Raw genomic sequence first — 244208 nt, forward strand, 5'->3', positions numbered from 1 at the left:
TACGTGAATGGATGAATAAACTGTGGTATATCCAGACATGGTCTATTAGTGCTAAAAAGAAATGAGTCATCAAGCCACAAAGACGTGGAGAGACTTTAAATGCACATTGCTACATGAAGGAAGCCGTTTTGACATGGCTACATATTGTATGTTTCTAACTATATGACATTCTGCAAAAAAGCAAAACTTTGGAGACGTGGAAAGGATCAGTGGTTTCTAGGGACTAGGCGGGAGGGAGGGAGGAACAAGGGTACATAGGATTTTAGGGCAGTTGAGACCATTCTCTATGAGACCATAACGATGGGTGCATATCATGGTGCACCTGTCCAAACGCACAGAATATAAGAGTGAGGCCCAGTGTATACCGTGGCCTTTGGGTGATGATGAAGTGCCAGTGTGGGTTTCTCAGCTGTAACACGTGCACCACTGCGGTGCAGGATGCTGACAGCGGGAGAGCCCGTGCATGTGTGGAGTCAGGGGTATATGGGGATGCTGTGTACTTCCTGCTCAATTTTGCTGTGAAACTAAAACTGCTTTTAAAAAAACAGTCTACTTTAAAAAAAAACAAAACCCAAAACTGTGGGATAGATGAGTTGACGCGCAGGAGGAATCCATCAACTGTGGCCCTGAGCATTGCTACTGTGAACAGGTAGAGGTGAGGAATCTGGCTGTTGGACAAGACTGGATCCTGCTAGAGATGATGGGCAAGCGGAGAGGCTCTGTTTACGCGCGCCCCTGCTCTCTCCCATGTACACATGGTCACTTTTGAGTAGCCAGCACCTCCTCTGTCCCCGCAATAGTCAGAGTCCACTTTTACAATCTGTTTATCTTGAAAGCAAATTCAATCAGCTATGATACCATCAATGCTGAGGTCCCAGGACCTGAGCCCTGAATTACCAGGACCCACCCCAAAGCAGTCCTATCATGGCTCAAAGACCACCTTCTGTCGGGAAGGAGTTATGACCAGAGGTTACTTATCCAGGAAGTAGGGGAATACAGAAGGGCCTAGAATCTTACATGAAACGTCACCATTTCAATATCAAAGCCTAATGGGAACAAGTTCAGCCCTGCTCTGAACTTTCCACAAGGGAATCCCAAGGGCTTGAATCTGACATCTTTCCCCTGCCCAACAGCATGAGCAGAATTAAACAGAAAAGATTAATGCAAGGAGTTCCTTATCCCACTCTGTCAAATTTCCTTGGGCCGATCTCTCTCTCATGGGATTTCAGTTTCCCCACTTGATTTTAAGCTGTTCTAATTTGCAGGCATACACTTTTTTAGAGAAAAGTGCACCTTGGCTTTTCTCTATTCATATGAAATGTTAAAGTTGGTAGTGACCTCCTGACCCACTTCCCACTGCTCCCACCGACAGTCAGCAAAATGAAGCATCCTTACACCACCACAGACAATTTATTCTTTATTGATTAAAAATGAACGAAACATGCAGCAAAGTACAAAGTCAAAAAAAAAATAAAAATAAAAATAAAAGGGAGGGGGGAGTCAAATATTTTACATCTTCCATAATCTAGCGTACATCATAAGGAGGAACCTCCATTTATTGATACACCATTATTCTGTCCTCCAGATTACTAGAGTATCATCTGGCTCTAGGATTTGGTTCACAACTTAAGCAAAAAACCCAAACAAACCCATTAGTCATTTAGAAAGACCATACATTTCACAAATAGCATTGGCACATGTTACCTTGTGCTAAGTGAGTCCCTCCCCCAGGGACCCGGGGATCCTGGGGCTCCAGGGAGAGAGGCGTATCCTGAACCACCACTCCTGGGAAGGAGCGAGACTGCTCACTAGGTCACACGCTGTCTCAACTGCAAAGTTTCTGTTCACTCGTTTTTTTCAGCATCACTGCACAAGCCAGCAAAGGGAGTCCACCACACATCATGCAGAAGAAGAAATAACACTGTCCTGGGGCTTGGTGTCTCACCCCTAATTCCCAGCAGGGCAAAAGATGAATGGAAAAGAGAGAAAGCCCCAGCTCACTTCTGTTGTCATGCCTGTCCCACTGCAGTTCAAAGGTAATGGTCAGCTGGAAAAACTGAACAGGGAGATGGGCTGCTGCTTCCTTTCAGCCTGGGCTCTCGACCACCTCCACATAAAAGCTAAAATAGAGTGATGCCACCACCCTTTGGATTCAGAAATAAGTAGACTATGATGGGCTCATTTGAAACCAAAACACAGACTCTAAGGTAAGCCACTACTCATGTGCCAGAGGGGACACTACATCTTTTCTCATAACTTATTCCTACCTTCCTGTTCTTGTTCCCCCAACCCTCTTCTAAAAAAAGAAAGAAAGAAAAGAAAAAGGAAAAAGAAAAGTTAAATATTTGTCCATAAGCTAATCAATCTTCTCTTCTGTCTCCAGGCTCAGCAGGCTCCCTCCTTTTACCAATCCTGCCAGGACCCTGGACTTTGGTGTCTGATCCTCTGATCTACCTTCCTCCCAACCCCCATCCCAAATCATCCCCTCCCTTCCTCTTCAACACCCATCCCTTTCCCAACATGCCTTTGTATCCAGGGCAGGTGAAGAAAGCCCATGACTAAAACTACAAGCTCAGAATGAAACAAGAACTGTAACAAGTCAGTTGTGGAGAAAGCTTTCAGAGGTGCTCCAAGAGAAAACTAGGTAAAGCAATCTTGTTATTCACAGGCCAACAATACAGGAAAGGGCTCGAGTGCTTCTCTAAGAGGCAATTCTTCCCTTTCCATGGGGCCAAAGCCCATCTTTGTGTGTCATTTTGAGGCCAGACTGAGGACCCCTTTCATTTACAAAACTTGTTAGGGCTATCTGCAGTTAGACAAAGGCTGACTGTGAAACAGCAGGAAAAAAACAACCACCCACTGGTAGCTCACACACTACATTATGAGTGCTCCTCTTTAAACCTAAAGAATAATTTATACTATTTCTGTAGAAAAGCAAACGAACACTGTCTACTCATAAATCCTAAGAGTCACGGCACATGTGGTTTCACTTTCCATCTTGGGTCAGGTTCAGCACACAGAAATGTGGACCCCCTCCAAAGGGTCCGTGCAGGAGAGGGGGCAGAAGGCAGGCCTCTCTGGCCAGTGTGAGTCTCCTTTATTGCTGTAGGCATCTCAGCCTTGCATTTCCTCATGACTTGGAGGCCAGGTAAACTGATTTTCATGGGAGGATCAAGGAGCAGTTTTTCTTCCATTGTTTTAAGATTTGAAAATAAATACTTCCACAATGATATGAGCTACGATTTTTCCTGTTCAAAAACCACTGCTGGGGAAATTCTCTTTTACAAGCCATTACTTGATCTTTTCTCTAAAAACAGTCCAAAGTTCCACTTTGAAGGATTCGATGGCTGAAGTTCAATTACAGTCAGATGTTTTGCACCAGCTGAAGTTAAGGCTAGCAACCCTTTCTGGAGGGAGTAATGAAGAGGGGTGCCTGAGAGCAGCTTCAGCAAAACGCTTAGAAACATCACGCACAAAATAAGAACACAGTTTAGGTGCCTCCATCTGAGGCTGTGCTTTTTCCTAACAAAGGCTGCTAGAATTCATATCAGATTAAAAAAAAAATTACTAAATTAAATTCTCTGGGCTCCAGCTAAACAATCAACTTTTAATTGCTACTTCAGTGGTAAAGAGATATCCCAAGACGCCCACATCCTGTCAGGTGTGGGAGAACAAGCAGGATGAGGAAGCCCAATATAGCTGCTACTTTCCACCCAGCGCCATGACTGGAGTAAGGCAAGATGAGCTGAGAGACCTCCCTCCTGGGCCTTGAGGCACCCGGGCCACTTCTCAGATGGAGGAAGACAGGGGACACGTGCAGTAAGTTTACTAACGGAACTCTTTAAGGGATGCTGGCCACTGGTGATCCAACTTCTCTTTCCCTGTGGGAAAAGGGGGGAATGATGGCTGGAAAAACATAAAGAAAGACCTCTAAAGCTCCTAGCTGGGAGGTTTGTTGCTGGGTTCTTTGGCAGTAGTGGGTTTAGGCCAACAGAAGCAACAGAGATAGGCATGTGTGGAATCTCCTTAGGCCGCCTCTTCCAGGGCTGTGTTTTAGCTGATGCTGAGCTGGGCAAATCCTATTAGTTTACCATCATCAGGAATATCCGAGCCTTCGACACCAGATGCCTAAGAACCAAACAAAATGAGAAGCTGTGGCTGTTTACAAACAAAATTGCAGGCAGCAATTAAAACTGACATGGGAACTGTGGGAAAGAGGGCAGCGGGCGGCAGGTCCCTGGGATACAAACAGGAGGCAGATAAAGCTGTCGGTGGAGTCTGGGTACAAAGGTAGAAGTCAGATTGACTAGCAATCTCTTTCGAGAATAAACAGTCAAGGGCCTTGGGTAGGAGGCTTCCTGAGAGGGAGGGGAAGGGAGGCCAATGAAGGGAGACACCAGCCCAGGGCATGGGGAGGCTAAACAAACACAATCCACCAGACTCTAATATTTTCATCACTCAGGGAGTATGGAAGCTGGTCTGCAGGGGCTGCTAGTGTGTAAAAAGTGAGATGGTTTAACAAGGAGGAAGGGATGAATACCAGTTTGAAAGTGACAGATCGATTCGACTGGGGTTCTTCCACAATCTTCTGCAAGTTAGCTGCCACTGTAATCATAGAAAGTAATGAGAAGCTAAGTAAATGCACATTTCAAGCACATTTTAACAATGTAAATGGCAGTTCAGAATCTTCTATGTATAATCAAAATGGAAGCAGAAAAATAAATCACTCCCTAAACAAAAGGTGTTTTTAAAATGCAACTCCAAGTAGCACAAATAAATCTTATCATTGTCAAATAAACTTTCTTTAAGATGCTGTATTAACTTAGGAAAGACACTGGAGTGAAAGAGGTATGATTTGCCTATGCATGGGCCAGAAAGCCCTAGACTGGGAACCAGCCAACTATGGCCTTCAGCCTGTTTCTGTGCTGCCTGTGAACTAAGAAGGGTGTAAAAATGACAGAGACTGTACATGATTCACAAAGCCTAAACCATTTACTATCTGGCCCTTTAAAACTCTGACTTGTCCTAGACAATGGTCTCTTCGTTCAGTAAAATGTACCTGTGGCCTGACTGCCTTTTCTTACTTCCTGCTTTTTTTTAGGACTAAATCTGTAATGATTTTTGGTTACCTCTTAGCTCCACAAGGATAGAGTTCATCCTCCAAAACGGATTAGGTATGGCCAAGCTTACTCTAACTTGTGACTTCTGTTGTCATTTCTACAATCTCCCAGAGACCTGGGTAAGTGTTCACTCTATCATCAGGGGTCACAAAGCAAACTCAGAAGTGAGATTTTCTTTTTTGTAAGGAACTGTCCCCAATGCCTGGTATTTCAGCAAAGCCAAGAACCATTGGACCTACTCAGTGGAATCAAAGCCTGATTTTCTGGATCCCAAGTATACAGGCAGAGACGGGGGCACGAAGGCAGAGCACAAAGTAGTTACCTATTACTAAATCCCTTCCATCGACGAGGCCAGCAGAAATAAGTTCCTGAGAGACACCCTCTGCTGTATCTGCAAGGACAAAGAAGAAGGTGCTGTTTCCTGTGCACACGTGTCCCTGCTTAACTCTCAGAGTGGGTGCTGGCACGGCCAGACCAAAGTAAGCTGCTGAATCCACAGAACCAAGATGGCAGGGTGGGACTTCCTCCACGCAGAGGTTTTTCCTACCACCAGGATTGTCTCAAGTGAGGGACTATCACAGGTCTAGCCAGAGGGCGGAATCTGTAGCAACCAGATGGCAAATATCAGCTCAACGTAAAGGTAACATTCTAAACGATGGCTACTTCAGATGGGTTCTTGCCTTTGTTGGAAGAGCACCTGATAGTGATAATGTGGAAGAAACTACTAGTCTGAGGGCAACCCTGGACCCCAGCCCTATGAGCTCTGAGACGTGACGATGAGTGTGTAACATCTCCAGGGCTAATAAAACAGAATAATTTAGTCCCAATTAAACCTCCACCCCCCCAACACCTTGCGGTTTATGGGATCTTAGTTCCCCGATCAGGATTTGAACGCACACTCTTGGCAATGAAAGCGGGGAGTCCTAACCACTGGATCGCCACGGAATTCCCCCACTTAAATCTTGAGAAAACAAATCGTAATCTCTTCTCTTTGGGGATCATACTCCCAGGTTTTGTTTTTTGTTTTTTCCTAAAATCATTTCCTTTTTTATTCTGGTGGCTTTTCCTTCATACCTTGTTGTTCCAGGTTGTACTATCTGAGCAATGGGTATATAACTAGAAACTAAAAAGATGAGGACAGAGTACCATTAATTAACCTCATCTCCAACTGACTCCCTCCTGAGGCCTGAACACTGAGCCCCTCAAGGGCCTCTGTGGAGGGGCTGTGCACATACACCTGCCGATGACCAGCGATATGAATGAGTACCTTAAAATGTGACTCTGCCGAGCTCTCAAAAGGAAAACAGACACATCTCAGTACATGTATGTTTGCTCTCTGCATTTGAGTGAACTGCTCATGATACTGAGACAGCAGGAAGGCTAAGCGCGGCACACAGGACAGACACCTGCTGGCTGTGGGCCGCTTCCCAAATATGAATCCTGAGTAACTAAGGCAAGAAAGAAAATAAGCCTTGTCCCCGGGAGAAGGTCATGGCCAGAAACTATGCATGACAGGGCTGGGCTTTAGCTGGGAGGGAGGGGACTGGAAGCCTTACTGCTTCTTCACTGTAATGGAGCACAACCACGTTCAGTGATAAGAGCAGGAGCTCTGTGCGCGGACAGATGTGAGTTTGAATTCTAGCCACACCTCTTCTCAGCTGTTGGAACTGCAACCAGTTACTTTACTCTCTCTAAGCCTTGATTTCATCATCTGTGCAATGGGGACAATAATCTTTCCTTAGGGGGCGGCTCTGAGAGTTTAATGAGATACTGCTTAGCACGTCTGCCATATAGGAAGCAGTAAATTAGAGCTATATCCAGCATTGTTCGTATCATACTAGATTTTCTAAATGAGGTAGTAGTAAATAAAATGCATTTTAATTTTATTCATATGCCCCCAAAACCTTTAGGCCAGGAACATTTTTATCACCCTTTAAGAGGAAAATATATCTAAAGGACAGAAACGTCACACATATTTGCTTAAAATGACAAATGAGCAGTTACTTTGTTTTCAGTGTTTTGATGCCTCACCTCTCCCAGGAGTAAATTCAAATCGAATATCATTTAGTTCTTTTTTTGAATTCCTATGAAAGAAAACAAAATGTATAAAATAAATTTCGGAATGTATGCATCCAGAGTCTGCCTACATAGATCAGGAAAGCTGTGCCATGAGAAAGATCTTTCTGTCCCATAGACCAGGGGTCCCCAACCCCCGGCCAAGGCCCAGTAAGGGTCCCGACCAGCGACCAGGCTGCACAGCAGCAGGTGAGCAGAGGGCCAGCTAGTGAAGCTTCATCTGCCGCTTCTCATCCTCCCCATCACCCGCATCACTGCCTGAACCACCTCCCTCCCATCCCCTGTCCGTGGAAAAATTGTCCTCCACTAAACCAATCCATGGTGCCAAGAAGGTTGGGGACTGCTGCCGCAGACCATATCATTTGTCCTAATGAGCTCACATTGAGGGCTCAGAGCAAACAACTCAGAGTGATCGTCTAATTGTCCTACAACCCTTTTAATTTATGTCCTTCACTGGCCAATATATGCCCACCCCCATCCTATTTCCACTAAAACGATCACATTAAACCAAGAGGAATATCTGTCTGAGCACAGGGAGGTGTGAGTAAAATGATACAGGATGCCCTTTTCTTCTTTATCCCCACTCCTAGCCCCCACATCCTATGCCTAGGAGAATACCTTGCCCACCACTGGGGATCAGTCTGAGTAGATGCAAAGGATGAAATACATGATGCTCCCCCAATTCCACAGGGGTTCAGAGAAGGATAAAGAACACACAGACCGGGGTAATGAGGAAAGCTTCAGAAGTAGTGTTTCAGATGGGACTTCATGGGTGGGATGGATTTGGGCAGGCAGAGAAGATGGAGAAAGAAATGGGGCCCATACTGGCAGCAGAGTTAACATAAGGCTCCAGAGATTAAAATGTGACTGGTGAGGGATAGTTACAGAGACCGCTCACCACCCCAAGTGCTGAGATTAATCAAGCTCCCTGGAGGTTCTGGTTAAAGATGGAGAAATTAGAATATTATGTCTACAAAGGCAGACATGCCTGATCACTTAGGACCCCAATCCACTTTATCTAAACAATGCAGAGGGCTTAGGTCTGTCTGACACATGCTTGATGTTACAGAAATTGTGCTTAAAATGCAGCTACCCAAATCCAACACAACCTGCCCCACGGTGATTTTTACCCTCATGTTGCCTCTCTCCTTTTGTCTACATGGACTTACACTTCTGCATGTCTGCTACTGAAACTTGTTTTTAGCTATGCTAAGTACATAATACATATCAACTTCCAACACAGAGCTGATTATTGCATTTCATTTTCTCTTTTCTCAGTATCTTAGCACAATAGCTAATAGTGCTGTACAACTGTTCAGTCTATTCTTTCTGAAAGCTGAATAAAATTAAGGTCAAGTGTTCAGTATCACTTTAGTGATGTGACTGTCATGCTAAGCACAAACAGCTTCAAAGATAACAATATGCTAAAGTGAACCCTAGTCATTTAACTTTAAAGTGTTCATCAGTGAGAGCAAGAATCTAGCCTCCTCTTCCATAAACAAGCCTGGAATACAGCCCACTAAAACCCATCCTTCAAAAAGCTAACTACATCACTTACAAGTACCCTCTCCCCTCCTGAAATACATGTCAAATAGAATTTTTATACTCTCTATTAAGTGCTATAAGATTTCAAAACAAAATTTTTAAGAGAGACATATTGTATTCTTTGCACACAATTAAAATAGGATGAGATTACCAAGACAATGTATTAATTCAGAACTATCTGAGGCCAGGTACACAGGGTAGGCACCTGTAGAGAAAAGAATCCGCTTTCTTCACATTTATGGCATAAGTGCCTTGCTCCTAGTGGTAAAATCAAAACATTCCCCAAACGGGTCTTGCTGCCTCTACCCTGATTACGGTCATGCTGAGAAGATGACCAGGAATTCACACGTGGGAGAAGGAATGAGTTAATGGCAATTCAGACCCTCGCACTACTGCTATTACTTCTGAGGGAAATACACACGCTAGCAAACACGCACAATCCTGCCCAGTTACTCTCAGGCATGCAGTACTAGGAGGAGGAGTAACTTTCAAAAAGAAATCAGCACATTCAGAGTATTCAGAAAACAACAACAATGAAATGTCTACTCACCGTAATCTTAGTACTAGACTGATTGGGATCTTGGTTTCTTGTGAACCTGCTCCTGAAGACAGAGCCTGAAAAGCATTGAGAGGCATAGAGTCACTGCCTGGACTACTAGGCGTGGAGGTGACTAATGCTCATCTGCAGCGGAACCGTCCACTTGGCAGCAACTTTATTCATCACCAGGACTGGCCTTCCTAGTCCCCAGGACACTCCCCGCACCCCAAGGCAGCAACAAGAGCTGAATGGCAGCCTGAGTCAAACGTAATTAGAAAGATAATCCTCAAACCCCCACGAAATTCCATACACAGCCACATTTCTTTTTTTTCAAATTTTATTTATTTACTTCTTTATTTCTTTATTTATGGCTGTGTTGGGTTTTCGTTGCTGCGCACGGGATTTCTGTAGTTGTGGAGAGCAGGGGCTGCTCTTCATTGCAGTGCGTGGGCTTCTCATTGCAGTGGCTTCTCTTGTTGCAGAGCATGGGCTCTAGGCATGGGCTTCAGCAGTTGTGGCACATGGGCTCAACAGTTGTGGCTCGAGGGCTCTACAGCACAGGCTCAGTAGTGGTGGCGCAAGGGCTTAGTTCCGCAGCATGTGGGATCTTCCCGGACCAGGGATGGAACCCGTGTCCCCTGCACTGGCAGGCAGATTCTTAGCTACTGTGCTACCAGGGAAACCCCACAGCCACATTTCAATTTCATATTTTTCAGACCTCTGTTCCCCTCCATAAGGATGAAGAACATGAAGCTGGGTTTTTCCCTTTAAAATATCTGCCCGTGGCAACACATCTGCCAGTAAGGTCCAAGCTGGCTGCTCCTCAAGAAACCACCCAATCTGGAGGTTCCAGATCTTTTAATGACTAACATGATCCTCTCTGAAAACCATACACTTGTCCCTTGCTTACTGGAGAATATACATTCTAGTTAAGCCATTTATAAAACAAATCTAATCTTCCCATCAGTTTTCATAAGACAACTGTATCTTTTCCCATATGATGGGCAGAAATGGAAAGCCTGGGAGAAGAAAAGGTTAAATGAAGTTAGAATGTGACTAACTGGAAGCGCTCAGAGCAGCGGTCTCTGAAGGCAGAGCACCACTGGATGCAGATGAAAACATCTGAACTTCCGTTTCTATTTCTCACCAGCTGAATTTTAGGAAAAAATAAAATAAAATAAAATAAAATAAAATAAAATAAAATAAAATAAAAACACCTCTACTATTTAATAATTTAATAGACTCTGAAACCCTTCCTCTCATCGTGGAGCATAGAGTCACGTCTTGCAGACAGTACTGCCGTTTCCCAAGGGAAGAGCAGGGACTACACAGCAGGGGTGAGGGCAGCTGCCAGGGGGGCCTTCATTCCCTCTGCTGCTTTCAGTGAGCTCTGATTTAATGAACTTTGTGTGTGCCTGACTGTGTGGATTCAGATTACATTACCACATTTGAATAAAATCAATCTTCACAAAATTAACAGGTATCTTAGAGCAATGCAGGAAAACCATGGCTGGGAGAAAGTATTAACGAAGATGATGGAAGAGCTAAGAATGCTCCTAGTGCCAGGTGCATTCTGAAGTTAAACATAATAAGGATCTAATAAAAAGCTGACAAGACAGGGCTGCTCTGCTTCTGTCCACACAGCAGACACTCTCAAGAGAGGTCCTCCCTGCATCGGTGTGTGCGTGCCTCTCACCCGGCCCTCCGTGGCGCCCCCAGAGTGCTCCAGGTAATCCCTCAGGTGCCCGAGGCCAAGAAGTGCCACACCCTGTGAGCAGCTCTCTTGGGGGGTCGAGACAGTGAGGGAGGCGCAGCTGCCCCTCCTGTGTGGGGCCCAGTCGTGGTGTCCTCACTGAGTGTCTGATGGCTGGGCCAGCACTGCGTGTTTCCCCTTCGCTGGGGTTGCAGGCGGGTGCGGGAGCCATCGTGATGGGCCGGGTCATGCAAAGGGGGCTGTCACACTTTTCAGACAAGCTGAGGCAGCACAGGCTCCCCAGCAATCCCAGAAGGAGCGGGAGCTAGAGCCATGGGGCACCGGACCCCCCCCAGTACTGCCCCTCCTCAGCCCAGGAGCCGCCAGGGCAACTGCTGCAGCGGGTGGGCAGAACCCCTCACCTCCGTGTGAGGGAAAAAAAAGCTGACAAGAAATTACCCCCCTCCCCAACTTTTGCTGTTTGGAATATTTCCATCATTAACTTATTTTGTTGCTTGGGCTTCCCTCGTGGTGTAGGGGTTCAGAATCCGCCTGCCAATGCAGGCGACACGGGTTCAAGCCCTGGTCTGGGAAGATCCCGCATGCCGAGGAGCAACTAAGCCCGTGCACCACAACTACTGAGCCTGTGCTCTAGAGCCCATGAGCCACAACTACTGAGCCATTTGCTGCAAATGATGAAGCCCAAGCACGTAGAGCCTGTGCTCCACAACAAGAGAAGCCACCACAGTAAGAAGTCTGCGCACTGCAATAAAGAGTAGCCCCCGCTCACCACAACTAGAGAAAGCCCGCACACAGCAATGAAGACCCAATGCAGCCAATAAATAAAAATAAAATAATTAAAAACTTATGTTGTTGCTTAATAAAACCTGTGTGATCCTTGTCAAACTCTCTTATCTGCATACATTTAAAACCGTGAAAACAGAATTTCTAACTTGTTTAAAAATCTACCCAGCCATCACCCTTATGGCACGAGGCGGCAGCCCACTTTCAGCCTCTGCCTTCTTCCTCCACCCAGAAGGCTGACCACGAAAGGAAGCACGTCCCTGCTGTACCTGAGCTGCTCTCGCTGGCTCCGTGGGGGGTGGCAGGGAGACTTGAGTCGGCTGTGCAGGCGTCTGCCCAGCTGGCTGAGGTAGATGAGCAGAAATCTGTTCTGGAACTTGGAGTAAAGTACCCACAGGATCAGTTGTTGAAAACAGCTGTAACAAAAACACATGCAGTGCTGCTGAAGGTGAGAGGAAAGGGAGGCGGGCCTGCTGACAGGCAAGCAGTGCAGCAGGTGAGACATTTTTAAAGTAGTTCTTGTGTAGTGAACCAGCCCATCTCTACATCCCCAATACAATTATTTCAAATGGAAGTCAAATATTTCTATGTTTTTTTTAAAATAAATTTATTTATTTATCTACTGGTTGTGCTGGGTCTTCGTTGCTGCACACGGGCTTTCTCTAGTTGTGGTGAGCTGGGTCTACTTTTCATTGTGGTGCGTGGGCTCCTCATTGTGGTGGCTTCTCTTGTTGCAGAGCACGGGCTCTAGGCATGTGGGCGTCAGTAGTTGCGGCACGTGGGCTCAGTAGTTGTGGCTCAGGGGCTCTAGAGCACAGGGTCAGTAGTTGTGGCACACGGGCTTAGTTGCTCTGCAGCATGTGGGATCTTCCTGGAGCAGGGATCAAACCCGTGTCCCCTGCATTGGCAGGCGGATTCTTAACTACTGCACCACCTAGGAAGCCCCTCTATGCTTTTTTGTTTTGAAGAACTTTCTGAGGTGTAATTTATGTACCACAAAATTCATCAATTATAAGTATACAACTCAGTGATTTTTAGAAAATTTATACTTTAGTAAACTCTACAATCCAGTTTTAGAACACTTCCATCAACTCAAAAACTTCTCCCATGTCCAGTCCTAGGCAACCACTGATCTACTTTCTGCCTCTATCAATTTGCCTTCTGTGGACATTTCACATAAACCAAATCTTACAATATGTACTCTTTTTGTGTCTGGCTTCTTAACTTTGGAGTTTTTTGAGTCAGTCACGTTGTAGTAAATATCAGCAGTCCACTTTTTTTTCCCTTCTTCAGTTTTTTGTATCATATTTATTTTTAAATACATCTATTTTATCCCCTTTGCCCATCAAAATAGCACCTACAAAATAAAGGTTTACTATATAGTATGAAATCACAGAAGTGACATTTTTTTATGTTGGGGACCACCTTCTGTTGCTTATAGAGAAAGAAAGTCAAGTAATGGTTCCTTAACAAATCTGAAATGCTTTTCAAAATGGATGTGAAGCTTTAGAACTAACACAGACATTAAACGTTATTTTGCACGTTTGAAAATTTCACAAATTTTAGTTATGTAACTTGAGGGAAAAAGACTGATGTTGAGTACAAAATCAAGTTAAACATATTCAGAATTATAAGTTAGTGGGGAAAACAATATCAATGTAATGGCCAAAATTTAGAGGTAAAAGAGAAAAAAAAATTAAAAGGGCAATGAGAGGTCTAATAGCTGTTATCATATAAGCAAAATCAAGGGGACAAGGAAGTAAAATTTTGTGTTCACTTAGCTTCACATAGAGGAAACCAAAAGTTACTCACTGGTTCCAGTTTTTGATAGAAAAACAGAACTTTGGACTTCCCAGGTGGCGCAGTGGTAAACAATCCGCCTGCCAATGCAGGGGACATGGGTTCGAGCCCTGCCCTGGGAAGATTCCACATGCCACGGAGCAACTAAACCTGTGCGCCACAACTATTGAGCCTGTGCTCTGGAACCCGTGAGCCACAGCTACTGGGCCCATGTGCCACACTACTGAAGCCCACGTGCCTAGGTCCCATGCTCCACAACAAGAGAAGCCACTACAATGAGGAGCCTGCGCACCACAATGAAGAGTAGCCCCTGCTTGCAGCAACTAGAGAAAGCCCGTGTGCAGCAACGAAGACCCAATGCAGCCAATAAATAAATAAAATTAATTAATTAATTTAAAAAAAAACAGAACTTTAAGATTAGTTTTGAAAATGCTTATAATTATTAGCACTATTTCAAAAAGACATTTAACTTCCAAATTGCATGCACATATATACATTTACCTATAATCAAGACAGAAAGGTTATACAAAACAAAGTAATGAGAGGATGTGAAGAGATTGGAACTTTGTGTATTGCAGGTAGGAATGTAAAACGGTATAGCTCTTACAGAAAACAGTATGGTGGTTTCTCAAAAAATTAAAAATATATTTATTATATAATCCAGCAATTATATAATTCTTTCTGGGTATAGACTCAAAATAATTGGAAAGCAGGGACTCGAAACAGATATTTGTGCGGCCATGTTCACAGCAGCATTGTTCACAATAGCCAAAAAGTAGAAGAGTCCCAAATGTCCACTGACAGATAAATGGTTAAACAAATGTGGTACACACACACACACACTGAAATATTATTCAGCTTTAAAAAGAAAGGAAAGAGGAAATTCTGATAAATGTTACATAGGTGAACCTTGAGGGCATTATTGTAAGTGAAATACACAAGTCGGAAAACGACAAATAGTATGTGAGTCCACTTACATGAGGTACCTAGAGTAGTGAAATTCAGAGACAGAACATAGAATGGACGGTGCTAGGAGCTGGTAGGGAGGAGAGAATAGAAGCTACTGTTTAATAGGTACAGAGCTGGTTTTGCAAGATGAAAAGAATTCTGGAGATGGATGGTGGTGATGGTTGCACAACAGTGTGAATGTACTTAATGTCAGTGAACCTCACACTAAAAATGGTTAAGAAGGTTAATTTCATGTTATGTGTATATTATCATAATTTAAAAAACAACAAGAAAGTTATGAGCATGAGACTATGACTATGAGCATGTACAAGTTCACGTGGCGAGGCTGTTTAGGCAAAGGAGCAAGGAGAAGACTAAAAAGAATAACTGGTTAATGTGTAAAATACCCTCCCATTCAATTTTTGAGAAACTAGGAATTAGTCAAGATAGGTTAAGTTAGAGCGTAACAAATAATCTCAAATTCTCAGTAGATTACAAGAACAAAAGTTATTATTGTTCAAAATAAATTTTGCTTGTTTTTTGAATTTTTTCCTTTTTTAAAAAATTGAAGTATAATTCATTGACATATTTTCAGGTGTACAACGTAATGACTGGTCTGTCTGTCTGTCTGTCTGTCTACATTGGGCCTCCGTTGCTGCATTTGGGCTTTCTCTAGTTGCAGCCAGCGGGGGCTACTCTTCATTGAGGTGCACGGGCTTCTCATTGTGGTGGCTTCTCTTGTTGCAGAGCACAGGCTCTGGGCACACAGGCTTCAGTAGCTGTGGTGCTTGGGCTCAGTGGTTGTGGTGCTTGGGCTCAGTTGCTCAGTGGCATGTGTGATCTTCCTGGACAAGGGCTCAAACGCATGTCCCCTCCATAAGCAGGTGAATTTCTAACCACTGAGCCACGAGGGAAGTCCATGATTGATATTTTCATACAGTAAAAAATGATCACTACAGGGACTTCCCTGGTGACTCAGTGGTTAAGAATCTGCCTGCCAATGTAGGGGACATGGGTTCAATCCCCGGTCTGGGAAGATCCCACATGCCACAGAGCAATTAAGCCTGTGCACCACAACTACTGAGCTCATGCACCACAACTACTGAAGCCCTCCTGCCTAGAGCCCGTACTCCACAACAAGAGTAGCTGCTGCTTGCCACACAACTAGAGAAAGCCCATGCACAGCAACGAAGGCCCAACACAGCCAAAAAAAAAAAAAAAAAAAAAAAGAGAGCGATCAGTACAATAAATCTAGTTACCACTTGTAACCATACAAAGTTATTACAATATTACTGACTGTATTCCCTATGCTGTATATTATATCCCCATGACATTTATTTTATAACTGGAAGTTTGTATCTCTTAATCTCCCCCACCTATTTCACAATTCTCCCCACACCCCCTCCCTCCCCCTTGGTAACCACCAGTTTATTCTCTGTATCTATGAGTCTGTTTCTGTTTTGTTATATTTGTTCATTTGTTGTTTTTTAGATTCCACATATAAATGACATCACATGGTAGTTGTCTTTCTGACTTATTTCACTTAGCATAATACCCTCAAGGTCCACTCATGTTATAGCAAATGGCAAGATTGCATTCTTAATTGACTGATTAATATTTCTTTCTTTTTAAAAAAAAATATTTATTTATTTATTTATTTGGCTGCACAGGGTCTTAGTTGCGGCATGCACGATCCTCAGTTTTGGCATGCGGGATCTTTACTTGCAGCACGCAAACTCTTAATTGCAGCATGTGGGATCCAGTTCCCTGACTAGGGACCAAACCTGGGCACGCTGCATTGGCAGCACAGAGTCCCAGCCACTGCACTACCAGGGAACGCACGCGCACATGTGTGTGTATGTATATGTGTATATATATACCACATCCTCTTTATTCATTCATCTATTGATGGATACTTAGGTTGCTTCCATATCTTAGCTATTGTAAATAATGCTGCAATGAACACAGGGCTGCATATATCTCTCTGAATTAGTGTTTTTGGGAAAATATCCAGAAGTGGAATTGCTGGATATATAACTCTATTTTTAATTTTTTGAGAAACTACCATACTGTTTTCCATTGTGGCTGCACCAGTTTACGTCCCCACCACCAGTGCATGAGGCTTCTCTTCTCTCTACATCCTTGCCAACACTTGTTAGTTGTTGTCTTTTTGATAATTGCCGTTCTGACAGGTGTGAGGTGATAAAGTTATTTCTTGCACACACTTCAAGTCCATCTCTGGGCAGCAGAGGCTAAATTTGGTACCTAATTTTGCATCAGGGATGCAGCTCATGATGTCAGGGGCAAGGGAACCCAAGGAATCAAAAACTGGCTCTTCCTTCTGCTCACATTTTTTTGGCCAAAGTAATTGCCATGGTCATGCGTAACTTCAAGGGGCAGAAAAATGCAATTCTACCATGTACCAGGAAGAAGAGCCAGAAATCTTAGTGAACAGCAGTTTTAATTCAAGTCGTTAGATACTATAGCCTGTAATAAGCTGAGGTACAGTACTTATTTTCAGTCTTAAACACAATCCTGTGCACAACTGTATACTATATATACAAATGAAGTGGAAAAAATACTTTCAAGCATGTGACAAGAACAAACTGGTTTAAGAGCAAGACATCTGTGCCACTAAACCAAATATTGAGTACCCATGAAATGATTATTTTCTTCAGGTAATGAGCATAAGGCAGGCCAGCCTAACAGGAGTATGTTTAGTAGGATTCCCTATCACACTGAGGCAGTAACTATAGACATCAGACTATATTTGACAAGATGCTGAGGAAAAAAGTCCAAAAAGCAAAGGCAGCATATGACAAATTCCTGGACAGATTAATGCAAAAAGACTACTTTCCACTTTAAGCAGCCCAAGATAAAAAAAGTAGTTCATAAAGTGAGCAAGCGAAAAAGAACATTCTGGGTTCTTAAGCCCACTTTTAAAATGAGTGCAATGGCACCATTTACTGGAAAGGTCCATTCAAACTCAGAATCGGTATCTCTAATCATAGTCGACTGGTGTAAATTCTCATTCCCATTTAGGCACATACAAAAAAATGTGATTAACATTAAAACCAAACCAAAACAAAAGCACATACACTTTAATGATTCAATAATTACAACTACTCACCTCAGAATTTGTTAACGATTCTTTCACTCTGGGAGACTAAAAGAAATACAAAAAACGAAGGCTTGTTAACTGAAAACTCAGGTTACTTATAGTCAGTTCCAAACCGCACGGAATGTTGAAATGCAAATCAATTCCATTTCATTCTGATCCATAATTAACTCATTGGTAACTCTAGTGAGAGTTTTCTACAAAGAGGAAACTGTCATGATACTATTGTATTTTGTCCAGGTAGCCTGTAATACATCAACATACTTCGGTACTTTAAAAGTTCAGAACTTGAGGTTTATAAGCAAACATAATGGGACTGAGTTATCAGTTAGTACGGAGGTCACATTCTTCCTACTAATCATGAACATATTACGTGCATAATACCTCAAACCAAATGTAAACATTCAAGCTAATTATCCAGCACATTCTTAAGGCAGTGTAATTCTGATTATGGACTTTAATGAAGAAAACTCTCGAGCCAAAATTGAAATACTAATTATAATATGCCATATGAAAATTTAAAGCTAAACTGATTTAGTAAATCATAAGTTAGTGGTAATTCTAGATACAGGCACTAGAGAATACAAAAAACAACAACATATCTCTAAACAAATGTCAACTTATGGTAAATTCTACCAAGTGTGAATTCAAACTTCTTATACGGTCAGTTTAGGTTTTTAAATTTTTCATTACCATTTTATAAGGAGAATCAAGCAATAGCCGATGGATCACAGCAAGGATATGGCCAACACAAAACCTTAAAAAAACTTTATGTTTGGAAACAATTTCAAACTTACAGAAAAGTTGTTAGAATAATACAAAGAACACCACTATACCCTTTTCCCAGATTCATCTGTTACTAACCTTTTTCCTCATGTGCTTTATTATTTAGTGTCCAATTTCTCTTTTAAAATATATATATTTAATCAATCCTGTACCATTTGAGAATAAGTTGCATATAATTATAGCTCTTTACAACTGAATAGTCACTGTCTACTTCCTTTTTTTTTTCTTTTTTTAAATATTTGTTTGGCTGTGCCGAGTCTTCGTTGAGGCATGTGTAACCTTCAGTTGTGGCACGCAGGATCTCCGATGCCGGGTGTTGGATCTTTCAGTTGAGGCATCCGGGATCTTTTTAGTTGCAGTATGTGAACTCTTAATTGCGGCAGGCGGTATCTAGTTCCCTGACCAGGGATCAAACCCAGGCCCCCTGCACTGGGAGTGTGGAGTCTTAGCCATTGGACCACAAGGTAAGTCCCCATTGTGTACTTCTTAGGAAAAGGGATATTCTCTTACATAACTTCACACTACTAAAGTTATCAACTTCAGTAAATTTAACAATACTTTAATTTACTATCCATAATCCAACTTTCCTAATGATCTCCTACACATAATCATTCCCCCCGCCTACCACACACACTATTTGAATAGAATGCTCCTAATTTGTGGTTTGCCTGATGTTTCCTCATGATTCAGACTTAAATGAATTCTACATAGTGATGTATCCTTCTTATAGTATCATATCTTAGGGAATCACATGTTCCCCGTCCCTCAGTAGTGATGTTAATTTTAATCATCCAGTCAAGGCATTTTCTGATTTCTCAGGTATGCAGTAGCTGTTTTTCCCCTTGCAACGAATAGGCAATCCAGGGAGAGACACTTTAAGACCACGTAAACATCCTGTTCATCAAAATTTTCCCATATATTTAGCACCCACTGATGATCCTTGTCTGATCTAATCTTTACGATTGCTTTATGACGGCTGTAAAATGAACTTCCCCATCTACTCCTACACTTACCAGTCAGCACTGGCAGTTTACTGTAATGAAAAACCATCCCTTTCCCCCCATTTATTTATATATCTATTTATTATTTGTATGGGCCTATAGAGTCTTATTTTTTTTAATGACTTATGATTTGTTACTACACTTCCTGATTTTTTTTCTTTAAGAACTTTTATTGAGATACAATTGAAATACAATAAATTGCATATATTTAAAGTGTACAATTTGATTACACTTAATGATTTTGATGGTTAAATTCTCCTTAATTTGGCCAGTGGGAGCTCCTTCAACCTGCCTCTTATATTATAATGACTTTTTTAAAATAAAAAATCTTTTCTTTCTGTCAAAAGAAGATATTCCAGATTTATCTTGCATTTTCCCTGTGTAAGCCCTGGAATTAGCCATTTCTCCAGAGAGCCTCTGTTATTTAGTAGGGAATGCCATTAAAATCCAAGATCTGGACACAAGGTGTGCTTACTTTGGTAATCTTCGATTAGATGCCAGAAACTGTGAATTTTATCTTGTTGCATGCTGATAATTTTGTATTTATAAATCTACTTGAGCTTTGTTCTGGAATACAGTAAAGTTACGTGGAAATAGTTTAATCCTTTTGGATCCTGCTGAGTTGTTAGTTGGGTCTGGAGCAGTGTTCAGTCTAGGGCAATACATTACACCCCATTAATGAGCACTCTACCGAATGCCCTGTGAATCCTAAGTTTCTCCCGTCTAGCTGCTGTTCCTAGCTGTGTGAGTGCAGGGCACTGTTCTCCACATGTTAGCAGGTTAGTTTTCTCACATATACTCACTGATAAGTATTCTGCTGAATACTCAAAAGGGAAGCTCTAAGCTTCTTTCTCTGGATAGCTTTGTCCTTCCTGGTACTCTACATTATCAAATTTTAACTGCCTTGATCTGTTACCTCTATTTACTCAACTCCCGAAAACACTTTGCAAGCCACAATGAAGAGAATAGTCAATCAAACTAAACTGCCCCAAAACTGACTTGGATGTTAGAATTAGCAGAGAAGGATATTAAAATAATTATAACTATATTACATATCTTCAAAAAGTTAAGTAGAGACACTGAAGATTCAAAAACAAACACCAAATCAAACTTCTAGAATCTAACAACCAAATCAAACACCCAATCAAAATTCTAGTATTACATCTTAGACAGAAAAGAGACTGCATAAGATTAGCAACAGATTAACACTGCAGAAGAAAAGATTAATGAACAGGCCAGCAATAGAAACTATGCAAAATGAAACTGAGGAAAAAAGAATTTTTTTAAAAGACCAGTGAGCAGACAACTTTAAGTAGCCTAATACACGTTATTGGACTCTCCAAGGTGGAAGGATAGAAAAAAACATTTCAAAATGTAATAGCTGAGGGACCACCACTTCCTGGTGGTACAGTGCTTAAGACTCCGTGCTCCCAATGCCAGGGGCCCGGGTTCAATCCCTGGTCAGGGAACTAGATCCCACATGTGGCGACTAAGACCCAGTGCAGCCAAATAAATAAATACATAAATAAATATATAGAAAAAAAGAAAATGTAATAGCTGAAACTTTCCAAACTGGATAAAAAACTGTAAACGTAAAGATCCAAGAAGCTCAATAAACCCTAAACAGGAAATGTAAAAAAAAAACCCAAAAAACAAAAACCAACTACATCTAGGCATATCATAATCAAATTGCTCAAAACCATTCTTAAAGAAAAGAAACTTAAAAGCAGCCAGAGTAAAAAGAAATGTGACTTATAAATGAACAAGATAAGACAAAAAGCAGATTTCATACTGGAAACAATGCAAACAAGAAAACTTTGGAACAAATTCTTTAAAATATGGGCCCACTTCATTTCATTGCACTATGCTTTATTGTGCTTTGCAGATACTGCATTTTTTACAAATTGAAGGTCTGTGGCAATCCTGCATTGAGCAAGTCTATCAGCGCCATTTTTCAAATAACATTTGCTCACTTCATGTCCTGGTGTCCACTTCTAGCAAAAACTAATACACTCACACACATCATCCAGGATATACCAACTGAAGAAGAGGTGCACTGTTCCTCTTCAGGCAGAAGGTTAACACTTTAGGGACAAAGTTTCAATTGTCAGGCTTTCAGGTTCATGAATCATTTCTTCTGCAGTGTTTAATCAGCCATTAATCTAATTGCGTGTGTTTTCATCTCAGATATTATAGTTTTCACCTCTTGATTTAGGTCATTTTTATATACCCTAAAAATTATCACAGTAAAAACAGACATGCCAATCCCCTTTTCCATGCAGAATTAGTTGGGCTCCTGTTAATAAGTTGTTCAAGAAAATTCTGTCTGTATTTTTTATAATTCAGCTGGTTAAGCTGAACAGAACCACAGAATATAGTATTATCTCAGAGGCTTCAGACAAAAGGATAGGACTCTAGCTAAAGCATACAGGTAACAGAACTTACCCTGAGTTGTGAAATTGCTGCTTTTCCTTCCTCACTTTCTTCATCAAATTCATCATCACTCCACTCCCAGCCACCATCTTCTGTCTTATGAAGACGGCCACTGGAACCTGGTACTCTCCGAACCTGCCCATCAGGAAGAGAGACGTGGGCTATGGTAGTGTTTGACGCTTACTGTATAGAAAAGTCAGTCATATTTCTCTCTCCTTCTATTACTTCAACACAGTAAGCAGATAATACTCTTCCCCATAAATAAGTTTTCCTATATAAAGTCACATCCTCCATCCTTCATGTTCTTTCTCTTCATAATTTCCACTATTTGTCTTTACTCACAACCACCGACTTTCCCTGTACTTCCATATTCTAAGCCTGCACATCATCCAAATCTGTCTTATCTGAAGTCACAGATCAAATCTGATTAATGGTTTCATATCTTGAGACATTAAAAAAAAAAGTGGGGGATTTTAAGCCCCCAAATAAATAAACCCAAGATAAAGAAGATTCTGCTCCTTTTATTCAATTTTAATTTTTAAAATCACAATGATATCTGTACAGTTTCAAAGGTACTACAGCTGTGCAAGTGTTGTTAAGAAAAAGAGCAGTCCCCTAACTTCTGTCTTCTTCCCCACAGGCAACCACTTTCAATTCATTTTAGCTTATTCTTTTGGAATTTATATTCATCTCTCTATGTAACCTGTTATTATTACCTGTTGATTTTCTGGTTTTAGAAATTATCTATTGAACTTCCTGTTATAGAAGATGAGAATTTAACCCTATTATCAATCCCCTACTCTTTTTTCAAGATATACTGTAATTTTCCTTAAATCAATATTCAGTGTTCAAATAACATGATTATAGAAACTATACAGTTGAACCTTATTATATATTACAATTACCCCTCTTTCCTGCATAACTTTTTAATTTCCCCTGGAGTTAATATCTGCTTATATCTTACTTGTCATCTCCAAATTTTCTCCCTACTCTGTAAATCTCCTCTCACCATACTTGTGTACATTAGGTATTCATTAGTATTATCTTCTTGAGGATGTCTCTCATCAGAGCTGCCTGACCTGTTCCACCAGACTGATGCCAGGTCTGGTACTTCAGATCTCACTTTACCATCATCCAGAGGACCATGCTTCCTGGATCACATAACTTCCCAGTTCTTACTAAGCACTTTCTTTCTTTCTTTTTTTTTCTTTCCATTAAGAACTTTTATCGAGATACAATGGACATACAATAAACTGCATGTATTTAAAATGTACAATTTGAGGGCTTCCTAGGTGGTGCAGTGGTTGAGAATCCACCTGCCAATGCAGCGGACACGGGTTCGATCCCTGCTCCAGGAAGATCCCACATGCCGCGGAGCAACTAAGCCCGTGCACCACAACTACGGAGCCTGCGCTTTAGAGCCCGTGAGCCACAACTACTGAGCCCATGTGCTGCAACTACTGAAGCCCACACGCCTAGAGCCCGTGCCCCACAACAAGAGAAGCCACGGCAATGAGGAGCCTGAACACCACAACGAAGAGTAGCCCCCACTCACTGCAACTAAAGAAAGCCCGCGCACAGCAAAAAGGAGACCCAACACAGCCAATAAAATAAATAATAAATAAATTTTAAAAATAAAAAAAAAAATGTACAATTTGATTTTTTTTTTCATATTACTAATGTATATATGGCAATCCCAATCTCCCAATTCACTCCCCTCGCTTTCCCCACTAAGCACTTTCTCTACTATTAGCATGGCACATTTATTAAAGCCATGCATTTCTGAACATAGCTTGATTCCATTACCACATTTCACTTATAGTTTGCCTGGTTAAAAAAAAAGTCTGGGTTAGAAAACATTTTTTTCCCCATAATACTGAACATAGTGCTCCAGTGTGATGTGGCTTCCAGAGATGCTACTGAGGTCATTATGACTCCTGATCCTGTCTGTGACCTTTCCTCCTTCTCTGGAAGGCCATAGGATCTTCTTTTCGCTTCCTGTACTCTGAGCTACCATGGTAATATGCCTTAGTGTTGGTCTGTTTTCATTTATTGTGCTGGGTACTTGGGCTCTTTCAATCTTGAAATTCATGAAATTTTTCTTGAATTATTTTTTTGATAATTTCTTCTGTTTTTCTCAGTTCTTTTCTGGAACTCTTTTTACTCAAATGTTGAGCCTTCTCAAATAATCCTCTAATGTTCTCATCTTTTCCGTAATCTATCTCTTGGCCTTTTGGCTCTGTTTTCTGGGAAATTTCCTCAACTTTACCCTACAATATTTGTAATGAACTTTTTTCATTTCTTCTATAATGTTTTCAATTTCCGAGAGCTTTTTGTTGGTGGTAGTGCCATTCTCTAAATGCTTCTTTTTTTTTTTTAAAGTAACAGCTTTATAGAGACATAATTCATGCACCATAAAATTGACCCATTTAAGGTATTATAATCAAATGATTTTTAGTATATTCAGAGTTATGAAACCATCTCCACAATCAAATTTCCATCATTTTCATCACTACCTTCACCCCCCAAAAAAACATCCTGTGTCCATTAGCAGTCACTGCCTATTTCCCTATAATCTGCTCAAGTCCTAGGTCAAACAACAATCTACTTTCTGTCTCTATACATTTGCCTGTTTTGGATATTTCACATAAATAGAATAACAGGATATGTCTTTCAACAGCATAATGTTTTAAAGGTACATCCATGTTATGGCATGTGTCAGTACTTCATTCCTTATTATTGCTGAATAATATTCCATTGTATGGATGACACATATATCCACTTACCAGCTGATGGACATTCAGGTCGTTTCCACTTTTTAGTTATGAAGAATACTTCTATGAACATTCATGTACATATTTTTATGTGTATATGTTTTCAATTCTCTTGGGTATGACTAGGAGAGGAACTGCTGAGTCATACGGCAACTTTGTTTAGCCTTTTGTGAAACTTCCACACTACTTTCTAAAAGTTGCCACACAGTTTTCCATTCCCATCAGTAATGTGTGACGGTTCCAATTTCTCTGCATCTTTATCAACACTTGTTATTGTCTGTCTTTTTGGTTACAGTTATCATAGTGGGTGTGAAGTGGTGTCTTCATTGTTTTTGTGTCGTTTGAAGAAACTTCACAACTCACTCTGGTAGTTGCAAACAGTGATTTAACAGAATTTAGAATTAATTCATCAATTATACCTTTTCATTCCAGTTGATAGCAGAGTAATACCGAGGCATACAATATACTATTGCTAAAAGAATATATCAAAGAATGCTAAAGAAAAGACTAAAAGAAAATGAGTAGTACTCATACTTTTAACACTGTATTAGTCAAATACACTTTCAAAATGCAAAAGTAAATCTACTCAGTAATTTCCCAGAAAAACTGAGTTAAATCCCAATTTACCTTTTTAGCTCTTTCAGAAATGGTTGGTGCTCTCTGCAATATTTTTTCTTGAAGAAATTCTTTATTCTGGAGAGGAAAAATAAGTACTTTCTTCTCACAAGAAGTTTTTATTGAACAAAAAAACTGACACAAATATTCATCACAATTAAAATGTGATATAGTAACTCTTTTATAAAGAAATTTGAGAAAAGCTTCCATTCTTTTATTCTGAGGCTCCTTTAGTATATTACTACCATGACTTTATAAACTGAGACAAAGGTTTAGCGTACCTTAAGAACCATTATGTATGAAACGTTTGTTTTAACACATGTACTTTGGGATCATGGTCCCACATTTCCTGACTACAGTAACATCCTACTTATCCCACATCTTTGGGGAATGAGATGAGATGTTTACTAATTCGGTAGTAAACCCTGAAATGAGAGTTCTGTATATTTCACAGAATTGTCCACAGATTTTATTTACAATAGTAAAGTTCAATATTCATTTTTCCTGTTATAAGTTTTACCTAATTTATATGAAAAATACATTTATCTTAAATACCAAAGATTATATAAATAGTGCCCTCAGCAATTATTTGATCCACCATCATTCTTCCAAAAATAATCATCTTAAAACAATGCACCATCTGAACAGTAAACCTAATTTAGGTAATTGAGGAGGATCATATGAACACATGAAATCAAGTTAGAATGTCCTACCTTTGCTTTTTGGAAAAATTTGTGCCTTAACAGTTCTGCTGCTGTTGGTCTAAAACCAGAAAAGAAAAGTTTTTATAGTTAATTCAAGTGAAATGTGGGTTTTCATTTTCAAAAATGAAAAAATGATTTCTTGAGCATCAAGACAAAAACTCAGTGTACTCCACTGTCCTTAACCTGCTAAAAACCAAAAGGGATAAACTCAGTACACAACACTGAACAGAACTAAAAACTCAAATAGAAATGTTCTGATAATAATTATTGTAGGCCCTTTCAAAAATTCATTACTGAAATGTTCCTTTTAGAAGCATGATTTCTTAGTGGCTTTCAATATATTTGCTATTTAATATTATTTCCCAAGAAGTTGGCTTTACCTACTTTAACAAGGCAGAAAAATATATTTAAACTCACAAATCAAGCCTCTTGCCACATGGTTGCTTACAAGCCTTCAACTTAGGTAACTACATATTCTTAAAAAATAATTTCACAATTTCCTTTAAAAAAATGAAGATTCTAAGAGTAACATATAGTCCCCAAATTTAACCTAAACTCAGTTTTAAACTCAACTGTGCACGGTCTTACTTCATTTGGGGAAAGGCACTGTTGTCGATTTCATAAACTAGGATGGCCGAGCTTAAAAAATAAACAGCACTACACTTAAGAAGCCGGACCTGATTCACGCCATGTGTAACCCTGAGCAAATCACTTCTCTAAGGTTCAGTACTACCTCGCCAAGTCCCTAAAGGCAGTGGCTCTTAAATACTGCTGTGCATTGTGATACCTGGGAGTTTAAAAAAAAGCCTTTGGACCAAAGAGATGAGGGTCATATTGTAGCTCTGTCAGAGCGACAAGCTAGAAGCAGCCTAGGTTTTATATTGCCCTCTTAAAATAGAGTTGTTATATCAGATGTGAACCTTTACATAAGAGAGAAATAAATGCTTATCTTATTTTTAAAAAAAAATCCTGATGCCTAGGCTGTTCCCCTTAACAATTAAAGCAGAATCTGTGGGGTCAAACCTGGCCATCAGTAGTTTTTTAGAACTCCCCAGGTGATATTAATATGCACTCAAGCTTGTGAACCAGGGCCTCAGAGGATTCTTATAAAGATTAAAAGAGAATAAACGTGGAAGTACTATGCAAACTGAAAGTAGACATTACCACTCCTATTTTTTCATTTGGTCACAATTTCAATATGTTCAACAGTTTGTTTGCACAACACTGTTTCTTATGATTCGTTCCTTTGTTATGGGTTCACGTCCTTCTTTCTAAAGTACACTTCAGAGAAGTTCTTTAAGTGATATAACATGACTGGAAAACTCAATTTTTGTCTGAAAAATAACTTAATTTCACGCTCACTGCTGAATGATAGTTTGACAAGATGGTGAATTCTGGGTTAACAGTTATCTTCTCTCAGCATTGTACCAGTATATTCTGGCCTTGACTGTTGTTATTGGGGAAGTGGCTGTCAGTCTGCCTGCTATTCCTCAGCAGGCTCTCTCAGGTCGCATTTAAGAGCTTCTCTTTGCCTTTGTGTCCAGGGGTTTCACGGCAATGTGTACAAGTGGGAAAAGAGGGGTACTGCTTGGAATCTGGGGCGGTAATTCCTTAGCCTGAAAATATAGATATTTCGTCAATTCAGAAAATTCTCAGCCATTATTTCTTCAAATGTTGCTCCTAGTTCACAGTGTAGTGTTTCACTGTGTGTTTTAATTCTGGATGGTGATCTCCTCAGTGCAATGATCTCTTGGACCTGGGTTTTGGAAGTATTCTAACGGTGTAGTTTCCAATTGCTTCTGCCAGAAATAAAATTGGCTTAGTAATAACTGTTTTACTTTCTAATCCTGTGGGTTCCTGGATAATATGGGTATAAATTCAGCCTGTAAACCAGCAGAATGTCCAGGTCAGAGGGCTTGATTATTCAGAAAAGATTTCTGTTGTGTCTCTGTGATGATGGACAGACTTTTTTTGTTTGTTTTTTGGTCTATCCTTTTACTCGGGAAGCAGACTTCCAGATGTCCTAGCTTTAAGCAGAGATCTCAGTTCAAAATCCCCATTAGGTGGGCCCAATATCTCATTTCCAGTCCCCATCGGGAAGTTAAAAATCCAAACCAGTGGGTTATTGGAATGAAGAGTGTCCTACTGAGAGCAGCCACAGAATTAGTTTATGATAGTTCTGATTTATTAATTCTCCTTATTAATTCTGGCATCTGAAGACCTCTCTTTATTGAAAGTTCATCTCTGTATTTGGTTTTTTAAGTTTGACAGATTTATCCAGCGTTTCTGGGTGTTTGTAATAAGAGAATTCTGTTATTTTAGTCAACTAATTTGGTAGAAGCAAAAACATTCCCTATGTTTTATATCAATGTATTCATAAGTAGAAAAAAATTCTAAAAACACAGGTTTGAACTTTGCTGCCTATTTTTCTTACCCTTTCCAACACTTTCAACAGTAAATTTTGAAGCCTATTAAATATGTTAAAGATATGGCCAAGGATATCAGTTCAAATCTTTTGTTGAGCTTTAGAAAAATCAAAATTAAAGACCTCTTAGTGCTAAGAAACTGAGTGGACTATATACATATATACACGCCATGTGAAACAGAAAAATAAGATAGAGTGGGAACAGGGCTCAAGGTTAGAAATCAGGAGTTTTGGTTGACCTCAAAGATAAAAGATTGTACTCAATGATCTTCAACAGTCTATGCTTCTGTTTAATTCACAAAGATACACACACAGATAGATGATCATGTTTCTTTACTTACTTACCATCCCATCTTTCTTGTTAACAATAAGCTCTTTGATTTTCTGATCCACTTAACTAAAATATCTTTCCAATAAGGAAAATAAGTATGACTATTTGACATTAAATATAATATTTGCTAAGTATATTTCTCTTGTTATTAAAATTGTAAAGAGCACTAAGATACTGGTTTACTTATAACTTCAATGCAAATTGAAAATAAGCCCTCCCACTAACTTGGCACTTCAGTCATATATAAATTTAAAGTTATAAGAAATTAACCGGGAAATGGCTTAACTACTTAGGGTGCACTGTATACTAAAAAGAAGGGAGAAAGTAATTCACTCATTTCCCATTTAGTGTATATTTTTCCTAATGTTTATATTTAGTTCCTTTGAATTCCCTGTGCACGTATGTATGTATGTATGTATGTACGTATGTGATCTTACCCTTCCCCAACTGTTTATATATTAGATAAAGAGAAAAGTAGGCCTTATCTCATATTTTACCTTTTTTCTGGATCCTTTTGAAGGCACAATGAAATCATTTTTCTAAATGATTTTCCATATTTTTTCAGCATTTCTTTATCTTGAACACCAGTTTCCAAAGAAGGAGGATCATTCTGCAGTGTCAGCATTAAAACCTGTAAGAATTTTCAATACAACATAAACTTCTGAAGACTCAGTAAATTAAATATTGTGGCCAAGTTTTTTCAATATACACAACCTCCGAACATACGAGCAGACTTTATTTTCTAAAAGTTCACATCTAGAACAGTCGTTTGGAAACTAGAGTTATTTAGGTGTTTTCCACATAAACAATACCCTATAGATAGCTGGCTTCCCAAACAATGTGCCTACAAGGGCTCAACTGTATCAACATTGTATTGTATGTCCTTTAGTTGGAATCCTTTCTTCATGTCCTCTGTCCCCATTGTTATACCAGCAAACTATCTTAAAAAAAATTAAAACCATAACAAAATCAAGAGTGTGACCTTGCTGACTTTACCTATTCATGGCTCTGTTTCAACTTCACCCTTGTAACCTCACCTTCTCTTACCAGAACTCCTCAGAAACTTCAATCACAGAAATCACTGATGATGTCCTAGTTAGCAAAGCTACAGCATCTTTTAGTTCGCATTCTCCCTGCCTTCCCTGCAGCAACTGTCCATCCTAAATCTCTTCTTTCTTTGACTTACATGGCATAGAAATGTAAGTAATAAAGGTCACATTTGATGCATAGAAATGTAAGTAATAAAGGTCACATTTACATGGTGGAATTTGGGGTGATTTGTGTTTTTCTACACTGTTTGACTTTCTAATAAACATATAAGTCACTTTTCTAAGCACAAAGTCAACACCAAAATTAAAAGGTTATAATCAGAATTATTACTTGCTATTCAGATTCAATTTATATTTACTGAAAGGGAACTACTTAGATTGGCAGTATTTCTCATTTTGAGCAAAAAGGTTAACATGTGTATGCCTGGCTACAAATGCAGAAGTCACTAACTACAATGATATAAAGTAAACCTCATCCTCCTTCCCTACCTCCTTTAAAAAAATAAGCCATTTCTTGGGCTTAAAAATAGCCTCCCAATCTACAGTTATAAAAAACCATCCTTCTCAAAACCTTGTGAACATTCACCTACACCTAGGAGTCTCGACCTTTAAGAAAAACTATGGCCTTAAAATATCAACTAACCTTTCACCCATCAAACACAGAGGTCAATATACATGTGTTTTGGAAATGCAGACGTAGAGAGGTTTTTCATACTATCCTCTTACTGGTTTTGTCCCTCTTCACATTCTTAGAGCCTTAAAGGGGGCAGAATAACATTTTAAAGGTTCTAAAGTGCACCAAGAATATATATATATGAATAATATCACTATGCCAAAAATTCTCAATGGTGGTCACCACTTTACACAGTGGTGGGCAAGCAGAACTTGGGCATTCTGTAACGTGGGCAAGAACTTCTATAAACAACAGCTACAGTTACAAACAGACAAACAGAATTCATGTGCATACTATAACTAAAGGGTCACACAGATAAAAATGGTTGCCAACAGTACTGGCAGGACCATCTTGAAACACAAAAAACTCATTTATTACTAACATTGGGGACATTAGAATTAGCAACTACATTTCAGGTAACTACTCCCTCAGGATATAAGAGGCCCTTTAATAAAAGCTGCTTAATGTCCTATCACAAAGCAAACTTTTATCCAATAACAATGAGAATAAAACATATGTATGGCACATGGACACTGTGCATGGATCTTACTTAATATACAAAAAGCCCTTAAGACACTTAAAAGCACGTAAAAACAGTGCGTGGCACAGGTAAGTGCTCAGTGAATGTTAGTGATAATCACCATTAACATGCAACCCTTCCAACAGCCTTATGAAGTGGAAATGATCATCACCCCCACCGAGGCTGTTCTTCACAGGTGACTGTGGGGAACACACACTACAATGAGACACATCAGATCCTAATTCAAACTAGTTATACAGTCAGGAGATGGTGAGTCATCATATAGAAAGGTCAACTACAGTGTAAAGTTACCCAATGCTAAATACCAAATATCTAATAGAGATTTTAACTGCTACAGGAGTTAGAAGGAATGCAGGGCAGAATTCTATGGATAAGAATGTCAAATGAAATAAGAAAAAAAAAATCAAATTGTACACTAAATATATGCAGTTTATTGTATGTCAATTACACCTCAATAAAAGTTCTTAAAAAAAAAAAGAATGTCAAATGAAGTTATGGCTCTGAAAGAGAATCGAGGCATCAGCTGGGGTAGTATTTTGAATATGAGCCTCACCTTCATTGGTGGATACTTATGATAAGGAGCTGCCCCTGTGGCCAGTTCAATGGCTGTGATCCCAAAACTCCAGATGTCAGCTTTGAAATCATAACCCCGGACCTAGAAAGAACAGAGAGATGTACAAGATTACTTTTACCACCCTAAAAACACTTTTAAAAGATAGCTTCTAGAGACTTCCTAGGTGGTGCAGTGGTTGAGAATCAGCCTGCCAATGCAGGGGACATGGGTTCGATCCCTGCTCCAGGAAGATCCCACATGCTGTGGAGCAACTAAGCCCGTGCGCCACAACTACTGAAGCCCACGTGCCACAACTACTGAAGGCCGCGTGCCTAGAGCCCAGGCTCTGCAACAAGAGAAGCCACCTCAATGAGGAGCCCACACACCACAATGAAGAGTAGCCCCCGCTCGCTGCAACTAGAGAACACCCGTGTGCAGCAACGAAGACCCAACGCAGCCAATACATAAATTAAAAAAAAAAAAGCTCTAATATGTATAAAGAACAATAAACTTTAAGCCAATAAAATATAATCTGAAGGTGGCAAAAGCTAAATATACTTGGTAAGAGGAAAAAAGAAAGAAAAGTGAATGAATGTTCACCAACAATGGGGAAATGGTTAAGTACGGTATATTCACTGAAAGAAATACACTCAACTAAAAGCAATATTAATGCATCGTACACGAAAATATGGGAAACCACTTTATGATATGTGATAAAGCACTTATGAAGAAAAAAGATTACAAATTTTTTCATAAGTTTTGATACTATTACAAACAGGTATATAGTCTACTAAAGAAAAAAACTAGAAAGAACTAGAACAAAAAAAAATGTTAGGCAGACTTTTGACTTTTGTTTTCCAAATTTCCTATGTTGTGGAATTCTTTTTTTTTTCCCTATTTTCAAAATTAATTTTTATTGGAGTATAGTTGTTTCACAATGCTGTGCTAGTTTCTACTGTACAGCAAAGTGAATCAGCCACACGTATACATATATCCCCTCTTTTTTGGACTTCCTTCCCATTTAGGTCACCAGAGAGCACAGAGTAGAGTTCCTTGTATCAATACTGTGTATGTGTCAATCCCAATCTCCCAATTTATCCCACTCCCCTCTCTCCCCTTGGCATTCACACGCCTGTTCTCCACGTCTGTGTCTGTATCTCTGCTTTGCAAAGATCATCTATATCATTTTTCTAGATTCCATATATGTGTTAATATTTGTTTTAATATGTGTTAATATTTGTTTTTCTCTTTCTGACTCAACCCACTCTGTAGCACAGTCTCCAGATCTGTCCATGTCTCTACAAATGACCCAATTTCATTCCTTTTTATGGCTGTGTAACACTTCATTGCATATATGTACCACACCCTCCCCACCCATTCCTCTGTTATGGTATTGTTTTATCACCTTGATTTTTAGAATGAAAAAAGTTACAAAGGGTGAAAATATTTTTACAGTTGTTGGTATGAATATGTTGCCAAATTTCTGTTCTTTACACTGTCACCAGCACATTATACAATTAAATATTCTCATTTTCTATCCTAAGCAATATAGGAGAAACAGGTTTTGGGAGCGTGTGGTCTGAGACCGAAAATTAAAGCTCCATATTACATGTTACCTCAACAATGGGTAAACAGGAGGACCTCTATGGCCTAAGCAAAAGTTCCCTCCCCCACTCTCCTCCCACAGAGAGGGCTCCCTAGGCCCAACAACCCTGCTTGTCAAATGGATCAGGTGCAATTCCTGTTCACTCCTCAGTAGCAGGTTTCTGCTCCCAGCCAGCCCTGAGAATTGTCCAAACAAGCCAACTGCACCTTCACAGGAAAACCAAAGGGCATATCACTCTCTCGATACTACAGTTCCTGTCTCCTACAGCAACTGTTTGTTCACTCCCTTCTTGAGTGCAACCCCATGGGGCATGTAGTGTCCTCTGCCTCCAGATATGTGTACATGCAAACAATGCACTGCTGGCAATCTCATCAGGGCCAGTATCAGGTGCTGTGTGTTCAGCCATCCCCATAACCCTAGCATGGGAAGCCTTCCCTCACCAACAGGGTCAATACAGGCATTGTAACAGAATAAAATGCAGATTCAGTTCTACATACTGAGTTTGATATAAGACATTTATGTAAAACATCTATAGGGAATTGGAAATATCTATCCAGATGCTTAAAAAACAAGACCCGACTGGATATAATTTAGAAATAATTAACAGGTGGGAAGTGGAGATGAAAATAGTGAGTACGTGCAGTCAAAGAGAAGAGTCAGGAACAAGGCACTGGGAAGCAGTAGAAGGAAAGCCAGAAGAGAGGCCAGAGAAATGGCCTGACAAGTAGAAGAATGGGGAAGCTAAGGATGTGAGTAAACGGGGAAAAGGTCAATAGTTTCAAATGCCAAAAAAAGAACAAAACAAGGAGCAAAAAAATGAACCCTGGATTTGAGAATTAGTAGAGTTTCCATAAGGTGGTGGGATGAGGGACATCAGACTGCAGTTTGTTTGAAACAACTGGGAAATGGGGACATGGAGAAAACTAGTCCTTCAAGAGCTACATCAATGAAACTATGTGTAAAAAGATCAGGTCATTTAATTTGTACTAAGGATATTATTAAATCAATCTTGTTTATTGATTTATACAAAATCAAACCTTATTCCTTAGGTTGCCTTTTGTATAAATCTTGAGATTCATATGTTCTTTGTTAAGTTCTAGAATTTTGGTTTTTGTTTGTTTTAAAAGCAAGGTCTTAAGGGACAGAGATGTATTTCCCAAAGGTAACCTAGCAGAACAAACAAAAGCAAACACTACTCAGTTTTTTCTGTTTTGTAACAAAACCCCAAATCATTTTATTCTTTTTAAAAACATTTTATTCTTTTTAAAAACATTTTATTCTTTTTAAAAACATTTTATTTATTTATTTATTTATTTATTTATTTATTTATTTACTTATGGCTGTGCTGAGTCTTCATGGCTGCACGCTGGCTTTCTCTAGTTACAGCAAGCAGGACTACTCTCATTGCAGTGCACGGGCTTCTTATTGTGGTGACTTTTGTTGAAGAGCATGGCCTCTAGGTTTGTGGACTTCAGCAGTTGCAGCATGCAGGCTCAGTAGTTGTGGCTCAAGGGCTCTAGAGCGCAGGCTCAGTAGTTGTGGGGCACGGACATAGTTGCTCTGCGGCATGTGGGATCTTCCCAGACCAGGGATGGAACCCGTGTCCCCTCCATTGGCAGGTGGACTCTTAAACCACTGCGCCACCAGGGAAGTCCCCCAAATCATTTTAAAAAGACAAGAGACACAGTACCTGTTCCATAACTTCAGGCGCCATCCAGCAAGGGGTTCCAACAAAGGTTTTTCTCACTTTATTTCGAGTAATGTCACCACCAGTTGCTAAAAAAGCACTAACTCCAAAGTCTAAAATAGAACACAACAGCAAGGGATTAGAAGTACAGTAACTAATATAAATAGATAGGAAAATAATATAATGTAGTTATGGTGCTATATACACAGCATGATCTTTTCTCTTCTTTCTGCTGAACTTCTTGACTAAATTAAGACATAGCTTGACAGGCTCCTCATTCTATTCCTCTCTACCTCCACACATCATCATCTCCTCAGATTTTCCTCCTTGCTCCAATCTACTCTTTTCATCTTTCCAAACTGAAACACTATAACCTTTAGACAATAACTACCATTGCCTCTTCTTCCTAGCCCCTGGCAACCACCATTCTACTTTCTGTCTCTATGATTTTGACTACTCTAAGTATTTCATATTAGTGGAATCATACAATATCTGTCGTTTTATAAATGACTTATTTCACTTAGCATAAGATCTTCAAGGTTCATCCATGTTGCAGCACGTCAGAATTTCCTTCCTTTAGAGGCTGAATAATATTCCATTGTATGTATATACCATATTTTGTATATTCATTCATCCACTGATGGACACAAGCTGCTTCCAAGTTTTAGCCATTGTAAATAATGCTGCCACAAAAATGGGGGTACAAGTACCTGTTTCAGTCCCTGCTTTCAGTTCTGTGGGGTTATAAACTCAGAAGTGGAATTGCTGGATCATACAGTATTTTTATTTTTAATTGATTTAAGGAATTGCCATACTGTTTCCCACAACAGCTACAACATTTTACCTTCCTACCAATAGTGAGCAAGGATTCTGATGTCTTCAAATCCTTGTTATTTTCTATTTTTTTGATAATAGCCATCCTAATGGGTGTGTTAGTATCTCCTTTTAGTTTTGACTTGCATTTTTCCCTGGTGATTAGTGATACTGAGTCATCTTTTCATGTGCTTCCTGGGCATTTGTATATCTTCTTTGGAGAAATGCTATTCAAATCAATTTTAAAATTGATTTTTTGTTGTTGAGTTTTAGGAATTCTCTATATATTCTGGATATTATAAGTCTCTTATAAGATACATGATTTGCAAATATTTTCTCCCATTCTGTGGGTTGTTTTCTTACTCTGTGGACAGTGCCTTTTAATGTACAAAAGTTTTTAATTTTCATGAAATCCAGTCTGCCTACTGTTTTTCTTCTGTTGCCTGTGCCTTTTAGTGTCATACCTAAGAAATCACTGCTAAATTTAACGTCATGAAACTTTTGCCCTATGTTTTCTTCTAAGAGTTTTATTGTTTTAGGCCGTACACTTAGGTCCATTTTGATTTACTTTTTGAATATGGTGTTAGCTAAAGCTCCAATTTCATTCTTTTACACTGGGATATTCAGTTTTCCCAGCACCATTTGTTGAAAAAACTGTCCTTTCCCCATTGAATGGCCTGGACACCCTTGTCAAAAATCATTTGACCATATATACAAGGGTTTATTTCTGGGCTTTCTATTCTGTTCCACTGGTCTCTATGCCTATCTTTATGTCAATAACATACTGTTTTTATTACCGCTGCTTCGCAGTAAATTTTGAAAACAGGAAGTGTGAATCCTTCTTCTTTGCTCATTATTTTTTCAAGACTGTTTTGGCTATTTGAGGTTCCTTGAGAGTCCATATGAATTTGAGGATTTTTTTTTACTACTTTTGCAAAAAAAAAACGGCATTCAGGTTTTGATAGGGATTGCAGTGAATTTATAGATTACTTTGGGTAGTATTAACTTTTAAAAATATATATATTTGTTTGGTTGAGCTGGGTCTTAGTTACTGCAGGTGGGCTCCTTAGTTGCAGCTCACAGGCTCCTCGGTTGCAGCTTGAGGGCTCCTTAGTTATGGCATGTGAACTCTTAGTTGCGGCATGCATGTGAGAGCAGGTTCCCTGATCAGGAATCAAACCACCCAGGCCCCCTGCACTGGGAGCACAAAGTCTTAACCACTGTGCCACCAGGGAAGTCTCCTGGGTGGTACTGACTTTTTAACAATAGTAAGTCTTCCAATCTACGAACAGGGGGGATGTGTTTCCATTTATTTACATCCTCTTTAATTTCTTTTCTTGTCTTTTTTTTTTAACAGTTCACTTTTATTTACAATCAAAAGGAAACTATACTTCCAAGTGCCTAATTCACACTTTAGAACTTCGGGCTGGTGGCATGCCAAGACACTGCACCAAGTCCCACCTGGGCTTCAGGAGATAGATGCCCAGTGGCTCTGGCCCGTCAGGTATCGACAGAATGAGAGAAGGCAGCGAGTCAGGGGACCATCATCTCATGGGGGAGATGCCTGGCTGAAATGCCAGACCCGCCCCAGGGGCGGACTGGCCCCTCTCAATCTAGAGCTCTGCTGGGACCACCACGGAAGCACCTACCCGACCATCTGTCACAAAGGAAAGCACCAACTGACATCCATCCTTAGAAGCAAATCAGGTCGGGGGGAAGTTACCTTTGTAAAACAAAAGGTTTATACACTTTATATGCTTCATACACTGTAAAAGCATATGCAGTGTCTACAGCCTGTCCTCTACCAAGGCTAAGCTGAGGGGACTCAAGCTGCTGAGGAGGGCGCCCTGGGGGCTGGAATAAGAGGTATGACTAGAAATTCCCTACAACAAAGGGCCTGGAGCAAGGCTACGACAAAGGTCTGCTTTGTCTTGACAGCTGAGCCAGCTCCTCCCTGATGTGCTGCACAGACACCTCGTCTCTCTTCAGCTTCGCTCACGTCAGGGCTTCCTGGTAGATCTCTTCTGCTTGGGTGTATCGTTCTCTGTGCATCAGGACCGCAGCCAGGTTGCTGAGCAGCACGTGGAGCTCCGGGTGCTCCGCCTGCCTCGCCAGGTCGGACGCCCTGTGCATGTGGACACAGGCCTCGTCGGAGCAGCCCTGAGCGTCAGGGCGGTGGCCAGATCGCTCAGCAGCACGATGGTCTGTGGGTGTCTTTCTCCTAGTATTTCTTCAGCAATCTGCAAAGCTTTTTAATACATCCTTTGTGCCTCTGCGGGCTGCTTGGAGAACAGAAGGTAGCGGGCATAGGTGTCTAGGCACGTGCCCAAGAGGAGGTGGGTGTTGGTTTTCTCTTTCACTGACAGTGTGTTCTGATAATTCCTTTTCTCTTTCAACTTTTCCCTCCAGAGTTGAAATGCAGAAGTCGTAGGGGGCAAGAGCCAGTTCCTGTCTATTCTGAGCAGCATAAATTGTGGCCAGCTTTAACGAGATCTCTATTATTGCATTGTCTTCCTGTTGCATGCTCCCTCTGAGCAGGTAACTCACTGTTGCTTTAAAAAGTTTTTCTGCATTTTCAAGCTGACCCCGTATAAACACTAACTTGGCCATCAAATTGTAAGTGTAAGTGATGGCCTGCTTGTTACCGCTCTCGCGGGCAAGGCGAAGGGCGCCATGCAGAAGTAGCTCTGCCTCTTCTGGCTCATCCTTTGTGATGCACAATTTGGCTCCCTTCAGCAGCTGGGTGATCTCGGAGGCCGCCGCGTCCCCGGCCGCCACCCCGCCCGCGCCCCGCCGCTCCCGCTGCGCCGCGGGCCTCAAGGACCAGGCGAGCGCTGCGGGAAGGGGCGCTGAGGTCACCGCGCTCAGCCCTCCCGGCCCGCCAGCCCGCGCCCCTCACCTGCCAGCAGCGGCAGCAGGCCCGGGCCCCGGCCGCGCGTTGCCCCTCGGCCCTGCGGCGCTTCTGCCGCGGGCGCCCGGCCTCCCGCCCCGCCGCCCTCAGGAGGCCTCCCTCTTTAATTTCTTTCAGCAATGTCTTATAGTTTTCATTGTACAAGTATTCTACCTCCTTGATTAAGTTAACTGCTAGGAATTTTTATTCTTTTTGATGATACTTGTAAACGGAATTGTTTTGTAATTTCTTTTGCAAATTGTTCATTGTTAAGTATAGAAAATACAAATGATTTTTTTAAAAAAGGTTACCATTTTATTTTTAAAAATTTATTTATTTTGACTGAGCTGGGTCTTAGTTGCAGCATGCAGGATCTTCAATGCAGCATGCGTATCTTTAGTTGCTGCATGCAGACTCTTAGTTGTGGCAAGTGGACTCTTAATTACGGCATGCATGGGGTATCTAGTTCCACCACCAGGCATCAAACCCGGGTCCCCTGCATTGGGAGTGAGTACTGGCCTACCAGGGAAGTGTGCAACTGATTTGTGTGTGTTGACTTTGTATCCTACTTTGCAAAATTCATTAGTTCAAACAGGTTTTTATGTAATGTTTAGGGTTTTCTACATATAAGATCATACAATCTGCAAACAGAGATAAATTAACTTCTTTCTAGTTTGAATGTCTTTTATTTTCCTTCTTGCCTAATTGTTTTGTTTTTTGTTTTTAAATTTATTTTTGGCTGCGTTGGGTCCAATTTGTTGCAGTACAATTGTTCACAATATCATCTTATAATTCTTTTTTATTTGGGTAGAATTGGTGGTAATGTCCCCATTTTTTGTTTCTGAATTTAGTCATTTGTGTCTTCTTTTTTTCTTGGTCTACCTAGCTAAAGGTTTGTCAATTCTGATGATCTTTTCAAAGACTCAGGTTTTGGTTTCATTGATTTCCTCTAATGCTTTTCTATTCTATTTCCTTTTCTCAACTCTAAATTATATTACTTTCTTCCTTCTGCTAGCTTTGGTTTCAGTTTCTTCTTTCTCTAGTCCCTTAAGCTGTAAAGTTAGGTTATTGATTTGCTATCTTTCTTGTTTTATAATAAAGCATCTAAAACTCTAAATTTGTCCCTTAGCAATGCTTTCACTGTGTCCCATGAGTTTTGGCACAGTTGTGATTTTGTTTTCATTCACGTGTAAGTATTTCCTAGTTTCCCTTGTGAGGTCTTCCTTCATCTATTGGTTGTGAAAATGTGTGTTTAGTTTCCACAAATTTGTGAATTTTCTGGTCTTCTGTGGTTGGTTTCTAGCTTTACCTCATTGTGGTCAGATGATATCACTTAATCTGTGGCCTAACATATGGCCTATCCTGGAAAACGACCCTTGGACACTTGAGAAGAATGTGTATGCTGTTCTTGTTGGGTAGAGTTTCATATATGTCTGTTAGATCTAGATGGTCAATATGTTAAGTCCTCTATTTTCTCATCTTCCGTCTGTTTTACCCATTAAGAGTAGAATACTGAAGTCCCCAACTATTATTATAGCGCTCTCTACAGTTCCCTTCAGTATTGCAGAGCTATCTACAGTACCCTTTAGTTCTGTCACTTTTTGCTTCATATATTTTGCTGGTATGTTAATAGGTGCATGAATATTTATAACTGTTGTATCTACTTGTTATATCTACACTTTTATTAATATGTAACGTACTTCCTTAAGTCAGAGAAAGAGAAATATTGTATGATATCCCATATATGCAGAATCTAAAAAGAAATGATACAAATGAACTTATTTACAAAACAGAAACAGACTCACAGACTCAGAGAACAAACTTATGGTTACTGGGGGGAAGGATGGGGAAAGGGATAGTTAGGAAGTTTGAGATCGACATGTACACACTGCTATATTTAAAATGGATAACCAACAAGGACCTACTGTATAGCACATATAGCACAAGGAACTCTGCTCAATGTTATGTGACAGTCTGGATGGGAGGGGAGTTTGGGGGAGACTGGATACAGCCGTAGCTGAGTCTCCTTGCACCTGAAACTATCACAACATTGTTAATCGGCTATACTCCAATATAAAATAAAAAGTTAAAAAAAATATGTAATGTACTTCTTTGTCTCTTGTAACTTTTTTTTAAATTGAAGTATAGTTGCTTTACTGCTATGTCAGTTTCCATTGTACAGCAAAGTGAATCAGCCATATGTATACAAATATTCCCTTTTTTTTTGGATTTCCTTCCCATTTAGGTCACCACAGAGCACCAAGTAGAGTTCCCTTTGCTATACAGTACATTCTCATTAGTTATCTATTTTATACATACCGGTGTATATATGTCAATCTCAATCTTCCAATTCATCCCACCGCCACCTTGTAACCTTTTTTGACTTAAAGTCTATTTTGTCTGATATTAGAGTAGCCACCTCTGCTCTCTTCTGGTTAGTTACTATTTGCATAGAATATATTTTTCTATCCTTTCACTTTCAATCTACACTTTCAATCTATTTGTGTCTTTGGATCTAAAGTGAGTTGCTTATAGACAGCATAGTAGGATCATGTTTTGATCCATTCTGCCAATCTCTCTTTTAATTGGACAGTTAATTCATTTACATTTAAAACAATTATTGATAAGGAGGGACTTGGTTCTGTCATTGTGTTATCTTTTTCATATAACTTATAGCTTTTTTTGTCCCTCATTTCCGATATTACTTATTTGGTGCTTAATTTTTTGTTGTAAAATGCTTAAATTTTTTCTCATTTTCTTTTGTTTATATTCTAGAGCTATTTTCTTTATGGTTACCATAAGGATTATACTTAACCATGCTAAAGTTTTAACACTCTAATTTAAATACATCAGCTTAACTTCAATAACCTACGAAAGTTCCCCTTTTCCACAGTGTGGTCCTCACCTCTTTCGGTTGTTTTTGTCATCACAAAATTACATCTTAATAAACCGTGTGCTCAAAACCACCAGCTACTCATTCTTTTAAATGCATTAGTCTCTTAAATCACACAGAAAAGAAGACGACGTTACAAAACAATGTTCCTGTAAAACCAAGTTTTACACTAATAACTGTTTTTAGTAATGTATGTCTCTTAAATTATGTAGAAAATAAAAAAGTGCAGTTACAAACCACTGCTACAATAATACTAGCTTTCATACATCCCCACGTAGTTACCTTTATTGAAATCTTTATTTCTTTGTACTGCTTGGCATTACTGCCTACGGTCCTCTCATTTTACCTTGCAAGGCTCTCTTGAGCATTTCTTGCAAGGCAGGTCTATTCCCTCAGCTATTGTTTATCTGGAAATGTCTCAATTTCTCCCTCATTTTTGAAAGACAGTTTTACTGGATACAGGATTCTTGGCTGACACTTTTTTATTTCAGCATTTTGGATATATTGTCCCTCTGCCTCCTGGCCCCCAAAGTTTCTGATAAGAATTCTGTTGACAACCTTATTTAGGACCCTTGTATGTGATGAGTCACTTCTCTCTTGCTGTTTTCAAGATTCTTTGTCTTTGTCTTTCCTACATTTGATTATGGTGTGTCTCTGTGAGTCTCTCAGAGTCCACCTTAGCTGGAGATCACTGAACTTCTCAGGTGTTTATATTCATGTCTGTCATCAAATTTGAGATGTTTCCAGCCATTATTTCTTCAAATATTCTCTCTGCCCCTTTCTTCTCTTTCTAGGCCTCCCACAATGTATATGTTGGTCTGCTTAAAGGTACACAAACAGGTCCCTCAGACTCTATTCACTTTTCTTCAGTCATTTTCCTTTCTGTTCCTCAGACTTAATAATTTTCATTTTTCTATAAGTTCACCAATTATTTCTTCTGCCAGCTGAAATCTTCATTTAAATCTTTCTAGTTAGTTTTCCATTTCACAATACAAGTTACTGTACATTTTAGCTCCAGAATTTCTTTTTTTTTTCTTTCTTTCTTTATTTATTGGCTGCATTTGGGTCTTTGTTGCTGCACACGGGCTTTCTCTAGTTGCTGAGAGCAGGGCTACTCTTCATTGTGGTGCGCAGGCTCCTCTTTGTAGTGGCTTCTCTTGTTGTGGAGCACGGGCCCTAGGCGTGTGGGCTTTAATAGTTGTGGCTCACGGGCTCTAGAGCACAGGCTCAATAGTTGTGGCTCACGGGCTTAGTTGCTCTGTGGCATGTGGAATCTTCCCAGAGCAGGGCTCGAACCCATGTCCCCTGCATTGGCAGGAGGATTCTTAACCACTGCACCACCTAGGAAGTCCCAGAATTTCTTTTTGATTGCTTCTTAGGCTTTCTCTCCTTATTGACATTTAGATTTTATTCATACATTGTTGTTTTGAGTTTTCTGATATCTTCCTTCAATTTTCTGAACATTTTAAGATGGTTGTTTTAAAGTCTTTGTCTAGTGGATCTGCCACCAGGCCTTTTTCAGTTTCTGTTGATTTATTTATTTCCTTTGAAAAGGCCATACTTTCCTGTTTCATTGAATGCTTTGTGATTTTTTTGTTATTGAAGACTGGACATTTGAATCTAATAATATGGTAACTCTGGAAATCAAATTCTCCCCCTTTTCCAGGGTTCGCTGTTTTTTGTTATTGTTTTTGTTTTTTGGGGTTGTTGTAGGTTGTGTCTGTGTCAAGCTTGCATCAGCCTGGAATGTAAACTTAAGGTCTTCTCAGATCTTTTCTGCACCTTTTCCTGGGAGTGAGCATTCAATTTCCAATTTTCCTTGCAAATGTAGTTTTTTTGTTTGTTTGTTTGGTTTTGGCTGTGCCACTTGACTTGTGGGATCTTAGTTCCCTGATCAGGGATCAAACCCAGGCCCTTGGCAGTGAAAGCACAGAGTTCTAACCACTGGAGTGCCAGGGAAGTCCCTGTAGTTGTCTTTTAATGTCCTAGTCTTTAAAGTCTGGCTCCAAAAAGGGGGAAAAGAGAAAAATGAAGGGAAGGAAAAAAAGGCGATGGCTTGTTAAAGTCCCCTGGAAATCACCTGGAAGGGAGGAGCTGTAACAACAATGGCTGTCTGTACCTCTGTGATCAGAAGCAGCACTCAGTAATCAGAGCAGATGCTGGCCATCTGGAGGACAGGGTCCTTTCTGCCCACCTTGGTTCCTGCAAGCTGTGTGCAAGCTGCTCCAAAAACATGTGCATAGCTGCCTGCCATGTGGCTCAGGGGTGAGGAGTCAGCAGCTCTGAAACTGACTTAAATTAACTACAGTTTATCTTCCAAGTTTTGCCTTGGAATTTTCAAGCAATCAATGGAATTCCAAAATAGTTATATTAGACAGATTGTGCCAATTCAGTTGTTGTCTAGGTGGGGAAAAGATTATTGGTGCTTCCTACTCTGCCATCTTCACAGAATTCTCTCTTCTTTAGTTCCTTACCACTTGATTTTGCTTCTCTAAACAATACAGCATAATTGTGCCTGGTTTTGAACTTACATAAATGGAATCACAAGCTATATATTCTGACTAGCTTCGTTCACCCTATGATTTTATAATTTATTTAATGCTTTTGTATCAGTTGTAGTTCTATTCATCATTATATAGTATTCCAAAGTATAAATTCACTACAATTTACTTATCCATTCTACTAACAGAAGGCCTAGGACTGTTTCAAACTTTCAGTGCTTATGAGCACTATGGCACACTGAAGTACGAGCTTCCTTACGCCATACACCTAGCAGCTAAAGTCTCCAGGTATGCATATCTTCAGCTTAATAAAGTGCCGGTACTAGTTTATATTCCCACCATCAGAAGGTGAGATTCTTCCTTGCTTTACATCCACACTGAAAACTAGTACTGTCAGATGTGTTTGCTAGGTCAGGCAGTACAACATGGTATCTCAATGTTATTTTACTTTGCATTTAATTGCTAACTAGTGAGGCTGAACACCTTTTATTATATTTATGTTTTGATGTCCTCATTTGAGATTATCTGCTTTTTCCTTAATGAATTCTTTGTATGTTCTAAATTTGGGCCCCCTGTTAAGCTATTCTTGCTGCAAATACCTTCTCTACTCTGTGGTTTTGCTTTTTTACTTACTAGTGGTGACAGACTGTTCTTTGATGAACAGTAGTTGCTAATTTTACAGGAGCCAGATTTATCAATCTTTTTCTTTATGTTAGAACATGATGTGTGAGGACATGAAGATGTATGAGGACATGAAGATGTGTGCCTAAATTATCTTCTAAAGCTGAAGAAATAATTCAAGGTTTGGGTGGTTATCTTCCTCCCGACAACTACCTGACTGTTCCAGCTGTGTGGGACCATGCTGAGCTTCTCTCAGATGATCTGCTTGCTCAACAGCCCTGCAGTTCACCCATTCTGGAGTCTCACCCTGGCAGACGGGGCATTTCACCAGGATAGCAACACTGACAGGCCCTGGACTCTGATTCTTATCTCTTTAGCTCTGAATCTGCCAAAAGTATACTCCCACCTCTCAGATGCCTCTTCCTAATTGGCAAATACCCCAATTCTCTTAGGACAGAAGCAGTTCTATATCACCTGCCATAGCATATTTATCCTTAAGTGCAATGAGGTTTCTTGACTACTTCTCCTTTAAAGGAAAGTAAAGAATGCTATGAGAACCCACGGAAGACAACTCTAATGGGGGTAAGGAGTGGATAACTGTAAGGTAATGAGTAATAGTCAGAAAATGCCTAAGACTGAAAATGGAGGAAGAGTAGTGGAAGATATCTTGAGAGTCAGTAGGGATGTATCACATAGTATGTTTGACCAGAGATGGTTCAGGGGACAAAAGAGAAAACTGACTAAGAAAACATAAAAGATAAGTAATGTGGTTCTATCAACCGTTAAACCAAAATAAAAAGAAATACTAATCATTACCTGCAATCTGCACCGAGCCATCTTCTCCAAGAAGAATATTGCCAGCTTTCACATCTCTTTAAGAAAAAGAAATTACTGATTAAAAAACACCTATTCTTTGGAGTCACATAATTTAAGCATTCACCACAACACTATCAATATTTAAATGTTCTGTTTTGCATTAAAGGGTATTAAGGCCAACAGTAGAATTTTAAAAATTGTAGTCACTTGCACTAGAATCCAAACATTGTAAACAGAAAGGTACCATGACATATAGCTTTTACTATAAAATCTGGAAAACCCAAGGTTATTAAATACTTGATTGAGATAATAGTGGCCAAAGAATGGGACCCTCACTTACTCTCACCTTATCTACTTTTTAAAATACTTTGATTTTTTTCTACATCCTAATATATGATCAAAATTCTTAAATGTCAGCATGTGGTTGAAAACAGGGACTATTCTATGCCTGTAGCACAAAGACATGATGTAAATTATTTAAACATCTCTATATTCTTACTAGTAACTGTAGCAACTCAAGTGATACATAAATACATTCCTGTTATAAAAACCTAAACATCACTGAAAAGGCCAAAGTTTCTTTTGACCACTGTTCTCAAGTCTAGTATTCTCTCCAAAATTTTCAACTGTTATGAATCAAGTCAATAAAATATGTTCCTGTGATGTATCTGGCCTTTTTTTCCAACATAAATGATACTGTACTATGCATTCAAATCTACAACTTTTTTAAATTAATTACTTTTTAATTAATTATTTATTTATTGGCTGCGTTGGGTCTTTGTTGCTGCACACGGGCTTTCTCTAGTTGTCACGAGCGGGGGCTCCTCTTCATTGTGGTGCACGGGCTTCTCATTGCGATGGCTTCTCTTGTTGTGAAGCACGGGCTCTAGGTGCGCAGGCTTCAGTAGTTGCAGCACACAGGCTCAATAGTTGTGGCTCATGGGCTCTAGAGTGCAGGCTCAATAGTTGTGGCACATGGGCTTAATTGCTCCATGGCATGTGGAATGTTCCCGGCCCAGCGATAGAGCCCATGTCCCCTGCCAAACCACTTGCGCCACCTAGGAAGTCCCTACAACTTGTTTTTCTTATACAATAACATGTCAGTAGCATCTGGCAGAATTTACAATCCCTAAATTCCTATGAGTAATCCACTTCTTTGATAACCTAGAGAAACTCTCACAATGTACACAAAATGTACAAGGGGGTTGTCTACAGAATTGTTCATAATAACAAATCAAAAAAGGTAGCAAGCTAGAGAGCCAAGAACAGCAGAAAGGTTAAATTAATTCTGTTACATCCATGAAATGGATTTAAGGTCAATCAACATATTTTGACTTCAAATGCCCTCTAATACATAATACATACTGCTAAGTGAACAAATCAAACAGGCAGTACATTTTGTATGGCACCATTACTGTCACACACACACACACACACACACACACACACACACACACACCCCTTTCCATGCACACCAAACACAGAGAAATGAATTTAGTTCCTTTAGTGGAGAGAAGTGGGATCAGAGTCAAGGGGAACAGTGTTTGACTGTCTTGTGGGAATGGACTCACCTATTGTTTCGTAATTAAAAATAAATATGGTTAAATAAACAAAAGAGAGCCAGGCCTTGAAGCTAGACAAGAAAGAAAAGCGAGGCAAACTCATGGAAGAAGGGCCTGTTCGTCAGGAAAAGGAACCAGTGAAAGGACACTTCATCTCTTCCCTGTCCCTTTCTTCTTCCCTCTATCCTTAGATATAACCATTCCTTGGTAAACGATGAACAACAGTTTCACAACTGTGTGTAGCAGCGTCACCATACCAAGAGTATACAATACCTTTCCTGAATATACACTGAACCATAAGGAAATCATGTTACTGAGTATTTTTTTCTGCTATAAATCCAAGCAATTTATAGGACCTCTTCCCAGAGGCTTAGAAGGGAGGCTGGCTCACTTCATCCTACAAACCTAAAGTCTACACCATGAACAGAAAAGAACTGAGGATATTTCCTTCCCTTGGTGACAAAGACCATTCAACTAAGCCAACCATGAACCTTCAACTCCTTTTTCTGAGCTCATCTGGAATGATACCTAAAACTTAATGGAAAAAACAGTGTATAGTTTAGTCACTTCCTCCTCAATGTTTCTGCAGCAGGCTGTAACATACAGTGTTAGTACAGATCATAAAAATATAATCATATTTCTGGGTGTTTCTCATTTCACCATGAATCATATTTGGGCCTGTATCTTAGTATATCTCTGTGTCATCTACACTTAGTATTATAATTAGTGCATCGGGGACATCTCCCAGATACTCATCAAATAGATTTAAATAACTAAATAGAAGACAACCTGCCTTAAATCTTCTTATGGAGGTAAGTGAATCATTAAATCAATCCATCCATCCAACTAAACACTAAAATAAAAATTGACTGTTTCTGAAAAGATGTGAAGTAGTAAATCAATCAATCCAACTAAACACCAAAATAAAATTAATTGTTCCCTCCTGCCATGCCAGCTCCCAACTCCTACCTCTTAATTCTGTTCCAAATATTAGTCTTATACACAACTACTGAGCCCGCACGCCTAGAGCCCGTGCTCCGCAACAAGAGAAGCCCGTGCAACAAAGAATAGCCCCTGCTTGTCACAACTAGAGAAAGCCCATGTGCAGCAACAAAGACCCAACACAGCCAAAAAAAAAAAAAGGAAGAAAGAAAGGCTTATAAACCAGTATGTTGTAACAGTATGTTGTAATCAAATAGGACAACTAACTATCATCTAAACAGGGGACCAGTGAAACTATGGTACATTAAGTGAAATAAGAATACTACACACATCATGTTGCCATTTGTCTTTCTTTGCTAAGCAGGAGGGAGAGAGATATATATACAGTATGTTTAGATTGGCATAAAATCTCTCTCAAAGGAATCACAAGAAAATGGCAAGAAGTGGTTCCCTTTAGACTAGGGTACTACTGGTTCAGTGAAGGAAGGAGACTTTTTTTAACACTTTATTTTTTTAGAACAGTTTTAGATTTACATAAAAATTGAGAAGACAGTGCAGAGGAGTTCCCATACACCTGTCACTCAGTTTCTCCTGTTATTAACACTGGACATTAGTATGGTTCTCCTGCCACAGTAATGCACTAGTATTGATGCATTACTATTAACTAAGGTCTACAACTTATTCAGATTTTTCAGTTTTAACCTAATGTCCTTTTTCTTTCCCAGGATACCATATTCCATTTAGATGTCATGTCTTCTTAGGGGCTTCTCTTGTCTGTGACAGTTTCTTTGACTCTCCTTGTTTTTAATGGCCTTGACAGTTTTGAGGAGTAATGGTCCAGTAGTTTGTAGGATGCCCTTCTACTGGAATCTGTATGAAAGTTTTCCTCATGATTAGACCAGTGATATGAGTTTGGAGAAGGAAAACCACAGAAGTGAAGTGCCATTTTTATCACATCATATCAAGAGTACCTAGTATCATCATGATTTAGTACAGCTGATATTGAGAACACTTGTTTTTTTATCACACACCATTTGTACCATTTGAATTTTTAAGCCATATAGTCACATTATCCATTCAAATAATGTTTTCTAAGGTTTTGTCTTAAGTGAAGAAACAGTAATACATTTTCAGTAGAACCTACACTTTGGGTGACTACCTTTCCTGATCAATTTCCCAGATAATCAATTCGTGTTTCCCTTTTCAAACCAAAAGTGCAAGTTATAGTACAGCTTCCAAGAATAAAAGCAGAGGAAAATCATGAAGCTAAATGGCTCACTGGACAATTAAACACACCACAGTCTGTCCTCACATACGACAGGGCAAACTAACGTTTCAAGGAAAAGATATGTAACTAAATATCTGAAAATCAAATCAAAAGGTTCTTATTTAAAGAACCTTTTTTACTCCACCTCAAAGGACATCAAGCAACTCAATAGCCCAAACAGTTAAATCCTCCAACCACTCTTAAATAACAAGAGCAGTGAGTTTTGTTTTTCTCAGCTTGATGCCATTTCTCACATGTCACTATTGCACCAAAGTTACAAATTCCTTTTAAAATTAAAAGGAATATCATGGACATACTCGACTTTCTCATTAGTATACAATACAAGTTTCTCCCCATTAATTTTTATGACTCATCAATAGGAATAGTTTCTGGAAAACGTGAAAAAGGCCAAGAGAAGAAATGAATCAAGACAAAAGCTAGGGGACTTCCTAGGTGGCACAGTGGTTAAGAATCCGCCTGCCAATGCAGGGGACATGGGTCCAATCCCTGCTCTAGGAAGATCCCACATGCAACTAAGCCCGTGTGTCACAACTATTGAGCCTGTGCTCTAGAGCCCGTGAGCCACAACTATTGAGCCCATGTGCTGCAACTACTGAAGCCCACGCACCTAGAGTCTGTGCTCCACAACAAGAGAAGCCACAGCAATAGGGAGCCCGAGCACCACAACAAAGAGTAGCCCCCACTAGCCGCAACTAGAGAAAGCCGTGCACAGCAACGAAGACTCAACACAACCAATAAATAAATAAATAATTTACATATTAAAAAAAAAAAAAGACAAAAGCTAGAAAATACACTACATTTAGGCATCTTAAACTGACTAAATATCTACCATTTCTGTTAAAGCTAACCTCTTTAAATGGAAAAAATATTTGGGTACATAGATACAGAGAGAAAAGTATAAGTCTAATTTAGAGACCTATTTACCCTAGTCAAAACCTCTAAAGCCTAGGGGGTCAAGGAGAAAACACAGTAGAGACAGAGTAAAATTATTTGACCTAATCCACCAGACAAACACACATATACCTGAAATAACATTTGGACTCTAAAGACAGGAGAAGTAACAAAACCTACTAAAAACACCCATCTCTGTTTCCTAGTAAACAGCTTTAACCCAACTTTCTCCTGTTGTAGTCTCAGTGTATCTCAGCTCAAGTGTAAGTAGGGTTCTTAGCCTTGGCTGCAGATTAGGATCTCTTGGAGAACTTTCAAAAGTCCTAATGCCAAGGCCCCATCACAGACCAGTTAAATGAATTTCTGGCAGTGGATCCAGGAATTAGTACTTATTAAAGTTTCCCAGGTGATTTCAATATGAAGCCAACACTGAGGGTCTCTGATTTAATGTGCAAGAGAATTTCCATTCCAGCAACATGGCAAACAGAGACTTTCATTACTTACTACCCAGGGCTTGGCCCCAAGACACACCATTCCCCAGCTCCAAACACAAAGAAATGCTGGATAAATTAGGGAGGGAAACTGCCACATAACTAAACATGAAATAAAGAAAAGGAAATCTTCAAGCTTCAGAAATAAAAAGGACACTTAAGAGCAGAACAGTAAGCCTTGGGAGACAGAACAGCGATACTCCCCCAAATAGCTAGGGAACTCAGGCTTTAAAATCCACTTGTAAACAGAAAACATGGCATTGGGCTAGTTTAAGGTTGAGAAAGAGAACTCAGACCCCTTCATAAAGCCAGGATTCTGGGAAGACTGAGCCACAATTAAAGATATACTTGCTGAAGGCAAGCCAGTAGAGCCATATTAAAATAAGCCCTAATTGTCTTTATTTTTATTAAAGAATTATTTTATTATATATATATTTTTTGGCTGTGTTGGGTCTTTGTTGCTGCACACGGACTTCCTCTAGTTGCAGAGAGTGGGGGCTACTCTTCTTCTGGTGCACGGGCTCAGTAATTTTTGTGGCTCATGGGCTCTAGAGTGCAGGCTGAGTAGTTGTGGCGCACAGGCTTAGCTGCTCTATGGCATGTAGGGTCTTCCCAGACCAGAGATCGAACCTGGGATCAAACTGGTGTCCCATGCACTGGCAGGCGATTCTTAACCACTGCGCCACCAGGGAAGTCCCCTAATTGTCTTTGATACAAAAGCATTCCTAGGAATAAAAAGGGTCACTATATAACAACAACAAAAAAGGAATAATTTACCAGGAAGACAACAATCCTATATACCTGTAAAATATCTTTCAATCACAGAGGATTATAGTTCCAAGGGGTCATTAGTGTTGTAGCGCTAACTTCAACTAACTTCTGGCCTCCACAGTTCTGATGTGAAGTCAACTCCTTTTGTGATACTCTGTCTTAGTCTATTCAGGCTGCTATAACAAAAATACCAGACTGGGTGACTTAACCGACATTTATTTCTCACAGTTCTGGAGGCTGGAAAGTCCAAGATTAAACCACCAGAAGATTTGGTGCCTGGTAAGGATCTGCTTCCCCGTTCATAGGTGACCACCTTTTCACTGTGTCTTCACATGCAGAAGGGACAAGGGAGTTCTCTAGGGTCTCTTCTATAAGGACACTAATACCATTCATGTGGGTTCCACCCTCATGACATAAGCACCTCCCAAAGGCTCCACCTCCAAACACCACCACACTGAGGATTAGGTTTCAACATACGAATTTTGAGGGGACACAAACTCAGTCTATAGCACTCCCCCTACATGATAAGTTGTTTTTCTATTGCTGCCTTCAAGATATTCTCTTTGTTTTTAGGTTTCAAAGTGTGACTATGATGTATCTAGGTACAGATCTCTTTGTATTTATCTTAATTGTGGTTTGTTAAGCTTCTTAAATTTGTAGATTAATGTTTTTTTCTCAAATTTGGAAGTTCTGGGGTCATCATTTCTTTCAATATTTTCTTCTGCCCCTTTTACTCATTTAGCTAAGAGTTGATATATTTAACAAAGTAGATGTTAGTCACACAAAATTGAGCACAGATTGAATTTGTGCCTAAATTTGATATGAATCAATTTATTCCTTTCTAAAAAAGACTGAATTTAATGTGTTTTAGTGTGTATTTTGGGTTAATTTTACTATTAACTATACAAAGTCTGCATATATAAAGGTTTAGGGAAAAGAACATACTTCTACCAGTATTCTGAAGTGAAGACTTTGACTTTTAAAAATAAATATATGGATATATTAAATAAGACGACACATTGCATATTTAAAGAATAATAATTCTGTGGCAGTTCTAAATTCTATTGAGTTAGTAACTAAAAACTATAATTGATATTTAACCAATGTATGCCCAGCTTCATTGATTAGAACAGGATTTCCCAGAAGGCTTTGGAAGTAAATTCAGATCCTAAATTCAGATCCTAGCTCTGTCACTAGCTGGGTGACCTTTGGCAAGTTACTTAACTCTTTTTGCTTTGGTTTCCTCATCTGTAAAATACAAATAATAATAATAGAACCAACTCATAAAATAATTTTGAAGATTAAATCAAGTTAAGGTAGAAAATACACTTAGAAAAGTATTTAGGGACTTCTCTGGTGGTCCAGTGGCTAAGACTCCACATCCCCAATGCAGGGAGCCCGGGTTCGATCCCTAGTCAGGGAACCAGATCCCATATGCTGCAACTAAAGATCCCACATGCCACCACTAAGATCCAGCACAACCAAAGAAATAATAAACATTAAAAAAAAAGTATTTAGCACACAAGTTGCAGTGAATTCCAGCTGTCATTATTATCTACACCAGGGGTCAACATTTTCTTAAAAGGCCAGACAGTAAATAGGGTCTGTGGGGCAGATATCTGTCACCACTACTTTGTCTCTGTAGTGCTAAAACAGCCACAGACAGTCTGTAAATGAATGTGTGTGGCTGTGTTTTAAAAAAGAAACAAAACCAAAAAAACAGGCATCAGGCTGCATTCAGCCTGCAGGCCAAAGACTGTCAATCACTGATGATCTACACAGCTGTAAAAAAAACTTTTTTTTCCCTCTCACATAATATACTCTGGACATGAGTGACATCAGCCAAGCATGGTAACTCCATAGAGCCAGTGACTCAGGCACCTCACATTTTATTGCTCTACGATCTCTAAGTTCTTGCTGCACAGTCCAAGATGCCTTACTATCACATCCACATTTCAATGGAAGGAAGGAAAGGGCACATAGAGATTATGTCACTTTCTGTTAGCAGTGGTTCTCAGGATATTTGGCAACGTCTAGAGATATTTTTAGTTGTCATAATGGGCACTGGCGGTGGTGTGTGTCTGTGTGTGCACTACTGGCATGTAATAGGTAGAAGCCAAAGATGCTTCTAGATCCATTCTATAACACACAGGATAGCCCCTGCAACAAAGAAATGCCCAGCCCAAAAGTCAGTGGTGCTGGGACTGATTAAACCTGCTAAGGGAACACTTGTTTTCATCACAGTGGCTAGAAACTAAATCACATGGTTATATCCGGCCTGCATGGAGACTATGAAATGTCGCCTTTCTTCAGGATGTTCATGTGCCCAGTAAAAAATGTCTTTTTCTTTTAATTCTAAAAAAGGGGGAGACATATTAGGGACCAATTAGCAGCAGTCTGTGGCATATTTCTTTCTAGAAGATTATTTGATGAACACGGAATCAGAACTGAGGTAGTAACTGAATTATGTCCATTGCTAGTATCAAGGTATGCATCCTCAGGGTTATCACCATTCAGAGGACAGGAATCCTGTTTTTCAGTACACTTTTTCCTCTTGACAGTGTGGGAAATAAATTCCTAAACATTTACTCTTTAGTCATGCCCCCTTTTCAGTCTTTTGCTAACACATTATTTTAACTAGGTACAAAACAACTGATTAGGTACAATTTTAGATGAACAATCCTATTGTCTTAAAAACATACTCTTAGTATTTCCAAGATTTCTAGTTTACATATTATTCCTTAGAATCAACTGCTCTCCTTCATCCCCATCAAAAGAAAGTTTGTTTCCTTTGCAAGACTTAAGCAGGTGGAAAAACTTAAACAACTAGAAAGAATTATTCATTTTTTCCTAGAATGAGATGCTTCTATAGATGGCTGATTTCACTTATTATACGTTGATTTTCTTTAAAACGCTTCTATTCTCAGGGTAACCTAATCAAAAGTTTGTGTGTAGGGGGAGAGAATACCTTGCTTTTTTCCTCCATATTCTGATTACCCCTTAAAACCTCAGCTTTACAAACTGGTAACTGTCTGATCTTTGATCAGTTACTTTTCTAGGCCTTTGCTTGTCTGTTTGCTGAGGAATTAGGGTTAAGTAGGTGATTATTTATTTATTTATTTATTTATTTTTTGATTTTTTAAATTGAGGTGTAAAATTGTAAGTATAAATAAATAAGATACATGATAAGATAAATTTGTAAGATATAAATAAAACCGTAAGATAGTTAAACTATACAATGTGATGGTTTGATACCCATATACACAGGGAAAGGATTCCCTCCAGAGTTAATTAACACATTTATCACCTCACACATTTACTTTTTTAAAAAATAAATTTATTTCTTTATTTGGCTGCATTGGGTCTTCGTTATTGCGAGCAGGCTATATGTAATTGTGGCGAGTGGGGGCTACCCTTCATTGTTGTGCGCAGGTTTCTCATTGCAGTGGCTTCTCTTGTTGCAGAGCATGGGCTCTAGGCTCGTGGGCTTCAGTAGTTGTGGCTCGCAGGCTCTAGAGCGTGCGCTCAGTAGTTGTGGCACACGGGCTTAGTTGCTCCTCGGCATGTGGGATCTTCCTGCACCAGGGATCAAACTCGTGTCCCCTACATTGGCAGGTGAATTCCTAACCACTATGACACCAGGGAAGTCCCAACTTTTCTTTATTTTTTTGAGAACATTTAAATTCTACTCTCTTTGCAAACTTCAATAACATGATACAGTGTTATCCACTATAGTCACCATGATAAGATCCTCAGACTTTATTCATTTCCCCAACCTCTCCCTATTTCCCTCACCCACTCAGCCCCTGGCAACCACTTTTCTACTCTCTATTTCAATGAATTTAACTGTGCACACATGTCTGTGTGTGGGGGGGTGGAGGGGGTTTGTTTTGTTTTTTTGTATTTTTAAAAGATCCCACATATAAGTGATACCATGCAGTATTTGTCTTTCTCTGTCGGGCTTAATAATTCACTTAGCATGACATGCCCTCCAGGTTCATCCATGTTGTCACAAATGACAGGACTTCCTCCTTTTTTATGGATGAATAAAGTCCACTGTATATATATATCACAATTTCTTTATCCATTTATCCATGACACACACTTAGGTTTTTTCCATATCTTGGCTATTGTGAATAATGCTGAACACGGGAGTACAGATACCTCTTGAGATAATGACTTCATTTCCTTTGGACATACACCCAACAATGGGATTTCTGGATCATACTGTAATTCTTTTTTTTTTCTGGGCATGCCACACAGCTCGTGGGATCCTAGTTGCCAGAGCAGGGATCGAACCCACATCCCTGGCATTGGAAGCATGGAGTCTTAACCCCTGGACCACCAAGGAAGTCCCTGTAATTCTATTTTTAATTTCTTGAGGAACCTGCATACTGTTTCCATAGTGGCTGTACCAGTTTACATTCCCAACATCAGTACACAAGGGTTCCCCTTCTCCATATCCTTACCAGCATCTGATATCTTGTCTTTTTGTTTTGTTTTGTTTTGTTTTTGGCTGCACTTGCAGCTTGTGAGATTTTAGTTCCCCAACCAGGGATTGAACCCTGGCCCTCAGCTGTGAAAGCGCAAAGTCCTAGCCACTGGACCACCAGGGAATTCCCTGATATCTTGTCTTTTTGATAACAGACATCTTAATAAGTGTGAGATATTATCTCACTGCAGTTTTGATTTGCATTTCCCCAACGGCTGGTAATGTTGAGCACCTTTACCATGTATCTGTTGGCTGTTTACATGTGTTCTTTGGGAAAATGTCTCTTCAGGTCCTTTTCCCATTTTTTAATTGGGTTGTTCTTGGTTTTTTGCCTCTGGGTTGTATGAGTTCCTCCTATTTGGGGGATGTTATTTCCTTATCAGATATGTGGTTTGCGAAAATTTACTCCCATTTAGTTGCCTTTTTTTTTTTTGATGGTTACCTTTGCTGTGCAGAAGCTTTTTAGTTTGATGTGATCCAGTTTTTTAATTTCTTGCTTTTGTTGCCTTTGCTATTGGTGTCAAATCCAAAAAATCATTGCCAAAACCAATGTCAAGGATATTACCCCTGATGCTTTTTTCTAGGAGTTTTATGGTTTCACGTCCTAAGTTCACGTCTTTAATCCATTTTGAGTTGACTTCTGTATGGTGTAGGATAGAGGTCCAGTATCATTTTTTGTGTGTATGGACATCCAGCCTTTCAAAACCACTTACTGAAGAGAGTATCCTCTCCTCACTGCATATTCTTGGCTTCTTTAATTAATTGACCATATATACCTGGGCTTCTTTTTTGGGTTCTCTATTCTGTTCCAATGATGTTATGTATCTGTTTTTATGTCAATGCTGTACTGTTTTCATTACTATAGCTTTATTACTATAGCTTTCAAGTATAGCTTGAAATCAAGAACTGTGATGCCCCCAGCTCTATCCTTCTTTCTCAAGATGGTACTGGCTATTCAGGGTTTTTTGTGGTTCCACAAAAATTTTAGGATTTTTTTTCCATTTATGTGAAAAATGCCATTGGAATTTTGATAGGAACTGCACTGGGTAGCATGGACATTTTAACAACATTAATTTTTCCAATCCATGAACATGGATATCTTTCCATTTATACGTGTCTTCTTCAATTTCTTTTATCAAGTCTTGAAGTTTTTAATGTACAGATTTTTCACCTCCTTGGTTAAATTTATTGCTAAGTATTTTATTCTTTTTGATGCTATTATAAGCAGTACTGTTTTTAAATTTCCCTTTCTCATAGTATATTCTTTGTGTACAGAAACATAACCAATTTTTGTATATTTATTTTGTATCCTGAAACTTTACTGAAATCATTTATTAGTTCTAACAGTTGGGTTTTGTTTTTTTTTAAATACAGTCTTTAGACTTTTCTTATTTCTTTTTTTTTTTTTTGGCTACATTGGGTCTTTGTTGCTGAATGCAGACTTTCTCTAGTTGTGGCAAGCGGGGGCTGCTCTTTGTTAAAGTATACGGGTTTCTTATTGTGGTGGCTTCTCTTGTTGTAGAGCATGGGCTCTAGGTGTGTGGGCTTCAGTAGTTATGGCTCACGGGCTCTAGAGCTCAGCAGTTGTGGTGCACAGGCTTAGTTGCTCCGCGGCATGTGGGATCTTCCTGAAACAGGGATCAAACCCATATCCCCTGCACTGTCAGGCAGATTCTTAACCACTGTGCCACCAGGAAGTCCCTAGAGTTTTCTATATATAATATCATATTATCTGCATATAGAGACAGTTTTACTTCTTTCTTTCTGATCTGGATGTCTTCTATTTCTTTTTCATGCCTAATTGTTCTGGCTAGGACTTTCAGTAATATTTGAATAAAAATGGCAGGAGTGGACATCCTCATCATTGAGTATGATGTTTGCTGCAGGCTTATCATAAATGGCCTTTATTATGTTAAGGTACATTCCCTCTTTACCCAGTTTGTCAAGAGTTTTCACCATGAATCACCTCAACAGATGCAGAAAAAGCTTTTGACAAAATTCAACACCCATTTATGAGAAAAACTCTCCAGAAGGTGAGCACAGAGGGAGCCTATCTCAACATAATAAAGGCCATATATGACAAATCCACAGCAAACATCATTCTCAATGGTGAAAAACTGCAAGCATTCCCTCTAAGATCAGGAACAAGACAAGGATGTCCACTCTCGCCACTACTCTTCAATATAGGTTTGGAAGTCCTTGTCACAGCAAGCAGAGAAGAAAAAGAAATCAAAGGAATCCAAATTGGAAAAGAAGAAGTAAAACTGTCACTGTTTGCAGATGACATGACTATACACAGAAAATCCTAAAGATGCCACCAGAAAACTACTTGAGCTAATCAATGAATTCGGTAAAGTTGCAGGATACAAAATTAACGCACAGAAATCTCTTGCATTTCTACACTAACAATGAAAGTTCAGAAAGAGAAATTAAGGAAACAATCCCATTCACCACTGCAACAAAAAGAATCAAATACCTAGGAATAAACCTAACCAAGGAGGAAAAAGACCTGTACTCAGAAAACTATAAGACACTCATGAAAGAAATCAAAGACAACACAAACAGATGGAGGGACATACCATGTTCTTGGATTGGAAGAATCAACATTGTGGAAATGACTATATTACTGAAAGCAATTTACAGATTCAATGCAATCCCCATCAAATTACCAATGGCATTTTTCACAGAACTAGAACAAGAAATTTTATGATTTGTATGGAAACGCAAAAGACCCTGAATAGCCAAAGCAATCTTGAGAAGGAAAGACAGAGTTGGAATCAAGCTTCCTGACTTCAGGCTATACTACAAGGCTACAGTAATCAAGACAGTATGGTATTGGCACAAAAACAGAAATATAGATCAACGGAACAGGATAGAAAGCCCAGAGATAAACTACGGTCAACTAATCTATGACAAAGGAGGCAAGGATATACAATGGAGAAAAGGCAGCCTCTTCAGTAAGTGGTGCTGGGAAAACTGGACAGCTACATGGAAAAGAAGGAAATTAGAACACTTCCTAACACCATACACAAAAATAAACTCCAAATGGATTAAAGACCTAAATGTAAGGCCAGTCACTATAAAACTGCTAGAGGAAAACATAGGAAGAACACTCTTCGACGTAAATAACAGCAAGATCTTTTTTGATCCACCCTCTAGAGTAATGGAAATAAAAACAAAAATAAATAAGTGGGACCTAATGAAACTTCAAAGCTTCTGCACAGCAAAGGAAACTATAAGCAAGACGAAAAGACAACCCTCAGAATGGGAGAAAATATTTGCAAATGAATCAACAGACAAAGGATTCATCTCCAAAATATATAAACAGTTCATCCAGCTCAACGTCAAAAAAACAAGCAACCCAAATCAAAAAATGGGCAGAAGACCTAAATAGGCATTTCTCCAAAGAAGACATACGGATGGCCAAGAGGCACATGAAAAGCTGCTCAACATCACTAATTATTAGAGAAATGCAAATCAAAACTACAATGAGGTATCACCTCATACTGGTTAGAATGGGCATCATCAGAAAATCTACAAACAGTAAATGCTGGAGAGGGTGTGGAGAAAAGGGAATGCTCTTGCACTGCTGGTGGGAATGTAAATTGATACAGCCACAATGGAGAACAGTATGGAGGTTCCCTGCAAAACTAAAAACAGAGTTACCATATGACCCAGCAATCCCACTGCTGGGCACATACTCAGAGAACACCATAATTCAAAAAGACACATGCACTCCAATGTTCATTGCAGCATTATTTAAAATAGCCAGGACGTGGAAGCAACCTAAATGTCCATCGACAGATAAATGGATAAAGAAGATGTGGCACATATATACAATAGAGTATTACTCAGCCATAAAAAGGAATGAAACCGAGCTATTTGTAGAGACATGGATGGACCTAGAGTCTGTCATACAGAGCGAAGTAAATCAGAAAGAGAAAAACAAGTATCATATGCTAACTCATATATATGGAATCTAGACAAATGGTACTGACAAACCTAGCGGCAGGGCAGGAAGAGAGATGCAGACGTAGAGAACAGACTTGAGGATACCGGGGGGAGGGGAAGCTGCGACATAGTGAGAGAGTAGCATTGACATATACACACTACCAAATGTAAAACAGATGGCTAGTGGGAAGCTACTACAGAGCACAGGGAGATCAGGTTGATGCTTTGTGGAAACCTAAAGGGGTGGCATAGGGAGGTTGGGAGGGAGGGGATATGAGGATATATGTATACATGTAGCTGATTCACTTTGTTGTACAGCAAAAACTAACACAATACTGTAATGCAATTATACTCCAATAAAAATTTTAAAAATAAATATAAATAAATAAATAGGGAAAAGAAAAGACAACTGACGTCAACACAGATGAATCAGATGTTGGAATTATTTGACAAGAATTTTAAAGCAGCCATCATAAAAATGTTTATAACATGCAATTTGGAATTCTCAAAACAAATGAAAAACAGAAAATCTCTGTGGAAAAAAAAAGCTATAAACAAAGGACCAAATAAAAACTATATAACTGAAAACCTACACTAACTGAAATAAAAAGCTCAAGGAATGGTTTCCAGAGTAGAATGGAGAGGACAGAGGATAGAATCAGCAAACTTGAAAACAAACCAAGGAAATTTACTCAATCTGGACAGAGGAAAAATAGTCTGAAAACTGAGCCTCAGAGATCATGGTACAATAACAAAAAAGCTAACATTTCCATCATTAGAGTCCCAGAAAAAGAGAAGGGAAAACAGCTTGCAAAGGTATTCAAAGAAATAATGGCTGAAAACTTCCCAGAATTGGTGAAGACAAAACTTACAGATTCAAGAAGTTTGGGAACCCCAGACAGGATAGTCCTGAAGAAATCCACACTAAGACATATCATAATTAAACTTCTGAAAACCAAAGACAAAGAAATAATCTTTTTTTTTTTTTTTTGGCCTCACCATGTGGCATGTGGGATCTTAGTTCCCCAACCAGGGATCGAACCCGTGCCCATGCATTGAGAGTGCAGAGTCTTAACCACTGGACCACCAGGGAAGTCCCACAAAGAAACAGTCTTGAAAGTAGCCAGAGAAAAGCAACATATTGCCTAAAGAACACCAATTCACATGACAGATTTCTCATCTGAAACCATGAAGGCCAGAATTAAGTACCATAGCATCTTTCAGGTGTTGAAAGAAAAGAACTGTCAACTACAAATTCTTAAATCCAGGGAAACTATCCTTCAGAAATGATGGGGAAATAAATATATCTTCAAATGAAGGAAAACCAAATCCAGGGACTAAACAAATTCGTACCAACAGAATCCACCACCATTTCTTGTTATCTGTACACTGGGACTGAATAGATATAAATCACCAGAAATACTTGAACCATGGAACATTACAGAGCTTTTCAAATGTCATTTTGTTAAAAAAATTTTTTTTTAATTTAAGAAAGTTATTTTACAAAAGCTTTTTAATAATTTGAGAAAATACTCAAGATATAACATAAAAGAAAAAAGCAACAGACAAAATTATACATTCAGTTTTGTTTTAAATATTTTTAAGCATATAAAAGAAACTGGAAAGGAATATCCAAAATTGTTATCAGTGATTGCAGTTATTGACTCCTGGTAGGAAACTAGGGATTTCTCCTGTTTTGGGAGTTTCCAATTTGACTAAAGTACTTGTTACTTTTTAAATGCTTACTAGCTGTGTAACCACAAGCCACTGGAACTAGTAATATAAAGAACCCTGCTAACACTCAGAGATTATGATTAACTGTGCAAAAGAACGGGGAACAGCCTCAATGAACTGATACAGCACAACTATCACTGCACTTATCCAGAAGAGAAGAGTGCTGTCTTTTACATACCTGTGAATCTGTCCATTTTTATGCAGGTATTCCAACCCCTCCAGCACTTCTCTGAGTATTGTAGCAATGGTAGCTTCATCTAGGACTCCACTTTTATGTTCCCCCTTTGCCACAATGTGCTTAATAATATCCAGAACAGAACCTGAAAAGAGAAGACACAGTTTTCCATAATTTTTTAACTCATTCAATATAATTCAGAGCCATTTTTAAAGCAACACACATGTAAACCTTTTCATAAACTTAGCTGTGTAGGAAAGAAAGGAAAAAATAGCAAATGTAAGGAAATACAGAAGTTTAAACATAATAATTTATTCTTAATTCCACTCTAAAACAGAAAGCAGCCTGCTAATATCCAAATAGTAGTGTTACATCAGCATCTTCTTTAGACTTCTAATGAGAATTTGAAAAAGGTAATAGAGGATTTTTAATCACCTCTGAAGAATCCCTAGGTAAACCATGCCCATCAATAACACTTTAGTATAAGATACAACAAACCAATTTAGGCTCCTAATATCAGATTAGAGTATGCAACGTTGTATAAATAAATATAAAAAACACAACTGAAATACAGGTCAAATTATAGAAGAAAACCTGGGACTTCCTTGGGGGCGCAGAGGTTATGAATCCACCTGCCAATGCAGGGGACACAGGTTTGAGCCCTGGTCTGGGAAGATCCCACACATCACGGAGCAACTAAGCCTGTGCACCACAACTACTAAGCCCGTGCACCACAACTACTAAGCCCATGTGTTGCAACTACAGAAGCCTATGCACCAGAGCCCACGCTTCCGCAACAAGAGAAGCCATGACAATGAGAAGCCCGTGCAGCGCCATGAAGAACAGAGCCCACTCACCGCAACTAGAAAAAGCCTGCGTGCAGCAATGAAGAGCCAACGCAGCCAAAAATAAAATTAATTAACTAAAAAAAAAAGAAAACTTGGAAAGTAAATATCACATGTGTATGCAAACTAACAAGGGTTAAAAGTATGTTTCAGGACATGCAAGCAACCTAAATGTCTATCAACAAACGAATGGATAAAGAAGATGTACATATATACAATGGAATATTACACAGCTGTAAAAAGGAATGAAATTGGGACATTTGTAGAGACATGGATAGACCTAGAGACTGTCATACAGAGTGAAGTGAGTCAGAAAAAGAAAAACAAATATCGTATATTAACACATATATGCAGAACATAGAAAAATGGTACAAATCAACTGGTTTGCAAGGCAGAAACTGAGACATAGATGAAGAAAACAAACATATGGACACCAAGTGGGGAAAGCGGGGAGGGGGTTGGGGTGGGATGAATTGGGAGATTGAGACTGCCATACATACATTACTAACGAGAAAAAATCAAATTGTACGCTTTAAATATTTGCAGTTTATTGTATATCAAGTATATCTCAATAAAAGTTCTTAAAGAAAAAAAAGAAAAAAATTATGTTTCAGGTTAATAAGTAATAGAAATAAGGCAAAGAAAACTATGAAAACAATAAAAATGGCAGTTCTCTTCAAATAGCAGCTCAGATGGATTATCAGTCCCATTCTTTCCAGGATAGGAAATAACGCTCCTACTAAAAATCAGAGAGAGGGAGGGAAAAGACACGTACATAGTAATTAAAATCACAGAATGCTGTCTACCATAACTGATGATTATTTTTAAGAAAGTTTGCTAGAGATCGATAAGATTTCTGGCGGTACAATGGCCCATAAAGATCACAGAACCAAAACAAAACAATCTCCAATATTAAAAACGGTGCCAAGAAGTCTGGAACATAACATAAACTGCACTGAAAAGACTGGATGCTCATTTCTTTGCAAATGCTTCTGCTGAAAATATGCCCTGGTGGATGCTTTTCATTGCACACACTTAAAAAGAAAAAATGTACTTTCAAACAGATGGAAAGAAGTGGTCTGGACGGAATCCTCGAAAACATGAGAGAATTGAACACATTTATTTTAATTCCCATTTGAAATCCAGTAACTTGATAAACTTAATAACAAGGGTATAAACCCAGAATAAAAAAGAAAACAAGAAAGAAGATAACAGAAGAGATATAGCACTAATTTTCTAGAAGAGAGAAAGAAAAAATAACTGACTATGCAGAGCAGAAAAATCTGAAATTTTAGTACCTGCAGAGGTATATCAATCAGGAACAAGTAGAAAGTCCCTAGAGCTCCAGAAAGTCTCAGAATACAAACACCAAAGACCACATAAGGGCAAGTGAGCAGAGACTGAAGGAAAGGGCTGAACACAAGAAACTGGTTGAAAGTTCATATGAGGCAGAATAAGATTCCCAGATCCCTCCTCTCCATCCTGGAAGCCAGGCAACTACCACTCCCCACCTCCAGCAGGAGACATGCAGTTTATTCTCTGTAGACAAAAAATCAGGAAGGCTTCAGATTCTAGGTAACTTTCTAACACTTTCCCCTCTTTATGGCTGGGATTCACAAGACTGTGATTCACAAAGAGGGGGGCCTAAGGAAGTTTTGTTTTGTTTAGTTTAACCAATCAACATCAATTCCCAAAGCAAAGTGACTATACATACCACCAGGCCATGTATTTTATTCTTCTGAGAAATTCAGGCCACATAAGAACTGCTCAGTAAGAAGACGTGTATAAATGCCAACTGAGTTAAATGTTTGCAATATAAAGAATATCTAAAATTAGGAAGGCAAAGGGAGAAACAGCCACTAGGAATTAAAAACACAATTTATTCATTCAACAATTAAGGCATGTTATATGTGATCTGGAACTAAGTACCACAGATTATGTCACGATACAAATCATTGCTGACTGTCAGGGAACTTCTAATCTGGAAGATCAAAGAAATGGAGCAACAAAGATCTTAGGGCACACCAAAGTTATTAGATCTGTGTTTTTATAAATTTTATTTATTTATTTATTTATTTATTTATTGGCTGTGTTGGGTCTTTGTTGCTGCATGTGGGCTTTCTCTAGTAGCGGCAAGAGGGGGCCTACTCTTTGTTGCAGTGCACAGGCTCCTCATTGCCGTGGCTTCTCTTGTTGCGAAGCACAGCCTCTAGGCGCGTGGGCTTCAGTAGCTGCGACACATGGGCTCAACAGTTGTGGCTCACGGGCTCTAAAGTGCAGGCTCAATAGTTGTGGCACACGGGCTTAGTTTGCTCCGCAGCATGTGGGATCTTCCTGGAGCAGGGACCGAATCCGTGTCCACTACATTGGCAGGTGGACTCTTAACCACTGCACCACCTAGGAAGCCCTAGATCTGTGTTTTTAAAGAGCTTGAAGCAGGAACTCCTTTTCAAAATCTTAGAAGATTTTAATTGATTTCACATCATCCAATGACCAACAGGGAAATTAAAGCAATGCACATCTCCAGACAATGGCCAGAACGGATATACCAAACAAGGCTGTGTAAGAAGCCCCCTCTTCCCTGGGATAATTTGTCTTTTCAGTTTTAGTCTTCCTCCCAACAATATGATTTTTATATGTGGAGGGATGATCACGCCACCAAGACTTTCCTCCTTAACTGACAAATATTGGTGCCGGAAGGTCCCCCGTTTTTTTCCATATGATTTCCTCAGCATCTTGCAGCACCTCACATGATGATGGTGCCTACAATCCTCCCTCCTCAAATATCAAAAGTACAGAGCATTCTTTATATCAACTAGAGAAAGATGAAGGCAAAATATGCAAAGCAAAAGAAAACTGAAGATTATCACTGCATGATTCAAATTAATATCTAAAGAAAAGAAGGAATAATGAGGGAAGGCTATATATGTATCAGCATATATAATATTATGTCTGGGCACAATCTGGAAGAAATATTCTACAGGGACAATCTGTTCTTGAACTTTAATACATAAAGAAATTACTTGGCAAACTAGTTAAAAATGCAGATTCTCACACCTTATAGACTGTCATTCAAGAGATCTGAGGTAGGGCCCAAGAAATTGCATTTTAACAACCTAGGCTACTTGATGAACACTGTCCACTGAAACCCAAGAATTTCTTAGAGTAAAAGCAAGTATATTAAATAATGGAAAACAAGAGGGTTTTGGTACAAATTCTGTAACAAAGCAAAAAATTAAAATGTAGATCTAGTCCCCCAAACCATCTTATGTCTGCCTTCATAGTCTATGGCACAGAACATTTAAAAAGCAATGCAAAACTTTATAGAAAAATGATACAAATCAACTGGTTTGCAAGGCGGAAATAGAGACACAAATGTAGAGAACAAACATATGGACACCAAGTGGGGAAAGCGGGGAGGGTTGCGGGGGAATGAACTGGGAGACTGGGATACCAAATTGTATGCTTTAAATATATGCAGTTTATTGTATGTTAAAATAAATAAATAAATAAATAAATAAAATAAAATAAAATGGATAACCCCCCAAAAAAAAGCAATGCAAAACTAACTGTCCAAGAAAAGCATTACTAAATATTAAAAAAAATACTGAAAAAGTGGTGAAGCAGCTGCTAGTTTAAGACATTTGTTAATTCTGATAATTATAGCTCAATCAAATTAATTACTGTCAACACGTTCATTTCCATACTTTATTTTTATGAAAAAAAACTGAGTCCAAAATTAACTCACTCATGTTAATTTGTTTATTTATTTATTTATATTTATTTTTTCATCCATTTTAGTTACCAGTATTTTTACCAAGAAGTTTTAACCAATCTTTAGCCACTGGGTGTTGTTTGTATCTTCCTAAGCCATATACATTTTCGAAGGGGCCAAAATTTGCTTGGTCTGAGTATTCCATTTCAGATTAACAGACATACCCTCCACTGTTGCTTGACTATCCAAAGCTGGTCACTCTTAATATCAGGTATTTTTTACCGGGGTCCTGCTCAGGGTCAAGGAAGTCCTCCCATACTTTTTATCTCTTAGAATGGTTCCCTCCTCTCACTCTCTCTGCTCCATCAGTTCCCAAGACACACCACACTCCTCCATTCTTCCTCCAGTCACTCTCAGTACAGTATTCCCTCTATCTGGATCCCTTCTCCTATTCTTCCCCTGATACCACCTCCACCTCCCATCACACCTGGCTAATTATAACCTACTCTTCAGGTCTCCTGAAGAACATCACCTCCTGAAGGCAGTCTCTGTCTATCCTGCCACATCCGTTCTCCCTCAATAAAGTTAGGTTCTCTCAGTACTTATTCCCATGATACCGGATACTTCTTCATGGCACTCTACACACTTATAATTACTTAATTATAACTTTTCCTTATTAGCTATAAGGCCCATAAGAGCAAGGAACTGACAGTTTGATTCAACAGTGTGCTGGTAATCAATAAGTATTTGATGAAAGGCTTTTTGAGTTATCTTGACAGTTTCTTCCTATTTAAAAAAAAATTTTTTTTAAGTTGTGGTTAGTTCTATCTTTTATTTTCTAAGTATTGCTTAATGTATCTCTTCAGTTTGAATGTGTATTCACTTTGTAACTACAAAATAACTACAAAAGATTACATTTTCCTAAAAAAGATGCAAAATTTTTAATATTTTAAAAGCAAACATTTAGATGTAAGATTATGTTGCCTCATAAAATTATAAGTAATTATAAAAAGAATTAATGCCTGGAACATATTTGAAAATTATCATTCAGGAAATTTGCTGAGTGCTAATCTGGAAAAATTGGGCACTGTCCCAGGAAACTTAAGACCAGGAGGAACAGAGAGGTACATTTAAAAGACATCCCACCCAGCTACATACTCTGCCCTTTCTATGATCAGGACATATACTCACTGAGAGAGGAATGGGGATTCTTTAAAAAAAAATGGTTTTTTTTCAAAAGGCATTCTGCTTAGGAGTAGCAGAAAGGATGGGCTGGCATACAGCTATGGATGAGAGAATCAAGCAGACAACTTATTCCTATTCATCAGAGGACTTTTTAGCGAAATATTCAAAACTTTGTATTATACATTTTTATAAATTACATACAAAGAGAATTATGCTATAGGTGATCAGTAACGAAAGATACAGTATTACCTAATATTCTCATATCTGTCCATACTGAAAGAACCATGCTTGACCACCATCTTGAAAGGTGGTTGGTGTTAGCAAGGCTTCCAACCATCATATGAACAGGGCCTTTAACAAAGCAATCCAGTTTCTCCAGTGTGTCACTAATGGGATTGAAACAAAAAGGTGATTCTGGCTACACTGAAAAGCATCAAATAACAAGGGATTATTATTATTAATGACTAAAATTTCTTGTGCACCTATTACATGTCAGCACGGTGGGATGCTTTACACATTCATTTCATTTACTCCTCCCCAATACCCTGAAATGCAGAAAGGCATCCCCATTTAACAGACAAGTAAATAGGCTCAAAGAGTTGAAAAAGCTTGGCTGGTGACACAACCACTAAGTACAAAACCTGGAATTTAGTTCTAAAGCCTACAGACTTTCCTTTAAAGCCTCTCTGGGGAAGTAAGGTGTTCAGTGAGTAATGGCGTTGAAATGGCAAACAAACATGGGCTCTCTTTTCTGTAACCCTACAATCCAAAATGGAAAATCATGCTCCCACATGAAATGTATATACAAACAAGCTGCATGGTGATGGGAAAGTCGGGCAGCTGCATCACTCATCTGTCCTCTCCATCTTGCCACATCATTCAAATCCATGCTGTAGCAAAATGTCTAATTTACTACATGGCATGGGCCTTTCAGTAACCATAACAAAATCTGTATATCCCAAGGGTCCACTGTTCGCAATCAGCAATACTTACATTTTATTCTAAGGACTAAAGCAGAACTAACTGTATATATAATAGTGCAGGATAAAGTACATAATTAATTATGATAATATGGACTAAGACTTTCTATGTAAGAGTAAAGAGATTCAAGTATAAGTTTAAAGTTTTAAAATTCTGTAATGTTAAACTTCAATTGTCAAATGATTTATTTTTAATGTGCTACAATATATGTCCAAGCTCTTTCAACTAGAAGCAACGACAAAGTAGTAGCAATGAGCATCGCAAGCATCCAAGTTATGCTTTCTAAATATCAATCCCCATAAAAAGGATCAGGGCCTCTCAGAACACTGGCTGATCCTGAGAAAGGCAATATAAATGTGAACTATTTACACTGAACCAAAAATCAAGGAAGTTATCAAAGATTGATGGATTCATGTCTAAAGGACACAACAGTAAGCTTAAAGGGACTCCCACTGGCAAAATTTTGGATAACCTGAGCATCAAAAGAATAGAGTATAACTGTTGAAAGACGCTGAATACATAAAAACCTTTGAGTCTATACAGGGATACTCCAAAACATGAAAGTATTACTCAATGGGAAAAAAGAAAAAAAAATCACCAGTGGTGATTATTAAACTCTTTACTCTGAAAATTGCTCCTTAAAAAAACCCATTTATCCTGTCTTTTCAGTAGGAACTACAGTATAGGTTAATCAAAAAGCCCCAGTTAATAAGGGAAAGTTCCTTTACAGAGAAGAATAAATGTTAAAAAAAAAGGATGCAACAGGAAGAATTACCATTCTGCAATCCCTGACAAAATAACTGATACAAACAAGGATTGTTAACGAATGCTAAAAATCATTAGACAAAAGACTGGGGAACTGGATACTCACAGTGCCAAAGTATCATGCCACAGACCGATTACTTGCTAGCTGCAAAGGGAAATAAAGCTAACTCTTCCATGGAGAGGCCTGGCTGTCATAATCTTAAGCAATCAAAATTAACACCACCATTAAAGATACAACCAGACAGCAAATACTACTTCCTGATGTGATGCAATATGAAGTACACAACATCACCTACAAAATATTCTGTCCAAACAACCCTTTAGGTCTAATTTTTAATTGGTAGGAAACAGAGGAATATAAACCAGGTTAAACACCACCAGGGAGAAATAACCAGATAAATCCAGAATGTGGGACATCCTACAAGACAGACCCTTCAGACCAGACTGTTCGACAAGTTTGTGTCATGGAAGAAAGGAAGTAGAAGGGAACCATCCTAGATTAAGAACAACTGAAGAGGCATGACAACCAAATGCAACATGTGAAACTTCTCACAGTTTGCACACGAGTATCATTAGACACTTTACTCTCAGTATCTCCTCAAATGCAAATGTCCATGAAAATCAAGAAAAACATTTGTATTAATTTGCCAAACTATGGAAGCTGACAATTCATTGTGCTCTACTCACCTCCACTTAGCAGCTTCATGACTAGCCACAGCTCATCTTTTACCACAAAAGATGTGTAGTAAGACACAATATTTGGATGATGGCACTGACTCATGGCTTGAATTTCTTTCTACAAAGAAGAAAAAACATGGTAATTCATCATATGCAAGCCTAAAACAACACTGTAAGTTACTGAATCCAAATGTGGGATTCCAAAGACTATGTCACAATCTTTCTGGGATTTTCATGGCCTTGACCTCTGCAGGAATGGTTAAACCAAAAAACCGCTTGGTTTTCCTTAGTCCATTCTGACTCTTACTTATTTCATTCATTAAACTAGTAATCTTTTTTTTAAATTTATTTTCTTTCTTTCTTTCTTTTTTTTTTTTTTGGCTGCTTCAGGTCTTAGTTGCAGCACACGGGATCTTTTGTTGCAGCACTCGGGCTCTTCGTTGCGGCACACAGGCTTCTCTCTAGTTGCAGCCTGCGGGTTTTCTCTCTCTAGTTGTGGTACGCAGGCTCCAGAGCATGCAGGCTCTATAGTCTGTGGCACTCGGGCTCTCTCGTTGAGGCACGTGAGCTCAATAATTGCAGCGTGTGGGCTTAGTTGCTACGTGGCATGTGGGATCTTAGTTCCCTGACCAGGAATCGAACCCACATCCCCTGCACTGGAAGCTGGATTCTTTACCACTGGACCACCAAGGAAGTCCTTAAACTAGTAATCTTTGAAACCAGAAACATGCACTATTTTTCACACCCTGGCACAACACTACAGAGGCCTCCACTGGGACACATTTTGATTTCAAGGTGAAGAAACATCTTGGGAAATCAGGTTTTACAGTCACAGAGGATAATTATCAATACTAATAAACAGAGGGTGGTTTTTTTGCCTGTCTTTTTTTCTCCAAAATATTGTTTTATCTTATTTTTGTGAAATGATGAACAGTTCTCACTTTAAACAGGCCATAAACTAAATCCAAAGTAGAAACCTGAGCCCAAAGTCGAAGCTTACACTATCTCAGTTAAAGAATTTACATTAGCTTTGGTGTGATAAAATGCCTTATAAAAGCCCTGTGTGATCAGGGCCCTATTTACCGCTCCATCATCCCTACTGCCTTCACTGATCCAACCCCCAAGATACCCCAGTCCTATCATCCAGCCATAGTAACTTCAAGTGAGCCATGCTTCTTCTAACCAAGGACATTCAACCCTACTGTTTCCTCTGTCCCAAATACACTTCCTTCATTTTCACCTAGCTAAAACCACCAATTCTTCCTTCTGATCTCAGCCTAAATACCACTTCCTCCCAGCTTCCCAGGTTGAGTTAGTTAGGTGTCCCTCCTCTTGGCTTCCAAGCTCCTTACATAGTATCTCCTTACACCATAGCACATATGTACTAGATAGTACTTTGGGTGCTTATCTGTCTGTCTTTCCCTGTGAGACTGAGAACTTCAAGAAGGCAAGTACCTAAAAGTGGATTCCTACACATGGTGGGAATTATCACACTATACTGTAATTGCCTATCTATTTTTCTGCATCCCTCACACAACTGTAAGCTCAATGAGAGCTCAGACTCTGTATACTGGCACTTATCATCGTGCCTGGCACACAACATACCCTCAATAAATATTTGCCGAATGAATGAAATCCTACAGTACTTTATACAGCTTTTTACTTACTGATGTACTTGCCCTATGCCCTTGGTATTTGTTCAGTAAGATCAATTGTTGCCCATAATCCCTGATTCATAAGAAGTGTTCAATAAACACTAGTTTTTCTTTTCTCGTTTTTTTCTACTTGAACGTGAATTCTTTTATGGCAAGGACTTTGTTGAGTGCATTTTTGCTACCCACTACGTTACTAGCACAGTCTTCTGTACTAAAAGCTAAGTAAATATGAAGGATAAGGAAGAAGAACTAAAGTAAACACCTGCCTGTTGACACAGTTATACAGGATTTGAAGAGATAAGATATGTACACACCACAGGGAACATATAGAACAGCATATATGTGCCATAGGAGCAGTAAACATAGCAAATGTTACAAGAATCCAGAGGCAAGAACAGTTAAGGTAGGCAAGAAGTCTTCACAAAGGAGGTGGGAACTATATTTAGTTCTGTAGGATGTGGGATGTTACAGCAGTACAGGTGCAAAGCACTTAAATTTACACACACAAAAAAAGGGATGAAATATGCAAGATGGATTTTAGGACACGGGAGTAAACCGGTCTAAGGTAAGCGGTTCATGCTTTCAACAGAAACTTACCAAGTGCCTACTCTGTGCTAGGCACAGCACTAGGTACTTGACCACTATGGTGAACCCTCATGAAACTTACAGTCTGGTAAAGAAGTCAGACAAATACTAATTTATAACACAGATGAATAAAGTCTGATAGGAGAAGTACTAAATACTATATGATTTCATCAGAGAGGTGAATTATCAAAAATTAGAAGTGACAATCAGGGAAGGCTTCCTATAAGTTTTGCTACACTGACACTGAAACAGGAGAGATCAGCATGTTTTCAGGGGGTTGGTGGTTTAACTACCTGGGCCCATATCATAAAGGACCTTGTAACTGTGTTCAAGAATTTAGGCTCATCCTAACAGCACTGGAAAGGCATCAAAGGTTTCATTACATTTATTTTTTCATAAAAATCACTTTGGCTATAATGTAGAAAATAAATGAGAGAAGGCAAGACTAAAGGGAAAGACTCTGCTCAAGGTTGTTGCCATGACCTGGATGAGATGATAATGGCCTGAAAAATGATGAACAGCTAATTTCCCAGGTTTTTTTAAATTTATTTATTCATTTATTTATTTATTGGCTGCATTGGGTCTTCGTTGCTGCATGTGGGCTTTCTCTAGCTGTGGTGAGTGGGGGCTACTCTTCATTGTGGTATGCAGGCTTATCAATGCAGTGGCTTCTCTTGTTGTGGAGCACGGGCTTTAGGCATGCAGGCTTCAGTAGTTGTGGCACACGGGCTCAGTAGTTGTGGCTCGCCAGCTCTAGAGTGCAGGCTCAGTAGTTGTGGCACACAGGCTTAGTTGCTCCATGGTGTGTGGGATCTTCCAGGACCAGGACTCAAACCCGTGTCCCCTGCATTGGCAGGCGGATTCTTAACCACTGTGTCACCAGGGAAGTCCTAATTTCTCAGTTTTGATAAGTGTACTATGGTTATGTTACTCTTAGGAGATGCTGGGTGAACAGCATACGGGAACTTTCTGTACCGCTTTTGTAGCTCTTCTGTAAGTTTAAGACTATCGCAAAATAGAAAGTTTAATAAGTGGCAATATAAATGAAAAGAAAGGGAAGAATCAAGAGATGATACTAAAGAGGTATAAACAATAAGACTTGGTGACTAATTGGATGGGAGAGGTGAAAGAGAGAGAAATCACATAGGAGAGTGACAACGTGAAGAGATGGAGTCAAGTCGTCCAAGGTCTTACATGTTAAAGGTTTTGAGTTTTATCCTGAAAAAAAAGGGTATTACAAAGGGTTTTCTAAAAGGAGACTATGGTGGGGGGAGGGAGGGGAGTAAATTGAGAATTTGTGATTAACAGATATACACTATATACATAAAACAGATAAACAACAAAGACCTACTGTATAGCACAAGGAACTATATTCAATATCTTGTAATAATCTATAATGGAAAAGAATCTGAAAAAGTCTATTTATACATACATACATACATATATGTATGTATAATTGAATCACTTTACTGTACACCTGAAACACTGTAAATCAACTACGCTTCAGCTAAAAACATAATAAAAACAAACAAAAAACAACCACCACCACAACAACAAAAAGGCTATCAGGAGAGCCATAAAATTTAAAGATTAAAAGGGCCTTAAACATTCCTTTTCTTCTCTTCTATTTCTCTCAACTCGCCCTGGAATTATCCTTTTCCCTTTCCTTTCAAGAAGAAAAAATATATATATTAAGTGCTCTGCAAGAGTGGTATATTCATTCTGACTCAAATTTCCTAGCAGCTTCCTCAATAACTCACAAGTGATTCCACCCCTACTCATGAAAATGCTTTCTTGAAAGTCCTCTATTGTTTGCTAATACCAGATCTTTAGTCTGGAATTTTCAGTTCTCCACCTGAAGCCTTCTAAAGCCATGTTTTAGCGATGACTGTTCACTCCTTCTTAAAACTCACTCATCTTCATTTCTTCTATTTACTCCCTGGTTTTCTAGTTACTCCAACATAGGTGGTTTTCCTCCACTTCACACTATTCAGTCAATCCCCAAGTAATGTTAGTTTATTCATTCACTCTTTCAGAGTGAACAAAGTCCCTGCCCTCATGGAGTGTTCATTCCAGTACTAACAATTTATCCATCTATGAAATGTCTAGGAAATCTGTGTCTTCCTTTCCATTATTGCTGTCACTGCCTGAATTTAGTCTCAATATCTCTTCGGGTAGCCCAGTGTTCCTCAACCTATGGGATGCAACTCATATGGGTCATGAAATAAATCTAGTGGATCACATTAAAAACAGACAAACGAAAATAGGATAGAAAATCAGAGTGCATTCCACATAATATAATTAAGAATTGCTTTATGAAAATGTTTCAGTTATATTAATATGTAATATATATCATATATATTCATAATGTTAATATGTAATATGCTATTCTTTGCAGATTTTCTTTTTTTTAATTTATTTGGCTGCGGGGGTCTTCGTTGCAGCATGTGGGATCTAGTTCCCTGACCAGGGATCAAACCAGGGCCCCTGCATTGGGAGCGCAGAGTCTTAACCACTGCTGATTTTAAACCCCTGTCCAGCAGGGTCTTCATCTCTGCCTCTTCAAAGTTTTTGCAGCCCAGGTGGTCCAAGACACAAACATCTCCATAAAGGCCTCCACCTTCATAACTGGGAGCTCTCTTCTTCCTCTTACTTCAACACAGTACTTATACTTCTCCTAGGCATCAGTCACACTCTACCTTGTACAGCAGGCAAGAGCCTTAACTCTTCAACTAGATTGTGAGCCCCCTGGTAGAAGAAAAGACATTTTAAGCCTCTTAATGGTCCTCTCAGATGTCTATTCAATGAATCTAGTCCTAGCATCTACCAGAGGAAAGAAAAATCTCAATATACTGCATTATGTTCCTTTCTTGGAGAAAAGTCTGTGAGTAAAATCTCTGGAGAAAATAAATGTAGAAAGATTTGACAGCTGATTGTGTGATCACACTTAGCAAAGGTTGTCAGACAAGAAAAAATTTTGACAAGAGAAAGGAGCAATATACTGCCTCCTCACTAATAACTGTCACACACAATACATACCTGTAATCGGTTTGTATCAGTACTCTCTGGAGAACCCAGAGCATCTTTTCTGCATTATAATAAAGACAGTTTTGAAAATAAATTTTAAAATCATGACATCAAAATTTTAGTATGTTGAGCTAATAGTTTTTTTAAGATAAATTGAAGAGCTTTATGTCTTTTAGATACAGAGCCCTTGGCACTCAGATCTCAAGTACTGATACCACCGCAAACACCACAAATAAATCAAGCATTCTTTATATTTCTGATATTTCTTCAGGGTTAGTGGAATCTTACCTGCATACCCACCAAGAAAGCCAATTATTTTAAATTTGCTCTAAATCACTTTCCCCCAGCTTTACTTATTTGCTGAATATATAAATACTGCATCTGCAATGTAAAGATTATTGGAATATGTGGCCAATTTTATGGAGATCTAACCAATTTTTTTCCTCTTACTAAGCTATATCAAATTTACATTCCTCTAAAAGTAAGGCCCTAGTGTAAAAACACAAATACTACTTTCAACAAAGTCAAATGATATTTAAGAAGAGATGTTCTTTCCACTTTTGAACTAAGACTATAATCATTTTGTTAGTATTACATGAAGTAGAAAATAATAGACTTGAGTCAGAAAAACCTGATTTTTAATCCAGACTCTGTTATTTATCATGACTTACTTCCCTCATGTATAAAGTAGAGCCACTACCTATCTCAGAGATGTTTATGAGGTTAAAGTACGTTAGTGCCTTGTACTGAAAAGATGTTTGCTATTATCGTCATATGAACTTAGTCAAGATATTTAAACTTTGAGCCTCAGTTCCTTTAGTCATAAAGTAATAAATAATAAGACTTTCATTCATCTTTACATTATCCTTATGGACTATGTAAAATAACTGGCAAATGATAGGGATTCATATTGGGCTTCTCAAAGTCCAGTGTTAATATATGGATTAAAAATATTGTTTTTCTTTAACAATAAGAATTAGTTTACTAATTTAGACTAATTTTATGGTCACTGCAGCTCAAATGCCCAAATGGTGCTCTAAGGTATTTCTGGCATCTGTAAATCCAAGTTCGTCATGTAGCATTTCAATCAGCATCTCCTTCCAAGTGTGTGTTCTCTCACCAAAGATGGCTCAAGATCACTCCAGCAAGCCAACTTTTCAGCTTCCGCTTATGCATTACCAACTCCTGAAGAAATAAATGTGTCTCATCTGCTGAAAGTTCAATATATAATTCTATTACCTCTTTTTCTTTATTCCAATTATTCCCTAAATGCTCACTACTGACTACACCAGAAATTAAATGCAATCTAGGACTGATAGATCATCCCAGTCCTAGTTCCTGTCCTTTCTACTACTAGCTGTACATGATCTTAGAGAAATTACTTAACAATATAACAATACTAGTTCATATTTGTGTGGCAGTTTGTGGTTTTCAAGTCCTGTATCATTCAATCTTCAAGAAAAACCTCATGAGGTACACAAAGCAGAAGCAGATAATATTTCCAGTTTAAGCCAAAGAAACTGAGGATTTAAAAAATTAAACGATTTGGAAAAACTCTCTCATTTCCCTTGTTGAGCACTTACTATACACTTAAAACTACTCTAAGTGTCATGGAGCACAAAAGAAGTACAAAACAATCGCTGTGTGGCTAGCTTTTAACACCACAGAACATCTCATGCAGTTGTGGATCCTTGGGACCCCCTTTCTTCTCCTTGACCTAACCCTTGGAGAAGCCAATGCTCCTGAAGGGACGGGGGTCATCCTATCTTTCACCCTACATCAATGGTCAGAATGCAGGTTGGCACCATGTTCCTAGAAGGCCAAAGCCTTTTAAAGGATATTCCATTTGACCCAGGAATTACAATTGCATGATACCATTTTAAGGAATTAAGAAGTAAACAGGCATTGTTTATAACAATAAAGAGGAAACAAAAATCATCCAATACCTAGATATCTAACCTATCTAATACCAGGTTAGATAAAGTATTCAACAGAACACTACGTACATGTTGAAAACTATATAAATTCATATTTATAGACATAGAAAGAATCCTATGATAAATTTTTAAATGAAAAGAACAGGTATATGATTATATTATCATAAAAATACAAAGATGTTTAAATGTGCACATATAGCAAGTGTCAATCTGAGAATGAGAGGATTTAAAAAAATTTTTAATTTTTTAATTAAATTTTTAATATTTAATTTTTTTCTACTTACCTGGATTTTATAAATTTTACAATAAGTATTACTTATTAATGAAGAAATCACAAACCTTTTTTAAAAAAAATTCAAAAAATTTCAAGTTATTTCCCACTCTAACATGAATATACAAGAAATATGAGAAGTGCATACCAGGAGTTCATCCATACTAGTTTGACATTTCTCAAGGTTTATCCGTTTGATTGCCACCTTCTCCTTTTTAGGGGCACAATACGCTGCCTGGACCACAGCCGTTGCTCCACTCCCTAAAGATAAATACATAAATGAGTAAATAAATAGAGGGGTAGATAAAAACAAGACATTTCTAATTCCTACACAATTTAAACAAGAGAATAATTCTTAACTTGTTCTTACACTCAACAGATGTAGATGAAACACTTTAAAAAGTAGGGTGTCAAAAAAAGCAAAAGCCTCAACCACTTCATAGAATTGTCAATAAAAACCAGTGCGCGCGCGCACGCGCGCACACACACACACACACACACACACACACACACACACATATACACACACACACACACTCTGCTAGGGTTCCAGAAGTTCGAGAATATGATGGTGTAGGCTCACATTTCCCTGCTCTTCTCCTCTAAATACAACTAAATACCCTAGAAATAATTCAACAGACAATCATAAAGACAACCTGAAACAGACAATCTGAAAGATAGAAAGAAGCAGATGGACTGGCTAGGACCCTATACATCCATGAGTGACACCAGAACAGCCCACTTCCTGGAACCCCTAAGAGGGATAGACAGACAAACAAACAAATGAGAAAAATCCTTTCTGGCCGAAGGACTGTGAAAGGGGAAGCTCAGCAGCAACCGAGAAGATAGATTTCCTGACCCTTATCCCGGACAGTCCACCCACCCCACTAGCAGGGTCTCCACCCCACACCTAGACAACAGTAGGTCAGATTCACCAAAGGGGCAACTAGGTCCCTGCCCCACACCTGGGGCCATGTCCAGCCCATCTGCCCATAGCAGCAGCAGAGGTGGAGCTGGGGCAGGGGATGGGGGGGTTGGGGGCAGGGGACGGGAACCACACCCACCAGTCAGCCCAGGTAACACTTGTAGTGATTACACAGGAGTCCTTGCTGTGCTAGAAGAATAAAGCAGAAGAGACTAGCACTGCCAGAGCTCTGAAAACTAAATTATCATATGAATTACACAGCTTACAAAAGTAGGCCAGAACTTACACATTAAATCTAGAGTAACGGCCTACTAAAACAGAAATTTTAAATAGGATCAGGAGTCTCCCAACATTAATATCCTAAATGTCCATAACATAATTTTAAAAAAGAAAATCACTTTGTCATACCGAGAACCAAGAAATACACACTTGAGTGAGAAAAGATAATCACACTGATACAAACTCCAAAATGAATTACTAGTTGGAATTATCTGACAAGAATTTTAAAGCAGCCATCATAAAAGTGCTTCAACAAACAGTTAAGAATCATCTTAAAACAAAATAAAAATAGAAAAATCTCAGTAAGGAAACAGAAGCTATTAAAAAAAAAAAACAAAAACTACCAACTGGAAATTATACAACTGAAACATAATTTCCCAAATAAAAAACTTGCTGGAGAAACTCAATAGTAAAACAGAGATAATAGTGGATAAATTCAGTGAACTTGAGGATAAGATCAATAGTTTTACTCAATCTAAACAACAGAGAGAAAATAGACTGAAAACAAGAACAGAGCCTAAGGGAGAAGTGGGATATTAATAAAAGCTCTAAAATCTTTGTGGTACGTAGAATAATCCCCTGCCCCCTTCAAAGATGACCACATCCTAATCCTTGAGACCTGTGAATGTTACCATAAATCGCAAAAAGACTTGACATCTGTTATTAAGTTAAAATAAGGATGGAAAGAGGATCCTGGATTATCTGGGTGGGCCCAATGTAACCACAAGGGCCTTTATAAAAGAGAGGCAGTAGGGAGTCAGAGAAGATGAGACAAAGAAAGCAGAGGTCAGAGTAATGGAGCCATGAGCCAAGGAGCAAGTACTGGCACATGCAACAGCACGGATGAACCTTGAAAACATACTATGTGAAGTAAACTGATCACAAAAGACTACATATTGTATGACTACATATATATGAAAATGTCCATAGAACAGGTAAATCCACAGACACAGAAAACAGACTAGTGGTTACCAGGGGCTGGGAGAAGAAGAGAATGGGAGGTTACTGCTTAATGGGTACAATTTCTTTCTGGGGTGAAGAAAATGCTCTGGAATTAGACAATGATGATAGATGCACAACACTGTGAATATACTAAAAAACCACTGAACTGTACACTTAAAAAATGGTTAGTTTTATGTTATGTGACATATCTTGATCTTTTTAAAAAAGGGAATACTACAAGCAACTTTAGATCATAATTCAACAATTTAGAAAAAAATGGAAGAAGTGGGAACACTTTCCAACTCATTTCATGAAGCCAGCATTACCAACACCAAAACAAAACAAAGACATCACAAAACAAAACAAAACAAAACAAAAAACTACATACCAATACCTCTCATGAACTTAGCTGCAAAATCCTTAACAAAACATTAGCCAACTGAATCCAGCAACAGATAATATACCACAAGTAAGGAGTATGTATTCCAGGTATGCAAGGCTGGTATAATTAAAAAAAAAAAATCAGGACCTCCTAGGTGGTGTAGTGGTTAAGAATATGCCTGCCAATGCAGGGGACAGAGGTTCGAATCCTGCTCCAGCAAGATCCCACATGCCACGGAGCAACTAAGCCCATGCGCCACAACTATTGAGCCTGTGCTTTAGGGCCCGTGAGCCACAACTATTGAGCCCATGTGCTGCAATAACTGAAGCCTACATGCCTAGAGCCCGTGCTCTGCAACAAGAGAAGCCATGGCAATGAGAAGCCCGTGCACCACAATGAAGAGTAGCCCCCACTCGCCGCAACTAGACAAAGCCCGTGTGCAGCAACGAAGACCCAACACAGCAAATAAATTAATTAATTAATTAATTTTTAAAAAAAGCTTCTAGAGCTAATAAAAGATTGCAAGATAAAAGATCTACACACAAAAACTAATTGCATTTCTATATACTAACAACAAACAAGTGGAAACCAAAATCTTAAAACATAATATCATTTACAATTGCTCCCCCAAAATGAAATATTTAGCTATAAATCCAATAAAATATGAACAGGATCTGTATGCTGAAAATTACAAAATACCAAGGAAAAAACACCTAAATACCTGGAGACTTACCATGTTCATGGATTAGAAAAATCAACACAATAAAGCTGTCAATACTCCCCAAATTGACCAAATATAGGTTTAATGCAATTCCTGTCAAAATCCTGGCAAAGTGTTTTGTATACATAGACAAGCTTACTCTAAAATTTATATGAAAAGGGAAGCCCCTAGAATAATCAACAATAGTAAAGAAGAGGAACAAAGTTGAAGGATTCATACTATCCAATTTAAAGGCTTACTGTATAGTGACAGTAATCAAGACAGTAGGGCATAGGCAGAGGGATAGACAGACAGACAGACAGACAGACAGACAGACACACACACACACACACACACACACACCAGAATAGAGAACCCAGAAACAGATTCATACAAATGTGCCATAGTGATTTTTGCAAAGGTACAAAAGCAACTCAACAGAGATGGGATCACCTACCAGAATGGCTAAAATAAATTTTTTAAGTGATAACACCAAATGCTGGTGAGGATGTGGTAAAACTAGATCACTTATACAATGGAGGTGAAAACATAAAACATGATATAGCCACTCTAGAAAATAGTTTGGCCATTTCTTTAAAACTAAAAATGATCTTGTACAACTCAGCATTTGTATGCCTGGGTATTTACCTGAAAAAAATTAAAATTTATGTTCACACAGAAACTTGTATATGAATATACACAGCAGTTTTAGTCATAACAGCTAAAAACTGGAAACTACCCAGATATCCTTTAACAGGCAAATAGTTACATCCACACAGACAAATACTACTGAGCAATAAAGATGAACAAACTATTGATATGCACAATTACCTAGATGAACCTCAAGGGCATTATGCTGAGTGAAAAAAGCCAATCTCAAAAAGTTACATATTTTATGACAATTTATATAACACTCTTGAAATAAAAATAACAGTCACAGAGAACAGATAAGTGGTTGTCAGGCATTAGGGATATGGGTAGTCAGGTTAGGATGGCTATAACGGCGTAGCCTGAGGGACTTTGTGGTTGAATACAGTTCTGTATCTTAAATTTAGTGGTAGTTACACAAAGGTACACATGTAATAAAACTGCACAGAAGCATACACACATGCATACAAATGAGTACAGTACACATATAGATAGTAAGCTCTAAGTTCCACAGATTGGTAAAAAATAAAAATAAAAATAAAATAAAAATAAATTAAAAAAAAGAGAAGCCTAGGCTTCAATCCATCTGTTACTCTTAATGAAATAATCTTCATGCAGTAAGAGAGCCCGTGTGCCACAGTGAAGACCCAGCGCAGCCCAAATAAAAAAATTTTTTAATTAAAAAAAAAACCTTCAAAGTCCATTTGCACAATATCACTCCTCAGATCACTAAACCACGGCCACTAGTTGATACTGTACACCTTGATAACTTAACACTTTTAACTTATTTTCCACGCCTCAGATGCAATTTAGTTTATCCCCATCTCCATGCCTCTGTGCAAGCCATTCACCTTACTTTCTACATATTAATCCATACTTCCCCCTCCTTTTAAAGCCCAAGTCAAAACTCACCTACCTTCAGGAAGCTCCATGGAAAACACATTCAGATTCAAACTTGAACTCTACTACCATTAGCAGGATAAGTCTTGGTTCCCTGATTATGTGCCTGGAAGTAGCAATGCTCAATGTATATCATTATTGTTTATTTATTTACCTATTATCTTACTATCAGATATTTAAACTGTTAAAAGACACAGCTGCGTCTCCTCAAGTATATGGCACAGGGTAGGTTTATTATGCTTCTAAAGTACTTGAATCTGTACCAAAACATTCAAGGATTTATCCTCAACAACTCCCCACCTCTACCCATACCATTTAAACTGCAGTGTTTTTCAATGTTTTAATCACTGGTTCTTCTGTACATACAGCCTTAGATAGAGATGAACTGTGAACAATAAAAAAGAAAAACTGTGCAATCATTAAATTCTTCCTCCCTCCTCTCCATTCTCTCATCTTCTTCCCAAATAAAAAGTAATTTCACCAAAATGTTGACAGAAGAAGGCATGGGGGGGACTTACCTGGTGGCACAGTGGTTAAGACTCTGCACTCCCAATGAGGGGGCCAGGGTTTGATCCCTGGTCAGGGAACAGGATCCCACATGCTGCAACTAGGGAGCCCGTGAGCTGCAACTAAGGAGCACACCTGCTGCAACTAAGACCCAGTGTAACCAAATAAATAAACAAAAATAAATTAAAAAATAGGGCATGGGGGAAGAAAAATATTGAAAGCATGTTGCATTTCACATGAAGTATTCTACTTAAAACTGCTTTTTCTTAATATAATTACTGTGCAATACATGTTTTTTTAAAAATAAATTTATTTATTTATTTATTTATTGGCTGCAGTGGGTCTTCATTGCTGCACACAGGCTTTCTCTAGTTGTGGCGAGTGGGGGCTACTTCTCATTGTGGTGTGCGGGGGTTCTTATTTCTGTGGCTTCTCTTGTTGCCGAGCACGGGTTCTAGGCACGTGGGCTTCAGTACTTGCGGCACATGGGCTCAATAGTTGTGGCTCATGGGCTCTAGAGCTCAGGTTCAATAGTTGTGGTGCAAGGGCTTAGTTGCTCCGGGGCACGTGGGATCTTCCTGGAGTGGGGATTGAACAACTGTCACCTGCATTGGCAGGCGGATTCTTAACCACTGCACCACCAGGAAAGTCCCTACAATACATACTTTTTTTCTCTTCTTTAAAGCAGGTTCCTTCATAAGGAATTTTTCAAACCACAAGTCAACTTATGGGGTTTCAACTATCATTTTTCTTAGAGTGAGCAGAATCAAATCAGAAACTATCAGTATGTATTGCACATAGTAAAAGCAAATATTATCTATCAACTACACTTCAATAAAAATTAAATAAAAAATTAAAAAGTAAATATTATCTTGTAAAACTTTTACTTCAGTGTAAATACACATGCAAATATGTAAAAGGTATCTGTTAGGAATGGTTTAGTCAAAGTGTGAAAGCTACTGCTCTAACACCCTCAAATAAGCACTGGATTAATATGAAGAATAATATAATGGAAAAGGTAAAACAATTTCCAATAAAGCACCCTAATTCAGAAGTTTATTATTTTATATGTTGTGCATCCTTATGCACATCCCCCAGGTCCCCACTCTTCCACTCTTCTGTCTTCTCCTAGCTGGTTCTTTTTTGAATATATAAAAATTTATTTATTTATTTATTTATTTATTTGGCTGTGTTGGGTTTATTTATTTATTTGTTTGTTTACTTATTTAATTGGTTGTGTTGGGTCTTTTGTGCTGTGCACGGGCTTTCTTTAGTTACGGTGAGTGGGGGCTACTCTTCGTTGTGGTGCACGGGCTCCTCATTGCCGTGGCTTCTCTTGTTGGGGAGCACAGGCTCTAGGCACATGGGCTTCAGCCGTTGCAGCACATGGGCTCAATAGCTGTGGCTCACGGGCTCTAAAGCGCAGGCTCAATAGTTGTGGTGCACGGGCTCAGCTGCTCCGTGGCATGTGGGATCTTCCTGGAGCAGGGATCAAACCCGTGTCCCCTGCATTGGCAGGAGGATTCTTAACCACTGAGCCACCTAGGAAGCCCCTAGCTGATTCTTTAACTGCTGTGTTAGAGTGCATTACACACCAGAATGGATTAAAGTGCAAAAACATGACTGAGCTTTCTTCTGAAATCCTTCAAACTGGGTAATGTTCTCTTGAGACAGAAAAAGAGCTGCCGAAAGTCACAAGGGGACTAAAAAAATTTCACATTCTCTCTCCACTTTACTAGATCCTGAAATTTAAGAGTGAGCAAAAATATGGATTTTATTCCTATCTGTGAGGAAAAAATAAATCAAATGAATCAAATCAACTGAAGATATTTTCCCCCCAAATTCTGACCAACCATCACTATGACACACACATATTTTAAAGATTTTAAGTATTTTTAGTAAGGTTTTATAGCCACTAAAGAGCTAGTCCAGACTATTCATTCTGAAAGATGACTAAGGCATTGTCACCTGAACCATGGAAAATACAGGAATTTACAATTTCGTAAACCTTTTTCTCAATAAGCCCTCTTGTCAGAGTCACACTGAAAATTAAAGCTCCTTTACAGAAACAGCTGTAAGAACAGTCATTATGATAAAAATCACGCTCTCTCTCTATACAAAGATGAAAATAAAGACACTTTGCCATATGCTCTGAGTGATTATTCAAGCAGCCTAATGGTTTTTGCAATGAATCACCTCTCTCTCCTGTTCACCCTGGTGATCTCTATCTCAATGAAGAGTAACCCCAACCTTCTGGACGCTCCTGCCAAAAATCTTGGAGACTTCTCACATCTAATTCAGCGGCGTATCTCTAACTTCAAAATGTGTTATACCAGCATCAGCTTCTCATCACCTCCACTACTACCTCTTTTCCCTGGATAACCTCTCCTTCCACCCCCATACCCTTACGAAACTATTCTCCACATAGCAGCCCAGGTTATCTTTCTAAAACATAAAATCTTATGCAAAGCAAAAGCCAAGTAGCACCGTGAATTACCACGCTTCACATCATCTGATGGCCAGGACCATCCATCCCTAGCTACCACCTTACTCTTCTGCTCTCTTCAACCAGTCTGCCTCTTCAACCTCGGAATCACTCTGCTCCAGCCACCCTCGCCTCCTTATTCCACATCACCGTGCTCCTTCTTCAGGACCTTTGCTCCTGCTGTTCCCTCTGCCTGGAACAAACTTCCTGCAGATAACGACATCCACTCCTCCACCTCCTTCAGGTCTTTCCTCAAATGTCACCTTCTCAGTGAGGCTTTCCTTGACCTCTTTAAAACTCACCTCTATCCCTAGCAGTTCCCAACCCCTTTCCCTATTTTATATTTGTCCTTCATCACCACCAGATTATAAGCTCCATAAAAGAAGGGATTTCTGTCTGTCTACTTTGCTGCTATATCTCCAGCATCCAAATAGTGTCTGACACACAAGAGGAGGTCAGTAAATATTTGTTGAATAGATTAATCAATCAAGTAGTGGCATATATTTTCAAGGAAAAAAAAATTTGCTCACTTGGGACAGAACAAACACAAAAATAGCCCAGTCTTCATGGACATTACCTCATTATTACCATCATGAGAGTTAACATTTATTGAGCATTTACTCTGTGTGCCAAGTACCATGCTGAACACTCTCTTTACTTGCGTTTCTTTTTTTCATCTAATTCTCACAATAATCCCATGAGTTAGGTATTATTGATCTTACAAAGCAATACAAGCAAAAGTAAGACTTAGGTCATAAATTAGAAAGAAGCAGAGTAGGGCCCAGAAACCAGAACTACATGATGTTTCAACACCATGCTCTTAATTGGTAGGCAACTGCTTCTTTAGATTAAAGCTAACATTTATTAACTGATTACTATGTGTCAGGTTAAATTATTTACCTGCAATCTCTTATTTAACTATTTTAATTAAAAAAAACAAAACAAAACAAAAACCCGAGGCCAACACTATTAGTTGCCTATTCAACATACAATTTTCCTTCCTTCCTTAATAAGAGAATTTTGACCTATTTTGTTTGAAGTAATAATGTACTTGAATAAAAAGCTTCATTTCATTTGCAAATGGCCAAACGACACAGTTCTGTCCAATAAAATAGAAATGTAAGTCACTGAGTAAGACTTCCAGGAAAGAAAGCCCTTTGAAAGGGAGCCAACTGAGTTGTTATGTGACTTTGTCCTTTTACCATTTTCTTCTGGCTTGGAACACAAGCACAAGGCTAGGGGTGGAACAACTATCTTGCAAGCATGAGAATGCAAGTCATGTGCTGAGTGGCGTGGAGTGCGGAACTAGGAGCCTAGGTGCCTGATGGCACCTATGCTGCCACTCCAGTTTTCTTGTCATTTAAAGGGGGCAAAACAGTATTTTATTAAGCCACTATTATTTGTTTTCCATTACATGCAACCAAATGCAATCCCTATCTGATACAGCCCTATGAGGTTGTTGGCCCAGTGCTGGCCTTATTGAAAATGTTATCATAGCTAAGTCCTCCAATCGGGGGAGAAAATACACTAACCATTTAAGTATCACTCTATCGATAGAACTTAATGTCTTTCATATTTATGGAGGAGCCAGAGGTAGGATCCTGGAATCTGTATTTGGAAACCAATACTTTAGACATCAAATGTGTAGCTAGTGAATAATTAAAATTTAAAAGGGGAGGGAAAGTAGAGAATAAAGCTAGTGGGCTGCCTTCACCAAAAATGTCAAAGGGGGCTTCCCAGGTGGCGCAGTGGTTAAGAATCCGCCTGACAATGCAGGCAACACGGGTTCAATCCCCGCTCCAGAAAGATTCCACGTGCCGTGGAGCAACTAAGCCCGTGCGCCAAAACTATTGAGCCTGCGCTTTAGAGCCCACGATACACAACTATTGAGCCCGTGTGCTGCAACTACTGAAGCCCACATGCCTAGAGCCCGTGCTCTGCAACAAGAGAGGCCACGGCAATGAGGAGCCCACTCCTCGCAACTAAAAAGAAAGCTGGCGCACAGCAAAAAAAAAAAAAAAGACCCAACACAGCCAATAAAATAAATAAATAAATTTATAAAAGTGTCAAAGGTAAGTGAATCACACCTTACTAAAAACAGATCTTACAGAACAATTTTCTAAACCTAGGCTGAGGTAAACATTAAATATTTGAGACTTTTCAAAATGCATGCTAACAAAAGCCACATGGCACAGCCCCTGACAGACTGGTTTCCCACTCTGCCACTATTGTATTGTGGGCTATAGGTGGCAGGGCCTTACACAGCTGTACTACCATGTCCAGCATAAATCCTAAAATCCATCTAAACTTGAATGAGATCTGGATGTAAGAAAAAAGAAAAAAAAAGATGCAGTGATGTTCTAATAAACACTACAACAGATTCAAATATTACAAGAGTACAAGTGTTACAAGATTTCAAATCATGTAGTAGTTCACATTTTACGGCAGTACCAAAAATTAGGAATCAGAAACAGGAGAAAAAAAGAAAGAGATAACAAAGAGATTGTATAGAGTAATGAACAACGAGCTAAAAGCTTCTTACAAACAGTTACACTTAATCTGTACAACAGCCCCTGTGACATAGGTACCATTATCCCCATTTTACAGACAAAAAACTGACACTAAAACTAGTTATATAAATTGCCCAAGATCAAATAGGTAGTAAGAGGTAAAGCCAGGATTTGAATCCAAGTCAGTCTAACCCCAAAGCCCATACTCTTACAGTTACTTCAACACACATCAAATACAGTACAACACCTGGTCAGAAGTGCTAATACAACAGTAAGGGTTAGGAAGGAGCTCGAAAACACTGAAAAGATGAATGATTAATAATGGGACTAATATTACATCTTTTACAAGTGATCATACTTAACTTCAAACCATTGCCAAAGCATGCTTAAGATTATACAATTCTTTAAAAGGAAGTCCTTTGAATTCCCAACCTGTATGCTTTTATTATGTTCTAGGAAGGAAATTTTCTTTTCTCTATAGGATTTTGTCAGAAAAAGAGAAAAAACAATGTGAGACACTAACCCCACAAATACAGTTCTAAGGAGCACATGTGAAAAAAAATCATAGTTCAAATAACTGTATGTGCTTTGATGAGAAAGGAGACACCATTATACCATTTCCTTAAGATACAATCCTTTGGAAACACAATCAAAAAGATTCCCCCAAGCCTTTTTTCCCCACACTTCAATCATTTGTTTCCTGAAAAAAAATGAGTGTAACCTGAAGAAATTACAAAGATTCATTTTGAAAACTACTTACGGCTTATTACAAAATACTGTATTCCAAACATTTTGGCACAGAAGCAAAGTCAGAATAAGCATACACTGCTTTATTGAGCCTTGCTACTTGTACTAGGCTGTAGTTCAAGGAAAAACTTTTTTTCCTTCCTCTTGGGAAGATAAGATGAGAGAGTGTGTGAGGAGTGAAGTGCATTTGAAACTTTCAGGAACTTACTAATGAGAGAGGGAACATTTTTAAAAATGACAAAATAGGATACACCAAAGAGAATAAATCTAATTGTACCTAAAAGGGTTATCTACAAAATATCTGCTCCAATCAGTTTCATTTTTGTTTTTTTTTGTTTTTTTTTTTACTGTAAGGATATTTCTTTTAACAGGTGGGACTATGACCACCATCTTCCAGTTACTTCCCAAAACCAATCAAATGAAGACGCAGAAACAAGGATCCTGGATTAGGCAACAGCTGGATGCCAGTACTGGCTCTGCCCATAACTAGCTCTGACTTTAGACAAGTCATTTTACCTTTCTATGTACCAGTGTCTTCATCTGTAAAACCAGATGGTTCACTTTATCTCACACCTTACAGAAACCTTAACTCAAAATATATCAGAGGACTAAATTTAAGAGCTAAAACTCTAACACTGAGAAGAAAACATAGGAAAAAAAATCTTTGTGATGTTAGGCTACTAAAGATTTTTCGGGACTTCCCCGGTGGTCCAGTGGTTAAGACTCCACACTTCCACTGCAGGGGGGGCAGGTTAGATCCCTGGTCGGGGAACTAAGATCGTGCAAGCCCCCCACACCCTCCCCCTCCAAGAAAAAAAAAAGACTCAGAGTAAATATTTGAAATCATATATCAGGTGAAGGACTCATATTCAGAATGAATACACATTCACACACACACCTTTATAACTCAGTGAGAAGAAAACAACCCAATGGGTGACCCAAATGACAAAAGATTTGAACAGACATTTTACCAAAGAAGAGATATGAAAAGCTAATAAATAAGCACATGAAAAGATGCTCTCCATCATTAGTCATCAGGGAAATGCAAAACAAAACCACAATCAGATACCACTTCACATCTATGAGAATGGCTATAACCAAAAAGACAGACAACAAATACTGGCAAAAATGTAGAGAAATAGGAACCCTCATACGTGGCTGATGGGAATGTAAAATGGTAGAGCCACTTTAAAAAAAATTTGTCCATTTCTTAAAAAGTTAAACATAAATCTACTATATGACTCATCAATTCCACTCAAGAAAAATGAAAAACAATCAACATGAAGATTTGATGTAAATGCTCATAGAAACATTACTCCAAATAGTTAAAAAGCAGAAGCAACTCAATCTGCATCAAGTGGTGTCCAATAAAAACGAATAATGTACTAATACAGGCTACAACATGGATGAGCCTCAAAAAACATTACACCAAGTAAAAGAAACCTAACACGGGCTTCCCTGGTGGTGCAGTGGTTAAGAATCTACCTGCCAATGCATGGGACACAAATTCGAGCCCTGGTCCGGGAAGATCCCATGTTCCTCAGAGCAGCTAAGCCCGTGCGCCACAACTACTGAGTCCATGCACCACAACTACTGAAGCCTGTGGGCCTAGAGCCCATGCTCCACAACAAGAGAAGCCACCACAATAAGAAGCCTTTGCACTGAAATGAAGTAGTCCCCGCTCTCCACAACTACAGAAAGCCCACGCACAGCAATGAAGACCCTACGCAGCCAATAAATTAAAAAATAAATAAATAAAATTTAAAAAAAAAGAAAGAAACCAAACACAAAAGATCACATACTTTATGATCATATTTATATGAAACATCCAGAAAAGACAAATCTATAGACAGAAAGATTTGTGGTTGCCTTCAGCAGGGGGTGGGAACAGGGAGTGACTGCAAATGGACGTGAGGCATCCTTTTGGAATGATGGAAATGTTCTAAAATTGGATTGTGGTGATGACTGAACAACTCCGTAAATTTACTAAAAAACTATAGTACTGTACACTTAAAACAGGTGGATTTTATTGTATATAAATTGTTTATAAAAATGAGAAAATATTATGCTATGTGAATGAAGCCAAACACAAAAGACTACATATTATATGATCCCATTTATATGAAATGTCCAGAAAAGGCACATCTATGGAGACAGAAAGTAGATTTGTAGTTGCCTGGAACTGGGGGTAGGAATAGGGATTAACCGCAAACAGGCACAAGGGATCTCACTGGGATGATGAAAATATTCTAAAACTGGATTATGCTGATTCGTGCACAACATAAATTTACTAAAAATCATTTAATTTTATACTTAAAAATGGGTGAATTTTATACTAAAAAATGGGTGAAATTATACTTCAGAGTAAAGTTGTTTTCAAAAATAAGGTGGTCAGGACTTCCTAGGTGGCACAGTGGTTAAGAATCCATCTGCCAATGCAGGGGACATGGGTTCAAGCCCTGCCCCAGGAACACACTACATGCCGCGGAGCAACTAGGCCTGAGCATCACAACTATTGAGCCTGTGCTCTAGAGCCCATGAGCCACAACTATTGAGCCCATGTGCCACAACTACTGAAGCCCACGCGCCTAGAGCCCATGCTCCACAACAAGAGAGGCCACCACAATGAGGAGCCCACCCACCGCAACTAGGAAAACGCCCAGGTACAGCAACGAAGACCCAACGCAGCCAATAAATAAACATATAAATAAGTAAATAAATTTAAAAAAATAAGGTGGTCAAATCACATTGGAGTTAACTTTTTATCTTTGGACCTCTTTGAGAATGAGATGAAGACTAACCCTATCCCAGAGGGCTGAGCCTCCTTTGCTCACTCAAAGACGCTGTATTGGTCTGAGGACATGGAATTAACAAGTTTCTAAAGCTCTAGAGCCTTGTGCCACCTTAATAGCAAGGGCATTAAGAATGACAACAACCCTCCTCGTCACCCTAGAGATGCACACCTTAACAGAAAGAAAAGCAAAATTCCTTTTCTAAAATGATAGGGACTCCCTTTCCTTACTATTTAGACATCATCTTGGAAGCTCCCACTTAATCCTTTTTTCAGTATGAAACTCTGACTGAGAGACTCAGAAGCAATCAATCAAGACAGAGACTGTCTTTAGAACCAACCAGTACACATCAAAGACCCAGCAGGTAGTAAGGACCAGATCCATGAAGTGGTTTAAGGAAAAAGATGTGATGCCTTTCAGATAAAACTTAGCCCAGATTTGTTCTGAAACAAGAGGAAGTAAAGTGAAAAAAAGAAATGTGACAAAGTTTCTCTGAACACAGACATGGTGCAATAAACACTCCCCTCCCCACTCCCCCCACCCCCCCAAGACAGCTAAGGAGTTTTCAGCCACTCTTTGTTATAAAACTAATTTAGGACAAGATGCTGATCTAGCAAAGCAGGCAATCTCCTTCCTCCAACACACAGGGGTCTGCTCGTGTCTGTTGGATTGAGCTTCTGTTTAGCTAAATCCACCCCCTTTTGATTTCTAAAATCACTAGATCATTGTTGTCCAACAAATACTCCCCTCATTACCAGTCCCCACCCACCTCCTATCACTGTGCCTCTCTGAGAATTACAATCCATGTTTGTGCAAACTTTGGTCTCTGCCAACTGGTATTCCCAGACCCCCTTTAAATTCATTCCACACCCAAAAGCCAGATTCATAGGATCATATCATGTCTCTGCTTGAAGCCCTCCAATAACACTTAAAATTCCAAAATCCTTACCTTGGCCGAAAAGGCCCCTGAAATCTGGCTCCTCCCTTAACTTTCTACCCTTACCAGTCTTCTTTCGGGTCCTAAAACACACCAAGCTCTTTCCCTCCTCAGGTGCCTTTGCATTTCCTCATCCCTCAGTAGGAAAAAATTTTTCCCTAGGCTCTTAAGCCTCTTTCTTATCCTTCAGTGCTCAACTTACACGTCACGCCTCAGAAAAAGCATCTTCCTTGAAATCGCCCCGACTAGGTCTCCAGGTTACTCTCTATCAGAACATCTTATCTCCCTGTAATTCTTTTTATTTGCCTACTTATTTGATGTCTACCTCCCTAACCAGAAAGTCAATTCCAAGTAGTCCTAAATTGGGTCTACGTCGCTCAGTGCGGTGGTACCTCCTGCAGCTTCACCTGAAAAGGATCCCCAGCTTCACCCCAGCAAGGCCTGGCACTTCGTGGGGGTTCTCGCGCGGATGAGGGAGTGAACAGAAGCATCCTAACCCATCACCCCCCGAGCAGGTGGCCGTGCCCCCATCAGTAATACCCCATTTCTCCCACCGCCTCGTAAAGGCCTGGCCCACACATGCACTTCTGTTTCTCCCTCAGCCACATCTGTCCCTCAGGTTCAAACATCTGTCACTACACAAATCTCGGGTGAGCCCCTCAAACCCCACCCCACCCCGCACAGGCGCGCCACTCAAAATCCCCTCCACGCTTTGCACGCGCTGAACAACCCGGAGCCTCACCCACGCGCCTACCAACCCCCGGGCCGCTCGAGCGCCCACCAATATCTGAGAGTCCTGCGGGTCCCCACGTTCCCGCGTGTCACCCGCCGCCCGGCGCGGCGCCTCCCCCCTCCGCGGCGCCAGCTCTCACCTATCACCTCCTGCAGCTCGTAATCGTCCCTGTTGATGGACCAGGGCAGGGCGCTGGAGTCCTCGGACATGACGGCGGCACGGCACTCGGTCCTCCCTCAAACTCGCTGACCTCTCTCTCCCCCTCGCCGCGCCTCTCCCCACCCCCAACCGCTGCCGCCGCGCCCCCACCAACCGCCTCTGGAACAGCCACGGGTCGGACGGCGCCTGGCGCGGGGCGGCCGCGCGGCAGAGCGGCGAGGGGCTCGAAGCACCCGTGGACCTTGCCTCCTGCTCCTCCTCGGCCGGCACTCCCCTGCCCGGCCCAGGTCCCGGCCTCGGCCTCCGCAGCAGCAGCGACAGGAGCTTCGCCTCAGCCCAGCCCCACTGTCCCGCCCTCCACCCCAGCCCCACGCACGGGCCAAACTTTCCCTTCTCCCTCCACCTGCCGACACGCAGCGCGCTGACGTCACCGCGCCGGTCACGCCCCGTCTAAGCCCCGCCTTCAGCCGCCATTTCAAGTGTGTCCGGATAAGCAGCGAGTGAGCAAGAAGCCCGAGGAGGAGGAAGTTGACAATGGAAAGGAAGAAATGCTTTGGAAAGAGTTCAACAAGGGCACCAGAAAGCCAGAGACGAGCCTAAAGTAGCAAAGAGGCGGTAGCCACACTAAGCATGGCGACCAAAGGGCGGCCTAGTGGAGGGGGCGGAGCCGCTTCCGGCGGCGGGGGTCACGTTGCCGTCTCCACCGTCGCATTCGTTGGCTTATTTGAGAAGGAATCAGAAAGGCAATAGGTGAGTGTGGACGTCAGTCATAAGTTAGTCCCGCCTCCAGTCTCTGGGCGCCCAGTTCAGTGACAGTGCTCCAGTCCGTCAAGATGGGGGGTACGCTGCTTGCTTTGCACCGTTCTCCCAAGAGACGTTGCGGCGTAGCCGTCACACCATAGGGACGTGCAGACGGCTCCGCGGGATGTGGGGAAACCCGAAGGAGCAGCTGGGTGGGGTAGCCTTGGGGTGTGACAACTGCCAACTGGGATAAAAGGCCTTGGGCCACGGGGCAAGAGTGGAACCGGAAGCGCCGCGTGACGACACTTTTTCTAGGCGGAAGTTGTCTCTGCAGCGCCCTTCGCGGCCTCCTCTGTACCCTTACTGGGCAGGGAGGGTGTTCTGTCCATTCTCAGTTTTAGGTCTGGAGCTCAAGTGAACACCTGTCTTGGGGCCTCGGAAGGTTGGAGTTCTTTTGCTGACGCGGCTGGGGCCATTAAACGAGTGAGGTTTGACCCAGGAGATCTGAGGTGTTTTCAAAGGACTTGACTTTTGTGTGATCTCACGGAACTTCAGTTTTCTCAGGTTGACCAATTAGACCCTTTGGGGAAATTAACGAGGTGAAATTGAATGCACTTGGTAAAATGGAATCAAGAGTATTGACGTGGTTTGGGCTAGGTGTGTTCAGTTAGACGTTCAATTGGACGTCTTTCAGACCGATAGTAGCCAGTATGAAAGAGGCCTTCTCCCAGACCCTGCCAGGCACTGGAAGCCCCGTGCAGGACATCCACCGACCACGAAACCAAAGCTGTCAACAAGGAGCTGGGGCAACGAAGGTGTTAGCACGTTTCCACCTGCTTGGTGGGATTGGAGAATGCTTCATGGAGGAGGAGACCCTGCAGGGTTAAAATGATATCAACAGGTGGAAATTGAGAGGCTTGAATATTCCAGTCACAGCAAAGGTGCGGGAGTTCCCAAGTCTGGAAGCACAGCACAGGCCTTGCTGTAGAGATTGGTTTCAGCCTTTAGCTACTGACACCTTCTTTATTGCCACGTGTTGCTTTTTTCTTTTTGCAGGGAGAAGAGGGATGGGGATCAGATTTATCAGAGAGGAGCTAAATCTGATGATAGAGATTAGAGATGTCAAGGTTTGTACCAATAGAAAGATCCATAAACCAGAGATTCTTAACCTGGGTTTATTGGCCTGTGTGGACCATGAACAGCCTTCAGAAGGGTTGTGGGTATTTTGTGGCTTTTTAACGTCTTTGAATTTATATGCAGAATAGTATATACTTAAGGGAGAAATCTGGGCACCTTCCTCCCTTCTGTCTTCTTCCCCAGGGAAAAGGAGCTGCTGACCTAATAATGAAAATTCAAGATGTTAATTGGCCCACATTCTTGGTGGTCAGGGTCGCTGTACATTCGTTCATGGGTACGTTTCTACCTCCTCCAATGGACAAAGCTTGATGGTTTATTTGAGCCAGAACCTGCTCTGCAGATCTGGTCATTTTATTTCCCCTGTCTCCTGGGCTTTCTCCATGTGGCCTGATAGTCGTTAAGGTCTCATGTTTTTAATGAGCAAACAGTTGGTGGCTGTTTGAGGCCAGACGCCTAAACCTCAGTTTCTTTCTCAGCTTATGGAGTATTTTCCATGTGAGAGCACTGTCATAAACTGTGGGTGTGCAGAGGTAAACAAAGTGACTTAGTTCCTGTTTTCATGGAGCCTGTAGTCTAGAAGAGAAACAGTATGAACAACTAAGCAAATACACAGATAAGGAATTATGTTACAAAGCATCAAGCAGGAAAAGGCCAGTATACTCTGATAGAAAATAGGGAGCTTGGAGAAAACCTCTGTGAGAAAACTGAGAGGGAGCCAGCATGCAAAGAGTGTTCTACACAGGCTACAGAGGGGTTTTAGGCACTTTTGAAGCTATTTGTAAGGTAATACTTTCATTCCTCTTAGGCTACTGGTCCTTGTATACGGCTCTCTCAGTAATCTTTTGGGGAATGGGAAAAAGGGAAGTTAAGGTGATTCTGAACCCTGGCCCCAATATCAAAATTTCACCAAATCTTACCTAGGTTTCTTTCTCTTTTTTTTTAATAAATTTATTTATTTATTTATTGGCTGCATTGGGTCTTTGTTGCTGTGCGCGGGCTTTCTCTAGTTGCGGTGAGTGGGGGCTGCTCTTTGTTGCGGTGCACAGGCTTCTCATTGTGGTAGCTTCTCATTGCAGTGCACGGTCTCTAGGTGTACAGGCTTCAGTAGTTGTGGCACATGGGCTCAGTAGTTGTGGCTTGTGGGCTCTAGAGCGCAGGCTCAGTAGTTGTGGTGCATGGGCTTAGTTGCTCCATGGCATGTGGGATCCTCTGGGACCAGGGCTCGAACCTGTGTCCCTTGCATTAACAGGTGGATCCTTAACCAGTGCGCCACCAGGGAAGCCTTTCTTTCCCGCTTTTAGTGTGTTAACGCTCCTGCACTTCAGCCCAGCTCAGTGCTGGGAAAAGCATGCTCTTAAAGTCAGAGAATGCACTCAAGCAAGAGACGCAGGCAGTCCTCCTGACATACTAGAACTCTCTGAGAGCAAATGTCAGAGTACGCCCAAAGGATATGTACGGGTAGAGACAGCATCTACTACAGTATGTAAACCTAGAAGTTGAGAATCACTGGGCAGAAAAGCTGAGAGGGAAAGCCTATTCATGCTTCCTTTTCTTTCTCTGTTGCCTTTAAGCAACTTACCTGCATCGTGCTTTGCTTTGAGCACCTGCAGGGTAGAGGGGAAAGTGCTGATTTCAAAACTAGTGATGCCTTGTAGTGATAATTACAGCTTTAATAATTCAAGTTTTATAGCCTCCTTTAATGAAAGAGAGTTGAAATCTATAATGTGTACCTTACATGAGAAACCTGAATATAAAGAAAAGCACAAATTTATGTCTCTGTCCTAAGCTGATTTTTCTGCCTCTCCCCCCGCCCCTTCTCTCCAGTATCACGTGACATGTGGTATACAGTTGTCTCTTGTTGTGAGAAGGGATAACACGCATTCCTCACATAGTGTGCTTCCCGCCTATGCACCTGGAATGGTCCCTACACGGGGATGTATTCAGGCATGGTGTTGATTAAAAATCAGTAGAGTTTGAGAGTAGAAAAGACATGCACAAGCTAGGAGTCTGAAGCCTGGGGAGAAGCTGACATCTTGGCAAACCCAGGGAATGAATGTCCAAGGTGACTGGCTCAGAGTCTCTAAGAAATAGGTAGGTGAGAGGTTATTGTAGGAAAAAAAAACACAATCAGTCCATGCAGAAAGTTGTCTCAGCATCGAACTGGATTCTAAGCCAGACAGTAGCTTCAGGGTCGCTCAGGCTGGCACCATGCCAACTTGAAGAGCTCAAGTTGAATTGAGTAAAAGATGGGAAATACCTGACTGAGGTGGAACTGGTTCCTAGGTGCCTGCTACTTTTCAGTCTCTTAAAGGTTTAACATGTCTAGAAACATCCTTCATTAGGTTGTTTATTGTAGCATTATTGTAATAGGGGAAAACGGATACCTTGAATAAAGGTATCCGTTGATAGAGGATTGGAAATTGCTTGTGTATATTATGTGGAACAGCTCAGGATAAATAAGAAACTTTTGTGTTATTGCTAGCTGAAGTACCAAGCCCAAACTAAACTAAATTGGCTGGTTTAACACAAAAGCTTTTTTCTGACACATATAGTCCAATACGTATGTCCTTGGTCCCTTTCCTCCAAGCAGAGAATTAGATTTTGGCTCCTTCTGTCTTGTGGCACCACCGTCTTCTAGGGTCTGCTTAGGGTCTTCCACCGGACCCTCTGCATTCAGCCAGCTGGTTAGCTGAGAGGGGGAACACTACAGAAGCTGGCCAGCACTGGAAGTTGTGTTTGTTACTTCTCCCCAGGTTGTGTTGGTCAGAACTGAAATCAAGGAAACTGGGACATGGCTTCTTCTGTGCCCAGGAAGAAGAAATGGGATTAGTCAGCATTTAGCCAGTCTCTGCCACAACTGCTACCTTCGGTTGCTGCCAAGCCAGAGCTGCTGACTTCTTGAGGAAGAGAAGTAGGAGGGATATACTCTTTTGTATGTTTTGGATTTTTAATAAATCCAAATATTACCTGTTCAAAAAAAATTAAGAAGAGGGGACCGGTAAAATTATGGTTCACCCATGCTGTGAAATATTACATAGCAGTTAGAAAGAATGAAGTAAATCTATACATACTGGAATGGAATGATCTGGAATTAAGGTAAACAAGCAAGTTATAGATAAATTAAATTTCTGCATTGACTTAGTCTGGGCTACTATACCGTAGACTGAGTGGCTTAAAACAAATATTTTTTCTCACAGTTCTGGGGTCTGGGAGGTCAAAGATCAGGGAACTGGCAGATCTGATGTCTAGTGAAGGCCTGCTTCCTGACTTAAAGACAGCCATCTCCTCATTGTATTCTCATATGGCAGAGGGCAGGAGCAAGTTCTCATGTCTCTGCTTATAAAGGCCCTAATCCCATTCCTGAGGATGCCCCCCTCATGACCTATTTGCCTCCCAAAGGCCCCTACCTCCTAATATTATCACATCGAGGGTTAGGATTTCAACATATGAATTTGGGGGAGATGCAAACATTCAGTCTGTAACGTGTATATAAATACATGGAATAAAGTCTGGGAGATGCACGGAGGTGCAGTACACATTTGCTTTATGTGTATTGTTTGAACTATAAGGAAAAAAATATTCCAATATTGTATAACACTAACAATGTAAATTCTCTATAAATTCATTAAGATCAATTTCACAAAAATATTTTGGAGGCCCATAAACATAAACCCCAGCTTTATTAATAATTAAGAAAATGCAAATCAAAACTAAAATGTGATACCATTTCACTCTAACCAGATAGGCAAAATTTTAAAGCCAGGAAATACTAAGATGAAGAGCAACAGAAACTCTCATCCTCTGCTGACTGGAATGTCAATTGCTGCAACCTCTTTGGAAAAAGCATATTGTTATTATTACCTATTATAGTAGAACCTGTAAGCACAGGTTCTACTTTAGGTTCTGGGTTCTACTTTAAGCTATAGGTTCCCCTATAGCCCAGCAATTCCATTCCTAAGTATATGTGTTAATAACCTCTTGTACATGTATTCCAAGTAATATATACAAGAACAAATATATCAGCATGTTTTGTAGTAGTTAAATAAAGGAAAGCACCCAAACAGAATGTAAAAATAATTATACAGTGGATGCTGTATGTGGAAAGGTACTTATGCAGCTACCTAAAATAACTTGGCTAAGTCTCAGAACAATGACGATAGAAACAAAGTAACAAAAGAATACTCACAAGTGTGATTGCTCTCACAAAAAGGTCAAAAGTAGGCACAACTGAATAAGAAGGGCAAGGAAACAAATAAAATCAATTTGGTGATTAAAGCTAGGGGAAAGGAAAGGCACGCAGCCAGGATAGGGCACACAGAAGACTTCCATAATTCAGGTAGCAGGCTGTTTCTTAACCTGGTGATGAGTACACAAGTGCTCAATTATTCCTATGTTTATGTGTTCTTTTAAAGTATATTTCATAATTTCAAGTTTGGTTTCTCATGGCTCGGGCAGTAATAATATTTATGGTAGCCTACAATCTGCCCATCCCTTCTTTCAAGCTGGGAGCGTCCAACACTCTCTTCAACCTGGTTTGTTCAGGCCTTTCCTCCTTCCAGGAATGCCACCTTTCTTCTGCTCCACCCATCCAAGTCTTACTGGCTCTACCAGGTTCAGCTGAAGGTCAGGCCTCCCCTCCTCCCTACTTAGAATACTTTTTCTGAGATTGTTCCAGCCCTGAGGGAAGTCATGTACACTTACTACCTCACCCAGACCGTTTCCCGGCACTTACTTAACCTGTGCTGCCAGGTAACCATAGTCTTCTCTTTTTGTGAGTATTCTGTATTTCAGATTGGGTTGTGGATCACCCACCAGGAGTGACAGATACCCAGTCTCTCGATAGGAAGTAAAGCATTTTTGTGGAGTTTTGGGTTTGGTGGTGGTGGTTGTTATTTGCCTGCCTTAAGCCTTGCTAGCGTGATGACAGTCTAAAAATGTATAAAGAGCTGCATTTCTCTCCTTTTTAGGAAAATTTGCAAAAATGTATATACCATTCAATTCTCAACCTTAGGCAAGAACTTCAGAATCCCCGAGGCACAGCAGTAGCTTATAAAAACATTCAAAAATGCAAGTACTCTCACTGTCTAAACTCAGGAACTGCATACTCATATTAATCTTCTGATAACTTGGTGTCCCTCACTCTCTGAACTCAGGAACTGGATAGATTCAGACAGCATGGAATTTAATGCCTAGGTTCATAAAATTAATATAAATTCATATAAAAAGCCCAGTGAAATCTTCATAGCAACAATTAGATTTAAGTGTGCTAATGGGATATAAATACCTCCTGTAGTCAGTAAAATAGCCTTGTGAGGTTTTTGTGCCAGTTTTACAGATGAGGAAACAAACTCAGAAAGGTTAAGAACACCTCCAGAAGTTCCTGGAAATGCTTCGCACAGCACCTGGCATGTAAGCGGTCAGTAGCTGATAGCTGTTACTTATTAGTTGGTGGGACTAGAGTAAGAAAGTGTTATGGAAGTGGAGGTTGAGCAACATTGCCGGCCATGTGTCTGACTCAAGTCTGCTTGCTCAGAAAAAACAGGTTTCAGCCGCCATCTGTATGATGTCATCACACCGTTGCTTCATCACTGCTGCCCGTAGTGCCGCCTGATTTCTTATTGCAATGTTTGGGGAAGGAAATAAAGGCTTTCTCTTTGACTCTCAGTAGATTGTGAAGCCTTGTTTGCCTGTAGCACCCAACCTGAGTAAGTGATTTTGGGGTTCAGTTGTACCAAAATTAGAGAGGCCCCTGCCTCACTGGACGTTGAGTTGGAAATTTCAGGACATCAAGAAATGGGGACAATAGTACGCTATCAAATGCAGTGCACAGACATTTATGAGCTACTCTCCACATGCATAGCTGTGAGCAATCTGCCTAAAGATGGGATTGTCTTTCATCATCCAGAGGGGCCTGGGCCCCAGAACGGATGTTACTTCCCTGGTGAATGGCAGTGGACCGTGACAGAGGGAGGTCTCTCCATGATGTTAGAGCGGAGTCTAAGCTCTGTCCACCCCATCCAGCAGACAGAAGGTGTTATGCTACTGTTAACAGATTCTTCTGCTTCCGTCTTGGGGCAGGGGGACGGGGGGGACACGACGACTTTTTCTTACTTAGTTTTAACTCACCTAAATCCTAGAGGGAAAAATAATTAATTTTAAATATTTGGTAGCTTTGTGGTAACTATTATAGAATAGTTGGTACTGTAATGGGTCCTCTTATGCACTTGACAAGCCTTGGGACACAGCCTGAAAGCGGGAAGACAAAGAGGAACTAACTACATATTGCGCCAGCACTAAGTTTGTCGTCAGCAAGTAAAGCTGTTGCATCTGGAAAAAAACTTTCTCAATATGGTGTTGGGTAATTTCACCTGTTAATATAGGTACACATGCTGTGTATAGTGTGTTACTAGCATTTCACCTGGCAGGGAGGCCTAGGAAGGAAGCGACTTTGGAGTGCCAAGGACCCCTCGGAGGCTCCTGGAGCCGCGCGTGCGTGTGCGTGGGCGCATGCAGACACGGCGTCCTTCAGCGTTGAGCACATAGCCAGGCTGTAGAGAATGTGTGGCCCGGAGATGCGTGTGCCCACAAACTGCCTGGGCAAAGGAGTAGACCTTGGGACCGCAACCCCTGGATGTAGAAAGGGTAGGGAAGGAATGTACGTGGTGAAGGTTTAGAGAAGTGGGCAGACCTGAGAGTGGCAGCGTAGAACCTGCAACCGGAGTGTTGACACAGATAACCCCAGCGAAGGGTCTTAATTTTTCAACAGAAATAAAATTCAAGAGATGGATCATTAATACAGTTGTCCTTGAGAGGGCCCCCATTCACACTTTTCCTGCTGCGCTTATATCAAAAGCCATGACTTACTCATCCAGTTCATGGTGTTCCTCGCATACGTAGCGATGAAACCTCACCTACCTGTGATGTCCAGACCATGAGGGGTAAAAAGTAAGGGGAAATAAAAGTAGCACTACCTGCAGGTGTGTGAACAGGAAAAACAGAAGAGGGAAGGCAAACAGGGCAGGCGTGCTCCAGGGTCCTCGTTTCCCCCTATTCATTCTCCCCAACCCATCCAAATGTTGACTGGGGAAACTGTAGAAGCCTCCAAGACAGCTAGGGAACTATGAAGAACTCAAAATATCAGAAGCTTGTGAGCTGCTCCTCCAGGTATGGCTTGGGGGAGGCTGCAAGCTGCCAGGAGAAGCCTTCCATTTGGCTTTGCATCATATACTGTAGGAACAATAACGTCTCAATGTTGGAGGGCAGAATCTAGGCCAATGATCACCAGGATACCATACCCAGTCCCTCACAGCCTATACTTGGTCTGCAGGAGGTCAAAAGCTTCCCAGTGCCCCAAAGCACGTGGGAGTGCTGTAGAGTCTTGTGTAGAGAGTTGAAATGAAAAGGCTTGCAGAGGCGGGACTTTATGGGAGAAGGCAAATGAACGGGACCGTGGACTTTAGCTCTGAGGGCTGACATCACACTTCAGAGGCCAGGTGAGGCCCACTGCATCTCAGCAGGTAGTTATAGGAACTTAGGAATCAGGCCAGGTATTTCATGGCAGAACTACAAGACAGTATAAGGACTTGCTCACAGGGATCCAAGGCAACCCTTTCTTTCTACCATGAGGTCACATTTGAGCCTCTTCTTTCCCACACTCCCAGACCTCCTTGACAAGGAAGCAGCATTTACTGAAGAGAGACCAAGTTACTCTGAAAGACACTGGACCAAATAATCTAATACTTACTGGCAAGCCCTAATCTCCCCTTCCCGCCCAGCAGGATGGGGGCTTATAGGAAAGATTAGATTATAGAAAACAAGCTGCATTGTCTTTGCACCTCTGAGTTATAGGGCGAGTAAATGTGCATCCTTGCTCTAACCTTTTTTTGTGCTTTAAACTATAGGGCAGGCATGTGAAGTGTCCCGTTAAAGCCAGCCCTTTGGCTGCCACCCTTACAGCTAACAGCGGGGCAGGAAAGGGGAGCCTTTGCCCAGAAGTAGATCATGGGCCCAGAGTTCATCTGCAAAGTGGACAGGACCCACAGCAGACCAAGGAGGAGACCGTCAGTGGACATGGTGGGACTGTGGTTGGATGAGCACTGCAGGGGGCTTGCAATAAACCTTTTGTTGCTTAGGACCTCTTGGTTGCCGGTGACAGAAAACCAAAACTGCATTAAGAATGCTAGCATTCCTGCTGTAACAATAGCCAAAGTAGAAATTTATGTCTCTCTTACATACACGTCTGAGTGTAAGCAGTTTTGGGCTGATGGTTCAACCCAGTAGTCAAGGTCTCAGCCCCTTCCCGTGCTGTGTCTGCCATCCTCAACATAGAGCTTCTAGCCCCCAGCACTGCACCTACATTCCTGTAGCATGAAGTGGGTAGGGAAAGTAGAGGACACACAACTTTGTTAAGGTCATGAATTAAAAGTTGCATATGTCACTTTCTCTTTTTTAAAAATGTATTGTATTGAAGTATAATTGATTTTCTTTTTTCTTTTTCTTTTTTCTTTTTTTTTTTTTGGCCATGCCATGTGGCATGCGGGATCTTCATTCTCCTACTAAGGGATTGAAATTGTGGCCTCTGCATTAGGAGTGCAGAGTCTTAACCACTGGACCACCAGGGACGTCTCTATAGTTGATTTTCAATGTTGTGTTAGTTTCTGGTATATTACAAAGTGATTCAGTTATGCACACACACACACACATATTCTTTTTCATATTCTTTTCCATTATGGTTTATTACAGGATATCAAATATAGTTCCCTGTGCTATACAATAGGACCTTGTTGTTTATCTATATAAACAACATTCTATATATAATAGTTTGCATCTGCTAAGCCTAAACTCCCAATCCATCCCTCTCTCATCCCTCTCCTCCTTTGCAACCACGAGTCTGTTCTCTATGTCTGTGAGTCTATTTCTGTTTCATAGATAAGTTCATTTGTGTCATATTTTAGATTCCACATATAAGTAATATCATGTATTTGTCTTTCTCTTTCTGATTTACTTCACTTAGTATGATAATCTGTAGGTCCATCCATGTTGCTGCAAGTGACATTCTTTCTTTCTTTTTTTTTTTTTAATGGCTGAGTGGTATTGTGTTGTCTGTATGTACCACATCTTGTTTATCCATTCCTCTGTCAGTGGACATTTAGGTTGGTTCCATGTCTTGGCTATTGTGAATAGTGCTGCTATGAACATTGGAGTGCCTGTATCTTTTTGAATTATTTTTTTGTCTGGGCATATATCACTTTTTCTTACATCCTAATGCCTGTAACTTAATCACATGGCCATACCTAAGGTCTCATTTAGCTGTTGCCATAAAAATGCTGTGTAACAACCACAAAATATCAGTGGTAGACAACAGTAAGCATCTATTTCTTGTTCATATGTCTTCATATTGGCCGATGTTTGGCTGGCCTATGTGGGACTCAGCTGGTCTTGGCTCCAGGCTGCAGCTTGGGTTCAGATCTGTTCCATGTATCTCTCATCCTCCTACCAACAGCAAGCTACTCAGGGCCTGTGCTTCTCATGGTAATGAGTTTCATGGTAATAGCAGCATACATATCCCTTCGCAAATCATGTACATAGATTAGAAGCTATGTAGAGAAGGTGACCTTAGAGCAAGGTTGTGAGCTGGCACAGATCTGAGCCCTTTCACTTTTACATTTACCTATCTAGGGTCAGGATGGCAAGATAAACGCCTTAGCCCACCCGCCACACAAGCACATTTAAAGCCTTTGCTTGGATCATGTCTGAGAACATCCCATTGGCCAACACAAGTTATACCCAAGCCTAACATCAGTGGGGTAGGAAGTATACCCCTCCCATGAAGGGAGGAGAAGAGGGATGGAGCAAATGTCTTACAGACAATAGTTTACTGATACACAGACCTCCGGGAAAGCTCAGTGGCGATATGCCCAGTTAAAACTCTGGAGTTCTATTCCTAAAGAAATAAAGGGAAGCTAGATTCTGGGGACAGTCTCTGCTACAATGTGTATCAGTCAGGAGGCAGTTTCCACTTCCAGTTTCATGGAACCATGGTTGTGTTCTCCTATGTAAGCATCCTTCCTTTTGGCACTAGGACTTCCAAACCCATTGAGCTCAAGGTTGCAGAGATGGAAAGCACAAAAATTCCTCTGCGTTTCATGTGGTGTAAAAATGAGGAGGGTCACCACATCCTTTACCCCTTGTTTCCCAAAGCTGTGCATTTTGGGGTGGGGGGGGGGGCGGGAGATGGCACCATATACTGGCTGCTGATTTGTGGCTTTTAAACTGAGAGTTAACCAGGCCAATCCACTGTACTACCTAACTGGCTCTTTCTAGATGGTAGGACATGCGATGAGACTGGGAATTCTGAGTGTGATGCCACTGTCACTTTATTTGCCATGGACTGTGTCCCTAAGATGGGAGCCATGTCATGTGAGATGTCATGGCCATGGATAAGGTATTTTGCAGGTCCATAAACTAGTGGTGGTGGCAGAAATTCTGCAAGCAGTGAGACAAATCCATACCCATGATATGTGTCTATTCTTACAAATAACCTTTCCCCAACCTGTTGAAAGGGGTCCAAGAACCAGGTGTCTGGCTGCTCCGCCTGGAAATGGTGCCATTTCTGGGCTTAACACAGCTTCTGAATAAACATTTGGGGCACTCAACAGCAGTATTTAGGGAAATGCCTAGCGCTAATGCCTGTGTTACAGAAGAACAGTTACTAATCAGCGACCTCAGCTTTCATCTTAAGAAATAGAAAGAAAAAAAAAAAAGTAATTTGAACTCAAACAGCAGAAAATAATAGTGACCAGAGTGGAAATCAATAAAAATAGTAAACAAAAAAACTAGAGAGAAAACCAATGAAACCAAAGATTGATTCTGTGAGAAAAATCCATACAATTGTTATACCTCTAGTCAGGCTGATAAAGAAAAAAGGAGAGAAGACAGAAGCACCAATATCAGGAGTAAGAAGGGATATCGCTACAGTTTTTGCAGATACTGAAAGGATAACATGGGAATATTGTGAACAACCTAATGCCAGTAAACTTAACCTAGATAAGTTTATTGAAATACATAAACTATCAAAGCTCATTTAAGAAGAAATAGACAACAGCATAGAGTTATATCTATTAAAATTTTTGAAATTGTAGTTAAAATGCCTCCCACAAAGAAAATGGTGGCAGTAGCTGGATTCGCTTGGTGAGGACAGTCTTGTTGTTGAGCCCATACGCAGTCTTTTACCCAGTCACCATGGCCACTTTGTAAAGGGTCTATTGACCAAGCACCAGAGAATCTAAGGAAGAGGCCATCTGATGTCCACAGGTTGGATCATCTTGTCCTCCTGATTATTGAGTCTCATCTACAGCAGATGCTCTTGTATGATTTACACTCTGTGTGTTGCTAGAAGTCCATCTTTCCACTAGACATCCTTGTCACCAGTCTTCTAATCTTGTTCTTTCTAAATTCCTGACCAGCTGGCCATTCTATTAGTGAGTCAAGTTAGCGCTGTACCTTAGTTCTATCTGCAGCAGTACTGCCCACTGGAGGATATCCCTTCACTGCTGGCTTTTGGAGCCACACCAGAGGCAGCTGTGGTGCAGCAGTTACCGGCTTGTGGCTGGTTCCAGCATGTGTGTAGATTCATCTGTAAAAGAAACCTGCAGTTTTTTTTCCTCCACTAACTGATATGTGTTCCCCTTGAGGGCATAGGCAGAATGTTGAAGGAGTTATAATCAGGCAGTGGCGTTGGATACAAGAAGAGTCTAGTAGTTCACTGTGCTTTTGGACCTGCCCAGTATATACCATTTCCATTTCACAATGGCAGACTGATATGCCTCTCAATTTTATGATTCAGTGGACCAGGTAATACCCAATTCATGGTAAGTACTTTAAAGTGACTGAGTCTCCCCGTGTCTTGCCCTCCACCTGTGCTTTATCCCATGCCACTGCCAGTGATAATTTGCTTATTCGTGATGACACTGCATGCTGTGGACGACCAGGGTCCCATTTCCTCCCAACAAGGAGGTTATCTGTGCCTTCCTCATATACATGAGCAACTCAATTCTGGAATTCTGTTTTAAGGCCACTCCTGATAACCACTTATGGTACCAGTCAGGTCCCAAAAGGAAATAAAGGGGACACTCAGAGTGGATAATTTGAGGAGAGTTTAATAAAGGAGCTATTTGCAAAGGCATGGGCTGGGCATAGGGAAACAAAAAGGAATATGTAGTAGTCCAGTGTTGTCAAGGAGAGCGGATGTGGAGGGAAGAACAGATTAACGTCTATCTAGAACACAATCCAGACTAGTTTAAACAGGGAATATACTGGCTCACGTATCTGAAAAGTCAAGTTGTAAGGCTTAAAGCAGGGGCTCAGATGAGGTCATCAGTATCTGGTTTTTCCTCCATTCACAGACTTCATATACTGGCAGAATCTCCCATCATGTTCTAAGGTGGCTCCAGAACTTACAGCCTTTTTCTGTCAAGCACAGTAGGCTATATCAAAGATTGATTGCTTCTCGTTCACTCTGGTTAGATCACTTAGTATGCCTGAACCGTTCGTGGTGCTCAGCATCAAGGAGAGGTGGTGCTTCATTTGGATCTGTGTCTGGAGCTGGGGCTGAGGAAAATCAGGGCGTGGAGGCCGGGTGAGGAGGAGCAGTGTTGATGCTGGGTAGCAAAAACACCACGTACCCTGTGTCTCTCTTCCCAGATGTGTGGGGCAGAGCTCTTCTATCTTTCTGTACTTAGGAATTACCTGGAGATCCCGTTAAAGTCAAGACTTTGATGAATTAGGCCTGCAGTGGGGCCTGAGATTCCTTATTTCCAACAGCTGATGTTTATGCTACCAGTCCAGGGACCACATTTTGAGTAGCAAGACTGTATGTCTGCACAGTCGAATGTGGTAGCCCCTGGTCCCATGTGGCTCCTGAGCACTGGAAATGTGGCTAATCTGAATTGAGATGTGCTGTAAGTGTAAAATACACCCTGGATTTTGAAGACTTAATATGAAATAAAACTACAATCTCATCAATAGTTTTTAATATAGATCACATGGTGAAATGATATTTTAGATACATTGGGTAAAATAAAATGTTAAAATTAATGTCGCCTGTTTCTTTTTACTTTTTTAACATGGCTACCAGAAAATTTAAACATACACATGTGGCTCACATAGTCCTGTTGGATAACACTGTGTTATCCAACTCTTGAAGGAGGTAACTCTCGAAGTAGACGGAGCTGTTGGTTTTTTTTTTAAGCTCTTTATTGGAGTATAATTGCTTTATACTGTTGTGCCAGTTGGTGCTGTACAACAAAGTGAATCAGCTGTATTTATACACATATCCCCATATCCTCTCCCTCCCGCGACTCCCTCCCACCCTCCCCGTCCCGGCCCTCTAAGGCATCACCCATCATCGAGTTGATCTCCCTGTGTTATGCAGCAGCTTCCCACTAGCTATCTATTTCACATTTGGTAGTGTAAATATGCCAATGCTACTCGCTCACTTCGTCCCATGAAGCTAATGTTCTTAAAACATTTTCATTTATGATACTCAATCAGAAGAGCCTAATAAAGCAGAGACCTCATGAGAATTAACCTCATGGGTCCTTGGACTTGCTGCACCCTCAGGACCTCATGACCTCATGACCTTGGGTTAGGTAATTGCAGGTTGAATTGATGCATAAGTGCTTAGGGCAGGGGACACTGGAATGGGCCTGGAGGGGTTTGATTTAAAGAAAGAGGAAATTCTGGGGATTCCATAGTCTCTCCTCCAGCCAACAGTCACTTCATTTTTCATTCTTGTTTGTGTAGTTGCCTGAAGCAGGAATTACCACCATGCTTATCAATTTCCCAAATCTATCCTGCGCTAAAACCACTAAACTAATCTTCCCCACACTGTGGTTTTACCAATCCTTTCCTGCCCAGACATGGCGCACCCAGTTGCACCCTGCATTCCAGGGGCTCCCTACTGAACCCAGAGGGTCTTGTCCTATCAGTCTACTCACCCCAGATGTACCCCTCACTTTCTCTATCTGTCAGAGTTATTCCCTTACTGCTTGAATCTCCTCTGCCGCCTGGTCTCTACTCCACCAATTCTGCCACTTTCAAAGCCAACTTCAGGGTTATCTGCCTCTCATAGAGGCCTATCTTCAGGACTTGTAGGAAACACTACCTTTGGCGCAAGCCAGCATATGTGCTATGGAAGGCTATGTTGTCTAATTCTTGAGTTATTTGCGTTTTCCTGCATTTGTGCCTTGATTCTTTGACTGGGCTTTAAGTTCCTTGATGACAGAGGCCTGCTTAGTTTATGTTTATATTCTACTTTTGACCTGGATCAGTATAATAAGTAGGTCCTCAAAAAACAAAATTTGGTTTTTCTTGCCAACATATAATGCTGATTGAAAATACATAGATTTTTATATATGCATAAATATATGTTACCAGTTGATCATTTTTATAATGAAAATTATTCTTCTTTGAAAGCAAGATGGTAGATAGATGCCGGTGAGGATGTGGAAAAAAGAGAAAACTTGGTGCACTGTTGGGAATATAAACTGGTGCAGCCACTATGGAAAACAGTATGGAGGATCCTCAAAAAATTAAAAATAGAACTACCATACGATCCAGCAATTCCACTTCTGGGTATATATCCAAAGGAAACAAAAACATTATGTCAAAGAGATATCTGCACCCCCATGCTCATAGCAGCATTATTTACAATAGCCAAGATGCAGAAACAACCTAAGTGTCCATCAAGGCTGTGTGAGTGTGTGTATAAATACATATATATATGTATATATTTTTAATGGCTGAAATACATATATATATATGTATTTCAGCCATTAAAAAAGAAGGAAATTCTGCCATTTGGAACAACATGGATGGACCTTGAAGGCATTATGCTAAGTGAAATAAGTCAGACAGAGAAAGACAAACAATGTTTAATCTCACTTAAATGTTGAATCTAAGCAGACAAAAAACCAGACTCATAGAAAAAGAGATCAGATTTGTAGTTACCAGAGGTGAATGTTGCGGGGAGGAGGAATTGAAGTAAGGTGGTTAAAACGTACACACTTCCATTTATAAGATAAATAGGTATTGGAGATGTAATGTACAGCATGCTAACTATAGTTCACAATGGTGTGTGATATACAGAAAAGTTGTGGAGAGTAGATCCTAAGAGTTCTCATCACAAGGAAAAAGAACCATTTCTCTCTCTTTTAATCTATATGTGATGATGGATGTTAACTAAACTTATAGTAATCATTTCACAATATATGTAGGTCAAGTTGTACACCTTAAACTTACATAGTGCTGTATGTAAGTTACATCTCAAGAAAACTGGGGGAAAAACAAGATGGAAAATTAAGTTTTAGTCATTGCATAAGCACCCAGGGTCTTTTGTTTTTACTTGATTTTTATGTTAAATTTTTTTTTGGAGAATAGTTAAATATATATGGTTCCTACAAACAAGAGAATATTTGTACAGCATTAAAAATCATTTTTGTTCTTAAAGAATACTGACAACAGAGAGACGCTCCTATCACAAAGATGCAAAGCCAGATTTAAAACAAGAAAAGAAGAACTACACAGATAGTATGATTCTAAACATGCATGAAAAAAAGAAAAGCTGGAAGGAAAGACACAGGAATGTCAGCATCTCTGGGTATTATTTCTGGGTTGTAGAATTAATTCCATTTTCTTCATTGTCTGTTTCTCTGTTTTCCAAATGTTCTGTAAGGAACACATGTTATCATTATAAACCTGGAAAATAGGTATATTGACTTAAAGCAGCTTTTCTTAAATCCTTAGAAATTCTGAAGAACAAAATGTTAGAAATTCTTGACTCTAGTTAACACTCAATATAAGAAAAAACAAGAAAAAAATCATCCTTTCCTATATTGATGTCGGATTAGATGTTGGGTATTCTCAGGATTGCTCAAAGTGAGGTTTGTTTGTTTTACAGTGTATCTCCATGACAGTGCTGTGATAAGGGGTCTTCACCTCCTTCTATGGAGAGATGTAGACTTTGACTCACAAGGTCACGTTGCTGCTAAATGCCAGAGCCAAGGTTTGAACCAGATTGTCTGATTCCGAGGTCAGTGCTATTCCAAGGAGCTAGGCCATGTCCCTAGGAGGGGCTGCTGCATTCCCTATGTTAAATTTAAAAAAAAAACAACACAACTTTTTATCTTGAGATAATTATAGATTCACAGGAAGTTGTTTCTGAACCTTTCACACAATTTCCCCCAATGGATACATCTTATGTAACTATAGTACAGTATCAAAATCAGGAACTTCACATTGGTACAATGTGTGTGTGCAGTTCTTTGCCCTAGAATCAAGATACAGAACTATTACAACATCTTAAAAAGCTCCCTTAGCTACCTCCTTATAACACCCCCATCCCCTTGCCCCCCCAACCATCCCTGACTCCTGACAACCACTAATCTATTCTCCATCTCATCCATTTTGAGTAGAATTTCATTTTGATTTATTTATAATTTGTGGAGAGTATCTCTTTGTGTAGATATTTAGGTACAACATTGTATATACATAACTTATCTCAGTTCTACTTGTGTTGACACTACCAGTTTCAGTGAGGGATAGAAGCTTCTCTTCTCTTTAAGTCCCTTTACTCTCCCCTGTTTAGAGCTGTCATAACTATTTTCTCTATACAAATTAAGAACCACATCAGATGATACATGAGTACTCAGGACAGAAGACGCTGGACTGGATCTGGTGGGCTTTGGTCTTTTTAGGAAAGAGGAAATAGAAGGGACCACAGAGTCCCTCCTCCCAGCCAGCAGTCACTTCATTTCTTCCTTTTGTTGATGCAGTTGCTTGAAGTAGAAATTACCATAGTGTTCATCAACTTCTCTAATCTATCCTGCACACAACCACTGACCTTTTCTTTAAACCATCAGATATAATTTAGGAAACTCAAGAGGAGAAGGAAAACATATTATTAAATTATTTTCACTCTTTTGTTCTTCCTTCTTGATATTCCAAGATTTCTTTACCAATCATTTATTTTTTGCTTCAGAAATTTCCATTAGCTATTATTTTTAAGGGTAGGGCTGCTGTTGACAAATTCTCACATTTTTTTCTTCATCTGAGCATGTTCTTGATTTCCTCTTTCTGATTTTCTCTGAGTATAGGATTTTGAGTTGGCAGTTCTTTTCTTTCAGCACTTGGAAAATGTTGTGCCACTTCCTTCTGACTTTCTTGGTTTCTGATGAGAAATTTGACATCATTCAAAATTTTTTTTCCAATATAGGGAAGTTGTCATTTCTATCTGTCTACTTTCAAGATTTTTCTTTGCCTTTAGTTTTCAGAAATTTGACTATGATGTATGTTGACATGGATTTCTTTGGGTTATCCTGTTTGGGATTTTATCATTTCCTTGAATCTATAGATTTATGTCTTTGCCATATTTGGAAAATTTTTAGCCGTATTTGACTATTTGTAAGCTCTACCTTCTTCTTCCTCTACTTTTGAGACTCCAGTGACACAAATATTAGGTCTTTTCTTATAGTCCCACAAATTCCTGAGATTCTGTTAATTTTTTTTCAGTCTGTTCTCTGTGTTCTTCAGATTGGGTGATTTCTACTATTCTTTCTTCACGTTCATTTTGCTATAGAACTCACCTAGTGACATTTTTATTTCAGTGGGGTTGTTTTCAGTTTTAAAATTTCAGTTTAGTTCTTCATCTGTTTTGTTTCTTTGCTGAGACTCTTTTCATTTGTTTGAAGCATGTCTGTAATTGCTCACTGAAGCATTTTTACACTGGCTGCTTTAAAATCCTCGTCAGATAATTTCAACATCTGTCATCTTGGTGTTAGCATCTGTCGGTTATCTTTTCTGGCTCAAGTTGAGATGTTCCTGGTTCTCAGTATAAAGAGTGGTTTTCAGTCCTGGATGTTTTCAGTATTGTTATGAGACTGGATCTTATTTAAATCTTCTATTTTAGCAGGCTTTCTCTGACACCACGCTGATGCTATCAGATAGAGGTCAAAGCTCAGGTTCCCAACTCGGCCGCTGTTGGCATCCTGGGAAGGGGGGGTAGAGTGGGTGCCTAATTACTGCTGGGCCAGGGTGGGAGTTCAGGATGCCCACTAAACCTCTGCTGAGATCACCCTGGCTGGGAGGGGAAGGATGCCTTGTTACTGCTGCCCTCGTGGCTTCTACTGACAGGATGGAGAAGCACATTGCTGCTGGCAGTGGCGACAACCCCAGCTCTCTGCTAGGCCTCCTGACAGCATCCTGCAAGTAGGAGTGGAAGCCTAGGGTCCCCGTTTGTCATGTCTGGCAGGGTGTAGGTAGTATTACAGATTTTTCCTGTGGTTTGACTGGAGTACAGTATTGTTGTCTGAAAGTTTTCTTTCTTGTTAGTCTGCCCCTTCCTACTCCTTTGGCTAGAAAGAGCAGGACTTATTTTTTTTCATCTGTACCCATTTGTTTCTGGGATGCTAGCTTCTCCAGTACTCAGTCTGAGTTATTTGAGGCAAAAAGAAAACCATCAGAATCGCTGCCATGTCTTTCTATGGGTCCCAAGCCGCTAGCCAGACTGTCTCCCTCTCCACCCTCCAGAGTCTCCTTATTTTATATACAGGTATATAATATATATGTATGTATGTGGCCCAGGGTTTTTTTTAGCTATACTTAACAGAGGGACTGGGGAGACATGTGTTTATTCCGTATTGTCCTGGAACCAGAAGTCCCCAGGGACTTTCATTTTTAAATGTTTAAAATTTTTTTAATATTTATTTATTTTATTATTTTTTTGCATCAGGTCTTAGTTGAAGCAGGCAGTATCCTTAGTTTCGGCCTGCCGGCTCCTTAGATGTCACAGGTAGGCTCCTTAGTTGTAGCATGTGAACTCTTTAGTTGCAGCATTCGTGTGGGAACTAGTTCCCTGATCAGGGATCAAACCCAGGCCCCACTGCATTGGGAGCATGGAGTCCTGACCACTGTACCACCAGGGAAGTCCCTCCCCCACCGCCTTCAGGACTTTTAGAGCATTTCTTCTGCTTCACTTGGTGAACAGCAGCCAGTGGAGACAGTGTTCACCTGAACTGATGGTGAGCTCCCTCCTCACACACCTCCCTACCAGCTCAGTGGCTCTGCCTGTGTTATGTTCTGTGATTGAGTTCACCTTCTGGAATTTGAAATCATTCCAGCCTGGTTTGAACAGGCATTCTCCAGTTTTCTACCACTTGCCATTTCCCAGCCACACCACTCAGAATTCTCCATCAACCAGAGGCCCACAGAGGCTGCTCCTGCACTGTTGAGGGCCAGAACTCTATTCGTGTCTCCCAAGCAAGAGCACATGGTCCGCTTTGTTACAGAGCAGGGCTTGCAGTGTGGCTGCTAAGGAGCCATGGCGCTTCTGCCTTTTTCCAGGGTCAGTGGTCTGGTCCTTCTGACTCAAATGCCATACAGTTTGTGAGAGTCTCTTTTAAGTTTACGTTAAAGAAAAATATTTTGAGTTGAAGAAAATATTTTTGGAATACTCTTATTAAGACAAATTTAGTGAATGATTAAAAAAAAACAACAATTATCCAAGGTGAGATTTTCAGATATCTGGGAATATATTATCAAAATTTCCCTCTACTTCCCCACTGAGATAGGAAACAATTATTTTCTATTTCAGTCATTCCTAGTGAATGATTTTAAAATACTTACTGTAGGGAGTTGCAGCAAGAGAGACATTTGTCCAAGTGGAATAGCAACAATGCTTGTACTTTTTAACTTAAAACATTTTTTTAAATTATGATAAATTTTAGACACATAAGAACAGAGAAAAGAAATGTGCCTTCAATCTGATAACTAATATATGGTCACATTTGCTTCATATAGCTTTTGTTATTTCTTTTTCTCTTAATTATTTAAAGAGAAATTCCAAACAGCATTCATTTCATACCAATATACTTCAGAATTAGTCTCTAACAAATTGGACATTTTCTTTATGTAACCACAATGCTATTATCACATCTAAAAAAAAAACAGTGGTAATTCTTTGGCATCACCTAATACCCAAATTTCCCCAGTTGTCTCAAGAATGTCTTTTCTTTTTTTAGTGGTAAAATACACATAACATAAAATGTACCGTAGTAACCTGTTTTTAAGTATACAGTTCAGTATATTGTTTTTTGTTTTTTTTGTGGGTTTTTTGGGTCACATTTTTGTACAATCCTCTCTAGAACACTTCATTGTGAAAAACTGAAACTCTGTACCAATTAAACAACTCTTTTTTTTTTTCAAATAATATTTGAAATTGCCTTTTTTAAAATAAATTGAAGTATAGTTAATTTACAATGTTGTGTTAATTTCAAGTATAGTGAAATGATTCAGTTTTGTGTGTGTGCGTGTGTGTACATTCTTTTTCAGATTCGTTAAACAACTCTTCATTGTCTCCTTCCCTCAGGCCCTGGAAACCACCATACTATTTTCTGTCTCTAAGAATTTGGCTGTTCTAAATACCTTACATAAGTGGAATTGTATAGCATTTGTCTTTTTGCAACTGGCTCATTTCACTTAGCATAATGTCCTCAAGGTTCAACCATATTGTAGCATGTGTCAGAATTTCATTCCTTTTAAGGATGAATACTCTTCTACTATATGTATAGACCACATTTTGTTCATCCATTCATCTGTCAAGGGACGCGTGGGTGGCTTACCCATTTTGGCTGTAGTGAATAATGTGCTGTGAGTATGGGTGTACACATCTCCTTGATATTTGCACCCTGCTTTCGATTCTTTTGGGTTTATACACAGAAGTGAAATTGCCGACCATATGGTATTTCTATTTTTAATATTTTGGAAATTGCCATACCACAGCAACTGTACCATTTGGGTTTTTTGTTTTGTTTTGGCCACAGTTTCCGGCATGCGGGATCTTAGTTCCCCAATCAGGGATGGAAACCATACCCCTGCATTGGGAGCGTGGAGTCTTAACCACTGGATCACCAAGGAAGTCCTGATTTTCTGTTTTTTGTTTTTGTTTTTTTAAATAAATTTATTTATTTATTTATTGGCTGCATTGGGTCTTCATTGCTGCGTGTGGGTTTTCTCTAGTTGCAAAGAGCGGAGGATACTCTTTGTTGTGGTGCACAGGCTTCTCAGTGAGGTGGCTTCTCTTGTTGCAGAGCACAGGCTCTAGGCGAGCAGGCTTCAGTAGCTGTGGCATGTGGGCTCAATAGTTGTGGCTCGCGGGCTCTAAAGTGCAGGCTCAGTAGTTGTGGCAAATGGGCTTAGTTTCTCTGCAGCATGTGGAATCTTCCTAGACCAGGGATCGAACCCATGTCAGGGGACCACTGTGCCACCAGGGAAGTGCCTTTCTGGATTTTTTGATAGTAGCAGCCTAATGGGTATGAGATGGTATCTCGTTGTTTTGATTTGCATTTCTTAATGATTAGTGATATTGAGAATCTTTTCATATACTTTTTATCATTTGTATATCTTCTTTGGAGAGATGTCTATTCAAGTCCCTTGCTCTTTTTTTTTTGATATATATTTAGTTATTTGGCTGCATTGGGTCTTTTTTTTTTTTTTTTGCATTGGGTCTTAGATGCAGAATGCAGGATCTTTTTCTTTGTTTTTTGGTTGCACCATGCGAAATCTTTTTCTTTTTTTTAGTTGTGGCATGTGAACTCCTAGTTGCAGCATGTGGGATCTAGTTCCCTGACCAGGGATCGTACCCAGGTACCCTGCATTGAGAGCACGGAGTCTTACCTGCTGGACCACCAGGAAAATCCCCCTTGCTCATTTTTTAATTTAGTTTTTTTGTTGTTGAGTTGGAGTTCTCATATATTCTATATATTGACCTCTACTGGATATATGACCCCAAAATATCTTTTCATAATTGACGTGTTTGAACCAGGATCCAACAAAGTGACACTATATTAGTATATTTTATTGTCTTATCTGGAGGAAATCCCTATCCCTGTTTCTTTCCCTCACCCTTGACTTGTGGCAGAATCCAGGTCCATTGTCATGTAGATTTGTAATTTTGTATTTTACCTTTGCTGCTGCCCTCCAAAATTTCCTGCTTTTGCCTTGGATAATTTCAGCAGTGAATTTTCCCTTTTGGCAAACGAGGATTTCTCTATCAAAAGTTCCTAGAGGACTAAACCAAAACTGAGAAGAGGAAGCTTTCTCAGTATCTAGGAACCTGCCTGCGGAGAGGTGGGCACTGGAGGAAGGTGGGAGGGTGTGAGGATCAGATGGGGGTGAGGTGAGCGCGTTCGGGTCACCCTCTCGACCTGAGGGAACAGGGGCTTTCCCCATGACGTAACTGGTGATACCAGAGGCCCCTTGCCACGACCAGGAGCAAACCCAGAGACTGTCCCCCCAGTTTGGGGGGCACAGGCAGATCCCGGGGGCCCTGCCGGGACCACACGGAGGTTTTGTTCCCAAGGGGAAGCTGGAGAGGAGGGTCTGGGCTCAGGGCTGCTCTGTACACAGGGGGCCTCTCTAGGAGTCCTGAGGGCACAGAGGCAAGGCTAGGACACCTCCAGCATCCAGGAGGCTCGGGAGCCAGGACATGGTAACAGAGAGACTAGTGAGAGCAACTCTGTGGTCACTGACAATATCTGGGCACTCCAAACGATCACCAGAGTTACCTCCAGGATTAGGATTATGGGTGGGTTTTTTTTTTTCCCTTTATATTTTCCAATTTTTCTCAAGTGAACAGTAAAAAATTGGTGCATTCTATTTCAAAATCAATCAACCTCTTTAGGATTAACACAGATATGCCCAAGGATGGCCATTATTGGTAACAGCTGAGTTTTCCAGATATCTGTGATCTGGAGTGTGGATTCTCCAGACTCTCCTTGGAGCCTAGAAGAGCAGCCCCTTCCCACTGGCTGAGCCAGGACCCAGGGCTGTGGCGCAATCCCTGGAAGACCACACTTGGCAGAGGCAAGTGTGTCCCCAGCATTGGTAGCTGAGCTATTTCTAATTCTGCCTGCAGCCCTGGTAAGGCTTGGACCCTATGAGGAGGAGACCCAGCCTTCAGGAAGTTCCTGCCAAACCCACTGGAACCTATCCAAGGGGCCAGTTTCTTGTACCCAGGAGAGCCTTATCCTAGGTTACTGCTTCCAGACACCTTCCAGACACAGATGAAACCTGATACTCCCAAAGTAGAGAACTCTTTATTATAAACCTAGTATACAGAAGGGGAAATTACAAACAGAGGCATTTCTCAGCTCTTTTTGAAATTCTCACAATGAATACAAACAGGTGGAAAGATACTTTCTAGAAATTGTTTTAAAATACACCCCAATATCAAAGTAGGGCAGGTACCTGGTAGCTACGTGCTTCATCAAGATCATGTAGAGAGGGGCCTCCAGTCCGTCCTGAGACCCTGAGGGAAGGTACTCTGCCCCAGCCCTTGCTGGAGGTAGAGCAGAGAAGACATACATTTGCTATTAGATTTAGGGTCCTCGGTTCTATCCTGGGACAGAGACCTGAGACCATGACATTCTTCCTTGAAGGAGAACTTGAGGGAAACTAACATACAAATCCACCAAGGAGGGAAAAAACAGCTGTCGCAGTTAACTTGCTGTGTGATTTCAAGCAGCTCTTTCCTTGCTCCGTGCTTCACTGAAGGCATAAGTGCTGGTATAACGGGTCCTTTCCAGAGTCTGGTTTCAACAAAGAGGGAAAGCAGAAAAAGAATACGAGAGTGTCCCATCGTGGTCCAGGGTGAGGCCCCCTATGTGGTGGGACTGTCCCACAGTTCCTGGCAGCTGTATCCAGGGAAATGTGTGCATGAAGATGCCTGTACGTGTGTGCGTGAGGGTGCCCTGTGCAAGTATATACATGTCTCTGTGTGTGAGCTCGTATGTATCCATGTGCCCACAAACTCTGGGGCAGGAGGCTCTTGTGTGGCCACTGTTTGTAGACTAGTCCCAGCAAACAACTTTGTAAGGCAATTAAGTACCGAAGGTTGGTGGGAAAGTTCTCTGTGGATGGCCCAGGGAGGAAGACTTCCTGCTCACACCACCGTGGTGACCTAGCTCCAGAACCCAAACTTGATGGAGATGCCAAGACGAAATCCCATCTCACGCAGGGCAGAGCTGAGAGCAGGACCACAGGCACTTAATAGGTGGAAGTGAAAAGCAGCCCCAGTCTCTTGGGGACTTACCACACGGAAGGAGGGCAGAGGCTGGGAGGAGTCAAAGAGGCAGATGAGAGGTGGAACCTTGAGGAATCAGGCTCAATGCAGGACCTCCCTGTGCTGGGCCAGCCTGCTTCCCCATCTGTCCCCTGAGGCAGGAGGAAGTGGGATCTGAGGTGGGGCAACAGGGCCCCAAAGCATCAGTAGACACCATTGTGGAAGTAGCTGCCCCAGCAGTGCCGTGGTCCCAGCAGCGGCCAGCACGTTGCCCAGGCAGCCAGCTCTCTCTCAGCCAAGATTTGTCTCCTGTCCCCAGGAGACTCAGAACAATGCTTCACCATTTCCCACAGTGACTCAAACACAGCTACGGCCTGTCCTCCCCACCCTACTTAGTTCTCAGGTGGAGAAACTGAGGCCTAAGATGTGTGGATGGGTCAGAGCTGGCTCTTCTCAGCTTCCTCTTAGTCCCAGACGGCTCTGGCTTTCACTGTCCCGGCTGATAACCCAGCGAGGGGGCGTGTCACTTGCAGCCACACGTTCTATGCAGGACATGAGATGTGATGTCCAGATATGTACAATGGCTGCAGCTGTGTCTGTGGAGGTGGCATGTCTAGGAATCAAGAGGCCAGTGGAGCAAAGATTCCTCCTACAACTGCAGGTGGAGGCAGGGGTAGAAGTACACGTACAGGCAGACAGATGCACACACACCCAGGGACTCAGGGCAGTTCAGGGCAGGGACAGGGCCCTGGCGAGGCGAGTCCAGAACCAGGACTTGGTGCAGGGGTTGGTGTAGTCGCAGACAGTGATGAACCGCAGGATGCTGGGGAACTCTTTCTTCATTGACTTGTACTTGATGGGGATCAGTCGCTTCTGATGGGCACCTGCAAGTCAAAGGGTGCAGATCTGGCACCAGGCTCTCCCCCAGTGGGGGGGACCAGTCCTCAGTCCAAGGGTTAACAACAGCCCTCTCCCAACTAAGCTCCTCTGGCACAGATTCACCTACACGAAGGGCACTCGTGTGCACGCGCACTTACGTGTAGAGACCTACGCGTGCCCAAGTTCCTTGATGCTGTGTCCATGGCCCTTGGTGAGGGAAGGCTGGCATCTTGAGGCCCCGCCCACTCCTGTGGCAGGGGCAGGGCTGAGCTTACCTGGAGAGAGGCTGAGTGCAAACTTAGTCTGGAAGTCACATTCCTTGCTTTGCAAGTAATCATCAGAGACAACCACCACCATCCGACGGCACCTAGGAGAGAGCAGGCAGGCTACAGACACTGTGGTGACCTAGTTCAGCACACCCCTACGGAAGAGCCTTGGGAGGAGCCCACCGTGCCCAGGCTAGACAGGGTCCAACTGGGAGGATCCCAGCATTGGGATCCCTGGCAGGGCTTTGCCCCCGGCCACCCAGCCAACCTCTTCTCAATGAGTTCACTGGCGATGGACCAGACGCAGGTGCCAGGCAGGACGTCACGGTCAGACACACACAACTTCAGCCGATAGTTTGTCTGTTCTAGCTGCCGGATCATCTCCTGTACAAACTGGATATCGCTGGGGCAGTAGCAGATGAAGGCATCAAAACGCTCAGGCATTTGCCCTGGGTGCAGGGAACAAGGGTGATGGTCAGAGCCTTAGCTAAAGGCTGGGGAGGAGCCCAGCCAGGTGCCCCCAGCCTAAGCGACCCTGGTCCTGGATGCTACACAATCCTGAGATGACACTACTCAGAGAAAGTGCCTTCTCCAAGAGAGGAAAGATGAGCACCTCCTCCCCACCCCAGGCCAAGCCCTAGGTTGACCATGAGATAGACACATCATTTCATGAAAATCTCATACCAAAACCAGAGGTGGGGTTATCATTCCCATTTCTTAGGACACTGAAGCTCGGAGAGATTAACTGCCTTGTCCAAGGTGCCACAGCCTATCTGCTTTCAACATCCATGCTCTTAACACCACAATGTCCTGTAGCCCATGGGGGAGGAGGAGGGCAGTACTGGGTCCTTACCCAGGGGATCATCGCAAATGGTGATGCCCGCCAGCTCTTTTGTCCGAGGGATGCTGCTGTCTACAGAGTCCACCTGTAAAGGCTTCTCAGACGCCTCCTGCTGCTGCTTCAGAATATACTTTTGGCAGTCCTCCTCTGTGGGGAAGAGACAAGCTATGGCCAGCTCCCCAGGGGTACCCCACGCCTCCACCCCCAGTCAGGATCCAGCCCCTGTCCCACCTCCCTGGCTGTGCTGTCCTCCAGGGCTTCTCTAACCCACTGGTGCCATCCACAGTCCAACAGCTCTGAAAAGGTGAGCTCCCACCTGGCTCTGGCCATGCTAAAGGGATGTCAGTGGTGTTCTGGCCATGAGGGAAGCCATCAAGGTCAGGCTTGTGTCTCTATCCCGTTGCCCTCCCCCCACTCCCCCCCCTTTTTAGGGCTCCTGAGAATAGAACCTAAGGCCTGCTTCTTGTAGGATCCAGGGCTGGTTTGAGCAGGGCATGTAAGAAGAGCTCAGGAGACCTGGTGGTTATGTGCCGCGAGGGCAGCAGCCCCAACCAAGCAAGGTGTGCCCGCCTGTGGGCCACTGTCCCCATGTCTGTGTATACTGTCTGTCAGCAAGTGGCAGGAAGGGGTACATTTTCCAGGGACCTGAGGTCAGCTTTCAGCAACACAGGCCTGTTGCTCTACATACTTGAAGCAGTCCCAAGCCCCCCACAGAGGACCCCAATTCTGACTCCTGGTCCTATGTGGAATCCTTTGCCTAAGCTGTTTCCTTGTGCTTTTCCCGGCCTTCGCCTCCTTTCTCCGGTCCCTATCTATCATCCTGGGTATTGAAAGAGGGAACTGGTCTTGCATGGTTCCCCCTCTGCAGGCTGCCTCCAGCGTCCCCCTTGCCACCCCCAAACTACCCCCCCACCCCGCCTCCAAGAGAAGAAAGGAGGGATGGATGCTGAGGCCAGTGAAGGTCAGCTCCTTCATCCCCCCCCCCCCCCCCACCCCGGATATGAGGCGGGAAGAGAGCGTCCTCACCAATGCTGGGTCCCAGTTCCATCAGCACGTCGTCGCGGCCCAGCTTGGCGAGCAGCTCCAGCAGGCGGCCCACCGAGGCGCCGGGGCGTCCCTGCCAGTCGTCCAGGAGGCTGCCCATGGGGTCGGCATGCGTCTCCAGCCGCCGGATCTCCAAGTACTCGAAGCCCATCTCTTCCGCCAGCGCAGTCCAGTCGGCCGCCACCTGCGCCCGCACGTTTAGGAAGAGCGACAGGCGGCGCCGCACTCGCACGTTGAGCGCTGCCAGGGGCAGGGAGGACATGGAAGGGGTGGGGGGCGCTGACTCCGAGAAGGGGCCTCCTTCGGACATGGCGGGCGGTCTCGGAGCTGCGGCGCTGCGGAGTCGCGGTGTGAGCCTTCGCTTCCTCCTTCCCCTACCGCCACCCCGCCCACCCGGCCCGCCCCGCGGGTTTCTCTTTCCGAGAAGCGCCGCCCTGCCCTGCAATCTGGAGCCCCAGTAGACGTGCGGAGGTGGAGGGGGCGGGGGCCTACCCCGGGATCTCGGGGGACTGGGGATGTGGGAACCGGGAACCTGGTGCGGTTCTGGTGCCTCCGGGGGACGACGATGACCTTCCTTCCGGGGTTATAGGAAAGAGGGCACTTGCTCTTCGGAATCTTGTGGAGTTACATCCTTTCCATTGGGGATCTGAGGGGTTCCAACGGTCCTGCCCTCGAGGATGGCGGGGAGGGGGCGAGGGGGCAGGCATCGGCTCTGCCTGCCTTCACCCCGCCACCCCCAAAGTTGGGGGGAGCACACAATCCTGCTCTTAGGACTATGAGGAATCTCTCTGGCTGTACACTCAGAGGTGGAGGTGGGACAGGGCATATCGCCTTCTGGAGCTAGAGGCATGCCACGGCTCTGCCCTTGAAAAGTGGGGGGCAAGACCCCACCCTCCGCATTTGAGGGTAACAGGACACCCTGGCCTTCGGTGTCTGAAAGAAACCCAGTACTACCCTCTGGTGTCTAGGGGAAAACACTGCTATTGGGAGTCAAGCGGACAGCTGGCCCTGCTTTTTAGGCAGCAGGGGACACATCCTGATCTGGGAACTTTGGTTCATTAATTCATTCAAGTAGGTATTTATTGATTACCCCATTAACTGTCAAGTATGTTGCAGGCACCCTGGACAGAGTTCTTCCCTGCCCTGGTGGAGACCCCAGCCTAGTGGGGGAATGGGCACTAATCAAATCATCCCAAACGACCATAAAGTTGTTTTGTTTTTTGTTTTGTTTTTGAGTGTAAGTATGATGCTCTTTCTCCAGATGGGGAGTTTGTCAGATCTCGGCACCTTTGTGCAATCCGTTCTCCTGCCACCCCAGAATGCCAAATTCCCTCAGTCTGCTCGAGGGACTTCCCGGAAGAGTCCAAGAGCGTTGGGGGAGACTCTGGGGCATCTCGGAATTATTTAGGTCCCCCAGCTTGGGGGAGACAGCAGAGAAGGCTAGGAGAGGGGAAGAAAAATTAGGGTCCCCGGCCCCTTTTTCCCAGGCAAGAAGCTGTAGGCGGCGCTCTTGACGAACCAGCCTTCTATTGGTGGCGGGCAGCGGGCAATGCTGTTAGGGAAAGGGACCCCTGGCAAAGGTGAAATTTGCTTCAGGACACCAATGCGGCTCCTGCAGACCCGCCTCGGGTTTGGGAGTAGGCGGGGCTGCAAGTGGAAAGGTTTCCTATCTGTATTTCTGGGCGGGGCTTCATAAAAGTCCACCTACTGGTTGGCAACTTCCTGGTAGGCTACTTAGGCTGGGCTTTGAGTGGAAAGACCCTCCTGAGTCCAGCTATAGGAGATTCCGGGAGCTGGCCCTCAGGCAGACGCGCCTCCTGGTTGGCTGAGACAGGGGAGGAGGGCGGGACTTTAGAGGGAAGGGCCAGTCAGACCCGCAGGGTTGTGGGCGGGGCTTAGGGGGGGTTGGCCAGAGGTACATTTCTGCGCCTGCGTAGGAGACAGTCTGTTGGCTGCTGCGCTCAGTTCTTCGTTGGTGGAGGGTTTAGGCCGCCGAGGTGCGCGATGCAGAGACTGCAGGTGGTGCTGGGTCACCTGAGGGGCCGGCCCTCTTCGGGCTCGGGGCCGGCGCCGCTGGCCGCGCCGTGTTGGAGTGGCGCTCCGCGGGAGTCGCCCGAGGATGTGGTGGTGGTGCACGGGCGGCGCACGGCCATTGGCCGATCGGGCCGCGGAGGCTTCAAGGTGAGACCCCTGGGTTCGGGCGCCGGGTGTGAAGCGGCGGCCCGGGGGCGGGCCGGGGTCTGGCTCCTCTGTTCGGTTCCCCCTCGGCGTCGGTGGTGGCTCCGCGCCCGCATTGTGACCTCTCTGTCCCTCTGGAGTGGGGCTGGGAGAGCTGGGGTCCTGGGAATCCCGAGCACCGCCGCCAGCCGGGGATCATCGCAGCCGCGCTTCCCGCTGCAGGACACCACCCCCGACGAGCTCCTCTCGGCTGTCATGACCGCGGTTCTCCAGGACGTCAAGCTGAGCCCGACCCAGCTGGGAGACATCTGCGTGGGTGAGTGCACTGCTCCGGCCCTGCGCTCGCTTCTCGCCTTCCCATTCCGCCAAAGCCCTCTTCAAACACCACCTCCATCCAGGCACTTTCCAGGTGTTTTCACTGAGAGGAATGGCGATGGACTCCACGCAGCTGAATGTAATCTTTCCTTTAGGGCTGTAGACTCCACCGCCGCACCCCCTCCTCCAGGCACTTTCTGTGCCCGCTCCAAGCACATTCTGCATATTAAGTATGATAGAAAGCAGGGATCTCAAGTGACGGACATTTCAACACCAGGGTCTTGGCGCAGGGGTTTGAGAACACCCAAAGAGACGGGGGGCTGGGGTTCTCTACCCATGCTGACGTCCTATCTATGCCAGGGTAGAACAGAGGGAGTTTCGAGCATCAAAACCATTTAGTCCAGCCCCGCAGCTACAGATGGAGAAACTGAGGCCTGGGGAACTTGCAGCAGAGCTTGGACCTGAATCCAGGGCCTCTTGACTTTCAGTTCAACCCTTTTTCCCCACCTCTGCTCCTCTAGCCTGGAAAAAACACAACATTATATGGTAAGAGTGCCATCCCTAGGTGGGGGATCACTCTTCCACCCCTGGAGTGCCAGCAGGGCTTGGTGGAGGACACTCAGGGGAAGGTGTGCAGTTTCAAAACAACACTTTCCTAACTGACAGGACTACTTCTTTAGACCTCAGGCTGTGCGCTACATTCTTCTTCCCATGTTACCTTTAAAGGCAGGCGACCTGCGCAGTGTATGCTGATTTGGAAAAGTATGGTGCATGGGCAAGGGACTGGATCTAGTGTATGGCCAGAACAAGCTGCTGTATAGCTGGCTGCTCCTGCTCCAGACCTTGAAATTCCAGTGTTGCTGAAGGAAGGTCTGGAATGCCCCTTCTCTGGTAATCACAACTGTACCTTATTGCCCAAGAGCACTACCTGGCACTGAATAAAGCTTTATTGTCCACAGGAAATGTGCTTCAGCCTGGGGCCGGAGCAGTCATGGCCCGAATTGCCCAGTTTCTGAGGTAAACTTTGCTAGTTATTGCTCTGGGTTGGCTATTCATACTCTTGCTTGGGCTCAGGCCTCAGAGAATTCAGCCTGTTGGTGGAAGATCAGGGTTGGACACCAAACCTGGACACAGCCAGAGTCCTTGGCACCCTGCTTTTCTGGATGCTACCTTTCCCCTACTTTGAAAGGGGAGTATGTATCCTAATGCTGAGCTGGGACAAACAGACTCTGGGACTGGAGCATAAACTTCTCTGTGACCTGAGTTTTCGTAAGCCAAAGTCACCTTGTTGCTTTGGCTTTGTCATGTGTGAAGTCTGTCCTCTTGTCAGGTGAATAACCACTTCAGCACACAGAAGAGTGACTTTGAGCTTTTTAAACCCGAGCCCGTCAGCAGAGGCTTGGCGACAGGGCAGCATCCTGGGGTAAGGGGTATCCCAGAAGGGGCCCTGGTGAGTTGCACTTTACCATTTGCTGTCCTAAGACAGGAGGAGGTTTAAACTATTTTCACATGTCGATTTAAGAGCCACTTAGCTGTGTACTCCCAGCTGCATGGAGAAGAAATAACAGGAACATTAACTAGTGAAGGAGCAGGAAAGCTGACAAAATCTGTGGAGACTAGGAGAGGTTCGGACTGCTTAGCCTGGAGTTCAAAGTGTCTTGCGCTCTGGCTCCAGATTTGCCTTCCAGCCTTCTCCACCTGCTGCTTCCTCTTTCAGCCAGCCTGTCTGCCCACGGCCTTCCCTAAGCTGGTCATTTTGTCCCATTGCAGTACGGTCCCTACCTCTCCTCTCTGCCCTAGTTATTAAAATCTGTCCAAACACAGTTTCACCATTTTGACCAGACTTCCCTGAGTTTCCAGGCTTAAAATGAGGGCCCCTTCTTTTCCAGTCGCTAGCCACGTGCTTCCTTGTGATGTGCTTTGCCATCTTACTCCATTATTGTAGTCTCTGCTGGTTAATTCACTTTCTGTGTGTGGTCAGGCATCCTCAAGGGCACTGTATCATAAGCATGTCAGCATCCTTCAGGGGGTGCCTCATACCAGCTGATGTTTACTGAACACTTGGTGGATTGGGTGAAGGGGTGGTAACTAGGTAGCAGGGAGTTAGGGGACCTGGAAAAGTTTGGCTATAGGGACCTAGGAGACTATCCACCCAAGAGAGTCTCAGCAGAGCCTGGCCTGGGCACTAGCCCAGACATTCCCAACCCTGGCCACACATCAGAATCAACAGAATCAGCGGAGTACTTTCACCCCTGAGGTTCTAAGTCCATGGGTCTGACGATTTCCTGGGGGCTTTGCACCTTTGGCCAGTGCAGGTTACATTGGCAGAGGCAGCTTCCAGGGCTGGAAACAGTGTGAGAGCCTGAGAGAACCCACCAGAAGAAGGGATGTTAGAATACCTAGTACCGATCAGGGTTCTTTGTCCAGCTGGAAACAGGCTTTCTAGAGACAATGGGAACATAAAGGCCATATGGATACTAGTAAGTCTGAGGAGTGGGGTTGGTTTCTGGCCTCATACTTGAGACATTTCTTTCTCTTTTTTTTTTCAGTTGAGGCATAGTTCATTTACAGTGTTATGTTAATTTCTATTGTACAGCAAAGCGATTCAGTTATACATATACATACATTGTTTTTTTATATCCTTTTCCGTTATGGTTTATCACAGCATATTGAATATAGTTCCCTGAGCTATACAGTAGGACCTTGTTGTTTATCCATTCTATATATAATAGTTTGCATCTGCTAACCCCAAATTCCCACTTCATCCCTCTCCTACCTGCCCCCCTTGGCAACCACAAGTCTGTTCTCTATGTCTGTGAGTTCATTTCTGTTTTGTAGATAAGTTCATCTGCATCATATTTTAGATTCCACATGTAAGTGATATATGGTATTTGTCTTTCCCTGTCTGACATACTTCACTCAATATGACAATATCTAGGTCCATCCGTGTTGCTGCAAATGGCATTATTTTGTTCTTTTTTTATGGCTGAGTAATAGTCCATTGTACACATGTACCACATCTTCTTTATCCATTCCTTTGTTGATGGACATTTAGGTTGCATCCATGTCTTGGCTATTGTGAATAGTGCTGCTATGAACATTGGGGTGCGTGTATCTCTTTGAATTACAGTTTTGTCTGGATATGTGCCCAGGAGTGGGATTGCTGGATCGTATGGCAACTCTATTTTTAGCTTTTTGAGGAACCTCCATCGTTTTTCATAATGGCTGCACCAGTTTACCTTCCCACTAACAGTGTAGGGAGGGTTCCCTTTTCTCCATACCCTCTCCAGAATTTGTTATTTGTAGGCTTTTTAAAAATTTTTAATTTATATTGGAGCATAGTTGATTCACAATGTTGTGCTAGTTTCAGGTGTATAGCAAAGTGATTTAGTTACACATATACATATATTCATTCTTTCCCCATATGTTATTACAGAATATCAAGTAGAGTTCCCTGTACTATATAGTAGGTCCTTGTTGATTATCTATTTTATAAATAGTAATGTGTATATGTTAATCCCAAACTCCTAATTTATCCTTCCCCCAACTTTCCCCTTTGGTAACCATAGTTTGTTTTCTAAGTCTGTGAGTCTATTTCAGTTTTGTAAAGAAGTTCATTTGTATCAATTTTTTTAAATTTTATTTATTTATTTATTATTTTTTTGGGGGTACACCAAGTTCAATCATCTGTTTTTATACACATATCCCTGTCTTCCCTCCCTCCCTTGACTCCCCCCCCCCACTGTCCCTCGAGTCCCCCCCACCCTCCCCGTCCCAGTCCTAAGGGATCTTCCATCCTTGAGTTGAACTCCCTTTGTTATACAACAACTTCCCACTGGCTATTTTACAGTTGGTAGTATATATATGTCTGTGCTACTCTCTCACTTCGTCTCAGCTTCCCCTTCACCCCCCACCCCCTCCCAAACCTCGAGTTCTCCAGTCCATTCTCTGCACCTGCGTCCTTGTTCTTGTCACTGAGTTCATCAGTACCATTTTTAGATTCCGTATATGTGAGTTAGCATACAGTATTTGTCTTTCTCTTTCTGACTTACTTCACTCTGTATGACAGACTGTAGGTCTATCCATCTCATTACATATAGCTCCATCTCATCCCTTTTTATAGCTGAGTAATATTCCATTGTATATATATGCCACATCTTCTTTATCCATTCATTTGTTGATGGGCATTTAGGTTGCTTCCATGTCCTGGCTATTGTAAATGGTGCTGCAATAAACATTATGGTACATGTTTCTTTTGGGATTATGGTTTTCTTTGGGTATATGCCCAGTAGTGGGATTACTGGATCATATGGTAGTTCTATTTTTAGTTTTTTAAGGAACCTCCAAATTGTTTTCCATAGTGGCTGTACCAACTTACATTTGTATCAATTTTTTAAGATTTCACATGTAAGTGATATCATATGATATCTGCCTAGAGAAGTTCCTTTAGCATTTGTTGTGAGGCCCGTTTGGTGGTGCTGAATTCTCTTAGCTTTTGCTTGTCTGTAAAGCTTTTGATTTCACTGTCAAATTTGAAAGAGAGCCTTGCTGGGTAGCATATTCTTGGTTGTAGGTTTTTCCCTTTCATCACTTTAAATATATCCTGCCACTCTCTTCTGACTTGCAGAGTTTCTGCTGAAAAATCAGCTGATAACCTTATGGGGATTCCCTTGTATGTTATTTGTTTCTTTTCCCTTGTTGCTTTTAATTTTTTTTCTTTGTATTTAATTTTTGTCAGTTTGATTAATATGTGTCTCAGGGTGTTCCTCCTTGGGTTTATCCTGTGTGGGACTCTGTGCTTCCTGGATTTGGGTGACTGTTTCCTTTCCCATGTTAGGGAAGTTTTCAGCTATAATCGCTTCAAATATTTTCTCAGGGGAATTACCTGGTGGTCCAGTGGTTAGGACTCTGTGCTTCCACTGCAGGGGCATGGGTTCAATCCCTGTTTGGGGAACTAAGATCTTGCATGCCACACAGCATGGCCAAAAAAATTGTTTTTTCTTCAGGCCCTTCCCTTTTCTCTTCTTCTGGGACCCCCTATACTATGAATACAGGTTGGTGCGTTTAATGTTGTCCCAGAGGTCTCTGAGACTGTCCACCTTTCTTTTCATTCTTTTTTCTTTATTCTATTCTGTGGCAGTGATTCCCACAACTCTTTCTTCTAGGTCACTTATTCATTCTTCTGCCTCAGTTATTCTGCTATTGATTCCTTCTAGTGTATTATTCATTTCAGTTTTGCATTGTTCATCTCTGTTCTTTAAATCTTCTGTCTCTTTGTTAAACATTTCTTGTACCTTCTCCATCTGTGCCTCCATTCTTTTTCTGAGATCTTAGATCACCTTTACTGTCATTACTCTGAGTTCTTTTTCAGGTAGATTGCCTATCTCCTCTTCATTTAGTTGTTCTTGTGAGTTTTTATCTTATTCCTTCATCTGCAACATAGTTCTCTGTCATCTCATTTTGTCTGACTTTCTGTGTTTGTGCTCTCCTTTTTGCAGGCTGCAGGATTGTAGTTCCTCTTGCTTCTGGTGCCTGCCCCCTAGTTGGTGAGGTTGGTCCAGGGGCTTGTGTAGGCTTCCTGGTGGGAGGGACTGGTGCCTGCCCTCTGGTGAGCAAGGCTGTGCCAAGGTGTGTTTTGAGGTGGCTGTGAGCTCAGTATGACTGTAGGCAGTCTGTCTTCTGATGGGTGGGGCTATGTTCCTATCTTGTTGGTTCTTTGGCATGAGGCTTTCCAGCACTGGAGCCTGCAGGTTGTTGCATGCCAAAATGGGGACCTTTGGGAGAGCTCGTGCTGATCAGTATTCCGAGGCTTCTGCTCCTGGTGTCCTTGCCCCCCGCAGTGAGCTACAGCTGACCCTCGCCTCCCTAGGAGACCCTCCAAGACCCTTAGATAGGTCTAGCCCAGGTTCCTCTGGAGGTACTGCTTTGTGCTTGGTCTCAGTGCACATGAGACCTGCTGTGCACCCTCTAAGAGTGGAGTCTCTGTTTCCCCAGCCCTGTGGAGCTCCTGCACTCAAGTCCTGCTGGCCTACAAGGCTGAGTGATTGGGGGGTTCTTCCTTCCAATGCCAGACCCTCAGACTATCTTGGAGGGCTATTTTTATGTGGGAATGTCTTGTGTAGCCTGCATGGGTTTAATATTGTTTTGGTGCGAGGGCTGTCTTTAGTACAGATGCCTGCCACCTCTTTCCTGGTGTATGCTGGCCATTATCCCTCTGATCAGAGGTGTGACTGATGTTGTGGTGACCAGAGCCTGCACTGGATACTGAGCGGGGCCTCCCCTTTGCTCTGTGGTTGTCACTGCCCTGTCAGGGGCAGGGTCTGCTCCCTAGTTGTTGGAGTAGAGGCCCCAGATCTGTTTCTTAGGTGTGTTTCTGATCTGCAGTGCAAGGTAGGCAGGATTGGAGCACTCCCACTGGGAGAGAAGCCACTGAATGTTCCTCCTGTGCAGCTGTTCACCTGTGGGTGTGCTCTGTTGTGTCACCTTTCACCTGTTGTGTGAGCTCTCAGATTACACTGTTGTTGGCACTGCTTTCAGCCCCACCGTAAGCATGGGTGTGCTGTGGTGTCTCTCAGGCATTGTTTTCATCAGGCCACCAGTGTAGATCCACTCAAGTCAGATCCCAGGATTGCAGTCATTATGGATCTGGACCCACTTTGATTGCTGTGGGGGCATCTCGGACTTTGGCCTGGCCCAACCCGAGTGTACGTGTCCACAAAGTTCACAGCTGCTAAAGCTAGACCTGGCTCGGCTACAGGAGCACTCATTGTCCATTCACATGTCCTGCAGGCACTGAGTTTACAAAGCCAGTTGTGGGGGGTGTAAATCTGCAGTTTGTGCAACCGTGACAAAAGATTTCAGCTCTTCTTCCTTAGTCACACGGCCCCTGGGGCTCAGCTGTGGTTTCAGTCCCACCTCTGCATGTGCATCACCCATAATGTCTGCACCCAAGGCTGCCCTGGAGCATGTGACCCTGCCCTGGCAGGAAGTGGCAGTCAGGGGTGCGAGAGCTTGCCCTGGCTGGTGCCCTTCCTAGTGCCCAGGGAGGCAGGGGCTGGTGCATGGAGAGAGAGGCTGCAATGGCAGCCCCACCCTTCGGCCCCACTCTTTGTGTGTCACTTGACAGTGGAGCTCTGCTATTTTTTTTTTTTAAATATTTATTTACTCTTACACCAGGTCTTATTTGCAGCAGGCAGGACCCTTAGTTGTGGCTTGAAGTTTCCTTAGTTGCGGCACATGGGCTCCTTAGTTGTGGCATGCAAGCTCTTAGTTGTGGCACACGTGTAGGATCTAGTTCCCTGACCAGGGAGCGAACCTGGGCCCCGTGCATGGTTAGCATGGAGTCTTAGCCATGGTGCCACCTGGAGGGAAGTCCTTGGAGCTTTGCTTCTTGGCGGTCCGGGCTTCCTCCACGAGCATTCCCGGTTGCAGAGCTCCTCACTCCCGTCGCCTCAGGCTGTCTCTTCGCAGCCAACAGCAGTCCTCTCCCCAGCTCTGCTCTCCAAACCCCATGTTCCAGCACCCAGCCCCAGTGTGCACCAGCAGACACACATCTTAGGCTGGGGCGCACAGGGCTGTAACATGGACCATCTGTGCAGGTCTCTATCTGAGCCCCCTGAAGCTCTCCTTCTGTCCCAGCTGATCTCCCCACCATTGTGGGGGCTTCCCCAGATATGGGAAACTCTCCTCTCCTTCAGCTCCACCCTTAGGGGCACAGGTCCAGTGGCGCTTCCCCTCCTCTTCCTTTTCCCTTCTTTCTTTCATCATACCCAGTTCCATGGGGATCTTTCTTGTCTTTTTAGGTTTCCAGGGTCCTCTCTTAGTGTTCAGCAGGTGCTCTGTGAGAATTTTTCCATTCGTAGATGTATTCTTTTTTTTTTTTTTAATATTTATTTATTTATTTATTGGCTGCATTGGGTCTTTGTTGCTGTGCATGGGCTTTCTCTAGTTGCGGTGAGTGGGGGCTACGCTTCTCATTGTGGTGGAGCATGGGCTCTCAGCATGCGGGCTTCAGTAATTGTGGCATGTGGGCTCAACAGTTGTGGCTCGTGGGCTCTAGAGCACAGGCTCAGTACTTGTGGCGCACAGGCTTAGTTCCTTCGCAGCATGTGGCATCTTCCCAGCCCAGGGATCAAACCCATGGCTCCTGCACTGGCGGGAGGATTCTTAACCACTGCGCCACCAGGGAAGCCCCGTAGATGTCTTCTTGATACATTTGTGCGAAGAGGTGAAATCTGTGTCCTCCTGCTCGTCTGCCATCTTCACTCTCTCATTCATGTATCTTTTTGAATTTGAGTTTTATCTGGATATATGCCCAGGAGGGGGGGATTGCTGAATCATATTGCAACTGTATTTTTACCTTTTTGAGGAATCTCTGTACTGTTTTCCCTAGTGGCTGCACCAACTTACATTCCCACCAATAGTGCAGGAGGGTTCCCTTTCTCCACATCCTCGCCAGCATTTGTTACTTGTAGACTTTTCAATGACAGCCATTCTGACCGGTGTGAGGTGGTACCTCATTGTAGTTTTGACTTGCATTTCTCTAATAATTAGTGACATTGAACATCTTTTCACGTGCCCGTTGGCCATCTGTCATACCTTAGACATTTCTTTTGCACTGGTTCTCTGTCCCGGCCACAGGCCCTCTTCTCTGTTCTTTAGGGGAAACAGAGATATACAGTTTTAATTTTTCAATCTTCAAAGGAAGAGAAAGAAGGACCCCTGGGGCCCAACCAGCCTTCTCTTGCCTTGGGTCTGTGCTTGGCCTTGGTTGAGGAGAATCACAGGATGGCAAGGCATGTGCTTGTGCGGCCCTGGGAAGCAAGCACCTGCAGAGATGGGGTTTGCCCAGTGTGGATCAGGCCTGGAGTGGGGGCAGCGCTGCTGGGTTTGTTCCCCTGGTCCTTCTGTCCCCTGCAGGGGCAGTCATGTTGGCCAGGAGCACAGACCTGCTTTCCCTGAGAGCCTGGCGGGGAGAGGGGGCTGACTCTGCGGCCTCACTTTCTGTTTCAGTGACATCCCGGAGACCGTTCCTCTGTTGACTGTGAATAGACAGTGCTCGTCGGGGCTGCAGGCGGTGGCCAGCATAGCTGGTAAGCTGCGGCTGGGCGGGTGCCCTCTGCTGCGGCCCGGCCTTGGCCCCGGCGCCGCGGGTTTGGGTCAGCAACGTCATCACCTGCTGGGCGGCAGTAAGGATTTCTGAGAGGACCATAACCACAGAAGGCGTGGAGGAGAGCCCCTCACCACAGCCCCCAGCCTTTTCTGGACACTCCTGGGTCTTCCATCGCTGAGGCTGGGGCGGTGTCCCACTTAGAGATCACGTGGGGAAGAGGCTTCCCTGTTCCCAAGACAGATGGGCTCTGGGGAAGGATGTTTATGAAATGCTTTTGTTGCAGGTGGCATCAGAAATGGGTCTTATGACATTGGCATGGCTTGTGGGTAAGAATTTCTTCCTGCTGGAGCTTATTAACCAACTTGTAACAATGAAATTAATGTTCATCTCCTGAGTTCTCAGAGGCCATGATTGCAGAGTTCTCCCCCAGCCCTCTCTGGCCGCTGGCTGGGAGCGGCTCTCACAGATTCCGCGTAGAAGTGGCCCCCAGCTGCGGCTGCTCAGGAACTGCTCGCAATTCTCAGCACCCAAGGAAGTTGGCTCTGAAGAGCTTTCTTTCTTGGAAATCTGTCAGGCTGGAAATGTGGGCAGGCATTGTGAGAAAATACAGCACTTGGTTTCCGTCTGTGGCCCTTGTTGATTCACGATTGCTGCTGATAGAGAAGTAGCAGTTTTGGTTCCCGAAAGCCAGGGACAGCTGCCTCATGTAGAACTAGTGTGTTCATTTAACAGGCTGTCTGTCCCCCACCCTGACCAAGGTGGAAACTGCGAGCTGCTCCCTGGGTTCTGTGGGACACGCTTACATCTGCGGTGCTCTGGTCCCTGCCAGCTGTGACTCCATCTTTGGCCGCAGCGTGCGGAGCCTCAGAAGATGCACCGGGCAGCGCCCCCAGGCGGGGAGAGGCTGGGGTGGGCGTTGTGGTGGGAGTGCAGGCTCGGGGAGGCCAGCGGCCCCAGGGTCCTGACACAGTCCCTCTGCCTTTCAGTTCCTCTCCATAGTGTTTCTTGATTGGAGCCCTGCCAGGCCAGCTCAGGGCCGTGCCAGTTGCTGCCTGCTGTACTGCCCTGTGTCTGGGTTGTTGATAAATCCAAAGACCACACTGCAGGGACTTTGGCCGGGCAAAGGCCACTGCCCAGGCTGCCCTCTGGTTTCCCTCTATCTTACTGGAGGAAGGACGGGGGGTGGGGGTGACCTGAGAAGAAGGTTGAAGCCTTCATGAGTTTCTTAGAGGGTATCTGAGCCCCCAAGCAAGTTAAAGAGTGTGTGACTAGGGTATTAAGGGTTTGGGGCCAGCACGTTCCCCCATGTCACAGGCTGACTATTCCCCATAGACGTTGATCGTGATGAGTAGCCCAGGATAGCCTGGGTGGCATGGGGCCCTGGAGCCATACTACCTAAATTTGGATCCCGTCTGAGGGACATGGACCAGTTAACTCAGCTTCTCTGGGCCTAACACTGTGCAAAGCACTCTCATACCTGAAAAGATTTTTTTTTTTTTTTTTTTTTTTGGCTGCACCGCGGGGCATGCAGGATCTTAGTTTCCCAACCAGGGATGGAACCTGTGCCCCCTGCAGTGGAAGCGTGGTCTTAACCGCTGGACTGCCAGGGAAGTCCTAGAAAAGATTTTTAAAACAGCTCTAGAGGACTTCCTAGGTGGCACAGGGGTTAAGAATCCGCCTGCCAATGCAGGGGACATGGGTTCAAGCCCTGCTCTGGGAAGATTCCACGTGCCGTGGAGCAACAAAGCCCGTGCACCACAACTACTGAGCCTGCGCTCTAGAGCCCGTGAGCCACAACTATTGAGCCCATGTGCTGCAGCTATCGAAGCCCACGTGCCTAGAGCCCATGCTCCACAACAAGAGAAGCCACTACAATGAGCAGCCCGCGCACCACAATAAAGAGTAGACCCCGCTCGCAGCAATTCGAGAAAGCCTGCGTGCAGCAATGAAGACCCAACGCAGCCAATAAATAAAATAAATTTAAAAAAAAAACAAAAAAACAGTGCTAGGCACATGAAAAGCATGCAGTCAAGGTTATGTGTTATCCTTTGAGGCCATCCTTCTCTTCTGCCACCTCCTGGAAGCCCTTTCTGACTACACTAAACTGAGATCTCGCCCTCCCCTCGGCTCCTAGCACCTCCTCGTCGTCTGTGCGGGTCTGCTTGCTCTTTGATGTGCAGCTTTTAAAATATTTATCTCTTCTCTCCCCTGAATCTGTGGCCCCTGAGGGCCGGGCCCAGGCTGGTTAGACGTGTCTCCCCCTCCGCGGCCAGCACCAGGCTGCTTTCCTTGGGAACTGCCGTCTGGCTGCAGGAGCAGCTGTGCTGGGGACGCGAGGCGCTGCCCAACCATGGGGACTGCACAGTGGCCTGCCGCGGGCCGGGGCGAGACTCAGCAGCCCTGCACCCCCGGCTCTGCCTGGCCAGCCAGTGTCCTGCCCGGGGCTCCCTGGCTACTTCCCAGCACTTGCCAGAAGCATAGCTATCCACGGGAGCCCTGCTGACGATCACGTCCTCTTCAGGGTGGAGTCCATGTCCCTGGCTGACAGAGGGAACCCTGGGAATATTAGTTCACGCTTAGTGGAGAAGGAGAAAGCCAGAGATTGCCTGATTCCTATGGGGTGAGTACCCACCATGGCTCCGTATGCCTGTCCCCCCCCCAGCTCCCTGCCTGGCCCAGAGCCAGGGGTGCAGGACACTGGATTATCTCGTGGCCTCCCACCTTCAGCCCTAGTCTGGTCTGCAGGGACTCTGGGGGTGGGACTTAGTGCTGCCCCTGACTTCTGTGTCCTGAGGCCCCCAGTCCACTCTGCCTCTGGGTTTCCAAGCATGGCCCAGCCTGTCACTCCCACCCTGAGGGGCTCAGTCACACAAGGCATGGTGGCAGCTGCACCCTAAAGCCTTGGAGGCCTGGAAAGTTGAGGGAGTGGGAGGCTTTTGCTCACCAGCCATGCTGGTGAGGGCACTTGGGCTCTGTCAGTGCAGCATCAGAGGTTGTGCATTTGCAGAGCAGCTGAGCTCTGCAGCCAGTGGCACCCCCAGGGGCCGTGGGCAGGGAGTCCTGGCTCCACTGGACGTGTAAGGGGATGTGCAGCGGCTTCCACATCCAGGGACCGTCTCCCAGGGAAGGCTGTAAAGCCAGAAGCCCAGCCTGAAGGCCCCACTGTGGCTCTGGGCTCACAGGATGAGGGGATGCTCCTGCTACGGGGAGTAGAAAGTTGGGTGTGGCCTTCTCAGAGGGCACTCGGGAGCCTTCATCCCCCACGGTAAAGCAGTCTTCCTTGAGGCACAGGCCAAGCCAGTCAGTGCCCCGCCCGCACCCTCCTGTGCGCTGGTCTCTGGTGCACAGGCTTCTTAGAGCCTGGCCAGCATCACTGCCTGCCTGCCTGCGCCCCTGCGCTCCACCCGAGTCATCTCTGCGGCAAAGACGGGCCCTCCAGTTCGCTCCTGCCTGCAGCCCCCGGGCCGTCCGCGCGCTCACTGCTCGCTCTGTTCCAGAATAACCTCAGAGAACGTAGCAGAGCGGTTTGGCATTTCGCGGGAGAAGCAGGATGCCTTTGCACTGGCTTCCCAGCAAAAGTGAGTGCTACCTGGGGTGAGGTGTTTAAAGGGCTGGAGAGAGAGGGTTGGAGGCTGTCCTAAGTGGTCTCAGGCGGAGCTGCCCTTAGGCTACCACTGTGCCGGGAGTGGTTCCTAAGCCTCTGCCTCCCGGGGAGGGGTGGGCGCAAGGGCCAGGGGCCACTGAGTCGTGAAGCACTGTGTCCCATTCCGGTCTGTTTACCCTGAGAGTCTTGCCCTAGCTGGGCCTCAGTTTCCCCATCGATTTGCTGAGAGTGTCATAAGGGCCAGGGCACGCCTCTACTGGGCTGTGGTTTGGTGATTAGAGATGGTAACCACAGGCTTCTCCAGATAGCCTGGAGGGTGGAGCCAGGGCTGCCGGGACCCTGGCATCCCTGAGGGGGGGGCTGGGGACATCATCAGAGGAGCCTCGGGGACTCAGGGCACCGGGCAGGGGCCGGCTGGAGTTGGCAAGCCCCGGCTGCCCAGAGAGAGGACAGCGGAGGGAGGCAGTGGTCTCCAGCCAGGTGGGCTTCTCTGAGGCAGTGGTTCTCAGCCCCTTGGGCTCAAGTCACCATTTGAGACTCTGGTGAGAGCTGTGCCTTCCTCCGCCTGGGAATGCCCCTGGGCCCTTACGTTTTGCATATGATGCCAGGATCACCCTAAAGGGCCTTGTGCTTTTACACTGTTTAAATACTAGGATTCATCCAGGAGTTTAGTCATGTCATTTTATTTATTTTTTGACGTTTAAAAAATCTTATTTCAGTAACAAATTGAGTTTGTGATAATCAAGAGTGTCAGGCAAATTATGCGTAACTGTTCAGGGTGGTCTCTGTCATTTTAAATACGTGGAAACATGGGGAACAGATGAAACTGAGCTGGTGGGAGGGGACAGAAAAGTTGGCAGAACCCAGCACAAATAAATATTCCTGGGGCTCCAGCCTCAGTTTGGCTTAGTCCCTCCTGGGTGACGGGCTCAAAGGGGAGCCCCCACTTCCAAACTTCCCCCTCCCCTTTGAGGTTGGGATAAGCCAGCATCTGAAGATCTAAGGCTGATGGCCAAGAAGGCTCTACAAAGGCCTGGGTCCCCACGCCCAGGGCAGGTGGGGCAAGCGTGTCCCCGCCTGAACGTGCATGTCTGTCCCAAAGGGTGGGGGGCGGAGGCCTCAGGGAGGGACCCCGGGAAGGAAGGTAACCCCGTGGGAACCTGAGCCTGGCTGTCCACGGTGCTGGCAGGGCAGCCAGAGCCCAGAGCAAGGGCTGTTTCCAAGCCGAGATTGTGCCTGTGACCACCACGGTCCGTGATGACAAGGGCACTGAGAGAAGCGTCACTGTGGCCCACGATGAGGGCATCCGTCCCGACACCACCATGGAAGGCCTGGCCAAACTGAAGCCCAGCTTCAAGCAGGGGGGTTCTACCACGGCTGGTGAGACTGGGCTGGGGGCGGCGTGGGGAGGGGGCTGCTTCCACGCCGGGTGTTCTCCTCTGGGAGCCTGGAACCACCAGGCAGGGTGGACGTGGAAGGTCTTAACCTCTTTAGTGCTGCCTCGAGGCCTCGTTAACCCTGTGGTTTGCCTCTAGGAAACTCTAGCCAGGTGAGTGACGGGGCAGCTGCCATCCTGATGGCCAGAAGGTCCAAGGCAGAAGAGTTGGGCCTTCCCATCCTTGGGGTCCTGAGGTCCTATGCAGTGGTTGGGGTCCCGCCGGACATCATGGGTATTGGACCTGCCTATGCCATCCCTGTAGCTTTGCAAAAAGCAGGTAAGACGGCTTCTTCACACCCTAGATTTGGATGCAATTCCTGTCTCTGATACTGTTGCCAGAGGCAGGTGGGGGCAGGTGCCCGGGGTGGGCCTGTGGGTGCCGCAAAGTGAAAGTGGGGCAGGCTAGCATCCCGACCCCAAGCCCTTCCTGACACCACAGCCGGCACCCACTCACCCCACCTGGAACAGAAGCAGACGCACCAGGCAGCCCAGCCTCCAGGCCATGGATGGGCCGGGGCCCCATGGAGACTGAGAAGCCTGCTTAGGGGCCGCTGGGTCAGCTCAGGTCTTTCCCTCTTGCCTGCAGGGCTGACGGTGGAGGACGTGGACATCTTTGAGATCAACGAGGCCTTCGCAAGTCAGGTGAGCCTCTGTTTTGCGCCGCTGCCTGGGCTGCCCAGTTGGAGCCGGCGGGCGGGTGGCGCAGGGGACCAGGAAGGGAGCTGCCGCTGATGCCCTGCCTCCCTCCAGGCCGTCTACTGTGCGGAGAAACTGAAGCTGCCCCCGGAGAAGGTGAACCCTCTGGGCGGTGCAGTGGCCTTGGGCCACCCTCTGGGCTGCACTGGGGCTCGACAGGTCATCACGCTGCTCAACGAGCTGAAGCGCCGCGGGGGAAGGTGAGGCTGGCCCCCGGGGGTGTTGTGGGGGTTGGGGGGTGGCCCAGCTGGGGCGCCCGAGGTGTACGCCCCCACACCCACTCTGAGCTGAGCAGACAGGGGCCTGTGGCCTGCAGCGAGCACCTGCCTCCGTGTGTGTGCGCCCAGGCGGGCGGGAGGGAACCGCGTGCCCTGCGGTCTGGCCTCCTCTGTGCCCATGATGGCCCTGGTGCACCAGCTCAGCCCGGTCCGGGGAGAGTGTGGTGGCTGGGCCTCTGCCCCGTGTGCTTTCACCCAACCAGCACATTTTGCTTGCGCAGGGCATATGGGGTGGTGTCCATGTGCATCGGGACCGGCATGGGAGCTGCCGCTGTCTTCGAATACCCTGGAAACTGAAGGAGGCCCAGACCAGAGGCGCTACCCAGTGCTCGGGCAGCAACACTATAGAAGTGACACCTGGGGGTTCCCGCGGCTGGTGGTGGCGGCAAATGAAGGCACTTCAGCTAATTCCACAAATGTGAACACTGACAGCCCAGTGCAGGAGGGGGTGAGGTACCGGACCGCCCTCTGCGGGCCCCTCTGAGACAACGGTGGCCTGGGTCCGCCAGCCCGCAAGGCCACTGTGTGATTCCTGGGGGCAGGGGGCTGTGGATGAGACGTGCAGTAGACGCAGTAAATGCTTTCCCTGACCTTAGTGCCTGCAGTGTTTCCCAAGGGCCGGTTCTTGCTCTGCTGGTCCCGCCTCTGCTCAGTCTGAATACTGATTCTTAGCTGCCCTGGTCTCCACAGGGGCGTGGCCTACCCTTTGTATTAGCTCTGAGGACACAGGGCCTGGAGGCGGGGTGGGGGGGGGGGGGGAGTCCCTCCAGTAGGTGCCCTTGCCCAGTAAACCTGCACCACAGCTCCGGGCCATGTTTATTTCCAGTACTGGGGGCTGAGGGCGGAGCCTCAGAGCCAGGGGGGTGATGTGTATCTCTCATCGTACGAGCCTCGGCCCCGGAGCCGCAGGGCGCAGGATTTCTCCCCAAGCACACCTTCCACCACCAGTGTGGACTCGTACAGCTCACAGCTCCTGTGGGGAGCAGGGACTGAGATGAGGAGGGGCCCTAGGCCAGGGCTCCAGGGGCAGCGCCGGTGAGGCTGGGAGGGGCCGTACCTGGCGGTGAAGGAAACCTGGAGGGTGACGGAGGTGGGAGGTGCATTGACCGGTCGTGCTTCCAGCAGCCCACTGCTTGGGGTGACCCTGAAGGCCACAGAGTCCTTGTCTGGCTCCTGCTGGCCTGCATGGGGGAAGGGGACACACAGGAGTGCGGGCAGCCCCGCGTGCTGCCCAGCACCGTGGGGTGGGGGGCACTTGGGATGGGTGACCGGCCATCCCTGCAGGAGTTCCCAGGTGGTCCCAGCCCTGGGGAGCCAGACTGCAGGGACAGGGCACGCAGGCCCCTTCCTGGGGGTCTCGGCCCAGCCGCGTGGGGGGAGGAGGCCGTGACACACCTGTCAGCACGGCCCAGTAGCTCCGGCAGCCGCTCAGGTTCATCAGGTAGACCTCCCGGACGCGGCCCTCGTTCACGAAGCAGGTCCCAAAGTCCACCCAGCTGGTGGAGAGCTGCAGCTCGGGCACGGACACGACGGCCTGCAGGGGCACCACCTGGGGGGACAGAGCCTTTAACTTGGTGGGGACCAGGGGACCCTGCCCACTCCTGCTGGGCTTTGAGCCAGGGTCTCAGGGACACGGGGGCCCTGCTGACCCCAAGTACTGCAGCTTCTGAGGAGCGTACGGGCAGCACCACAGCTGGGGGAAGGGGGCCAGCACGTCATCTAAAGCCAGGGCATGCTGGTGGGATTCCAGGCAGGTGCCATCTGCTCCCCTCTGCTCCCCCTGCCCTGGTCCAGCTCTGTGGTTTCTGCTCCCTGGTCGGGCCGCGCTACTGCCTTCCTCTCCCCGCGTGTCCAGCCCTCTGCTGCTCTTGGGCTCTGGGCCCTCTCACCTTTTCCCTTGGTCTCTCCAGCTCAGCAGCTCACGGGGCTGTGGTGCGGAGCTGTCATAGTCCCCAGATCGAGAACGAGGCCCATGGTGTTCTCACCTGGTGCTTGCAGTCCACACACACCTGCTCACCGTCCCCACCCGTCAGGCCATTCTCTTGGCCTGGTTTCCCTTCTCTCTCCATTAAACAGTGTGCAGGCTTTGCATGCCGCCGCCTCCTCCAGGAAACCTTCCCGGATATTCCACCCTACAGCACCCCACCTGGCTCTGAGCTCCTAAGACAGGTGAGGATGGATGACCCTCCTCTCTCCACGTGCCAGGCCTCTTTCAGGGCAGACTAGCAGGGTTTGTCCTCCTCTGACCCCACCTGAACGGAGCCCAGCCTGGTCCCACCCTCCTCACCATGTGAGGCAGGCAGGCAGGCCTGGGCTCACCTGAGTGGTCTGGTTGCTGTACTCCAGCAGCAGATCCTGAGTGAACACCATCCGCTTCTCTCCACTCATGCTCTGCTGAATGTCCACCCCAGGCAGCCGCTGGTCAGCCGGGAGCTTCTGATAGGAGAGCAGCTCCAGGGAGAGCGAGAAGGACACGTCCACCTGAGTGGATGGGGACAAGCCGTCCCCTCAGACGGCTGGAGGCGGCGGCAGCCTCCCCACCTGGAGCTCTGTCCTTCCCTCCCACAGACCCTGCAGGCCCGGCACTGTCCCAGCTCAGCCCACGACCCAGCACAGCCTGCAGGGGCCTGGCGGACCCTGCCTGGTGCAGTCACTCCACACACTGTGCCCTCCTCAGTGCCCAGCCGCCGTCAGTACTGGGAACAGGGCCGAGCTGCCCTCAGGGGCTGAGGGGCCAGGGGAGCGGACGGCCCCACTCGCGTGACCAGGGCCGTAGGCAGCGCCAGGTCAGGCCTGGGTCTTTGTCCTGAGAGCAGTGAGGAGCCTCTGCCGGGTTTTCAGCAGGGGACGAGGAGTCCGCTTTGCCTTCCTCAGGGCTGGGGGAGCACGAGTGGGTACGAGGGGGCTGAGGTGTGACTTGGGCCCAACAGGATGGGGCTTGGACAGCGGCTCCCAAACCCAGCTCTGTGGACCCAGCTCCACCACTGTACCCCAGGCACCCGTCAGGAACACGGATGCCTGAGCCTAGTTCTCATCTCTGGCGACGGGGCCTGCTGTGTATTTCTGGTGGGCCTTATGTTTATGAAAAGATGGCGATGGAACCCTGCGTGAGGGCACGTGAGAAGGGGGGTCTGTGCCGCACGGAGGTGCTCGCGGGACCAGGACGTCGGTGGAGGGGTCGACGAGCGGGGGCTGGTGTGTCTGGGGCTCGCGAGTGTCCACACTGAGAGGTCTGGGCGTGCCTGCGGTCTGTGTCTGCGTCCAGACCTGGGGGGTGCGGTCTGCACACACACGCACGGGAGCGTGAGGGGACAGGGAGCCGCAGCCCAGGTGACTGTGCCCACCGCGGGCAGGGACCACAGGCGCGTCCACTGACCAGCATGTTCTCCTGCGGGCGGAGCACCAGCTGCTTGCCCGCTGCCGCCGCCGCCTGCCCGCACTCCTGCCTCCAGCCGGGGCCGGGAGCCCCGCGGCTGCAGCTCGCCCCATCTTGAGAAACGGAGAAGGGACTGGAGGCCAGGAGCCGGAAGTAGTGTGGGATTTCTGTGGTGTTGGTCAGCTTCAGGTGGTGGGTGGTCACCAGCTCACTCAGCACCTGGGCGGCCGCACAGGCGGGGGACGGGACTCAGTTCTGCCCCCTTGAGCCTGTGGCTCTGGGGTGGGCCCCGGGGAAAGGACTCAGACTGTAAGGCCTGAGCCCCAGAGGGGACTGCGGGGGCTGTCTGCGGTCCAGGGGTGCAGCACACTCACCCCAGCGCAGGGCTGCTCGGGGATGAGGTCGCTGGCCTGGTGCCAGAACACCATGCTGCCGCCGTCGTCCAGCTCCACGTGCAGCCTGCCAGCGACAGGCGAGGCTGGGTGTCCGGGGCTCCCGCCACCCTGGCTGGCCTTTCCCTGGGCTCACTCGGTCGCCCCACCCCCCGTTCCCATCCTCTTGCTCCCGGACCCTGTCTGGTCCCCGGCGGTGCCCGGGAAGGGTGCTCCCCACGGGGGGCGGGAGGGACGCTGGGCAGCCCGGCCGACTCACCGCGCGGGCCGCACGTAGCTGTGCAGGTCCAGCCTCACGGGCCCCACGGCAAAGTCCTGCAGGCGGCGCCTCCTCCCGGGAAGCTCCCTCTCCACCTACCGAGCCCAGGCCGGATCACCATGGCCCCCGAGCTGAGCAGGCAGTGAGCCGCCCGGGAGAGAGGCAGCGGTGGGGCCCCTCCCTGGGCCAGGAGCGCTCACCTCGTCGTCCAAGCTCATGAAGCCCAGGGCGTAGCCAACACACTCCACCTTGTGCAGGACGCCGGGGCCGAGGACCACGGGTGTGAAGGATGTGCGGATGGTGCTGCTGCCTCCCGCAGGGACCACCTGACACACACAGCAGCCTCAGCGCTGCCTGTCCCTCCCCGCCAGGGGACATTCCCGCCAAGCTCCCAGCCCCACCCCACTCACCACCTGCTTGGGGCTGATGGAGAACAGGTGGTCAGAGGGCAGCCCCTCGTGCCCCTGCAGGATGACCGAGATGATCTTCTGGGAGGCACTGGCACTGGAGCCGCCCTCGGCCTGTGGTCAAGGAGCTGCTGAGGCTCACACAGGCTCGAGGCCCACTGGCCTCGGCCCAGCGGCCTGCCCACCACCCCTGCTCACAGACTGGGCAGCTTCGTGGCTGGACTCGGACACGTCGGAGGGACTCGGGGACCAGAAGGAGCTGCCGCTCTCAGGGGTCTCGGGGCACAGGAGGTCGTTCCCAGCTTGGTCCCGCAGCGGGAAGGGCGGCCCGTAGAACACCAGCAGCTCTAGCAGCCGGTCCTCCCTGTCCTCTGGAGTGTAGGTCTCCCAGTCCAGGCGGATGTCTGGGGCAGACGTGGGGGAGAGAGGCGAGGGATAAGGAAGGAGCAGACTTCCCTGGGCCCCCACCTCCCTGCAGCCCCCAGAGGCTGCCCATTCTCCCCCACTCAGGGTGGAGGAGGCCTGGCTTCCCAACGCCACTTCCATGCAATTCTTGTTTTAAGAAAAACTGTCAACAGGCTTATGCCACCGGCTATGTCACCCCTTGCCCTCTGGATCACAAGACCAGGTTTCATGTCCAAATGCAGAAATCCAGGCTCCGCGTGCCCTCCCCACACCCTCCTTTCCTTCTGGCCTATTTGCTGACCTCCCCGGGCCCTCCACCCCGTGTTGCCTGCCTTCTCCCCCACCAATCTTTAGTGCCCATCTGTTTTTACTTCCTTCCCCAGCCAGGCCAGGCTCTGGGGGCTCCCATGGCAACTGTCTGGCCAGGATTCTCATCTCTCTCTTTGCCCCCATCCTTGTATCCGCCGGGCAAAAACCTAACCCTGGGGGAACTGAACTGACCATCTAGGCCCCAGTGAGCAAGTCCCCCGCATTCCGAACAACTTGCCACTCCCATAGATATGTCCCCAACCTAAACTGTGCTCCCACTCAGCCCATCGGGGTTTCCTACTCAGCTTTCCTTGCCAACCTGCACCACGACACTGTCTTCCCTGGTCTCCTCTGACACCTCCCTGCCTCTCTGACACTCAGTGGGTGGCCCCACCTCACCTCCCAGAAACCCCTAAAGTCCTGCTCCGAGCCCCCCACCCCACTTCTCAGGGCCCAGACGTGTCCCATCTCCCCTCTCTCCTGGCTGCTTCCCCACAGCACTTAAACAAGGTCAAGTCTCCCCACCCTCTGCCAGACTTTTCCAGTACCACCTCTCCTCTCCACAGCAAGCTTGTAGGACGAACAATCCATCAGCACCTCCCCCACCTCCCAACTCACAGCTGAGTCACAGCTCGCCCCTGGGGAATGAACGCCTGGTGAACACATGCCCAAGGCCCCTGAACTTGTAGTTCCTAGGGTTATTACCTGGCATCTGCCTCTCTCACCCGCTGAATCACTCACCAAGGCCACCAATGGCCTCCATACTCACAAGGGAAGAGGGCAATCTCACTTGCAGGTAAAGAGAAACGAGCATGTGGTGACGAGCCCCAAGGAAGGGAAGGTAAACAGGAGAGTAGAAGAGAATTCCCAAATTAAACAAAGGGAAAACAGAATCAAGTCACAAAAAAGCAAAATGAGGAAAGTAGAAAAACAAAATAAAATCATAAAATAAGAATACGTAGATTAGTTCTGTTTTTTTTTAAAGCTCAGCTCTCGGTTGTTTACAAAGCAACATACATCAAAGTCAGAAAGGGTGACGGGCAAAGACACATCAGGCAGATGCCAGTAGGGGGAGCAGTCCTGCTAGACAGCAAGGTGGGATTTAAGCCCTGAGGGGCCAAAGAGGAAGGTTACAGGGTGACAAGAGGCATCATTAGTTCTCACGTGCATCTAACAGTACAGAAACTAAAAACATACAGCAAGACTGCAAAGGCCATGAGAACCTGACAAAGATATGATTAGAGTGGTCCAACACACCCTTCCCCAGATGCACAGATCCAGTGGACAAAAAGAAGCAAGGTCACAGAGTGGCCATTCTCTTCCACTAATAGAATGTTCCCCTGAGTCCTCGAGGAGCTTAAAAACCACAGTGCCCGAGCCCTGCCCCTAGAGACTGGTTCAGTCGGTCTGGGATGGCCCAGCCCCAGTGCTTTCAGTCTTCCCCGGGAGACTGGTTCCTGGCTGGCCCTGGCTCTTCCCGTGGCCCGTGTGCTCCCTCGGGCCCAGCTGGCTCACCCTCCTCCTGGCCTCAGCCTGATGGCCCTTGACACAGTCCCCCAGTGCTGTGCCGCCCCCACAGTCACGCTCAGTGCACTCAGCACGCTGGCGGCTTGTGGCCATGTCCGTCCTACCCATCGGGACGAAGCTCTCAGCACAGCCCCCGCTGTCCTGTTGCCTCTGTAGCCCCGGCTCCTTGCACAGCACCTGGCAAGTGGCTCGGGGGCTGCTGGCTGAAGGGATGAGAAAAGGGGTCCCCTGCAAGCGCCTGTCCCTATGCAAAGTGAACCCAACCAGGGCAGGGCATCTGTAGCCCAGGGACACGGGAGACCCCAGGTCCTACAGGCAAGGGCAAGTCCTATCTTCAAGGCTGGAGGTGGCTCTGACAACCCCCAACTGGCTTGGCCACTCCCCACCTTGGCCCTCGGGGGCCTCCTTCTGTACCCCAGGCCACCTGGGTCCCGGCTGTGGGCCATCAGCTCCCCCTACCCCAATCTTCCCTCCCAGCCCGGCCCACCACACGGCAGAGCCTGTACCAAGAGTCCCAGTTTCTCTCACGAGCGTCTCACCACAGGGGCTGGGATTATTTAGGCGAAGGATCCGGGTGACTGTGTCCCCTCCAGAGACCTGGGTGCCAAACCTGGAGGCAGGAGACCAGAGTCAGCACGGCCACGGCTAGCGCACACCTCGCAGGCTGGCTCACCTCAGAGAGGAGGGCTGGGACTGGGGCTCAGGCAGGGAGGAGGTCCCACGGTCTTCATGCCGCAGTCACAGGGGCCCCAGGGCTGGAGGCCCTCCCCAGGGGATGCCTGGTGAACCGTGACCACGGGCTGCTCACCAGGTAACCCCCACCCACCGTGCAACCGCACCGACCAACTGCACAGACCCCCACGCAGTGGGAGTGAGGGGCCCCGAGTCTGGCCCTGACTTCGGGCCACACTGACTACCTGCTACCTACTCCTGTGCCCCAAAAGTCCTCTCAGATGTGCAGATTCGGCCGTGCCCCCTGCGGCCTCTCTCCTCCAGGGTAGCCCTGGCCTGAGGCTTTCGTGCTGGGTGGCACCAAGTGGCCCTGGGCCAGCTGGACAGCAACAAGCCGATTTGCACAGCCCAGGATGGAGGCCAGAGGGTTGCCAGGGTTAGAGGAGGAGGCGGATGGAGGGTGGGGGCGGGGATACCTGATGACAGGCTCCTTCTGGATCTGGTCAGTGGTGTAGTAGGTGGTCCTCTGGGAGCTGATGGGGCAGCCCACCACTGCCATGTGCACCGGGATGACCGCTGGAGGCAGGTCTCCCACCTGCAGACACACACCAGCCCTCTGTCGCTCTTGTCACTGGCTGCCACCACCTTCCCTGGCTCCCCAGCCCCTCGTGCGAGACCTTCCCTCCTCAAGCCAGCCTAGGGTCGCCACAGCTTGGTCCCAGCTGGGCGAGGACTCACTCCCCGCTGTCTGATGCTCACCCTGGACTCCCCAAGGGCCTGGGGCTGCCTGGCCTCCCAGCCCTGCCTTCCCTGCCCGGCCCTCCTGCCCGGCCCTGCGACTGCACGGATCTCCCGGCCTAACGGTCTCTGGCCTCTTATGACCCCTTTGATTAAATTTATCTTTTAAATGGAAGTAACTTTAGCATTTTTCTCTGCTACGAGAAAGCAATGCATTTTTTTAAAAATTTGAACTAGAACGTATTTCGGCCACAGTCCTCCCCACCCCCAGCATGACTCACTGCTAACATTTAGTGTACACTGTCTGGACAGACTTGTGTACGTAACACAGACAAAAAATGAGCAACATTCTGGGCATGCTTTTGTTCTGGTGATCTCTTTTCTCTTAACAACATGATAATTTTACTAATGAGGGTTTGCAGCCTCATTTAACGGGCTGTGCGGAAGCCTAATGTTTTTATCCCATCTTCTCCCGAGGGACATGGCTGTTCACACTGTTTCCTTTTCCCCCCCTCTATTGTAAACAATGCTGAGAAGAAAAGGGAGCCTGGTATGAACTTATTTGTTCACTGTATCCACTTCTTTCCTTGGGGCAACCTTAATTGCGTGTCCCCAGAGCCCTGAGAAGTGCCTCTGAAGGGCGGCACCGGTTTCCCAGCTGGCCCGGCGGTGCCCTGAGCACGCTGCCCCGGCCCCTTCAGCAACAACTTTTAAAGCTGCTAATCTCACAAAAACCAGTATTTCGGTGTACCTTTAACTCTCACTTTTTAAAAAAAAAATTTTATTCTTATTGTTATTGAATTTTATTATTATTTTTTGGCTGTGCTGCATGACATGTGGGATCTTAGCTTCCCGACCACGGATCGAAGCTGTGGCCCCTGCATTGGAAGGGAGGAGTCTTAACCACTGGACCACCAGGGGAGTCTCTCACTTCTTTCATTACCAGTGCTGATGACAGGTTTCATGTTCCCTGCCCATCTCTATTTGTCATTCTTGAATTGCCTATTCAAACCTTTTGCCTGCTTGGCATGCTTCTGCCCTCGACACGCGTCTGTCCCCACGTACTGTCCGTTGAGAACACTTTGTATATTAAGGTGATCAAGCCCTTTGTCATTGGGCACAGCACAGTTTTTTTTTTAAGTTAATGGTCTTTGTATTGGGGAAAAAAAAAGACTAGCATTTACAACTTGGAATGGATGTAAATTGTCATTTCTTGAACAGCAGTGTTGATGGTTGTGCTGAAGTCCACAGCCACAGCCTACTCTGCTGGCTCCAAGCCATGGTTCAGAAAGTTTTAAAAACAGAGTCCAAAGATGCTCCCTTGATAAAGGTTTCTTTTTAAAAATTTGTATGAATGGCGATAGCCTGACACCCATTCTGCTCTAGCACAATGCAGACAGCGCTAAACCAACACACACGGGCATGCCACCAGGGTGTGTCACGGTCACCACAGTTGGGGCACGGGGAAGCTACAAGAGGGCCATCCTGCGAGTGGGGCTGTGCCTGGACAGTTTACCCTCCACAGCATCCTGAGGTAAACCAATTTTAAACGTCTCTTTTCAGTAAACCAGCTACAACACTTTATACTAACAAATTGAACTAGAACCCCTTTGAGTAGGCTTTGAATTTGTTTTTTCATTTTCCGTTTTTAATACAAACGGCTGACTGTGCTCAACTGTCAAGCTGCACGCGTGAAAAACTGGCCAGCCCAAACAGTGTATTAATCATGAGCAGATGGACTTGCCAGGAGTCCATGAAGTGGACTTATCATTAAGGTAGGATAAGTATTTACATCGGAAAACTGATGTGTAGCTTGATCTTCAGGGGACAGGACCACCAACCAATACATGCAGATTTTTTTTGTGTGTGTGGACAGAAGGTACTTTTGACATTCGGTTTTGCTATATAGAAACAGAAGGAGTAAATGAACTTTTTTTTTTTTTTTTTGCAAGAGGTAAGTAAAAGATTCAATCTGATTTTTCTAGAGGGGGGAAAAAGGAGCTGAAAGTAGGTCTTCATTTTGCAGTCATCATCTGTATGAATTCTTCATAGTTGACTTGTCCGTCTCCATCAATATCTGCTTCTCTGATCATCTCATCTACTTCATCTGTTAGCTTTTCTCCTAAGTTTGTCATGACGTGACATAGTTTTGCGGCACTGATGTAACCGTTGCCATCCTTGTCAAAGACTCGGAATGCCTCGCGGATTTCCTCTTCACTGTATCTTTCATTTTTCTAGCCACCACAGTCAAAAATTCTGGGAAGTCAATGGTGCCATTACCATCGGCGTCCACTTCCTCGATCATATCCTGCAATTCGGCTTCTGCTGGGTTCTGACCCAGTGACCTCATGACGGCTCCAAGTTCCTTTGTTGTGATGGTGCCATCGCCGTCTTTGTCAAATGGGGAGAAAGCGTCCTTGAATTCAGCAATCTGTTCTTGGGTCAGCTGATCAGCCATGGTGCAAGCGAAGCAAGAGCGGAGAGAACAAGGGTGGCTGCACAAGCGCAGGGGCTGTGACCGCAGCGGTGCCTCCGCTACTGCAGCTGCTGCTGAGGCGCGCTGAGCGCTGAGCTCTATGCCGCCGCCGCCGCCACCGCCCAACTGCAAGTAACGGCGCCGCGTCCGCGAGGCTCCCAGCGCCACTGCCCCACAGCACAATTTAAGGAAATATCTATCATAACTAACCTGTGCAATTTACTAAATAGTTCTAGAAAATTGGTGCAGTGGCTGCGTAGCATAGGATATAGGACAGGTTTCACCCTCCATCCTAAACCAGGCGCTCCCTACCAGCACTGTCTGCTGCCTTATTCACCCCCGTATCCTCCACGATCCAGTGGACCACACAGCAACCCATACGTAGAAGGTACTCAGTCCACGCTGAATGAGGGAGGAAATGAATGGGCTGACGGGGAGTGAATGAAGGCACCAAGGCCTAGGCGAGGCGATGGCTCTGGAGGGCCGCATCGCCTCTCCACACTTACTCCCCGCTCTGGATCTTGGGTCTGGGCCGGAGCAGGCAGCCCATCTGAGCCCTGTGCCCTCCTCAGTGTGGTCCCAGCCTTCGGGGACCTCATGGGCCAAGGTGTGGGTGCTTCTGCTCACAGGACCCTCCTGCACGAATCCCAGCGGCTGCTGCACATGCAAAGGCCCATCCTGAGCTCAGCAGGCATCGTCTTTCTACTTGGTGAGATTTGGGAGGCTGAGGGCCAGAGGCTGGAGGAGAATGAGCCCGATGGCAGGGGTCAGGAGGTCCTCGTGCCCCCAGGCTGTGGCCCGCCCAGGTGTCCTTACCGTGCAGATGAGGCTGTCCCAGTACTCGCCCCACATGTTCGCACAAGCCGTGAGGTCAATGCTGAGCCGCTGGTGGGCCCCCAGCAGGCCCTGGGAGAGGTGGGCAAAGAAGGCAGCTCCTCTCCCGTGGGATAGCATGCTTTCCATAAACGCTATGGGCGAACCAGGAACGGGGATTCAGGCCCCCAGGACAGGAATGAGATCTAAACCCTCAAGCGTCAGCAAAGCACTGAACCAGATAAGCCACCCTCACAGCCTCTCCTTGGTCTGGCTAAACGGACCCTCCTCCTGGGAGCCCGGGGTCCAGGGTCCAGCCTCTCTCACCTCCAAGAGCCTCGATCCTCCCTTCTGAGCCACCACTCCTCCCAAATTAAAGCTAAGCCCTGTGCACAAGCTGTACTCCCTAGCAAGGGGACGGCCTCGTTCAAAAGAGGGGTGGTGTCAGGTGGAGGGCCACGGCCATCTCAGGGACCTTGCTAGAAAAGATACTGAGAAGTGGTCTCTGGTCAGGGCTGCAGTAGCCGGCCCACCTCCTTGGAAGGCCATGCGAAACCTTGCTCTGGCCAGGCCTGGGCTCAGCGCCTGCCCTGGGGCTCTTACCCAGCTGCTCCCTCTTGGCCAAGAGCTGCCGCATCCGTGCTGTCTTCAGCAGGGCAGGAGGCATGTCGGGGCTTGACAAGAGGGGGCACAGAAATCGCATCAAGCCATCCGGGCCCTTCCCCGGACCCAAGCCACCTCCCCTGGCAATTGGCATCCTCCCGGTGCCCAGCAGAGGAAAGTGGCCCTGTCTGCTCCTCCCAGGGGAGAGCTGGTCGGGCCTCCTCTTCACCTCCGTCTGTGGTCTTTGCTCCTGCTGCACGCCTACCACCCAAAGCATCCCAGCTGCAGGCCGCCCGCCAGCCCCAGGGATTGCCTCCCGACAGACTCCAGGTCAGGGAGCCCTGATCCCCAGGCTTTGCGCCCTGGTGACCCCTGGATGCAAACCCAGCCCAGACTCCCTAGCCCTCGCCCAGCCTTCGACAACAGGCCGTTTCCACTCTTTCCTGCTGACACCTGTCTTGCACTGAGCACACGCTAACTTTCTGCACTGAGCAAGTCAATGGCTTAAGAACAGTGAGTGGCACCCGGCACCCCAAGCAGTCAGTGGTTTTGAAGTTCTTGCCACCCTCCCCGCTCCCGCCTTAGGAGATTTGGTGGGGGAGGCATCTGCAGGGGGGTGCTGGTCAACTCAGCCAACGTCTGGGGTGTACACACTTTCACTGCAGTTGATTTCAAGCTACAGCTTTGCAACGTACCTCACTGCATCTCCGCCCGCAGTTCCCTCCACCTACAGTGACTTCTCCCTCGTCCACAGGCCCCAGTACGCCTGGGCTATCCCACCTGGTCCACCCGAAGGCAGGCCAGGCTGAGCAGGAGGGCCACATGTCCACCTTTGCCACAGGCCCTCTCAAGGCAGCGGTGCCCCCTCCTCTTCGTGTCTGCCCACGTCTTCTTGTGAAAACCCTCCTCCCGTGGCTCCCGCCCACCGAAGCCACACAGAGGCCCAACCGGGCCACCCCCGGCCAGCCCCATCCTCCCTGAAACAGCCTCTGAAAGAAACCAGACTTACAGGCTGGGTTTTTGGCTCAGGCTGTTTGCGGGACTCCCGAAGTACTCAAACTGGAGGGTGAAAGGGGTCTGTATCGGAGAGCCGTTGGTCAGGATGAGCTGGCGACTCACGCAGGTCCGCAGGGGCACTGCTGAGCCAAAGTCCAGGTGGAGCCTCTCCGGGTGGCCTGGCCACAGCTCTGTGCTGGCAACACTGCCCCAAGCCCATGGACACCAGGTTACATGCCACCCTCGGCCCTGCCCAGTGAACCACCTGGGGTTGGGTGTACCAGGGCTGCCCAGAAACCAGGCTTCATCCTCCAAGCCCTCGTTAAGCTGCCACCCCACAGACGCACCCTCTGTGCCCACCCATGATGTCAAGAGAGGTCTCAAACCCCCCAGACTCTCCTCAGCCAGGGGCAGACTGGCCTGTCTCCCAGTTGCCAGGCCTCGTGTGGGAAAGCCCAGGGTACCCACAGCCCCATCCCCTGAGGTCACCTACCCCCCTGAACACCATGCCTCCGGTGTGTGGGGAAAGACCACACAGAGGGCGGGGAGGGGGCAGATGGGTCTGCCCCCACGGAGTTTGTGAAGGGCCTCTTCCTGGCTGTGGGAATCACTGGGAGGAGGCTGGTACCACAGCAAGGCGGGTCCTTTGCATGGCTGCTTTGGCCCCCCGGCCCCGCCCTGGGCTCACCTGCTGTCACTGTCCTCCGTAGAGATGGCGATGGCCACCTGCAGCCCCCGGGGCTTCCCAGAAATGCCCAGAACCAGTGGCTCCTTCATGCCTGACACGTTACAAGGCAGGGCCAGATCCACCAACTCTTCCTGTAAGAAGGCCCCCCAGGGGAGCATCACTGCAGGTAAAGCCTAGAGCCAGGCCTCATCACAGGGGCCTCAGATAGGCTCCTGCAGCACAGGAGGCAGCTGTGGGGCTCAGCCCAAAGGTCTTGCCCAGGCTCATCTCTGTGGAAGGGCTCCCATACCCTCCAGTGGGCCACTGTCCCCAGATCCAGCCTGCCAGCCCCGACCCCGCGCCCCCTCCCCCAGGAGGCCTGGCCCCTTTCTCAGGGCTCCTGGCTGTGAGTTGGCTCCAAATATCTGGGCATGCCCACAGGAGGGAGACCCCTCCAAGTGGACTTCTGCAGAAGCTGCACATTTATTCTGATGAAGTGGCTACCATAGAAATCAAACCCTTCCTGCGTGAGGTCGGCTCTGTGCCAGGCCTAGGCCCATCCATCAGCCTCGAGCTCAGGCTCAGCTGTGAAAGAAAGCCCACCGTTCCCATGCTCGCAGAGAGGAACCGGGACCTGGGGCTGCGAGGAAGACGTTTCTTTCTTCACAAGAACCACAAACTGATAGCCGGCAACCACCAAAGTACGGAGCACATGTGGCCTGATGGCCTTCCTGTGGGCTCTGCCCAGAAGCTGTGTCTTTCTTGGGAGGAACCTGGGTGCCACTCAGACTCCCCGGCAGCACCCAGAACAGGGCCTGCTGTGGGCAGCAGCTCTGCCTGGCATCTCCGGGCAGTCGAGAGGCTGAACTCACCTGCGCCACAGAGAACGGCCTGGCAGGGGCTAGAGGTGGTGCCCAAGGGTGTCAGGGCACATCCAGGCCCCATGTCCCTGGAGAGCAGGCCCAGTGGGAATGGGGACCTCAGACCCAAATGCAAGGAATCTCTTCCCCGCTCACACAGCCCAGGAGTGAGTGTTCTGGTGCAGACCTCCTGGCCGGCACAGATGCAGGCAGCCGGGGTCCTTCCTGGGCACGCAGGCCCCTGAGCCCTCACTCACCTGGGTATGGGCAGTCAGCTCCAGGCTGAGCTGGCGCTCCTCACTGGGGCCCAGCGTGCCACGTCTGGGGGAGACTTTTGCTGTGCAGAAGCTCGCTTGGTGCCCCAGCAGCTGGCAGACACATGCATGGGTCACATGCTGGGCTCCCAGGATGGACCCTGGGACTAGATGGAGGGCTCAGCACTGCTGCATGCTCTGGGGAGGCTGGCGGACTGGGGGCCCCCAATGAGACCAGCAGGGTAGGATGCTCCCAGGTGGGGATGCTCCACAGGTCCCTTCTCCTCTCCTCTCCCACCACAGATGGACCTCACCCCTGTCAGGGAGGAGTTCCCTGGACTAAACGAGCCGTGCTGGGAAGCCCAGGGTGATGGGGAGCAGGGGGCAGCTGGCTCGGATGCACAGGGACGTGGCCCCGTCTCCCATGGCACGCAGGGCAGGTGGCAGAGTCAGCCCCAGGCGCAGTGATCTGTTCTGGGAGGTGTCTAGGGGGGCAATGTCCCCCTCCACGTGGGCTCTGGGGCTGAGGGCTGCAGGCCTGGGGCCTGGCAGGGTGGGCTCACCCACCTTGCCCCAGTGGAACTGGGTGGGCAGGAGCGTGCCATTGATGAGTGTGATGGGCGTCTTGGTGGGCACGTCCAGGTAGAGGCTGGTGACCTCCACCTGGCTGCTCTGCAGGTACGCATAGGGCTCCTGCACCTCGGCATATACAGGAAGGTGGCTGGAACACAAGGACATAACAGGCATACTCATCAGAAAGTAAGAAGTAAAACTCCCCTGATGTGCAGATGACACAACAGTCTATGCAGAAAATCCCAAGGAATCTATATATATTTTTTTCTTTTAAAAAGAATTTTGAGATATAATTGACATACTATATATATATATTTTTTTTTCAAATGGTTATAGAGAATTTTATTTGATGTGTCCACCACAATTTATATAGTCATTCTTGCCTGTGAACCTTTAATTTGTGTCCATTTTTTAAACTAAAACATTCTGTAATGGATATCCTTATGGGTACTTTTGGGGGAGGATGCACATGTGCATTTTTCTCCTCAAGGTAAATTTCAAGAAGTGGGATCACAGGATCCTTAAACACTCTTAACTAAATCAGTCCACTTTAAAATCTCTGCTGGAGACCAATGCAAAGTCTGGTTTTGATATTTTTCTCAAAATATTCCTCACTAATATATCACAAATTATTGCTTCCACTTATTTTTAATTATATAAGTTATACATAATTTTTGGTAAAATCTACACAGATACAATATATATTTTAAAAAAGATCTTAGAACTAATGAGTGAGTCAGCAAAGGGACAGGGTAAAAATCAACACATAAAAATCAAATCAATCGCTTTTTTTTTTTTTTTTGGCTGTGACAGGCAGCTTGTGGGACTTTAGTTCCCCAACCAGGGTTTGAACTCGGGCCCTCGGCAGTAAAAGTGCAGAGTCCTAACCACTGGACCACCAGGGAACACCAAGATCAATCACATTTTTATAGGCTAACAAAGAACATGTAGAAACAGAAGTTGAAAATATAATACCATCCGTAATTGCTCAAAAATAGAAATACTTAGGTAAATATCTAATAAAGCAAGTACAGAATTTGTGTGCTGAAAACTACAAAACATGGATGAAAGAAACTGAAGATGACAATACAGAGGCATAAATCATGTTCCTGGATTAAAAGACGCAACATGTCAATTCTCCCCAAACGGATCCATTAGGTTTAACACAATTCTTACCAAACTCCTAGCCAGGATTTTTGTAGATATAGACAAGCTTATTATGACATTTATATAGAAAGATAAAGCACACAGAGAAACAATTTTTAAAAAGAATAAAGTGGGGAATTACTGGATGTTAAGACTTCCTACACACCTACAGCAATCCAGATAGCATATTACGGGTGGAGGGATGTACACGACAGATCAGTGGAACAATGCAGAAAACCTAGAAACAGACCCACACAAATATGTATTTTTTTTCCTATATAAGGAATGGAGATAATATGCATGTTGCTTTTAACTTTTTATTTTGAAATAACTGTAGATTCACATGCAGCTGTAACAAAAATAAATAAATAAATAAATAAATAAACAAACAAAGGGACCCAGTACACTCTTCACCCAATTTCCCAATAGTAACAGCTTGCATAGCTACAGTGCAATGTCACAAGCAGGAGACCGAGATGGATACAATCCAGCAATATTATTCAGACCCCACCAGGTTTACATAGAGTCGTTTGTTGTTTGTGTGTATTTACTTCTATGCAATTTTATCATAGGTAGATACGCATGACACCACCGCAGTCAAGACACAGAAGGGTTCCATCACAAGGATGTCTCATGTATCTTTTTTTTTTAACCTCCTTCTCCCCCAAACACTACCCCATCTTTTTTTTTTTTGCCATAAATTTCTGAGTGTTGTTCACTTTGTTCAATAATTAAGGATTTTTCCAAAAGACAAATAAACCTTTACCATCTTGACCAGCCTGGCAATCTTCAAGAATATCATGGAAGAAAAGACTTGTCCCCATAAAGAGCTGTAAAATATATTTGAAATGAGGTTTAATTGCAGTTATCATGTTATCTTTTTATAGCCACAGAACAAGACTGAGATATGTCACAGATTCAAAAGCCAATCAAAAGATAGAGATGGGCAAAATGCATTAAAAAAAAATGATCCCACTGTATACTGTCTATAAGAGACACCTTAGATTCAAAGCCACAAATAGGCTGAAAGTAAAAGGATGGAAAAATATACTGCAAACAGTACCCAAAAGAGAGCTACAGTAGCTATTTTAATGTGAGATGAAATAGACTTTAAGACAAAAATTGTTACTAGAGACAAAGAAGGGTATTTTATAATTATAAAAAGGTCAATCTATCAGAAAGACATTACAATTACAAATACACATATCTAACAACAGTGTCCCAAAATACATGAAACAAAAAATGACAGGATTGAAGAGAGAAACTGAGAATTCAAAAATAATGATTAGAGATTTCACTACCTCATTTTAAATAGTGGACGGAACAACTAATCAGAAGATGAACAGGAAATAGAAGACTTAAACAACACTAACAACCAGACCGCTATACAACACTCTACCCAACAACAGCAGAATAAACATGCTTCTTACATGTACATGGAATATTCTCTAGAACAGACCATAAGATAGCTCAGACAAGACGCCTCAGCTTTAAAAGGACTGAAATTATACAAAGTATGTTCTCCAACAACAAGAGAATCAAATTAGAAATCAACAACAAAAAATAATCTGGGAAACAAAAATATGTGTAAATTAAACAACACACTCCTAAATAAACAATGAGTCAAATAAGAAATAAAATTTTGGGGGACTTCCCTGGCGGTGCAGTGCCTGCCAAAGCAGGGGACATGGGTTTGAGCCCTGGTCTGGGAAGATTCCACATGCCGCAGAGCAACTAAGCCCCTGTAACACAACTACTGAGCCTGTGCTCTAGAGCCCACGAGCTACAACTATTGAGCCCGAGTGCCACAACTACTGAAGCTCACACACCTAGAGCCAGAGCTCTGCAACAAGAGAAGCCACCACAATGAGAAGCCCCCGCTGCTCTGCAGCTAAAGAAAGCCCACAAACAGCAACAAAGACCTAAGGCAGCCAAAAATAATAAATAAATAAAATAAAAATAAAACAAGAAATACAATCGTTGGTTTAACATGCAAAAATTAGTGTAAAACACATTAATTTAAAAAAGGACAAAAATGGCATGATCATTTCAAAAGATGCAGAAAAAAATATTCAATGAAATCTAATAATCTTTCACGAGAAAAACAATCCGCAAACTAGGAATAGAAGGGAACTTCCTCAACCTGATAAAGGACAACTACAAAAAGCCTACAGCCAATATCATACTTAAAGATGAAAGACAATGTTTTCCTTTTAAGATCGGGAACAAGGCAAGGACGTCCACTCTTGCCACTTTCATTCAACACTGTACTGGAGTGTTATTAGGTCCATTAGGCAGGAAAACGAAAGGAAAGGCATCCAGATTGGAGAGGAAGATATAAAATTATCTCTAAATGCAGACAACATGATCTTCTATTTAGAAAACTATTAGAAGTAATGTGCTCAGCAAGTGTGTAGGATACAAGGTCCATATACAAAAAACTATTTGTATATCTACACACTAACAGTGAATAACAGTAAAATGTGATTAAGGAAAGTCCATTTCCAACAGCATCAAAAATAATACAATAGTTAGGAATAACTTTAACAAAAAAAGTACAAGACGTGTACACTGAAAATCACTGAAAGAAATGAAAAGACCTAAATAAATGGAAAGGCATTTCACATTTAAAGATGGGAAGACTTATTGTTAGAATGGAAATACTCCCCAAACTGACTGGCCTATTCAACACACTTCCTATTAAAATCCCAGCTGGCTCTTTGCAGAAATTGATAAACTGGTCCTAAAATTCATACAGAAATTCAAAGAACCCAGAATAGCCAAAACAATCTTGAGAGAGAAAAACAAAGTTGGAGAATTCATGCTTCCTGATTTCAAAACTTACTATAAAGCTACATTAATCAAAACAGTATTGATATGGCATAAGAACAGAACTGAACTGAAAGTCCATAAATAAACTCTCACAACTACAGTCAGTTGATTTTTGACAAAGGGTGCCAAGACCATTCAGTGATAAAGTCTTTTTAAGAAACAATACTGAGACAACTGATTATGTAGTTGGAAAAGAATGAACTTGTATTCCTTTCTCACACCATACACAAAAACTAACCCCAAAAGGAACAGAGACCAAAAAATAAGAGCTAAAACTATAAAACTCTTAGAAGAAAACATGTGAGTAAATCTTTGTGACATTAAGCAATGGTTTCTTACATATAACACCAAAAGCACAAGCAACAAAAGAGAAAAATACACAAATTGGAATTCATCAAAATTTAAAACTTCTGTGCTTCAAAGTATACCATCAAGAAAGTGAAAAGACAAGCCTTAGAATGGGAGAAAATATTTGAAAATCATATACCTAATAATACACATGTATCTAGAATATATAAAGAACGTTTACACCTCAAAAAAAAAAAAAAAACAGGAACATTTGCAGCTCAATAATAAAAAGACAAATAACCCTATTTTTTGTTAAATCGGCAAAGAATTCAAGAGATAGTTCCCAAAGAGGACCTACAAATAGCCAATAAGCATATGAAAGATGCTAAACATCATTTGCCATCCGGAAAATTCAAATCAAATCCTCAGTGAAGTATCACTTCTCGCACCAGGATGAGTACCATGAAAGGATAGATTGTAACAAAGGTTGTTGGGGAAGAGAAGAAACAGGAGAGCAGGATGGAGAAGGATGGGAGTGGGTTAGGACTGGCAACTATTACATTTGCCCCCCATATCATTATTATAATAAAATATATCATGTTAACATCAGGCACAATTTGTGAAAAGTTTTAAATAAAGAATAAACAAGTAAATACAATGCTATCCCAATGAGAACAAAATTAAAAGAAAGGATGTGATCAGATTAAAACAGAGGAGAACAAAACTATTACTTAAGATCCCTGGAGAAGGCCAAGCAGGGATTCCTTAACACTGGAATGAGAGGTGTTGCAAGGCTGGGCGTGCTGTGGGGTAAAGAGCAGGGGTGGTGACTGAAGGAGCTCGGGGAGACGAGCATGGCGGGTTCGGCTAGATCAGCTCCCAGTGATGGGGGAAAATTTGAAGTTTATCACTTTATGCTAGCTCTGTTTCTGTAAAAACTGCTTGCTGTGCCGCCATAAGAACAAGATGACCTGGTTATCAACTGTAACCGTAAGATGTTCTGATAAGTATGGAATGTCCTGCTCCTGCTCATGCAAGTTTCTCTTTGGAGACCCACCCCCCAACCCCTTGCATGTAACCCACAGCAACTCCCATGCTCTGTAACTGCCTGCAACCTATAGTAATTATGTAACCAATCAGTTTTTGCCAAACTCAACTAGAGCCTTGTTTAAACCAACCAATCCGTCTGTGCCAATTATAGCTCTATACCTTAACCTATATAAGGAAAAGATTCCCCTGAAACGGGGCCCCAGAATTTTGGAGCGTTAGCTCGTCTGGGTCCGCTGGCTCAATAAACCTGAGTTCGCCAACCCTCTGAGTGTGGTGCTTGGTCTCTCGTGGGATTGGTTTTCTGCAACACCAGCGCTCAGGCATCACCCAGAAGACAGGTAAAGCCCGCAGCAGAATTCACCCCACCCCCGCCCTCAGGGAAGAATGTGGGCGTGGCCCTGGAGAGAGGTCCCAGCAGGTGCTGCAGGAACACCGGGCTTCTCCACGGTCTCAGAGGGAAAACCACCCAAAAGATCCTCTTTTTGAAGGAGGGAAGGGGCTGATTTGAGCAGGTGGCCAGCATGGGTCTCCTGGACTGTTTGTCTTGGGCTCTTTTCCCCAAGGGCCCCTTCCTTTTACGGGATTCAGGAAGCTGTCCGCTCGGAGGGAAGGGACTCAGGCACACCCACACAGGCTTCAGTCTCGGGAGGCGGCCTCCGTCCACACCTACACCCGCTTACTCAGAGGACGCCGACACCACCGGCTCCTCGGGCAAATCAGCCTCCTCCTCCAGAACAGGAACGGGCGGCCAGGGATCATCAGATGTAGGAGAAAAACCAGACCGTGGAAGAGGATTCCAAACCAAAATCGGAGGAGGCAAAAATTAGTTTCCTCAGGGTAATCTGAGAGGCTGCTGCACCCACAAGACAATGAGAGATGGCCACAGAGAAGGGGCCATCATAAACAAGGAAGCTTGACACGGACACGCGTGATGGCCAAGACAAGGGCGTCCACCAGAGACCGCATTAGTGACCCGCGGGAAAGAGGACATACTCCTGAGCGAGGAGGAAAACCCAAGAGATGGAAAATATGAGGAAAACGCTTAAACTCATGCAGTCGAGATCCAGCAGGTGTGTGGTGGGCTGTGGTAGCTGTTGTTTTTACAGTCCAGGAAGCTTTCCCACATGCCTCTTCTGCAGCTGCCTCCTTGCCCCCTGCCACAGGGAGGTAGGGGCGGTGAGGGGAGATGACCAAAGAGATCCGATCAGAGTGTGTCTCTGGAGAAAGCGGATTTCATTTTTCACAGAGCTTATTAAGCTGGGAGTGTGAGAGCCTGGAGCTCTAAGTGGCCCCCTTTTCCGGGGCGCTGTGGCCACGGGCCCCTGCCAATAGGGGAGAGAAAGGCCAACAAAGAGAGAGAAGCGGAGCTGAAGGACGGGGGTGGGTTGGGGAGAGGGAAGGAGGGTGGAGAATGAGAGAGAAGTAGAAGACCAGACAAAGGAAGGGGCTGGGGCCCTGGACTCCGCAGGGCAGGAATGCCCAGGTGCAGGAGCCCTGGTTCCCCTTCTGTGCCTCAACTGATGTGTTTCCATCACTTGCAACTGTGAACATTCTGATGAATACAAGGTCCTTTAAGAAGAAAGAACAGAGATAGGAAAAGAAAGGAAATCAGTAGAGACTGAATAAAAGGCATTCATCCTGCCCAAGGAGAAGATAGACAACCATCTTATTTAAGGACCATGAAGAACCACACAGTTACCGGTGAGTTTGAAAAGGGTCATACTTAGACCCATCATGGTAGTTGTGGAAAAGTACATTTGAACCAGACACTGCCGGTACTTTCCCTCTGTGGCTGCTCCAAGTACAAAAAGTCCGAAAATATCTGTCACTGAGAGAGTTTGGGGTGATGGGTGGTCTCATACCCTGGAGGCGGAAGTATAAAATGGCACATTTTTTGGGGAGGATAATCCAAGTATTCATGAAGATTTAAAATCAGTTAAATGTTTTTTATAACAAAATACAAAATACAAAATACATGCAGAAATGACTATAAAACAAATATGCAGTTTAAATATATATATATATATAGTTTAAAGAATAATAATGAAAAGAACATCTGTGCACCACCCCCACCCAGCTTAAGAAACAAAATGTTACCACCAGTCAATTTAAGAAAATGACTATTATGCTTCAACATAGTTTGAGAAGGTGGGGAGGGGGGCAGGAAGAAGTGCATGAGGCATGTGGATGAAACAGTATTTGCAGTGATTTGATAATTATTGAACGTAGACGATGGATACACGGGGGCTCATTATACTATACTATTTTTATATATGGAAGAAATTTTCCATCAGAAAGGAAGGAAAGAAGGAAAGGAGGCAGTGAGGGAGGGAATGTCCCTAATACCCTTTGAAACTTCCATTGTGTTCCTCCCAGAATATAATACATTTAAAAATGCCATGTATACACTCAACTAATATTTGGCAAGAGAGCCAAGAATATTCTAAACAGACATTTCTCCAAAGAACACATACAGATGGCTAACGGGCACATGAAAAGATGCTCAACATCACTGGTTATTAGGGCAATGCCAATCAGAACTACAAGGTATCACCTCGTACCAGTCAGAATGGCCATCGTCAAAAAGTCTACAAATAATAGGGACTTCCCTGGTGGCGCAATGCAAGGGGACACAGGTTCAATCCCTGCTCCAGGAAGATCCCACATGCCACGGAGCAACTAAGCCCATGTGCCACAACTATTGAGCCCATGTGCCACAACTACTGAAGCCCGTGCTCTGCAACAGAAGCCTCTGCAACGAGGACCCCGCACACCACAATGAAGAGCAGCCCCCACTCGCCACAACTAGAGAAAGCCTGTGTGCAGCAATGAAGACCCAACACAGCCAATAAATAAATAAGTTTTTAAAAACAAGCAAATAAAAAAGTCTACAAATAATAAACGCTGGTGAGGGTGTGGAGAAAAGGGAACTCTCCCTACACTGTTGGTGGGAATGTAAATCAGTATAACCATTATGGAAAACAGTATGGAAGTTCCTTAAAAAGCTAAAAATAGCAGTAAACTGGGCATATATTCAGAGAAAAATCATAATTTGAAAAGATATATGCACCCCGATGTTCACTGTAGCACTGTTTACAACAGCCAGGTCATGGAAGCAACCAAAATGTCCATGACAGATGAATGGATAAAGAAGATGTGGTACACAAGAGACAATGGAATGTTCAGCCATAAAAATAAATGAAATAATGCCATTTGCAGCAACATGGATGGATCTAGAGATTATCTTTTTTTTTTTTTTTTTTTCATTTTTGGCTGCACCACACAGCTTGTGGGATGTTAGTTCCCAGACCAGGATTGAACCTGGGCTCCAGCAATGAAAGCGCCAAGTCCTAACCACTGGACCACCAGGGAACTCCCGAGATGATCATATTAAGTGAAGTAAATCAGAAAGACAAAGACAAATACCATGTGATATCACTTATATGTGGAATCTAAAAAAATGATACAAATAAACTTATTTACAAAGTAGACACAGACTCACAGACATAGAAAACAAACTTATGGTAACCAAAGGAGATGGTGTGGCAGGGGTGGGGAGAGATAAATTAGCAGTTTGGGATTAACATATACACACTGCTATGTATAAAACAGGTAAACAAGGACCTACTATATAACAAAGGGAACTCTACTCAATATCTTGTAATAACCTATAATGGAAAAGACTGAAAAAGAATATATATATGTATGTGTAACTGAATCACTTTGCTGTACACCTGAAACTAACACAACATTGTAAATTAACTATACTTCAATTAAAAAAAAATGAACACCCAATGGGGAGAGGACAGTCTCTTCAACAAATGGTGTTGGGAAAACTGGATAACCACATGTAGAAAAATGAAAATGAACCCCTGTCTTACATCACACACAAAAATTAACTTGAAATGGATCAAAGATGTAAACATATGACCTGATACTGTAAAACACCTGTAAGAAAACATAGGGAAGAAGTTCCTCAACATCAGTCTTGGGAATCTTTTTTGGATTTGACACCAAAAGTACTAAAAACAATAAGAGCAAAAATAAACAAGTGAGGGGGACTTCCCTGGTGGTCCAGTGGTTAAGACTCCACACTCCCAATGCAGGGGGCCCGGGTTCAATCCCTGGTCAGGGAACTAAGATCCCACATGCCTCAACTAAGCCCATGTGCCACAACTGCCGAGCCCATGTGCTCTAGAGCCCGTGTGCCACAATTAGAGAAGCCCATACGCCGCAATGAAGACCCAGCGAGGCCAAAACAAAATTAATTAAAAAAATAAACAAGCGAGACTACTAAAATAAAAAATAAACAACATCAAACTAAAATGCTTCTGCACAGCAAAAGAAACAATGAACAAAATGACAAGAAAATCTGCCAAATGGGAGAAAGTATTCACACACTGTGGACAAAGAATTCTGCCTGCCATTTCGGTAAACCACCATCGAGCCAGTGGCCACGGCACCTGCCCCCAGCAGTGCACCCTGAGGGGAATTCAGGATGGAGAAAAACAGGGTACCAGCCTTAAGTAGTTAAGATGCATGTTAAAGGAATGATTTTAATAAGCCCAGATCCTTGCAATTTCCCATACATAGAGAAGCACTGAAGTCATTAACTTGAGATGTCTGTTTTTTGGGACTAGCAATAACCTTTTGATGTTCCACTATGTGTTTTTGTTTTTTTTTCTCCCAGCAAAAACTCCGATCTATTCTGGCTCCTCCCTTACCTCTCTGCAATAGTCCCTCAGAGCTGTCTGAGAGGCTGTTTTCTGGGCTACAGTCCTCGGTAAGGTCCCAGAATAAAACATATTTCTTAACTTTTAGGTTGTGCATTTGTTTTTCAGTCAACACCACCACATATCTGATAAGGGGTTAACATCCAAAATATATAAAGAACTCATACAATTCAATAGCAAAAAGCCAAACAAAGCAATTTAAAAAATGGGCAGAGGAACTGGACATTTTTCCAAAGAAGACATCCAAATGGCCAACAGGTCCATGAAGAGATGCTCAGCATCACTAATCAGCCGGGAAATGCAACTCAAAACCACAATGAAATATCACCTCACACCTGTTAGAACGGCTATCTACAAGAAGACAAAGGATAACAAGTGTTGGTGAGGATGTGGAGAAAAGGGAACCCTTGTACACCACTGGTAGGAATGTAAATTGGTTCAGCCACAACAGAAAAAGTATGAAGGTTCCTCAAAATATTAAAAATAGAACTACCACCTGACCCAGCAATTCCACTTCGGGGAATTTATCCAAAGAAATGAAAACAGGATATCAAAGTGATATTTGCACCTTCCCACGTTTACTGCAGCATTATTCACAACAGCCAGGGTAGGGAAGCATCCCAAGTTTCTGTCAACATGGATAAAGATGATGTGGTACATGCAGGCCATGGAATATTACTCAGCCATGAGAAAGAAGGAAATTCTGCCATTTGCAACAGCATGGATGGACCTTGAGAACATTATGCTGAGTGAGACAAGTCAGACAAAGACAAATACTGTATGGTCTCACTTATATGTAGAATCTGAAAGAGCCAAATTCGTGGAAAGAGAGAGTAGGATGGTGGGCACCAGGGGCTGGGGGTGGAGGAATGGGAAAGATGCTGTTTAAGGGTACAGACGTGCAGCTCGTAGCTGAATGGGTCCTGGAGATCTAATGTGAAGTATGGTGATTATGGACAACAATACTGTATTATCTACATCAAACCAGCTAGGAGACTTGATTACTCGCACCACAAAAAGGAAATGGTAATTACGTGAAGTGATGGAGGTGTAAGCTAATGCTACCATGGCAATCATGCTGCAATATATAAATGAACCAGGTCAGTATGTTGTACACCTTAAACTTACACAATGTGATGTGTCAGCTGTATCTCAATAAAAGAAAAAATCTGCCACAGTTACTTTGCATCCGTTCTCCTGCTGATGAAAGCTGGCTGTTTCCAGTTTTTCACTGTCATGAATGGTCTAGCTATGAGCCTTCCAGCATGAGCACAGGGCTCCCACTGCACACGTGTAAGTCTCTCTGGGATTATATCCAGAAGGACTAAAGCCGGACCAAGGGTATTGCTACCCTTACCAGGTAACAATAAAGTGTTGTCCAAAGTGATTGCATTAATGTACCTCCCTTTAGCATGTACACACTGGAAGGATATAAATACCTCATAATATTACTAGTGAATGATCTCCAGGTAATAGGTTATGAATCATTTTCATTTTCCGTAATTTCCAAATTTTATAGAATAAACACATATCAATACCTTTAAGTTCTGAAACGTCTATAGATAAATACGTAACTACACACAGTATAAAAAAGTAAGCCATGACTATGCAACGAGTGTGGTGCACTGGCTCCCCCACAGCCCCTCACCTGCAGGTCCCGTTTACCACCTCCAGCTTCAGGACGGTCTGCAGACGCTGGCAGTGCCGGGCCTCCAACGTGATGCTCACTCTGCACTCGCCCAGGGGCTGAACTTGGCCACTGGATGGCTCGATGTTGAAGGGAGACACCTGACGGGGAGAAGGATGAGACGTGGGGACACCCGGAACTGCAGGACTGGGGGCTGGCCATGACCAGCCAGGGGCGCCCCCCAAGCTGCATCCCCCCCTCCCCAGGCCCCCAGTGCTTCTAGGATATGGAAGTGGGCCAGCGGGCGGGGCAGCACGGCCGGGCAAGAGCTCAGGATGAAGGGGACGGAAACTGAGTCTCCAAGGGAAGCAGGTGGAAGGCAGAGGGAGGTGCCCTCGGGGCGGGGGCTCTAAGAGGTCTGCCCGCCCCACAGCGCAGGCGCACGGCAGGAATTGCCAGCTCCAAGTAAGGAAAGCCACCAAGCCTCCAGCTTCCATGTCACCATAGGTGTGTCCTTTGCACCTGTAACTGAGCCTTCCCAGGACAGATCCCCCCCCCACATGCTCCGCTGTAGCCCCCGAGGTACCTAGATAACAGTATCTGCTGCGCATTTCCTAAGTTGTTTTACAGATGCTAAAACAACCCCCACATGGAAGAAATTAACTACTTGGTGACCGTGAGCACACAGCCCCCAGACCTGCTAATAATGTTAACTCCTGTGACACCACCCTGTTACCTAACCACCCGCCAGTCAGAGAATTGTGCACGAGCTGATCACATACACTGCAACTCCTCTCCCTAACCTCGCCTTCAAAAATGTTTTGCTGAAACCCCACAGGGAGTTCGGGGTTTCTGAGCACCAGCCACCTGTCTCCTTTGGTCCGGTGCCTCACAATAAACACGAAGCTTCCCTTCGCCACAACCTGGTGCCAGTAGACTGGCTTTACTGCACACGGGCGAGCGGACCCAAGTTTGGTTCGGTCACACACCCACATGGTCTCTCCCCCACCCCGTCACCCCCTAACCTCACCCCCAACCGCAGGCTAGCTCACGTGCACCTGACACGTCCACCCCCTGCCCCATACCAAGCACCAAAAGGGAAGGGAGAAGGCTTGGGGAGGAGCGCCCCTCTTCCTGTCCCAGCTGAGGCCCGGAACAGCAGCCTCCCTGCGCGGCCCCAGACCGGCCACACTGGCCAGCGGGGGTGTCACTGGACATGGAAGGACCACGAGCAGGAGGGACATTACTCCTCCCTGGTCTCTTCCTTCCTTGAGGCCAAGACTGTGAATGAGTGCGTGGCACCTGCCTGGAGAGATACCTGGCTGCTCCCGCCCTGCCCCACTCCACCTCCCATCCCAGCCGCCGTGCTGTGCTGCCTTGGGCCCTGTGCTCTCTCGCTGTAGAGGGTTCACTGCCCTGGCACTGGAGGGAGGGTGGGCTGGCCTACGTCTCAGGAAACGTGGCTGGCGTGCTCTGGCCTGGCCGGTAAGGAAAGAACCCCTTTGCTTTCTTTGCTTGTTGTTCCTCACGTGCATGTCCTTTGGAGCTCGGGGGTGGGGGTGGTATGTGTGTGGGGGGGGGTGGGGGGGCGGGGTATGTGGGGTGGGGTATAGTCTGGGGCTGGGTTTCTGAGTCCCCTGACCTGAGCACATCTATACACCCCAAATCTCAATACTATTTTTGAGATCTCACAAGAATACAGTGCAGAGAACTGTAGAGACAGGATTGCTACCAGCTTCGATTAGGACACGAATCTTACTGTTACTTCAATTGCAAAATGTAGTCATTCTTCACAGGGGGAAAAAAGCACAGATTGGGAATCAGAGAACTGGAAGCTGATATGATTTCGCCACCTATTAGCTGTGTGGCCCTGGGGAAGCCCCTGTCCCTCTCTGTTTCTCCTCTATCAAGTGATGAGGTTGACTGAGGTCCGTAAGTTTCCAACCATGCTCTGGGAAATCTCAGGGGTTCCTCAGAAGTCCTAGGGCAGGGAAACGGGATGTGGGGAGAGGCAGGATGGGGCAGGGATGCCTGATGAGGAGGCCTCTGGGTGCCAAGAACAGCCACACTCTGTTCTAGATCTTGGGCTTCTGTCGAAGGTTTCATTTGAAGAAAAGGTTACTGATACCACCCTGCCCCCCGTCCCAGCCCCAGCCTCTTGGTTCCATGATCCAAGCAGGGTGACCAGTGAGCCTGGCGGTGGGGGTGGGGGTGGGGGAACCGTGCTAACTCCAAGCCCGTGGAACAGACCGCATGGCGATGCTTCTTGGCGACGGTGCTGGCGATTCAATGCAAACTGTCATAACTTCTAAGTCTCAGCGTGCCCAGTGGAGAAGCGAGGCCGCCAGGTAAAGGAGAATGGAACGTGGAAAGGAAAAGTCCTGGAGAAGGGAAGGTGCACTGGCAGATAAGCTGTGTGTGTGGCTGTGACTCTCATTCCTCAGCTCCTGAACGTGGAAGGAAAAGCATGCTGCCTTCTGAGCCAGAGTGGAAGTGGGCAGCAGGACAGGGGACCTGGGTAGGAAGCCGTCGGGGTGGTGGGATGCTTTCCCCAAGCAGACCACGCTAGTCTCCCGTGTGCATTTTTTTTCTTTTTTTGGCCAAGCCGCATGGCTTTCAGGATCTTAGTTCCCCAACGAGGGATCAAACCCAGGCCCCAGCAGTGAAAGCGCCTAAGTCCTAACCACTGGACTGCCAAGGAATTCCCTGAACGTGGTATTTAAACATGATGCCATAATTTAAATGTGATGATAATACTTAGCCACTTTGAGTATTTTCTATTTTTAGAGTAAAAGTGCTATTTGAGTGGAAACAATTTTCCTTTTGGAGCCTTTCGGTTGGGGCTGCAAGCGCACCACCTGGTGGCAGGTACTCAAAACTGCAAGTGCAATCCCTGGGAGGCTGGGAGCCTCTGCAGGGAGGCTGGGAGCCTCTGAGGGAGCCCGGCCGCCTGCCCCTCCCTGGAGGCCCTTTGGAAGCTTCCCGCCCAGATCAGCCGTCTATTTTCTTCCTGCTCTGACAGAGGGAGAAGCCTGTCCTATATCTGCATCAGACAGTAGACAAGAGAACAGGAAAATCCAGTGTGGTGTTCAGTTCTGCTGTCGAAAGGACCCCGGCTGCCTAGAGACGGGGGATGGGGGCCTCTGCCAGGCAAAGGTCACCAGGCAGGCATTTCCCTCCCCGCCTCCACGCTTGGAAGGCACCAGCACTGGTTCCACGGCTCGCACACCACGCGGGTTCCTCGGCTCCCGGGGGGAGGGGAGGGGTGGCACCACAGGAGCCAGCAGCACAGGACTCACGCCCTCCTGTCTCTCTTGCAGGCAGACTCTGCTCTCCCTCATGGACCACGTGGCCGGGAGCTGGCTGACGTTCCGGATCTGGATGGACTCTGTGGCTTTCTGCCCCAGGCGCAGCAAACCAAACTGGAGGGCTGACACGTCGATGACGAGGGCAGGCCCCTGAGGCACCCAGGGGGGCCTGTCACCGGGCCACCCGGGCGTGGGCTCTGTGCCCCACCCTGGCCCCCTTTCCGGCCCGCCCAGCCGCCCAGCCCCACCAGGGGCACCTTAAAGGCCGCCTCGATGTGTAAGACCACCGGTGAGGGTGAGTCTTTGATTTCACACAGCAGGTTCTGGCTGGTCGGGCCGGGGACACCCCCGGTAAAGTTCAACTCAAAATTCTCCACCTCGCTGGGCTCTGGGAGAGAGAGGGGAAAGGGGAACTGTGGAGAAAGGAAGCAGGGGCAGCCCGCTCCGTGGCCGGGCCCAGATGCCTGGCCTTGGCTGCGGCCTCACCCACCACGGGGCCAGGCTACGGCTGAGCTGGTCAGGGGGCCGTGGACCCCGGCACAGGCCCCCGTCACCGTGAGCTCTCCTTCCCCAGCCAGCCCCTCCCTCGGTCCCCGCAGAACCTATGGTCCCCGTGCAGGGCTCCACTTCAATGACGTGGCAGTCGCGGATCCTCCCCCACGTGTAGCTGATGGCTGACCTGCTGTTGTTCCACATCTGAAAGACACACCCCGACCCAGCCTCCCCGTCAGATCTGTACTTGCTAAGGGACTGTGGGACTGTGGGCTCACAAAAGGTCCTCTTGAAATCCTCCCAGCTAAATCCCAGCCACCCAACAGCACTGACGCACACAGCGGGGTTTGTGGGCGCCGTATCCGGCCAAAGAACCCTAAACCCAGCAACAGGGGCCACAGTCCTATTGTTTGGAGGATGCTGGGAAGCTGACAAATGAGAGATGTGCCCAGCCCAGCATCTGTGTAAACCACGTGGGTTCCGGGGCTCTGGGAACAGCCTCGGCCTCTCTGCAGTGGCCGCCGCCACCACCAGCCTCTACAGCCTCTTCCTCCCCACACTCGCACCCGAGACCAGCACCATCTCGGCCAGCCTAGGCTGGGGACAGACAACCACCCACCTTAAAATCCTTCTTCACGTTTATGCCAATGTAGTTCTCCCCGGGGATGATGAGGGCATACGGTTCTAAGAGAAGCTGGAAAGGTTCCACTGAGCCTTTCACCTCGATTTCCAGGACGATCACGTCATCCACAGAGTGTGAGGGGTCCTTCGGGTTTTCCAAGTCCAGACTGAACACAAACCCACCATGAGCTGGGGGCCATCGCGTCTCCTATCTCTGCTTGTGAAAAGAAAGCGCCCCCTGCCCACAGCTCCCAAGCCCCCTGAAATCAGAGGCATCAGCAATGCCCTGAAACAGAGGAAGGCCCCTGGCTGTGACGGCAGCTCACCCGCAGGCCTGGGACAGTCCCTCCCTGCGCCTCCAGGCACCACACTGCAGCAGCGCCGGCCTGGGTCTCCACCCCAGCTGACTGGAGACCCCCACCGACAGCCTGCTTAGGGAAGAGCTGGTAGAGGTGCCACCACAGGGCAAAACCTCCCATTCGCCACCACCACCCAGGGGCCATCAGCCTGGCTGCCTGGCGGTAACCATGAGCCGGGGGCGCGGCTCCAAGGGTCCAGCGTGAAGAGTCCAGCGAGCCACAGCCTGCTCGCAGAGCCCGCCCAGGCCTGGGTGCCAGGGCGGCAAGGGCTTTCATGCACCAGAGCCTGGCGGGGCTCAGGGGCACCCCCACTCCATCCCAGCATCTCCCCCAGCATCCCCAGCGGGAGGGCAGGCCCACTGCCCACCCCTCAGCCAGGGGCCCAGTTCCCGCTCACCTCACGGGCTCTGGGACTTCCTCTAGCACCATCTGGAGCACACTGTGAAAATCCCTGGGCTGCAAGACAAACACAGCACCCTGAAGACAAAAGCCTGCCCCAGCGAAGGCTGGCGCGATGGCAGGCATTCCTCCTCCCCGTGGCCCGGCTGCCCGGGAGGTCTGCCACAAGACACAGGGCTGCTTCCCTTGGCAGTGCCCTCAGTGTGTGGTGTCTGAAGCACCACACTCTCCCGGGAGAGACAGTGAGGTGGCTGGATGCTGGGTTGAGAGGCAGACCTGATCTCTTACCAGCAAGGGTCCCTGGGCAGACCCTCACACTCCCCATCCCCTTATACACACGGCTTCGTGCTGGGGAGTGGGGGCTGTGTGAGCCTCACTCTGGGGAATCCCTTCTCACTCTTTCTGGGGGCTGCTGGGGGCTGGGCAGGAATGCTGACAACTTTGATGCAGTAGAAACACGGAAGACACCAGAGCCAAGGAAATGAGCCCAGGCTCTTGCTGCAGATGGGGTCTGTGGGATCGGGACCAGGCAAAACCAGCTGCTGCACACCAAGCCTGTCCACCGGCCCCACCCTCAGCTAAGTGCCAGCCTCGGCAGGATGCCAGGGATCTCGGCAGGGTCAGCTGTGGCTTCCAAAGAACAGGGACAGAGGGTGAAAACATCATGACCCAATCACGTGTGACCACCAAGATGGCCCCATTTGAACCTCTCGAGGAGAGAAGCTCAAGATGAACTCGTGGTCCGTGTGGGGGTTGAGAACGCCCATGTCGGGGGTGATGCAGAAGGCCGTCTCCCTGTCGGGGTGGTACTTGATGCTGTCCGTGCTGTAGGTTTCTCCAGGTATTAGGGAGCGCAGGTTGGGCTTCATGATCTGCCAGTGGAAGGCCAGCTCCACGTGCCTGTGGGGGCGACCTTGACAGTAGGCAGTGGACCCAAGGCCATGTCCCAGTTCTCCCGGACCAGGTCTTCCCATCTCCTGCCTGGCCTGGCCCTGCTCCCAGAGTGTGCAGGAAAGGACCCAGGAGCAGGAAGTGGCCAGGTGAGCCTTCAGGGCCTTCCCATGGGGGACACCGGGGGCATCTCGGTAAGGGAGAGCACAGGGGTCAGGGAGTCTAGGGCCAAATTACTCGGGGAAAACGGCAAGCCCCAGGAATCAGGCTGTAACCATTATGCTTCCCCCCAGATATCAGGAAAATTTTCTGCCGTATCTTCTACCACGTGAGTTTTTGTCACGTCAATCCCACCCTCCGCCTCTCCAGTGACGGCCTCCCAGGACTGCTGCCCTGTCCAGAAAGACAGGTGTCCACTGGCTGCCAACAGGAGCTGCGACAACTCCGCGGTGGCGGAAGGTGCGGGATTCCAGGTGTGCGGCCAACAGGGGATGGCAGGTTACAGCCACTCATCGTGCCAAGTGACAGCCTGTGTAAGGCCTGGGTTGTGTGGGCAGGCTGGCCGGGAGGCTCCCCGAGGCCTGCCCTGGTGTGATGGGGCAGCTCAGAGGATGGTCAGGGAATAAATGGTAGTGAGAGCTGAACCCACAGGCCATCACCTGTCTGACCTTGGGACCTGGGCAGCTTCCCCTCATGGGCTGGCCAGGACCTCCCTGGAAAACCGTTCCTGGTTAAGGACGGTCCAAAGGATCTAGAGCAACCCTGTCCAACATGACTCCCTGCAGTGATGGCCATGTTACAAATCTGCTCTAAGATGACAGCCACTAGCTACCCATGCAGCTACTGAGCACTTAAACATACGACGGCTGCCACTGAGGAAGTGAGTTTGTAATTTTATTTCATTTTAGTTGATTTCAAATCAAATAGTCGCATGTGGCTAGTGGCAACCTTGATGGACAGTGCAAATCTGGATCTTTCCCTCCCGTGCCCAGACTCCTCCCGGCCTCACTGGGACCTCTGGCCAGGTGAGGATGGAGGGAGGATGTGAGCTGGGGTCCCGCACAGGCATCACTCACGTGGCGTTTCTAATAATCAGCAGTTTGCTGGCTGTAGACTGAAGGTTTTCAGGCTCAAAGCGGATGAAGTGCTGGGCTGTCAAGTCTGTGAGCTCTCCCGGCTCTGGCTGACTTTTTTCACCAGAAACATAGATCAGCTCTAGAGCCACCAGCTGCCCGATTCCTGACAAAGTAAGGTCGTGAAGTTTCAGTAGGGCTGAAATCAGGACTCTGTGTGCCCAGGCCACCATCCACACACAGCTGGCCGTGATCGTGGCCCTGAGAAGTGCACACAGAGGAGGACAGGGAGCCAACAGCATACAGACTCACGTCCCCACATCATCACAGACCAAAAGGAGGTGATTTCAATAACCTAGCACATAGTAGGCACTCAATTAATGCCTGCTGAGTGAAACTGTGTGGATGGTAGACAGATGCAAGGAAGGAACAGGGCACCTTAAGAAAATTTAGCAGGATATCCCTTCTAAACTCTACAGGAACCTGACTGTTTCTGTGTGAGTCACTGGCAGTTCCCCAAAGGAGATCAAGGTAAGTTTCAAAGTGACTGGATGAAAGCTCTCCCCCCAGGTTTCCATCTCTCTTGCACCAGACGGCCCCTCGGGACAGTCCTGCAGGCCACACTGGCTTGGGCCTCTTAAGGTCTGACCAGCGCGAGAGGCCCCAAACCAGAGCCCAGAACCCTGGAGGCCGCAGCATCCGCTGAGTGGGCCCTCCCCGCCAGCGTGGACTGGGCACAGCCGGGCCGCCTCGGGGAGTGCGCCCAAGCCCACCTGTGGTCACCAGCTCCTTTGTCTGGCAGTTGTCGCACACGATGACGAAGGTCTGTTCTGCCTTCCCCAGGCTGGCTGGGAGGAACAGGACCTGGGGAGAGAGGGGCTTCCACCTCCTCACCCTTCTCTTCTCAGCCACACCCCCTCCCTCTGGCCCCCAGTTCTCCCTCCCCTCCAAGCCCCCTCTCTAAAGCTGGAGGGTTCAGCCCAGGCTCCACCAAGTAATTTGGGGAGCATGTTGAAAGGCTATGAAGAGAGGGGCCTCCTTGGTGGCGCAGTGGTTAAGAATCCACCTGCCAATGCAGGGGACACGGGTTCGATCCCTGGTCCGGGAAGATCCCACATGCCGCAGAGCAACTAAGCCCGTGTGCCACAACTACTGAGCCCATATGCCACAACTACTGAAACCTGTGCACCCAGAGCCCGTGCTCTGCAACAGGAGAAGCCACAGCAATGAGAAGCCTGCACAACGCAACAAAGAGTAGCCCCCGCTCACTGCAACTAGAGAAAGCCGGCGCACAGCAACGAAGACCCAAGCAGCCAATAAATAAATAAATAAACTTAACATATTTTTTTAAAGAGACTATGAAGAGAGAACTCACAGAGACTGAAATACAAATGGCTCTTAAATAATAACATGTTTAAGCTCATTCATAATAAAACAAATGGAAATGCAATCCACCCGGAAGAACAGTTTCTCACGCCTCCTACTGGCAAAGAGCAGAAAGTTAGTGATCATAAAAGCAGTGACAGGATGCCTTAATTTTCTTCAAAATAATCTAGAGGGGCAGGGTGGGGTTTGGGGGAAGAGATGGAGGGATGTAAAGCCAATAAGGTTGGCCAAGAGTTGATCAATGTTGAAGCTGCGTAATGAGTACACTACCACTGGGTGATCCTTAAATTATTCTATTTTTGTATATGGGTTTGTTTCTTGTTTTTTTTGGTTTGTTTGTTTGGTTGGTTGGTTTTGTTTTTTTGTTTTTGCTTCGCCAGTTGGGCTTCTGTCCTTTTTTAAAAAAACTGAAGTATAGTTGATTAACAATGTTGTGTTAGTTTCAGGTGTACAGCAAAGTGACTCAGTTATACATATAAACATACATCTATTCTTTTGCAGATTATTTCTGTATATGTTTTTAAATGTCCATGATAACAGTTTTTTTTTATAATAGTTTTTTTCAGTTTGATAACATATTGTATTGGCGAAGGTGTGAGAAAATAGGCACCCTCACATGTTGTTGTTGGAAGTATAAATTGATACAATCCACATGGTGGGGAGTTTGGCAACATGTATCACAATTATGAGAGCAGAGACCCTAAGTAAGCAGATGCACATCAAGGACTGTATCCTTCAGGCAGGACAGAGTGATGTATGTATAAGCTATTCCCTGAGATGGCCAGAGATCAGAAATAATCTTCATGTCCATCCTTAGGAGACAGCTGACCTAAATTATGATTCATACGCACAGTGGAATACTATCCAGCTGTAAAAAATATACGAAATGGTAAGAAAATACACAGTGTAGAACAGAGCACAGAGTGGGCAACTATTTGTGTGAAGGAAAAATGGAAACAAAGGAAAGAAAAAAACCATGTGCAGTTGCTTAGGTAGGCATCAGGCATCTCTGGAAGGGCACTCAAACCTGGTAAGGCTGTGACCTCTGGGTGGCTGAGGAACTGGGGGGAGAGGGAGTATTTCACTGTGTATCTATTTGTGTCTTTTGAATTTTTAACCATGTAAATCTATTTATTTGGAAATATGAATAATTTTTAAAATAAACAAAATCCCAATCAGTAAACAAAATTTACATAAGGAATGCAAAGGGGAAAACCTCCCTCTGACTCCCCCACTGCTCCCCAAAGACTCCTGCTGCCACCCTCTTCCTTTCCTTGGAGATCACAGGAGGATGGGATGAGGGGGACATCATGGCCTGGGCAGAGGTGACCAGCCCCAACTCCTTAAAGCCACCACAAGGCTCTAAGGCCTGGGCTATGCCAAGAGGACCCGGCTCACCCTTCAGCAACAGATGAGGATGGATAAAGCCCTACTGTGCCCCTGAATTGGCCTTGTCCTGACCCAAACAGCTAGGTTCTTCTCAGGATTAGATCATCACGGACATGAATGAGACAGCATTGCTCCAGAGCTCCAGAACCAGATCCATCAGACACTTAAAACTGGAAAGGAGCTGACACAGGAAGCCCTTCTTTACGCCGTGGCAAATAAGCTTATGGCCGTCTTCCTCAAACTTTGCTGCACACACAGAATCACCTGGGGAGCCTGAAAAATCCTATGCCCAGGCCACACCCCAGACCAATTAACTCAAAACCTCAGGGCTGGGGCCCAGGCATCAGTGTGTTTGCAAGTTTCTCAGCGGACAGTCGTGTGCAGCTGAGTTTGAAAACCTGTGGCTCTTGGCTGTCACTACCTGAGGACCTGGTGTAAGCCAAATCCCCCTCCCCAGAACCCAGACAGCTTTTACTCTTGAACGTGGGTAAGTGAGGCAGGCCACGCACACTTGTGGCAGCCCCACACCCAGCCACGGGACAGCACAGAGTCAGGCTCCTGGAGCAGGGGGTGGGGAGACAGAGGGGTGGGGTGACAGGGGCAGGAAGACATCTCCATGTTTCACAGCCTCTTCCGAGAACCAGTGAGCAGGTGTGACAGGCCCAAGGGACCACATCAAGGGGTCACTTAGGAAAGGAGGAGCCCACAGCCCAGTGGTCAGACTCTGGGAGCTTCTGCAGAGGTTCAGGATGAGGCCTAAGGAAGGCAGGCCTTGTTGACCATATAACTGAGGATGAAACAGGAAAGAGAACAAAGGTACCAGACTTGGGGGCGGGGTGGTCCAAGACAGACTAAAGGACCAGCTGGGAGATCCTGGAGGCAGCTTAGATGTTAGTGGAGGTGACCCCCAGGCTCACCGGTGGACAAACATCCTTCAGGGACTGTGGTGGCAGTGCTAGGGCTTTCTCTGTGAGGCAGGTCATAGGAGACTCAAATGACATCACCCCACAGAATGCAAAAGCATGCTCCTACACAGAAACCACCAAGGCTGGGGCCTGGGAGTGGATATCTGGGTCATGAAGACACAGAGGCAGGAATTCCCTGGTGGTCCAGTGGTTAGAACTCCGTGCTCGCACTGCCGAGGGCCTGGGTTCAATCCCTGGAAGGGGAACTAAGATCCCACAAGCTGCGCAGCATGGCCAAAAAAAAAAAAAAACCCCAGAAAACAAAAAACCACACAGGTAAATGAAATCAAGCAAGCAGCTGAGGAAACAGCCATCCACTCATAAGGAAACACAAGCTAGTGTCTCATCACCTACCTCCACGAAAACGGCCTGTCCCGGAGCCAGCTCGAACACCGACGGCAGGACCCCAAAGGGAGGCTGCTCAACGAAGCCGACGGTTGCGACAGCCTTAAAGAGAAGCAGAAGACCCCACAGTGTGGGAGAGATCGTAAAACCTCGTGCTCAGACGACACACGTCTCTCCTCCAGACATCCATTTGTGATGCGAAGGGTCTTATGCCATCACCCATCTCCTGTTCGTGAAGAAACCGAGGCTCACCCACTCGGCCAGCACCTCCTCAGCCGGCGCCGGGCACCAGGTGGGGCTCTGAGGGTTGAAGACGAGTACCTGACGAGTGTCTGCAAAGAGCTGCCTGCTGGCAGGAGGTACAAGGAGGACCACTGACGAGTGTTTCAGAGGCAAAGCGGGAGGCGTGAGAGAGGGCCTGCCCGAGGAGGGGGGCTCCCAAGGCGCAGTCCTTCCCCTACCACGGCGCCCTGTGTGGTTGGCGCGGCTTCTGTGCCTGCCTCCATCCTCGACCCACCCCTGGCCGTGAGCTCCTGAGTCAGCGGAAGCTGCCATCTTGTCAGCAGAGCTGCACCCAGGTGCCGCTCAGCATGCCAGGGACACAAGCCTATGCCTCCAGGACCCAGGCAGGTGACAGAAAGCAGTGACGTGTGTGTCTGGGAACACGGGGTCCTCTGGATCTACCACGTGTTTCGCGAGATGCAGGTACAGCAAAATATCTCTACCCTGAGAGAGGTAACCACGTGAGTGTGACCATCCGTGTTATCAGCGGTCGGCTGCCCCCTCCCCCCCGGGGGGGCGGTGAGGGTCGGGGGAAGGGGAGAGCTGGGCAGACAGGACGGGATGCCCACACCCCCTGCTCCTCAGCTCTGGCCGACAGGCCATTGTGGAGCCTGGCCCAGGGCTGCACGTCTCCCAGTCTTTCAGACAGACTGGAGGTGCACATTTTTACACGAAATCTATTTTTAAATGTTGGCTCAAAAATGTTTCTAAGCTCTGTGCCAAATAAATGTACCCACAAAATTCAGCCGAAGAGCTGCCAATCTGTGACCTTTGCAATATTCAAACATTTGCTACAATGATGACTGACTGACGGACTGAGTGAATGAACGCAGTGACGTCTGAGCTGGGCCTTGGCAGGTAAGAGAGGTGACAGGACCTGCCCAGGTCACACAGGTATCAGCGCTGGTCTCTATACACGCTGATGCTCGCTGGACCGCGGCAGCTGGAGGGAGAGGTGATAAAATTCTGCTCTCTGGGTGTCTCCCGTCCCTCACAGGGGTTCTTTCACCTGATGGATTTGCTCTTTCCAGGCAGCAGTCCGTGAGCACTCACCCTGAAGCTGGGTGGCGGCCAGCTCTTCCGGGGCATGATGCAGAACTTGCCGGCGCTGAAGCCCACGTTTTTGCAGATGAATCTGGTTCTCTTCACACCCCCAATGAGGCAGTAACCACAGTCCAACACCGGCGACACTGCAGCCACAGGGAAAAACAGGCAAGAGGAATAGCGCAGGCCGCCCCTCGTCGTCCTCCGGAGGCCCAGCCCGAGCTGAGAGCAGCTGTGGAGGGGCGGGAGGACGGATGCCTCGGGACTCCACGCCCTCGGGCCTCAGCCAGCACCACCCGGCCTGGCCCTGGGGGTGGCAGTCAGGGTCCCAACTTGCAGCCTGTGCCCAGCCCAAGGGGCTCGTAAATGAGGGCGCCCAGCCAAAGCCAGCCACCCCACGGCCACACAGGTGGTGCCCACAGAGGGCTCCAGGCACACCGTCTTCCCTCGCTGTGGCACAGGCCCGCTCGGGGTGTCCCCGAGCCAGCGACACCCAGGCTGGGGTCAGCTGGGCTGCTGGCCTCCTCCCCGATGTGCGTCACCCACAGACAGCCTCCACGGGAAGCAGGATGGTCGGGGCCTGACGCTGGAGCACTGTGCGGAAGCTTCTGGCAGGTCCCTTCTCAGGACCCAGAAGCCCCTGTGCTGCCACGAAGGGCCCCTGCGGGCAGGCGGCCTTACAGGGGCGCCAGCCCTCGTCGAACCCCCGGGGGAGCAGAGCGCACTCACAGGTCAGCACTGGGGGCGGCCTCCGGGCCTGCAGGGGGATCAGGAGCGTGTGCGCTGACTGCGTCTCCACTAAAATAAAGTCATCAAAATCCCCAAGACAGTCGGGGAAAAACTGGACAATGTACTGGCAGGTCATTCCAGGAGCCACCATTCCACCTTTTCCTGGGAACATCCCTGCGGGTGACAAAAGCGAAAAATGAGATTCTGGAGGCCAGGTAAAAAGCCCAGGGCCTGGGGTGGTGGGGGAGTGATAGGGTCCACCTGGAGTGCCCAGGCCTGGAATGCCCGGTCCTATGGCTTAGCATTTATTCTGTGGGCAGCACAGAGGCATTTGAGGGTTCTGGTGGGAGGGGGGTGACGTGATCACAGTTGTTCTTGAGGAAACACTGCGCCATAGGAGCAGGAAGGCTGGCTGGGAAGCCACTGCGATGGCCCAAGTGAGGAAACAGGGGTCCTGACTGAGGGCAGTGACAGCGTGCAGGGGGAGGAGAGGGCAGAACCGAGCCTGGAGGGGAGAGATCCGAGGAGGAACTGTCGGGACTGGGGGCCTTTGCTGGAGGGTGGGGCCGGGAGGCTGCGCGGAGCCTCAGGGATGCAGCCTTGGGGGTCACCCGAGGGCCCGGTGGGCGTGTAACCAGGGGCAAGACCAGCATATGATTTCGAGGCCATCCAGGCTGCTGCCACCCTGAGCTCACCCAATCCCAGAGAGAAGTAGGGCGTGGACGGCGGGAGGACTCGCAGGTGGCGGCTGGTGGACGTGGTGTTCTGCAGCGAGATTACCATCTGTTCAAAGGCAAAGCGATGTGTGTGGACAAAGGCTGTGGAGTCTGGGGTTCACTGAATCATGTGGGAAGGGGTGGGGGGATACCCGACATGAGCCTGGCACAGAAGAGGAACACCATACACGCACACACCTTTGGCTTTTATTTTGGGAAATATTACACTGGGAAACAGGTGTAAATTACAACATGACAAGATGTGTTTCCATCACCCAGCTTAAGAAGTAAAACACTAGAAATACAGATGAAGCCCTGCCCCAGCCCCCCACCAGAAAAGAGCTTCAACAAAGTTTGAAGCATGTCTTCACACTTTTACTCATATGTACGTATTCCTAAATCAACATTTAAATCCCTTTTTGGAGATGTCCCTGATGGCGCAGTGGTTAAGAATCTGCCTGCCAATGCAGGGGACACGGGTTCGATCCCTGCTCCAGGAAGATCCCACATGCTGCGGAGCAACTAAGCCCGTGCGACACAACTATTGAGCCTGTGCTCTAGAGCCCATGAGCCACAACTATTGAGCCCGTGTGCCATGACTAATGGAGCCCACGCGCCTAGAGCCCACGCTCCACAACAAGAGAAGCCACCACAATGAGGAGCCCGCACACCAAAACAAAGAGTAGCCCCTGCTCTATGCAACTACAGAAAACCCACGTGCAGCAATGAGGACCCAACACAATTAATTAATTAATTAATTAATTTTAAAAAATCCATTTTTGGCCAGCACAACATATTGCCTCAATCAACCTGTGAACCAGACCCAAGTGTGGAAGAGACCCATATTATAATTTTAATTTTTATTTCTCTGTTATTAATGATGATGAGCATCTTTTTTTTTTTAACATTTGTTTGCTATTTATTTCCTCTCGTGTGATGTGTCTGTTCATAGTGCCCCTTTGCCATTGTGTAGTTTGTCTTTTTCGTATTGATTTGTAGGAATTCTTTACATATTCTGGGTACTAATTCTTTATAAGGTATATGCTATACTTTATAAAGCATAAGTATATAACCTGTATAAGTTTATAGCTTGCATTATCTTTTTTTTTTTTTCCCCAGGGTTTGATGATTATGTAATGAAGGCCCCTATTATAATACATGGTGCACAGTTGGAGGATTACTGTGGGAACCTTTTTTTTGTTGTTGTTAAAATAAAAATTTTATTTATTTATATTTATTTATTTATTTATTTATTTATTTATTTATTTATTATTTTTGGGGGGATACACCAAGTTCAATCATTTGTTTTTATACACATATCCCTGTATTTAGCTTGCATTATCTTTTGATGTGCAATTTCTAAAATTTTAATATAAAATTTATCAACCTTTTGTTCAAGGTTTATACCTCAGTTTCAAGAAATCTTTCTCTCTCTCCTATATTTTCTTCTTAAATTTTTGCTTGAGATCTTTGCTGGAAAGTATTTTGTTTAGGTTGTGGAGCGAGGTACGGATTAAATTATTTTCCATTATGGCAACAAGGATACTAACTCAGTTTTGCCTCTTCAGGTCTGCACACGTGCGCAGGACAGCTCTGGCGCTCTCCTTCAATCTGCTGCTACTCTCCAGACTCAGGGCTCGCTGCAGCCACTGCTGTCATTACAGATGGAGGTGCTCATGGCAGTGGCTTCCCCTCATGTCCACTGAGGCAGGCCTCCAGAGAGCCTTGCTCCCAGCCACACGAGGCAAACCCCCAACCAATGAGAGGCAAGATCCAGAGTTTTTGAAGGGATGTCCCACATGACAAAATAATCAATTGCACCTTCTGAAAGTCAGCTCAGAAACACATTCTTATATTGGCTCTGCTTCCTTCCATCCCCTCTCCTCACTCCTCCCTGGAATTGCAAACAATAGCACATAATCTCACCACCTCAGATTCTGCTTTACGTGGAACCCGGGCTATGATACTTTGCATCAGAAGGGTCCTAAAACAGCAGACCCTTAGGAAGTGATTCTGGAGTGGGCTTTCTGCACAGTGCGGCGGCGACCAGAACTCTAGCTGGTGCGAAGTAGGGTGTGGTGACCCCTGGGGTGCGTGACCATTACTAAGGCTTTCGCCCATGGTCAACTGAAACGAGGTGCAGGCAGAGGTCAGGCATTGAAACACAGCTGCAAGGTCTGGGAAGACAGTAATTACAAGCACTGTGGAGTGGGCTGGCTTTCCTTAACAGCACTGGACGCCTTGGAGGGAAAAAATGCAAGCTCAGGGCAGCCAACTGGCAACTCAAGGGCCACCATGAAGACATTCCTTACATTCCTGGGTTACACGCAATTTGCTCCTGGGGTGTGTGTGTGTGTGTGTGTGTGTGTGTGTGTGTGTGTGTGTTTCTTCTTGCTTGATTTTTGACTTAGTATTTCTGAACCTATGTTCTTTTTTTTTCTTTCTTTTGAATGTTTTAAATTTACCAAAATGTGGAAGGAAAACAAAAGTGAAAGTATATGAAACATAATAAGCCCCTAGCTTACAAGGTACAGGTCTCTATTCCTGCCACACCTCCTTAGCTTCCAGCACTCACAGCCAGCATCCCATTTTGCTCCCCATCTCAGGACAGACAAGCCCTCTCACAGCTCCAGAAGGCTGGGGGATGAGACTTGACCTGTGTTCTTCAGCAGGACGGGCTTACAGCTTTCATTGTCATAGTTCCTTATTTGGCTTTGGTGTCAAGGTAACACTAGGCTCTGTCTTAGTCCCAAACACCATAAACTGGGTGGCTTATGAAGAACAGGAATGCATTTCTCGCAGTTCTGGAGGCTGGACAGTCTCAGATCAAGATGCCAGCATGGCTGTGTTTTGGTGGGGGCTCTCTTCCATTCACAGCTGGCACCTTCTCACGGTGTCCTCAAGTGGCAGAAGGGGCAAGGGATCTCTCTAGAGCCTCTTCAGAAAGGCACTAATCCCCTTCATGAAGGCTCCACCCTCATGACCTAAGCACCTCCCCAAGGCCCCACCTTCTAATACCATCATCTTGAAGGGTTAGGATTTCAATGTACGAATTTTCAAGGGACACAAATGTTCAGACCATAGCAGGCTCATTACCTAAGAATGAGGGTATGTTCCTTTTTTTTCCTAGTCTCTGACAGTTTATATAAGACAGGGATTAGCTTGAATGTTTGGTGGTGTACACCTTTAAAAAGATATGGGCATGGCATTTCTTTCAGTCGAAAGTTTTCTTTTTAAGTTATTTGCATCAAAGTTGGACAGCCACATAGTTTAAAGAGTCAAAGAGTTCTACAAAATGTTGAAAATAGAACCCCTGCCCTCTTCCCCTGCATCTACCCGCACCATTTCCCACACCCAAATGCACTTTTTCATCCTTTAGCTGACTATTTTGGAATTTCCTTCCATGTCTCCAGATGGCATGCTATTTTTTTTTTCAGTTTTAGGCATTAATTACAGATACCCTCTCTTTCCTTGCCCATAACCAGCTCACCGTACGCCATGCCCTTCCTATCTCATCTTCCCGATGTAAGTTATGTTATACTCATGGTTAGATCAGTAATGTCTACATTATTGCTGCTAGGTAAATGCTATTCACAGCTGAGCACGAAATTCTCCCTTATACAATTTTTGTTTTTCCTGGAGTTAATCAACCAATTATTTTGTTTGCTATGTACTTATCAATAATTTATTCTCTCTCCACTACCCTACAAATCTCTTTCCAAGATGTCCAGATGTATCAGAGACTCTTATCGGTGTCACCCCCACAAGTCAACTGCTCCTAGAGCTGTCTGGCTTCTTCTAATCTGGACCGGTCGCGTGCTACACCTGCTGTCACCCCAGACAGGACACCCCCTGTAGCAGTTTTCAGACACGTCCAGTTCTTGGACACACCTCCCGCTGAGAGGTGAGGTCTGTGTAGCTCTCCCTGGCATTTGGACCCACCTTAGTGACCTGTTTGTAATCTGCAGCCATGCAGAGGAAGTAATGACTTTCCTATTCCAAGGGAACCTCCAAGGTTGGGTCGTAAAAAATGATGCAACCTCCTTCTTGCTTGCTGGGATACTCACTCTGAAGCTCTGATCACTCACTTTGAGCCTCCTGATTACCCTGAGGCAGCCATTCTGTGAGGAAGCCCAGGCCCCAAGGAGCCTCCGCGTGCACGTGCTCTGTTAACCCCCTCAGCGGACAGCCAACATCAACTACTATGCGAACGAAAACGCCTCAGCCAGTTCCAGCCCCATCTTTGCGGTTAGCCCTGGGCACTGACTCCTTCCAGCTAAGGCCCCAAACGTCGTGAAACAAGCCATTCCCACTGTGCCCTGTCAGAACTTCGGATCCAAGGAATCTACAAGCGTGATAAAATGGTTGTTCGAGGTTGTTAAGCTGTGCAGCAGTAACTGCAACGCCTCTTAACCACTACGAACCTGGGCCTTTCCTTCACCTCTCTCCTATGCTGGATCTCTTGCTTCCCACATACCAAGCCTGCCTCTTCCTTGGTTTACTCACTTCTATAGGGTAGCATGTTCCCTAGGAGTTTCCCGAGAAAGGGTGCATGGGACATACATTTTTAGAGACTTGGCAAATTTGAAAATGTTTTTATCCTTAAACTTTATACTTTTGCTGGGTAAATAACTTATGTACACAGTCATATGCCCAACAGATGCAAGGTGCATTTCTAAGAGACGTCACTAGATACAAGTCAATTTATAGAATAGACTGGGGCAGACTGTGTTTCTCCTTTGGGGAGGCTTACCCTGGGGAAACCAGCTACTGTACTATGAGGAAGGGAAGAGAAAGAAAGGAACTAGCTGATGTGGAGAAGCCTTAGGGGGAGGAACTGAGGTCTCAGCTGAAAGACGGCTAAAACCACCACACATGGGAATGAATGAGACTTTGGCCCCAGTCTCTTGGCTAAGACCCCACACATCACAGAGTAGAGATAAACTGTCCTAGCTGTCACCTATCTGATCAGAAAGCAAACTGCTCTTTCACACTGCTAAGTCTTGGGGGCAATTTGTTACATGGTCACAGTAACTGGAACGCTAAACATATTATAAGAGATTCCAAGGAAAGTTGCCGTTAAAAGCATGTGGGAAGGGACCATTTCAAGTACTTCCTTTCTTTGTTTTCTTCTATCAAGTGCTTTTACCACAAATGCTGTTCTTAAGTCCCAGAACATAATACATCTGGGCTGTATGCCTCCCAATGTATAAATATTTAGAATCCTGCAACTAGACAAGTAGTCACTGTGGTGAGCTGACCCTGAGATTCACTAAACTAGATGCAGAGACTTCCATAAGTAGGAAGTTATTTCAAGATTCTTCAGATGATTGTGGGTGGAAGGAGCTAGGGGCGTGGAATGGGAGGCGGCACTGTGGAATTAGACTGTAATTAGAGGTATCAGCATGAAGTAATGATTTTAAATACATAAGCGCACAGATATGAATATATGCATGTATATGTGTATATATACATTTACATATATATGGTTGGACCTATGGAATTGCTATTTTTTTCCCCACCTCTATCCATTTAAAGGACTTAGAAGCAATGACACTGCAGTAGCAAATAGCAGATCTGGTGCTTAGATCTTAGTTTCGAAATACCGTTCTCACTAAAAGGAACCAGGGCTTCTTAGAAACTGATTCTAGGACTGGGACAAAGAGAGCACACGATTAGCCTGGAACATCTTGTGATGCAGAATGTAAGGAAGTGCTCAAGAAACTGCTAGGTCACATCAAAAGAACATCGGAGACAGCTTGCAAGGCTCCCACGGGACAAATCTGAGATAATTTCAGAAGCAAAATGAATACTGACTTTAACTCATTTTAGGCTAGATTAACATAGCTTCATTAACTAGAATGATTCTAAATACATGTGCCCTCACCAACAAAATGAACACCATACAATAGCCAATAGATTTTACAGTACGTGGATACATATTTTGAAATAGATGAAATGATTTATGATTAACCATAGCGGGGAGGGGGGGATCCAATTACTTAACTGAAATTGACAAATCTTATCTTTACTATGTATTCTCTTGATTGGACCTACAAGGATCCAAAAATTGGATACAAAATTGGTTCCAAATGTCTCTTACAATATTTACATTGTGTTTGACACTCAGGTGTTTAAATGTTGCTATGCCCCCAAGATCAAATTGACATCTAATAATGATTCTGCATCAGAGACTAAAGCCCTTAGGGTTTAAATCCTCTCCGCCAGAAACTTCTGACCAAAATGGGGAGGAGTTGAGACATTTTTATAAGGGAAATGGTGCAGACTTGGCCTAAGATAAAGACACTAATAAAGGATACTGGAAGATACAGCCTGTCACATATTTTCTACAATTAATTTCGCAAGGTATTCTGGAAAATTCATTTTAAAAATCCTGAAACTGTTTTGATACCATTATTCAGACTGCTTAAGAACAGACTGACTAACTGGCCTCTTTCTTACCCCAAAAATATGCAGACAAGATTCACTGTTCCCAGACTACAGTTTTTTTCTCTCCCCCTCAGTTATAAATTCTCTTTTTTTCCTTTGTTCACTGACAACAGTGTACTGGCCATTATTCATCAAATGAGTATGCAGATCACTAATTCCTCTATCCATGAGTCTTCCAATGCGTGAGTATAGCATATTCTATAGTGTGCTGGCAAATGTTTAACGACCAATTCTTGGGGTGGGGAGAGCCGTGATTTAGTAGTGTTTGCTGATTTCTGTGGTGTAGACTCCCAGTATGGTCATTTTCAAGATATCAGTGTGACATCACTGAGCACAGAGTTGGGAAGAGGTGTGCATGGTCAGCCTTTACGAGGTAGTGTGACCTGGCTCCAGCACACAGTGGGGTACGGGCACACCTTGGAGGTACGGTGGGGCCAGCTCTACATTTTCTTACTCCCCTCCCCAGATTTTATGATTTTGACATCCTCTTTTACATCTTCATGTTTATCCTTTTGCTGTTTGTTGTAGTTAGGATCACTTTCACAAAATGTTTAAAATTACAACTGCATATTTCATCTATATTTTTATTTGTAGCCATAAAGTTGTCCATAAACCTATTATCTTTCTAATGTCTGTCTTTATTTATAGACACAATGATGTCTTTATTTCCCTTGATGTTGGTAATTTTTACCTTCTTTCATTTTGATCAGTTTTGCCAGGGACTTATCAATTTTATTAATCTTCACAAAGAATTAACTTTTAGCTTTGCTGATCCTACACTGTATTTGTTTTCTATTTAATTAAAATGTGTTCTTGTTTTAATTATTTCCTTCCTTTCAGCTTCTTTGGGCTTAATTTGCTATTCTTTTTTAATTTTTGAGATGTATACCTAAATAACTGGTAACTTTTCTAATATGTGAACATAAGTCTATACATTTTCCTCTAAGCATACCTTTAGCTGCATCCCATAAGCTTTGACATATCATTTAAAAATGATCAATATTTTCTATTTTTTAATTTCCATTATGACTTCTTTGATTCACAGGTCTAGTAACAAACTGCTTAATCTCCAAATATGTAGGGGAGTTTCTAGTTATATATTTGTTATTCAGTCTACCTGGTTCAAGCTCTATATGTTTTCAGTCTTTTGAAATTTGTTAATTCCTTTGTGATCCAGCACATAGACAATTCTGGCAAATGTTCCAAGTATACTTTTAAAGAAACTGTACACATTGCAATTGCTGGGTGCAGTGTTACACATAACTCAATTAGATACAGTTTGTTAATTATATTGTTCAATCTTCTACGTCCTTACTGATATTTTTGTCTGATTTTGTCTGATTACATCTTCTTCCGTTCTTATACTTTCAATCTTTTAGTATCCTTTTTTTTTAAAAAGGAGGAAGAAATTCAGATTATTTTTTTCAAGCCTGTTAGGAATCCACAGCAGTTTGTGTGTAACAGTCGTTACAGTGGGTATTTTTATCCTTATTTTTAAAGGCTATCTCACATCGGCAGCATATGGTTGGTTTTTGTTTTTCTACCAAGTCTGATGACCCTTCTCTCTCTCTCTCTCTTTTTTTTTTTTTTTCCCCCCACACCATGCGGCTTAGTTCCCTGACCAGGGACTGAACCTAGGCCCTCAGCAGTGAAAGCATGGAGTCCTTACCACTGGCCCCCTGGGGAATTCCCTATCTTCATTTTTAAAGAGTATTTTCACTAGGTTTAAAATTCATCAGTTTGAAGCATCCATTCCAATACTTTCTAGTTTCTAGCATTACTGTTAGGAGGCAGTGGGTCTTTTTTCTCTAGATGCTTTACGTTCCCCCCAAACCCTGTCTTTAGAGCAGAATTTTACTAATAATGTGTAAGCATATGTATAAGGTACAGTTTCTCTTTTTTATCCTGTTTAGGGTTGTTAGTGCTTTACTCTATGGCTTGAAGTCATCATTACTTTTGGATCACCCTCATCTACTATTTCTTCAAATACTACTTCTGTGACATTGTCTCTTCTTCTTCTGAGGCTTCAATTACTTAACAGACCTGTTTACTATGTCCTATTTTTTTAATGCAATTTTCTATATTCCTTCATCTTTTTTCTCTTTATACTTCAGTCTGGATTATTTCTACTGACATACCTGCAAGGCTTCCTTTCATCTGTGTCTAATTTGCCATTAAGCCCTTCTATTGAGTACTTAATTTCAGTTGCAGAATTTTCCTCTTTTTTTTTAAAATAGATTCCTCAGGTTATCTAGTTACAATACTGCCAAAACTGGAAGTCTCCACAGGACACATATTTTTAATGCTTTATTTTGAGATATCAGATTTACAAGAGTTGCAAAAATAATCCAGAAAGTTCCCAGATTCCTCTTATGTTAACATCTCAGATAACAATAGAACAATGACCAAAACCAAGAAAGTAAGCTTGATGCAATACAGCAACAAGACCACAGAATTTATGTGGACTTCTCCAGTCTGTCCACTAACATTCTTTCTCTGTTCCTGGGTCCAATCCAGGATCTGCAATTGCATTAGGCTGTTATATCTTTTTAGTCTCCTCCAACCTGTGACAGTTCCTCAATCTTTCCTCGTTGTCTGTGAACTTCCATGACCTTGAGCCTTTTTTAAAGAGTTACTGGTGAGTTACTTTGTAGAACATCTTTCTAGAATGTCCTTCAGTTTGAGTTCTCTGATGGTTACTTGTGACTAGACTGAGGTTGTGCCTTATTTGTAGGAATACCACATAAATGATGTGCCCTTCCCGGTATATTATATCAGGGTTATATGCTATTGGTGTGTCTTCTTAGTGGTGATGTTAACCTTAACCACTTGGTGAAAGCAGTGTCTTCCAGGATTCTCCACTGTACAGTTACTATTCTTCCTTTGTAATTACTAAATATCTGGGGGAAAACTATGGAAGTATCTCTTTCTGCTCATACTTCTACCTAATAATTTTAGCATCTAATAGTATGTCTTGCCTGAAGATTTTATTAGTGTGATATTTAATGGTGATTTTTAAATTCCCATTCTTTTTACATTATTAATCAGAATTCTTTCATAACAGAGTTACCCCTTTTGTCCCATTTATTTATTCAGATATTTACTTACATTAGTATGGACTTGGACATTTATTTTATTCTTTGGGTTATAATCCAATACCATCATTTGTCTTGTTGCTTGAGTTGTTTCTCTTATGGCCACTGGGCCTTCTGACATGCCCTCTCCCCTACTCACACACACACACTCTTTCTCTCTCTCTGGCACTTCCTTGCTTTCTGGAACCACAAGATGCTATATGCTCATTTCCTATTTTTTCCCTGCCTCAACCCTGGAATCAAACAGTTTTCCAAAGAGCCCCGGGTTCCTTTTTTTGGAGAACAGTACTTAGAAACCAAGATCTGGACAGCAGGTGTGCTAAATGCTACTAGGGTGTCATTATTTCTATCCCTCTCAGTGGATACAACAAGGAAATATATGCATGTGTACCAACCAACAGATTCACAAACGTCTGTATTTATTCTTGTATTTATCCAACTGTGTGTATGTGCTATGTGCTCCACCTACCATATTTTTAAACCATGAGTCTGTATTTACACTTCCAAATACAATCTAGCACCACAGAGGTCACTGTAGCATTCCCCTTTTCCTTATTTGTAACTTCTTTCTGCAACTATGAAAAACCGAATTCTCATTCATTTTTTTTTTTAATTTAAAAGGTTTCATCAGGTCCAGGATCAAGATGGCAGAGTAGCAAGACAGGAAGCTCACTTCCTCCCACAAATACATCAAAACTGCATCTACATGTGGAACAATTCTCACAGAATATTTACTGAACACTGCCAGGAGACCTCAGACCTCCTTAAGGGCAAGAAAATCTCCAAATAACTGGGTAGGCCAAGAGAAAAAAGCAAAAAAAAAAAAAAAAAAAGGAAAAAAGACAGTGAGAAAGGAATCCAAACAGGACTTGCGGCCCTGGGAGGGAGCTGTGAAAGAAAAAAGGTTCCTGCACGCTGGGAAGTCACCTCACCAGCAGGGAGACCAGCGGGGACCGAGGTGGAGCTTCGGAGGAGAATGCAGCACCTGGTGTGCAGCAGCTAGAATGGAGAGAGGGACTTCCCTGTGGTCCCAATACAGGGGGCCCAGGTTCGATTCCCTGGTCAGGGAACTAGATCCCACACACATGCTGACACTAAAGATCACTTTTGAGATCAGACCCAGGAGGGGACTGGGGTGGGCTGAGTGGAAACTGCCTGAAGGGGCTGAGTCTGGTACAAGTACACCAGAGGAAGCCTGGGCAGCACTGGAGGCCAGGCGCCACTGTGTGGGTGGTATGCGAGGGGTGGGCGGGACCCGCCACTGCAGCCCTTTCCCTACACTAGCTCTCAGGCATGGCACTGCCTACGCAAGCTCCAGGAGTGTGGTCATGAGCCTCCCCTGCTTCCCCTGGGCTTCGGAAGCCTTCTGGAGCTGCTGACTCCGCCCTCCTGGACTCCAGGAACAGCCAGGAGCCACTGCCACAGCCCTTGCAGACTCCAGGAGTGGTCCTGAGCCTCCTCCACTCCCATCGCGTGCTCTGGGGGCATGCGTGAGCTGCCACTTCCTCTGAGAACCCCACGGACAGGCACCAGCTGCCGCATCTGCACACTCTCTATCAAGGGGATAACAGCACACGCTGAGGAAAGAGATGACAGGAACCCACGGTAAAAACAGCCCTTGCGCCAAAAAAATCTTAAACCCACAAAGGCTACACAGGGGCACTCCCACATATAAACAACCCTCCAAGACCACAGTAGATAAGTGTTTCTCCTAAATCCATAGAGCAAGAGAAATATAAGTAAAATGAAGAAGCAGAGGAACCATTCCCAGTTAAAAGACGAAGAGAATGCCCCTGAAAGAACAATGACACAGAGCTCTTCACTCCAATTAGACACTTGGGTTCAAAAAGGAGGTAATGAAAATACTGAAGGACTTAAGGAAGGCTATTGGCAGAAATGCAGAGCACTGTCAAGAGGAACTGGAAACTATAAGAAGGAACCAAGAAAAATTAGAAAACTCATTTGCTGAGATGAAAACTGAACAAAAGGCAATGAGTAGCAGAATAAATAATGCAGAAGAACAAATAAGTGACCTAGAACATAGAATAATGGAAATCACCCAATCAGGACAGCAGACAGAAAGCCAAATGAAAACAATGAAAACAATAAGAGACCTAAGGGATAATCTAAAGTGGGACAATCTATGCATAATAGGGATTCCAGAAGGGAAAGAAAGAGAAAAAGGGATTGAACACATACTTGAAGAAATTATGGCTGAAAATGTCCCAAAGCTAAAGAAGGAAACAGGTATCAGTACAGGAAGCACAGAGGACCCCAAACAAGGTAAAGTCAAACAGACCTACACCAAGACATATTATAATAAAAATGGCAAAAGTTAAAGAGAGGATTCTAAAGGCAGCATGAGAAAAACAAATAATTAATTGCTAGGGAACCCCCATAAGGCTATCAGCTGATTTCTCTACAGAAACGTTGCAGGCCAGAAGGGAGTGGCAAGATATTTCCAAAGTCCTAAAAGGGAACAATCTGCAGCCTAGGATACCCTACCCAGCATGATCATCATTCAGAATAGGAGGAGAGAGAGAGAATTTCTCAGACAAGCAAAAACTAAAAGAACACAGCAATACTAAACCTATCCTAAAGGAAATAGTGAAAGCATTTCTCTAAATAGAAAAGAAGAATCTATAGGAAAGAGAAAATTGCAATCAAAAGCAAATCACCTAAATAACACAGTACAGGTTAAGAAAAAAATCAGAAACTTTCTGTGAAAGTGATGACAGCCACAAGGAACAGCGAAAGGGTGACCATGAAGGTGTAAATGAGGACATCAGGATTGCAATATGCGGGGAGGAGAGTAAGACAATGTAGATTTTTTTTTCATTTCCTAGAACGTGAGCCTATATGACCACCAGTCTAAAGCAACTAGATATAGGATGGGGTTAACATACTTGAAAAACAGGGTAAGCACAAATCAAAAACATGCAACAGATTCACAAAACCCAAGAAGAGAACATAAGCATAACACAAAAGAAAATCATCAAACCACAAAAGAAAAAATAAAAAAAGGAACAAAGAAGAAATATAAAATCAACTGGAAAACAAGGTTTAAAATGGTAACATACATATCTACCCGTTATTATCTTAAATGTCAATGGACTAAATGCTCCAATCAAAAGACATACAGTGGCAGACTGGATTTAAAAAAAAAAGCCCTTACAATACGCTGCCTATAAGACACCCACATTAGGGCAAAGGACACACACAGATTAAAAGTGAGGGGATGGAAAATAGTATTTCATGCAAATGGAAATGAAAAGAAAGGGGGGTTGCCATACTCAGATGAAACAGACTTTAAAACGAAGACCATAGGGACTTCCCTGGTAGTCCAGTGGTTAAGACTCTGTGCTCCCCAGCTAGGGGGCCTGGGTTCAATCCCTGGTCAGGGAACTAGATCCCACACTCCGCAACTAAAAGATCCCACGTGCTGCCACTAAAGATCCTGCACACGGCAACAAAAATCCCATGTGTGGCAACTAAGACCCAATGCAGCCAAATAAATAAATAAATATATATATATATTTTTAAACTTAAAAAAAAAAATAAAACAAAGGCCATAAAGAAAGATAAAGAGGGACACTATATAATAGTAAAAGGATCAAGATGAGGATTTTACACTCGTTAACATATATGTACCTAATATAGGAGCATCCAAATACATAAAATGAATACCAACAGACACAAAGGGGGAAGCTGACAGGAATACAGTAATAGTAGGAGACTTTAACACCCCACTCACATCAATGGACCGATATTCTAGACAGAAAATCAATAAGGAAATAGAGATCATAAATGATAGAACAGATAGACTTAATTGATATTTTCAGGACATTACATCAAAAAAAAAACAAAACAAACAGAATACACATTCTTTTCAAGTGCATGAGGAACATTCTCTAAGACTGACCACATACTAGGGAACAAAACTTACCTCAACAAATTTAAGAGTACAGAAATTATATCAAGCATCTTTTCTGACCACAACTGCATGAAACTAGACATCAACCACAGAAAAAGAAATGAGAAAAAAAATGATTACATGAAGATTAAACAACATGTTACTAAAGAACCAATGGATCAATGATGAAATCAAAGAGAAAATTTTAAAATGCCTTGAGACAAATGACAATGAAAACACAACCATACAAAATCTATGGGGTGCAGCAAAAGCCGTTCTCAGAGGGAAGTGCATAGTGTTACAGGCCTTCCTCACAAAACAAGAAAAATCTCAAATAACCTTACCTACCACTTAAAAGAATTAGAAAAAGAAGAAACAAAACCTAAAGTTAGCAGAAGGAAGGAAATAATAAAGACCAGAGAGGAAATAAATAAAATAGAGATGAAAAAACAATAGAAAAAAAATCAATAAAACCAAGAGCTGGTTCTATGAAAGGGTAAACAAGATTTACAAACCTCTGGCCAGGCTTACCAAGAGGAAAAGAGAGAGAACCCAAATAAACAAAGTAAGAAATGAAAAAGGAGATTTAACAAGTGATAGTGCAGAAATAAAAAAAAAAAAACAAACATAAGGGAATACTATGAATAATTACATGCCAACAAATTCAACAACCTGGAAGAAAAGGACAAGTTTCTAGAAACATACAGCCCACCAAAACTGGATCAAGAAGAAATAGATTATTTGAACAGACCAATCCCTAGAGGTGAACCAGAATCTGTAATCTAAAAATTCCCTACAAACAAAAGTCCAGGACTAGAATTCTATCAAACATACAAAGAAGAACTTACACCAATCCTTCTCAAACTCTTCCAAAAAACTGAAGAGGACAGAACATTCCCAAAGACATTCTATGAAGCCACAATCACCCTGATACCAAAACCAAAGACACCATCAAAAAAGAAAATTACAGGTCAATATCTTTGATGAATATGGATGCAAACATTCTCAACAAAATATTGGCAAACCGAATCCAGCAACACATAAAAAAGATCATACACCACAATCAAGTGGGATTCATCCCAAGTTCACAAGGATGGTTCAACATACACAAATCAATCAATGTGATACATCACAGAAACAAAAGAAAACATAAAAACCACATGATCATCTCAACAGATGCAGAAAAAGCATTTGACAGAATTCTACATCAATTCATGATAAAAACTCTTACCAAAGTAGGTATAGAGGGAACATATCTCAACACAATAAAAGCTATTTATGACAAACCCACACCCCATATAACACTCAATGGTGAAAAGTTGAAAGATGCCCACTCTCATCACTTCTATTCAACATAGTATAGGAAGTCCTAGCCACAGCAATCAGACAAGAAAAAGAAATAAAAGGTATCCAAATTGACAGGGAAGAGTTAAAATTGTCATTATATGCAGGTGACATGATTCTATATATAGAAAACCCTAAAGACTCTACATAAAAACTACTAGAACTGATAACGAATTCAACAAGGTAGCAGGATACAAGATTAACATACAGAAATCAATTGTATGTCTTTACACTAACAATGAAATATCAGAAAGGGAATGTAAAAAAAAAAAGTATCTTTCAAAATCACACCCCCCAAAATAAAATACTTGTGAATAAACCTGACCAAGGAGGTGAAAGGCTTATATACTGAGCACTATAAAACATTAATAAAGGAAACTGAAGATGATTCAAAGAATTGGAAAGATATTCCATGCTCTTGGATTGGAAGAATTAATATTGTTAAAATGGCCACACTACCCAAAGCAATCTACAGATTTAATATGATCCTTATCAAATTACCCATGATATTTTTCACAGAACTAGAACAAATAATCCGAAAATTTATATAAAACCATAAAAGACCCAAAACTGCCAAAGCACTCCTGAAGAAAAAGAACAAAGCAGGAGGCATAACCATCCCAGACTTCAGAAAATACTACAAAGCTACAGTAACCAAAACAGTGTGGTAGTGGCACAAAAACAGACACATGGATCAATGGAACAGAATGGAGAGCCCAGAAACAAACCCACACACCTATAATCAATTACTCTTCGACAAAGGAGGCAAGAATGTACAATGGGAAAAAGACAGTCTCTTCAAGTGATGTTGGAAAAGTTGGACAGCCACAATGCAAATCAATGAAGTTACAATAAACTCTCTCACCATACACAAAAATAAACCCAAAATGGCTTAAAGACTTACACATAAGACGTGTCACCATAAAATTCCTAGAAGTGCTCACAGGCAAAACATTCTCTGACATAAATCATACCAATATTTTCTTAGGTCAGTCACCCAAGGTGATAGAAATAAAACCGAAAATAAACAGATGGGACCTAATCAAACTTACTAGCTTTTGCACAGCAAAGGAAACCTTAAAAAAAAAATTTGAAAAGACAACCTACAAAATGGGAGAAAATATTTGCAATCCATGCGAATGTCAAGGACAATTTCCAAAATACACAAACAGCTGATACAACTTAACAACAAAAAAGAACCCAATCACAAAATGGGCAGAAGACCTAAACAGACATTTCTTCAAGGAAGAAATAGAAATGCCAACAGGCACATGAAAAGATGCTCAACATCGCTAATTATTAGAGAAATGCAAACCAAAACTACACTGAGGGACTTCCCTGGTGGTTCAATGGTTAAGACTTCACCTTCAAATGCAGGCGGTGCAAGTTCGATCCCTGGTCGGGGAGCTAAGATCCCACATGACTTGTGGCCAAAAAACCAAAATATTAAAAAAAAAAAAACTACATTGAGGTACCACCTCACACCAGTCGGAACAGTCATCATTAATAACTCTACAAATAACAAATGCTGGAGAGGGTGTGGAGAAGAGGGAACTCTCCTACGCTGTTGGTGGGAATGTTAGTTGGTACAGCCAGTATGGAAAACAGTATGGAATGTTCTTCAGCAAACTAAAAACAGAATTACCAGAAATCCCACTCCTGGGCATATATCCAAACAAAACTCTAATCCAAAAAGAGACGTGCACCCCTATGTTCACAGCAGCACTATTCACAAAAGCCAAGACAGGGAAACAACCTAAATGTGCATTGACAGAGGAAGGGATAAAGAAGATGTGCTGTGTATATACAACGGAATACTACTCAACCATAAAAAAACACCAAAATAATGCCATTTGCAGCAACATGGATGCAACTAGAGATTATCATATTACGTGAAGTAAGTCAGTAGGAGAAAGGCAAATACCCATATGATATCATGTACACGTGGAATCTAAAATATGACACAAATGAAGCTATCCACAAAACAGAAACAGAGTCATGGACATACAGAACAGACTTGTGGTTGCCAAGGGGGAGGGGTTTGCGGGGAGAGATGGAGTTGGAGATTGGGGTTAGCAGATGTAAGCTACTATATATGGAATGGATAAACAACAAGGTCCTACTGCATAGCACAGAGAACTATATTCATATCCTATGATAAACCTTAATGGAAAAGAATATAAAAAAAAGAATGTCTATATATGTATAACTGAATCACTTTGCTATACAGCAGAAATTAACACAACACTAAATAAATTATACTTTGATTAAAAAAGCCCCCAAATTAAAAAACAAATGAAAGTTTTCATGAGTGTCAACACAAGTTCATGAAAAAAATGATACTGTAACTCCTTCCCTGAAATGTGCTAATTATGTATGATTCTCTGTGTGGTATGAGTGGCTTCTTCCAGCCATATATCTTACCCATAATCATTATGCTGTACTTTAATTTTAACATTATTTTACATATACTTCCCTATATATTTAAACATTTTGCATATTTAGCAACCTTCTAAAGGAATAAATACCTTATGAAACCATTTGTAAGCTGTCATTCACCATTTATCCAACCCCTTGGGAAGATCTCAGAGAAGATGGTAGAGTAGGACATGAGATCAGCCCTTCTTATGAAAACACCAAAATCACAACTAACTGCTGAACAATCATCAACAAAAAAATGCTCAAACCTACCAAAAAAGATATCCTACGTCCAAAGACAAAGAAGAAGCCACAAGGGATGCAATCATGATAAAATCAAATCCCATACCTTCCGGGTAGGTGACCACAAACAAACCCCTTGAGAAGTACACACACACACACACACACACACACACACACACACACAGAGACACACACTTTTTTTTTTTTTAGTAAAATAAAATGAAGCCCCTTTTATTTGTTCTTGATTTACCTTGCATTAGGGGCAGGCAAGGCTAAGAGGTAGACCCATATTCAAGTATTCATGTAATTCAATCAGTGGACCTACTGTATGCTAGCACTAATAATAAAATGATAACATAAACTTCGAAATAATCCCTGCCCATGTGGGTTTCAATCTAGTGGCGAAAATAAATAAAACTGCCACAAAAGAGTAAAGACAGGAGGGGAAGATGGTCCTACGCAGCCAGTGCTCACCTCATCTACAGGCTCCACAGTGGACATCTGCAGGTCCTACAGAAACGTCTTTTGTATGTCCCTGGGCAGCTCTCCCTTTGTCCCATTCCATGCCCAAACTGAAATTATTTTAGCTCCCTTTCTCTGACTCTTTGCCAACTTCTCCAACTGTCTTTGAAATGTGATGGCCAGAAGCAGAAATCCCAAATACACAAGTCCAAAAGAGAATACATAACTGTTACGTTCAAGAATTAAACAAAATGCTTTTTTTAACATTTAGCCTAAAGGACTGACATATTAGTCTGCTTTTGCTATGGGTGGATGAGAGTTCCCAAAGAATTATGGATGTGCAAGTGCTGTTTAAACTGTAAAGTACAATCCATGTGTGTGTGAAGGGACTGTCATCATTAAGAATAGTGGTCTTTGCATATGGTGAGCAGAACTGGTGACTGCTAAGCTTGGTCTTGACCTGATTCCCCATGATGGAGGGAGGCTAGCATCAAGAGAGAAGCTGGGAAAAGGAATGAGGAAAGTCTCTACATACTGCTCTTGAAGTAGCCACTAGATACACTGTTAAGAAGACAGTAAGAAGGAGAGATGGTTCAAATATATATCTACATATTTGCATATGATTCCGAAAAGAAACAATGGAAGAACCCAAACTAATAGAAATAGTTATCTATAGGGTAAGGAGAGTATAAGGAAGAGGGGATATGAACAGAAGTTTGAGGGAAAGTTTTTTTAAAAACAGAAAATCACAGGTAATAAATGCAGAAAGAATAATACAATTAGAAGTCACCATTTTATAACCCTTAATTTAAAAAAATTGATCTAGAGAACAAACATCAAATGTTACTAAAACCATTAAATAAACAGCTGATAAGAACTTTATAAAGGATGAATTAGGCTCATAAAACCTGAAGCCATTCATCACTGATAATAGGAAAACTGGGTATCATGCTCCTTCTGATGGGATCCAACAAGAAATATATACCACCACCAAAGAAGTATTCTTGCCAAAAAAATTTAAAAATTAAAAAAAGCTTGAACATGAATCTAATCAAACCTCTACATCTAACAAGTTTATACAAAATATGGAGGATAAAGGAATATGTTTAATGTCACCACAATAAAGCAATTAGCAAGAGTCAAACTGAGACAAGAAGGTGAAGGACTTGAATTCAACTCCTCTCACAAAAACAGCAAAATCACAACTAACTGCTGAACAACCATCAACAAAAGAGACTTGAACTTACCAAAAAAGAAATTCTACACCCAAAGACAAAGAAGAAGCCACAATGAGATGATAGGAGGGGCACTTTCTTGATACAGTCACATACCTGCTGGGTGGGTGACCCACAAACTGGAAAAAAATTATATTGCAAAGCTTCTCCCACAGGAGTGAGAGTTCTGAGCCCCACATCAGGCTCCCCAGCTTGGGGGTCTGGCATCAGGAGGAGGTGCCCCCCAGAGCATATGGCTTTTAAGGCCAGCAGGGTTTCAGTGCAAGAGCTGCACAGGATTGGGAGAACAGAGACTCCATTCTTGGAGGGTACACACAAAGTCTCACATGCACTGGGACCCAGGGCAAAGCAGTAACTCCACAGGAGCCTGGACCAGTCCTACTTGCAGGTCTTGGAGGGTCTCCTGGGGAGGAGGGGGGTCAGCTGTGGCTTACTATGGGGGCAACTGGTGGCAGACGCCCCAGGGAATACCCTCTCCTGGAAGCTGCCATTTTGGCACCGAGACCTGACATCACCCAACAGCCTACAGTTCTCTAGTGCTGGGACACCTCAGGCCAAACAACCATTAGAGTGGGAATACAGCCCCACCCATCAGAAGACAGGCTGCCTAAAGACGTCCTGACCCACAATTGCCTATAAACACACCTCTTGACACAGGCCTGCTCACTAGAGGGAAAAGACCCACCTCCACCTACCAGTGGGCAGGCACCAGTCCCTCCCACCAGGAAGCCTGCACAAGCCCCTGGACCAACCTCACACAACAGAGGGCAGACAGCAGACGCAAGAAGAACTATAATCCTGCAGCCTGAGGAAGGGAGGCCACAAACACAGAAGGACAAAATGAGATAACAGAGAAATATAGCTGTTCTGCTAAGAGATGAGAAATTGATGACAAGAACAAAACTAAAAAACACAAACACATGGAGGCTAAACAACCAATCACTGAACAAATCAAAGGGGAAATAAAAATTACCTAGAGACTAATGAAAATGAAAACATGACAATCCACAGCCTATGGGATGCAGCAAAAGCACTTCTAAGAGGGAAGTTTATAGCAATAAAATCTTACTTAAGGAAACAAAAAAAATCTCAAATAAACATCCTAACATTATACTTCAAGCAACTAGAGAAAGAACAAACAAAACCCAAAGTTAGTGGAAGGAAAGCTGTCAAGAAGAACAGAGCAGAAATAAATGAAATAGAGATGAAGAAAACAATAGAAAAGATCAATAAAATGAAAAGTTGGTTCTTTGAAAAGATAAACAAAATTGATAAACCTTTAGCCATACTCATCAAGAAAAAAAAGGAGAGGGCTCAACTCAATAAAATTAGAAATGAAAAAGGAGAAGTTACAATGGACACCACAGAAATACAAAGGATCATAAGAAGACTACTACAAGCAACTAAATGCCAATAAAATGGACAACCAGAAATGGACAAATTCTTAGAAAGGTACAACCTTCCAAGACTGAACCAGGAAGAAATAGAAAATATGAACAGATAAATCACAAGTACTGAAATTGAAAATGTAATTTAAAAACTTTCGAGAACGGATAAACAACAAGGTCCTACTGTAGAGCGCAGGGAACTATATTCAATGTCCTGAGATAAACCATAATGGAAAAGAACATAAAAAAGAATGTATAGGAGAATCTCAAGATGGCGGCGAAGTAGAGAGACGTGGAGTGCATCCCTCTCCACAGTTGCATTGGGAATGCACGGAAGGACGCAGTCATTCCCACAGAGAACCAGCTGAACACCAGCAGACGGCCTCGGACACCAGAAAGGGCAGCGGGGAGCCCGACATAGCCGGTAGGGAGGCATCTACGAGGGCTCAAAGAGGGTGAAGCGGCGGAGCTGTGGCAGACGGGAGGGAGTGAGAAACATACGGACGGTCCGCAGCGCAGCTCAGCGTTCCCGGACCGAGACATCGATCCGCGGCGGAACGGAGGGTCCAGGAGCGGGAGCATGCGAACCAGAGAGCTGGTTCAGGGGGAGAAACATTGTTGCCGGTAGGGTGATGGACCGAGAGGACAGGAGGGAAGAGGTCCGCGGAGAGCAGTGCCCATCCCTGAGAGCTGCCCAGCCATGATGGCGGCTGGAGGCTGCAGGCTCCCGGGCGCGGGGGAGGAGCCGCGCGCATAGCCTCTCCCTCTCTTTCGGTGCCTCTGCAACAGGCAGTGGAGAGACGCCCTGCGGGCCACCTAAGGCACTCAGGGATAACAAGCACCCTCAGGCACTCGGGCGGGGCTAGATTAAAACTCCTTGCAACGCCAGCAGCAGGGAGGCTGCCGAGAGAAAAAAAAAAAAAAAAAAAAACAGCATCAAAAAGAAAAAACCCCGAGAGAGGCCCAACTCTAAGACTTTCTGTGTACGCCTGAGCCACCAGCGCCCTCTGCAACAGGCACCTCCAAGCCTGACTGAAACAACAGTGCGCCACTGCTCACTCACTCCCAGGAGAAGGAGCCACTATTGTACCCTCTCCCTCCCCACACACCGAGGCTTACAGACGAACAATAAAGGAACCTCTGCTGGTCACAGAATAACGCAAAAAAAAAAACCCAAGGCAAGGAGAAGGACACTTACAGCTGAGACGCTAAGGAAACAGAAATAGTAGTATCAATACCTATTGAACTGGTCCATTCTGGGATCAGTTCTGGAATTTTTTTTTTTTTTCTTTCTCTCTCTCTCTCTTTTTTTTTTTTTTTTGATTTATTAAATACGATCTTAGCCCTAAGGGATCTACAAGTTTTATAACATAATTTTTTAAGGATATTTTTTATTCTTTTTTTTTTTTTTTTTTTTTTTTTGCCTTTTTATATACTTCAATATCTAGCTAAGTTTTTGGTAGTAGGGACAAAATATCTTTCATACTTTCCTTTCATCCCTTTCTTTTATACACTTCTATTCCTTTCTTTTTCTTTGCATATTTCCAACCACATTACGCTCTTCTGTTCCCCTTTCTTCCAGCCATTTTAAGTGTATTTTATCTTAACATACTTATAAGCAACACTATCGGTCTGCTCAGACTCCTTGCTCTATTCTCCAGATGATGCACTGCCTTGGTATTAATATTAGGCTTTTGTCTTTATCTTAGTTCTTAGTACAGTTGTCTAATTACATTCTGAGAATCTCCATTCTCTCTGGTGGTACTCCAGCTCATTTCTATATTTGATCTTAGCTTACAAAATCTCCCTGGATTGATGTTTGTATGTGTAAGGTGTTATTTGTTGTTTGTTTGCTTTTGCTTTTGTCTCTGATTTGTTCTGTTTCAGTTGTCAATTTCTGCTGGGTTTCTCTTTGAATATCTGATAGCACACTGGGGTTCTGTCAGATCTTTCTAGAGCCTTATGTCCTAACGGATTCAATAACTGTGTGTCTTATACATGTATGTGTTTCCTAGACTGAATATTCATTTAATCCAATACTTGGACATTAGTCTGAGGCTTGGACAGTCTTCTATAAACACCTCTATCACCAGGACAAGCAACCCCAAAAGCTTGGACAACCATGAGGAAACAAAGAAACACCATGCAGGCAAAGGAGCAGGAAAAAAACCCACAAGACCAAATAAATGAGGAGGAAATAGGAAAAATGCCTGAAAAAGAATTTAGAGTAATGATAGTAAAAATGATACAAAATCTCGATAACAAAATAGAGAAAGTACAAGAAACAGTTCATAGGAACTCAGAAAAACAAACAGCAATGGATAACAAAATAACTGAAATTAAAAATACTCTAGATGCTATAACCAGCAGAATGACTGAGGCAGAAGAACGAATAAGTGAGTTGGAAGATAGAATGGGAGAAATAAACGCCACAGAGCAGGAAAAAGATAAAAAAATAAAAAGACTAGAAGACAGCCTCAGAGACCTCAGTGATAACATGAAGCGTACCAACATTCGAATTATAGGCATCCCAGAAGAAGAAGAAAACAAGAAAGGGTCTGAGAAAATATTTGAAGAGGTTATAGTGGAAAACTTCCCCAACATGGGAAAGGAAATAATTCACCAAGTCCAAGAAGCACAGAGAGTCCCATACAGAATAAACCCAAGGAGAAATACACCAAGACACATATTAATCAAACTAACGACAATTAAACACAAAGAAAAAATATTAAAAGCAGCAAGAGAAAAGCAACAAACAACATATAAGGGAAAACCCATCAGGATAACAGCTGACCTTTCTACAGAAACTCTGCAGGCCAGAAGGGAATGGCAGGATATACTGAAAGTCCTGAAAGAGAGAAACCTACAGCCAAGAATACTCTACCCAGCAAGAATCTCATTCAGATTTGAGGGAGAAATCAAAAGCTTTCCAGACAAGCAAAAGTTAAGAGAATTCAGCACCACCAAACCAGCCTTACAACAAGTGCTAAAGGAACTTCTCTAAGTAGGAAACATAAGAAAAGGAAAACACCTACAAAAACAAACCCAAAACAATTAAGAAAATGGTAATTGGAACACACATGTCAATAATCACTTTAAATGTCAATGGATTAAATGCTCCAACCAAAAGACACAGACTGGCTGAATGGATACAAAAACAAGACCCTTCTATATGCTGCCTACAAGAAACCCACTTCAGACCAAGGGATACATATAGACTGAAAGTGAAGGGATGGAAAAAGATATTCCATGCAAATGGAAGTCAAAAGAAAGCTGGAGTAGCAATACTCATATCAGACAAATTAGACTTGAAAGTAAAGACTATTAAAAGAGACAAGGAAGGGCACTACATAATGATCAAGGGATCCATCCAAGAAGAACATATCACAATGGTAAATATCTATGCCCCCAATATAGGAGCACCTCAATACATAAGGCAAATGCTAACAGCTATAAAAGGGGACATCGACAGGAACACAATAATAGTGGGAGACTTGAACACCCCACTTACATCAATGGACAGATCATCCAAACAGAAAATAAATAAAGACACACAAGCTTTAAATGACACATTAGACCATCTCGACTTAATTGATATTTATAGGACATTCCATCCAAAAACGACAGACTACACGTTCTTCTCAAGTGCACACGGAACATTTTCCAGGATAGATCACATCTTGGGTCACAAATCAAACCTCAGCAAATTCAAGAAAACTGAAATCATATCAAGCATCTTCTCAGACCACAATGCCATGAGACTAGATATCAATTACAGGAAAAAAACTGCAAAAAAGACAAACACATGGAGGCTAAACAATTCACTCCTAAACAACCAAGGAATCACTAAAGAAATCAAAGAGGAAATCAAAAAATATCTAGAAACAAATGACAACGAAAACACAACAACCCAAAACCTATGGGACGCAGCAAAAGCAGTTCTAAGAGGGAAGTTTATAGCAATACAGTCCTACCTTAAGAAACAAGAACATGATCGAATAAACAACCTAACCTTACACCTCAAACAACTAGAGAAAGAAGAACAAAGAAACCCCAAAGTGAGCAGAAGGAAAGAAATCATAAAGATCAGAGCAGAAATAAATGAAAAAGAAAGGAAAGAAACCATAAGAAAAATAAATAAAACTAAAAGCTGGTTCTTTGAGAAGATTAACAAAATTGATAAACCATTAGCCAGACTCATCAAGAAAAAAAGGGAGAAGATGCAAATCAACAGACTTAGAAATGAAAAAGGAGAAGTCACAACGGACACCTCAGAAATACAAAAGATCATGAGAGACTACTACAAGCAACTATATGCCAATCAATTGGATAACCTGGAAGAAATGGATACATTCTTAGAAAAATACAATCTTCCAAGACTGAACCAGGAAGAAATAGAAACCATGAACAGACCAATCACAAGTACAGAAATTGAGGCAGTGATTAAAAATCTCCCAACACACAAAAGCCCAGGACCAGATGGATTCACAGGCGAATTCTATCAAACATTTCGAGAAGAGTTAACACCTATCCTTCTCAAACTCTTCCAAAATATTGCAGAAGGCGGAGCACTCCCAAACTCATTCTACGAGGCTACCATCACCCTGATACCAAAACCAGGCAAAGATGTCACAAAAAAAGAAAACTACAGACCAATATCACTGATGAATATAGATGCAAAAATCCTCAACAAAATACTAGCTAACAGACTGCAACAGCACATTAAAAAAATCATACACCACGATCAAGTGGGGTTTATCCCTGGGATGCAAGGATTCTTCAATATACGCAAATCAATCAACGTGATACATCATATCAACAACTTGAAGGATAAAAACCATATGATCATTTCAATAGATGCAGAAAAAGCTTTTGACAAAGTTCAACATCCATTTATGATAAAAGCTCTCCAGAAAATGGGCATAGAAGGAAATTACCTCAACATCATAAAAGCCATATATGACAAACCAAAAGCCAACATTGTTCTCAATGGAGAAAAACTGGAAGAATTCCCTCTAAGAACAGGAACAAGACAAGGGTGTCCACTCTCACCACTGTTATTCCACATAGTTTTGGAAGTGTTAGCCACAGCAATCAGAGAAGAAAAAGAAATTAAAGGAATCCAAATTGGAAAAGAAGAAGTAAAATTGTCACTCTTTGCAGATGACATGATATTATATATAGAAAACCCTAAAGACTCTACCAGAAAACTGCTAGCACTCATTGATGAGTTTAGTAAAGTAGCAGGATACAAAATTAATGCACAGAAATCTCTTGCATTCCTATACACTAACAATGGAAGAGCAGAAAGAGAAATTAAGGAAACTCTCCCATTCACCATTGCAACAAAAAGAATAAAATACCTAGGAATAAACCTGCCTAAGGAGGCAAAAGATCTGTATGCAGAAAACTTTAAGACATTGATGAAAGAAATCAAAGATGACACAAACAGATGGAGGGACATACCATGTTCCTGGATTGGAAGAATCAACATCGTGAAAATGACTGTACTACCCAAAGCAATTTACAGATTTAATGCAATCCCGATCAGATTACCAATGGCATTTTTCACAGAACTAGAGCAAGAAATCTTACGATTTGTATGGAAACGCAAAAGACCCCGAATAGCCAAAGCAATCTTGAGAAGGAAAAATGGAGTTGGTGGAATCAGGCTTCCTGACTTCAAACTATACTACAAGGCCATAGTGATCAAGACAGTATGGTACTGGCACAAAAATAGAAAGGAAGATCAATGGAATAGAATAGAGAACTCAGAAGGAAGCCCAAACACATATGGGCACCTTATCTTCGACAAAGGAGGCACGAGTATACAATGGAAAAAAGACAGCCTCTTCAATAAGTGGTGCTGGGAAAATTGGACAGCAACATGTAAAAGAATGAAATTAGAACACTTCCTAACACCATACACAAAAATCAACTCCAAATGGATTAAAGACCTACACGTAAGGCCAGACACTATAAAACTCCTAGAGGAAAACATAGGCAGAACACTCTTTGACATACATCAAAGCAACATCCTTTTTGACCCACCTCCTAGAATCATGGAAATAAAATCAAGAATAAACGAATGGGACCTCATGAAACTTAAAAGCTTTTGCACAGCAAAAGAAACCATAAACAAGACTAAAAGGCAACCCTCAGAATGGGAAAAAATAATTGCCTATGAAACAACGGACAAAGGATTAACCTCCAAAATATACAAGCAGCTCATGCAGCTTCATACCAAAAAAGCAAATAACCCAATCCACAAATGGGCAGAAGACCTAAATAGACATTTCTCCAAAGAAGACATACAGATGGCCAACAAACACATGAAAAGATGCTCAACATCACTCATCATCAGAGAAATGCAAGTCAAAGCCACAATGAGGTATCACCTCACACCAATCAGAATGGCCATCATCACAAAGTCTGGAAACAACAAATGTTGGAGAGGGTGTGGAGAAAAGGGAACTCTCCTGCACTGTTGGTGGGACTGTAAGTTGGTACAGCCACTATGGAAAACAATTTGGAGGTTCCTTAAAAAACTACAAATAGAACTACCATATGATCCAGTCATCCCACTCCTGGGCATATACCCAAAGAAAACCATAATCCCAAAAGAAACTTGTACCATAATGTTTATTGCAGCACTCTTTACGATAGCCAGGACGTGGAAGCAACCTAAATGCCCATCAACAAATGAATGGATACAGAAGATGTGGCATATATATACAATGGAATATTACTCAGCTCTAAAAAGGGATGAGATGGAGCTATATGTCATGAGGTGGATAGAACTACAATCTGTCATACATAGTGAAGTAAGTCAGAAAGAGAAGGACAAATATTGTATGCTAACTCACATATACGGAATCTAAAAATGGTACTGATGAACTCAGTGACAAGAACAAGGAAGCAGATACAGAGAATGGACTGGAGAACGCGAGGTATGGGAGGGGGCGGGGGGTGAAGGGGAAACTGAGAAGAAGCGAGAGAGTAGCACAGACATATATATACTACCAACTGTAAAATAGTCAGTGGGAAGTTGTTGTATAACAAAGGGAGTCCAACTCGAGGATGGAAGATGCCTTAGAGGACTGGGGCAGGGAGGGTGGGGGGGACTCGAGGGGGGGGGGCGTCAAGGAAGGGAGGGAATATGGGGATATGCGTATAAAAACAGTTGATTGAACCTGGTGTACCCCCAAAAAAATAAAATAAAATAATAAAAAAATAAAAAAATAAAAAAAAAAAATAAAAACTTTCAACAAACAAAAGTCCAGGACCAGATGGCTTCACAGGCAAATTCTATCAAATATTTAAAGAGTTAACACCTGTCCTTCTGCACCTCTTCCAAAAAACTGCACAGGAAGGAACACTCCTAAACTCATTTTATGAGGCCACCATCACCCTGATACCAAAGCCAGACAAAGATACCACAAAAAAAGAAAATTACAGACCAATATCACTGATGAACATTGATGCAAAAATCCTCAACAAAATACTAGCAAACCGAGTCCAACAATACATTAAAAGGATCATACACCATGATCAAGTGGGATTTATCCCAGGGATGCAAGGATTTTTCAATATCCACAAATCAATTTGATATACCACATCAACAAGTTGAAGAATAAAAACCATATGATCATCACAACAGATGCAGAAAAGCTTCTGACAAAATTCAACACCCATTTATGATAAAGACTTTCCAGAAAGTGGACACACAGGGAACCTACCTCAACATAAAAAAGGCCATATATGACAAACCCACAGCTAACATCATACTCAATGTTGAAAAACTGAAAGCATTTCTTCTAAGATCAGGAACAAGACAAGAATGTCCACTCTCGCCACTGTTATTCAACACAGTTTTAGAAGCCCTAGCAATGGCAATCAGAGAAGAAAAAAAAATAAAGGGAACCCCCAAATTGGAAAAGAAGTAAAACTGTCACTGTTTGTAGATTACATGATACTATACATAGAAGATCCTAAAGATGCTACCAGAAAACTATTAGAGATCATCAATGAATTTGGTAAAGTTGCAGGAAACAAAATTAACACATAGAAATCTCTTGCATTACTATTCACTAACAATGAAAGATCAGAAGGAGAAATTAAAGAAACAATCCCATTAACATCACATCAAAAAGAATAAAATACCTAGGAATAAACCTACCTAAGGAGGCAAAAGATGTGTGCTCTGAAAACTATAGGATGCTTATGAAAGAAACTACAGATGAGACAAACAGATGGAAAGATACACCATGTTCTTGGATTGGCAGAATCAACATTGTGAAAATGACTATACTACTCAAGGCAATCTACAGATTCAATGCAATCCCTATCAAATTCCCAATGGCATTTTTTGCAAAAGTAGAAAAAAAAATTTTTTTTTAATTTGTATAGAAACACAAAAGACCACAAATAGCCAAAGCAATCTTGAGAAAGAAAAACAGAGCTGGAGGAATCAGGCTCCCTGACTTCAGATGATACTACAAAGCTACAGCAATCAAGAAAATATGGTACTGGCCCAAAAACAGTAATATAGATCAATGGAACAGGATAGAAAGCCCAGAAATAAGCCCATGCACCTGTGCTCAATTACTCTACGACAAAGGAGACAAAAACATACAGTGGAGAAAAGACAGTCTCTTCAATAAGTGGTGCTGGGAAAACTGAACAGCTATATGTAAAAGAATGAAACTAGAACACTCCCTAACACCATACGCAAAAATAAACTCAAAATGGATCAAAGACCTAAATGTAAGGCTGGATACTATGAAACTCTTAAAGGAAAACATAGGCAGAACATTCTTCAACATGAATTGCAGCAGTATCTTTTTCAATCTGCCTCCTAGAGTAATGGAAATAAAAACAAACAAATAAGACCTAATTAAACTTAAAAGCTTTTGTACAGCAAAGGACACCATAAACAAAACTAAAAGACAACCCACAGAGCAGGAGAAAATATTCACAAACGATGAGACCAACAAGAGATTAATCTCCAAAACATACAAACAGCTCATGCAGCTCTATATCAAAAAAACAACCAACCAAATCAAAAAATGGGCAGAAGATCTAAATAGACATTTCTCCAAAGAGGACATACAGATGGTCAAAAAGCACATGAAAAGATGCTCAACATCACTAATTATTAGAGAAATGAAAATCAAAACTACAATGAGGTACCACCTCACACGGGTCAGGATGGCCATCATTAAAAAGTGTACAAATGGGGGCTTCCCTGGTGGTGAAGTGGTTAAGAATCCGCCTGCCAATGCACGGGTTCCAGCCCTGGTCTGGGAAGCCCCCACGTACCACGGAGCAACTAAGCCCGTGTGCCACAACTACTGAGCCTGCATTCTAGAGCCCGCAAGCCACAACTCCCGAAGCCCGCACACCTACAGCCTGTGCTCTGCAACAAGAGAAGCCACTGCAATGAGAAGCCTGCACACTGCAACGAAGAGCAGCCCTCACTCATCACAACTAGAAAAAGCCCGCACGCAGTAGCAAAGATGCAATGCAGCCAATAAATAAATAAATAAATTTATTCATTTATTTAAAAAAAAGTCTACAAATAACAAATGCTGGAGAGGGTGTGAAGAAAAGGGAACCCTCCTACACTGTTGGTGAGCTTGTAAACTGGTAATACCGTTATGAAGAATAGTATCGAGGTTCTTTATAACTAAACAGAACTACCATGTGATGCACTGCTGGCCACATATCTGGAGAGAACCATAACTCAGAAAAATACATGCACCCTAATGTTCACTGCAGCACTATTTACAGTAGCCAAGACATGAAAGCAACCTAAATGTCCGTTGAGAGATGAATGGATGAAGATATTGTACCTATATAGAATGGAATATGACTCAGCCATAAAAAAGAATGAAATAATGCCATTTGCAGCCACGTTGATGGACCTAGAGATGATCATACTAAGTGAAGTAAGTCAGACAAAGACAAATATCATATGATCTCACTTACAGGTGGATTCTAAAAAAAGATACAAATAAATGTATTTACAAAACAGAAATAAACTCACAGACTTTGAAAACAAACTTACTGTTACCAAAGGGAAAAGGTGGGAGGAGGGATAATTAGGAGTCTGGGATTAACAGATACACATTACTATACATATAAAACAGACAGTCAACAAGGATGCACTGTTTAGCACAGGGGACCCTAGTCAATGTTCCATAGTAACCTACATGGGAAAAGCATCTGACAAAGAATGTAGACATGTATACGTATAACTGAATCACTTTGCTGTACACCTGACACTAACACAACATTGTAAATCAACTGTACTCTAATATAAAATAAAAATTAAATAAAAACAAACCAAGTAACAAAAAATAAAGCAATTAGCCAAATCCAGAATGTAAGAAATTACAATTTCTTCTACAAATAAATGGCATTTTTAAAAAGAAAAGGATGGAGCAGCAATTATAAAATAAGGGAGAAATAAGAGATACTTTAACCAAATGCAATGTTTGAATTCTGACTCAAAGAAACCAATTATAAATTGACTTTAAAAAAATAAACTAAAAATAGATAAGAGTCAGACATGGATGGATATTAGTTGATATTAAGTAATCACTGTTAATATTGCTAATTGTTAATATTGTTAATAGGTGTGATGAGGACTTTCCCAGTGGCACAGTGGTTAAGACTCAGCACTCCCAATGCAGGGGGCCTGGGTTCGATCCCTGGCCAGGGAACTAGATCCCGCATGTGTGCCACAACTAAGGAGCCCACCTGCTGCAACCAAGGAGCCCTTGAGCTGCAACTAAGGAGCCCATGTACTGTAACTAAGGAGCCCACCTGCTGCAACTAAGACCTGATGCAACCAAATAATAAATAAATAGATAAATATTTTTTAAAATATTGCTAGGTGTGATGATGGCTATTCTTTAACAGTTCTTATCTGTTAGAGATACTAAAGTGTTAACTGAAGAATGACATGCTATCTAAGCTTTTCCTTAAAATACTCCAGTGTATGCAAGTGCACACAGACACACATATGTGAAGTTGTGGGGGTAACAGATGAAACCAGATTTGCAGAATGTAGGTAACTGTTGTAGCTGAGTGATGGGCAGTCTCTTCCCTAGTTTTGTGTATGGCCTCTGTGTGTGTGTGTGTGTGTGTGTGTGTGTGTGTGTGTGTGCGCGCGCGCGCGTTTATAGTTTTAAAATTTCACAGCAAAGACTTTTTAAAAATAAGGAAGCAGAGCGGGATCTGTAAGGAAACCAGATTCCTACCTCATAAACTGGTCCAATTTCATAATCTGTGAAAAATCCGACTGAGGGCTTAGCTAGAAACACTGGAGTATCAGCACAACTGCGGGAGGGCAAGAGAGGGCGAGCGAGGCTGTTAGTTTCATCCATGTGACTGATTCATGGAAAATAAATACACACAAGCCATCAAGGAGACTGGCAAGGTGTCATTTATGGGCTTTTGTTGTTGTTAAAGCAGGTCACAAAATAATTTTTTTTTAAAGACAGTTTATTCTTTTTTTTCCCCTGATGTGGACAATTTTAAAATCTTTATTGAATTTGTTACAATATCGCTTCTGTTTTATGTTTTGGTTTTTTGGCCGCGAGGCATGTGGGATGTTCAGTCCCCAACCAGGACACGAACCCGCACCCTCTGCATTGGAAGGTGAAGTCTTAACCACTGGACTGATAGGGAAGTCCCAGGTCACAAAATAATTTTACAGCAAGACCAAATCTTTGTGAAGCTACAGACAGCTACATATTTCATTTTCAATATGCACAGGAAAAACTCTGGAAGCTTAAGCACCAATAAGTTACTTGGGTTTTTAATATAGGTGCAATTTTTATTGGCAAATCTTTTGTAATTTTTCTTAATAAAAAGATATTACTTGTCTAATAAAGAAACATTGATAGTTTTAACTCTATTAAAATTATGAACCCATGAAGCGACTCATTCCTTTCGTACGGGCAAATTATTGAAATATAGCCAAAGGCACTCTCTTAAAGAAAAATCACAATTTATACTGATTATTTGTTTTACACAGATTTTAAACATTTTTACTATCCAAGACACGTGAATTTAATGGAAGGAGCACATGGCTATAGAGATGCCTTCCATTTGACCCAGACTGCTCCGATATAAACAAACGGCCAACACGAATCCCTAGTCCTCAAGACTGCGGCAGGTCAGAAAAGTACAAACCCAGGACTCTAGGGGTGTCCAGAGGCCACGCCTGTGGGCAGCCCCAAAGCCCTGCTCTATTCGGAACCTGATGCCTGGCCCCCAACTGTCTGGGATCCTCCAGAAGCCAAAGCAGACCCAGGACCTTCTGAGTTTTCCTCTGCAGGGTCAGATTTTCTGAGAATACAAGTCAGGAAAAGACACACCTCTCTTTCAGGTCTCCATCCTGGAATTCTCGTATCAGCGCTGGCTTCTTGGGAGGAAAGAGAAGAGACTTGCCTCCAAACGGAGTGTTAGGAGGGAAAAAGCGAGGGTTTTTCAGGAAGCGGTTCCGACTCTCCATCCTGGCGAGCAGAAGCCGCTCCAGCTGCCTCTGGGGCACACGTAAATGGTTCATCCAGTTTTTATTCTTCGGTGAACCTGTTTTCTTTGAAACACAAGAAAAGGCTAGAGTCAATGACAAGCACAGGGGCTGTGTGTGCTGACATCTTGCCGACTTCACGACCCACAGATGGCCGAGGACACCCTCCTCTCTATTCTGCTGTGGCTTCATCACGACGTCATGTGTCACCAGGAGCCCCTTCCCCCACGCCATCACCCTGCCCCACCACCCACACACACAGGCTTCAGCACTCACCTTGACAGTTGCTCTGGATCTGAGTTTGGCCTTAAAACATGAGTCCCACGTCAGGCTGTCCATAGTGTAGTCTGTCTCCTCTTCAGGCTGAGAGGGCGTCTTCCTGCACGCGAGCTTCTTGGTCAGCTCTTTCGTTGGGATGGAACGTTTCTCACAACTAAATGTCAGTTTTGAATATCGAGGGACAAAGACGCCTGTGGCACCAGGAAAAAAATGAAGTTACCATAGCAAGGTGACGAGGTGGACACTTCCAAGATGACTAGGTGAAACCACCAAAGGCACAGGTAGCCTGATATTTTTTTTCCCCTAAATATTCATACTCTCTACACCAGATGTAATTGCCCTTCAGCGTATCAATTACTCCTGGAATTTACTCTGCATCTTCCAGACTTAGGATGAGAATGTTCATATATTTGTTCAGTTGTCCAGCGTGGTCAAGATCAAGAGTGGACCACTGTCATACACAAACACGTGCATGTACACATTCGTCATATGTGAACATGCTTTTTAAAAGCCTCACGCGACAAACCAAAATTTGTATTAGCTTTTTATACCTATAAGATAATCTCCAAAAGGTTAAATGAGAACATTCAATGTTGCCAGCGGGAATGCAATGAAACTGGCAGCAACACGTTTCCTAGCACAGTGCCAGGTAAATCCTCCATACATGTTAAATCCATCCTTATTGATCTGCCTAAGGCAGGGAGTGTCCGACCAACTTTAAAAAACTAAGTGGCTTGGGACTTCCCTGGCGGTCCAGTGGTTACGACTGCGCTTCCACTGAAGGGGGCACGGGTTCCATCCCTGGTCGGGGAACTAAGACCCCACATGCCGCGCAGCGTGGCCAAAAAAATGAAATGAAGCAAAGTGAAGTGAAATGAAATGCTAAGTGGCTGAGTACCCCACGGCACTTGGTTCTGCCACCTCTGTCTGCCCTCGCCCCTAGGCGTGGCCCAGGCCGTCCATGGAACTCTTTCGTCATCAGCACCCTCAATTTTCTGGATCCCAATCCTCCCACCGCAAATGCCTTTTCAGCTCCAACCCCCCAGAGATCATCAGAGTTCCACTGCCTGGGGCTGCCCATGAGCTCGTCTTTGGAGCCTGGCACCACTAGGCCGCCATTCTGAAGTCTGCCCACAGGATCTACAGGGTGACCCTTCGAAAACTCTACCTTCCTTTTTTTTTTAAATACACTTTCTTGGCTACATCATGTGGCATGTGGGACCTTAGTTTCCCGACCAGGCACTGAACCCACACCCCTTGGATTGGAAGTGCAGAGTCTTAACCACTGGACCACCAGGGATGTCCCTCTACCTTTCTGCTTAAGCCCACAACACAGCCTCCCACCTCACTCATTCTCAGAAGACCTTGCCTCCCACAGCACAGGAAACTGGCCCAGTATCACAGACACACATCCTTCTCTGCCTCCCTACCCAGACTTCCCTCCACACTCAAAGTTGCTCTTGGCCTGTGAGGGGTATGCAGAACCCTTAGGTCTGTGCTCTGACTCCATCAGAAACGTGCTCCCCGGCTCTCTTCAGAGAGACCCTCCCTCTCTTCAAATCCTCCCTCTCTTGGTTCATTCAACTACATTTCTGAACATTTTCATACCCTGTCGGGCAACTGACCAGAGAGTCAGATTCCACATTGAGGAGCTGAGACTTTAATCTTGTGGGTGTTAGGGAGCTAGTGAGGAAGTGGCACACTCAGAGCTGACCCTCCCAAAAGCCACTACCAGATTCAAGAGGAGTGGAAAAAAACATCTATGAACAAAGGAAATAGCAGCAAAGGTGGCGGGTGCAGTCCCACTACTCAAGAACTTCCCTGGAATGGTATCCGAGGCTCGAAGAGAGGACGAGGAGAGTACGGAGGCATTACCTTTCGGTGCAGGGCAAAACGGCACTGTATCGCTGCAGTAATCATTCGGGCAGATCAGATGATGCTTCTGTAGCAACTCGTTGTCCACACACCACCTGAAGATGGTCTTCACTACACACAAGGGAATGAGAAAAGGTGTTTCAAGGCAGACTGACATCAAAGAAACTACAACCAAACTTCCTTCATTCTCCAAGCCTAAACAACCTAACAAAATTCTTAGAACCCTGTGGTCAGTTTGAGACTTAAGAAACTAACCAGCGAATGTTTAAGTTGGCCACTTAGAAGAAGCCAACCATTGGGCAAAGCTGTGTGGTGGTATTATTTGAGCTAAAATACAGTTACTCGCAGAGAGGTCTATATTAAAACAGAGCTAAGAGAAATAGGGTAGACTGAAGAGTGGCCCCAATTCTTCATTCTGCTCAGCATCCACACCTCCTGACATGTCAGTGTGCAAGTTCCTGCTGCTAGAGACAAAGCCCACTTCTTCACCCTGGACTCTGGCCATGCAATGTGCTTTGATCATGAGATGCTGGCAGGATTTTGAAAGTGCTCCCACAGCCGAGCCTGCCCTCTTGCATCTTTGCCAGCATCATGAGAAGAGCTCCTGTCCCTTCATCTTGGACCCCAGCAGGAATTCACGTGGAGCAGACCGGAGCCCAACCTGCAGCAAGGAGCCAAGTTTAGCTGGACCCACAGCTGGACGCTGGTCTAGCCAGCCAGGCCCAGCTAGATCAGCCCACCCCCAACAGACTGGCAGACACATGAGAGGAAATCTCATTTAATAGAGTGGGGAGTTGATAATATCTAGGGTTGATGAGCCGACAAACAGTAGGAAAGATTATTTAGAGGTTTCCAGAAGAATTAGAGCTAAAAATGGCTATCTCTGGCAAGTGGACTGAAGGTGGGAGGGACAAGGTGAAGGAGTTTTCAACAGACTTTTTTACAGCAGTGTTAGGTTTGCAGCAAAGTTGACGGGAAGGTACAGAGATTTCCCACGTAGCCACTCCTCCCCCGCCCACACACACAGCCTCCCCCATTATCAACGTCCCCCACGGACGGTACCTTTGTTACAACTGGTGATCCTACACTGACACATCATTGTCACACGAAGCCTGCCGTTTATATTAGGGTTCACTCTTGGTGTTGTGAAGTCTATGGGTTTGGACAAACGTAATGACATACGTAGGGGGGAGCTTTCTATATTTCATTAGAAACTATTTAATTTTTTAAAACTATGTACATGACTACTTTGATAAAAATTAAGGAAGAAATAGGATGAATGGAAAACAGACGTTTTCAAACTTTATTGCTTGCTCCATTAACCAACACAGTGCCTTTAAATGGCCTTTCCCTCTGGAGGTTCCCTACAACCAAAGGCAGAGGTGAGCTGAGTGAAGAAGACGTACTTCTCCCATCATATATGTTAATTTAAGAATTTTGAGGTTTGGCTTATTAGTGTAATAGTGAAGTTTTGATAAGGAAAACAGGAATTACTCTATGTATACCATATACAAAGGTGTTGAGGGAATTCCCTGGCGGTCCAGGGGTTAGGACTCCAAGCTTTCACTGCCGAGGACACAGGTTAAATCTCTGATCAGGGAACTAAGATCCCACAAGTTGCAAGGCATGGCCAAAAAAAAAGGACGAGGGGGCGGTTTGAATGCAGGGGCTTATGGAGTGGGAGAGAGGTCAGAGAATTCATCATCAACAACTTCAGCCAGCAGCGCTGAAGCACGGTGCTCTCAGTGAAACGGACAGGTGTGGTTTCAGGGGGCTCCGAGAGTGCAGCGTCCTCCCTGGAACTCCTGGCCCGTGGCATCCCACAGCCTTTACTAGGACCCGACCCCAAACCTTCTTATCTTACCACTGTTCTGCCACGGTCACCAGCTGAAACGGATAGGTGTGGTTTTGGGGGGCTCCAAGGAGCCCGGTCCTTTATGTCTCAGTGCAGAAAGAATTCAGCGAGAGGCAAAGTGATAGATAAGAAGTGATTTATTAGAATAGGACGCTTGTGAGGCTTACAAGTGGGCGGGCAAGAGGGTCCCTCCCCGAGAACTTAGTGGGATACAGTTTTGTGATCAAAGGGAGAGTGGGGAGGGGGAAAGGATCTTCTCTGTCTTTCTTGAGTTGACGTCATGCTTCCATCATCAGCTCCTCCTCCAGGCTGGGCAGGGGAGTTTTCATCCCTACATGGTCAAGCCAGGACTGTAAAAATTATTTCAGGTCTCTGTACAATGAGCACCTTTCCATAAATTATTGTTTTTTTTCATGTGTGCAGAGAGCATGTCCTAGGGGTCATTAGCTTACTGAGCTCCCTGGGCAGGATGTGGGTCTCGGGCCACCACTGTTTTATTGTTTGGGGGCATGTCTCGTGCTTGTGCCGCATGGTTTTGTTGCTGAGCAAGCCTGCTTGGTTTTGTGGTGAAGCAAACCTGCCTTCTCCAGTAATCATTAGCTTACAAGGGTGTCCCACACTTTTTTCTACTTACAATACTCCAGTGGGATTAACTATTTAATCACCTACTTTATCCCCTGACTCTGCCCCTATCATCGGGATGTGATCTAGACTCTGCTATGAAACTTAGAGCTGCTTAGTCATCTGCCTACTAATGCTTCTGGAGAACAGAGGCCTCCTCTTCCAAAATTCACCAAGAGCCTTTCCACAGTGACCTATCCCGGAAGGAACCACATGTGAAAGGTCCATTCTGGGAAAACGCGGATCCCTGGCCCCTCCTCTGCAATACAGAGACCTCACCAGGGAGGGGCAGCAATGTCACATGGACACAGTCTAGCCCAGTTCCCAAGGACTCTGGTGATGGCCTATTGGAAATATTAAAAGATAAAGCTTCCAGAAAGGGGGCAAAGGCCATGCTGCAAGGAGATGTATCCTCTATCTTCTGACACCATTCCCCCGTGGTCCTCCCCCAGGGCATAGGCAGTTAGGGGCTGTGTCTGCGGGAGTGGCCGGAGTGCAGTTTCCTATCAGGTCTTTGGGAAGTTTCTCTCCACATCAGGCCTGGTCTGTGGGCCAGGTGAGCCTCGGGCACCCCGCGCCGGCCTTGTGACCCTCTTCTTCCACCTGGGAAGGGTGGGCTTCCTAGACGGACCCTGCTCCTGAGCACAGCTCTGCAAGGGGTGGGCTGCTCCCTTCCCCAAAAGATAATGCAGATAGGATACTGGCAAGGCGAGGGAACAAAAGCACAGGACATTCTGCTGAATTCTGATCTTTCTCCCTCTGTCTAGACAATTTACGCATGTTTTCCAACTTGTGATGTTTGTATTAGCAAACAGAGGAAGGCTGCTTCTGTGCTTCAAATAACAAAGGTTTCAGGGGAACGTCCTCAACATCAATCATCTAAGTTATAAAAGCAGTTCTTGGATCACCCTGCCCTGCCCTGAGAAGCAGGGACCAGAGGGGTGTCCAGGGAACTGGATTAAGGTCTCTACTTCTGCTACTTTTGAAATAAAAAAGAGAAACATTGCCAGCAGAAGGCTGAGAAACCAGGGCGGATAATGTCTGATTATAACTTAATATTTTATCTTGGGTAAAAGAATAAAATGAAGGTCATTGGGAAACTGTCTTGGCTGATATTTGTTTCCCAGTTCTCAATGTTTTATTCCATTTTCATTAAAAACAAATAATTACTCAATCTCCCCTGATCTCTAGCCAAAAGAATCCCACCACAGACGGACAGTATCTGACTCCAGGGACTCAGCAGGTATCAGGCAACCAATAAATCTTCCTGAGAATCTGCTACCAATAATCTCTGCCTGAATCCACAACCGAGGGAGGGGCCTGGCGGCTACACAACTCTGCTGCAGAGGAGGGTGGACAGGAGGAGCTATGGACTCTGCGCTGAGTGTTCACTGTCTAATGGGGCTGAGCCTCAGAGGGGGCAGACCTGACACGGGACAGGGCCTCACACTCAGAGCCTCCTCCTCTTGAGAGAAGAGATGAGATGGGCTTTGCCAGCAGACACAAGTTCAAATCTGGGTCCCTGCCCTTCTGAGCTGTGGGAATTTAAGGAAGTTATTTGAGTTCCTCTCTCAGCTCCTATACCTGTAAAACAGAGAGGAAACCTACCTAGCAGGGTTTTTGGAAGGATTCAGTGGAATAACATAGGCAAAGCGTCTTACCATCATCTGGCCCCCAGCAGGATCCTATAAGTGTAATGCTTTCCTAAGCCACTCTAACCTCTCTTATGCCTCCCTCCAGGCCACAGATATGCCGGGTCTCCCAACCCTAAAAGCACTGTCCCTACTTCCCTGGAAAATGATGCTTTTCAGGGAAGCAGGAGGATAGATCAAAGTCTTTGGGGGGAATAAAGGAACCAGGGCTTCTTGGAGAAATAGCAGATTCCAGGTCTGGGGCAATAAATACACAAGATGAACCTGGAACATCTGACTATTCCAGAAAGTAAGGAAGTTATCACAGACAACCAATGGTGTGTCAAAAGAGTCAACCTGAAAATACTCCAATTGGCCAAAGATGGGATAATCTGAGCATTAATAAGGATAATAAATATAACTGTAGTTATGAAACCCATGAGTTCATAATGATATTAAAAACCAACCAACCAAACCTCATTAATCATCATTGGCAGACGCTAGGGAGACCAACTCAGTATTTTAAAAGCTGGCAGAGAGGACTTCCTAGGTGGCGCAGTGGTAAAGAATCTGCCTGCGGATGCAGGGGACACGGGTTCGAGCCCTGCCCTGGGAAGAGTCCACATGCCACAGAGAAACTAAGCCCATGCGCCACAACTAATGAGCCTGTGCTCTAGAGCCCGTGAGCCACAACTACTGAGCCCATGTGCCACAACTATTGAAGCCCACGCACCTGGGGCCCGTGCTCCACAACAAGAGAAGCCACTACAATGAGGAGCCTGTGCACCACAATGAAGAGTAGCCCCTGCCCACAGCAACTAGAGAAAGCCTGTGTGCAGCAACGAAGACCCAACACAGCCAATAAATAAATAAAACAAATAAATAAATAAATTTATTAAAAAAAAAAGCTGGCAGAGAAGGGGAAAGAGTTAATTCTGCTCCTATCTTGGAGTAATCAAAGTAGTTGCTGAAGAGTTTCTCTTTATAGAAGTATTTCAATACCATTAGCATTTCATTGTAATTTATAACCCTAATGAAACAATAGATCTGGGCAAAGACTGGCAATATCATGAAAACAGAGACATCAGACATCATGTACCTCCTGAGAAGAGCACACAGCACCATCTATTAACTGGCCTTTCCCCTTCTCCCCCCAAAATTGAACATAAACCTCATGATGTCTCTACAACAAACTACTGAATTGCAAGGAATACAGGGATCATAAGAACAGGTTAAATGACACCACAATGTTGAAATCAGCAGAATCAAGACTATGGACAAGTGTATAGGAAAAATGACCCAATTTCTTTAACAAATAAATTAAGGAAGTATCACCAGAGAGGTGGCTGACTTAGAAAAGAGTTTTTAGTGAGCGCTGATGGAGCTTTGAAGAGGAAAAAAGATACTGGTCAAATCTGAGAATACCTTTCCACAAAATACTAATCAACTATAATCTGACATGGAAAATTTAATGTAGAGACACCGACCTGACCGGGTCATCAAGGCGGACGTCACCCATACCTCCTGAGGTGCTGCAGTGAGAGGAGCGCAGCAGTATCTGTGTGGTGCTGCTCTGCAGCACAAGTCTGAGTGTGGTCACGGGGAACCCTCAGAACCACCCTGCAGAGTGAAAGGCCTGTCGAGGGAGAGGATTCTGGGAAGCTGCGGAGTACAGAGCACCAGGACCCTGGCTCCCCACCGAGGCGAAAGCTGCACTGGCAGAATCAGTCTAACAGAACTATTCTGTAATTTGGCATCTACTGAAGACTTCTAACTTCCACGAAAAGGCTTGGACAGGAAGTTGCAGTGAACTTCAGCTCTTAGCACGGTAGCAGCTACCTACCCCTCACTCTCAGTCTCAGGTCTGGCAACTGTGCACGTGTTTCTGGGGCAACCTGCACGCAGTCTGTGAGAGCCTGGGTGAGCCAAAAGAACCCTGTCCTCCAAATACCTGGGATCTGAGCTGATTGCCCATGACTGCTTCTGACCACAGAGGTGGAGGCCAAGAGGCACCACCCCCATTGTGTGAAGCCCCTCCTCCTCCTGCTGAAGTGACCTCCAGGGAATTTTGTTTGTTTACTGAAGTATAATTGACTTCCTATATTAGTTTCAGGTGTACAACACAGTGCTTCAATTTTTTTTTACATCACAAAGTGATCACTATGGTACTTTGTTATAGCATCCCGGACTGAGTAAGACAGCGAGTTAACGATGGTGGGGCACTCCTGTCCAACAGGGGTCAGGAGCCAAGAGATACATGTCCCCTTTTCACTTGCCCGTGGTTAGTGGTTCTGAGATCCATTTCAAGAGGCTCCTCAGAAGGCCCTGTGGGACTGAACATGAGTCCCCTGTAGCGCCGGCCAACCGCCTGACACACCTTTCTGTCCTCTTTCTCTTCTTCCCGGTTCCACTCCCCTTGTCCTGCATACCTTCTCTCTGGATCACATTCCCAAATAAACTACCTGCATGAGAACATTCAATTCAGGCTTTGCTTTTGGGAGAAACTGGCTAAAACAACTGGTTCCAGGCTAGAATGAAGACTGTCAGGATGGGATTTTGGAGCTGGATCACTTTTTTTTTTTTTTAATAAATTTATTTATTTATTCATTATTTATCGGCTGTGTTGGGTCTTTGCTGCTGCACATGGGCCTTCTCTAGTTGCAGGGAGCAGGGGCTACTCTTCGTTATGGTGCACGGGTTCCTCATTGCCGTGGCTTCTCTAGGCACGTGGGCTTCAGTAGTTGCAGCACGTGGACTCAACAGTTGTGGCTCACAGGCTCTAAAGCACAGGCTCAATAGTTGTGGTGCACAGGCTTAGTTGCTCCGTGGCATGTGGGATCTTCCTGGAGCAGGGCTCAAACCCGTGTCCCCCACATTGGCAGGTGGATTCTTAACCACTGCACCACCAGGGAAGCCCCTGGATCACTCTTTAGTCAGGTGGCAGAAAGGACTCCACGGCTGTTAATTCCTGGCGTATGATAGCATCCAGTAACTAAGACTCTCACCTGTGGTGAACTGGGATGTGGTAAAAGGTGAAGTGCTGGCACTTGTGAGAGCTATTACCCCTGAATGGCATGGGAGCAATGGTAATTACAAGGATTGGATGGCTTTTAACTGCTTTGGAAGCCTTCAGAAAAGAAAATTATAGGCTCAGGTTACCCAACTAACAACTCAACACATATCATGAAAGCCAGAGAGCCTCTTTGGCAATGTTAGGAGATGCTCATCTAAGGTGCAGGGTAGACAGGGTCTAATTGAGGGTAGCAGAAGAGCAAAGGAGACTGCACAGCATCAACAAGTCTCCAATATCAAAGTCAGGACCCTGATGGGAAAAGAGTAAGACTCAAAGACCTGGAGTGAGACATTTGGGTGCACGAACCTGAGAATTCTGAACCTCCAGGTCCATCTGAATACTCCAGGTCAGCAGAAGCAACCCTCTCCCCCTGCAGAGATAAGCACCTCATCAAATACTTAAAGGATACAGGGATGGTAGTTTTGTCGGGATTAAGTGATGAATGCATAAGGGTTCATATACTATTCGATTCATTTGTCTGGCTCCTGCAGAAGCCAAATGGAGTAGATGATAATGGGTTACCATAAATTTAACCACATGGTAGCCCCGATCATAGCTGCCATACTGAATGTGGTATCTTTACTGGCCAGCTTCTAGCACTGATGTGTGACTGTTGGTCTGGCAAGTGTGTTCTCCATCCTCCTTGGTAAGGATGGTTAAAAGCAATTTGCCTTTATAGAAGGACGGCAGCACACAATCACTGCCTCACCACAGGAGCATGCTAACTCTCCGGCTCTCTAGCCAACAGAGTCTGCGGGGAACTCGACTGTCTTGACACTCTGCCCAACACCATGCCAGTCCACTATACTGATGACTTACTAATTGGACTTGATGATCATGAAGTGGTAAGTAGTTTAGTAAGACTAGAAGATTCAGGCTCCTGACGGTGCGGCTGTTAGCATGACTGATGCCATCTTGGGCCCTTACAGTTTATCCTCTCCTTTTGATGACCCTACCCAGGATGGTACTGTGCAGTGAATCACGTCTCTGTCATCAAGGGCTTTGTAGTTAATGTAGTTAATGCCTAATGATCATTAGGCCCAGGTCGCCACTATGCTCTGTTAGTCCCCAAACAATGAAAAATACGTCCCTGAAGTATTCTCGGTGCCTACAAGACTAGTTACCCCATTCACAAATCTCAACTTAGGAATGCACGTCCTGTTTCTAAGTACCTACCCCCGTACCCTAGGATGACTATAGAACTCTTCCCATGGCGCCTCTGCGGCATGCAGTGCAGCTGCGAATGCTTCTCGACCACGGCCCGCAGGACCCCAGTCCCATCCACTGATGATGGAGCTGCCTGCCTCGTTTTTTGGTCTCAAGATGCCTTCTTAGTTTGGTGGGAGCTTTTCATTCCCTCTGTTCTCCAGCACTGACACACTGAAGAAATTTTTAGGGATCCAATAATCTGAGGGATGTCAGAATATCTCTTCTAAAGTAAAGGACAAACAGTTGCATTTTGTATCCCCTACCACTAAGAAGAGGGACAACTGGCAGAACTCTGTAGGTTTTGGAGGCAGCCTATTCCACACATGGGAATATTGCTCCAAACCATTTATTAGGTGACCTGAAAGGCTATCAGTTTTGAGTGGGGTTCAAAGCAAGAGAGAGCTCTACGGCCCACACAGGCTATGGTTGAAGCCATCCTGCCGTTAAAGCCACATGACACAAAAAAATGCAATGAATCCAAAGTTATCTACGGTGGATCACAATATTGTAGAGAGACTCTAAAAAGACCCAATAGGAGATCTATAATACAGACTCAGGGTTCTGGAGCAAAGCCCTGCCTATTGTGAAAGAGAATGACTCATCATATGAAAAATGGGCTATAGGGCTTGAGCACAGACTCAGCACTGACTACGGGACATTGAGTGCCTATTTGTCCACACCTCTCATCTTGACTGGGTATCATCAGATCCAGCGAGTAATAAGATTGGGAGGACACAGCAGCAATCCAGTGTACAATGGGGACATGGCATATTTAGGATTAGGCCTGAGCAGATCCAAAAGACACATGCTGATTACATTAACTGGTGGTCCAGGCTGTCTATGTCCTCTGCTCCTGTGCTTTTCCCTCAACTCATATCTATGGCCTCATGGGAAAGTTTCCAAGACCAACTGACAGAAGAACAAAAACTCAGGTCTGATTTTGAACACTTCCTGGATATTTGATATTAAGGTATTATTGCTATTTTCAAGTGTAATAATAATGTCATTATTTTTCAAAAGCATTTCTTATCTTTTAGTGATACATACTAAAATATTTACAGTGAAATTATATAATGTATGCAACTTGTTTAAAATATCATGGGGGGGGGCTTCCCTGGTGGCACAGTGGCTGAGAATCCACCTGCCGATGAAGGGGACACAGGTTCAATCCCTGCCCCAGGAAGATCCCACAAGCCGAGGAGCAACTAAAGTCCGTGCACCATATCTACTGAGCCTGTGCTCTAGAGCCTGCGAGCCACAACTAGTGAGCCCATGCTCCACAACTACTGAAGCCTGCTTGCCTAGAGCCCATGCTCCGCAACAAGAAAAGCCACTGCAATGAGGAGCCCGTGCACCACAATGAACAGTAGCCCCTACTCACTGCAACTAGAGAAAGCCTGTGTGCAGCAATGAACACCCAACGCAGCCAATAAATAAATAAATTAAATACATTAAAAAAATATAATGGGGGGGATGAAGGGGACAGAAATGGCTATGGTTAAGCCTCAGTTAGGGATATATGGGAGTTCATATACTATTCTATTTACTTAGGTGCATGTTCTAAATCCACTGTAAATCAAAGTTAAAAACAGTACCTCAGTCTGGTCCAGAGATGGGTCAGCATGATACACTGGGGTTAGCTGTAAGTGGCTGCTGCTGTATCACAGTCTTATTCAGAGGTGGCCCTAAAGGACACCATGGAGGGAAATCCTTCCTGGGCTAGAGCCTTGAGCATCACACCCAGTCATTCACTTTGCGTGTCAGGAGTGGCCTGAGGTTGAGTATACATGGCGTTCTGGACAGTGGTGGTGAACGGCTTGGCTGGTTGATCAAGGGGCTGAGAGCAGCTTTGTTGCCAGCATTTTCAGGAAAGTGGCTGGTAGGGAACTTGCTTGAAGATTAATAAAGCTGGGGGACAGCTTGGCTCAACAAAGGGGCACAACATTACCTTCCTCTTTGGCTGCAGTGTTAATCGAAAGCCTCAACCCCTGCCGACTTGCAGAGAATTTAAAGAGCTGGCCCTACCCCACCTTTCATCTTTCTTTTTTCCCCCTTTGGAAGCCAGATATTAAAGACTAAGACATTCAAAAACAACTGCAGAAAATCTAAAAATAGAACTACCATATGACACAGCAATCCCACTACTGGGCATATACCCAGAGAACACCATAATGCAAAAAGACACATGCACTCCAATGTTCATTGCAGCACTATTTACAATAGCCAGGACATGGAAACAACCTAAATGTCCATCAACAGATGAATGGATAAAGAAGATGTGGTACATACATACAATGGAATATTACTCAGCTGTAAAAAGCAATGAAACTGGGACATTTTTAGAGACATGGATGGACCTAGAGACTGTCATACAGAGTGAAGTGAGTCAGAAAGAGAAAAACAAATATTGTATATTAACACATATATGTGGACTATAGAAAAATGGTACAGATCAACCAGTTTGCAAGGCAGAAATAGAGACACAGATGTAGAGAACAAACATATGGACAGCAAGTGGGGAAAGCGGGGAGGGTTGGGGGGGAATGAATTGGGAGACTGGGATACCAAATTGTACACTCTAAATATATGCAGTTTATCGTAAAAAATAAAAAAATAAAAAGTTAAACAACAACAACAACAACAACAACAACTGCAGAGTGGTTAAGAATCCGCCTGCCAATGCAGGGAACACAGGTCCAGTTCCTGGCCCAGGAAGATCCCACAGGCTGCGGAGCAACTAAGCTCATGTGCCACAACTACTGAGCCTGAGCTCTAGAGCCCACGAGCCACAACTACTGAGCCCATATGCTGCAACTACTGAAGCCCATGCACCTAGAGCCTGTGCTCCACAGCAAGAGAAGCCACCGCAATGAGAAGCCTGTGCACCACTATGAAAAGTAGCCCCCACTCGCAGCAACTAGAGAAAGCCCACACGCAGCAGCGAAGACTCAATGCAGCCAAAAATAAAATAAATATATAATAATATTAACAACAACAACAAAAACAAAAACAACTGCAGATCAAGGGAAAATGAGAACATGACCACATATTCCCAGAGAAGGGTTCAGAAAAGACCTAGAAGACCTTAAGATTACATCTCAGGCTGACCCTCAGCACAGAAAGCCTACAATAATTAAAAAACAAAAACAAAAATAATTACAAAAAAACAGCAAGCTCTGGGGAAGGGACAGAATCTGATTTCCAGAGTTATAAACTATTAGATTCAATGTCCAGTTTCTAACAACAACAAAAATCAAAAACATACAAAGAAATGAGAAAGTATGGCTCATTCAAAGAAAAAAATTAAATCAACAGAAACTGTCCTTGAAAAAGACCTTATTGCAAATATACTAGACAAAGGCTTCAGAACAACTGTCTTAAAGATGCTCACAGAACTAAAAGAACATGTGGAGAATGTCAAGAAAATGATGTACCAAAAAATGTAAATATCAATAAAGTGACAGAAAACCTATAAAGAAACTAAAAAGAAATGTTAGAGCTGAAAAGGACACTAACTGAAATGAAACATTCACCATCAAAGGGATTCAAAAGCAGATCTGAACAGGCAGAAGAGAAAATCAGTGAACTTGAAGATATAAAAATAGAAATCATCGAGTCTGTGGAACAGAAGGGAAAAAAGATTGAAGTAAAGAGAGCTTAAGGAACTTGAGGGACACTAGCAAGTGACCAACACACACTGTGGGAGTCTTAGAAGGAGAAGAGAGAAAAAGGGGCAGAGAGAACATCTGAAGAAATGATGGCTGACAACATCGCACATTTGATGAAATACATGAAAATAAACATCCAAGAAGCTCAATGAACTATAAGATGAACTCCAAGAGACTCATACTGATATATGTTATAATCAAACATTTGAAAGACAAAGAATCTTGAAAGTAGCAAGAGAGAAGTGACTTGTCACATACAAGGGATCCTCTATAAGGTTATCAGCAGATTTATCATCAGAAATGTTGGAAGCCAGAAGGCAGTGGGCCAATATATTCAAAGTGCTAAAGGGAAGAACTGTTAACCAAGAATCCTATATCCAGTAAAACTGTCCTCCAAAAAAGTGAGGGAGAAATTAAGACATTTCCTGATAAACAAAAGCTGAGGGTGTTTGTTACCACTAGCCTTGCCCTGCAATGCTCAAGGGAGTCCTGCAACATGAAATAAAAGGACACTAGACAGTAACTCCAAGACACATGGAGAAATAAAGATCTCAATAAAGGAAATACATGGACAATCATAAAAGTTTTCTACATGATTTAAGAGACTAACATACATTTAAAGGAAAAAAAAAAACTAAAGGTAAAAATAAAAGCTAGTATTATAAAAAGTTAGTATTATATTAAACTGTATTATTATAAAAGCTAGTATTATAGTAACTTTGGTTTATAACTCCCCATCTTGTTTTCTACATAATTTAAGAGACTAATGCATTAGTTGGTATTTCTGGACACACAATATATAAATGACATAATTTTGTGACATTAACAACCAAAAGGGGTGGGGATGGAGATGTAAAGAAACAAGAGTTTTGTATGTTATTGAAGTTAAGCTCGTATAAATTCAAATTAGAGTATTATGATTTTTGGTTGTTAAATGTCATCCCTATGATAACCACAAAAAAAAAAAAACAGCTATAGGATATACTCAAAAGGAAATGAGAAAGGAAATAAAACATTTCACCACAAAACTGATTAAATACAAAAGAAGACAGTAATGCAGGAGGTGAGGGATAAAAGATACAAGGCATATAGGGAAAAAATAGCAAAATGACAAAAATTCCTCCTTATCAATAATAATGACTTTAAATGCACATGGATTAAACTCTCCAGTCAAAAGAGATTGGCAGAATAGATGAAAATACACGTTCTGGACTTCCTAGGTGGCACAGTGGTTGAGAGTCCGCCGGCCAATGTGGGGGACATGGGTTCGATCCCTGCCCCAGGAAGATACCACATGCCGTGGGGTGGCTGGGCCCATGCACCACAACTATTGAGCCTGTGCTCTAGAGCCCATGAGCCACAATTTATTGAGCTCATGTGCTGCAACTACTGAAGCCAACGTGCCTAGAGCCCAAGCTCCACAACGAGATCACCATAATAAGGAACCTGCGCACCACAACGAAGAGTATCCCTGACTCGCTGCAACTAGAGAAAGCCCATGTGCAGCAACAAAGACCCAACCCAATAAATAAATAAATAAATAAATAAATAAATTTTAAAAAAGAGACTTTACAAAAAATACATGATCCAACTAGATGCTGTCTACAAGAAGCTCACTTTAGATCCAAAGACTCAAATAGATTCAAAGTGAAAAGATAAAAGATATTCCATGCAAATAGTAACCAGAAGAGAACAGAAGTGGCTATACAAATATCAGACAAAGTAGACTTTAAATCACAAAAGGTCACAAGAGGGACTTCCCTGGTGGTGCAGTGGTTAAGACTCCATGCTCCAATGCAGGGGGCCCGGGTTCAGTCCCCGGTGAGGGAACTAGATTCCACATGCATGCCACAACTAAGAGTTCACACATGCCACAACTAAAGAGCCTGTGTGCTGCAATTAAGGAGCCAGCAGGCTGAAACTAAGAAGCCCACCTGCCACAACTAAGGAGTCCACATGCTGCAACTAAGGGGTCAGTGAGCTGTAACCAAGGAGCCCACCTGCCACAACTAAGACTCAGCGCAACTAAATAAACAAATATTAAAAAAAAAAAAAAGTTTACAAGAAACAAGGAAGGACATTATACATCAATAAAATATTCAATAAGTATAAACATTTACATAGCTAATAGCAGACCATCAAAATAATGAAGCAAACAGTGACAGATCTGAAGGGATAAATAGACAGTTCTGAAATAATAGTTGGTGACTTCAATACCCATTTGTGATAATAGAGAGAACAACCAGACAAAAGATAAGTGAGGAAAAAGAAGACAACCCAACAGACCAACTAGATCTAATGGACACATATAGAACACTCGGCTGAACAAGAGCAGCATACACGTTCTTCTTGAGTGCACATGAGACATTTCCCAGACCATATGTTAGGCCATAAATTAAGTCTCAATAGACTTAAAGAGACAGATATCATACAACATATATTCTCCAACCAAAATGGGATGAACTTAGAAATCAGTAACAGAAGGAAAACTGGAAAATTCACTAAATTGCAGAAATTAAGCAACACACTTTTAAACATAGACTAAAAGAAGAAATCACAAAGAAAATTAGAAAATATTTAGAGACAAATGAAAATGAAAACACAACATACCAGAACTTATGGGACCACAGAAGTGAACTAAGGGGGAATTTTATAGCTATAAACATTTCCATAAAACAAGAAAGATCTTAGATCAATAACCTCACTTTAGGACTTAAGGAACTAGAAAAATAACAAACTAAACCTCCAGCTACCAGAAAGAAGGAAGGAAATAATAAAGGTAAGAGCACAGATTAACAAAGTAGAGAACAGAAAAACAATAGAGAAAATCAATGAACCCAAAAGTTGGTTCTTTGAAAAGATCAACAAAATTGACAAACCTTCAACTAGATCCACTAATAAAAAAGAGAGAAGACTCAAAAGACTAAAATCAGAGATGAAAGTGGGGATATTACTACTGATTCTACAGAAATAAAAAGGATTATAAGTGAATACCAGGAACAATTGCACACTAACGCACTGGCTAACCTAGATAAAATGGACAAATTCCTAGAAACACTAAGCCTACCAAGGCTAAATCATGAAAAAACAGAAAATCTGAGTTGACTTATAACTAGTAAAGGGACTGAATCAACAGTAAAACAAAAATTTCCCAACAAAGAAGAGCCCTGAACCCAATGGCTTCACTGGTGAGTTCAACCAAATATTTAAAGAATACCAATCCTCAAAATTTTCACAAAAAACTGAAGAGGGAACACTTATCTCATTCAAGAGGTCAGCATTACCCTGACACAAAGCCAGACAAAGACACTACAAGAAAAGAGAACTAAAATCCTCACGAAATACTAGCAAATTGAATTCAGCAGCATATTGAAAGGATAGTTCACTATGACCAAGTGAGATCTATTCCTATAACGCAAGGATGGTTCAATGTACAAAAATTGATGTAATACACCACATTAACAGAATGAAGGGGGGGGGTGGGGAATCACATGACCATCTCAACTAATGCAGAAAAATTTCTGAAAAAATGCAGTACCCTTTCATGATTAAAAAACACTGAAAAACTAGAATAAAAGGAAACTCTTTCAACATAATGAAAATCATAGATGAAAAACCACAGCAAACATCATACTCAGTGGTGAAAGACTTAAAGCTTTTTCCTCTAAGATCAGGAACAAGGCAAGAATGCATGCTTTCACCATTTCTAGTCAACACAGTACTGGAAGTTTTAATCAGAGCAATTAGGCAAGAAAAAGAAATAAAAGGTATCCAAACTGGAATGGAAGAAGTAAAATTATTACTGTTTGTGGATGATATAATCTTACATATAGAAAATCCTAAGGATTTCACACACAAAAAATCCTGTTAGAACTAAAAAGTGAATTCAGCAAAGCGGGACATAAAGACAACACACAAAAATCAGATGCATTTCTATACACTAAACATGAACAATCTGAAAACAATCCCACTTATAATAGCATCAAAAAGAATAAAATACTTGAGAGTTAACCAAGGAGATCAAACACTTGTATGATAAAAAGTACAAAGCATTGCTGAAAAAAATGAAAGACATAAATAAATGAAAACACATTCCACGTTCATGGATTAGAAGACTTATTATCGTTAAAATGTCAATACTACCCAAATCAATATACATATTCAATGAAATCTCTATCAAAATCCCAATGATGTTTTTTGTTACAGAAATAGTAAAACCTATTCTAAAATTCATTATGGAATCTCAAAGAACACCCAACAGCCAAAATAATCTTGAAAAAGAACAAAACTAGAGGATTCACAATTCCTGATTTCAAAGCTTATAAGAAAGCTACAGTAATAAGAACAATGTGGTACTGGCATAAAGATGGACATAGAGATCAATGGAACAGAATAGAAAGCCCACAAATAAACCCTCCTACATATGGTCAAGTAACTTTTCACAATGGTGTCAAGACCATTCAATAGGAAAAGGACAGTTTTTCAACAAGCAATGCTAGGAAAATTGGATATCTTCATGCAAAAGAATGAAGTTGGACCCTCTTGTAACACAATATACAAAAATTAACTCAAAATTAACCAAAGACCTAAATGCAAGACCTAAAACAGTAAAACTCTTAGGAGAAAACACAGGGCCAAAACATTGTATTTGGCAATGATTTCTTGGATATGACATCAAAAGCAGAGGCAACAAAAACAGACAAATTGGACCTCATGAAAATTAAAAATTGTGCATCAAAAGACACCACCAAGAGAGTAAAAATGCAACCCACAGAACGAGAGAAAATATTTGCAAATCATAACCTGACAAGGGATTAATAATCAGGATATATAGAGAATTCCTAAAACGCAACAACAACAAAACAATCCATTAAAAATGGGCATGAATGACCCCATTTACCACCACAACAAAAAGAATAAAATACCTAGGAATAAACCTACCTAAGGAAGCAAAAGAACTATACTCAGAAAACTATTAGATACTAAGGAAAGAAATAAAAGATGACACAAACAGATGGAGAGATGTACCATGTTCTTGTATTGGAAGAATCAACATTGCGAAAATGACTATACTACCCAAAGCAATCTACAGATTCAATGCAATCCCTATCAAATTATCAGTGGCATTTTTCACAGAATTAGAACAAAAAATTTTACAATTTGTATGGAAACACAAAAGACCATGAATAGCCAACGTAATCTTGAGAAAGAAACATGGAGCTGGAGAAATAAGGCTCCCTGACCTCAGACTATATTCCAAAGCTGCAGTCATCACAACAGCATGGTACTGGCAAAAAAAGAAATACAGATCAATGGAACAGCACAGAAAATCCAGAGATAAATTCATGCACCTATGGTCACCTAATCTATGACAAAGGAGGCAAGAATATACAATGGAAAAAAGTCTCTTCAGTAAGTGGTTCTGGGAAAACTGGACAGCTACGTGTAAAAGAATGAAATTAGAACATACCGTAACACCATACACAAAAATAAACTCAAAATGGATTAAAGACCTAAATATAAGGCCAGAAACTATAAAACTCTCAGAGGAAAACACAGAACACTCTGTGACATAAATTGCAGCAAGATCTTTTTCAATCCACCTCCTAGAGTAATGAAAATAAAAACAAAAAGAAACAAATGGGACCCAGTTAAACTTAAAAGCTTTTGCACAGCAAAGGAAACCATGAACAAAATGAAAAGACAACCCTCAGAATGGGAGAAAATATTTACAAGTGAAGTAACCAACAAGGGATTAATCTCCAAAATATACAAATGGCTCATGCAGCTCAATATCAAAAAAAAAAAAAAAAAAAAAATGGGTGGAAGATCTAAACAGACATTTCTCCAAAGAAAACATAGAGATGGTTAAAAAGCACATGAAATGGTGCTCAACATAACTAACTATTAGAGAAGTGCACATCAAAACTATAATGAGGTGTTGCCTCATACTGGTCAGAATGGCCATCATCAAAAAATCTACAAACAATAAATTATGGAGAGAGTGTAGAGAAAAGGGAACCCTCCTACACTGTTGGTGTGAATGTAAACTGGTACAGCCACTATGGAGAACAGTATGGAGATTCCTTAAAAAACTAAAAACAGAGCTACCATATGACCCAGCAATCCCACTCCTGGGCGTATACCCAGAGAACACCATGATTCGAAAAGATATGTGCACCCCAGTGTTCACTGCAGCACTATTTACAATAGTCAGGACATGGAAGCAACCTAAATGTTCATTAACAGGAATGAATAAAGAAGATGTGGTAAGTAGATACAATGAACGGAATATTACTTAGCCATGAAAAGGACAAAATAATGCCATTTGCAGCAATATGGATATACCTAGAGATTGTCATACGGAGTGAAGTAAGTCACACAGAGAAAGACAAGTATCATGCAATATCGCTTATTTGTGGAATCTCAAAAAAAGACTACAAACTTACCTAAAAATATAGAGAGTTACAGATGTAGAAAATAAACTTATGGTTACCAGGGGGTAAGGGGTGGTGGTAAGGGATAAACTGGGAGATTGCGATTGACAGATACACACTACTATATATAAAATAGATAATGAGGACCTACTGTATAGCACAGGGAACTCTACTCAACACTTTGTAATGGCCTGTATGGGAAAAGAATCTACAAAAGAGTGAATACATGTATCAATATATGTATAACAGATTCATTTTGCTGTACACCTGAAACTAACACAACAGTGTAAATCAACTATAGTCCAATACAATTTTTTTAAATGGGCTTGAATAGACATTTCTCCAAAGAAGATACACAAATGGCAAATAAGCATATGAAAAGACACTCAACATCACTAATAATCAGGGAAATGCAAATCAAAACCATAGTGAGCTATCACCTCACACCTGTCGGGATGGCTACACTCAAAAAATAAAAAACACACACCAAAAAACCCAGGAAATAGTGTCGGTGAGGATGTAGAGAAATGGGAATCCTCGAGCACTGTTGGTGGGAATGTAAAAATGGAGAACAGTATGGTGGTTCCTCAAAAAATTAAAAATAGAACTACTATATGATCTAGCAAGTCCACTTCTGGGTATAAACCCAAAGAATTGAAAGCAGGGTCTCAAAAAGAGATTTGAACAACCACGTTCAGAGCAGCACTATTCAGAACAGCTAACACCTGGAAGCAACCCAAGAGTTCATCACCTAATGGGTAAGTAAAATGTGGTACCTACATATAATGGAATATTATTCAGCCTATAAAGGAAGGAAATTCTGATACCTGCTACAACATCGATGAACCTTGAGGACACTATGCTAAGTGAAATAAGCCAGTTGCAAAAAGACAAATATTGCATGATTTCACTTACATAAGGTACTTTGAGTAGTCAAAATTATAGAGACAGAAAGTAGAATGGGGGTTGTCAAGAGCTGGAGTGAGGCGGGTAATGGGAAATTGTTTCATGGGCATAGAGTTTCAGTTTTACGAGATGAAAAGAGTTATGGAGATAGCTGGTGACAATGTTTGCACAAGATCATGAATGTATTTAACACCACTGAGCTGTATGCTTAAAAATGGTTAAGAGGGTAAATTTTATGTTATGTGTATTTTACCACAATGTTTAAAAATTGGGGGAAAATCCAATGGTCAAGAACACGAAAGACAGGAAGAGTTCAAGGAATTGTGCTAAATGAAAATTCTCAAAATGAGACATGACAATGACATGCAACATGACTTCCTGGACAGGATCCTAGGCCAAAGAGGAGAAAGGGACACTGTGGGACAGCAGGTGAAATCTGCATGCCATCTATGAAGTGGAGGTTAACACAGCATCAATGCTGATTTCCTGGCTTAGGGGGTTGTGTGCTGATTATACAGGTGAGTGTCCCTGTTCTGGAGACACACACACTGGAGTCTTTTGTGGTAATGAAACAACATATCTGCGACTCTCCAAAGGTTCAGAACAAGACTAGAGGGGTCATGAAGCCAATACAGTAATATATTAACAACTGGGCAGTCATGGTGAAAGGCGCTGAGGAGCTCAACATACATACCTGGAGGCATCTTGACGAATGGCTCAAGGACCTGTGCTTTGGCCTGGTGCATGGCCCGCTCCTCCGCAAGGGCCCGTGCACGGGCCTGAATGATATGTCTCTCCAACATTTCAACCTCATCCAGCCGCTGCTTATAGAGCTCCCGAATCTGGCAGGTGGGTGATCAGATGCACAGAAATATGGTGAGATCACACAGCTTAACTGAATCCTACCCCACCATCAGGGCTTCCTGTGAAGCACAGAAGAGTCGCAGAACTGCATAGGCCATCTGGTCTAACCAGACAGATTTGAACTCTGAGACCCACAGAGGGAAATGGCTTAAAAGCTTTCATAGTAAAGTCAGTTACAGAGTCAAGTCTCAAACCTCGTCTCCTGACTACCGGCTTCACAGTAAAGAGAGCGGCGCTCTAAACTCTGAAATACCAAATACTGAGTTAACATGCCACCTCTGGTAGACAAAGGGTGTGTCACCCAGAGCCCCCTTCAAGGAAGCACTTACTACCTAGCTGCAGGGAGCGCAGTGAGCTGAGCGCCTCCAGCTGTCAGCCCCTTCAGAGTTGATCTCAGCTGCTTGAAAGCACTCAGCTGAGGCTCTTTTAAGGGAGTCGTGGGCAGTATGTCCAGCAGTCAGCCACAGCTGAGAGGACTCAAGTCAGCTGCTTTCCTCCTTCTACAGATAAAGCAGAGCGGCTCTTCCAGAGACTGGGCATGCTTCCTAAAATCCGGGCATGGATGCCTCAGTTAAGACTGTGTTTTGTGACCCAAAGGCAGGCACCCCAAAGCGGACGCGACTTTATCACCTCCAGGGAACAACTATTCAGCTTTCAGCCTCCGTCGTTTCATTTATATATATGCAATACATAATGTGTGTATAATGCGTAGACAGGTGCTACAAATGCCGTATGTGCGTAGAATGTGTGTATTTGCCTAAGCCCGTGTGTAGTGTCCTCCCACTAGCATGTCGGATATACGGCGGCATGGACTTAGTCGGCTCTTTCCCAGCTGCATCCCCAGTGCCTGGAACAGTGCCTGACACCCGACAGGGGCTGACTCTTGTCGAGCGGCTGGGTCGCGCCCTAGGCCCCCCGCACGGCCCCAGACGCGATGCCGCCGCGCCCCCGATGAGCGCGCGGGACGCCAGCGCCGTGTTACCTGCTGCAGCTGGTCCACGAACTCCTCGTGCCGCGCATCCTCGCTGCCGCGGCTCTTGATCAAACTCGAGCTCACCTCCTCACCGATCACCTCGGCGGTATACAAGTTGCGAAAGACGCCGGTGAGCAAGTACGAGATGTCTTGGGTGCGCAGCGAGGTGGGGCGAAGGCGCAGCTGGTTCGGCTCCGGGAGCGGCCGGAGCGTGAGCGGCGCGACGCGGCGGGGCCGACCCCCGAAGCCGTGGTGGAAGGACTCGGAGTAGGCGAGGGAGGACAGCCTGGTGGACTGGCTGGGGCTGCGGCTCCGGGCCAGACGCGGGGATGGCGTCCATGTTGCCCCCGCGAATGCGTAGGACCCAGACTCTGCGGACTGCAGCCGCCGCTTTCCAGTCTCCATGGCAACTGAGACGCCGCTAACTCCCAGCCGCGCTTCCACTTCCGGCCTTCCCCTTCCGCTTTGCGTCTGTTGGAGGATGCCGTCAAGTCGTCATCCTCATCAACGTTCGCACAGCAGTATCGCCTTTACTAAGATGAGCTTACTGTGAGGCCCAATAGAGAAAGAGCTAATTGGCACAGCCAGGCCCGTCTGATTGCAAAAGCTTCTTCCCATTTACTTTCATCTGCCCATTCTGTAATTTGTTCAGCACTTATTAATTGGTTTATTTAATACTTATTGTGTAAAGATTCCGTTTCAGGTCTGTGCTAGGAGCTGGGGATAACCAAAGGAAGATGCAGCTTCCGCCCATGCGGAGCTCACAATCGTGTGTGTGTGTGTGTGTGTGTGTGTGTGTGTGTGCGCGCGCGCAGGGTGTTGAACATGGCAGGAACAGGAAAACAATCGCAGTTTACTGGGTTATGGTTAAGGTGGAGAAAACGTTGGTTGTCATGGGACCACAAAGGACAGGAACTTAGTCTACAGTGAAAGCGAGTACAGTGGGGTTTTGGTAGAAGTGAAGACCATGCAGAGATTTAGAAGAATGAGTAGACTCACCGTCATTAGTCATCAAGGATGTGGAAATTAAAACTACAATGCAATACCACTACACACGTAATAGAATGTCAAGAAATTGAATGAATGAACAAACACGTGAAGGAACCAAATGAGTGCTGGTGAGGATGTAGAGCAACTCAGTTTCTCATATATTGCGACAGGAAAACAAACTAGTATAGCAGCTTTGAAAAACATTTTGGCAGTTTCTCATAAAGTAACACATATACCAGTCCCACAGCTAGGTGTTTTTCCAAGTGAAATGAGAACGTTTATGCCTAAACCCCGTTTGAAAATGTTTATAGCATCTTTATTCATAATCTCCCCGAACTGGAAAAAAACCAATGTCCTTTCTACTGGTGAAAAGATAAATTATGGTACATCTATACACAGAATACCCTCAGCAATAAAGATAAAACACACGAGTGATACACGCGACAGCATAGACGAATGTCAAATGCATTATGCTGGGTAAAAGAAACCACTCTCAAAGGGCTACATATACATAATGAATGATTCCATTTAGAGGATATCCATTTATAGAAAATGCAAACCAGAAAACACATCAGTGGTTATCAGGAGCTGGTTATGGGAGCTAGTCTGGCTCCAAAGGAGCATGAGGGAATTTCTTGGGGTGATGGAACCGTTCTACGTCTTGATTGTGGTGGTGGTCACAAAACTGCATGGATGTGTCGAACCTCACAGAACTGTATGCCATAAAGGGTGAATTTTACTGTATATAAATTACACTTCAAATTTTAAGTGGAAAAAAACAAGAGAAAAGAATGAGTAGGAGTAAGCCAGGAGAGAAGGAAAAAGGGCACTCCATGCAGAGGGACACCATTGTGCTAAAGGTGGAAAAGAGTGCTGCAAATGGGAGAAAGTGAAAGAAGTTTTCAGGGGTGGAACTCAGGGAGTTGAGGAAACTGCTAGGCAAGGGCCAGATCCTAAATGGGTTTGTAGGCAACATTAGGGAATTTAAACTTTATTCTGAGGCCAGTAGGAGGGCCATCAAGGGTCTGAAGCTGGGTGTGTAGTGGTCAACTGTATGTTGTACTGAGATCACTCTGGTTGCTGTGAGAGAGCAGATGGGGGAGAGGCAAGAGGCATCCGGGAGCTCAATTAGGAAACTCCTGCAGGGATAAGGAAAGATGAAGGGCGCTGGGATTCAGGTGAGAGGAATTGATTGGAGATGGATCTAAAAGGTAGAATGGACAAGACTTGCTGATGGAAAATGGGAGTGAGAGAGAAAAGGGACCAAGAATGACTCCCACATATCCTGTGTGTGCAATCAGTGGGTGATGAGATCATCCACGGAGATGGGGAGAGGCCTGCACTTGTGCAGGGCAGCAGCTTGACATCACAGTGACTGCCGTCCTCGACACAGCATAGCTTCTGCTCACAGGTGGTACAACCATCCTCTTTACTGCCGGGGTGAGTCTGTGCCCCACAGCATGAAACCCACTTCCTGAGATGAGGCCCAGGATGTTCGCTGGGGCCACTTCCGCTTCTCTGCTTGGGCCTGGCTCCCTCACCTCTCCTTTCCAGTATCTGTTCTGTCCTCAGAGCTGGGAAGCCAGGGCCTCTGTTCTAGATTGTGTACTTGAGAGGATCCTGCTCTGACTCTCCTGGAGCTGCACCCTCTCCAGAGTGAGGAGGCCACAAGGTCAACGTGACATGCCCCGTGCCTCCCAGACATCCTGAGCCCATTGACAGGGCCTGTGCAGGCTGCTTCTTTAAGGCCTTCCTCCCATGGCTGACTGGCGTGTGCACTAATGGGTAGCACCGGTGGGGTGGAGGTGGAGGTGGAGGGAGCTCAGCAAGTGGGCTGGTTTGTTCAATTGTTCACATGCACGTGAGGCCCCCCCTGGTCTATTAGCAGGAAGGAGCTAGTAGAACAGCCTGGGGGTCTCTGTTGCTCTAGTGTTAGGAGTGGGCCTGCCCAAACCGGGTGGTCTTGCACAGACTCCCTGCCCCCCTTCCCTACTCTGGGGAATGAGAGGACAGTGGATTCTCACTTTGGCCTCTCCATCCGGCCTCCAAACAGCCTCAGAGAAGGTCACAGAGAGTCTGGCCCAGGCCGGGAGAGGCCTCCCCTTTTGCTATGACCCCCCCCCCACCCTCTGGCTTCAGCCCCCTTGGCTCTGTCCAGGCCTAGATCTCCAGCAAAGCTCCAGTTCCTCCTCTGCATTCATCTTCCTTGACTTTTCAGCAGTATCTGCTGCTGCCCAGTCCCTCTTAATGACACGTGCTCTTCCCTTTGCTTCCTCCTTTCCTCTGTGCTTCCCTGTCTCCTCCCTTGTCTCCTTCTTCTACTGGTATCTCTCTGCCTGATAAACTGGATTCATCCCTGATTCTGCTGTGCCCAGCAACCACTTTCTGTTTGCTCTGTGACTAACTGAATAAATGAATGGTTTCCAACCCTGCACCAGTAACAAAGGGCGCCAGCCCCCTCACCTATGAGGACTTTGTCAGCACAAAGGGAATTTCCTGAGCTGCCTTCTTCATTTTGTAACCTGTTCTGCCGACCAGAATTTGTGTTTGTTTATCTCTGAGTTCCCACACACATATTTGGCCTTTTAAATTTTTAAAGTCAGAAAGAGAAAGACAAATACCATATGATATCACTTATATGTGGAATCTAAAATGTGAGAAATGAACTTATCTATGAAACAGAAACAGACTCTGAGACATAGAGAACAGACCTGTGGTTGCCAAGGGCGGGGGTAGGAGAGGGATGGATTGGGAGGTTGGGGTTAGCAGATGCAAACTATTATATATAGGATGGATAAACAACAACGTCCTAATGTACAGCACAGGGAATTATATTCAATATCCTGTGATAAACCATAATGGAAAAGAATATAAAAAAGAATGTATATGTGTGTATAACAATCAATTTGCTGCATGGCAGAAATTAACATAACATTGTAAATCAACTATATACTTCAATAAAAAAAATTTTTTTTACTTTTAAATTTCAAAAGTTATACACCATTATGGTAAAAAATTCAAATAATACATAAAAAATAAAAAGTATCTTCCTCTCAATGTCTTTCCTCGGATTATTTCTATATCCTAGCTATTTTTTCTGCCTATACAAATGCAAATATCTATAAAGTTTCTTTTAATTTTTAAAAAGGGCCAATGATATTATATTATGCATTATATATATATTGTCCAACAATTTGCTTTTTTTTTCCCCACAGCAATTCAAAAAGGACTGATTTTATTTTGTTTTATTTTTGTTTAAGGGATTCAGGGAAGCCCACTGTAATGGAAATATCATAACCAGGTCCCAGCTAGTGAACTTCACCTCGTATAATGTTTCTGTACATAATACACAGATGATATACAATTAAAATTGCTTGGCTAAAGCGTATGTACATTTTAATATTTGAGATACTGCCAAATTGCCTCCCCAAAAGATTATCCCACAGTAGACTCCCACTAGCACTACGTGAGGGCTTACAGCCATTTTCAACATGCTTTGAACCATATCCCAGATTTTAGCCCCAGCCCACACCTCCCTCTAAAACTGCAGACTTATACATCCATCTTGTATCAATGTTTGACATCTCACCTTTGGCTGTCGGAAGGCACCTCAAATGTAATGTGTCTACAACAGAGCACCTGTTCTTCCTTAGCCTTCTCCATTTCAGCTTCTGGGAACCCCTGCTTCTTGTGGTCCAAGCCAAAAACCTAGAGTCATCCCTGACTCTTTTCTTTCACAGCCCCCACTGGTCAATCCTGCCGGCTCTCCCATCAAAACGTATCCAGAACCCTCCCAATTCTCATGACCTCCACTCCAACCTGAATTATTGCAAAAACTCTTTCCTTGGGGTCCCTGTTTCAGCCCTGTCCCTTCCAGCAGCCAGAGTGATTCTTTTAAAACATGAGTCAGGGAATTCCCTGGTGATCCAGTGATTAGGACTCCCTCCTTCCACAGCAGGAGGCCTGGTTTGATCCCTGGTTGGGGAACTAAGATCCCACAAACTGTGTGGCACGGTGAAAAAAAATAAAAATAAAAAAACTTTAAGAAAGGAATCGTAAAAAATGGTACAAATGAACTTATTTACAAAACAGAAACAGAATCACAGATGTAAAAAACAAACTTATGGTTACTGGGGGAAAGTGGGGGTGGAGTGGGGGATAAATTGGGAGATTGGGATGGACATATACACACTACTATATATAAAATAGATAACTAATAAGGACCTACTGTATAGCACAGGGAACTCTACTCAATGCTCTGTAATGGCCTATATGGGAAAGGAATCTAAAACTGAGTGGATATATGTGTATGTATAGCAGATTCATCTTGCTGTACACCTGAAACTAACACAACACTGTAAATCAACTATAGTCCAATAAAAATTTTTTTAATTTAAAAAATTTTTTTAAATTTTAAAATAAAAATTAAAAAAATAAAACATGAGTCAGATCATGTCCCTCCTTGACTTGAAACCTTCCAAGTGCTCCCCATTTCCCCCAGAGTGAAAGTGGAAGCTCTTAGAAGCCCAGCAGGACTTGGGCCCCATTACCTCTCTGGCCTCTCATTCCCCTCTCCCTCACTCCCTCTGCTGCCGCCACACCTTACCAACCCAAGCTCGCCTAGGTTTGTGTTTCTGGGGAAGGGACTGGGCAGGGCTGGCTCTGAAGCACAGCTGGAAAGTTGGCATTCTTGGGTTGATCCTCCCCACTCCCCACGCCTCTAGAGAGGGTAGTGGTAGAAGGGTCAAGGAAAGTGACTTAAGGTGGCCACCTGCCCTGACACTTGGTCTCCCTGTCTCCAGTCATCCCAGAAACCCCCTCCCCCCACACCCACCCTTACACACACATCGGAGACAGGATGGCCAGCTGGGGGTGGTGAGACGCCTGAAACTCCATTAGGCAACTCATCTCTGGGCACATGTGGCCCCTCTATACCTCCCGAAAGTCCAGTGAGTCACCAGGATCTCAGGGCATCTTGCAGAGGTAACTAACCTAGAGCTGGGTTTTAAGAGGGTAATTTAGGCATCTGGCCAGGGATGGGCCCACAGAGGGCCCTGGTTGTTTTAAGGGCAGAGTGAGAAAAATTCAGCAACTGCGGTTCAGGGCAAAGCCTTTTGCTAGGCCCTTCCAGCCCTTCAACACACAGACGCAGTCACACACACCACACAGGCTTACACACAGCAGAAGTAATTAAGCAGAGGACCTCCCAGGCTTGGGGTGGGGGGGGATACGGGGAGGAGAGTCCTAGGGAGCCACTGACCCACAGCAGGTCAGAGCAGCAGCCTGGTTTCTCTGAGCAGGGCGTGGCCTAGCCCTCTCTTCTGGAAGAAGCTGGCTGCATGTGCCAACTCTGAGTCAGCTCTGCCCATCCTGCCCAGCAACCCCAAGCTCAGGAGAAGGCCTCAGCTCCTCTACCTGGGCCAGAGGCCAGAAGAGGGCCTGTGTGAGACAGGTTTGGTGTATGTAAAGGAAGAGCCAGGCTGTAGTCCCCAGGCAGGGTCATCAGAGGGAGAGGTGACAGATAATGCCCTGGTTTTGGGCTTGGGGCTCAGAGCTGGGAGGTGACATGAATAAACAGGAATGATGCTTAAGATGAAGCTGAGTCAACTGCTGGTGTCAGTTTTGTTGTGCCTCTGCCTGGGAAGAGGAGCAGGACTCGAGGAAGGCTAACTTGCTGAGTAGAGGGGCTTGCAGGTCCCTGGGGATGTCAGAGGTCCTGGGACTAGCCCCAAGGCCAGAGGAGGCCCCCAGAGGGCAGGCCTGGAGGCAGGCATCCCGGCCTGGGAGACAGAGTTAGGACAGAGAAAGAACCTTCATCCTCCCTGTCCCCAGGCTCGGTCTCCAAAGAAAGGCCTTGTGTGGACCTGCTCATCCTTGCGCATAAGGGAAAGCCGGTAGAGCTTAGAATGGCCTGCCAGGGTCCCTGCTCCTGCTGGAGGGCAGGCCAGCTGGGGAGAGTGCCAGATAGAGGGCTAGCCCCGCTCTGTGTGGGGGAGACATGCGAGGGAGGGGGCCTCTCCAAAGTCTCCAAAGTCCTGACCCAGCCTCAAATGTCAGGATGGGAAGACTTGCCCTCTGGCTGGGTTACATCCCTTCCTGAGGTATTCAAGGCCACCCAGGCCTGCTCGCACTGGGAGGGGGAGGGGTT

At 44.0% G+C, this 244208-nt stretch overlaps 4 protein-coding genes, 1 non-coding gene and 2 pseudogenes across 14 annotated transcripts; 1 reads left to right on the forward strand and 6 right to left on the reverse strand.

Moving 5' to 3' along the window:
• Nucleotides 1-1404: 1404 nt before the first annotated feature.
• OXSR1 (oxidative stress responsive kinase 1) lies at nt 1405-93326 on the reverse strand. Of its 2 annotated transcripts, XM_057705509.1 has the most exons (18): nt 92922-93326; nt 77444-77556; nt 69830-69938; nt 61655-61796; nt 45355-45410; nt 34824-34933; nt 31528-31629; nt 29209-29342; nt 25965-26013; nt 25264-25329; nt 21875-21997; nt 17655-17690; nt 12046-12192; nt 9292-9356; nt 7152-7204; nt 5443-5511; nt 4541-4605; nt 1405-4128 (listed from the first exon to the last, which is right to left on the reverse strand). In XM_057705509.1, exons 1-18 carry the CDS (start codon nt 92989-92991, stop codon nt 4054-4056), a joined length of 1584 nt encoding a protein of 527 aa, XP_057561492.1. In that variant the 5' UTR covers nt 92992-93326; the 3' UTR covers nt 1405-4053. The 2 variants fall into 2 exon arrangements, with proteins under 2 accessions (XP_057561492.1, XP_057561493.1); XM_057705510.1 differs by lacking the exons at nt 69830-69938; nt 77444-77556; nt 92922-93326 and adding an exon at nt 67646-67760.
• LOC130835041 (tetratricopeptide repeat protein 19, mitochondrial-like) lies at nt 37542-44181 on the reverse strand (annotated as a pseudogene).
• A 24631-nt stretch (nt 93327-117957) lies between the features above and the next one.
• Nucleotides 117958-122337, reverse strand: MYD88 (MYD88 innate immune signal transduction adaptor). Of its 3 annotated transcripts, XM_057704785.1 has the most exons (6): nt 121947-122337; nt 120933-121067; nt 120348-120528; nt 120233-120234; nt 120089-120135; nt 117958-119818 (listed from the first exon to the last, which is right to left on the reverse strand). In XM_057704785.1, exons 1-6 carry the CDS (start codon nt 122272-122274, stop codon nt 119798-119800), a joined length of 714 nt encoding a protein of 237 aa, XP_057560768.1. In that variant the 5' UTR covers nt 122275-122337; the 3' UTR covers nt 117958-119797. The 3 variants fall into 3 exon arrangements, with proteins under 3 accessions (XP_057560768.1, XP_057560767.1, XP_057560766.1); XM_057704784.1 differs by lacking the exon at nt 120233-120234 and having other exon boundaries at nt 120089-120180; nt 120367-120528; XM_057704783.1 differs by lacking the exon at nt 120233-120234 and having other exon boundaries at nt 120089-120180.
• A 1543-nt stretch (nt 122338-123880) lies between these two features.
• ACAA1 (acetyl-CoA acyltransferase 1) lies at nt 123881-140175 on the forward strand. The gene is made up of 12 exons (XM_057704782.1): nt 123881-124145; nt 124365-124458; nt 125417-125474; nt 133470-133549; nt 133853-133895; nt 136091-136189; nt 137067-137147; nt 138363-138553; nt 138709-138888; nt 139198-139253; nt 139362-139507; nt 139807-140175. The coding sequence occupies exons 1-12, from the start codon at nt 123969-123971 to the stop codon at nt 139880-139882; spliced, it is 1281 nt and encodes a 426-aa protein (XP_057560765.1). The 5' UTR covers nt 123881-123968; the 3' UTR covers nt 139883-140175.
• A 222-nt stretch (nt 140176-140397) lies between these two features.
• DLEC1 (DLEC1 cilia and flagella associated protein) lies at nt 140398-237601 on the reverse strand. 7 transcript variants are annotated; one of them, XM_057704779.1, is made up of 37 exons: nt 237080-237601; nt 235928-236075; nt 215834-215944; nt 213956-214149; nt 213525-213745; nt 212403-212481; nt 180567-180654; nt 179872-180045; nt 179152-179288; nt 177826-177918; nt 174505-174595; nt 173735-173897; nt 172475-172667; nt 171766-171824; nt 171008-171176; nt 170499-170592; nt 170154-170284; nt 169888-170046; nt 166610-166749; nt 154907-155060; nt 154343-154453; nt 153247-153377; nt 152572-152754; nt 151563-151633; nt 150963-151114; nt 147409-147527; nt 146800-146870; nt 144218-144423; nt 144023-144133; nt 143813-143938; nt 143613-143707; nt 143336-143420; nt 142962-143180; nt 141905-142066; nt 140981-141134; nt 140643-140766; nt 140398-140558 (listed from the first exon to the last, which is right to left on the reverse strand). In XM_057704779.1, exons 1-37 carry the CDS (start codon nt 237473-237475, stop codon nt 140435-140437), a joined length of 5238 nt encoding a protein of 1745 aa, XP_057560762.1. In that variant the 5' UTR covers nt 237476-237601; the 3' UTR covers nt 140398-140434. The 7 variants fall into 7 exon arrangements, 6 of the variants coding, with proteins under 6 accessions (XP_057560762.1, XP_057560763.1, XP_057560758.1 ...); XM_057704780.1 differs by having other exon boundaries at nt 152572-152763; XM_057704775.1 differs by lacking the exons at nt 140398-140558; nt 140643-140766; nt 140981-141134; nt 141905-142066; nt 143336-143420 and having other exon boundaries at nt 143120-143180; nt 152572-152763.
• On the reverse strand, nt 148423-150839 carry LOC130834575 (calmodulin-1-like; annotated as a pseudogene).
• TRNAK-UUU (transfer RNA lysine (anticodon UUU)) lies at nt 155745-155817 on the reverse strand. The gene has a single exon. It is a non-coding gene; the product is annotated as a tRNA-Lys (tRNA).
• Nucleotides 237602-244208: the final 6607 nt, after the last annotated feature.

The sequence above is a fragment of the Hippopotamus amphibius genome, chromosome 13 (genome assembly GCF_030028045.1).
Source record: "Hippopotamus amphibius kiboko isolate mHipAmp2 chromosome 13, mHipAmp2.hap2, whole genome shotgun sequence".
In the NCBI taxonomy this organism is placed as follows: Eukaryota; Metazoa; Chordata; class Mammalia; order Artiodactyla; family Hippopotamidae; genus Hippopotamus; species Hippopotamus amphibius.

Excerpts from the sequence above, each read along its gene's own strand:
- MYD88 (XM_057704783.1), bottom strand. The coding sequence starts at position 122,274 with ATGTCCGAAGGAGGCCCCTTCTCGGAGTCAGCGCCCCCCACCCCTTCC. Across the intron at positions 120,181-120,347 it reads AGTGAACTCATTGAGAAGAG|GTGCCGTCGGATGGTGGTGG; the intron begins GTTGGCTGGGTG and ends GCTCTCTCCTAG. Across the intron at positions 119,819-120,088 it reads TGCACTCAGCCTCTCTCCAG|GTGCCCATCAGAAGCGACTG; the intron begins GTAAGCTCAGCC and ends TTTGACTTGCAG.
- ACAA1 (XM_057704782.1), top strand. The coding sequence starts at position 123,969 with ATGCAGAGACTGCAGGTGGTGCTGGGTCACCTGAGGGGCCGGCCCTCT. Across the intron at positions 124,459-125,416 it reads GCTGGGAGACATCTGCGTGG|GAAATGTGCTTCAGCCTGGG; the intron begins GTGAGTGCACTG and ends TATTGTCCACAG. Across the intron at positions 139,254-139,361 it reads ACGAGGCCTTCGCAAGTCAG|GCCGTCTACTGTGCGGAGAA; the intron begins GTGAGCCTCTGT and ends GCCTCCCTCCAG.
- OXSR1 (XM_057705509.1), bottom strand. The coding sequence starts at position 92,991 with ATGTCCGAGGACTCCAGCGCCCTGCCCTGGTCCATCAACAGGGACGAT. Across the intron at positions 26,014-29,208 it reads CAAAAGGATCCAGAAAAAAG|ACCAACAGCAGCAGAACTGT; the intron begins GTAAAATATGAG and ends TTCTGGTTTTAG. Across the intron at positions 12,193-17,654 it reads AATCGTTAACAAATTCTGAG|CTGTTTTCAACAACTGATCC; the intron begins GTGAGTAGTTGT and ends TTTTTGTTACAG.
- DLEC1 (XM_057704780.1), bottom strand. The coding sequence starts at position 237,475 with ATGGAGACTGGAAAGCGGCGGCTGCAGTCCGCAGAGTCTGGGTCCTAC. Across the intron at positions 154,454-154,906 it reads CCCAGTTCCACTGGGGCAAG|CTGCTGGGGCACCAAGCGAG; the intron begins GTGGGTGAGCCC and ends TGTGTCTGCCAG. Across the intron at positions 143,421-143,612 it reads AGCTACGTGCGGCCCGCGCG|GCTGCACGTGGAGCTGGACG; the intron begins GTGAGTCGGCCG and ends TGTCGCTGGCAG.